The sequence below is a fragment of the Lithobates pipiens genome, unplaced genomic scaffold (genome assembly GCF_037356315.1).
Source record: "Lithobates pipiens isolate NorthernLeopardFrog02 unplaced genomic scaffold, aLitPip1_a1.2 Scaffold_47, whole genome shotgun sequence".
Lineage (NCBI taxonomy): Eukaryota > Metazoa > Chordata > Amphibia > Anura > Ranidae > Lithobates > Lithobates pipiens.
Genome location: NW_027507871.1, coordinates 1,873,334 through 2,118,491, shown reverse-complemented (window position 1 = coordinate 2,118,491; position 245,158 = coordinate 1,873,334). Strand labels below are relative to the sequence as shown.

Genomic DNA, 245,158 nt, shown 5'->3' with positions numbered 1-245,158 from the left:
AACTCAGCACAGGGATGGTGGCAACCCCTCATAATGGGCACAGCGGGTGTACAGACCCGGGAACTCAGCACAGTGATGGTGGGAACCCCCCATAATGGGCACAGCGGGTGTACAGACCCGGGAACTCAGCACAGGGATGGGAGGAACCCCTCATAATGGGCACAGCGGGTGTACAGACCCGGGAACTCAGCACAGGGATGGTGGGAACCCCTCATAACGGGCACAGCGGGTGTACAGACCTGGGAACTCAGCACAGGGATGGTGGGAACCCCCCATAATGGGCACAGCGGGTGTACAGGCCCGGGAACTCAGCACAGGGATGGTGGGAACCCCTCATAATGGGCACAGCGGGTGTACAGACCCGGGAACTCAGCACAGGGATGGTGGGAACCCCTCATAACGGGCACAGCGGGTGTACAGACCTGGGAACTCAGCACAGGGATGGTGGGAACCCCCCATAATGGGCACAGCGGGTGTACAGACCCGGGAACTCGGCACAGGGATGGTGGGAACCCCCCATAATGGGCACAGCGGGTGTACAGACCCGGGAACTCAGCACAGTGATGGTGGGAACCCCCCAGAATGGGCACAGCGGGTGTACAGACCCAGGAACTCAGCACAGTGATGGTGGGAACCCCTCATAATGGGCACAGCGGGTGTACAGACCCGGGAGCTCAGCACAGGGATGGTGGGAACCCCTCATAATGGGCACAGCGGGTGTACAGACCCGGGAACTCAGCACAGGGATGGTGAGAACCCCCCATAATGGGCACAGCGGGTGTACAGACCTGGGAACTCAGCACAGGGATGGTGGGAACCCCTCATAATGGGCACAGCGGGTGTACAGACCCGGGAACTCAGCACAGGGATGGTGGGAACCCCTCATAATGGGCACAGCGGGTGTACAGACCCGGGAACTCAGCACAGGGATGGTGGGAACCCCTCATAATGGGCACAGCGGGTGTACAGACCCGGGAACTCAGCACAGGGATGGTGGGAACCCCTCATAATGGGCACAGCGGGCGTACAGACCCGGGAACTCAGCACAGGGATGGTGAGAACCCCTCATAATGGGCACAGCGGGTGTACAGACCCGGGAACTCAGCACAGGGATGGTGGGAACCCCTCATAATGGGCACAGCGGGTGTACAGACCCGGGAACTCAGCACAGGGATGGTGGGAACCCCTCATAATGGGCACAGCGGGCGTACAGACCCGGGAACTCAGCACAGGGATGGTGAGAACCCCTCATAACGATAAATTCAAACTTTAAACTAAATAACTTTCGTTATTTTACAGAAAGTTTACGAATCTGAAATTTTTTTTTTATTTCGTACACAAATTATGAAATACTATTTTTTTTTTTCATACGGAACGAAACAAAACAATTTTTTTGGGGACGGCGCCCATGTCTAGTGTACACCCTGGGCACTTTCTTGTGCCTCGCTGTTGGTGTGATCTGTTTTATTACACCGGGTGTAAGTTTGGAGTTATTTACACCGCACTGCGCAGCTTGGAAACCTCTACCAATTAAGGAATCTTCAGTTAGGTTGGAAATTTCCAGCCAATAAACTCTTATGCCGCGTACACGCGAGCGGACTTTTCGACATCAAAGGTCTGACGGAACGATTCCGGCGGAACCATTCGATCGTGTGTGGGGGCTGCAGTGGACTTTAGATTTGTAAAAATCCGACAGACTTTAGAAATGGAACATGTTTCAAATTTTTGCGCCGGACCCAGTTCCTACCGAGAAATCCGCTCGTGTGTGTGCTGGTCCGACGGAGAAAAACCGACGCGAGGGCAGCTATTGGCTACTGGCTGTGAACTTCCTTATTCTAGTCCGGCCGTACGTCATCGCGGTCGAATCCGTCGGACTTTGGTGTGATTGTGTGTGGCCAAGTCCGTTCATTCGGAAAGTCCGTCAGAACTCTGTTGAAAGTCTGTCGGACCTAGTCCCTGGAAAAGTCGGGTCGTGTGTACGCGGCATTATTCTTCATTCTGTGTGATGGAGCGGAGTGGATAAAGACCTACATTATTGGCTTCTATGCTGAGCAAAAATAAATGCAATACAACGACCGCTAAACATGCAGGCGCAGCGCGGAGAACTCGGCTATTGCTCTCCTAAACAAATACTATTAATAATGGTAATAGGCATTCAAACACGGCGGCGTCCTGACACACAAACACGAACGCACGCCCCCCCCCCCCCCCCCCCGCTTTTCTGGCTCCTATTCTCCCATTTGCAAACTGCTTTGCATTTAAGCATTTAACTCCAAATCGGCTTTTAGCCTCATTCCTCCTCCTGTTGTCAGCCCCCCCCCCCCTCCTCCTCCTGTCTGCCTCCCCCCTCCCCTGGAGCACTTTCATACCTCCACAGCCCATAAACATACAACACAAAGCAGGTGGGAGCCAAGGACTACAGAGGGGGGAGAGAGGAAACTCAGGGACACCGACCCCAAAAATAAGGACCATTGGAAAGGTGGAGGGTGCAGGAGACCCAAGGAAGGGGAGGGAGGCTGAGCAGTGCCAGACCTGGGAGAGCAGGCTGGGGGGGGGGGGTGGGGGCAGAATTGGAGGTAAACAGAACAAGGCTGGAGGGGAAAGGACCTGAGGGGGCCGATAGGTGAGACACAGGTGGATACGACACAGGAAGAGCGATTCACAGAGAAACCGAGACGGAGGACGAGCGTCCTGGAGAGAAAAAAAAGTTTCAACATTTCGGGAACTTGGATAAAAGATTCAACCAATCGCAAGACAAAGACACCGTAAGAGTGCAGAGGAAGGAAGACTCCAATAATCAACAGGTAAGTCATGACTTATGTATAATATACTAGAGATACTTATTGGAAGCGGACATGTCTCTTTACTTTGCTTAATATTCAGTAGTGATATCATTATAAATATATATTAATTATATGGAGCCTATAAAAGAACATTCTATAACCAATAATCAATAAACTTAAATCTTACTAATTATACTACAATTCTATTACACTCTATACATAGAACACTACACCTCCCAACATGTCCTCCACTGACCACCATCATCATACAATTCTATTACACTCTATACATAGAACACTACACCCCCCAACATGTCCTCCACCGATCACCATCATCATACAATTCTATTACACTCTATACATAGAACACTACACCCCCCAACATGTCCTCCACTGATCACCATCATCATACAATTCTATTACACTCTATACATAGAACACTACACCCCCCAACATGTCCTCCACTGATCACCATCATCATACAATTCTATTACACTCTATACATAGAACACTACACCCCCCAACATGTCCTCCACCGATCACCATCATCATACAATTCTATTACACTCCATACATAGAACACTACACCTCCCAACATGTCCTCCACCGATCACCATCATCATACAATTCTATTACACTCTATACATAGAACACTACACCTCCCAACATGTCCTCCACCGATCACTATCATCATACAATTCTATTACACTCTATACATAGAACACTACACCCCCCAACATGTCCTCCACCGATCACTATCATCATACAATTCTATTACACTCTATACATAGAACACTACACCCCCCAACATGTCCTCCACCGATCACCATCATCATACAATTCTATTACACTCCATACATAGAACACTACACCCCCCAACATGTCCTCCACCGATCACCATCATCATACAATTCTATTACACTCTATACATAGAACACTACACCCCCCAACATGTCCTCCACCGATCACCATCATCATACAATTCTATTACACTCTATACATAGAACACTACACCTCCCAACATGTCCTCCACCGATCACTATCATCATACAATTCTATTACACTCTATACATAGAACACTACACCCCCCAACATGTCCTCCACTGATCACCATCATCATACAATTCTATTACACTCTATACATAGAACACTACACCCCCCAACATGTCCTCCACCGATCACCATCATCATACAATTCTATTACACTCTATACATAGAACACTACACCCCCCAACATGTCCTCCACCGATCACCATCATCATACAATTCTATTACACTCTATACATAGAACACTACACCCCCCAACATGTCCACCACCCATCACCATCATCATACAATTCTATTACACTCTATACATAGAACACTACACCCCCCAACATGTCCTCCACTGATCACCATCATCATACAATTCTATTACACTCTATACATAGAGCACTACACCCCCCAACATGTCCTCCACCGATCACCATCATCATACAATTCTATTACACTCTATACATAGAACACTACACCCCCCAACATGTCCTCCACTGATCACCATCATCATACAATTCTATTACACTCTATACATAGAGCACTACACCCCCCAACATGTCCTCCACCCATCACCATCATCATACAATTCTATTACACTTCATACATAGAACACTACACCCCCCAACATGTCCTCCACTGATCACCATCATCATACAATTCTATTACACTCTATACATAGAACACTACACCCCCCAACATGTCCTCCACCCATCACCATCATCATACAATTCTATTACACTCTATGCATAGAACACTACACCCCCCAACATGTCCTCCACCGATCACCATCATCATACAATTCTATTACACTCTATACATAGAACACTACACCCCCCAACATGTCCTCCACCGATCACCATCATCATACAATTCTATTACACTCTATACATAGAGCACTACACCTCCCAACATGTCCTCCACCAATCACCATCATCATACAATTCTATTACACTCTATACATAGAACACTACACCCCCCAACATGTCCTCCACCGATCACCATCATCATACAATTCTATTACACTCTATACATAGAACACTACACCCCCCAACATGTCCTCCACCCATCACCATCATCATACAATTCTATTACACTCTATACATAGAACACTACACCGCCCAACATGTCCTCCACCGATCACCATCATCATACAATTCTATTACACTCTATACATAGAACACTACACCCCCCAACATGTCCTCCACTGATCACCATCATCATACAATTCTATTACACTCTATACATAGAACACTACACCTCCCAACATGTCCTCCACCCATCACCATCATCATACAATTCTATTACACTCTATACATAGAACACTACACCCCCCAACATGTCCTCCACTGATCACCATCATCATACAATTCTATTACACTCTATACATAGAACACTACACCCCCCAACATGTCCTCCACCGATCACCATCATCATACAATTCTATTACACTCTATACATAGAACACTACACCCCCCAACATGTCCTCCACCGATCACCATCATCATACAATTCTATTACACTCTATACATAGAACACTACACCTCCCAACATGTCCTCCACCGATCACCACCATCATACAATTCTATTACACTCTATACATAGAACACTACACCCCCCAACATGTCCTCCACCGATCACCATCATCATACAATTCTATTACACTCTATACATAGAACACTACACCCCCCAACATGTCCTCCACCGATCACCATCATCATACAATTCTATTACACTCCATACATAGAACACTACACCCCCCAACATGTCCTCCACCGATCACCATCATCATACAATTCTATTACACTCTATACATAGAACACTACACCTCCCAACATGTCCTCCACCGATCACCATCATCATACAATTCTATTACACTCCATACATAGAACACTACACCCCCCAACATGTCCTCCACCGATCACCATCATCATACAATTCTATTACACTCTATACATAGAACACTACACCCCCCATCATGTCCTCCACCGATCACCATCATCATACAATTCTATTACACTCTATACATAGAACACTACACCCCCCAACATGTCCTCCACCGATCACCATCATCATACAATTCTATTACACTCTATACATAGAACACTACACCCCCCATCATGTCCTCCACCGATCACCATCATCATACAATTCTATTACACTCTATACATAGAACACTACACCCCCCAACATGTCCTCCACCGATCACCATCATCATACAATTCTATTACACTCCATACATAGAACACTACACCCCCCAACATGTCCTCCACTGATCACCATCATCATACAATTCTATTACACTCTATACATAGAGCACTACACCCCCCAACATGTCCTCCACCGATCACCATCATCATACAATTCTATTACACTCCATACATAGAACACTACACCCCCCAACATGTCCTCCACTGATCACCATCATCATACAATTCTATTACACTCTATACATAGAACACTACACCCCCCAACATGTCCTCCACCGATCACCATCATCATACAATTCTATTACACTCTATACATAGAACACTACACCCCCCAACATGTCCTCCACCGATCACCATCATCATACAATTCTATTACACTCTATACATAGAACACTACACCCCCCAACATGTCCTCCACTGTTCACCATCATCATACAATTCTATTACACTCTATACATAGAACACTACACCCCCCAACATGTCCTCCACCGATCACCATCATCATACAATTCTATTACACTTCATACATAGAACACTACACCTCCCAACATGTCCTCCACTGATCACCATCATCATACAATTCTATTACACTCTATACATAGAACACTACACCCCCCAACATGTCCTCCGCCGATCACCATCATCATACAATTTTATTACACTCTATACATAGAACACTACACCCCCCAACATGTCCTCCACCCATCACCATCATCATACAATTCTATTACACTCTATACATAGAACACTACACCCCCCAACATGTCCTCCACCGATCACCATAATCATACAATTCTATTACACTCTATACATAGAACACTACACCCCCCAACATGTCCTCCACCGATCACCATCATCATACAATTCTATTACACTCTATACATAGAACACTACACCCCCCAACATGTCCTCCACCCATCACCATCATCATACAATTCTATTACACTCTATACATAGAACACTACACCCCCCAACATGTCCTCCACCGATCACCATCATCATACAATTCTATTACACTCTATACATAGAACACTACACCCCCCAACATGTCCTCCACCCATCACCGTCATCATACAATTCTATTACACTCTATACATAGAACACTACACCCCCCAACATGTCCTCCACCCATCACCATCATCATACAATTCTATTACACTCTATACATAGAACACTACACCCCCCAACATGTCCTCCACCCATCACCATCATCATACAATTCTATTACACTCTATACATAGAACACTACACCCCCCAACATGTCCTCCACCGATCACCATCATCATACAATTCTATTACACTCTATACATAGAACACTACACCTCCCAACATGTCCTCCACCGATCACCATCATCATACAATTCTATTACACTCTATACATAGAACACTACACCCCCCAACATGTCCTCCACCCATCACCATCATCATACAATTCTATTACACTCCATACATAGAACACTACACCCCCCAACATGTCCTCCACCGATCACCATCATCATACAATTCTATTACACTCTATACATAGAACACTACACCCCCCAACATGTCCTCCACTGATCACCATCATCATACAATTCTATTACACTCTATACATAGAACACTACACCCCCCAACATGTCCTCCACCAATCACCATCATCATACAATTCTATTACACTCCATACATAGAACACTACACCCCCCAACATGTCCACCACCGATCACCATCATCATACAATTCTATTACACTCCATACATAGAACACTACACCCCCCAACATGTCCTCCACTGATCACCATCATCATACAATTCTATTACACTCCATACATAGAACACTACACCTCCCAACATGTCCTCCACTGATCACCATCATCATACAATTCTATTACACTCTATACATAGAACACTACACCCCCCAACATGTCCACCACCGATCACCATCATCATACAATTCTATTACACTCCATACATAGAACACTACACCCCCCAACATGTCCTCCACCGATCACCATCATCATACAATTCTATTACACTCTATACATAGAACACTACACCCCCCAACATGTCCTCCACCGATCACCATCATCATACAATTCTATTATACTCTATACATAGAACACTACACCCCCCAACATGTCCTCCACCGATCACCATCATCATACAATTCTATTACACTCCATACATAGAACACTACACCCCCCAACATGTCCTCCACCGATCCCCATCATCATACAATTCTATTACACTCTATACATAGAACACTACACCCCCCAACATGTCCTCCACCGATCACCATCATCATACAATTCTATTACACTCTATACATAGAACACTACACCCCCCAACATGTCCTCCACCGATCACCATCATCATACAATTCTATTACACTCTATACATAGAACACTACACCCCCCAACATGTCCTCCACTGATCACCATCATCATACAAATCTATTACACTCTATACATAGAACACTACACCCCCCAACATGTCCTCCACCGATCACCATCATCATACAATTCTATTACACTCTATACATAGAACACTACACCCCCCAACATGTCCTCCACCGATCACCATCATCATACAATTCTATTACACTCTATACATAGAACACTACACCCCCCAACATGTCCTCCACTGATCACCATCATCATACAATTCTATTACACTCTATACATAGAACACTACACCCCCCAACATGTCCTCCACCCATCACCATCATCATACAATTCTATTACACTCTATACATAGAACACTACACCCCCCAACATGTCCTCCACTGATCACCATCATCATACAATTCTATTACACTCCATACATAGAACACTACACCCCCCAACATGTCCTCCACCGATCACCATCATCATACAATTCTATTATACTCTATACATAGAACACTACACCCCCCAACATGTCCTCCACCGATCACCATCATCATACAATTCTATTACACTCTATACATAGAACACTACACCCCCCAACATGTCCTCCACCGATCACCATCATCATACAATTCTATTATACTCTATACATAGAACACTACACCCCCCAACATGTCCTCCACCCATCACCATCATCATACAATTCTATTACACTCCATACATAGAACACTACACCCCCCAACATGTCCTCCACCGATCACCATCATCATACAATTCTATTACACTCTATACATAGAACACTACACCCCCCAACATGTCCACCACCGATCACCATCATCATACAATTCTATTACACTCCATACATAGAACACTACACCCCCCAACATGTCCTCCACCGATCACCATCATCATACAATTCTATTACACTCTATACATAGAACACTACACCCCCCAACATGTCCTCCACCCATCACCATCATCATACAATTCTATTACACTCTATACATAGAACACTACACCCCCCAACATGTCCTCCACCCATCACCATCATCATACAATTCTATTACACTCTATACATAGAACACTACACCTCCCAACATGTCCACCACCGATCACCATCATCATACAATTCTATTACACTCTATACATAGAACACTACACCCCCCAACATGTCCTCCACCGATCACCATCATCATACAATTCTATTACACTCTATACATAGAACACTACACCCCCCAACATGTCCTCCACCCATCACTATCATCATACAATTCTATTACACTCTATACATAGAACACTACACCCCCCAACATGTCCTCCACCGATCACCATCATCATACAATTCTATTACACTCTATACATAGAGCACTACACCCCCCAACATGTCCTCCACCGATCACCATCATCATACAATTCTATTACACTCCATACATAGAACACTACACCCCCCAACATGTCCTCCACCGATCACCATCATCATACAATTCTATTACACTCTATACATAGAACACTACACCCCCCAACATGTCCTCCACCGATCACCATCATCATACAATTCTATTACACTCTATACATAGAACACTACACCTCCCAACATGTCCTCCACCGATCACTATCATCATACAATTCTATTACACTCTATACATAGAACACTACACCCCCCAACATGTCCTCCACTGATCACCATCATCATACAATTCTATTACACTCTATACATAGAACACTACACCCCCCAACATGTCCTCCACCGATCACCATCATCATACAATTCTATTACACTCTATACATAGAACACTACACCCCCCAACATGTCCTCCACCGATCACCATCATCATACAATTCTATTACACTCTATACATAGAACACTACACCCCCCAACATGTCCTCCACCGATCACCATCATCATACAATTCTATTACACTCTATACATAGAACACTACACCCCCCAACATGTCCTCCACTGATCACCATCATCATACAATTCTATTACACTCTATACGTAGAACACTACACCCCCCAACATGTCCTCCACCCATCACCATCATCATACAATTCTATTACACTCTATACATAGAACACTACACCCCCCAACATGTCCTCCACTGATCACCATCATCATACAATTCTATTACACTCTATACGTAGAACACTACACCCCCCAACATGTCCTCCACCCATCACCATCATCATACAATTCTATTACACTCTATACATAGAACACTACACCTCCCAACATGTCCTCCACTGATCACCATCATCATACAATTCTATTACACTCTATACATAGAACACTACACCCCCCAACATGTCCTCCACTGATCACCATCATCATACAATTCTATTACACTCTATACATAGAACACTACACCTCCCAACATGTCCTCCACTGATCACCATCATCATACAATTCTATTACACTCTATACATAGAACACTACACCTCCCAACATGTCCTCCACCGATCACCATCATCATACAATTCTATTACACTCCATACATAGAACACTACACCTCCCAACATGTCCTCCACCGATCACCATCATCATACAATTCTATTACACTCTATACATAGAACACTACACCCCCCAACATGTCCTCCACCCATCACCATCATCATACAATTCTATTACACTCCATACATAGAACACTACACCCCCCAACATGTCCTCCACTGATCACCATCATCATACAATTCTATTACACTCCATACATAGAACACTACACCCCCCAACATGTCCACCACCGATCACCATCATCATACAATTCTATTACACTCCATACATAGAACACTACACCCCCCAACATGTCCTCCACCGATCACCATCATCATACAATTCTATTATACTCTATACATAGAACACTACACCCCCCAACATGTCCTCCACCGATCACCATCATCATACAATTCTATTACACTCTATACATAGAACACTACACCCCCCAACATGTCCTCCACCGATCACCATCATCATACAATTCTATTATACTCTATACATAGAACACTACACCCCCCAACATGTCCTCCACCGATCACCATCATCATACAATTCTATTACACTCTATACATAGAACACTACACCCCCCAACATGTCCTCCACCGATCACCATCATCATACAATTCTATTACACTCTATACATAGAACACTACACCCCCCAACATGTCCTCCACCCATCACCATCATCATACAATTCTATTACACTCTATACATAGAACACTACACCCCCAACATGTCCTCCACCGATCACCATCATCATACAATTCTATTACACTCTATACATAGAACACTACACCCCCCAACATGTCCTCCACCGATCACCATCATCATACAATTCTATTACACTCTATACATAGAACACTACACCCCCCAACATGTCCTCCACCCATCACCATCATCATACAATTCTATTACACTCTATACATAGAACACTACACCCCCCAACATGTCCTCCACCGATCACCATCATCATACAATTCTATTACACTCTATACATAGAACACTACACCCCCCAACATGTCCTCCACCGATCACCATCATCATACAATTCTATTACACTCTATACATAGAACACTACACCTCCCAACATGTCCTCCACCGATCACTATCATCATACAATTCTATTACACTCTATACATAGAACACTACACCCCCCAACATGTCCTCCACTGATCACCATCATCATACAATTCTATTACACTCTATACATAGAACACTACACCCCCCAACATGTCCTCCACCGATCACCATCATCATACAATTCTATTACACTCTATACATAGAACACTACACCCCCCAACATGTCCTCCACCGATCACCATCATCATACAATTCTATTACACTCTATACATAGAACACTACACCCCCAACATGTCCTCCACCGATCACCATCATCATACAATTCTATTACACTCTATACATAGAACACTACACCCCCCAACATGTCCACCACCGATCACCATCATCATACAATTCTATTACACTCCATACATAGAACACTACACCCCCCAACATGTCCTCCACCGATCACCATCATCATACAATTCTATTACACTCTATACATAGAACACTACACCCCCCAACATGTCCTCCACTGATCACCATCATCATACAATTCTATTACACTCTATACATAGAACACTACACCCCCCAACATGTCCTCCACCGATCACCATCATCATACAATTCTATTATACTCTATACATAGAACACTACACCCCCCAACATGTCCTCCACCCATCACCATCATCATACAATTCTATTACACTCCATACATAGAACACTACACCCCCCAACATGTCCTCCACCGATCACCATCATCATACAATTCTATTACACTCTATACATAGAACACTACACCCCCCAACATGTCCACCACCGATCACCATCATCATACAATTCTATTACACTCCATACATAGAACACTACACCCCCCAACATGTCCTCCACCGATCACCATCATCATACAATTCTATTACACTCTATACATAGAACACTACACCCCCCAACATGTCCTCCACCCATCACCATCATCATACAATTCTATTACACTCTATACATAGAACACTACACCCCCCAACATGTCCTCCACCCATCACCATCATCATACAATTCTATTACACTCTATACATAGAACACTACACCCCCCAACATGTCCTCCACCCATCACCATCATCATACAATTCTATTACACTCTATACATAGAACACTACACCCCCCAACATGTCCTCCACCGATCACCATCATCATACAATTCTATTACACTCTATACATAGAGCACTACACCCCCCAACATGTCCTCCACCGATCACCATCATCATACAATTCTATTACACTCCATACATAGAACACTACACCCCCCAACATGTCCTCCACCGATCACCATCATCATACAATTCTATTACACTCTATACATAGAACACTACACCCCCCAACATGTCCTCCACCGATCACCATCATCATACAATTCTATTACACTCTATACATAGAACACTACACCTCCCAACATGTCCTCCACCGATCACTATCATCATACAATTCTATTACACTCTATACATAGAACACTACACCCCCCAACATGTCCTCCACTGATCACCATCATCATACAATTCTATTACACTCTATACATAGAACACTACACCCCCCAACATGTCCTCCACCGATCACCATCATCATACAATTCTATTACACTCCATACATAGAACACTACACCCCCCAACATGTCCTCCACTGATCACCATCATCATACAATTCTATTACACTCTATACATAGAACACTACACCCCCCAACATGTCCTCCACCGATCACCATCATCATACAATTCTATTACACTCTATACATAGAACACTACACCCCCCAACATGTCCTCCACCGATCACCATCATCATACAATTCTATTACACTCTATACATAGAACACTACACCCCCCAACATGTCCTCCACCGATCACCATCATCATACAATTCTATTACACTCTATACATAGAACACTACACCCCCCAACATGTCCTCCACTGATCACCATCATCATACAATTCTATTACACTCTATACGTAGAACACTACACCCCCCAACATGTCCTCCACCCATCACCATCATCATACAATTCTATTACACTCTATACATAGAACACTACACCCCCCAACATGTCCTCCACTGATCACCATCATCATACAATTCTATTACACTCTATACGTAGAACACTACACCCCCCAACATGTCCTCCACCCATCACCATCATCATACAATTCTATTACACTCTATACATAGAACACTACACCTCCCAACATGTCCTCCACCGATCACCATCATCATACAATTCTATTACACTCCATACATAGAACACTACACCTCCCAACATGTCCTCCACCGATCACCATCATCATACAATTCTATTACACTCTATACATAGAACACTACACCCCCCAACATGTCCTCCACCCATCACCATCATCATACAATTCTATTACACTCCATACATAGAACACTACACCCCCCAACATGTCCTCCACTGATCACCATCATCATACAATTCTATTACACTCTATACATAGAGCACTACACCCCCCAACATGTCCTCCACTGATCACCATCATCATACAATTCTATTACACTCCATACATAGAACACTACACCCCCCAACATGTCCACCACCAATCACCATCATCATACAATTCTATTACACTCCATACATAGAACACTACACCCCCCAACATGTCCTCCACTGATCACCATCATCATACAATTCTATTACACTCCATACATAGAACACTACACCTCCCAACATGTCCTCCACCGATCACCATCATCATACAATTCTATTACACTCTATACATAGAACACTACACCCCCCAACATGTCCACCACCGATCACCATCATCATACAATTCTATTACACTCCATACATAGAACACTACACCCCCCAACATGTCCTCCACCGATCACCATCATCATACAATTCTATTATACTCTATACATAGAACACTACACCCCCCAACATGTCCTCCACCGATCACCATCATCATACAATTCTATTATACTCTATACATAGAACACTACACCCCCCAACATGTCCTCCACCGATCACCATCATCATACAATTCTATTACACTCTATACATAGAACACTACACCCCCCAACATGTCCTCCACCGATCACCATCATCATACAATTCTATTACACTCTATACATAGAACACTACACCCCCCAACATGTCCTCCACCGATCACCATCATCATACAATTCTATTATACTCTATACATAGAACACTACACCCCCCAACATGTCCTCCACCGATCACCATCATCATACAATTCTATTACACTCTATACATAGAACACTACACCCCCCAACATGTCCTCCACCGATCACCATCATCATACAATTCTATTACACTCTATACATAGAACACTACACCCCCCAACATGTCCTCCACCCATCACCATCATCATACAATTCTATTACACTCTATACATAGAACACTACACCCCCCAACATGTCCTCCACCCATCACCATCATCATACAATTCTATTACACTCTATACATAGAACACTACACCCCCCAACATGTCCACCACTGATAACTATCATCATACAATTCTATTACACTCTATACATAGAACACTACACCCCCCAACAGGTCCTCCACCGATCACCATCATCATACAATTCTATTACACTCTATACATAGAACACTACACCCCCCAACATGTCCTCCACCGATCACCATCATCATACAATTCTATTACACTCTATACATAGAACACTACACCCCCAACATGTCCTCCACCGATCACCATCATCATACAATTCTATTACACTCTATACATAGAACACTACACCCCCCAACATGTCCTCCACCGATCACCATCATCATACAATTCTATTACACTCTATACATAGAACACTACACCCCCCAACATGTCCTCCACCCATCACCATCATCATACAATTCTATTACACTCTATACATAGAACACTACACCCCCCAACATGTCCTCCACCGATCACCATCATCATACAATTCTATTACACTCTATACATAGAACACTACACCCCCCAACATGTCCTCCACCGATCACCATCATCATACAATTCTATTACACTCTATACATAGAACACTACACCTCCCAACATGTCCTCCACCGATCACTATCATCATACAATTCTATTACACTCTATACATAGAACACTACACCCCCCAACATGTCCTCCACTGATCACCATCATCATACAATTCTATTACACTCTATACATAGAACACTACACCCCCCAACATGTCCTCCACCGATCACCATCATCATACAATTCTATTACACTCTATACATAGAACACTACACCCCCCAACATGTCCTCCACCGATCACCATCATCATACAATTCTATTACACTCTATACATAGAACACTACACCCCCAACATGTCCTCCACCGATCACCATCATCATACAATTCTATTACACTCTATACATAGAACACTACACCCCCCAACATGTCCTCCACTGATCACCATCATCATACAATTCTATTACACTCTATACATAGAACACTACACCCCCCAACATGTCCTCCACTGATCACCATCATCATACAATTCTATTACACTCTATACATAGAACACTACACCCCCCAACATGTCCTCCACCGATCACCATCATCATACAATTCTATTACACTCTATACATAGAACACTACACCTCCCAACATGTCCTCCACTGATCACCATCATCATACAATTCTAGTACACTCTATACATAGAACACTACACCCCCCAACATGTCCTCCACCGATCACTATCATCATACAATTCTATTACACTCCATACATAGAACACTACACCTCCCAACATGTCCTCCACTGATCACCATCATCATACAATTCTATTACACTCCATACATAGAACACTACACCCCCCAACATGTCCTCCACTGATCACCATCATCATACAATTCTATTACACTCTATACATAGAACACTACACCTCCCAACATGTCCTCCACTGATCACCATCATCATACAATTCTATTACACTCTATACATAGAACACTACACCCCCCAACATGTCCTCCACCGATCACCATCATCATACAATTCTATTACACTCTATACATAGAACACTACACCCCCCAACATGTCCTCCACCGATCACCATCATCATACAATTCTATTACACTCTATACATAGAACACTACACCCCCCAACATGTCCTCCACCGATCACCATCATCATACAATTCTATTACACTCTATACATAGAACACTACACCCCCCAACATGTCCTCCACTGATCACCATCATCATACAATTCTATTACACTCTATACATAGAACACTACACCCCCCAACATGTCCTCCACCGATCACCATCATCATACAATTCTATTACACTCCATACATAGAACACTACACCCCCCAACATGTCCTCCACCCATCACCATCATCATACAATTCTATTACACTCCATACATAGAACACTACACCCCCCAACATGTCCTCCACCGATCACCATCATCATACAATTCTATTACACTCCATACATAGAACACTACACCCCCCAACATGTCCTCCACCCATCACCATCATCATACAATTCTATTACACTCTATACATAGAACACTACACCCCCCAACATGTCCTCCACCCATCACCATCATCATACAATTCTATTACACTCTATACATAGAACACTACACCCCCCAACATGTCCTCCACCGATCACCATCATCATACAATTCTATTACACTCTATACATAGAACACTACACCCCCCAACATGTCCTCCACCCATCACCATCATCATACAATTCTATTACACTCTATACATAGAACACTACACCCCCCAACATGTCCACCACCGATCACCATCATCATACAATTCTATTACACTCCATACATAGAACACTACACCCCCCAACATGTCCTCCACTGATCACCATCATCATACAATTCTATTACACTCTATACATAGAACACTACACCCCCCAACATGTCCTCCACTGATCACCATAATCATACAATTCTATTACACTCTATACATAGAACACTACACCTCCCAACATGTCCTCCACCGATCACCATCATCATACAATTCTATTACACTCTATACATAGAACACTACACCCCCCAACATGTCCTCCACCGATCACCATCATCATACAATTCTATTACACTCTATACATAGAACACTACACCCCCCAACATGTCCTCCACCGATCACCATCATCATACAATTCTATTACACTCTATACATAGAACACTACACCCCCCAACATGTCCTCCACCGATCACCATCATCATACAATTCTATTACACTCTATACATAGAACACTACACCTCCCAACATGTCCTCCACTGATCACCATCATCATACAATTCTATTACACTCCATACATAGAACACTACACCCCCCAACATGTCCTCCACTGATCACCATCATCATACAATTCTATTACACTCTATACATAGAACACTACACCCCCCAACATGTCCTCCACCGATCACCATCATCATACAATTCTATTACACTCTATACATAGAACACTACACCCCCCAACATGTCCTCCACCGATCACCATCATCATACAATTCTATTACACTCTATACATAGAACACTACACCCCCCAACATGTCCACCACTGATCACCATCATCATACAATTCTATTACACTCTATACATAGAACACTACACCCCCCAACATGTCCTCCACCGATCACCATCATCATACAATTCTATTACACTCTATACATAGAACACTACACCCCCCAACATGTCCTCCACTGATCACCATAATCATACAATTCTATTACACTCTATACATAGAACACTACACCTCCCAACATGTCCTCCACCGATCACCATCATCATACAATTCTATTACACTCTATACATAGAACACTACACCCCCCAACATGTCCTCCACCGATCACCATCATCATACAATTCTATTACACTCTATACATAGAACACTACACCTCCCAACATGTCCTCCACCGATCACCATAATCATACAATTCTATTACACTCCATACATAGAACACTACACCCCCCAACATGTCCTCCACTTTGGAATTCTGGTTAATACATAGGTCCAATAATTTTCTTGTGTCTGTTGGAAATTTGCACATTCACCTTTCGGTTGGGCAGGTTTTCGGTACGTATGGAAAAGTTTGTTGTGGTGACTTTGCGTCTTTGCGGTCGTATAGTTGGCGGTGTTACCTGACGTTGTGTAAACACTTCTAGCCCTTTGGAAGTCAGGATCTTATTGATATAGCTACGTAGACAAACACGGCTCTTAGAGCTAATATTTGAAAGCAAACCTTGCCCTCCAGAGCTTACACTCTAATGGAAAAGGAGAAAAGGTTTCCATCATTCTGGTTTGTTTTCTCTGGAATTGTATTTATCATCTAATATTTGGGGCCAAGTTTTTGGAATAAAAGGAATGGATGTATATATATATGTATATACGTATTACTCCTCATTGTCTATGGAGTCCGGGCCGCTCCTCCGCCTCTCAATACGGCGTCATAAATCTTGTGTGGATCTCTGGAGACGTCATTGTGGTTGTAGAAATGTCATCCAAGGTTTGGATGCGTAATGACTGATGACAAGTAGAGCGGTCACTGAACCAGAGTACAAGCGTAGATGTCTACGGCAACCAATCAGATCTCATAATTAGTTACTCCATATAGTAATCTTCAATTTTGCGGCAACCCCTAAAACATTGTTTTTTATGACTAGAAATAGTGAGGACTACAACACTTCGAAAGTACGGGAAGGGATCCTAATGGATGCAACCACGACTAAAGCCACCCTCATAACATCTATGCCATCAAAGGAGAGAGCAAATGCTTAACTCTTCCACCAATCAGGGCTTTGATGAAGAGGAATTGTCTGTTGAAGTTCCTCCAGAATCCAACACTTCTGGGAGTGTCAACCCAGTGCAGCCATTCTCAACCAGGTTCTCATGGACCTCCAGGTTTCCTCCAGAGGTTGGTAGGGGTTACTTGATCTGTGGCGGATTGATCGGCTATCTGATGGTGCCTACACAGATTGGGGGCCAACACCAATTGGCATAACCAGTGAAATTACACTGATGACCCTTTAAAGTGTCTGGTAGTTCCTGAGGAGTTATGGGGTCAACGCTACTTAGCAGAACCAGTTGTATGAACCCAATGAGGCACGGCAGGTCGGTAACAGGCAATTCAAAGAATACAGGAAACACAGCAGTAAGGAGTATTGGTAGCTGAAGATCATCCAGCAAAATCTAAGTGCAGCCAATGATCCAAATCATTTGGGGGAGGGGGGATTATGGTGGGGGGGTTGTTTTTCAGGGGTTGAGCTAAGCTGGGGTAGTTCCAGTGAAAGAAGCTCTTAAAGTGGTTGTAAACCCTTACAAACCACTTTGACCTACAGGTAAGCCTAGATTAAGGCTTAGCTTACCTGTAGGTCCAAGAAATATCTCCTAAACCTATACGGTTTAGGAGATATTTGCCTAAAGACGGGCACCGCTATCTATGGCGCATGCACCGTAGACAGCGGCGCACAGGCGCACTGAGCGGGGCACCGTCGATGACGGCAATGCCACGAGTCTCGGCTCCCGTGCGCATGCGCGGGAGTGACGTCATCGCTGCTCCGGCGAATCACAGCGCCGGAGCAGCGAGACCCACGGAGACCCACCAAGAAGATGGACGCTCGGAACTACAGGGGGCAGCGGTGACTTCGCTGGCTCCTGTGTCAGGTAAGTGACACATAATGGACTACTATGCGATGCGATGCGATGCGATGCGATGCATAGTAGTCCATTATGCTTTGCCTTTACAGGGAATGAAAGAGGAAGTAACACCCATCAGGGTTTACTTCCTCTTTAAGGCGTCAGCATACCAAGACATTTTGGACAATTTCATGCTCCCAACTTTGTGGGAACAGTTTGGGGACGGCCTCTTCCTGTTCCAACATGGCTGCCCACCAGTGCATAAAGCAAGGACCATAAAGACATGGATGAGTGAGTTTGGGGTGGAGGAACTGCACAGAGTCCTGACCTTAACCCTATAGAACGCCTTTGGGATGAATTAGAGCCGAGACTGCAAACCAGGCCTTCTCATCTAACATCAGCTCCCGACCTCACAAATGCTCTTCTGGAAGAATGGTCAGACTTTCCTATAGACACCCTCCTAAACCTTGTGGACGGCCTTCCCAGAAGAGGTGAAGCTGTTATAGCTGCAATGGGTGGGCCATCTCAATATTGGACCCTACGGACTAAGACTGGGATGTCATTAAAGGGGTTGTAAACCCTCAAGGTTTTTCACCTTAAAGCGGGGTTCCACCCTAAAGTGGAACTTACGCTCATTGGAAACCCTCCCCCCCCCCCTCCTCCGATGTCACAGTTTGCACCTTTCAGGGGGGAGGGGGGTGCAGATACCTGTCTAAGACCGGTATTTGCACCCACTTCCGGGAATAGATTCCCACGGGAGTCTACGCCTCTTCCTGTCCCAGCGCACTGTCTGCTGGGACACACATGGGCCCCCGAGACAGAGCGGACCATTCCCATTGCGCTGCGCGACTCACGCACCGCACAGTAGGGAACAGGGAAGTGAAGCCGCATCGCTTCACTTCCTGATTCCCTCACTGAGAATGGCGGCGGCAGCAGCCGAGAGATCGATCGGCCTCGGCTGACAACATCGCTGGATCCTGGGCCAGGTGAGTGTCCATTTATTAAAAGTCAGCAGCTGCAGTATTTGTATCCGCCGGCTTTTAATATTTTTTTTACAGTGAAATCCCGCTTTAATACACTCTATGCATTAAGGTGAAAAAACCTCTTGTGATGCAGCAGCCCCCCAGAGCCCCTCCCCCCCTTTACTTACCTGAACCCGGTCTTTCCTGTGGCGGGGACAAGCACACCACCATCTCCAGCCGGTGTCTCATGTCCTGATTAGATAGCTTGATAGCAGCGCAGCCATTGGTTCCCGCTGCTTTCAATCAAATCCAATGCCGTGGGAGTCGTGGGGTGGGGCTGAGTTCTGCTGCCTGTGTCAATAGATGCAGGACACGGGAGCGCGCCCGCTCCAGCACACCAAGGGAGAGCGCTCTCCAACAGTGCACTCGAGAAGAGCCAGGAGCGCTGCTGAGGGACCCTAGAAGAGGAGGATCGGGGGCCACTCTGTGCAAAACCAACTGCACAGAGGAGGTAGATATGACATGTTTGTTTTTATTATTATTTAGTTTTCCTTTAAAGTTCATGCGCGTTTAAAGGCAGGCGTCCCAATACTTTTGGTAATATAGTATTTATCCAGTCAGGTAGGTGCTTACACCACATCTGAATGGGATTGTACCATCAGGCTGTAGCGCACATGGCCAGCTCATGGCTTCATGTCAATGGGCTTAATCAGCTTTCAAGGGATACAGAGGAACCTCAGTTCACCTCTGCAGTGATGAAGGTTCCAGTACATAGACAGTGCTGGTCTGTACGAGGACCAGGACTGTTTTTAAGGCAGGGCAAAAGGGGCAGCTGCCCCGGGCCCCATCATTGTTGTGGGGCCCAAAGCAGCTGCCTCATATTTGCCATCTATCCCAGTTCAAATTCTCTTATTCCTTGAAGTTTTAGTCCCGTGCTGTGTCCTGATATCTCAGTGTAAAGTTCTGCCCTATTGCCGTGTACAGATGACTCACCTGCAGACCCGCAGCAGATGGGGGAGGGTATCATTAACAATGATTGGCACTGCTGTGGGCAGCACATTTCTGTGGTGTCAGGAAAGTGATTTTGCATGTATTCTCGACACACACAAATGTGAACGTAGTCTAAATGTCAGTTACATTGGTGGTCAGTGTAAATCTTCTCATTACATTGGTGCTTGGTGTAGAATCCTTTCATTTACACTAGTGGCCAGTGTGAAGGTCCCCCTTACATTGGTGGTCAGTGTAAATCCCTCTTTACATTGGTGGTTCCTGTGAATGCTCCTATTACATTAGTGGTCAGTGTAAATCCCCACTAGTGGCCAGTGTAGAAACTCCTCTTTATATTGGTAATAGTTTAAAAAAGTCCCAACTTGCATTTGTGGTCAGTTTCCAATCCTCTCTTACATTGGATGTCCATGTAGAAGACCCCTTTAAATTGGTGGCGAGTATAAATCCCCCCTTACATTAGTGGCCAGTGGACACAGCACGGGACTAAAACTTCAAGGAATAAGAGAATTTGAACTGGGATAGATGGCAAATATGAGGCTGTTGATGTAAAATCCCCCATCACATTGGTTGTCAGTGTAAATTCTTCATAACATTGGTGATCAGTGTACATTTCCCCACTACATTGGTGGTGAGTGCAGAATTGCCCTTACACTAGTGGTCAGTGTAAATCCCCCCCTAACATTGGTGGTCGGTGTAGAAGTGTCACCTTCCATTGGTGGTCAGTACAAATCTCCTTGACAATGGTTGTCAGTGTAAATTCCCACTTACATGGAGGTCATTGTATATCCCCCCCTTACACTGGTGGTTGGTGAAAATCGTCTTATTACATTGGTGTCAGTGTAGAAATCCCTCTTTTATATTGGTGGGTGGTGAAAAAAAAAAACCCCGTTACATGTTGGTCAGTGCAAATTTCTCCTCACATTGGTGGTCATTGTAAATTCCCCGTTATATTGGTAGAATCCCCCACTATATACTTGCCAAAGATTTGCTCTACATGATTCAGAATTTGCCACAGTGTATTGGCTCCTAACTAATCCCATCCCCCCACCACTGCCACTGATCCCATCAACCCCCTGGCATTGCCACTGATCACACCTCTCTCCCCCAGCATTGCCACTGATCACAGCATTCCTAGGAGTTTTCTGTCTATTGATGGGTCTCCTCACCTCCCCAGTCCATGGTGTGCAGGCAGTGAGGAGCTGATGTGCTGTAACCTTTAGCAACCAATCAGTGAGCAGTAATGCTGTGCACTAACCTCTTGCAACCAATCATTGAGTGGTGAGGATATGCAGTAATCTCTAGGAACCAATCAGTGGGCAGTAATAATGTGTAGTAACTGCTAACAACCAATTAGTGAGCGGTATAGATGTCCGCTAACCTCTTGCAACCAATCATTGAGTGGTAAGGATATGCAGTAACCTCTAGGAACCAATTAGTGGGCAGTAATAATGTGCAGTAACTGCTAACAACCAATTAGTGAGTGGCATAGATGTCCAGTAACCTCTAGCAACCAATCAGTGAGCAGTAATGCTGTGCACTAACCTCTTGCAACCAATCATTGAGTGGTGAGGATATGCAGTAATCTCTAGGAACCAATCAGTGGGCAGTAATAATGTGCAGTAACTGCTAACAACCAATTAGTGAGTGGCATAGATTTCCAGTAACCTCTAGCAATCAATCAGTGAGCAGTATGGATGTCCAGTAATCTCTAGCAACCAATCAACAAGCAGAAGTCATGTGCTGTAACCTCTAGAAAATAAACAGCGAGCCGTAATGTGTGCTGTAACCTCTAGCAGCCATTCAGTAAGCAGTAATGATACACTGTAACCTCTGGCAACCAATCGCAATCGCTGCCTGATCTGATTCAGTGAACTGATTTTGCGTCTAGCTGCTGTTTATTGTATGTCTCAGAGCAGATGGAGAGCGGAATTGCATGGAAGAGGGGGCCCGAGAAAATATTTGCCCCGGGGTCCAGGCAATATTAAAGACGGCCCAGCCCTTTCTAAAAGGTGACCCGAGGATCTTCTGTATCCATAGACAGCCACTGATAGAAGTCAATCCCAGTGGGTCAAAGTGTTCCTCAAGACCGAGGAGCTAGACAGAGGCTGGACATGGCGGAAGCATTCTCCGTGGAAAGATCTAGAAGAAGAAGATGAATATGTAAGGCGTACTATAAAATAACAACCAATCGGCAGTCATCTGTTGTTGTTCTGCAGGCAGATATTTGCATGCTTGATATTTGTTTATGTGCTTTGCACATCATCGTTCTCTGTATATATCGACGTGGTCTGAGGATTTCCATAGACACAATGAGCTTTGCCTGGTCTGCTTGTGATCATGTGGGGCAAATAATTGTGTATTTATGGGCACTCCGCCCCTTTTGTAAGGATTATCATCCGATCCTCGGGGAGAAATGTATCATTTGATCATTGGAACGGTTGTCTTTGTTCCCCCTCGAAAGAAGCATGGCACCAATGTCTACACCAGGGGTGGCCAACCAGTGGCCCAGGGGCCACATGTGGCCCGCGGAGCCCTCTGATGTGGCCCGCGACCTCCGGCTCTGGAATGGCGGGTTAGCAAGAGCAGTTCGCCAGGCTGCCAACCCGTCATACCACAGCATCAGTGTTGTGAATGAAGCTGGTGGTAGAGGAAGAAAGTTGCCCCATAAGGCAGAGTCTATGGCAAGGTTCAGTTAACCCCCCAGGACAGACACAGGTGCGCTGCGCTGCACTCGTGGTGTGGGTAAACCACAGCACATCAGTGTGAAAGCAGTTTAGGCCCTTTTCACACAATTGCCCCTACCCAATCGGACTAGGGTTGCCACCTGTCCAGGATTCACCTGGACAGTTCAGGTTTAGAATCGTGTGTCCAGGTTTCAGACCTCTTGAAACCCGGACACAATATTTACAATGGACTCTGACTCCCCAAGTAACCGAGTACCACAACCGCTGAGTGCATAGGGGTGTGCACAGGACCCATTCCCATACATAGACAGGAGAGGAGAGAGGTCTTGAAGTCCTCCTTCTCCCACCCCTACAACTCTGTCTGCCCACGCACACTCCAATCCCCGGTGTTCTCGTCCTCTGGAAAGGGATGAGGGGGTTGGAAATCTGAAGTTCAGCAACCGGCAGATACATCGTGGATGAAAGGTGTCGATACCTGAGCCTCCATTCTTGGGTGAGTGAGCTCACCATCCAATGCCTGTAACTGAAGTCTCCCCCCACCCTCCCTTCTCTCTCTTGCCTCCGAGCAAGTGAATACACTAAGGTAAGAGGGATTTAGATGTAAGGGATGCCCTGTGGACTCTGATTTAAGGGGAAATGCTGGGAACTCTGAGGTAAGTGGGATGTTTGCCCATTACATCAGAGTCCTCAGCATTCCCCCTTAAAAAAATAATTAGCTGTGAGCCGCTAAAGTGTTCGGGTTTGGCTTGAAGAAAAAGTGGCGACCCCAAATCGGACCCTTGATTCACCTCTACAGAGCAGCAGATGTAAACAGACTCTTGTCCGTTTTACACCCGCCTGCCTCCAATCCGATCCTAAAAATCCGATCCCCTTCCATCTGGGTGGATCGGATCAGAGGGGTGTATAGAGTAGCCGTGACCCGTCATCCACCCGCTCCGCTCATTGTGGCCCGCGACTGGTTACCAAGTTGCTTAAGTGGCACCCCTGGTCTACACGAAGCATAAACACGCACGCTCAGCTGAAATGACCAACCCATATTTATGCCACTATTGATATACAACATGATCATCATGTGATGTTCAGCTCTTCGGACCACCACCTCGTCTTTATGACTGGCACAACCCTCTTTGCTGGGCACAAAACATGGCTTCAACGGGGCCTTCTCTAGTTCAGGTGGATCCAGAAGCCATGGCCAATGGCCAGCGTAGCCTTATGTCCCTCATTAACAGAAACATCTTTTGTTTCCAATAAATTGTGGATGATCCTGCAGTGTCCTTCACCGGCATTACCAAAAACGTACATCGTCCATAATGTCTGGGAAATAAGGTGGTGCTACCTTGAAAGTTCTTTCTCTTGGGTCTTCATATGCTGAAGACCAACTAAGCCAGTGATGGGGAGCCTCGGCACCCGAGATGTTTTGGAACTACATTTCCCATGATGCTCAAATACACTGCAGAGTACAAGGGCATGATGGGAAATGTAGTTCCAAAACATTTGGAGTGCCGAGGTTCACCATCACTGCTCTAAGCCCTTATATATTTCTAAATTGTATGTACAGCCAAGCTTTCTTAAATTATAATTCTATGTATTATATGTAATTTTGGATAGCGTAGGGAAGCATTGGACCTCCTGTCTGTTTTTTAGTGATGTCCATATCGCAGCTCGGGAGATTCAACCTCTCCAATTGCCACATAATGACAATTCTAAAATTCTAGTTACATAGAAGGTGAGGCTGAAAAAAAGACACAAGTCCATCAAGTCCAACCTATGTGTGTGATTATAGGTCAGTATTACATTCATGGGTGTAGCATAAGGGGTTGCAGGGGTCACAATCATGTAATTTAAAGTTAAACCTCTTTTCTTCTAATTTTAATGAGTGTTTTCTCCCTATTGTGGGGTCACCAGTCCGGTATTTATATATTGTGGGGTCACCAGTCTGGTATTTATATATTGTGGGGTCACCAGTCCGGTATTTATATATTGTGGGGTCACCAGTCCGGTATTTATATATTGTGGGATCACCAGTCCGGTATTTATATATTGTGGGGTCACCAGTCCGGTATTTATATATTGTGGGGTCACCAGTCCGGTATTTATATATTGTGCGGTCACCAGTCCGGTATTTATATATTGTGGGGTCACCAGTCCGGTATTTATATATTGTGGGGTCACCAGTCTGGTATTTATATATTGTGGGGTCACCAGTCCGGTATTTATATATTGTGGGGTCACCAGTCCGGTATTTATATATTGTGGGGTCACCAGTCCGGTATTTATATATTGTGGTGTCACCAGTCCGGTATTTATATATTGTGGGGTCACCAGTCCGGTATTTATATATTGTGGGGTCACCAGTCCGGTATTTATATATTGTGGGATCACCAGTCCGGTATTTATATATTGTGGGGACACCAGTCCGGTATTTATATATTGTGGGGACACCAGTCCGGTATTTATATATTGTGGGGACACCAGTCCGGTATTTATATATTGTGGGGTCACCAGTCCGGTATATATATATATTGTGGCGTCACCAGTCCGGTATTTATATATTATGGGGTCACCAGTCCGGTATTTATATATTATGGGGTCACCAGTCCGGTATTTATATATTATGGGGTCACCAGTCCGGTATTTATATATTGTGGGGACACCAGTCCGGTATTTATATATTGTGGGGTCACCAGTCCGGTATTTATATATTGTGGGGTCACCAGTCCAGTATTTATATATCACCAGTCCGGTATTTTCATACCACCAGTCCGGGGTTGAGACGGGAAGGACCTGGGAAGGCAGCTGAAGGAAAGCCGGGTGGCCCCTGCACAATCCAAGTGTAATGTGTGTGCACTCGTTGTGCATTGTGTGCTGTGGGGGAGGGGAAAAATGATGGAATTAAATAAATGAAAATGAGTGATGTAAGAAATCAGCGAAGTGTTCCCACAAGGGGAGTTGGTCCCTTTTTAATGCCAATACTCTGTTTGCTTTGTTGGCATTGCTGAGCCCATCATCTACTAGGACCCCCAGGTCCTTCTCCATCCTACATCCCCCCAGAGGTTCCCCTCCCCCCAGGTCCTTCTCCATCCTAGATTTTTGCTGTTGATGTTACAAGAGGTGATGGAATATCATCCAATGGGGACACCTGTTCCAAAAACAACTGTCTAATGCCGTGTACACACGACCGGACTATCCAGCAGACTAGGTCCGACAGACTTCTGATGGACTTCCCGAATTAATGGACACACACAATCACACCGAAGTCCGATGGATTTGACCGCGATGACGTACGACTGGACTAGAATAAGGAAGTTCATAGCCAGTAGCGTCGGTTTTTGTCCGTCGGACCAGCATACAGACGAGCGGATTTCTCCATAGGAAGTGGGTGCAGTGGAAAGATTTGAAACATGTTTTATTTCTAAAGTCCGCCTGATCACCCATCTTTGGCCATATCTCTACCTTCAGCTTGGAGGATTGACACCTCGTTTCGGTGTTTATCATAATAATCGGGTATTTCAGTACCGGTATTATCAGTCCATGTGCAGCCCTCATAGTCCTCTCCGTTACTTCAGAGTCCAGTCACTTATGGGTTCCATCACTTCTTCGCACAGATCTAGTTGCCTTTATTCAATGCTCAACAGTTTGATGTCTACAGAATTATTTTCCATAATTTCATCCATTATTTTGGAGTAGTTATTCAATCTTTTCATTATTTCTATTCCCCATCCTGTCCATGAGGGAAACCATGCCCAGGCTTGGTCTTTATCAGAAAACAACTCTCTGTGTTTAAGGGGGTACCCGGGGTATGCGCCAGCTTCCAAAAGATGGCGGTGCTTTCCTTTTTCATTCTCTTATGATTCCCATATCTGGAACCAATGAGGCCAAATAACACCACCCAGGGGGGTACCAACCGCTATCCATGGAGAGCATTCCTTGCCGTAACATACATAATACACAATCCCCCAGGGAAAAGGATGGTTGGCTTATAGTATCCTGACAACCTTCAGAAACGGCGGCCATGGTCTACCAGTTCACAAGGAAACTCACAGGGTTGTTGATACCAGATCCCCTATTCAAAACGCTTCTTCAATTTGTATGAAATCCGAGGTCCAGCCGACTTATTTATTTATTTTTTTAAAAGTCAGCAACTACAAACACACTGTAGCTGCTGACTTTTAATAAGGGCAATTACCTGTCCAGTGAGCCTCCAATGTGGGAGGGAAACAGGCAGTGGAGCCTTTGCGGCTTCGCTGCCCGTTTCCTACTGCGCATGCGCGAGTCGTGAATGGACGCCTGTCTAAAGGGACACACACACACACATGTCCCAGAAGACATCGCGTCCCATGTCCCAGGAGACAACGCGAGGGAGGACAAGAACCGCAGAGTAGGAAGTGGCAGATTAGGACGATCTGCCTAGCAACAGCCATTTCTGATAAGAAAAAAATAATTTTTTCAAACATTTTTTCATGTATTTAAATGGGAGTGTGTGTATTATTTTGTTATATTTTTTTATTTTTTTTTATTTAGGGTGGACCTCCGCTTTAAGTTCTGGGTTATATTTACAGGGGCAGCTAAGAGAGGAATTTGGAGTGTGCTTGGATGCAATTGACTACATAGCCAACATTTGTCATAACCCGACTTCTGAGCAGATCAATACTGATGTATTTAAAAATTTGTATCTCCACAGAGCGGTACTGTGGATACGACACGCTGATAAATAATGCCACCTCCCGATAATTGAAGAAAAAGGGGAATATGTGGGACTTTGAATGAGACGCAACAGGGAATGTTGCGCCTCCATCCCTGGTTGCTTATGCAGAAAAGAGGGGGGGGAGGGGGGGCCTTTAGATGAGGTGCGTGGGGTAGAGCCAGACAAAACCATTTACATATGTAAAAAATTCTATTCTTTATTAGACCAAAGATCGGCATGGATCAACCCATACAAATGTATAGTAGCACATTGGCATATAAAATACAAAGTATCAACATACATATTGAGGATAGTCACCAACATGACACAGAAGGTAAATATTGTACATCACAGTCCCACAAATAGAGTGGACATAACATTAGATCAGGGAGGTAAAGCAATAAAACCCTCTACAATCATAAATATGAGATGGATGCATCAACAACACTTCGTGGACTTCTATCCACTCATCAGGAGCGAGTGCATCCATATAATAAGAACTGATACTGAGTAGGGAAGAGCCGAACTCCCCCCGCACCAGAACCTGCGAACGGACCGAAAATTTGTACGAACTTTAGAACCCTATTGAAGTCTATGGGACTCGAATGTTCAAAACCAAAAGTGCTGATTTTAAAGGCTAATATGCAAGATATTGTCCTAAAAAGGGTTTGGGGACCCGGCCCCTGCCCCAGGGGACATGGATCAATGCCAATTTTCTTTTTAAAAACCGCACTTTTTCGGGAGCACTGATTTTAATGACGCTTAAAGTGAAATATTCCTTTAAATATGGTGCCTGGGGGGTGTCTGTAGTATGCCTGTGAAGTGCCCCGTGTTTCCCGTGTTTAGAACAGTCCCTGCACAAAATGACATTTCTCACGGAAAAAAAGTCATTTAAAACTGCTTGCGGTTTTAATGTAATGTCTGGTTCATATTGAGAAAATGGCATGGGTAGCCCCCCCTGCCCATTACCAGCCCCTTTGGGTCTTGTACGGATATTAAGGGGAACCCCGTACCCAAATTAAAAAAAGTAAAGACGTGGGGCCCCCAGGCCCTATATACTCAGAACAGCAGTATACAGGTGGTGCAAACAAGACAGGGACTGTGTAGGTTTGTTGTGTTAAGTTGAATCTGTTTGTAATTTTGAACTGGTACATTTTTAAAGTGTAGCTCCAGTCAAAAAAATCTATTTTTAAGCTTTTTGGAAAACATAGGGAAGGGTTATCACCCCTGTATAATTTGTTTTGTCGTCCATCTTTTTTCATCTCACTTCCTGTTGTCTCCTTCCGTTTGCAAGTAGGAGATGTTTGTAAGTTGGATGTTTGAAAGTAGGGGCCTGCCCTATATGCTCTGCAGAAATGGTGGAACAAGGTGTTGCCACAACACTGTAAGCCCTCAAAGTGATTCTTGGTGGGCTCTGGAGCGCCCTGCTGTGAACGATTATATCAAGAATTGTAATTACATGCCATTGTTGAACAGTGGTAGAAAAATTGGGCCTTTGGTGGTTGTGGTGCTGGTGCCACAACACTATAAGTCCTCACAGTTACTCTGGGTGGGCACAGGAAGGGGCCCTCCTGTGAAATATTATATCAAGAATTGTAATTACATGTCCCTGTTAAACAGGGGCTGAAAAATTGGGCCTTAGCCACTGGTGGTGGCAGCCAGAACCAAAAATGTTCTTCCAAGCTATCAGCAGGATCATTGAGGAGGAAGAGGATAGTCAGTAAACATAACAGGACAGTCACTTAGCATCAGCATAGGCAGTCTTGAAGGGATGTGACATTTAAAAAAAAAATATTCGGTTAAATCAGCTTCAGGTGCTTGGTAGCTGTGGGTGATCCAACTTGATGAAGGTCAGTCGATCAACTGATTCGGTGGACAGGCGCACCCTGTGATCGGTAACAAAGCCACCAGCAGCACTGAAGGTGCGTTCCGAAAGAACGCTTGATGCAGGACAGGCCAGTAGCTCAATTGCATACTGTGCAAGCTCTGGCCAGTGATCCATCCTCAAGACCCAGTAAGCCAGAGGATTTTCGGTGGGAAAGGTGTCCAAGTCTGACCTTGCCCCTAGGTATTCCTGCACCATGTAAATCGGACGCTGACGATGGTTGCTGGAACCGATCATACCTTGGGGCTGCGGACTAAAAAATTGTCTGAACGCATCAGTCAGACGGCCACCTTCTCCACCGCTCCTTCTGACCGATGCCTCAGCAACATGTTTTCCAGGACCAGGAGTTTGTAACCTCCCAGTCTCTGGGAACGCGTTGCACAGACTTTTCTGCCATTCCTACCAGAGATGTCTCATCCTCTGCTCCCTCTGCAACGGCAAGATAAGGTCGGCAACCTTACCCTTGTACCGTGGATCAAGGAGAGTTGCCAGCCAGTAATGATCCCTCTCCTTGATCCACTGAATACGAGGATCCTTCCGCAGACTTTGCAGGATCAGGGAGGCCATGCAGCGTAGGTTAGCTGAGGCATTCGGTCCGGAGTCCTCTGGGTCACTAAGGACGACATGATCTGCAGCCACCTCTTCCTAGCCACGTACAAGTCCACGGGTTTCTTGGGACTGTAAATCATCCCTAAAAGACTGCTGCTGAGTGCAAGGCTCCACCTCCATGCTGACACAATCCTCCTCCTCCTCTTCCTGTGTGATCAGCAGGCCAGCAGGAACACTGTCTGGATAAAGGGGGCCTTGAGAGGCAAGGAAGTCCTCCTCTTCCTGCCTCTGTTCTGCCTCAAGTGCCCTGTCCTTTATTCCATGCAGCGTATGCTCCAACAGGTGGACAAGAGGTACAGTGTCACTGATGCATGCACTGTCACTGCTCACCATCCTTGTGGCCTCCTCAAACGGTGACAGGACAGTGCATGCATCCCTGATCATACTCCACTGGCGTGGTGAAAAAAAAACAAGCACTCCTGACCCTGTCCTGGTGCCGTAGTCGCACAGGTACTCATTGATGGCCCTCCGCTGCGTGTGCAGCTGCTGCAGCATGGCCAACGTTGACTTCCACCTGGTGGGCATGTCACATATAAGGCGGTTCTTGGGCAGGTTCAATTCCTTTTGGAGCTCAGCCAGCCGAGCACAGGCATTAAATGATCGTCGGAAATGCACACAGACTTTCCTGGCCTGCCTCAGGACATCCTGTAAGCCCGGGTACTTGCCAAAGAACTGCTGCACCACCAAGTTAAGGATGTGAGCCACACAGGGCACATGGGTCAGTTGTCCCTGTCGGAGGGCGGAGAGGAGGTTGGTGCCATTGTCGCAAACCACCATTCCTGGCTTAAGCTGGCATGGCTTCAACCACCTCTTAGCCTGCCCCTGCAGAGCTAACAGAATATCTGCCCCCCAGTGTGGCTCCTGTCCCCCAAGCACACCAGTGCAAGCACGGCATGGCATCTTTTTGCCCGCATACTTGCGTAGCCCCTTGAACGCCTACGGAGCACCGCTGGTTCCGAGGAAAAAGAAAGAAGAGGAGGGGGTGGAGGAGAGAGGTGTGTCACAACCAGTAGTAGCATTTTGGAGGCGTGGTGGTGGAACAACCTCCAACACTACTGCACCTTGTCCTGCATCCTTCCCAGCTGCCAGAAGAGTGACCCAATGGGCCGTGAAAGACAGGTAATGTCCCTGTCCATGCCTGCTGGACCATGAGTCAGCGGTAATATGCACCTTACCACTTACTGCCCTGTCCAGCGAGGCAAGGACATTGCCTTCCACATGCCGGTAGAGAGCCAGAATCGCCTTCCGTGAGAAAAAGTGGCGTTTGGGGACCTGCCACTGAGGAACCGCACATTGCACAAACTCGTGCAAGGGGGCCGAGTCTACCAACTGGAAAGGCAGCAGTTGAAGTGCTAGCAATTTAGCCAAGCTACCATTCAACCGCTGGGCATGTGGATGGCTGGGAGTGAACTTCTTTCGCCGGTCCAGCAGCTGGGGCAGGGACATTTGCCTGCTACAATCGGACGTGGGTGTACTGCTAGCAGATTGCCTGCAAGTACCGCAAGGCTGTGACACACCTAATTCTACACCTTCATTCCTCTCAGTGCAGGTTTCAGAGAGGACTGAAGGTCTAGTGGGGTTGGAGATGCCAGCTGATGAGGGGCAAGGAGAGGTCCGCTTTGTTCTTTGGTGTGGGTCTTTGAGGTACGCTTGCCAACGAGCTGCATGGCAGGTCAACATATGTCTGGTCAAGCATGTGGTGCCCAAGCGGCTGATGTTTTGGCCACGTGAGATACGCTTGAGACATATGTTGCAAATAGCAGCGGTGCGATCTGATGCACTCGTCTCAAAAAAGGCCCACACCAAAGAACTTTTGGAATAAGGCAAAGAGGCAGCGCCCTGCACAGGCGGAGCTCTGCCGTGTGATTCAGTTGGTGTGCTGCCCCTAAGCTGGCCCCTGGAGGGCATCCTGCCCCATTGGAGATGTGCTTCCTCCTCCTCCTCCTCCTATCAGGCACCCACGTGGAGTCAGTGACCTCCTCATCCCCAGAGCAAACCTGGCAGTATGCTGCAGCTGGGGGAACATGACTGCCAGATTGCTGTCGGTCTTGGGCATCCCCTCTCTCTGCGCTTACGCTACTGCCTTCCTCTAGCTGTGTATCATCATCAGAGCCTACAAAACACTGGGCATCCTCCTGGAGCATGTACCCAACACTGTGCTCAAACAGTTCGGGGGACTCCTCAGGAGGACGTGGTGGGTCTAGGAAAGGAGTGACTGATGCCATTGAGATGAGGGAAGAGGATGCGTTGGCAGCTGCTTTGCCAGTACCCTGCGCCTGGGTGAGAGAGGATGAGGAGGGCTTGGTCATCCACTCTACTAAGGCTTCGGCATGTTGCGGCTCAACACGTCCAGCTGCCGAAAATAAGGACAAGCGTGTCCCATGGGCACGTGCTGATGATGACAATGCACCGCGTCCACGACCAGCACTGTTGTCTCTAGACAGAGCCTGCTTGCCCTCTTTTATCAGCTCCCGCCTGTCTGCCTCTCCTTGCTGGCCTTCCAGACATGGTAATGGCCTGAAGGGAGATGGGAAAATCAGCAATTGGGGTAGCTTTAGGTGCACACTGAGCAGATGACACAATACACCAACTGTAATTACTGCAGCTGCCTGCCTGTGGTATAGGATCTGAAGAACACCTGCAACTGGGATAACTTCAGGTGTATACTGTGCAGGTGGCACAATACACCGACTGTAACTGCTGAACGGGGTGAACAGCCGGTGTTTGAGTAGAACATGCGTTCGACTGGAACACCCAGCTCATCCCTAATACTGAGACCATGCGATACCACCTGCCGGAGGTCAGCCAGATAAATATGTCCAGCACGGGAGCTAAGGAAAGGACCCAAGCATGAACCAGGAGCACACACGCAGTCCCCCAAAAAGTGTGTATGGAAAAGTCTTGATGTAGCTGTGGATTGGGGTTTCCATGTAAGTCCTGATGGGATATGAACCAAAAATGGAGTGCAGTGTGGGGCTGCTGAGAAATGGTCACTGAAGGGGAAGTGCAGGGTGAGCCCAGTGGCCAGGGTCCCATCCAGCGTCACACTGGCATAACAACAAAGGAGAGACAGCACGGCAGCAGCCAGACCAGTTTATTGAGTCCCGATAATTAAGGTTATTATAATACATTTTGGATGATGGAGTTTGTAGGCTTAACAAAGGTATATAAAAATATATATTCATTACAAAGGTAGAACTAAAAAAACACATACATAAAATTCCATATATTCACAGATTGTGCCTATGAGCATATTATATACACCGTCTACATAATCAGGATTAATGCTCCGAGCAATTCACTTTAACAATAATATAAAGTTTTTGGAGAGACAGGGTGTCATATATAACTCGGCTTGTTCTACATGTTGTGCGTTCAATAACGCTTCCTCAGGAGATTTTTGGCGTATTCTATAAACTAAAGAATAAGCAGAAGTCCATCACATTCTACATGTATATCAAACATTCGTATATATAATTGGAGATCCCAGTGATCTTAGCAATCCAGACACCTATCAAGGACCATTCATTACTTTTTGGACTACTGGCTCTCATGTAGTGGGAGGCTTCCCTAAATTGATCCAGCCTAAACGTGGTTGTTTTTCATGGATGCTATTGTATGTATCAGCTATGACTAATTACCCTCGGGTATCTGCTACAAGTTGGTTCTGTTAGGTGAGATAATCAACATTTTATTTATTTATTTGTTTTATATTTTTTAATTATTTTTTTCAAAATAATTGTTTAATTGCAATTAATTATATAACATTGAATTCATAATATTCATTATACATACAAAGTACTTCAAGAAGTGACTTCTTGAAGATCTGTCTTTTTGAATGTCCATCAGGGTTGAGGACATTACTCCCCGCTCAGTTCATCCTATTTCTTCTTCTTTTTGAAAAATGCAAGTAGATATCTGGTTACAATTATATCGTTATGCCGACGAGCTCCCTATCTATTATTGCCCATTAATCTACTAATTTGGATGTTACGCCTTCTTTCGTTCATAGAATACGCCAACATGTAGAGCAAGCTGAGCTGAGTTATAAATGACACACTGTCTCTCCAAAAACGTTATATTATTGTAAAAGTGAATTGCTCGGTTATCCGAATCTTTCAAAATGAATCCTGATTATGTAGACGGTGTATATAATATGCTCATAGGCACAATCTGTGAATATATGGAATTTTATGTATGTGTGTTTTAGTTCTACCTCTAGTCCTCGAGATGATAAATACAGTTGGTGATGATCCATTGTGGGGCAGAAACGCCATCAGTGTCATCATAAAGAGTAGGCCCCGGGCTTTCCCAGAAGTCTGTGGTGAGAGAAGTGAGGTCATCTTTTTCAGAGTCTTTTATCAATCCGTTTCACTCGCTCTTCAAGGATTTGCATCACCTGTTTGACCTCCTTTATCTGTGTCTTGCTTCAGAGTCCTTTGTGATACTTTATCCTCTTGTCATGGATCTGGCTCCGGATTGTTCCATGAGGACAGCGGTTCCGGTCACTGCAACTAAGCTAGTGGGCGGGCCAAAAGTGTAATCCTGCTTCTTGGTCTGGTTCAGCTGGCGAATTACGACCACATCTCCGGGTTGGAACTCATGTGTTGGTTCCTATGAGGATGATGGAATACTTTACTGTAGATGCCATTCAACTTCATAATCAAGTTTCTACAATATTGTTAATGTATCAAACTCAGATCTCTCTGCTCTATTACCACGGGCTTCTTAATCCAGGGCGCAGGAAAAGGTCGGCCCATCAGGATCTTAAAGGGGGACAAGTGATTGGTCTTGGAAGGGGTCATTCTTATTTCTGCTAAAACTGCAGGCAGCACAGTTTTCCGTTTGGCAAATGTGCCACCCAAAGCCTTCCTTATTATTTCTTTAATTGTTCGGTTCATTCTTTCCACTATACCTGAACTCTGTGGGTGATATGGAATGTGGAATTTCCATTCCATTTGCAAAGTCTTGTGTTAACATTCCAGCTGTAGCTTTCCATCCTTTATGTCCTATGCCATGGTACTGTGCGATGAATAAAGGTGCACTTGCTTTTGGTAGGCCTGGTTTACCCTCTTTGGCAATGAGTCCAATCTCAGGCCACATTGTCAGTCCCTGTGTCTGCCAATAGGCCAGATCTTCTGGTGAATCCATAGCCTATAGGTCCTGCAAAACCTGTTCCCAGGGCAAATTTGGGGGTGTAAGGGGGGGCATTTGGATAAAAGCTGGGACCATCAAAGCAGCTTGTTTAGCAGCGGCATCGGCCAGTGCATTTCCCTTTGAAATGTCATCAGTACTGTGTGTGTGTGTGCTTCCGTAGGGTGGCCTAATGTAAATGATGTAGCCATTTCTACAGCCATGGCACAAGAGGCCAAAGCCCTCAGACACGCCGGCATGCCTTGTACTGGAACTGGGACTACTCTAGAAAAAAGGCTACAGGTGTCAGCTTTCCTCCATGCTCTTGTGCAAGGACCCCAGCCATGGTCTTACAGCTGTCCATTGCAAACAAATGAAACATTTTACAATATTCAAGTAATCCCAGACCAGGAGCCATTACCATAGCAGTTTTAAGATACACAAAAGCATTAACTAGGCTTGTGCAATTCGTTTCGTAACGAATTTTGCATCTTTCGGACATTGGGATGCATCCGAATGTCCGAATAAAAAAAATAACGAATAACAATGAATACGGAAGAAATATAACGAATGAATTCGAATGAATTCGACATGATTCGGTAATTCTTTAAAGATCTAATGAAACAAAAGGTCAGCTCAAAGTAAATCTTATAGTCCAATCAGCTAATTAATTTTGTGCCGGAGGTTGGATTACTGGCAAAGTGCATTCCTGAGAACTGAGTGAGAAGGGTGTTGTGTTGTATTTGAGCCGAGGAGAAGAGATGTTGTCATTGTGTGTGTTAAAATATTCAATAAACAAAACGACTTTCCAAACTACGAATCATTATCACGAATGTCTATACATACATAAATAGCGAATTTCAACGAATACGAATGAATGAATTCGACGTATTATATAACGTATTTTATAACGTATTATCGTAACATAACGAATATAACAGAACGAAATGATGTATTTTACGAATGACAACAAACCAAAACGAAACGAAATTTTCCGTTGTGCACAAGTCTAGCATTAACCATTTAATTTTACAAGTTTAGGACTGTTAGGTAGAGCAGCTTGTCTCAGCAAGTTCTCATAGTAGGAACAATGAGATATCCATTGGCGGCAGTAACCAATCATGGGTGGGGCAGACCCACGGAGCCGCAGCTCACTTGTGACTGATTCTCCTTTCACCATGGGACAGAGTAAAATCAAGACACTCAACAGTTTCCTGACACCATTGCAACTTTTCATTAGACACTTTGTGACCTGTCTGTGCTAAATGTTCTAACAGTAAAACAGAGTTCTTCTGACAGGCTTCCTGGGAGGGACTACACAACAGTAGGTCATTGAAGAGGGACGGAACCATGGCTAGGTGCCTAGGACTGTAAGGTGGCCTGGAGAGCTATTGAGTAGACTGCCATGGTAAGCGATTCCAGGTTATCTGGTGCCCTCTATAGCAAAAGCTAGTCATCAACCGGGATGGAGGAAAAACATTTATGTAGCACTGACCCCCGAAGGAGTGGCTGATTTTAATGGGCTTACCGTTACCTTCCTCACCTCGTATGCGTCTAGGGTTTTCCCGTGGTAGATGGCCCAAAAACTGCAGAGACTGACGACAGATCCACTTAAAGGGATTTTTATTTGCAAAAAAACAGTTAGTAACACAGTCTCTCAACATAGGGTCAGAGGGTTTAGGTGAAAAGTCCAGGTACTCTTAGTGTCAAAAACAATATAAAAGAGCTCTCTTACTTTGAATAAATCCAGAGAATAGCCATTCACAGCTGGATCTTCGCCCTAATTGGACAGTCCCTCTCTCACCAGACCTAGCAGCCAACAGGGTGCTTAAGTCAGGAACAAGTCTCTGCCACAGGCGTTGTTATAGAACATGTAGGAATAAGTCTCTGATACAGACCTTGTTATAGAACACGTGTAAGGAAACTTGAAAACTTGTAGAACGCTTGTGTGGTACCAGTATCTTGCAGCCAGTCTGGCGATACTACACGAGATTGGATTTGCTTAGGTCCTTCAGCTTTACCAGGCTCTTGTTGAGAAGCCAACCTTTGCGTGGCCTTCTCCCGAAGAGTCCTCCCCTGGATAACTTCAAAGTTGCTGGGCCTCTCCACAACCTGAGACGGCAGCGGACCACCTCCGAATCCTTCCTTTAGTTTCCTCGCCTCGGCCTAGCCAGCCCCGAGACATAAAGTCAGGTGGATCCGCACCTCAGGCCATAGGCATCCTGAGGGCTGGTCAGGAGGACCAGGACCATGCAGGCAGAACATACTTCTGGACCAGAACCCTGAACATGTGACATCCGCATCTTAAGTACCCTCTCCCAGAAGGCACAGCAAGAGTAATTCTCCCACTGGGCTGACTGCGAGAGAAAGTAACCTTAAAGCACCCAACCAGACTGTGTTACCATGCCTGCCAGAAGTGACAGCGCTCCCCATGGCCAGGCAGAACATCCTGTAGTCGAGTCAGACTGATGCTGAGGTCAAAATTTGGAGCAATCAGACCCAAACCAAACTGCGGTTTAGATTTAACATTAAATTTCAAAAACACAGCGCGTGCTCTTCAGGAGCCGGCGCTACAATTACTTAAATCAATAACTGAAAAGCACACTGCCGAGGCAGGTATGGAGGTAATGAGAGATGCCACATCAGGTACAATAGGGACATTTGGAATCACAAGGTTATTTATGGCTCGGAGATCCTGCACAAACCTATACGATCCATCACTCTTTTTGACCGGGTTTATGGGAGTGTTATAAGGAGATATGATTGGTCTTAAAATTCCTTGTTTCAGGAATTGCTCAATAATGGGTCTGATGCCTTCCTCCTTCTCTCTGGAGAGATGGTACTGCTGGTGGTAAACTGGGGATACTTCTTGTTTTAGTCTGGCTTTGTAAGGGGTACATGGAATGTATCCTACATCGAGACTGTCTTTAGCCCAGAGGGGGCGGTCCTGTGGAAATAGGGGAGGGACCTCAGTTTGAAAGAACAGTGGTAATTCTATGGCTACGCCCCCTCTTTGAGTCAAGAAAATTTCAATTTCCAAGACTAATATTAAATCTCTTCACAAAAGATTTACCGGGAATCAAGGTATCCTCCTGAATGAATGGTCTAAGGGGACCGTTCCAGGGACAAAGTCACTCACTATCAAGGGTCGTATCTGCTGCAGAGGTAGCTTCCTCTTGGCCTATTTGAGTGGTGGGGGGTCCCTGTTTCCTTCATGTACTTTATGTCCCACTCAGGGTTCCCTGTGTACCATGGGAATGCTTTCTTATCCCTCAGAGTCCCTGTCAGGTCACCTTGAGGCCAGGTGACAGATGCACACCATAGGGATCAGGAGTGCACCACAAGGTTGTGGACCCTACGGCTGACTGCTGTGGACGGGAGTCAAGGTGATAAGGAAGGCAGGGCCGCCAGAACACCAAGACCGATCCCACCGGGGTTAGAGCGTAAGATTTCCTGGGACGCGGAGTCTAAGAGCCAACTGGTGTTCACCAGAGGCTCTAGTGGTGAGGATGGACTGGGCTGCAACTGGCTCCAGGTCGCGACCCCCAGGGTCCCCCAGCTCACACCCACAGTAGGCAACAGGAGGTTAGGGATAGTGAGGGATAAAGCCAAGGTCGGGGCCACAAGCAGACAGGAATAGTCAGGGACACGCCAATAGGTCAGGATCACATGCAGACAGGGATAGTCAAGGACACGCCAAAGTCGGTAATGGAACAACAGCAGAGCACATGGCAGGTAACAGGAAGCTAAACACACAAAGGTTGATCAGCAGGGTTGGCCTGCAGTGCACAGGTTAATATAGAGTTCTCTGATAGGAGCTAGGGTGGAGCCATGCCAGAGGATGGATTACAAAAGCAGTCAGGTGAGGGTCGGCTGGTCTCTAGAGATGAACACATGGAGACAGGTAAGCAGACAAACTCTATTGCAAAACCATGACAGTCCCCTGACCATATCCATATGGAATTGGCGATTTTCACCTGTGGGCCTGTGCCACATACTCTGACCACATGTCTTTACATATCTTGACATGTCTCTCTAGGATTAGGTGGGGGTATTCTTTACTTTCTCCCTTACCCATTCTTATTTTGGTTACAAATAACTTATACAAACCTACCAAAGGGCCGTTGTTTTACCTTACAAGACCCTCTTGCAATGTACAACAATAATATAAGCTCTAAACAATATTCTTATACAGTACAATACAATATTTTTATAGAATATCCTTATTCTTATACAGTGATAGAAAGAGAAAAAGCAAAAAGGATGGTAGAATTCCATTTCCCATTTTACTATTTTCAAATCAGTCTCCCAAAGACTATAACTTTAACGTGCTTGCCAAAAGCATGGCAATTTACAATTTTGCACTAATACAAGGATGTGGTATTGTCAGAGCCAAGGGAAGAAGAACAGCGTCAACAATTCCCGTACCTCAGAGGATCATCTCATTCCACACGCTGCCACCACTGTAAGGGTTAAATCTGGACAATCAGCCAGAATTCTGTCAGAGCTCAAGAAGCATTCAATGCACAAGACAAGATAGCCATTTGAATGAATGCTTAGTTTTAATAGGAGGTGAGCAGAGTTATATACGGGATATGGACAAAGAATATTGCACAACGAAAAGGAGGACAGAGCTCATCACATGAGGCATAATTCCTATATAAACATATAGCATCTCAGACATAGTCTAAAGGAGTATTTTAGCTGACGGTTGATATTATCTAAAAACATAATTTAAACTATTTAATGCTGACGTTTGTCTGAAGACATTTCAAAACCAGTTCTTACCAGACCTTATCTATCCTGTGGTCATCATGACAAACAAGACCCTAAAATAAAGATATTCCTATGTCGGCTATTTTAAAGTTTTAGTCGTGCTAACCCTTTCTCCTCCTTCATTGTTGAGATAGGAAGTGGATGGATATCTCATATCTCTCCAACGGGACACAGACAACAATAAAAGAAGAACTAACAGGTTTCTATCCATTCCTTATGCTACCCAAAGCTAAAATAAAAAAAATAAAAAGTTTGGGCAACCAAGGTATTTATAAATACTACTGTCATCATCTTGGCCCTTCCATTACTTTTGATGATGTTTCTACACAGCAACGAAAATCAAACTGTCGGAAATACAGAGTGACCGTGTCAGAAGGATCAAGCCTATGGCCCACTATGTGATAAACAACGGTAGACGGCTGGCAATGGAAGGACCAACATAACTTTCCAGTTCCAGAGAGAACAACATCCAAGCCCCCCCTGTAGTCCATAGTCGAGACCAGACAGACATTCCCAACCAGGGTTCCTCCAACGTTTGGGAGTTCCTTGAGATGTGGCTGATTTATCTCCTATTTGATGGTGTTTATATAGATTCTGGCCAATGCCACTTGGCAGAACCCGTGGCGTTACACTGATGATGTTTTAATGTGTCTGTAAGGTGGATTCTCTGTACACCAATGTAAGGGGGCATACTTCCCACTGATCACCAAACCACCGATCACCAAACCACCGACCACCAATGTAAGGAACATTCTTCTCACTGATCACCAATGTAAGGATCATTCTTCCCACTGATCACCAATGTAAGGAACATTCTTCTCACTGATCACCAATGTAAGGAACATTCTTCTCACTGATCACCAATGTAAGGAACATTCTTCTCACTGATCACCAATGTAAGGAACATTCTTCCCACTGATCACCAATGTAAGGAACATTCTTCCCACTGATCACCAATGTAAGGAACATTCTTCTCACTGATCACCAATGTAAGGAACATTCTTCCCACTGACCACCAATGTAAGGAACATTCTTCTCACTGATCACCAATGTAAGGAACATTCTTCCCACTGATCACCAATGTAAGGAACATTCTTCTCACTGATCACCAATGTAAGGAACATTCTTCTCACTGATCACCAATGTAAGGAACATTCTTCTCACTGATCACCAATGTAAGGAACATTCTTCTCACTGATCACCAATGTAAGGAACATTCTTCCCACTGATCACCAATGTAAGGAACATTCTTCTCACTGATCCCCAATGTAAGGAACATTCTTCCCACTGACCACCAATGTAAGGAACATTCTTCTCACTGATCACCAATGTAAGGAACATTCTTCCCACTGATCACCAATGTAAGGAACATTCTTCTCACTGATCACCAATGTAAGGAACATTCTTCTCACTGATCACCAATGTAAGGAACATTCTTCCCACTGATCACCAATGTAAGGAACATTCTTCCCACTGATCACCAATGTAAGGAACATTCTTCTCACTGATCACCAATGTAAGGAACATTCTTCCCACTGACCACCAATGTAAGGAACATTCTTCTCACTGATCACCAATGTAAGGAACATTCTTCCCACTGATCACCAATGTAAGGAACATTCTTCCCACTGACCACCAATGTAAGGGACATTCTTCTCACTGATCACCAATGTAAGGAACATTCTTCTCACCGATCACCAATGTAAGGAACATTCTTCTCACCGATCACCAATGTAAGGAACATTCTTCTCACTGATCACCAATGTAAGGAACATTCTTCCCACTGATCACCAATGTAAGGAACATTCTTCTCACTGATCACCAATGTAAGGAACATTCTTCCCACTGATCACCAATGTAAGGAACATTCTTCTCACTGATCACCAATGTAAGGAACATTCTTCCCACTGATCACCAATGTAAGGAGCATTCTTCTCACTGATCACCAATGTAAGGAACATTCTTCCCACTGATCACCAATGTAAGGAACATTCTTCTCACTGATCACCAATGTAAGGAGCATTCTTCTCACCGATCACCAATGTAAGGAACATTCTTCTCACTGATCACCAATGTAAGGAACATTCTTCTCACTGATCACCAATGTAAGGAACATTCTTCCCACTGATCACCAATGTAAGGAACATTCTTCTCACTGATCACCAATGTAAGGAACATTCTTCTCACTGATCACCAATGTAAGGAGCATTCTTCTCACTGATCACCAATGTAAGGAACATTCTTCTCACTGATCACCAATGTAAGGAACATTCTTCCCACTGACCACCAATGTAAGGAACATTCTTCCCACTGATCACCAATGTAAGGAACATTCTTCTCACTGATCACCAATGTAAGGAACATTCTTCTCACTGATCACCAATGTAAGGAACATTCTTCCCACTGATCACCAATGTAAGGAACATTCTTCCCACTGATCACCAATGTAAGGAACATTCTTCTCACTGATCACCAATGTAAGGAACATTCTTCCCACTGACCACCAATGTAAGGAACATTCTTCTCACTGATCACCAATGTAAGGAACATTCTTCCCACTGATCACCAATGTAAGGAACATTCTTCCCACTGACCACCAATGTAAGGGACATTCTTCTCACTGATCACCAATGTAAGGAACATTCTTCTCACCGATCACCAATGTAAGGAACATTCTTCTCACCGATCACCAATGTAAGGAACATTCTTCTCACTGATCACCAATGTAAGGAACATTCTTCCCACTGATCACCAATGTAAGGAACATTCTTCTCACTGATCACCAATGTAAGGAACATTCTTCCCACTGATCACCAATGTAAGGAACATTCTTCTCACTGATCACCAATGTAAGGAACATTCTTCCCACTGATCACCAATGTAAGGAGCATTCTTCTCACTGATCACCAATGTAAGGAACATTCTTCCCACTGATCACCAATGTAAGGAACATTCTTCTCACTGATCACCAATGTAAGGAGCATTCTTCTCACCGATCACCAATGTAAGGAACATTCTTCTCACTGATCACCAATGTAAGGAACATTCTTCTCACTGATCACCAATGTAAGGAACATTCTTCCCACTGATCACCAATGTAAGGAACATTCTTCTCACTGATCACCAATGTAAGGAACATTCTTCCCACTGATCACCAATGTAAGGAGCATTCTTCTCACTGATCACCAATGTAAGGAACATTCTTCTCACCGATCACCAATGTAAGGAACATTCTTCTCACCGATCACCAATGTAAGGAACATTCTTCTCACTGATCACCAATGTAAGGAACATTCTTCTCACCGATCACCAATGTAAGGAACATTCTTCTCACCGATCACCAATGTAAGGAACATTCTTCTCACTGATCACCAATGTAAGGAACATTCTTCTCACTGATCACCAATGTAAGGAACATTCTTCTCACTGATCACCAATGTAAGGAACATTCTTCCCACTGATCACCAATGTAAGGAACATTCTTCTCACTGATCACCAATGTAAGGAACATTCTTCTCACTGATCACCAATGTAAGGAGCATTCTTCTCACTGATCACCAATGTAAGGAACATTCTTCTCACTGATCACCAATGTAAGGAACATTCTTCTCACTGATCACCAATGTAAGGAACATTCTTCTCACTGATCACCAATGTAAGGAACATTCTTCTCACTGATCACCAATGTAAGGAACATTCTTCTCACCGATCACCAATGTAAGGAACATTCTTCTCACCGATCACCAATGTAAGGAACATTCTTCTCACCGATCACCAATGTAAGGAACATTCTTCTCACTGATCACCAATGTAAGGAACATTCTTCTCACTGATCACCAATGTAAGGAACATTCTTCCCACTGATCACCAATGTAAGGAACATTCTTCTCACTGATCACCAATGTAAGGAACATTCTTCTCACTGATCACCAATGTAAGGAACATTCTTCTCACTGATCACCAATGTAAGGAACATTCTTCTCACCGATCACCAATGTAAGGAACATTCTTCTCACCGATCACCAATGTAAGGAACATTCTTCTCACCGATCACCAATGTAAGGAACATTCTTCTCACTGATCACCAATGTAAGGAACATTCTTCTCACTGATCACCAATGTAAGGAACATTCTTCCCACTGATCACCAATGTAAGGAACATTCTTCTCACTGATCACCAATGTAAGGAACATTCTTCTCACTGATCACCAATGTAAGGAGCATTCTTCTCACTGATCACCAATGTAAGGAACATTCTTCTCACTGATCACCAATGTAAGGAACATTCTTCTCACTGATCACCAATGTAAGGAACATTCTTCCCACTGATCACCAATGTAAGGAACATTCTTCTCACTGATCACCAATGTAAGGAACATTCTTCTCACTGATCACCAATGTAAGGAGCATTCTTCTCACTGATCACCAATGTAAGGAACATTCTTCTCACTGATCACCAATGTAAGGAACATTCTTCTCACTGATCACCAATGTAAGGAACATTCTTCTCACTGATCACCAATGTAAGGAACATTCTTCTCACCGATCACCAATGTAAGGAACATTCTTCTCACCGATCACCAATGTAAGGAACATTCTTCTCACCGATCACCAATGTAAGGAACATTCTTCTCACTGATCACCAATGTAAGGAACATTCTTCTCACTGATCACCAATGTAAGGAACATTCTTCTCACCGATCACCAATGTAAGGAACATTCTTCTCACTGATCACCAATGTAAGGAACATTCTTCTCACTGATCACCAATGTAAGGAACATTCTTCTCACTGATCACCAATGTAAGGAACATTCTTCTCACTGATCACCAATGTAAGGAACATTCTTCCCACTGATCACCAATGTAAGGAACATTCTTCTCACTGATCACCAATGTAAGGAACATTCTTCTCACTGATCACCAATGTAAGGAACATTCTTCTCACTGATCACCAATGTAAGGAACATTCTTCTCACCGATCACCAATGTAAGGAACATTCTTCTCACTGATCACCAATGTAAGGAACATTCTTTCCACTGATCTCTGATAAATTAGTTTTAGCAGGGGTTCCCTGAGATCTTAAAATGTATTTGCAAGGGTTCCTCTGGGGTTAAAAGAATGAGAAAGGTCTAAACAAAAAACCAAGGCCATCCCCCATTGGGACCCATAATAGTTGACCTCTCCAGAGGAATAAATGGAGATTTGTCTTTGCATAGTCCAGCCAGGAGACCTCTGCATTGGTGGCTATGCAGGTTACAGCAGGCCACACAGTGCAGATCTCGAAGTAGCAAGGATGAGTGAGTATTAGATTCGAAGGAGTTGCTGGGTGGAAGAGGTCATTGAAAGGATTATTGTACTAAAAGTAAAGTTATCCTTTAACCTCACACTTAACCGTCTAAGACCATAAATGAGACCCCTTCCTCCTGACCCTAATCCAAGTCCTAATTATAACCCCCAACAATCCAGCAAATCCATTCTTACCTTGTAAATTACAGGGACCATCCTGAGCCCATACCTCCCAGCCACCCATATCTCTGGATCTGCTGATTGCTTTAATGTGTGGCTTTAATGGAAGAAAATGTTTTTTCAGCATATGCTCAGTTTAAACATACGTGACTTTATCTCACCAACCAAGCCATGGACGTTAAAAAGAAACCTTTAACGCTGCTGATGAAATCTGCAACCGACTTTCAAAGCTCAGGCAGATTTGTTAAGGTCATTTGTGCTCTAAACATAACTTTTTTTTCCTTTTTTTTTTATAAATGAGACCCTGTCATTACCTTTAAAAATGCCCAAACATGTACTCTGCAAAAAAGGACTGTAAATAGAGGAATGGTTCCCCAATGTCCAATGTTACCAACCTCCCAGCTGAAGAGCTGGCAGTCGGACAGAGTCAATGACCTCTGCCATGCACCTACTGATTGATGACAACTATTTCTTGCAGCCAAGAATGGAGATCATGCGGACTGACTACATGAGTTCACTCTGCCCAACTAACGCACGTCCAGACCAGGTGGGGGTCTGGGACCTTGCTAGTTGACTTTTGATGGGGAAAAAATGTGATAGACTCACCTGGGACAGGGGCTTTTGGAGGGGACTGAATGGTTTGTTAACCTTTGTTTCAGCTCTCCATGGCCTCTTATGTCTAAGTCACCCTGTGTCTATTGGGGGCACAGGGTGACCAAGCAAATGTAACAGCTAATATTTATCCACAATATCTCCCAGGAAGTATACAAAGACTATTCATGGTTTATTTGATTCTGAACTATACAAGTTAATTGAAAGAGCTGATCACATTGGCCTCTGTACAATGTAGGAGATGGATAGTCTGCTACTGGTGGGCTCCTGCTATTGTGAGAAGGTGTCCTGTGTTTATACTTATGATAATGTGGATTGTGTCTTCTGAGCTAGAAGACAGCAAGGCTGACCTGAAAGGTCAAACCTCTTAGTCACCTAGGCTCATTAAATGATTAGTTAATTAGCTCATGTTAATATATATTTCTGGTTACAGTTGTATTGTTAGGGTAAAATGATCAGGATGGGGGAACCTTCTCCCCAAGTGTATAAAAGACTGTATTCTTGTTGTAATAAACCGTTCTATTTCTGGTGTACTCCAAAATTGGTGTTGCCTAGTGTAACTAAACATCCCACACTCGGCTTGAGTGCTTCCGTTGTATACCGCTTCCCCCCCAGTCTGAATATAGATATCAGATATTCCAACCGCTAACAACCACAATCAAGACAATACTCGGTTGGTTGCTGAACATGGATTGTTTATTAAAAACACAAGTACACAGGTAATACTGTGGACAATCCCCCCCACCTTTGCATTCCAGGCGGGGTAGACTGTCCAATCAGCAGTAAGAGCTGTTGGAGGAATTTGCCCCCACCAATCTCACAGCTAATCTACATACACATCCCATAATATCCAAGGCAGACAGACAGAAGAGAACATTGGAATACAGCCACACCCCCAACGGCAGAGACCATCATGGCCTCCTTAATAATGTCCTTTTGCATTACATAACAGAATTTCTTCCTAAATGCTTGTAGCTCCCTCAAATGCCCGGTCTCATAGTCGATAAGCTATTATGCAGAATTGTAACTTCTCCCCAAAAATTCCAACATACACCAACAATAGGGATGCTGTCAGCCCACCTATCCTTAGAATGTAGCAACAGCCTTGAGGAAGGGGGGGTCAGTGTTCCCTCAAAACGCATTGGCTCTAGGTACTTATTGCAATTCTTAAAAAAAAATCACAAAGCCATCCTCATAGCAAAAAAAGAAAATTTTTCCAAAACCATCTCAAAAGCGATATACCGCCCTCGCACACTCTTCAAACTAGTCGCCCAGACTATGAACCCCACCTGTTTAGAGCCTCCAGCAAACGAAACACAAGAATTCTGTAATGAGTTATCTGATTTTTTTCATTGACAAAATCGCAACCATTCGGGAAATAATTCAGCAGAACAAGAAGAAAAAAAACATACAAATATTCTACAACCACCGAGATTTACTCTGGTCCCAATCACCATGGACACCACCAAAACCATCATCAGAAACCTCAGAGACATCGCCAAACAACATCATTCCCACAAAACTTCTGAATGTACCGACATCTTGGCACCCATCATAACATTCCTCATGAACCAGTCATTTAAAGAAGGAATCATCCCGACCTCCCTCAAGCAAGGCACAATCAAACCCCTCCTAAAGAAGCCCAACCTCGACCCCAAAGACTCAAATGACCGCAGTCCTGTCACAAGCCTTAACACCTTCCCCAAAATTATCGAGAAAGCAGTAGTACAACAGCTACAACTCCATCTGGACACCCATAAACTCTTGGACCCACTACAATCTGGCTTCCGCCCTGGCCCTCGACAGAAACTGCACTCCTCAAAATCTGGGATGACACCTTCGAAGCAACAGATGGAGAATAGTGTCTCCTGGTGCTGCTGGACCTCAGTGCAGCTTTCGACACAATAGACCACAAAACCCGCTCACTCGTCTCACAGAAGTAGCCGGAGTTGCAGACTCAGACTTACCCTGGTTCGCAGTTGTAGACTCAGACTTACTCTGGTTCGCAGTTGTAGACTCAGACTTACCCTGGTTTGCAGTTGCAGACTCAGACTTACCCTGGTTCTCAGTTGCAGACTCAGACTTACCCTGGTTCTCAGTTGCAGACTCAGACTTACCCTGGTTCTCAGTTGTAGATTCAGACTTACCCTGGTTCGCAGTTGTAGATTCAGACTTACCCTGGTTTGCAGTTGTAGACTCAGACTTACCCTGGTTCGCAGTTGTAGACTCAGACTTACCCTGGTTCTCAGTTGTAGATTCAGACTTACCCTGGTTCGCAGTTGTAGATTCAGACTTACCCTGGTTTGCAGTTGCAGACTCAGACTTACCCTGGTTCGCAGTTGCAGACTCAGACTTACCCTGGTTCTCAGTTGTAGACTCAGACTTACCCTGGTTCGCAGTTGTAGACTCAGACTTACCCTGGTTCGCAGTTGTAGACTCAGACTTACCCTGGTTCGCAGTTGTAGACTCAGACTTACCCTGGTTCGCAGTTGTAGACTCAGACTTACCCTGGTTCTCAGTTGTAGACTCAGACTTACCCTGGTTCTCAGTTGTAGACTCAGACTTACCCTGGTTCGCAGTTGTAGACTCAGACTTACCCTGGTTCGCAGTTGTAGACTCAGACTTACCCTGGTTCGCAGTTGCAGACTCAGACTTACCCTGGTTCTCAGTTGTAGACTCAGACTTACCCTGGTTCGCAGTTGTAGACTCAGACTTACCCTGGTTCGCAGTTGCAGACTCAGACTTACCCTGGTTCGCAGTTGTAGACTCAGACTTACCCTGGTTCGCAGTTGTAGACTCAGACTTACCCTGGTTCTCAGTTGTAGACTCAGACTTACCCTGGTTCTCAGTTGTAGACTCAGACTTACCCTGGTTCGCAGTTGCAGACTCAGACTTACCCTGGTTCGCAGTTGTAGACTCAGACTTACCCTGGTATGCAGTTGTAGACTCAGACTTACCCTGGTTCGCAGTTATAGACTCAGACTTACCCTGGTTCGCAGTTGCAGACTCAGACTTACCCTGGTTTGCAGTTGTAGACTCAGACTTACTCTGGTTCGCAGTTGTAGACTCAGACTTACCCTGGTTCGCAGTTGCAGACTCAGAATTACCCTGGTTCGCAGTTGTAGACTCAGACTTACCCTGGTTCGCAGTTGTAGACTCAGACTTACTCTGGTTCGCAGTTGTAGACTCAGACTTACCCTGGTTCGCAGTTGCAGACTCAGACTTACCCTGGTATGCAGTTGCAGACTCAGACTTACCCTGGTATGCAGTTGTAGACTCAGACTTACCCTGGTATGCAGTTGCAGACTCAGACTTACCCTGGTATGCAGTTGTAGACTCAGACTTACCCTGGTTCACAGTTGCAGACTCAGACTTACCCTGGTTCGCAGTTGTAGACTCAGACTTACCCTGGTTCACAGTTGCAGACTCAGACTTACTCTGGTTCACAGTTGCAGACTCAGACTTACCCTGGTTCTCAGTTGTAGGCTCAGACTTACCCTGGTTCGCAGTTGTAGACTCAGACTTACTCTGGTTCGCAGTTGTAGACTCAGACTTACCCTGGTTCGCAGTTGTAGACTCAGACTTACCCTGGTTCGCAGTTGCAGACTCAGACTTACCCTGGTTCGCAGTTGTAGGCTCAGACTTACCCTGGTTCGCAGTTGTAGACTCAGACTTACTCTGGTTCGCAGTTGTAGACTCAGACTTACCCTGGTTCGCAGTTGTAGGCTCAGACTTACCCTGGTTCGCAGTTGTAGACTCAGACTTACTCTGGTTCGCAGTTGTAGACTCAGACTTACTCTGGTTCACATCCTTCCTAGAGAACTGATCTCAGAAAGTGAAACTAGGAGCGTTCACTTCGGAAGCACGAAAAATGACATGCGGAGTCCCTCGAGGATCACCCCTGTCACCCGCACTCTTTAACATCTATCTCCACCCACTCCTCAAAATCATCAGCAACCAGGACCTGCTTTATCACTCCTATGTGGATGACTTCCAACTCTACCTACGTGTCACCAACAAAAAAGACCAATACCAGGCACTGGAAAACTGCCTCTCATTAATTGACTTCCTCCATGCAAACCGAAACAAGAACCCTGGCACGATGTCCACACCACTCACCGTCCTCGGACGACCCATCACCCCCAGCACTAAAGACAAAAGCCTAGGAGTCATCTTTGACTCAGACATGGCAATGGATGCACCAATAGAATTAGTAGTCAGCAGATCCCACTATTGCGTAGACTCATCCCCTTCATCCCGGAAGGAGATACAGCAGCAGTAGTTGTAACAATCATCAATTCCCGACTTGACTTCACAAATTCCCTCTACCGAGGACTTCCAAAATACCAAATTTCACATCTACAAACCGTTCTGAGCACAGCAGCCAGACCGGTAACTGGAAAACAACCCTGGGAATCAACCACCCCGTCCCTGAGGACCCTCCATTGGCTAGTCGTGAAGGATCGAGTTACATTCAAGACCCTCTGCCTCACTCATAAATGTACACAAGGAAAAGCCCCGCAATACCTCTGTGACAAAATAAAGCACTACACCCCCAGGTCACCCCCTCCGGTCAACTACCCAGAACCTCCTCCACATCCCCAAGACCCGTTATAAATTAAAAGGCGAAGGAAGGTTCGCAGTCCAAGGACCGCGGCTATGGAACGTTCTACCCACATACATCCACTCAGAAGAAAACCATCCGGCCTTCAGGAAGAAGCTCAAGACCATCTCTACTGAAGACCCAGATAGACACTGGTGGCAAAACCGCCTTGAGGCAATTTAGTTTGTATATGTAGCGCTATATAAGTTATTCATTTATTCACTCATTCATTCATTCATTCACCCTTTTTTAGGCCCTGTTCATACTGGGCACTTAGCCCCAGTGTATGAGATTCTGGCAACTAGGCATGGGTGAGGGGCAAAGGTGCACCATCCAGCCCCATGGCTGGCAGCCTGTCATACACTTTGGAAAGCTCTTCAGTGCTGCTGCAGCTGGATGGGGTTGGCCGGTACACCTACCTAGCTATACTAAACGTTTAGGGTAGTATGCACCCAGGGATGTAGGGGAAGAAAGCAAGCAGGGAAGACTGCCCGTGTCTGAGCATTCCTCCCTGGGTGATAAATGTTAGTACTGCTCTTGAAACTCAGATGACCTGTGGCAAAAGTTTTTGTACGGTATTGGTACCTGCTCATCGTGGCAGTCCTTATAGACTTCAATGGGGTCAGCTCCAAAGTTCACCGACTTTGAAACTCTAGAAAAAAATGAGAGAGGGTCATTGATAATTATAAGTACTCGTGAACATGGGTGCTCCTGTGTGCCAAGGTATAAATCTCAAACACTTTCTGGCACCCAGGAAGACACACGTGCCGCATACAGCAGTGGTTCTCAAGTACCCCCAACAGGCCCTGTTCTGGGAATTTCTCTTGGATAATACAGCTGTCCAAAAAAATACCAAGCCATTGACTCCGATTTAAAGCGGGAGTAAACACAGTTTAAAAAAACACTTAAATTCCCGGCATGCCCGCAATGCCAACTTTCACATTGGTTGTGCTCTCAACCAAACTTTCAAACCATCCAATGGCCGTTGTCATAACTGGTCACATGTGCAGCATTATGACAGTTGATGAATCATTAGAGGCCAAGATGGCGGCTTCCTTGACTGAAAATCATAGAAGGGTTTACTTCCACTTTAAAGCACCTGTGCAAGATAAAGGAAAACCTGCAGACACGGCCCGTTGGGGGTACTTGAGGACTGAGGTTGAGAACCACTGACGTACAGCCACCAATACAAGTGACTGGCACATTGCTTGGGTAAATGCTGATGGCTTCTGCATTGGCGCTTACTCATGCATGTTTATATGGAGCTTCTCTCCAAATGTGAAAGTGACACCCTTGGGGAGAAAGAAGTACCATATGCCCATGCATGAGTAAAAGGACAATGCCGAAGCCATTGGTGGTTACCCAAGCATGGTATGGCCATTCACTTGTATTGGTGGCTATACGTGGTGGGTGCTCCCTAGAGGCCTGAAATTGTCGGGGGATCGTGAACTTTGCAGTTCCCAGGGATTCGTTGCAAACCCATGGTAGCGGCAAACCTGAGCCTCATTCCTAATGGGCAAGGTGACCGAGTCTCTTTAATAGAAACCTATACCCCAGCATTGATTGGGGGCCGCCATTGGTGACCGAGTCTCTTTAATAGAAACCTATACCCCAGCATTGATTGGGGGCCACCATTGGTGACCGAGCCACCCCTGACCTCGCCACTTTCTCAGTCATTGACCCAGAAAGAGAATCTGACCCTAACCCTAAATAAGCAAGGAAGTCCCGATGTCTGGCCGGTATACCGCTTCAACAAGACAGCCGGGGAACCTGAACCTCTAAAAAAAAACAAAAAGGTCAGCGACAGCAGCCTGCATTCCTGGCAGGTCCTCTCTATACAGGACAGTGACGGCAGCGGAGAACGGAGGACTGAGCGACAGCCGGGGGATTTTGTAATTAAGGAAGGCTTTGGAAAGCACTTATCTGCCTCTGACGTACGCGACTCTGGTGCCGACTTCCAGGAAAAGTTAAGAAGGACAATTAAGAAGATCAGGGGATCTAAATAGGCCGGTGTGTTCCAGGGAGGCAAGCGAGGCATTTGCAAAGGGCATCGCGATTTAAAGTGGACCCGTCATTAAAATTCACACTTAACAAAAATCGACAGGTCAATGCTGAACCGTGATCTAAAGTCTAGTGACCCCTCGCCTTGTAAACCCCCCCCCCCCCCCCCAGTGTAAAATAGAAATAAAAGGCAAAACGTACAGATAATTATTAATCCCTTTGTAGCGCTACCCCCCCCCCCCCCTGCGGGAGCCGCAAGGGATCCCCCACCCTGCACAGCCAGGCACACAGCACTCCGTAGTCAGTCCTTGCACCTTTGTTTTTTGTGTTTTATTAGGGAGATTAGACTTGGATGGGGAGAGGGGTATTATGGGATGCCCACTTTAATTTGGCAGAACTTTCCAGCACAGCTCTTGCTTGAAGCACTACAACTCCCAGCACCAGCTGGCCCACTGTCTCAGTCAGATTAGTAGCAAGAGCCCTTTACAGGCAGGGACCGCGGGCCCCTTGGTTGGGTAGTCCTGGTGCTCAGCTGTCCTCCTCTGTGGTCACTGATTCCAGCACCACCTCTTCAGGCACTGCCATCCCACCTGGCCGCAGCTGGCCCTTTCTCTAGCCCTCCTGGCTACTTCTCCACAGTCCTCCCAGTCCCTCCAGCCATGCCTCTCAGTCCTCTCCGATTGTCTCACCAGCCCACCTGGCTGTCTTCTCCTTGGAGATCTCCTGGACGCAGAGGCGGCTCTCTAATTAGGCAAATAAGGCGGTCGCCTAAGGCCTCGCACTCACAGGGGCCTCCTGACAGCCTAATTGAAGAGCCGCCTCTGCTGACAACAATGCCGCTGCGGCATTAAGCTCAGACCGGCAACGGTTTAACATTGACTGTGAGATAGAGAGCACTGACACCAGCACTTTAAAGCTCTTAATATATGTCATTTGTACAGTTCATTTTTTTATCGCTTGAATTATTTTTCCCATTATGGGCAGGGGTGGGGCCTCATGTCTAGGTTTTGCCTAAGGCCTCAAAAAGCCTAGAGCCGCCTCTGCCTGGACGTGTTCCCCGGACTCTCTCTTCTGCTCTCCTCACCCCTGCTCCTGGATTGGACAGAGGATCCCTCCGTGACATATCAGAGGACCCCTCCTGCACCCAAACTCCCAGGCCTGAGGTACCCCGCCCCCCAGACTAGCGGGTTACCATACAAGGGCCCACCAACAGCCTCCTAGCACTCCATCTCCAACTTCCACCCCAACTCTCCTGCCCAGCTAAGTTGACCCTGAGTAGTTGAGGGGGCGTGCTCTCTGCCAGCCCATCTAATGGGGATTGGTCAGGGCCCTCATGAATAGTCCAGGCAGCTCCTCCTCCCCTCCACTCCCGTTCTTCTAGAATCTTCTCCAAGTTTCTAGATGTAGGGGGGGGGGGGTATTAGAGATGCTGCCTGTCTACCAGCCTCCCTGAGTCACTCCCCTGAACCAGATAAACACAACAGCCAAAACATTTTGCCCCCCTTCCCTAATAAAAAACGAACAATTCCTATTCTAGCACACTAGAGGGTTCCACTCCTTTTTATATAAGTGATCACATTCCCTCTGTTCTCATCTGTATCAGAGCTGGAAGGAGGAGGGAAACAGCAGCACACTCATCGTCCCAATGAATGACTGCGCAGGGAGGAGGAAGGGGAGAGGCAGAGTAAGGACCAGTCTGAAAAGAGTACACTGAGTTCCCAGCATAGCAAGAGAACTGACAGCACTGTGCTTAGCACTCATGTGTGGTCAGTATTTAATAGGAAAGCAGAGGGAGTGGCAGGATCACCAGGGATTTCACACAAAGGAAGCAATACAAAGAGAACAGAAGACTTCTTCATACCAGTACAGGGGACAGCGGCCACATATCAGGAAGAGGAAATGTTGGGTTTACAAAGCTCCCAACTGTCCCGGATTTGGAGGGACTGTCCCGGATGTGGAGGGACTGTCCCGGATGTGAAGGGACTGTCCCGGATGTGGAGGGACTGTCCTGGATGTGGAGGGACTGTCCTGGATGTGGAGGGACTGTCCCAAATTTGGAGGGACTGTCCCGGATGTGGAGGGACTGTCCCGGATGTGAAGGGACTGGATGTGGAGGGACTGTCCCGGATGTGGAGGGACTGTCCCGGATGTGGAGGGACTGTCCCGAATTTGGAACAAAGTTCCTCTGTCCCTCTTCCTCCTCATTGGTCCCTCATGTTCCTTTGTATATAGAATTGTATATAAAATGTATTATTTATCTCCCAGTGATAAACCTTTCATCCAATTTCTACATTTGTAAATTCCAAAAACCAATATAAAGGAAAAGCAGTGTGAAAAAAAAAACTTGTGGGTTTAACAAATTGTATTTTTTGTAGAATTCTCCTGTAAGGGGGCGTGGCAGGGGGTGTGTCCTATGCCTACATACTTTTGCTCCTAGGTGTCCCGTCTCAGAAAGGTGGGGGGAGGGGTGTGAGTTTTTATATTTTTCTAAAGGAAAATGATCACTTTTATTTCTTTTTTTACAATATTGAGTTCCTAAAGGGACAAAAGTAGAACAATCTCTAACAATGTGAAAACCTTACAATGCTCCGGGGGGGATTATCATGAAGACCACGTGATTTGTGCCCTGGCCTTCGGGACATGATGGGCAGAAGAATACAATTCATCATGGGATCCCTGCTTCCTATTGGCTCTCCAGTCACACAACACCTATTGTAACTCTTTATTATTCAGGATTTCTATAGCACCAGCAATTTACGCAGCGCTTTACAATATAATATACTTTATCATTCAGTCTCTACGCTTGAAATCTCTCTATAGGGCCGTCTCTTTATGAAGCGGTCTGTCTATATACGGGGTCGTCTCTCTATATACAGGGTCGTCTCTCTATATACAGGGTCGTCTCTCTATATACAGGGCCGTCTCTCTATATACGGGGTCGTCTCTCTATATACAGGGTCGTCTCTCTATATACTGGGTCGTCTCTCTATATACTGGGTCGTCTCTCTATATAGGGGGTCGTCTCTCTATATACAGGGCCGTCTCTCTATATACAGGGTCGTCTCTCTATATACAGGGTCGTCTCTCTATATACGGGGTCGTCTCTCTATATACAGGGCCGTCTCTCTATATACAGGGTCGTCTCTCTATATACAGGGTCGTCTCTCTATATACAGGGTCGTCTCTCTATATACAGGGTCGTCTCTCTATATACGGGGTCGTCTCTCTATATACGGGGTCGTCTCTCTATATACAGTGTCGTCTCTCTATATACAGGGCCGTCTCTCTATATACGGGGTCGTCTCTCTATATACGGGGTCGTCTCTCTATATACGGGGTCGTCTCTCTATATACAGTGTCGTCTCTCTATATACAGGGCCGTCTCTCTATATACAGGGTCGTCTCTCTATATACAGGGTCGTCTCTCTATATACAGTGTCGTCTCTCTATATACAGGGCCGTCTCTCTATATACGGGGTCGTCTCTCTATATACTGGGTCGTCTCTCTATATAGGGGGTCGTCTCTCTATATACGGGGTCCTCTCTCTATATACGGGGTCCTCTCTCTATATACAGGGTCGTCTCTCTATATACAGGGCCGTCTCTCTATATACGGAGTCGTCTCTCTATATACAGGGTCGTCTCTCTATATACTGGGTCGTCTCTCTATATACAGGGTCGTCTCTCTATATACTGGGTCGTCTCTCTATATACGGGGTCGTCTCTCTATATACAGGGTCGTCTCTCTATATACGGGGTCGTCTCTCTATATACTGGGTCGTCTCTCTATATAGGGGGTCGTCTCTCTATATACTGGGTCGTCTCTCTATATACAGGGTCGTCTCTCTATATAGGGGGTCGTCTATCTATATACAGGGCCGTCTCTCTATATACGGGGTCGTCTCTCTATATACTGGGTCGTCTCTCTATATAGGGGGTCGTCTCTCTATATACGGGGTCCTCTCTCTATATACGGGGCCGTCTCTCTATATACAGGGTCGTCTCTCTATATACTGGGTTGTCTCTCTATATACAGGGTCGTCTCTCTATATACTGGGTCGTCTCTCTATATACGGGGTCGTCTCTCTATATACGGGGTCGTCTCTCTATATACGGGGTCGTCTCTCTATAAACTGGGTCGTCTCTCTATATACTGGGTCGTCTCTCTATATACGGGGTCGTCTCTCTATATACGGGGCCGTCTCTGTATACGGGGCTGTCTCTCTATATACGGGGTCGTTTCTCTCTGTCAGTTTGTATCTAGCATACTTGGATAACACACATACACTATATTCCCAAAAGTAATGGGACACCTGCCTTTACACGCACATGACCTGTAATGACCTCCCAGTCTTAGTCCGGAGGGTTCAATATTGAGTTGGCCCTTTGCAGCTATAACAGGTTCACCTCTTCTGGAAAGGCCGTCCACAAGGTTTAGGAGGGTGTCTATGGGAATGTTTGACCATTCTTCCAGAAGAGCATTTGTGAGGTCAGGCACTGACGTTGGACAAGAAGGCCTGGCTCACAGTCTCCTCTCTAATTCATCCCAAAGGTGTTGTATGGGGTTGAGGTCAGGACTCTGTGCAGGCCAGTCACATTCCTCCACCCCTAACATGCTCATCCATGTCTTTATGGACCTTGCTTTGACAGTGTATGACAGCTTGTGGGGTGGTATCCCCATTGTAGTCCAAGAGGATCTTCTGACTTCAGGCAGTTCAGCAGGATCTGGTGGGGAACTTGGTTTAGCATTGTGAGTTCCACCTCTTGTTCCGACTCCTGCACAGGATCGCCTTGTTGGACCTGTTCTTCTGGTTTGCTGGGCATATTCACCTCACAGCTTTCAGGAATTGGTGTTTCTGGTCTTGGGCTCTCATCAAAAAAACACTTGGGCTTATTGTCACTTGGCCAGTCTTTGGGTGTAGGATTCTGTAACCCTTTGTTTGCTCACTGTAGCCCCCTAGAATGCCTTCTATGGCTCGGTTCTCCAGCTCGGATCGCTCTTCACTTGGAATATAGGCCTATGATTTACATCCAAACACTCTGATGTGCCCTGTGCTAGGCTTTGCTCCGTGCCACATTTCTAATGGAGTACGTTTAATAGCTTTTGAGGGTAGCCTGTTCTGTAGGTAGGTTGAAGTAATGACTGCTTCTCCCGGTACTTGTGAGGTAGGTTGGCATCTGACCATTTCTTTAAGAGTGTGATTCTTCCTTTCTGCTACACCGCTTTGTTTAGGAGTGTCTGGTGTGATTGTCTGGTGTGATTGTCTGGTGTGATTGTCTGGTGTGGTTGTATGATACTTCGATGTTCAGGATATCACTCGTAGGGGGAGGTCGTCGGTCAGGAGATCACTCGTAGGGGGAGGTCGTCGGTCAGGAGATCACTCGTAGGGGGAGGTCGTCGGTCAGGAGATCACTCGTAGGGGGAGGTCGTCGGTCAGGGGATCACTCGTAGGGGGAGGTCGTCGGTCAGGAGATCACTCGTAGGGGGAGGCCGTCGGTCAGGAGATCACTCGTAGGGGGAGGTCGTCGGTCAGGGGATCACTCGTAGGGGGAGGTCGTCGGTCAGGAGATCACTCGTAGGGGGAGGTCGTCGGTCAGGAGATCACTCGTAGGGGGGAGGTCGTCGGTCAGGGGATCACTCGTAGGGGGAGGTCGTCGGTCAGGAGATCACTCGTAGGGGGAGGTCGTCGGTCAGGGGATCACTCGTAGGGGGAGGTCGTCAGTCAGGGGATCACTCGTATGGGGAGGTCGTCGGTCAGGGGATCACTCGTAGGGCGAGGTCGTCGGTCAGGAGATCACTCGTAGGGGGAGGTCGTCGGTCAGGAGATCACTCGTAGGGGGAGGTCGCCGGTCAGGAGATCACTCTTAGGGGGAGGTCGTCGGTCAGGAGATCACTCGTAGGGGGAGGTCGTCAGTCAGGATATCTCTCGTAGGGGGAGGTCTTTGGTCAGGGGATCACTCGTAGGGGAGGTAGATGTTCAGGATATCTCTCGTAGGGGGAGGTCGTCGGTCAGGAGATCACTCGTAGGGGGAGGTCGTCAGTCAGGATATCTCTCGTAGGGGGAGGTCTTCGGTCAGGGGATCACTCGTAGGGGGAGGTCGTCAGTCAGGATATCTCTCGTAGGGGGAGGTCGTCGGTCAGGGGATCACTCGTAGGGGGAGGTCGTCGGTCAGGAGATCACTCGTAGGGGGAGGTCGTCGGTCAGGAGATCACTCGTAGGGGGAGGTTGTTGGTCAGGAGATCACTCGTAGTGGGAGGTCATCGGTCAGGGGATCACTTGTAGGGGGAGTTCGTCGGTCAGGAGATCACTCGTAGGGGGAGGTCATCGGTCAGGGGATCACTTGTAGGGGGAGGTAGATGTTCAGGAGATCTCTCATAGGGAGAGGTCATCGGTCAGGGGATCACTCGTAGGGGGAGGTCGTCGGTCAGGGGATCACTCGTAGGGGGAGGTCCTCGGTCAGGAGATCACTCGTAGGGGGAGGTCGCCGGTCAGGAGATCACTCTTAGGGGGAGGTCGTCGGTCAGGAGATCACTCGTAGGGGGAGGTCGTCAGTCAGGATATCTCTCGTAGGGGGAGGTCGTCGGTCAGGAGATCACTCGTAGGGGGAGGTCGTCGGTCAGGAGATCACTCATAGGGGGAGGTCGCCGGTCAGGAGATCACTCTTAGGGGGAGGTCGTCGGTCAGGAGATCACTCGTAGGGGGATGTCGTCAGTCAGGATATCTCTCGTAGGGGGAGGTCGTCGGTCAGGAGATCTCTCGTAGGGGGAGGTCTTTGGTCAGGGGATCACTCGTATGGGGAGGTCATCGGTCAGGATATCTCTCGTAGGGGGAGGTCGTCGGTCAGGAGATCACTCGTAGGGGGAGGTCGTCAGTCAGGATATCTCTCGTAGGGGGAGGTCTTCGGTCAGGGGATCACTCGTAGGGGGAGGTCGTCGGTCAGGAGATCACTCGTAGGGGGAGGTCGTCGGTCAGGAGATCACTTGTAGGGGGAGGTCGCCGGTCAGGAGATCACTCTTAGGGGGAGGTCGTCGGTCAGGAGATCACTCGTAGGGGGAGGTCGTCAGTCAGGATATCTCTCGTAGGGGGAGGTCTTCGGTCAGGGGATCACCCGTATGGGGAGGTCGTCGGTCAGGAGATCACTCGTAGGGGGAGGTCGTCGGTCAGGGGATCACTCGTAGGGGGAGGTCGTCGGTCAGGGGATCACTCGTAGGGGGAGGTCGTTGGTCAGGAGATCACTCGTAGGGGGAGGTCATCGGTCAGGGGATCACTTGTAGGGGGAGGTAGATGTTCAGGAGATCTCTCGTAGGGGGAGGTCATCGGTCAGGGGATCACTCGTAGGGGGAGATCTTCGGTCAGGGGATCACTCGTAGGGGGGGGTCGTCGGTCAGGAGATCACTCTTAGGGGGAGGTCGTCGGTCAGGAGATCACTCGTAGGGGGAGGTCGTCAGTCAGGATATCTCTCGTAGGGGGAGGTCTTTGGTCAGGGGATCACTCGTAGGGGAGGTAGATGTTCAGGATATCTCTCGTAGGGGGAGGTCGTCGGTCAGGAGATCACTCGTAGGGGGAGGTCGTCAGTCAGGATATCTCTCGTAGGGGGAGGTCTTCGGTCAGGGGATCACTCGTAGGGGGAGGTCGTCAGTCAGGATATCTCTCGTAGGGGGAGGTCGTCGGTCAGGGGATTACTCGTAGGGGGAGGTCGTCGGTCAGGAGATCACTCGTAGGGGGAGGTCGTCGGTCAGGAGATCACTCGTAGGGGGAGGTTGTTGGTCAGGAGATCACTCGTAGTGGGAGGTCATCGGTCAGGGGATCACTTGTAGGGGGAGTTCGTCGGTCAGGAGATCACTCGTAGGGGGAGGTCATCGGTCAGGGGATCACTTGTAGGGGGAGGTAGATGTTCAGGAGATCTCTCGTAGGGGGAGGTCATCGGTCAGGGGATCACTCGTAGGGGGAGGTCGTCGGTCAGGGGATCACTCGTAGGGGGAGGTCCTCGGTCAGGAGATCACTCGTAGGGGGAGGTCGCCGGTCAGGAGATCACTCTTAGGGGGAGGTCGTCGGTCAGGAGATCACTCGTAGGGGGAGGTCGTCAGTCAGGATATCTCTCGTAGGGGGAGGTCGTCGGTCAGGAGATCACTCGTAGGGGGAGGTCGTCGGTCAGGAGATCACTCATAGGGGGAGGTCGCCGGTCAGGAGATCACTCTTAGGGGGAGGTCGTCGGTCAGGAGATCACTCGTAGGGGGAGGTCGTCGGTCAGGAGATCTCTCGTAGGGGGAGGTCGTCGGTCAGGAGATCTCTCGTAGGGGGAGGTCATCGATCAGGGGATCACTCGTATGGGGAGGTCATCGGTCAGGATATCTCTCGTAGGGGGAGGTCGTCGGTCAGGAGATCACTCGTAGGGGGAGGTCGTCAGTCAGGATATCTCTCGTAGGGGGAGGTCTTCGGTCAGGGGATCACTCGTAGGGGGGAGGTCGTCGGTCAGGAGATCACTCGTAGGGGGAGGTCGTCGGTCAGGAGATCACTCGTAGGGGGAGGTCGCCGGTCAGGAGATCACTCTTAGGGGGAGGTCGTCGGTCAGGAGATCACTCGTAGGGGGAGGTCGTCAGTCAGGATATCTCTCGTAGGGGGAGGTCTTCGGTCAGGGGATCACCCGTATGGGGAGGTCGTCGGTCAGGAGATCACTCGTAGGGGGAGGTCGTCGGTCAGGGGATCACTCGTAGGGGGAGGTCGTCGGTCAGGGGATCACTCGTAGGGGGAGGTCGTTGGTCAGGAGATCACTCGTAGGGGGAGGTCATCGGTCAGGGGATCACTTGTAGGGGGAGGTAGATGTTCAGGAGATCTCTCGTAGGGGGAGGTCATCGGTCAGGGGATCACTCGTAGGGGGAGATCTTCGGTCAGGGGATCACTCGTAGGGGGAGGTCGCCGGTCAGGAGATCACTCGTAGGGGGAGGTCGCCGGTCAGGAGATCACTCTTAGGGGGAGGTCGTCGGTCAGGAGATCACTCGTAGGGGGATGTCGTCAGTCAGGATATCTCTCGTAGGGGGAGGTCGTCGGTCAGGAGATCTCTCGTAGGGGGAGGTCTTTGGTCAGGGGATCACTCGTATGGGGAGGTCATCGGTCAGGATATCTCTCGTAGGGGGAGGTCGTCGGTCAGGAGATCACTCGTAGGGGGAGGTCGTCAGTCAGGATATCTCTCGTAGGGGGAGGTCTTCGGTCAGGGGATCACTCGTAGGGGGAGGTCGTCGGTCAGGAGATCACTCGTAGGGGGAGGTCGTCGGTCAGGAGATCACTCGTAGGGGGAGGTCGCCGGTCAGGAGATCACTCTTAGGGGGAGGTCGTCGGTCAGGAGATCACTCGTAGGGGGAGGTCGTCAGTCAGGATATCTCTCGTAGGGGGAGGTCTTCGGTCAGGGGATCACCCGTATGGGGAGGTCGTCGGTCAGGAGATCACTCGTAGGGGGAGGTCGTCGGTCAGGGGATCACTCGTAGGGGGAGGTCGTCGGTCAGGGGATCACTCGTAGGGGGAGGTCGTCGGTCAGGGGATCACTCGTAGGGGGAGGTCGTTGGTCAGGAGATCACTCGTAGGGGGAGGTCATCAGTCAGGGGATCACTTGTAGGGGGAGGTAGATGTTCAGGAGATCTCTCGTAGGGGGAGGTCATCGGTCAGGGGATCACTCGTAGGGGGAGATCTTCGGTCAGGGGATCACTCGTAGGGGGGGGTCGTCGGTCAGGAGATCACTCGTAGGGGGAGGTCGTCGGTCAGGGGATCACTCGTAGGGGGAGGTCGTCGGTCAGGGGATCACTCGTAGGGGGAGGTCGTCGGTCAGGAGATCACTCGTAGGGGGAGGTCGCCGGTCAGGAGATCACTTTTAGGGGGAGGTCGTCGGTCAGGAGATCACTCGTAGGGGGAGGTCGTCAGTCAGGATATCTCTCGTAGGGGGAGGTCGTCGGTCAGGAGATCACTCGTAGGGGGAGGTTGTCGGTCAGGAGATCACTCGTAGGGGGAGGTCGCCGGTCAGGAGATCACTCTTCGGGGGAGGTCGTCGGTCAGGAGATCACTTTTAGGGGGAGGTCGTCGGTCAGGAGATCTCTCGTAGGGGGAGGTAGATGTTCAGGAGATCACTCGTAGGGGGAGGTCGTCGGTCAGGGGATCCCTCGTAGGGGGAGGTCGTCGGTCAGGGGATCACTCGTAGGGGGAGGTCGTCGGTCAGGGGATCACTCGTAGGGGGAGGTCGTCGGTCAGGGGATCACTCGTAGGGGGAGGTCATCGGTCAGGGGATCACTTGTAGGGGGAGGTAGATGTTCAGGAGATCTCTCGTAGGGGGAGGTCATCGGTCAGGGGATCACTCGTAGGGGGAGATCTTCGGTCAGGGGATCACTCGTAGGGGGAGGTCGTCGGTCAGGAGATCACTCGTAGGGGGAGGTCGTCAGTCAGGAGATCACTCGTAGGGGGAGGTCGTCGGTCAGGGGATCACTCGTAGGGGGAGGTCGTCGGTCAGGGGATCACTCGTAGGGGGAGGTCGTCGATCAGGGGATCACTCGTAGGGGGAGGTCTTCGGTCAGGGAATCACTCGTAGGGGGAGATCTTCTGTCAGGGGATCACTCGTGGGGGGGGTTTGTCGGTCAGGGGATCACTCGTAGGGGGAGATCTTTGGTCAGGGGATCACTCGTAGGGGGAGGTTTGCATATCTGATGGACTTGTCTGTGTTGGAAGACACAATTAATTTGTTTCCAGGATTTCATATGGTGAGTGTTTCCTTTTCTGGAGAATTGTACAACATTTCTGATGTAACGCGCATTGTCTTAGTCTTCTGGGATGCAAATTAAAATCAACAGCAACGCAGAAAGGCCTCGTTCACACTTCACAAATATCTGTTTTATGGGAGTTTGATGCGTCTAAACACCCCTCCATGTTACCGTCATATACCATTTATCATTCATGTAAATATCATACAAACAGATTTGATGAACAAACGTATCAGTGAGATCAAAGCCACACGAGCCCCAGATCTGCAATGCCTCATCTACAGCCTGGAATAAAGCCATCTGGGTCCAATATGACCAACATGTTTCAAGGAGCATCCCCTCTTCATCAGGTGCATTCTTCCCTCTTCATCGGGGGGTCTTATTGATCAGGGACTCTGATGAAGAAGGAATGCCCCTTGAAATGTGTTAGCCATATTGGAGCTGCATGGCTTTATTCCAGGCAGCTGATTGGGTGCTGCAGATCTGGCGGTGGTGGCTTTGAATTCACTGATACTGTGCTAGTCTGCTGCGCCCTCTTTTGGTTGTTGTTTTTTTTTGTGTGTGCATGATGGGATACGCTGCGTCCTCGGAGGACAGCAAAGCCTGGCGGTGCCATTCTGTCACTACAGGTAGAGGGGAAACCGTAGTAGTCTTTGAACGCCACATTCGTTATTATTCTGGCGAATGAAATAAATGAACCCCCAGGTGGTTGATGCACCTAAACGCACCAAAACGCTCCTAAATGCGCTACACGTGTTTACAAGCGCCAGGCGTTTTATTTCCGCCAAAACACCGCTGCCAGGAGGAAAAGTCCGGTGAGCATTGGGCTGAAAAAAAACTCAAATGCACATTGGCCTTCATCATATATTCATATTTCAGCCAATAGAATTCATTAGTGTCAAATGCATAAACGCACATGTAATACCGCAGCTTGTAGTGCATTTTTCTGCTGCTTCTCCATACAGTGACCGCGTGGCGGTAAAATGTTTGTGCATGTTGGCGATGGGTGTGTCGGCGCGCGTTCTCCCACAACGATGTGAATGAGCCGTGATGAAGGGGGCCGTGACCGGCGTGTGCGCGGCGTTGTTCATTCACCATGCAGATTGTACATCTGGTGAGAACTCGTCCTGTGAGGTCTCAGGAACGATTGTTCCGCGTTTGTCGCTCGATGTACACGAAGATGTCAGACTTGTTCATCGAGATCTGCCTGTCCAGGAGGGGGCGGGGCTTTTTAGCCTCCAGCAAGATATGCAAATGAGGAGGATTTAGCAGACAACTGCTGGTGGTCAAAATAATCGTGTCATGGCGTCCGTCTTATTTACATTTTGTTTTTACAGATTACAGAAAAGATTTATTTTACAATCACACATTTGTATTCTGTCCATCCAGTTCTGAGATTCATACAGTCCTGTTACAGCCAAGGCTGGAAATCTCTCTGCAGCCGATAAAGGGGAACAAAATCCTTCAAAATCATCTCCACACCAATCATGTGACACAAACCAGCTCTCTATCCCAGTCACGGTCAACTTATTTCATATGGGGGGCCTGAAGTGTGGCGCCCCCCTCTGTGACACCACTCCCCAGCGCCCCCCTCTGTGACACCGCCCCCCAGCGCCTCCCTCTGTGGCACCAATCCGACACCCCCCTCTGTGACAGTGCCCCCCTCTGTGACACCACTCCCCAGCACCCCCCTCTGTGACACTGCTCCCCAGTGCCCCCCTCTGTGACACCGCTCCCCAGCACCCCCATGTGGGACACCACTCCCCAGCGCTCCCCTCTGTGACACCGCTCCCCAGCGCCCCCCTCTGTGACACCGCTCCCTAGCACCCCCATGTGGGCCACCGCTCCCCAGCGCCCCCCTCTGTGCCACCGCTCCCCAGTGCCCCCCTCTGTGACACCACTCCCCAGCGCCCCCCTCTGTGACACCGCTCCCCAGCAACCCCATGTGGGACACCACTCCCCAGCGCCCCCCTCTGTGTCAACGCTCCCCAACACCCCCATGTGGGACACCACTCCCCAGCGCCCCCCTCTGTGTCACCGCTCCTCAGCGCCCCCCTCTGTGACACTGCTCCACAGCGCCCCCCTCTGTGTCACCACTCCCCAGCACCCCCCTCTGTGACACCGCTCCCGATACACCAGGAGTGATTAATTGGGCTTCATTGCACAAGAATAAACCTTGTAAGAGGCGTGATTGGTTCAGCAATGACAGGATAACCCAATAATAAATACTGAAACAATAATAAGTGCAACAAAGTAAATACGTTTTTTGGTTGCCATAGCGGCCGGTGAAATGGGGCTGTCACTGGGTGGAAGGAAGCCATGCTAACACAACAATAACAGGTAAATACCCCCCGGGGGTGGGGGGGGTGGGGTGGTTGGCTCTCCGGGGAGATACGTTTACACAGTGAATCCACGGCACACAGGAACATTATGGAAGGGCCCGGCACCGGCCAGAAGCCAACTTTCATTAAAACAGCAGAAAACAACACAAGAGTCTAAAGTCTCCTATGTAGAGGATCTTCTCCATCAAAATACAAACACTAGAAAATGCTGAGTCACCTGGCTCATATCTCACTCTGCTTCAACTGCAGCACCACGCTGTTACCGGTCCCTCGGAAAATGCCACAGAGCTCCACAGTACAGCCCACCTCTGTCCTATGCATTGGGGTTCTTCTGACACCCCGATAGGAGCCAACCTGACTCCTGGAACAAGATTTGTTGTCTCCTGGCTGGGGCCCCTCGGTAAGACCCTCTGTCTCTTGGCTTCTGGCTGGAGCCCTCTGACCCCTCGGTGAGACCCTCTGTCTCTTGGCTTCTGGCTGGGGCCCTCTGACCCCTCAGTGAGACCCTCTGTCTCTTGGCTTCTCTCTGGGGCCCTCTGACCCCTAGGTAAGACCCTCTGTCTCTTGGCTTCTTACTGGGGCCCTCTGACCCCTCGGTAAGACCCTCTGTCTCTTGGCTTCTGACTGGGTCCCTCTGACCCCTCGGTAAGACCCTCTGTCTCTTGGCTTCTTACTGGGGCCCCCTGACCCCTAGGTAAGACCCTCTGTCTCTTGGCTTCTTACTGGGGCCTCCTGACCCCTCGGTAAGACTCTCTGTCTCTTGGCTTCTGGCTGGGGCCCTCTGACCCCTCGGTAAGACCCTCTGTCTCTTGGCTTCTTACTGGGGCCCTCTGACCCCTCGGTAAGACTCTCTGTCTCTTGGCTTCTGACTGAGGCCCCCTGACCCCTCGGTGAGACCCTCTGTCTCTTGGCTTCTTACTGGGGCCCCCTGACCCCTCGGTAAGACTCTCTGTCTCTTGGCTTCTTACTGGGGCCTCCTGACCCCTCGGTAAGACTCTCTGTCTCTTGGCTTCTGGCTGGGGCCTCCTGACCCCTCGGTAAGACTCTCTGTCTCTTGGCTTCTTAAAGGGGCCTCCTGACCCCTCGGTAAGACTCTCTGTCTCTTGGCTTCTGGCTGGGGCCCACTGACCCCTGAGTGAGACCCTCTGTCTCCCACACTGCTCTATCCTCAGGCCTGAGTATATAAATGCCCCACAAACATGTATACTCAGACAGGCTGCAGGCACCCGGGTAAAACCCGGACACAGGATTGAAAGTTCAGATCCAGAACGACAGAATCCGGAAAAAAACAAAAACACGTCTTTCTGCGCTCAGAAACATTCGTTCGGGACATCACATTAACCCTTACTGTGAATCTTATGTCACATTTTCTGATATTCTCACAGTGACACGCCCCTTTTACTGTCATGATAAAATAATTGACTATGCGGCCGAACTACAGTGTCCAGAACCTGTCCAGCTATTGGCCAGTGGAACAGAAGAATTCCGCTGGCGGTAGAAACCTTTGATCTCAGGTTGGAGTGCTCACCTTCCAAGCGAAGGTTTGTAACCCAAAAGTAAAGAAGGGGTGATGGGGTTATGGGGTCCCCTTTAGGCAGAACTCTGCTGGTGGCAGAAAATCCTCAAGGCAGCAACGGGTTCAATACATATAAGGGTGACCAATGGCATCTCAGCGCACCCATGCTGTGTACATGTCCCCCGGTTAGCAGTATGTCTCCTAGGCTGGATGGAGGTAGATAGGAGGTAGGCTGCGCCATCCTGGCAGGATAATGGTGGATGGAAGGTGGGCCCCATTGTAGATAGCAGGTAGGCTGTACCGTCCTGGCAGGATGATGGTGGATGGAAGGTGAGCCCCATTATACATAGGAGATAGGGTGCACCACCCTGGCAGGATAATGGTGGGTGGAAGGTGGGCCCCATTGTAGATAGGAGGTAGGGTGCACCACCCTGGCAGGATGATGGTGGAGGAAAGGTGGGCCCCATTGTAGATAGGAGGTAGGGTGCACCACCCTGGCAGGATGATGGTGGATGAAAGGTGGGCCCCATTGTAGATAGGAGGTAGGGTGCACCACCCTGGCAGGATGATGGTGGGTGGAAGGTGGGCCCCATTGTAGATAGGAGGTAGGGTGCACCACCCTGGCAGGATGATGGTGGATGAAAGGTGGGCCCCATTGTAGATAGGAGGTAGGGTGCACCACCATGGTAAGATGATGGTGGATGGAAGGTGGGCCCCATTGTAGATAGGAGGTAGGGTGCACCACCCTGGCAGGATGATGGTGGATGAAAGGTGGGCCCCATTGTAGATAGGAGGTAGGGTGCACCACCCTGGCAGGATGATGGTGGAGGAAAGGTGGGCCCCATTGTAGATAGCAGGTAGGCTGTACCGTCCTGGCAGGATGATGGTGGATGGAAGGTGAGCCCCATTATACATAGGAGATAGGGTGCACCACCCTGGCAGGATAATGGTGGGTGGAAGGTGGGCCCCATTGTAGATAGGAGGTAGGGTGCACCACCCTGGCAGGATGATGGTGGAGGAAAGGTGGGCCCCATTGTAGATAGGAGGTAGGGTGCACCACCCTGGCAGGATGATGGTGGATGAAAGGTGGGCCCCATTGTAGATAGGAGGTAGGGTGCACCACCCTGGCAGGATGATGGTGGGTGGAAGGTGGGCCCCATTGTAGATAGGAGGTAGGGTGCACCACCCTGGCAGGATGATGGTGGATGAAAGGTGGGCCCCATTGTAGATAGGAGGTAGGGTGCACCACCATGGTAAGATGATGGTGGATGGAAGGTGGGCCCCATTGTAGATAGGAGGTAGGGTGCACCACCCTGGCAGGATGATGGTGGATGAAAGGTGGGCCCCATTGTAGATAGGAGGTAGGGTGCACCACCATGGTAAGATGATGGTGGATGGAAGGTGGGCCCCATTGTAGATAGGAGGTAGGGTGCACCACCATGGTAGGATGATGATGGGTGAAAGGTGGGCCCCATTGCCTGGCTGTGGATGTCTATCTTGTGGACTCAGCACTGCTGCCACATCCCGGGGGAGGGTGGTAAGTTGGGAGGTAGCCTGCACAGCCTCCTACCGACTATCTGTTCTGGGGCTTATTCCTGGATGCACAGTCCATCTCTGCTGGATTGTGAGCAGCTCCCTTCCCCTGCTGCCACTCTCCCTTTTCATTGCTCTTCTGCAGGTCTGGTGGGGGAGACTCCAATCTGAGGGCCACAGACAGGGCCGGGACAAGGGGTGGGCAGGAGGGGTGGCTGCCCTGGGCACCGTGGTATCATGGGCGGTGGGGGGGCACTACAAGGAAATAGGGGGGAGGGGATTTGTGTTGGAAAGGGGGATTTGGGGGGCAGTAAGTATTGTTCTAGGAGGGGAAATTTGGGGGGTATGCTAAAATTTAGGGGGAGAAGGAACGGGGGAAGAAGATTTGTGCTAGGAAGGATGATTGGGGCGCTTTGTGCTGGAAGGGGGATTTGCAGTAGGGTTATTGGGAGGGGCAATCTTAGGAGTAGATAATTTGTGTTAGGAGGAGTGTTTTTTTTAGGGGGGGGCACTTGAATTGGGGGGTTAAAAAAAGATTCAAAAAAGATTAGTGCTCAGTTTTTTTTTTGGGGGGGGGGCGGGGATTTTTGATAATGCATAATGATCATACATCTTGGGGGCGGGGGTGCAGTTTGGCATGTTTGCCCTGGGCTCTGGATGACCTTGTCCTGGCACTGGCCACAGATGCTGCCAATCAGAGTGCTTCCCCTTTCCCTCTAATGGCGGCCAGTCAATCAAGGGCCAAGGGAGGAAATCCTGGGGAATGGCTGTGAAGGTAATAGTGCCCGGGGCTGTGCAGCTCCCGCTGGTAAAGGGGCCCCCAGCCAGGGCTATAGGAGCTTTGTTGGTGATTTAACAGGGATTTCCTAGCTGGGAAGAGTCAGGTGGGCTCTCTTCCTGCAGACTGTCCCCACCCCCATCTGTGGGTTGTGAGCAGCTCCCTTCCCCTGCTGCAGCTCTCCCTGGGCTCTCCTTGATCTTACACGGGTCTGTTGGGTTGCAGAAGCTGCCAGTAACAGTGCTGTCCGTCTTCCTGCAATCCTGCAGAGATGGTAGTGCCCCCCGGGGGCTGTGCAGCTCCAGCTGCTTGAAGGGGCCGCCAGCCAGGGCTACAAAGGCTTTGCTTAAGCCCCAGTTCACACTAATGCAACTTGTCATGCAACTTTGCGACATCACAAGTCAAAACACATTTGTTTCATATGGGGCTGTCTTGATCAAAGTGAATGTGATTTACTAACACTGCAGCCCCCAGAATCTGGTGCAGCTGTACATGGGAGCCAATCAGCTTCTAATTTCAGCTTCTTCAATGAAGCTTTGATAATAAAACCTGGAAGCTGATTGGTTACGATGCAGAGCTGCACCAGATTCTGCACCCTCCACTTTTAGTAAATCTCCTCCATAGACTGCAATGTTAAGTCCCAGAAGTCGCAAGGAAATGGCAATGAAGTCGCAAGGAAATGGCAATGAAGTCGCAAGGAAATCGCAGTGAAGTCACAAGGAAATGGTAGTGAAGTCACAATGAAATCGCAATGAAGTCACAATGAAATGGCAATGAAGTCGCAAGGAAATCGCAGTGAAGTCACAAGGAAATGGTAGTGAAGTCACAATGAAATCGTAATGAAGTCACAATGAAATGGCAATGAAGTCGCAATGAAATCGCAGTGAAGTCACAAGGAAATGGTAGTGAAGTCACAAGGAAATCGCAATGAAGTCGCAAGGAAATGGCAATGAAGTCACAAGGAAATCGCAGTGAAGTCGCAAGGAAATGGCAGTGAAGTCACAAGGAAATGGCAGTGAAGTCACAAGGAAATGGCAATGAAGTCGCAAGGAAATGGCTATGAAGTCGCAAGGAAATGGCAATGAAGTTGCAAGGAAATCGCAGTGAAGTCACAAGGAAATGGCAGTGAAGTCACAAGGAAATCGCAATGAAGTCGCAAGGAAATGGCAATGAAGTCGCAAGGAAATGGCAGTGAAGTCACAAGGAAATGGCAGTGAAGTCACAAGGAAATGGCAATGAAGTCGCAAGGAAATGGCTATGAAGTCGCAAGGAAATCGCAGTGAAGTCACAAGGAAATGGTAGGGAAGTCACAAGGAAATGGCAATGAAGTCACAAGGAAATCGCAATGAAGTCGCAAGGAAATTGCAATGAAGTCGCAAGGAAATGGCAATGAAGTCACAAGGAAATGGCAGTGAAGTCACAAGGAAATGGCAGTGAAGTCACAAGGAAATGGCAATGAAGTCGCAAGGAAATCGCAATGAAGTCGCAAAGGAAATGGCAGTGAAGTCACAAGGAAATGGCAGTGAAGTCACAAGGAAATCGCAGTGAAGTCACAAGGAAATGGTAGTGAAGTCACAAGGAAATCGCAATGAAGTCGCAAGGAAATGGCAATGAAGTCACAAGGAAATGGTAGTGAAGTCACAAGGAAATGGTAGTGAAGTCACAAGGAAATGGCAATGAAGTCACAAGGAAATGGCAGTGAAGTCACAAGGAAATGGCAATGAAGTCACAAGGAAATCGCAATGAAGTCGCAAGGAAATTGCAATGAAGTCGCAAGGAAATGGCAATGAAGTCACAAGGAAATGGCAGTGAAGTCACAAGGAAATGGCAATGAAGTCACAAGGAAATCGCAATGAAGTCGCAAGGAAATGGCTATGAAGTCGCAAGGAAATCGCAGTGAAGTCACAAGGAAATGGTAGTGAAGTCACAAGGAAATGGCAATGAAGTCACAAGGAAATGGCAGTGAAGTCACAAGGAAATGGCAATGAAGTCACAAGGAAATCGCAATGAAGTCACAAGGAAATTGCAAGGAAATGGCAGTGAAGTCACAAGGAAATGGCAGTGAAGTCACAAGGAAATGGCAATAAAGTCACAAGGAAATTGCAATGAAGTCACAAGGAAATGGCAGTGAAGTCACAAGGAAATGGCAGTGAAGTCACAAGGAAATGGCAATGAAGTCACAAGGAAATGGCAGTGAAGTCACAAGGAAATGGCAATGAAGTCACAAGGAAATGGCAATAAAGTCACAAGGAAATTGCAATGAAGTCACAAGGAAATGGTAGTGAAGTCACAAGGAAATGGCAGTGAAGTCACAAGGAAATGGCTGTGAAGTCACAAGGAAATGGCAATGAAGTCACAAGGAAATGGCAGTGAAGTCACAAGGAAATGGCAGTGAAGTCACAAGGAAATGGCAATGAAGTCACAAGGAAATGGCAGTGAAGTCACAAGGAAATGGCAGTGAAGTCACAAGGAAATGGCAATAAAGTCACAAGGAAATTGCAATGAAGTCACAAGGAAATGGTAGTGAAGTCACAAAGAAATGGCAGTGAAGTCACAAGGAAATGGCAGTGAAGTCACAAGAAAATGGCAATGAAGTCACAAGGAAATGGCAGTGAAGTCACAAGGAAATGGCAGTGAAGTCACAAGGAAATGGCAATAAAGTCACAAGGAAATGGCAGTGAAGTCACAAGGAAATGGCAGTGAAGTCACAAGGAAATGGCAATGAAGTCACAAGGAAATCGCAATGAAGTCGCAAGGAAATGGCTATGAAGTCGCAAGGAAATCGCAGTGAAGTCACAAGGAAATGGTAGTGAAGTCACAAGGAAATGGCAATGAAGTCACAAGGAAATGGCAGTGAAGTCACAAGGAAATGGCAATGAAGTCACAAGGAAATCGCAATGAAGTCAAAAGGAAATTGCAAGGAAATGGCAGTGAAGTCACAAGGAAATGGCAGTGAAGTCACAAGGAAATGGCAGTGAAGTCACAAGGAAATGGCAATAAAGTCACAAGGAAATTGCAATGAAGTCACAAGGAAATGGTAGTGAAGTCACAAGGAAATGGCAGTGAAGTCACAAGGAAATGGCAGTGAAGTCACAAGGAAATGGCAGTGAAGTCACAAGGAAATGGCAATGAAGTCACAAGGAAATGGCAGTGAAGTCACAAGGAAATGGCAGTGAAGTCACAAGGAAATGGCTATGAAGTCGCAAGGAAATCGCAGTGAAGTCACAAGGAAATGGTAGTGAAGTCACAAGGAAATGGCAGTGAAGTCACAAGGAAATGGCAGTGAAGTCACAAGGAAATGGCAATGAAGTCACAAGGAAATCGCAATGAAGTCACAAGGAAATTGCAAGGAAATGGCAGTGAAGTCACAAGGAAATGGCAGTGAAGTCACAAGGAAATGGCAGTGAAGTCACAAGGAAATGGCAATAAAGTCACAAGGAAATTGCAATGAAGTCACAAGGAAATGGTAGTGAAGTCACAAGGAAATGGCAGTGAAGTCACAAGGAAATGGCAGTGAAGTCACAAGGAAATGGCAGTGAAGTCACAAGGAAATGGCAATGAAGTCACAAGGAAATGGCAGTGAAGTCACAAGAAAATGGCAATGAAGTCACAAGGAAATGGCAGTGAAGTCACAAGGAAATGGCAGTGAAGTCACAAGGAAATGGCAATAAAGTCACAAGGAAATGGCAGTGAAGTCACAAGGAAATGGCAGTGAAGTCACAAGGAAATGGCAATGAAGTCACAAGGAAATCGCAATGAAGTCGCAAGGAAATGGCTATGAAGTCGCAAGGAAATCGCAGTGAAGTCACAAGGAAATGGTAGTGAAGTCACAAGAAAATGGCAATGAAGTCACAAGGAAATGGCAGTGAAGTCACAAGGAAATGGCAATGAAGTCACAAGGAAATCGCAATGAAGTCACAAGGAAATTGCAAGGAAATGGCAGTGAAGTCACAAGGAAATGGCAGTGAAGTCACAAGGAAATGGCAGTGAAGTCACAAGGAAATGGCAGTGAAGTCACAAGGAAATGGCAATAAAGTCACAAGGAAATTGCAATGAAGTCACAAGGAAATGGTAGTGAAGTCACAAGGAAATGGCAGTGAAGTCACAAGGAAATGGCAGCAAAGTCACAAGGAAATGGCAATGAAGTCACAAGGAAATGGCAGTGAAGTCACAAGGAAATGGCAGTGAAGTCACAAGGAAATGGCTATGAAGTCGCAAGGAAATCGCAGTGAAGTCACAAGGAAATGGTAGTGAAGTCACAAGGAAATGGCAGTGAAGTCACAAGGAAATGGCAGTGAAGTCACAAGGAAATGGCAATGAAGTCACAAGGAAATCGCAATGAAGTCACAAGGAAATTGCAAGGAAATGGCAGTGAAGTCACAAGGAAATGGCAGTGAAGTCACAAGGAAATGGCAGTGAAGTCACAAGGAAATGGCAATAAAGTCACAAGGAAATTGCAATGAAGTCACAAGGAAATGGTAGTGAAGTCACAAGGAAATGGCAGTGAAGTCACAAGGAAATGGCAGTGAAGTCACAAGGAAATGGCAATGAAGTCACAAGGAAATGGCAGTGAAGTCACAAGGAAATGGCAATAAAGTCACAAGGAAATTGCAATGAAGTCACAAGGAAATGGTAGTGAAGTCACAAGGAAATGGCAGTGAAGTCACAAGGAAATGGCTGTGAAGTCACAAGGAAATGGCAGTGAAGTCACAAGGAAATGGCAGTGAAGTCACAAGGAAATGGCAATAAAGTCACAAGGAAATTACAGGGAAGTCACAGGACTTTGTGGTCGCAGCAGGGTGAACCAAGCCTAAATTAACGTGGATTTCCAGCCAAAACCTTTCCTCTAGATTTGGGTCGGGTTCTGTGTCCCCATTGGACAGATTCTCATTGACTTTCACCCCCCCGGGGACACTTGTCAGAAAAGCTGGAAACAATTTCTCCTGTAATTTATTTTCTCTCAGCAGTCCTGTAAAGTCACCAGGAAGAAGAATCTGGGCGATCTGTACATGAATAGAGAGAAGTGGGGGTGGGGCCTTTGCTGTGATTTCCCTGCGGTCGCCGCTCTGTTTTGCTGTCACCTTATCTTGGCAGCATGCGATGATGCGTCATTTCCATAACCCGCGTCCCACTAATCCAGCTTTACAATGACACACTTCAAACACGCACATGTTCAGGATCTTTGAATGTCCTATTTGCATCCCACGAGCGACGCACAGCTGCTCCGCCTTCCTTCACACGCTGCGCCTGCAGAATACAAACATTACCAGGGATTGGGGGGACTGGAGAGCAGAGCCATCAATAGACCCCCTATATTCTACAGTGCCTAGAAAAAGTATTCATACCCCCTGACATTCCCCACATTTTGTTACACCCAAAAACATAAATGTATAAATGTACATAAATCACCCCCCAGTACAAATACCCCCCAAATCACCCCTTTCTGGAAAGTAGACACTCCGAGGTATTTAGTAAGGGGCATGGCAAGTTCTTTGAAGTTGTCATTTTTTTCTTTTTTTTGGAAAATGAAGAAACTATAAAAAAAAGTTGACATTTATTTCCCATCCTGTCAGCGGTGCAGCGTCATCATAGGAGGGGCGTGGCCGGACAATATGTAACAAAATATCGCTTTTATTTCTTTTTTATTACATTGTTTTACAATTGTTTTTGCACATTGTGACCAGAGCAACATGACGTTACCATAGTAACACTTCACTGGTCGGGGAAGACGATCGGTTATTTTATGTTTCGCACTCTATGATTGACCAGTGAATGTCGCCGGTATAAGCAATCGTTTTTACTGAATGATAATTCACTGTTTACTATTGTGATTAGCAGTGATTGGCTGTGTCTGTACCAGGGGCGGACTGACCATTGGGCCACTCGGGCACTGCCCGAGGGCCCCGTGCCACTAGGGGGCCCCATCAGGGTTGCCAGCCTCAGTAAAACCAGGGACAGTATGTAAAAATCTGTGTTTTTCTTACATCTGTCTCTGAAATGTCCCTTCCCGACATCCTTTTGGTCTAAAAATCCTTAGATTATATCTACCCCACCTCTCCAGTACCTACCTGTCTGATTGCCTGGGGGCCCCGTAATCTCCTATTGCCCGGGGGCCCCATGAGTTGTCAGTCCGCCCCTGGTCTGTACCATGTGTTGCCTGTCTGTGACCAATCACAGAGATCCACACTATAGTACACAATGAATGGTTAGATTGTCAGCTCTTGGGATCAGGGCCCTCTGTGATTGTACTGTCTGCCCTCATGGTGTATAAACCCTGGAGGGGGGGGGGGTGCTGGCAGTGTGCGGTCCCTGGACCCAGAGACAGAGATGAGGGGCGCACACATTGGTGGCAGGCACTGGGGACATCTCAGGTATGCTGTCAGTATAATGCGGATGCAATCCCAGACATATGATGCAGAAACCGGACCGTCCGGGTGAATCCCGGACCATCCGGGTGAATCCCGGACCAGTGACAACCCCTTGTCACAGCCCACTGCCGGCTCCTTGATTTCTCCCTGAATATTGGGAATGTCTTTAAAGTGATTGTAAACCCATAAAAAAAAAACGACAATACAACAGCAAGAGGTCCTTGTCCTCATCAACATGGGGACAAGGTGCCCCTTTCCTGACTGGCCAGGCTGCATGCTCAGATAAGGGTATGGTATGGATCGTGGGGGGGACCCCATGCCATTTTTTTTGGTGTGGGGGGTTCCCCTTAAGATCCATACCAGACTGAAGGGCCTGGTATCCTCTTGGGGGGGAACCTCACACAAAATAGTTTTTTACATTTCCACGGGGTTCCCCTTCAAGATTCTCAGCACACAAGTCGCACCTTGATCTTGATCCGACTTCTGGTACGACTTCTATTCAAATCACTGGGCTCCCATAGGGAACGATTGTTTTTTGAATAGAGACAGAAAAATGTGGCTGAAAGCAAGCGCGGCTTAACGGGCATTGAATTCAATGCAAAACGCCGACATAATGGCGTTTTTCACGCTGCTTTTTACCTGCGTCTGTACTAGCTTTACAGCCCGATTTTTAGAACGTCCGTTTGTATGACGCCTTAGGTATAGCTGTGCGCACAGGGTGTGCCAGCAGTGCCTGGGCACATCCTAATCACCCCTTGTGGTGCAGATATCCCCTGTTTGGGCCCCTGATATTTCACCAAAGATGAAAAAAATTATAAAAAATAAAATAATAAAAATTAAAACACAATACTGACACCGTCCATTGCTCTACTGACACCAATCTCTGCCCCACTGACACCGTCAGTATATATGCACACGTATGTGTTTGAGCGTTGTTCTCAGGACAAGCACTGGGAGGAGCTCGGAGCAGCATTTTCTCCAGGAGAAGTATAAATTATCTATTTCAGTAATACTGCTAGGTGTGTGAAGTATGTTGGGATTCTCTGACTGTCATTTTAGAGATCTGATGAGAATAAAATTGGAATTCTCTTAAATGTATATCATTATTTATGTATATTGCCCCAACACAGTGCGCAGCACTTTACATTAGGCGCCCTCTTCTCCGGAGTCTCAGCGGCTGGACATCTGATCTGTCCCTCTTTGTCCCTGCAGTGCTGTCAGGATGGGGGAACTCGAGGAGTTGCGACAGGAAGCGGAAGCATTGAAGAAGCAGATAGCGGTAAGATTGTTTTCAATTCTTTATTGGTGTCTTTTATCGAGGATTATTTCTATAGATCAGTGGTTCTCAATCACCGGGCCAAGGCCTTCCTCCTACTGGGCCTCCAGCCAGCTTCAGATTCCCTAACCTCCCCCATAGTGGCCTCCCAGCTCCCATAGTGCCACCCAACCTCCCCCAGTGCTCTCCAACCTTGCCCAGCGCCTCCCAGCTCCCTTAGTGCCTCCCAACCTCCCCCAGTGCTCTTCAACCTCCCCCAGTGCTCTCCAACCTTGCCCAGTACTTCCCAGTTCCCATAGTGCCACCCAACCTCCCCCAGTGCTCTTCAACCTCACCCAGTGCCTCCCAGCTCCCATAGTGCTATCTAACCTCCCCCCAGTGCTCTCCAACTTTGCCCAGTTCTTCCCAGCTCCCATAGTGCCACCCAACCTCCCCCAGTGCTCTCCAACCTTGCCCAGCGCCTCCCAGCTCCAATAGTGCCACCCAACCTCCCCCAGTGCTCTCCAACCTTGCCCAGTGCCTCCCAGCTCCCTTAGTGCCTCCAAACCTCCCCCAGTGCTCTCCAACCTTGCCCAGCGCCTCCCAGCTCCCATAGTGCCACCCAACCTCCACCAGTGCTCTCCAACCTTGCCCAGCGCCTCCCAGCTCCAATAGTGCCACCCAACCTTCCCCAGTGCTCTCCAACCTTGCCCAGCGCCTCCCAGCTCCCTTAGTGCCTCCAAACCTCCCCCAGTGCTCTCCAACCTTGCCCAGCGCCTCCCAGCTCCCATAGTGCCACCCAACCTCCCCCAGTGCTCTCCAACCTTGCCCAGCGCCTCCCAGCTCCAATAGTGCCACCCAACCTCCCCCAGTGCTCTCCAACCTTGCCCAGCGCCTCCCAGCTCCCTTAGTGCCTCCCAACCTCCCCCAGTGCTCTTCAACCTCCCCCAGTGCTCTCCAACCTTGCCCAGTACTTCCCAGCTCCCATAGTGCCACCCAACCTCCCTCAGTGCTCTCCAACCTCACCCAGTGCCTCCCAGCTCCCATAGTGCTAGCTAACCTCCCGCCAGTGCTCTCCAGCCTCACCCAGTGCCTCCCAGCTCCCATAGTGTTATCTAACCTCCCCCCAGTGCTCTCCAACTTTGCCCAGTTCTTCCCAGCTCCCATAGTACCACCCAACCTCCCCCAGTGCTCTCCAACCTTGCAAAGTGCCAACTAGCTCCCATAGTGCCATCCAACCTCCCCCAGTGCCTCCCAGCTCCCATAGTGCCACTCAACTTTCTCCAGTGCTGTTCAACCTTGCCCAGTGCCTCCTAGCTCCCATAGTGCCACCCAACCTCTCCCAGTGCTCTCCAACCTTGCCCAGTGCCTCCCAGCTCCCATAGTGCTACTCAACTTCCTCCAGTAATGTTCAACCTTGCCCAGTGCCTCCTAGCTCCCATAGTGCCACCCAACCTCCCCCAGTGCTCTCCAACCTTGCCCAGTGCCTCCCAGCTCCCATAGTGCTACTCAACCTCTGCCAGTGCTCTCCAACCTGGCACAGTGCCACCCAGCTCCCATAGTACCATCCAACCTCCCCCCATGCTCTTCAACCTCCCCCAGTGCCTCTCAGCTCCCATAGTGCCACCCAATCTCCCCCAGTGGTCTCCAACCTTGCCCAGTACCTCCCAGCTCCCATAGTGCCACCAACCTCCCCTAGTGCTCTCCAACCTTGCCCAGTGCCTCCCATCTCTCAGAGTTCCACCCAACCTCCCCATTACTCTCAAACCTTGCCCAGTACTTCCCAACTCCCATAGTGCCACCCAACCTCCCCCAGTGCTCTTCAACCTTGCCCAGTGCTCTCCAACCTCGCCCAGTGCCTCCCAGCTCCCATAGTGCTATCTAACCCCCCCCCCCCCACCCCGTGCTCTCCAACTTTTCCCAGTTCTTCCCAGCTCCCATAGTACCACCCAACCTCCCCCAGTGCTCTTCAACCTTGCAAAGTGCCAACCAGCTCCCATAGTGCCATCCAACCTCCCCCAGTGCTCTGCAACCTCCCCCAGTGCTCTGCAACCTTGTCCAGTGATTTCCAGCTCCCATAGTGCCACCCAACCTCCCGCAGTGCTCTCCAACCTTGCCCCGTGCTCTGCAATCTCGCCCAGTGCCTCCCAGCTCCCATAGTGCTATCTAACCTCCCCCCAGTGCTCTCCAACTTTGCTCAGTACTTCCCAGCTCTCATAGTACCACCCAACCTCCCCCAGTGCTCTTCAACCTCCCCCAGTGCTCTTCAACCTCCTCCAGTGCTCTCCAACCTTGTTCAGTGCCTTCCAGCTCCCATAGTGCCACCCAACCTCCCGCAGTGCTCTCCAACCTTGCCCAGTGCTTTCCAACCTCGCCCAGTGCCTCCCAGCTCCCATAGTGCTATCTAACCTCCCCCCAGTATTCTCCAACTTTGCCCAGTACTTCCCTGCTCTCATAGTAGCACCCAACCTCCCCCAGTGCTCTCCAACCTTGCCCAGTGCCTCCCAGCACCCATAGTGCCATCCAACCTCCCCCGTCCTCTCCAACCAGGGCCCCTCAAATTCCCACAGTGTCCCCAATCCCCTGGAGACCCATCAGTACCCCCCCCCAACCTTTACCAGTACCCCTTAGCTTGCTCTAGAGCCTCCAGTCCCCCCATGGTGCCCCCAAACTCCAACAGTGTCCCCAAACCCCCCTACAAGACTCTGGTCCGGCCGCACCTGGATTATGCCATCCAGTTCTGGGCACCAGTCCTCAGGAAGGATGTACTGTAAATGGAGCGACTACAAAGAAGGGCAACAAAGCTAATAAAGGGTCTGGAGGATATTAGTTATGAGGAAAGGTTGTGAGCTCTGAACTTATTGTCTCTGGAGAAGAGACGCCTGAGAGGGGATATGATTTCATTATATAAATACCGGACTGGTGACCCCACAATATATAAATACCAGACTGGTGATCCCCAATATATAAATACCGGACTGGTGACCCCACAATATATAAATACAGGACTGGTGAACCCACAATATATAAATACCGGACTGGTGACCCCACAATATATAAATACCGGACTGGTGACCCCACAATATATAAATACCGGACTGGTGACCCCACAATATATAAATACAGGACTGGTGAACCCACAATATATATATATATATATATATATATATATATATATATATATCGGACTGGTGACCCCACAATATATATATATATATATATATATATATACCGGACTGGTGACCCCACAATATATATATATATATATATATATATATATATATATATATATATATATATATACCGGACTGGTGACCCCACAATATATATATATATACCGGACTGGTGACCCCACAATATATAAATACCGGACTGGTGACCCCACAATATATAAATACCGGACTGGTGACCCCCAATATATAAATACCGGACTGGTGACCCCACAATAGGGAGAAGACTTTTAATGGCATAGGAAATAAGGAAGAGGTATGAAAATAAACACTATTTATTGAAAAATACACAACATGAATAGAACAGTACAGAAAGATTATAAACCATGTATACAGATACATAATGTGCAGAGAGCCCTCGTGTATTTAATCTCGGAGTATCACCCGAGGCCGGTCACTGGGGATATGGAGGGATTACAATCACTTTAAATTAAATTTATATGCAAGTTGGAACAGGTTCTTAAGTCGTGTTTTATTGCTCTAAACTTTATTCCCAACCCCCGAAATGACTGCATCTGGATAACTTGTGCGTATTGAAAATCTAATATAAAGGGAAAGTAATATTAGGAAAAATAATTTCTGGGTTTAACTATTACCTATGAATTCCCCATTGTCGGCATGCCTGGGGGCGGAGCAGGGGTGTGGCCCCCATCTGATCTCATAGTTGGGAGATACAAGTCTATTGGATACATTGTAACATTCCTGCTGGGTGCGCCTCAGAGCGGCTTCACACCGGAGAACGGAGCGTCTCACACCGGAGAACGGAGCGTCTCACACCGCAGAACGGAGCGTCTCACACCGCAGAACGGAGCGTCTCTCACCGGGGGGTTCGGTGCGTCTCCATTCACCATTTCAGGTCTGATTTCAGCCCGAATTTTGGGCTGATTTCGGACCTGAGAACTCCACAGAGAACTCCATAGAGAAGCCCGAAGAGAACCCCATAGAGAGCTCCATAGACAACTCCATAGAGATAGAGAACGCCATAGAGAGCTCCATAGAGAGCCCCGAAGAGAACCCCATAGAGAGCTCCACAGAGAACTCCATAGAGAGCTCCATAGAGAGCCCCGAAGAGAACCCCATAGAGAGCTCCACAGAGAACTCCATAGAGAGCTCCATAGAGAGCCCCGAAGAGAACCCCATAGAGAGCTCCACAGAGAACTCCATAGAGAACTCCATAGAGAACTCCATAGAGAGCTCCACAGAGAACTCCACAGAGAACTCCATAGAGAACTCCATAGAGAGATCCATAGAGAACTCCACAGAGAACCCCATAGAGAGCTCCACAGAGAACTCCATAGAGAACTCCATAGAGAGATCCATAGAGAGATCCATAGAGAGCTCCATAGAGAACTCCATAGAGAGATCCATAGAGAGCTCCATAGAGAGATCCATAGAGAACTCCATAGAGAACTCCATAGAGAACCCCATAGAGAGCTCCACAGAGAACTCCATAGAGAACTCCATAGAGAACTCCATAGAGAACTCCATAGAGAACTCCATAGAGAACTCCATAGAGAGATCCATAGAGAACTCCATAGAGAACTCCACAGAGAACCCCATAGAGAGCTCCACAGAGAACTCCATAGAGAGCTCCACAGAGAACTCCATAGAGAACTCCATAGAGAACTCCATAGAGAGATCCATAGAGAACTCCATAGAGAGATCCATAGAGAACTCCATAGAGAACTCCATAGAGAGATCCATAGAGAACTCCATAGAGAGCTCCATAGAGAACTCCATAGAGAGTTCCATAGAGAGATCCATAGAGAACTCCATAGAGAGCTCCATAGAGAACTCCATAGAGAGATCCATAGAGAGATCCATAGAGAACTCCATAGAGAGATCCATAGAGAACTCCATAGAGAACTCCATAGAGAACTCCATAGAGAACTCCATAGAGAGCTCCATAGAGAACTCCATAGAGAACTCCATAGAGAGCTCCATAGAGAACTCCATAGAGAACTCCATAGAGAGCTCCATAGAGAGCCCCGAAGAGAACCCCATAGAGAGCTCCACAGAGAACTCCATAGAGAACTCCATAGAGAACTCCATAGAGAGCTCCACAGAGAACTCCATAGAGAACTCCATAGAGAACTCCATAGAGAGATCCATAGAGAACTCCATAGAGAGATCCATAGAGAACTCCACAGAGAACCCCATAGAGAGCTCCACAGAGAACTCCATAGAGAACTCCATAGAGAGATCCATAGAGAGCTCCACAGAGAACTCCATAGAGAACTCCATAGAGAACTCCATAGAGAGATCCATAGAGAACTCCATAGAGAACTCCACAGAGAACCCCATAGAGAGCTCCACAGAGAACTCCATAGAGAGATCCATAGAGAACTCCATAGAGAACTCCATAAAGAGATCCATAGAGAGATCCATAGAGAACTCCATAGAGAGCTCCATAGAGAACTCCATAGAGAGCTCCATAGAGAACTCCATAGAGAGCTCCATAGAGAACTCCATAGAGAGATCCATAGAGAGATCCATAGAGAACTCCATAGAGAGATCCATAGAGAACTCCATAGAGAACTCCATAGAGAACTCCATAGAGAACTCCATAGAGAGCTCCATAGAGAACTCCATAGAGAACTCCATAGAGAGCTCCATAGAGAACTCCATAGAGAACTCCATAGAGAGCTCCATAGAGAGCCCCGAAGAGAACCCCATAGAGAGCTTCACAGAGAACTCCATAGAGAACTCCATAGAGAACTCCATAGAGAGCTCCACAGAGAACTCCACAGAGAACTCCATAGAGAACTCCATAGAGAACTCCATAGAGAGATCCATAGAGAACTCCATAGAGAGATCCATAGAGAACTCCACAGAGAACCCCATAGAGAGCTCCACAGAGAACTCCATAGAGAACTCCATAGAGAGATCCATAGAGAGCTCCACAGAGAACTCCATAGAGAACTCCATAGAGAACTCCATAGAGAGATCCATAGAGAACTCCATAGAGAACTCCACAGAGAACCCCATAGAGAGCTCCACAGAGAACTCCATAGAGAGATCCATAGAGAACTCCATAGAGAACTCCATAAAGAGATCCATAGAGAGATCCATAGAGAACTCCATAGAGAGCTCCATAGAGAACTCCATAGAGAGCTCCATAGAGAACTCCATAGAGAGCTCCATAGAGAACTCCATAGAGAGATCCATAGAGAGATCCATAGAGAACTCCATAGAGAGATCCATAGAGAACTCCATAGAGAACTCCATAGAGAACTCCATAGAGAACTCCATAGAGAACTCCATAGAGAGCTCCATAGAGAACTCCATAGAGAACTCCATAGAGAGCTCCATAGAGAACTCCATAGAGAGCCCCGAAGAGAACCCCATAGAGAGCTCCACAGAGAACTCCATAGAGAACTCCATAGAGAACTCCATAGAGAGCTCCACAGAGAACTCCACAGAGAACTCCATAGAGAACTCCATAGAGAACTCCATAGAGAGATCCATAGAGAACTCCATAGAGAGATCCATAGAGAACTCCACAGAGAACCCCATAGAGAGCTCCACAGAGAACTCCATAGAGAACTCCATAGAGAGATCCATAGAGAGCTCCACAGAGAACTCCATAGAGAACTCCATAGAGAACTCCATAGAGAGATCCATAGAGAACTCCATAGAGAACTCCACAGAGCACCCCATAGAGAGCTCCACAGAGAACTCCATAGAGAGATCCATAGAGAACTCCATAGAGAACTCCATAAAGAGATCCATAGAGAGATCCATAGAGAACTCCATAGAGAGCTCCATAGAGAACTCCATAGAGAGCTCCATAGAGAACTCCATAGAGAACTCCATAGAGAGATCCATAGAGAGCTCCATAGAGAGATCCATAGAGAGCTCCATAGAGAACTCCACAGAGAACTCCATAGAGAGATCCATAGAGAGCTCCACAGAGAACTCCATAGAGAACTCCATAGAGAACTCCATAGAGAGATCCATAGAGAACTCCATAGAGAACTCCACAGAGAACCCCATAGAGAGCTCCACAGAGAACTCCATAGAGAGATCCATAGAGAACTCCACAGAGAACTCCATAAAGAGATCCATAGAGAGATCCATAGAGAACTCCATAGAGAGCTCCATAGAGAACTCCATAGAGAGCTCCATAGAGAACTCCATAGAGAACTCCATAGAGAGATCCATAGAGAGCTCCATAGAGAGATCCATAGAGAGCTCCATAGAGAGATCCATAGAGAGCTCCATAGAGAACTCCATAGAGAACTCCATAGAGAGATCCATAGAGAGCTCCATAGAGAGATCCATAGAGAGATCCATAGAGAACTCCATAGAGAGCTCCATAGAGAACTCCATAGAGAGATCCATAGAGAGATCCATAGAGAACTCCATAGAGAACTCCATAGAGAGATCCATAGAGAACTCCATAGAGAGCTCCATCGAGAACTCCATAGAGAGCTCCATAGAGAGCTCCATAGAGAACTCCATAGAGAGATCCATAGAGAGCTCCATAGAGAGATCCATAGAGAGCTCCATAGAGAGATCCATAGAGAGCTCCATAGAGAACTCCATAGAGAACTCCATAGAGAGATCCATAGAGAGCTCCATAGAGAGATCCATAGAGAGATCCATAGAGAACTCCATAGAGAGCTCCATAGAGAACTCCATAGAGAGATCCATAGAGAGATCCATAGAGAACTCCATAGAGAACTCCATAGAGAGATCCATAGAGAACTCCATAGAGAGCTCCATCGAGAACTCCATAGAGAGATCCACAGAGAACTCCATAGAGAACTCCATAGAGAACTCCATAGAGAACTCCATAAAGAGATCCATAGAGAGATCCATAGAGAACTCCATAGAGAACGCCATAGAGAGCTCTATAGAGAGATCAACAGAGAGATCCATAGAGAGCTCCATAGAGAACTCCATAGAGAGCTCCATAGAGAGATCCATAGAGAACTCCATAGAGAGCTCCATCGAGAACTCCATAGAGAGATCCACAGAGAACTCCATAGAGAACTCCATAGAGAACTCCATAGAGAACTCCATAAAGAGATCCATAGAGAGATCCATAGAGAACTCCATAGAGAACGCCATAGAGAGCTCTATAGAGAGATCAACAGAGAGATCCATAGAAAGCCCAGAAGAGAACCCCATAGAGAACTCCATAGAGAACCGGTCACAGTCTCCTGACATGTGAATTGGATGTGGGGAATCCCTCATCAGTGTGAACCCGGCCTGATGTCTCTGATGTCTCTGATGTCTCTGATGTCTCTGATGTCTCTGATGTCTCTGATGTCTCTGATGTCTCTGATGTCTCTGATGTCTCTGATGTCTCTGATGTCTCTGATGTCTCTGATGTCTCTGATGTCTCATTATCTGCTGATTACATTGTCCTCATTGTTGTTCTTTTATTTTACAGGAGGCCAGAAAACAATGTGCAGACACAACGCTGGACCAGGTACTCATCTATCTACCTACCTACCTACCTACCTATCTACCTACCTATCTACCTACCTATCTACCTACCTATCTACCTACCTATCTACCTACCTACCTACCTATCTATCTATCTATCTATCACAGTGTCTTGAAAAAGTATTCATACCCCCTGACATTCCCCACAATTTATTACAACCAAAACCATGAATGTATTTATTGGGATTTTATGTGATGGACCAACACAAAGTGTCACATAATTGTGAAGTGGAAGGAAAATAATACAAATAAATCTGTGAAAAGTGTGGGGGAGGGGGAGTGGATGTGTTTGGGGGAGGGGCATTTGTATTTTTTGTACTTTGTAGAACCCCCTTTCTATTGGCTGACATTCTGCCCATTCTCAGGTCACCGGTGGGATGGAAGTAGTCGGACGAATCCAGTTGCGCACAAGACGGACGTTGCGCGGTCACCTGGCTAAAATCTACGCCATGCATTGGTCAACTGACTCCAGGTACCCCGTCAGCCCTGTGGGCACAACCTGTATGAGTGTGACTGGCATTCATTCAATAATAGATATCTCTATACATAGAAGTATTGGGGTACAAAACCTTCCCACAGAAGAAGATCTACTTAGAGAATCCAGGGCTGTGATTGGCTGTTATAGGTTTATATGTTTCACATTCCCTGAAAAAAGAGCTCAACATTCATATGTGATGTTTACATTTCACCATTCCTCCCCTCCAACAGAGTATACAGAGTATACAGGACAGAGTATACAGAGTATACAGGACAGAGTATACAGAGTATACAGGACAGAGGATACAGGACAGAGTATACAGGACAGAGTATACAGAGTATACAGGACAGAGTATACAGGACAGAGTATACAGAGTATACAGGACAGAGTATACAGAACAGAGGATACAGAGTATACAGGACAGAGTATACAGAGTATACAGAGTATACAGAGGATACAGGACAGAGTATACAGAGTATACAGGACAGAGTATACAGGACAGAGTATACAGAGTATACAGGACAGAGTATACAGGACAGAGTATACAGAGTATACAGGACAGAGTATACAGGACAGAGTATAAAGAGTATACAGGACAGAGTATACAGGACAGAGTATACAGAGTATACAGGACAGAGTATACAGCACAGAGTATAAAGAGGATACAGGACAGAGTATACAGAGTATACAGGACAGAGTATACAGGACAGAGTATAGAGTATACAGGACAGAGTATACAGAGTATACAGGACAGAGTATACAGAGTATACAGGACAGAGTATACAGGACAGAGTATACAGGACAGAGTATACAGAGTATACAGGACAGAGTATACAGAGTATACAGGGCAGAGTATACAGGGCAGAGTATACAGAGTATACAGGGCAGAGTATACAGGGCAGAGTATACAGAGTATACAGAACAGAGTATACAGGACAGATTATACATAGTATATAGAGTATACAGGACAGAGTATACAGAGTATACAGGACAGAGTATATAGAGTATACAGGACAGAGTATATAGAGTATACAGAGTATACAGGACAGAGTATATAGAGTATACAGGACAGAGTATATAGAGTATACAGAGTATACAGGACAGAGTATACAGGACAGAGTATATAGAGTATACAGAGTATACAGGACAGAGTATATAGAGTATACAGAGTATACAGGACAGAGTATACAGAGTATACAGGACAGAGTATACAGGACAGAGTATACAGGACAGAGTATACAGAGTATACAGGACAGAGTATACAGAACAGAGTATACAGGACAGATTATACATAGTATATAGAGTATACAGGACAGAGTATACAGGATAGAGTATATAGAGTATACAGAGTATACAGGACAGAGTATATAGAGTATACAGGACAGAGTATATAGAGTATACAGAGTATACAGGACAGAGTATATAGAGTATACAGGACAGAGTATATAGAGTATACAGAGTATACAGGACAGAGTATACAGGACAGAGTATATAGAGTATACAGAGTATACAGGACAGAGTATATAGAGTATACAGAGTATACAGGACAGAGTATACAGGACAGAGTATACAGGACAGAGTATACAGAGTATACAGGACAGAGTATACAGAGTATACAGGACAGAGTATATAGAGTATACAGAGTATACAGGACAGAGTATATAGAGTATACAGAGTATACAGGACAGAGTATATAGAGTATACAGAGTATACAGGACAGAGTATACAGAGTATACAGGACAGAGTATACAGGACAGAGTATACAGAGTATACAGGACAGAGTATACAGAGTATACAGGACAGAGTATATAGAGTATACAGAGTATACAGGACAGAGTATATAGAGTATACAGAGTATACAGGACAGAGTATATAGAGTATACAGAGTATACAGGACAGAGTATATAGAGTATACAGAGTATACAGGACAGAGTATACAGAGTATACAGGACAGAGTATACAGAGTATACAGGACAGAGTATATAGAGTATACAGAGTATACAGGACAGAGTATATAGAGTATACAGAGTATACAGAGGATACAGGACAGAGATATGTAGAATTACACAATATAATTAACGTTCTTTCAGTCACTTGCAGCCAAGTAATGTGTCCTTATCCCCCCCCCCATATCACATATCACATATCACATATCACATATCACATATCACATATCCCGCCCTGTAATAGGGGAACGTTATCCCAGAGATCATCACGAGTGATAATTGTATTTTATTTGATGAAATCACATAATAAATGATATCACATAAATAGATAAAATATCCATGTGGATCATCTCGGGGGATTCTCTAGATGGAGATTTTCTATTCATTTATTTTTTCTGTCGGTTGAATTCGAGGGATTTGTGTCTTTTTTTCAACCTGACTATATAATGATGTATCTATATCAGGGGTCTCCAAACCGGGGACCAGGGGGCCAGATGCGGCCCTTTGCTTGTTTTTATCCGGCCCTTGGGGCATTATTCCCTCCACTGTCACCCACAAAGGTTCACAATCCTCCCAATGACTTCAACAATGAGATGCAATTTCTACCGATGACACAAGTGATGGGGTGCAGTTCCTCTAATGCCGCATACACACCATCAGACCAAAGTCCGCCAGACAATCCCCCGTGTGTGGGCTCCGGTGGGCTTAGAAAGTAGTTTTGACTCAAAAATTGTCCCCCGGACTGCGAGTCTGGTGGACAATCCGGCCGTCTGTGCGCTGGTCCGCCGGACTTTTGAAATGAACGGAGTTTCCCGTACGGTGAAGGAGGTCAATGTCGCCGCCTCCATGGGCGAGATTGACACCTCGCTGGGCCTGTCACCTGGTATGGACTTAAAGGGGAAGCCCTAAGCTGAAAAAACGGCATGGGGGTCCCCCCTAAGCCCATATCAGACCCTTATCCGAGCACGCAGCCCGGCCGGTCAGGAAAGGGGGTGGGGACGAGCGAGTGCCCCCCCCCTCCTGAGCCATACCAGGCCACGTGCCCTCAACATGGGGGGTGCTTTGGGGAAGGGGGGCCCTGCGGCCCCCCCACCCCAAAGCACCTTGTCCCCATGTTGATGAGGACAAGGGCCTCTTCCCGACAACCCTGGCCATTGGTTGTCGGGGTCTACGGGCGAGGGCCTTATGGGAATACGGGAGCCCCCTTTAGTAAGGGGGCCCCCAGATCCCGTCCCCCCACCCTATGTGAATGAATATGAGGTACAATGTACCCCTACCCATTCACCTGTGAAAAAAAAAAAAAAAAAACACAACACACAAGGGTTAAAATAGTTTATTGCACAGCTCCGGTGGTTTTCCGTCTTGGGGGGTCTTCTCGCCGGACTCCTCCGCTATCTTCTACTCTTTTACTAGCGGAGGAGCCCGGATTTCTTCTTCGTCGCCATCCGGGGGTCTTCTTCCGACTTCGGGGGTCTTGTCCCCCTCTTCGGTCCTTCTTGCCGGGCCTCCGCTTCTTCTTCCAGCTCTTTTACTGGCGGTGGCCCGGTCTTCTGTCGTCTTCGCCACCGCCTTCTCTTCTTCTTGTTCCTTGAGATGTTGACTCGACGCTCTCTCTGGCCGCAATGACAGGGACCAGCATCCTCTGGGACTGTGACATCATAATGGGTGGGGACATCACCCGGTGACCCCGCCCATTGTCCCTATATAAGTCGCTGCACACCGCGTCCCTGTCATTGCGGCCAGAGAGAGCGTTGAGTCAACATCTCAAGGAACAAGAAGAAGAGAAGGCGGTGAAGACGACAGAAGACCGGGGCCACCGCCAGTAAAAGAGCTGGAAGAAGGAGCGGAGGCCCGGCAAGAAGGACCGAAGAGGGGGACAAGACCCCGAAGTTGGAAGAAGACCCCCGGAGCTGTGCAATAAATTATTTTAAAACCTTGTGTTGTGTTTTATTTACATTTTTTTCACAGGTGAATGGGTAGGGGTACATGGTACCCCATACTCATTCACATAGGGTGGGGGGCCGGGATCTGGGGGCCCCCTTATTAAAGGGGGCTCCCAGATTCCCATAAGCCCCCCGCCCGCAGACCCCGACAACCAACAGCCAGGGTTGTTGGCAAGAGGCTCTTGTCCTCATCAACATGGGGACAAGGTGCTTTGGGGTGGGGGGGCCCCCCTTCCCCAAAGCACCCCCCATGTTGAGGGCACGCGGCCTGGTACAGCTCAGGAGGGGGGGCGATCGTCCCCACCCCCTTTCCTGACTGGCCGGGTTGCGTGCTCAGATAAGAGTCTTATATGGACCTTGGGGGGGGGCCCCACTCCATTTTTTCGGCATATGGCTTCCCCTTTAAGTCCATACCAGGTGACGGGGCCAGCGGTGTGTCAATCTCACCGCCGAAGGCGACATTGACTTCCTTCGCTAGTCCCGTCTACCTGGAGCCGCGTTCAAAATGAACGGACTTCCCTCCGTGTGTGTGGGCGAGTCTGTTCATTTCCAAAGTACGGCGGACCCCCGCCAAAGTCTGGTTGTGTGTGGGCAGGTCCGCTCGTTCGGAAAGTCCGGCAGATAGTCTGATCATGTGTACGCGGCATTAATGACACCAATGATAGGGGGGACCCAAGAACACCAACTAAGGGGCACAATTCCTTCCAATGACACCAACAATGAGGTCCAATGACACCACTGATGGGGCAAAGTTCCTCCCAATGACACCAACAATAAGATCCAATGACACCACTGACGGGGCACAATTCCTCCCAATGACACCAACAATGGGGCCCAATGACACCACTGACGGGGCACAATTCCTCCCAATGACACCAACAATGGGGCCCAATGACACCACTGATGGGGCACAATTCCTCCCAATGACACCAACAATAAGATCCAATGACACCACTGACGGGGCACAATTCCTCCCAATGACACCAACAATAAGATCCAATGACACCACTGACGGGGCACAATTCTTCCCAATGACACCAACAATGGGGCCCAATGACACCACTGATGGGGCACAATTCCTCCCAATGACACCAACAATAAGATCCAATGACACCACTGACGGGGCACAATTCTTCCCAATGACACCAACAATGGGGCCCAATGACACCACTGACGGGGCACAATTCCTCCCAATGACACCAACAATGGGGCCCAATGACACCACTGACGGGGCACAATTCCTCCCAATGACACCAACAATGGGGCCCAATGACACCACTGACGGGGCACAATTCCTCCCAATGACACCAACAATGGGGCCCAATGACACCACTGACGGGGCACAATTCCTCCCAATGACACCAACAATGGGGCCCAATGACACCACTGACGGGGCACAATTCCTCCCAATGACACCAACAATGGGGCCCAATGACACCACTGATGGGGCAAAGTTCCTCCCAATGACACCAAGGTTGGGGCGATGTTTACTCCCACTAATGGGACATTTTCTACACCTGATGTCCACAGTCCGGCCCCCCTAAAGTCTGAAGGACAGTAAATTGGCCCTTTGTTTAGAGACCCCTGAACTATAGAAAGAAAATAAGAGTACTCCCACTACACTGTGCAGTATACACCCTACATTTCTACCCTCAGGGGTGGCATAGGGGGATTTAGGGTAGCAATTTATGAATGTATATTCTATAGTGGGAGTAATGCTATTTTTTTTAAATTATGTGATTGCAGATAATAAACTAAAATTCTTTCATATACAGCATGATTATGTTATTTGTGATACTTTTAAAGTCCCGTGATTTTATGGGGGAAGTCCCGTGATTTTATGGGGGAAGTCCTGTGATTTTTGTGGCGTAAAGTCTGTGATTTTACGGAGGAAGTCCTGTGATTTTTGTGGGGGGGGGGGGAGTCTGTAATTTTATGGTGCAAAGTCTGTAATTTTATGGGGTGAAGTTTGTGATTTTATGGGACATCTGTGATTTTGTGGGGGAAGTCCCATAATTTTGTGGGGGAGGGGGGATTAAAAAAAATGGAAGGAAAAACCTAAGGTGCACATAAAACATGCCTTGCATTGTGTTTTTTATTGCAGTTAGGTAACACCCCTCTGCTCGGATCTTTTACACCAGACGTTTGTTTTTCCCAATCTTACAATAGATTGTGACACCGAGCAAATTATTTTATTAGAAATGACGATTCCGTCTCATGATGGAAAATAATGGGCAGTCCTACAGGAAACATTCTCATTTTTGTTGTCTCCGGTGCCTCTAGGCATCTGCCTACTGTGCCTAATAATAATAACCCGGCCCGGGATCCCACACTCTACACATCATTGCTGCTCTTGGTGATGCTTTTTCAATGATAATTATTATTATGTAGAAGTCATGTGTAGGATTTGCACTTATAAATGCCGTTCTTCCAACAGGCTTCTGGTCAGCGCCTCCCAAGATGGTAAATTGATTGTGTGGGACACGTACACCACCAACAAGGTGAGCTTCCACCTCCATCAGTCCTTTTATTTTACTCTTCTTAGAGGATCTGAAATGCTGCTTAGGGATGCGTCCCCTCAGTGTGATTTCCTCAAGTCTCCAGAGAGATTCCCCACACCCATCCCCCCCCCCCCCGCTGGAACACAAAGGATGGGCACACGACACTTCCCCAATACCCAATACACCCCCCTACGGTACAACCTGCCCCTTCAGCAACTCTCCAAACACGAGAGCGAAATTGCAGATGGATATCACCGCATCGCACCGCAACTGCACCGCATCACATCACATTGCACTGCATCACACCCCACCACACCACATCGCACCGCATCGCACCACATCGCACCGCATCACACCACATCGCACCGCATCACATCACATTGCACTGCATCACATCACATTGCACTGCATCACATCACATTGCACTGCATCACATCACATTGCACTGCATCACACCCCACCACACCACATCGCACCGCATCGCACCACATCGCACCGCATCACACCACATCGCACCGCATCACACCACATCGCACCGCATCACATCACATTGCACTGCATCACATCACATTGCACTGCATCAGATCACATTGCACTGCATCACACCCCACCACACCACATCGCACCGCATCGCACCACATCGCACCGCACCGCATCGCACCACACCGCACCGCATCGCATCACATCACATTGCACCGCATCACATCACACCACACCGCATCGCACCGCACCTCAACCGCACCGCACCGCATCACATCACATTGCACTGCATCACACCCCACCACACCGCATCGCACCACATCGCACCGCATCGCACCACACCACATCGCACCGCATCACATCACATTGCACTGCATCACACCCCACCACACCACATCGCACCGCATCGCACCACACCACATCGCACCGCATCACATCACATTGCACTGCATCACACCCCACCACACCACATCGCACCGCATCGCACCACATCGCACCGCATCGCACCACACCGCATCACACCACACCACATCGCACCGCATCACATCACATTGCACCGCATCACACCACACCACATCGCACCGCATCGCACCACACCGCACCGCATCGCATCACATCACATTGCACCGCATCACATCACACCACACCGCATCGCACCGCACCTCAACCGCACCGCACCGCATCACATCACATTGCACTGCATCACACCACACCACACCACATCGCACTGCATCGCATCGTACCACACCGCATCGCACCACATCGCACCGCATCGCACCACACCGCATCACACCACATCGCACCGCATCGCACCACACCGCATCGCACCGCATCGCACCGCATCGCACCGCATCGCACCACACCACATCGCACCGCATCGCACCACAACGCATCGCACCACAACGCATCGCACCGCAACGCATCGCATCACATCACATTGCACCGCATCACACCACAGCACATCGCACCGCACCTCAACCGCATCGCATCACATCACACCACACCACATCGCACCACACCGCATTGCACCACACCGCATCGCACCGCAACCGCATCGCATCACATCGCATCGCACCACACCGCATCGCACCACACCACATCACACCGCATGGGGAAGTGATGGGGAACCTCGGCACCCCCAGATGTTTTGGAGCTACATTTCCCATGATGCTCTTGTACTCTGCAGTGTAGTTGAGCATCATGGGAAATGTAGTTCCAAAACATCTGGGGTGCCGAGGTTCACCATGGCTGGACTATGGAAACATCACATTGCACTGCATCACACCCCACCACACCGCATCGCACCACATCGCACCGCATCGCACCACACCACATCGCACCGCATCACATCACATTGCACTGCATCACACCCCACCACACCACATCGCACCGCATCGCACCACATCGCACCGCATCGCACCACACCGCATCACACCACACCACATCGCACCGCATCACATCACATTGCACCGCATCACACCACACCACGTCGCACCGCATCGCACCACACCGCACCGCATCGCATCACATCACATTGCACCGCATCACATCACACCACACCGCATCGCACCGCACCTCAACCGCACCGCACCGCATCACATCACATTGCACTGCATCACACCCCACCACACCGCATCGCACCGCATCGCACCACACCACATCGCACCGCATCGCACCACACCGCATCACACCACACCGCATCACACCGCAACGCATCGCATCACATCACATTGCACCGCATCACACCACACCACATCGCACCGCATCACACCACACCGCATCGCACCGCAACGCATCGCATCACATCACATTGCACCGCATCACACCACACCACACCACATCGCACCGCATTGCACCACACCGCATCGCACCACACCGCATCGCACCGCAACGCATCGCATCACATCACATTGCACCGCATCACACCACATCGCACCGCATCACACCACACCGCAACGCACCGCAACGCATCACATTACATTGCACCGCATCACACCACACCACATCGCACCGCATCGCACCACACCGCATCACACCACACCACATCGCACCGCACCTCAACCGCATCACATCACATTGCACCGCATCACATCACACCGCATCACACCACACCACATCACACCACACCGCATCGCACCACAACGCATCGCATCACATCACATTGCACCGCATCACACCACACCACATCGCACCGCATCGCACCACACCACACCACATCGCACCGCACCTCAACCGCATCACATCACATTGCACCGCATCACATCACACCACACCACATCGCACCGCATCGCACCACACCGCATCGCATCGCACCTCAACTGCACCGCATCGCATCACATCACATTGCACTGCATCTCACCACACCACATCGCACTGCATCGCATCGTACCACATCGCACCGCATCGCACCACACCGCATCACACCACACCACATCGCACCGCATCGCACCACACCGCATCGCACCACATCGCACCGCATCGCACCACACCGCATCACACCACACCACATCGCACCGCATCGCACCACACCGCATCGCACCGCATCGCACCGCATCGCACCGCATCGCACCACACCACATCGCACCGCATCGCACCACAACGCATCGCACCACAACGCATCGCACCGCAACGCATCGCATCACATCACATTGCACCGCATCACACCACAGCACATCGCACCGCACCTCAACCGCATCGCATCACATCACACCACACCACATCGCACCACACCGCATTGCACCACACCGCATCGCACCGCAACCGCATCGCATCACATCGCATCGCACCACACCGCATCGCACCACACCACATCACACCGCATGGGGAAGTGATGGGGAACCTCGGCACCCCCAGATGTTTTGGAGCTACATTTCCCATGATGCTCTTGTACTCTGCAGTGTAGTTGAGCATCATGGGAAATGTAGTTCCAAAACATCTGGGGTGCCGAGGTTCACCATGGCTGGACTATGGAAACACCTTTAAGACCCACCAAAGAAATGTGGGGGTGCTGGAGGAACCAGCACAGGAACACACTCCAAGAAATAAAAACCTGACATTGATTTTAACCCCTCCCCCTTGTACTATATGTGGCCAGAAAACAGGAACATTCATGCCTTGGGGAGATGCCCAGAGCTTTTCAAGTATTGGGAATTTATATTTCAAACCATAAAAATGCAAGACCCCAAAACATGCGAGACCCCAAAACATGTGAGACCCCAAAACATACGAGACCCCAAAACATGCAAGACCCCAAAACATGTGAGACCCCAAAACATACGAGACCCCAAAACATATGAGACCCCAAAACATACGAGACCCCAAAACATACGAGACCCCAAAACATGCGAGACCCCAAAACATACGAGACCCCAAAACATATGAGACCCCAAAACATACGAGACCCCAAAACATATGAGACCCCAAAACATGCGAGACCCCAAAACATATGAGACCCCAAAACATATGAGCCCCCAAAACATATGAGACCCCAAAACATATGAGACCCCTTGATGGGGGTAGAAGACATTCTATACAAGAGGTCCACCTTACTTCACAAAATGTTTTATTTGGTATTTTGTAATGATTAGACGATTGGTGATGATAATTATAGAAGTACACTGACGGCATTGAGTCATGAGAAATGAGAAATATCAAAGCTCTGAGAATAAGAAGTGAGATACAAATCGAGGATCAATATCACTTCTGATTGATAATGGTGCTTATAGGGGTGGATAATCTGCACCCGGACACCTAAAGTGACCCAACGTACCCCCCACTGCATGGACCCCAAATCCACCGACGTGCCTCCAGTGCAGGATTCCAGAACTTCTTTCCTCGCACCTTCCGGTCACATCAGTGGTAGTAGAAACAATCCTCATTGATTGATCTGCACTGTGGCCGGAGGATTTCAGAGTGAAGACAAGGGGCCAATCGAAAAGGGTCCTTTGATGGAGAAGAGCCTTCTTACATTGGTGGTCAGTGGAGAAGAGCCCTATTACATTTATAGTCAGTGGGGAAAGGTCCTCTTACATTGGTGGTCAGTGGAGAAGGGTCCTCTTACATTGGTGGTCAGTGGAGAAGGGTCCTCTTACATTGGTGGTCAGTGGGGAAAGGTCCTCTTACATTGGTGGTCAGTGGGGAAAGGTCCTCTTACATTGGTGGTCAGTGGGGAAGGGTCCTCTTACATTGGTGGTCAGTGGAGAAGAGCCCTCTTACATTGGTGATCAGTGGGAAGGAGGAGGAGGACACACCCAAGGAGCTCTCTGAGAACCACACCTTTTTTTCAAGCCTGGGCTTTGCCTGCTAGCTCAGCCCAGGAATAATGCCTGATCCTGGGGGAGGCCCTGGGATGGATTCCCCTGATGATACGGGGCCTAGTGAGGAGGAGGAGGTGGAGGATCTGTCTGTGGGTCCAGGCCCTGCTGAGAACGTGGATGCCTACAGACAGAAGATTGTTGACCGTTTTCGGGCAATCGGAAGGGCTGAGGAAAAACTTAAATCTTTAAAAGCTGAACATAAGAACTTCAAGACCAAGTATTTCCAGGCCTGGAGTAAAAACCGTTTGGCCATGAAGCCAGAGTTACAGCAAATGGAGGAGAAAGTAAAGAAACAATCTTTATTTTTGAATAAACTGAAGGACAGAAGCGGAGCTTTTGCTGAAAAGTTTAAAAATGAGAGGAGATTTTCCAGCCAGGCAGCGGTGAGTTCTGTGGATCAGCAGGTAACAGACAACCCGGCTTCATCTGTCTCTGCACCTCTCCCCCCATGTCAGGCTGGGGAATCGCCAGCGGCAACCAGCCAGGGGGTTGAGATTCAACATGGCACCCTACAGTTCATCCAGCAGATGGAGTCACCCCTGAGGGCAGACAGGTCTGTTGGTGAGCCATCGGAGGTCCCTGAGGATGAGCAGAGGGATTGCAGACCGGCAGAGCCAGCACTGGTGGAGGGATCCCAGTGCGCTGTATTGCCTCCATCCAACATGTCTGCCCCACCTGCTGTAGTGGATGATGTCCCAGCTGAGGAACAGAGAGGGAAGGCAATCTGCAAACAGCTGCCTGCTACAGAGAAACCCTCTGCAGACATGGAGGGAGAGCCCCTAGCAGAGGTGTCATCAGCCCAGCAGAGCAATGTGGATGGATCTCCATCATGCACCCCACGCCTGGATTTTGCTGATACTGCTGAGACTTGTAGTTCCACAAGCAAGATGGCTGCCAGCTCCAGAGAGACTGTTTCTCCTTCACCTGGGCTGATTGATGCAGGTGGGGGAGGGGTTCAGCACAGTGCAGCATGTGAAGTGGAGACAGCCATGGAAGTCTCCTGCAGTGATTCACCTGTTGCTGTATTAGGACAACATTCACCCGGCTCAGCTGATGGTCCTGTCCTGATGGAGGAGAAGAGTCGGCCTGGAGGTGACGTGTGTACGGGGACAGCAGTGACTGAGGACACGGCAGGAACTATGAATGTGCCAGGAAATAATGACAGTAATAATATTGATAAGGCAGTGAATGTGGTGGGTGGAGGTGGAGGGGTTAATATTGCTGACCAAGATAAAAATGACATTTCTCTTTCTGCTCAGCAGAAGAAAGACTCGTCGATTGTACAGACCAAATCTGTACAATCTATATCTGCTGGAAATGTGCCAGAAGGCTCAAAACACACAAACGTCTCTTCTGCTGGGAGGAATATGGGGAGTTATGCGTCTGTTGTGGGGAGTCGCACCAAGGAGGGTGGGGGGAATGCTGTAAATATTGGTGGTCACAATATAGGGGGGTTTGGTGGTGGGATTGGTGGTGGGTATAGGAGGAGGAATGTGGTTCAGTTCAAGTGGGAGGGGGAGGGGACCCCACCAGTGAGGGGGAGGGTGGCAGAGTTGATTTTGGAAATGGGGTTTAAAGCTGTGGATATTTTTGCTTTAATTTGCCCAGTGGGAAGTTATGAATTTGATTTGTCTTTTGTAAAACCTGAGGGGTTGGATTTATTTTGGGAGCGACATAGGAGGTGCCAGGGCCTTTCGCAGTGGAGTGGTTTGGTGCCAAAGGTGATTTCCAGGCAGCCTCTGATAAAATCGGTGACCATCCTGGTGCGTAACGAATCAATACCAGAGGCTGATTTGATAGTATGGCTACGCCGATATGGTGAGGTCCTCACTCCACTGCGGAAGGTCCTGGATGAACATGGGATATGGACAGGGGCCTGGACGGTGTCACTAAAACTGGGGGTGCTGGGCAATGTAGTCCAACATCTGCCCTGCTCAGCTTTCCTGGGAAGAGATCGGCTGACTATATTTTACCAGGGACAGCCCAAAGTCTGCAATAAATGTGGTGAAAAGGGCCATTTTGCCTCTACCTGCACGCGTAAAAAGTGTTCGCTATGCCAGGGTCTGGACCATTTGGCAAGGGATTGTACCCAAATTCGGTGCAATCTGTGCCAACAGCTTGGCCATCCTTACAGTAAGTGTCCAGAGGCTTTACATAACCTGCCAGGATTGGAGGCTGAGCTGCAGAGGCTGGATAAGGAGGATCAGGCCGCTGTAACTGTTGTTGTCCCTCCTGTGTCTGTTCCATCTGTTTCAGGTTCTGTTTCCCCTGGTAATGTTGTCCCTGAGTCTGTCCCTCCTGTGTCTGTTCCATCTGTTTCAGGTTCTGTTTCCCCTGGTAATGTGGTCCCTGAGTCTGTCCCTCCTGTGTCAGTTCCATCTGTTGCTTCAGATTCTGTCCCCTCTAGTGATGTGGTCCCTAAGTCTGTCCCCCATGTGGTTGTCCCTATTCCTGCTGTACGTAGGTCCTCCAGACTAGCGGAGGCTGCTGGGGGGGCAGGTTTAGCGGATCTTCCTTCTCAGCCTCCAGTCCCTGTCCCTCGGCAGCGCAAACGTGGTCAGGGGGGTGTGGGGGTGCTGGATGGGGGTGGGGCTGATGGAAGGGTGTCCATATCCCATGTCTCGCCCTCTGTTGAGGGGGATTCGGATGATGAGGGGTGGGAGACGTTTAGGAGGAAGAAAAAGAAGAAGAGGAAGACAAATAAGGTGGTAATTTCTTCCTCAGAGTCGGACCCAGGAGGGGTTCCTCCTGGTAACCCTTTTTCAGTTTTGTCAGGTGATGGGATGTCTGATATATCTTTTTCTTTATCATCCATGGATGAGGGGGAGTCACATAGTTTGAAGAGAGCTGTTTCTGGTGATGAGAGTGTGGTAAAGGTTAAGAAACGACTACCCCAATCATCCTGATGGCAGTTCCCACTCCGATAAAGGTGGCGACCATTAATGTCGCCAGCATGAAATCTGCAAGAGCTCGTGATATTGCCTTATTTTTGCTCAGCGAGTTTGATGCCGAGATTTTATTTTTGCAAGAGACCTGGCTCAATACTTTGGCCGATGTCCATCTAGCAAAAAGGGAGTGGAGATGCGGTCCCTCCTTTTGGTCTCTTGCGGCAGAGCCCTGCAGCGGAGTTGCGGTCCTTTTTAAAACCGATATGGTAACGTGCCGGCGGGTAATTGAGGTAGAGATTGGGAGATGCATGGTCTTGGACGTCTCTGTTAGGGGGCAGGACTTGCGCCTGATTAATATCTATGGACCGCAGTCAAGATGGGGCAGGAAATGCCTCCTCACAGAGATCAAGCCCTTCCTTTTTACGTCCCAGCAGGTTGTCTTTGGAGGTGATTTTAACACCATAATTAGGCCTGAAGACAGGAGAGGCTCCATAGACAGGCTGGCGTACGATAGCGTTTTTCTTAGAGATATGGTGAGACAAGCAGGCCTGGTAGATGTGCATATTAAGCACTGCCCTGGCAGCACGGGATTCACATTTCAGAGAGGGAATAGTCAGAGTAGGATAGATAGGTTTTTTTTAAAGGAGAACTCTGCTTTCTCGGCTCCTGAGTTGAGGGCGGTGGAGTTCTCTGACCACTGTATGCTGTCTGTGACTCTGAATGCCTCGGACACTCCACCCAGGGGAAGGGGTACCTGGAAACTGAATTCGGCTCTCCTGGAAGACGTAGAGGTAAGACAATCCTTTGAGGATTTTTTCCAGGCACAGGTTTCTATTCTGGACTTTTGCAGCACTAAGTCAGAGTGGTGGGAGCTTGTGAAACAAAGGGCGATTGGACTTTTCAAGGCCATAAGTAAGAAGAAGCAGCTTGGTATGTACATTGCCTACCAGCATTTGCGGAGGAAGCTTGATCGTCTTGTCTCGTATAGAGGAGATCTAGGGGAGATCTCTGAGGTGAAGTTTCTTCTTAGAAAGTGTCAATACGACCGGCATGCCTCCTTGGTTCTGGAGAGGGATTATGGAAAATATCACTCGCCTGATCCTTACCAGAACTGTAAGCAAGGCATAGCAGTTAAGACGGTCATAGGCCTGAGGGATAGTACGGGTTCCCTGGTGAAGTCCAGATCAGGGATCCTGGAGATCTTCAGATTATATTATGCAGACCTTCTAGGAAGAAAGGACCTTTGTCGGGACAAGATGGAAAGCTTTCTGGATTCTACTCCAGGATTGGGAAATGGTACATTGCCTTTGATGGATTTGACAGAACCAATTTCAGTGTATGAGGTAGTTCATGCTATAGAGAAGCTGGCTACCAAAAAATCGCCTGGGCCAGATGGGTTGACAGCTGAATTCTACAAGTGTTTTAAGTCCATTCTGGCTCCCTTTTTAGCGGAGGTTTATAACAGCTGTCTAGAAGAGGGTTCGCTCCCTCCCTCCATGAGGCAATCAGCTGTGATTCTTCTGTCAAAAGGTAAAGACCCCTCAATGATTGAGAACTGGCGCCCCATCAGTCTTCTCAATGTTGATAGAAAGATCTTGGCGAAGATTCTTTTTTGGCGCTTGTCGTCAGTGGCAGGCGATTTGTTGTCCAGTCATCAGCACTGCTCGGTCCAAGGTAGAAGTACCTTTTCAGCGGTTTTAGCTGTCCGGGAGGCTTTGGAGCGATGCAGGGCTGCTGGATGGAGAAAGTACTTGCTGGCATTGGATCAGGCGAAGGCTTTTGATAGAGTCAATCACGAGTACCTGTATTTGCTACTTGGTAGATACGGCCTGCAGGGGAGGTTTATAGATTGGCTGAAGACATTATATAAAGGGGCTGAGAGCTTCCCACTGGTTAATGGTTGGGTTGGACGGCCTTTTGAGGTTGGCTCTGGTGTGCGCCAGGGATGTCCTCTGAGCCCCCTGTTATATGTATTCGCAATCGACCCCTTCATAAGAAGGCTAGAGAGTGGATCTTTGTGCGGGGTGCCTTTGGGCATTGCTGGTGTGCCACCTTTGAAGGTCGTGGCCTATGCCGATGATGTGTCTGTTATTGTCTCTGGAACGGAGGAGGCGCAGGAGGTGGTCTCTATGATAGAGCAGTACACGGAGGCTTCTGGTTCTAAAGTCAACCATGAAAAGAGTGAAGTTTTCTGGATGGGTGAGGAAGGTGAAAGCTTCGAACTTCCGGATGCCTTCCCAGAGCCCCAGCAGGAAATTAAAGTGTTGGGCATCAAATTTGGTCCTGGTGACTATGGTCATCGAAATTGGGAAAGCAGGTTGGTGTGTGCCAATGCCAAAGTAGCAAGCTGGAAGAAATGGAAGCTTTCATTGAGGGAGAGGGTTGACTTGATCAAAACGTACCTGGTCCCAATTTTTTTATATGTCAGCTTCGTCTGTATCTTGCCAGTATCTCTCTATGCAAGGGTGTACAGCTGCTTTTTCCAACTGTTATGGGGAAGTAGGCTGAACCTGATCAAACGCAATGTAACTTACCTGTCTAGGCGGGAGGGTGGCCTAGGAATGGTCAACCCAATAGTTTTCTTTTCTCTGCTGTTTTTAAAGTACAATCTTGGTAACATGCTAGCAGAGAACCCGCCGGGATGGGTGGGTATTTTTCAATCTTGTTTTAGGCCTTTTCTGCGATGCTGGGAAGATGGCGGGCCAGTGAAAAGTCTGAGAGTCCGACATGGCAAGCTCCCGGCTTATGTTGCCCCGTGTCTGAAAATACTTCGGCAGTGGCAGGTGACAGTGGAGGATATCAAGTCCCTCCCCAGGAAGCTTCTGGAGAAGAGGATTTTGGCCTCCGCTTTCAGTGTGTCACTGGCCTTAAGGGATTGCCCAGGCTCTGTAATGAGGGAGGGGTTGCGTTTAATCAATTTAGAAAGAATCCCCTTGAAGTTTAGGGATCAAGCCTGGCTCGCCTTCCATGGAAGGCTCTATGTGAGAGGGAACTTGAAGCATCGCCCTGTGGATGATCGGGATTGTCCTAGAGCGGAGTGTGTTGGTAAAGTGGAGTCTATGGACCACTTTTTGCTCCAGTGTCCCTTTAACATAGAGGTGTATAAAAGGGTGGGGAGGGCTCTAGGCATCCCCTTTTTCTATCGCATGAGTTATGCGGAGTGGGTGTATGGGGCATTCCCGACTCACTGGGATTTTGATTTGGATACACTGTTTTTAGTTAGTATAGTTGTCCGTTACTTCACATGGAATGCACGGTGCCAGATTACCCTGCGGAAGAAAGTCCTCTCTGTTGAGGTGGTGGTGCACGATATTCTGGGTGAGGTTGGGAAAATTCGGGGTCTTGAGAAGGGCAGGGAGCCTCGGGCAGTCTGGATAAGGGCGTGGAGGAATATCAGACCTGCCTTTGGGGAACTGCCCATCTCTGGGTGAGGAGCTCTTTTCTTTTTCTGGTTCTTTCACTCCCTTAGCTTTTGTTGGTTAGTATCTTCTTTTTGAAGAAGGGCTGCATGCATAATGGGTGCGGGATTGTTTCTTAACCTCACAAGTTTGATATCTGGTGTAATGGCGTGAGTCGTAATAGGATTTATGTTATTGCTGGAAAGTATTTTTTTTTTTTTGGTTTGAGAGCAGTTTTGCTATATTTATTTTAATTTATGTAAATATGTATATATTTATGTATATTTATATATTGTGATTTTATGCTTAATGATTGCAAGACTTTTAATAAAGAAAAATTGGAGAAGAGCCCTCTTACATTGGTGGTCACTGGGGAAGGGTCCTCTTACATTGGTGGTCAGTGGAGAAGAGCCTTCTTACATTGGTGGTCAGTGGAGAAGAGCCCTATTACATTTATAGTCAGTGGGGAAAGGTCCTCTTACATTGGTGGTCAGTGGAGAAGAGCCCTCTTACATTGGTGGTCACTGGGGAAGGGTCCTCTTACATTGGTGGTCAGTGGAGAAGAGCCTTCTTACATTGGTGGTCAGTGGAGAAGAGCCCTATTACATTTATAGTCAGTGGAGAAGGGTCCTCTTACATTGGTGGTCAGTGGAGAAGGGTCCTCTTACATTGGTGGTCAGTGGGGAAGGGTCCTCTTACATTGGTGGTCAGTGGAGAAGAGCCCTATTACATTTATAGTCAGTGGAGAAGGGTCCTCTTACATTGGTGGTCAGTGGGGAAGGGTCCTCTTACATTGGTGGTCAGTGGAGAAGAGCCCTATTACATTTATAGTCAGTGGGGAAAGGTCCTCTTACATTGGTGGTCAGTGGGGAAGGGTCCTCTTACATTGGTGGTCAGTGGAGAAGAGCCCTCTTACATTGGTGGTCAGTGGAGAAGAGCCCTATTACATTTATAGTCAGTGGGGAAAGGTCCTCTTACATTGGTGGTCAGTGGAGAAGAGCCCTCTTACATTGGTGGTCACTGGGGAAGGGTCCTCTTACATTGGTGGTCAGTGGAGAAGAGCCTTCTTACATTGGTGGTCAGTGGAGAAGAGCCCTATTACATTTATAGTCAGTGGAGAAGGGTCCTCTTACATTGGTGGTCAGTGGAGAAGGGTCCTCTTACATTGGTGGTCAGTGGGGAAGGGTCCTCTTACATTGGTGGTCAGTGGAGAAGAGCCCTATTACATTTATAGTCAGTGGAGAAGGGTCCTCTTACATTGGTGGTCAGTGGGGAAGGGTCCTCTTACATTGGTGGTCAGTGGAGAAGAGCCCTATTACATTTATAGTCAGTGGGGAAAGGTCCTCTTACATTGGTGGTCAGTGGGGAAGGGTCCTCTTACATTGGTGGTCAGTGGAGAAGAGCCCTCTTACATTGGTGGTCAGTGGAGAAGAGCCCTATTACATTTATAGTCAGTGGGGAAAGGTCCTCTTACATTGGTGGTCAGTGGGGAAAGGTCCTCTTACATTGGTGGTCAGTGGGGAAAGGTCCTCTTACATTGGTGGTCAGTGGAGAAGGGTCCTCTTACATTGGTGGTCAGTGGAGGAGAGCTCTCTTACATTGGTGGTCAGTGGGGAAAGGTCCTCTTACATTGGTGGTCAGTGGGGAAAGGTCCTCTTACATTGGTGGTCAGTGGGGAAAGGTCCTCTTACATTGGTGGTCAGTGGAGAAGGGTCCTCTTACATTGGTGGTCAGTAGAGGAGAGCTCTCTTACATTGGTGGTCAGTGGGGAAAGGTCCTCTTACATTGGTGGTCAGTGGGGAAAGGTCCTCTTACATTGGTGGTCAGTGGGGAAAGGTCCTCTTACATTGGTGGTCAGTGGAGAAGGGTCCTCTTACATTGGTGGTCAGTGGGGAAAGGTCCTCTTACATAGGTGGTCAGTGGAGAAGGGTCCTCTTACATTGGTGGTCAGTGGGGAAAGGTCCTCTTACATTGGTGGTCAGTGGAGAAGAGCCCTATTACATTTATAGTCAGTGGGGAAAGGTCCTCTTACATTGGTGGTCAGTGGGGAAAGGTCCTCTTACATTGGTGGTCAGTGGAGAAGGGTCCTCTTACATTGGTGGTCAGTGGAGAAGGGTCCTCTTACATTGATGGAGCAGAGCCTTCTTACATTGGTGGTCAGTGGGGAAGGGTCCTCTTACATTGGTGGTCAGTGGGGAAGGGTCCTCTTACATTGGTGGTCAGTGGGGAAAGGTCCTCTTACATTGGTGGTCAGTGGGGAAAGGTCCTCTTACATTGGTGGTCAGTGGGGAAAGGTCCTCTTACATTGGTGGTCAGTGGAGAAGGGTCCTCTTACATTGGTGGCCAGTGGGGAAAGGTCCTCTTACATTGGTGGCCAGTGGGGAAAGGTCCTCTTACATTGGTGGTCAGTGGAGAAGGGTCCTCTTACATTGGTGGCCAGTGGGGAAAGGTCCTCTTACATTGGTGGTCAGTGGAGAAGAGCCTTCTTACATTGTTGGTCAGTGGGGAAAGGTCCTCTTACATTGGTGGTCAGTGGGGAAAGGTCCTCTTACATTGGTGGTCAGTGGGGAAAGGTCCTCTTACATTGGTGGTCAGTGGGGAAAGGTCCTCTTACATTGGTGGTCAGTGGGGAAAGGTCCTCTTACATTGGTGGTCAGTGGGGAAAGGTCCTCTTACATTGGTGGTCAGTGGGGAAAGGTCCTCTTACATTGGTGGTCAGTGGGGAAGGGTCCTCTTACATTGGTGGTCAGTGGGGAAAGGTCCTCTTACATTGGTGGTCAGTGGGGAAGGGTCCTCTTACATTGGTGGTCAGTGGGGAAGGGTCCTCTTACATTGGTGGTCAGTGGGGAAAGGTCCTCTTACATTGGTGGTCAGTGGGGAAGGGTCCTCTTACATTGGTGGTCAGTGGGGAAAGGTCCTCTTACATTGGTGGTCAGTGGGGAAGGGTCCTCTTACATTGGTGGTCAGTGGGGAAAGGTCCTCTTACATTGGTGGTCAGTGGGGAAAGGTCCTCTTACATTGGTGGTCAGTGGGGAAAGGTCCTCTTACATTGGTGGTCAGTGGGGAAAGGTCCTCTTACATTGGTGGGCAGTGGGGAAAGGTCCTCTTACATTGGTGGTCAGTGGGGAAAGGTCCTCTTACATAGGTGGTCAGTGGAGAAGGGTCCTCTTACATTGGTGGTCAGTGGGGAAAGGTCCTCTTACATTGGTGGTCAGTGGGGAAAGGTCCTCTTACATTGGTGGTCAGTGGGGAAGGGTCCTCTTACATTGGTGGTCAGTGGGGAAGGGTCCTCTTACATTGGTGGTCAGTGGGGAAGGGTCCTCTTACATTGGTGGTCAGTGGAGAAGGGTCCTCTTACATTGGTGGTCAGTGGGGAAAGGTCCTCTTACATTGGTGGTCAGTGGAGAAGGGTCCTCTTACATTGGTGGTCAGTGGAGAAGGGTCCTCTTACATTGGTGGTCAGTGGGGAAGGGTCCCCTTACATTGGTGGTCAGTGGGGAAAGGTCCTCTTACATAGGTGGTCAGTGGAGAAGGGTCCTCTTACATTGGTGGTCAGTGGGGAAGGGTCCTCTTACATAGGTGGTCAGTGGGGAAAGGTCCTCTTACATTGGTGGTCAGTGGGGAAAGGTCCTCTTACATAGGTGGTCAGTGGAGAAGGGTCCTCTTACTTTGGTGGTCAGTGGAGAAGGGTCCTCTTACATAGGTGGTCAGTGGGGAAAGGTCCTCTTACATTGGTGGTCAGTGGAGAAGGGTCCTCTTACATAGGTGGTCAGTGGGGAAAAGGTCCTCTTACATTGGTGGTCAGTGGGGAAGAGTCCTCTTACATTGGTGGTCAGTGGGGAAAGGTCCTCTTACATAGGTGGTCAGTGGGGAAAAGGTCCTCTTACATTGGTGGTCAGTGGGGAAGGGTCCTCTTACATTGGTGGTCAGTGGGGAAAGGTCCTCTTACATTGGTGGTCAGTGGGGAAAGGTCCTCTTACATTGGTGGTCAGTGGGGAAGGGTCCTCTTACATTGGTGGTCAGTGGGGAAGGGTCCTCTTACATTGGTGGTCAGTGGGGAAAGGTCCTCTTACATTGGTGGTCAGTGGAGAAGGGTCCTCTTACATTGGTGGTCAGTGGGGAAAGGTCCTCTTACATTGGTGGTCAGTGGGGAAAGGTCCTCTTACATAGGTGGTCAGTGGAGAAGGGTCCTCTTACATTGGTGGTCAGTGGGGAAGGGTCCTCTTACATAGGTGGTCAGTGGAGAAGGGTCCTCTTACATTGGTGGTCAGTGGGGAAAGGTCCTCTTACATAGGTGGTCAGTGGAGAAGGGTCCTCTTACATAGGTGGTCAGTGGAGAAGGGTCCTCTTACATTGGTGGTCAGTGGGGAAAGGTCCTCTTACATAGGTGGTCAGTGGGGAAAGGTCCTCTTACATTGGTGGTCAGTGGAGAAGGGTCCTCTTACATTGGTGGTCAGTGGGGAAAAGTCCTCTTACATTGGTGGTCAGTGGGGAAGAGCCTTCTTACATTGGTGGTCAGTGGGGAAGGGTCCTCTTACATTGGTGGTCAGTGGAGAAGGGTCCTCTTACATTGGTGGTCAGTGGAGAAGGGTCCTCTTACATTGGTGGTCAGTGGGGAAAGGTCCTCTTACATTGGTGGTCTGTGGGGAAGGGTCCTCTTACATTGGTGGTCAGTGGGGAAGGGTCCTCTTACATTGGTGGTCAGTGGGGAAAGGTCCTCTTACATTGGTGGTCAGTGGGGAAAGGTCCTCTTACATTGGTGGTCAGTGGGGAAGGGTCCTCTTACATTGGTGGTCAGTGGGGAAGGGTCCTCTTACATTGGTGGTCAGTGGGGAAAGGTCCTCTTACATTGGTGGTCAGTGGGGAAAGATCCTCTTACATAGGTGGTCAGTGGAGAAGGGTCCTCTTACATTGGTGGTCAGTGGGGAAGGGTCCTCTTACATAGGTGGTCAGTGGAGAAGGGTCCTCTTACATTGGTGGTCAGTGGGGAAAGGTCCTCTTACATAGGTGGTCAGTGGAGAAGGGTCCTCTTACATTGGTGGTCAGTGGAGAAGGGTCCTCTTACATTGGTGGTCAGTGGGGAAAGGTCCTCTTACATAGGTGGTCAGTGGAGAAGGGTCCTCTTACATTGGTGGTCAGTGGGGAAAGGTCCTCTTACATAGGTGGTCAGTGGAGAAGGGTCCTCTTACATTGGTGGTCAGTGGAGAAGGGTCCTCTTACATTGGTGGTCAGTGGAGAAGGGTCCTCTTACATTGGTGGTCAGTGGGCAAAGGTCCTCTTACATAGGTGGTCAGTGGAGAAGGGTCCTCTTACATTGGTGGTCAGTGGGGAAAGGTCCTCTTACATAGGTGGTCAGTGGAGAAGGGTCCTCTTACATTGGTGGTCAGTGGAGAAGGGTCCTCTTACATTGGTGGTCAGTGGGGAAAGGTCCTCTTACATAGGTGGTCAGTGGAGAAGGGTCCTCTTACATTGGTGGTCAGTGGAGAAGGGTCCTCTTACATTGGTGGTCAGTGGGGAAAGGTCCTCTTACATTGGTGGTCAGTGGGGAAAAGTCCTCTTACATTGGTGGTCAGTGGGGAAAAGTCCTCTTACATTGGTGGTCAGTGGGGAAAGGTCCTCTTACATTGGTGGTCAGTGGAGAAGAGCCCTCTTACATTGGTGGTCAGTGGGGAAAGGTCCTCTTACATTGGTGGTCAGTGGAGAAGGGTCCTCTTACATTGGTGGTCAGTGGAGAAGAGCCTTCTTACATTGGTGGTCAGTGGGGAAAGGTCCTCTTACATTGGTGGTCAGTGGAGAAGGGTCCTCTTACATTGGTGGTCAGTGGGGAAAAGTCCTCTTACATTGGTGGTCAGTGGGGAAGAGCCTTCTTGCATTGGTGGTCAGTGGGGAAGGGTCCTCTTACATTGGTGGTCAGTGGAGAAGGGTCCTCTTACATTGGTGGTCAGTGGGGAAAGGTCCTCTTACATTGGTGGTCAGTGGGGAAAGGTCCTCTTACATTGGTGGTCAGTGGGGAAGGGTCCTCTTACATTGGTGGTCAGTGGAGAAGGGTCCTCTTACATTGGTGGTCAGTGGAGAAGGGTCCTCTTACATTGGTGGTCAGTGGGGAAAGGTCCTCTTACATTGGTGGTCAGTGGAGAAGGGTCCTCTTACATTGGTGGTCAGTGGGGAAAGGTCCTCTTACATTGGTGGTCAGTGGGGAAGGGTCCTCTTACATTGGTGGTCAGTGGGGAAGGGTCCTCTTACATTGGTGGTCAGTGGAGAAGGGTCCTCTTACATTGGTGGTCAGTGGGGAAAGGTCCTCTTACATTGGTGGTCAGTGGGGAAAGGTCCTCTTACATTGGTGGTCAGTGGAGAAGGGTCCTCTTACATTGGTGGTCAGTGGGGAAAGATCCTCTTACATTGGTGGTCAGTGGAGAAGGGTCCTCTTACATTGGTGGTCAGTGGAGAAGGGTCCTCTTACATTGGTGGTCAGTGGAGAAGGGTCCTCTTACATTGGTGGTCAGTGGGGAAAGGTCCTCTTACATTGGTGGTCAGTGGAGAAGAGCCCTATTACATTTATAGTCAGTGGGGAAAGGTCCTCTTACATTGGTGGTCAGTGGAGAAGGGTCCTCTTACATTGGTGGTCAGTGGAGAAGGGTCCTCTTACATTGGTGGTCAGTGGGGAAAGGTCCTCTTACATTGGTGGTCAGTGGAGAAGAGCCCTATTACATTTATAGTCAGTGGGGAAAGGTCCTCTTACATTGGTGGTCAGTGGAGAAGGGTCCTCTTACATTGGTGGTCAGTGGAGAAGGGTCCTCTTACATTGGTGGTCAGTGGGGAAGGGTCCTCTTACATTGGTGGTCAGTGGAGAAGAGCCCTATTACATTTATAGTCAGTGGGGAAAGGTCCTCTTACATTGGTGGTCAGTGGAGAAGGGTCCTCTTACATTGGTGGTCAGTGGAGAAGGGTCCTCTTACATTGGTGGTCAGTGGGGAAAGGTCCTCTTACATTGGTGGTCAGTGGGGAAAGGTCCTCTTACATTGGTGGTCAGTGGGGAAAGGTCCTCTTACATTGGTGGTCAGTGGGGAAAGGTCCTCTTACATTGGTGGTCAGTGGGGAAAGGTCCTCTTACATTGGTGGTCAGTGGAGAAGGGTCCTCTTACATTGGTGGTCAGTGGGGAAGGGTCCTCTTACATTGGTGGTCAGTGGGGAAAGGTCCTCTTACATTGGTGGTCAGTGGAGAAGAGCCCTATTACATTTATAGTCAGTGGGGAAAGGTCCTCTTACATTGGTGGTCAGTGGAGAAGGGTCCTCTTACATTGGTGGTCAGTGGGGAAGGGTCCTCTTACATTGGTGCTCAGTGGGGAAAGGTCCTCTTACATTGGTGGTCAGTGGGGAAAAGTCCTCTTACATTGGTGGTCAGTGGGGAAAGGTCCTCTTACATTGGTGGTCAGTGGAGAAGGGTCCTCTTACATTGGTGGTCAGTGGAGGAGAGCTCTCTTACATTGGTGGTCAGTGGGGAAAGGTCCTCTTACATTGGTGGTCAGTGGGGAAAGGTCCTCTTACATTGGTGGTCAGTGGGGAAAGGTCCTCTTACATTGGTGGTCAGTGGAGAAGGGTCCTCTTACATTGGTGGTCAGTAGAGGAGAGCTCTCTTACATTGGTGGTCAGTGGGGAAAGGTCCTCTTACATTGGTGGTCAGTGGGGAAAGGTCCTCTTACATTGGTGGTCAGTGGAGAAGGGTCCTCTTACATTGGTGGTCAGTGGGGAAAAGTCCTCTTACATAGGTGGTAAGTGGAGAAGGGTCCTCTTACATTGGTGGTCAGTGGGGAAAGGTCCTCTTACATAGGTGGTCAGTGGAGAAGGGTCCTCTTACATTGGTGGTCAGTGGGGAAAGGTCCTCTTACATTGGTGGTCAGTGGAGAAGAGCCCTATTACATTTATAGTCAGTGGGGAAAGGTCCTCTTACATTGGTGGTCAGTGGGGAAAGGTCCTCTTACATTGGTGGTCAGTGGAGAAGGGTCCTCTTACATTGGTGGTCAGTGGAGAAGGGTCCTCTTACATTGATGGAGCAGAGCCTTCTTACATTGGTGGTCAGTGGGGAAAGGTCCTCTTACATTGGTGGTCAGTGGGGAAAGGTCCTCTTACATTGGTGGTCAGTGGGGAAAGGTCCTCTTACATTGGTGGTCAGTGGAGAAGGGTCCTCTTACATTGGTGGCCAGTGGGGAAAGGTCCTCTTACATTGGTGGCCAGTGGGGAAAGGTCCTCTTACATTGGTGGTCAGTGGAGAAGGGTCCTCTTACATTGGTGGCCAGTGGGGAAAGGTCCTCTTACATTGGTGGTCAGTGGAGAAGAGCCTTCTTACATTGGTGGTCAGTGGGGAAAGGTCCTCTTACATTGGTGGTCAGTGGAGAAGAGCCTTCTTACATTGGTGGTCAGTGGGGAAAGGTCCTCTTACATTGGTGGCCAGTGGGGAAAGGTCCTCTTACATTGGTGGTCAGTGGGGAAAGGTCCTCTTACATTGGTGGTCAGTGGGGAAAGGTCCTCTTACATTGGTGGTCAGTGGGGAAAGGTCCTCTTACATTGGTGGTCAGTGGGGAAAGGTCCTCTTACATTGGTGGTCAGTGGGGAAAGGTCCTCTTACATTGGTGGTCAGTGGGGAAGGGTCCTCTTACATTGGTGGTCAGTGGGGAAAGGTCCTCTTACATTGGTGGTCAGTGGGGAAGGGTCCTCTTACATTGGTGGTCAGTGGGGAAGGGTCCTCTTACATTGGTGGTCAGTGGGGAAAGGTCCTCTTACATTGGTGGTCAGTGGGGAAGGGTCCTCTTACATTGGTGGTCAGTGGGGAAAGGTCCTCTTACATTGGTGGTCAGTGGGGAAGGGTCCTCTTACATTGGTGGTCAGTGGGGAAAGGTCCTCTTACATTGGTGGTCAGTGGGGAAAGGTCCTCTTACATTGGTGGTCAGTGGGGAAAGGTCCTCTTACATTGGTGGTCAGTGGGGAAAGGTCCTCTTACATTGGTGGGCAGTGGGGAAAGGTCCTCTTACATTGGTGGTCAGTGGGGAAAGGTCCTCTTACATAGGTGGTCAGTGGAGAAGGGTCCTCTTACATTGGTGGTCAGTGGGGAAAGGTCCTCTTACATTGGTGGTCAGTGGGGAAAGGTCCTCTTACATTGGTGGTCAGTGGGGAAGGGTGCTCTTACATTGGTGGTCAGTGGGGAAGGGTCCTCTTACATTGGTGGTCAGTGGGGAAGGGTCCTCTTACATTGGTGGTCAGTGGAGAAGGGTCCTCTTACATTGGTGGTCAGTGGGGAAAGGTCCTCTTACATAGGTGGTCAGTGGAGAAGGGTCCTCTTACATTGGTGGTCAGTGGAGAAGGGTCCTCTTACATTGGTGGTCAGTGGGGAAGGGTCCCCTTACATTGGTGGTCAGTGGGGAAAGGTCCTCTTACATAGGTGGTCAGTGGAGAAGGGTCCTCTTACATTGGTGGTCAGTGGGGAAGGGTCCTCTTACATAGGTGGTCAGTGGAGAAGGGTCCTCTTACATTGGTGGTCAGTGGGGAAAGGTCCTCTTACATAGGTGGTCAGTGGAGAAGGGTCCTCTTACATTGGTGGTCAGTGGAGAAGGGTCCTCTTACATAGGTGGTCAGTGGGGAAAAGGTCCTCTTACATTGGTGGTCAGTGGAGAAGGGTCCTCTTACATAGGTGGTCAGTGGGGAAAAGGTCCTCTTACATTGGTGGTCAGTGGGGAAAGGTCCTCTTACATTGGTGGTCAGTGGGGAAAGATCCTCTTACATAGGTGGTCAGTGGAGAAGGGTCCTCTTACATTGGTGGTCAGTGGGGAAGGGTCCTCTTACATAGGTGGTCAGTGGAGAAGGGTCCTCTTACATTGGTGGTCAGTGGGGAAAGGTCCTCTTACATAGGTGGTCAGTGGAGAAGGGTCCTCTTACATTGGTGGTCAGTGGAGAAGGGTCCTCTTACATTGGTGGTCAGTGGGGAAAGGTCCTCTTACATAGGTGGTCAGTGGGGAAAGGTCCTCTTACATTGGTGGTCAGTGGAGAAGGGTCCTCTTACATTGGTGGTCAGTGGGGAAAAGTCCTCTTACATTGGTGGTCAGTGGGGAAGAGCCTTCTTACATTGGTGGTCAGTGGGGAAGGGTCCTCTTACATTGGTGGTCAGTGGAGAAGGGTCCTCTTACATTGGTGGTCAGTGGGGAAAGGTCCTCTTACATAGGTGGTCAGTGGAGAAGGGTCCTCTTACATTGGTGGTCAGTGGAGAAGGGTCCTCTTACATTGGTGGTCAGTGGAGAAGGGTCCTCTTACATTGGTGGTCAGTGGAGAAGGGTCCTCTTACATTGGTGGTCAGTGGGGAAAGGTCCTCTTACATTGGTGGTCAGTGGAGAAGGGTCCTCTTACATTGGTGGTCAGTGGAGAAGGGTCCTCTTACATTGGTGGTCAGTGGGGAAAAGTCCTCTTACATTGGTGGTCAGTGGGGAAGAGCCTTCTTACATTGGTGGTCAGTGGGGAAGGGTCCTCTTACATTGGTGGTCAGTGGAGAAGGGTCCTCTTACATTGGTGGTCAGTGGGGAAAAGTCCTCTTACATTGGTGGTCAGTGGGGAAGAGCCTTCTTACATTGGTGGTCAGTGGGGAAGGGTCCTCTTACATTGGTGGTCAGTGGAGAAGGGTCCTCTTACATTGGTGGTCAGTGGAGAAGGGTCCTCTTACATTGGTGGTCAGTGGGGAAAGGTCCTCTTACATTGGTGGTCTGTGGGGAAGGGTCCTCTTACATTGGTGGTCAGTGGGGAAGGGTCCTCTTACATTGGTGGTCAGTGGGGAAAGGTCCTCTTACATTGGTGGTCAGTGGGGAAAGGTCCTCTTACATTGGTGGTCAGTGGGGAAGGGTCCTCTTACATTGGTGGTCAGTGGGGAAGGGTCCTCTTACATTGGTGGTCAGTGGGGAAAGGTCCTCTTACATTGGTGGTCAGTGGGGAAAGATCCTCTTACATAGGTGGTCAGTGGAGAAGGGTCCTCTTACATTGGTGGTCAGTGGGGAAGGGTCCTCTTACATAGGTGGTCAGTGGAGAAGGGTCCTCTTACATTGGTGGTCAGTGGGGAAAGGTCCTCTTACATTGGTGGTCAGTGGAGAAGGGTCCTCTTACATTGGTGGTCAGTGGGGAAAGGTCCTCTTACATAGGTGGTCAGTGGAGAAGGGTCCTCTTACATTGGTGGTCAGTGGGGAAAGGTCCTCTTACATAGGTGGTCAGTGGAGAAGGGTCCTCTTACATTGGTGGTCAGTGGGGAAAGGTCCTCTTACATTGGTGGTCAGTGGAGAAGGGTCCTCTTACATTGGTGGTCAGTGGAGAAGGGTCCTCTTACATTGGTGGTCAGTGGGGAAAAGTCCTCTTACATTGGTGGTCAGTGGGGAAGAGCCTTCTTACATTGGTGGTCAGTGGGGAAGGGTCCTCTTACATTGGTGGTCAGTGGAGAAGGGTCCTCTTACATTGGTGGTCAGTGGGGAAAAGTCCTCTTACATTGGTGGTCAGTGGGGAAGAGCCTTCTTACATTGGTGGTCAGTGGGGAAGGGTCCTCTTACATTGGTGGTCAGTGGAGAAGGGTCCTCTTACATTGGTGGTCAGTGGAGAAGGGTCCTCTTACATTGGTGGTCAGTGGAGAAGGGTCCTCTTACATTGGTGGTCAGTGGGGAAAGGTCCTCTTACATTGGTGGTCAGTGGGGAAAGGTCCTCTTACATTGGTGGTCAGTGGGGAAAGATCCTCTTACATAGGTGGTCAGTGGAGAAGGGTCCTCTTACATTGGTGGTCAGTGGGGAAGGGTCCTCTTACATAGGTGGTCAGTGGAGAAGGGTCCTCTTACATTGGTGGTCAGTGGGGAAAGGTCCTCTTACATTGGTGGTCAGTGGAGAAGGGTCCTCTTACATTGGTGGTCAGTGGGGAAAGGTCCTCTTACATAGGTGGTCAGTGGAGAAGGGTCCTCTTACATTGGTGGTCAGTGGGGAAAGGTCCTCTTACATAGGTGGTCAGTGGAGAAGGGTCCTCTTACATTGGTGGTCAGTGGAGAAGGGTCCTCTTACATTGGTGGTCAGTGGAGAAGGGTCCTCTTACATTGGTGGTCAGTGGGGAAAGGTCCTCTTACATAGGTGGTCAATGGAGAAGGGTCCTCTTACATTGGTGGTCAGTGGGGAAAGGTCCTCTTACATAGGTGGTCAGTGGAGAAGGGTCCTCTTACATTGGTGGTCAGTGGGGAAAGGTCCTCTTACATAGGTGGTCAGTGGAGAAGGGTCCTCTTACATTGGTGGTCAGTGGAGAAGGGTCCTCTTACATTGGTGGTCAGTGGAGAAGGGTCCTCTTACATTGGTGGTCAGTGGAGAAGGGTCCTCTTACATTGGTGGTCAGTGGGGAAAGGTCCTCTTACATTGGTGGTCAGTGGAGAAGGGTCCTCTTACATTGGTGGTCAGTGGGGAAAGGTCCTCTTACATTGGTGGTCAGTGGGGAAGGGTCCTCTTACATTGGTGGTCAGTGGGGAAGGGTCCTCTTACATTGGTGGTCAGTGGAGAAGGGTCCTCTTACATTGGTGGTCAGTGGGGAAAGGTCCTCTTACATTGGTGGTCAGTGGGGAAAGGTCCTCTTACATTGGTGGTCAGTGGAGAAGGGTCCTCTTACATTGGTGGTCAGTGGGGAAAGATCCTCTTACATTGGTGGTCAGTGGAGAAGGGTCCTCTTACATTGGTGGTCAGTGGAGAAGGGTCCTCATACATTGGTGGTCAGTGGAGAAGGGTCCTCTTACATTGGTGGTCAGTGGGGAAAGGTCCTCTTACATTGGTGGTCAGTGGGGAAGGGTCCTCTTACATTGGTGGTCAGTGGAGAAGAGCCCTATTACATTTATAGTCAGTGGGGAAAGGTCCTCTTACATTGGTGGTCAGTGGAGAAGGGTCCTCTTACATTGGTGGTCAGTGGAGAAGGGTCCTCTTACATTGGTGGTCAGTGGGGAAAGGTCCTCTTACATTGGTGGTCAGTGGGGAAAGGTCCTCTTACATTGGTGGTCAGTGGGGAAAGGTCCTCTTACATTGGTGGTCAGTGGGGAAGGGTCCTCTTACATTGGTGGTCAGTGGAGAAGAGCCCTATTACATTTATAGTCAGTGGGGAAAGGTCCTCTTACATTGGTGGTCAGTGGGGAAAGGTCCTCTTACATTGGTGGTCAGTGGGGAAAGGTCCTCTTACATTGGTGGTCAGTGGAGAAGGGTCCTCTTACATTGGTGGTCAGTGGGGAAGGGTCCTCTTACATTGGTGGTCTGTGGGGAAAGGTCCTCTTACATTGGTGGTCAGTGGAGAAGAGCCCTATTACATTTATAGTCAGTGGGGAAAGGTCCTCTTACATTGGTGGTCAGTGGAGAAGGGTCCTCTTACATTGGTGGTCAGTGGAGAAGGGTCCTCTTACATTGGTGGTCAGTGGGGAAGGGTCCTCTTACATTGGTGGTCAGTGGAGAAGGGTCCTCTTACATTGGTGGTCAGTGGGGAAAGGTCCTCTTACATTGGTGGTCAGTGGGGAAAGGTCCTCTTACATTGGTGGTCAGTGGAGAAGAGCCCTATTACATTTATAGTCAGTGGGGGAAAGGTCCTCTTACATTGGTGGTCAGTGGGGAAAGGTCCTCTTACATTGGTGGTCAGTGGGGAAAGGTCCTCTTACATTGGTGGTCAGTGGAGAAGAGCCCTATTACATTTATAGTCAGTGGGGGAAAGGTCCTCTTACATTGGTGGTCAGTGGAGAAGGGTCCTCTTACATTGGTGGTCAGTGGAGAAGGGTCCTCTTACATTGGTGGTCAGTGGAGAAGGGTCCTCTTACATTGGTGGTCAGTGGAGAAGGGTCCTCTTACATTGGTGGTCAGTGGGGAAAGGTCCTCTTACATTGGTGGTCAGTGGAGAAGGGTCCTCTTACATTGGTGGTCAGTGGGGAAAGGTCCTCTTACATTGGTGGTCAGTGGGGAAGGGTCCTCTTACATTGGTGGTCAGTGGGGAAGGGTCCTCTTACATTGGTGGTCAGTGGAGAAGGGTCCTCTTACATTGGTGGTCAGTGGGGAAAGGTCCTCTTACATTGGTGGTCAGTGGGGAAAGGTCCTCTTACATTGGTGGTCAGTGGAGAAGGGTCCTCTTACATTGGTGGTCAGTGGGGAAAGATCCTCTTACATTGGTGGTCAGTGGAGAAGGGTCCTCTTACATTGGTGGTCAGTGGAGAAGGGTCCTCATACATTGGTGGTCAGTGGAGAAGGGTCCTCTTACATTGGTGGTCAGTGGGGAAAGGTCCTCTTACATTGGTGGTCAGTGGGGAAGGGTCCTCTTACATTGGTGGTCAGTGGAGAAGAGCCCTATTACATTTATAGTCAGTGGGGAAAGGTCCTCTTACATTGGTGGTCAGTGGAGAAGGGTCCTCTTACATTGGTGGTCAGTGGAGAAGGGTCCTCTTACATTGGTGGTCAGTGGGGAAAGGTCCTCTTACATTGGTGGTCAGTGGGGAAAGGTCCTCTTACATTGGTGGTCAGTGGGGAAAGGTCCTCTTACATTGGTGGTCAGTGGGGAAGGGTCCTCTTACATTGGTGGTCAGTGGAGAAGAGCCCTATTACATTTATAGTCAGTGGGGAAAGGTCCTCTTACATTGGTGGTCAGTGGGGAAAGGTCCTCTTACATTGGTGGTCAGTGGGGAAAGGTCCTCTTACATTGGTGGTCAGTGGAGAAGGGTCCTCTTACATTGGTGGTCAGTGGGGAAGGGTCCTCTTACATTGGTGGTCTGTGGGGAAAGGTCCTCTTACATTGGTGGTCAGTGGAGAAGAGCCCTATTACATTTATAGTCAGTGGGGAAAGGTCCTCTTACATTGGTGGTCAGTGGAGAAGGGTCCTCTTACATTGGTGGTCAGTGGAGAAGGGTCCTCTTACATTGGTGGTCAGTGGGGAAGGGTCCTCTTACATTGGTGGTCAGTGGAGAAGGGTCCTCTTACATTGGTGGTCAGTGGGGAAAGGTCCTCTTACATTGGTGGTCAGTGGGGAAAGGTCCTCTTACATTGGTGGTCAGTGGAGAAGAGCCCTATTACATTTATAGTCAGTGGGGGAAAGGTCCTCTTACATTGGTGGTCAGTGGAGAAGGGTCCTCTTACATTGGTGGTCAGTGGAGAAGGGTCCTCTTACATTGGTGGTCAGTGGAGAAGGGTCCTCTTACATTGGTGGCCAGTGGGGAAAGGTCCTCTTACATTGGTGGTCAGTGGAGAAGGGTCCTCTTACATTGGTGGTCAGTGGAGAAGGGTCCTCTTACATTGGTGGTCAGTGGAGAAGGGTCCTCTTACATTGGTGGTCAGTGGGGAAAGGTCCTCTTACATTGGTGGTCAGTGGGGAAAGGTCCTCTTACATTGGTGGTCAGTGGGGAAAGGTCCTCTTACATTGGTGGTCAGTGGGGAAAGGTCCTCTTACATTGGTGGTCAGTGGAGAAGAGCCCTATTACATTTATAGTCAGTGGGGAAAGGTCCTCTTACATTGGCGGTCAGTGGGGAAAGGTCCTCTTACATAGGTGGTCAGTGGGGAAGGGTCCTCTTACATTGGTGGTCAGTGGGGAAAGGTCCTCTTACATTGGTGGTCAGTGGGGAAGGGTCCTCTTACATTGGTGGTCAGTGGGGAAAGGTCCTCTTACATAGGTGGTCAGTGGAGAAGGGTCCTCTTACATTGGTGGTCAGTGGAGAAGGGTCCTCTTACATTGGTGGTCAGTGGGGAAAGGTCCTCTTACATAGGTGGTCAGTGGGGAAAGGTCCTCTTACATTGGTGGTCAGTGGGGAAAGGTCCTCTTACATTGGTGGTCAGTGGGGAAAGGTCCTCTTACATTGGTGGTCAGTGGGGAAAGGTCCTCTTACATTGGTGGTCAGTGGGGAAAGGTCCTCTTACATAGGTGGTCAGTGGAGAAGGGTCCTCTTACATTGGTGGTCAGTGGAGAAGGGTCCTCTTACATTGGTGGTCAGTGGGGAAAGGTCCTCTTACATAGGTGGTCAGTGGGGAAAGGTCCTCTTACATTGGTGGTCAGTGGAGAAGGGTCCTCTTACATTGGTGGTCAGTGGGGAAAAGTCCTCTTACATTGGTGGTCAGTGGGGAAGGGTCCTCTTACATTGGTGGTCAGTGGAGAAGGGTCCTCTTACATTGGTGGTCAGTGGGGAAAGGTCCTCTTACATTGGTGGTCAGTGGGGAAGAGCCTTCTTACATTGGTGGTCAGTGGAGAAGGGTCCTCTTACATTGGTGGTCAGTGGGAAAAGGTCCTCTTACATTGATGGTCAGTGGGGAAGAGCCTTCTTACATTGGTGGTCAGTGGGGAAAGGTCCTCTTACATTGGTGGTCAGTGGGAAAAGGTCCTCTTACATTGATGGTCAGTGGAGAAGGGTCCTCTTACATTGGTGGTCAGTGGGGAAAGGTCCTCTTACATTGGTGGTCAGTGGGGAAAGGTCCTCTTACATTGGTGGTCAGTGGGGAAGGGTCCTCTTACATTGGTGGTCAGTGGGGAAACGATTGTTGGTATGAATGTTTCATTATCTAAGAGGCAAGAAAAGAGTGAAATACAATAGGAATGATGTCTGTGACTTCCAGGTCCACGCTATCCCTCTGCGCTCCTCCTGGGTGATGACCTGCTCCTACGCACCTTCCGGGAACTTTGTTGCTTGCGGCGGATTGGACAACATGTGCTCCATATACAACCTGAAGACACGTGAAGGAAATGTCAGAGTGAGCAGGGAGCTCGCCGCCCACACAGGTCAGGCTCCGCCCACTGCGCTAATTTAAAATTCTAATGTTTCACCATTTTGTCTTTGAGATCTCTGTCGTGTTTTTACTGCTGACTTGTTGGGGAGATCTCTGTGACACCAGGACAAGAAATGTGGGGGTGCTGGAGGAACCAGCACAGAAAGACACACCAAGCAATAAAAACCTGACATTGATTTTAACCCCTCCCCCTCTATTCTAAATAATTGTGCCCATCATAGAGAACGCTCATTACTTCCTGCCACGTTTGACACCCAGTCACTGGGACAGGAAGTGCAGTTAAATGCCCCCAGTGGGGACACAGGCACAAATGAAAACCCAACAGAGGATCTAACCCTTCTAGATATACTTTAACTCTCGCTCTCTCTTCAGGTTATCTTTCTTGCTGTCGATTCCTCGATGACAACCAGATTGTGACCAGCTCCGGTGACACCACCTGGTGAGAAAAGCCTCACATATGATTTTACTGGTTGATGTATCTTCTGCACTTACTGACCAGTTACCCCCCCCCCCCCCAGCGCCCTCTGGGACATCGAGACGGGTGTACAGAAGACGGTATTTGTGGGTCACACGGGTGACTGTATGAGCCTGGCTGTGTCCCCCGACTTCAACCTCTTCGTCTCCGGGGCGTGCGATGCAACCGCCAAGCTGTGGGACGTCCGGCAAGGAGAATGCAGACAGACGTTCACCGGCCACGAGTCCGACATCAACGCCATCTGTGTGAGTATTGTGAGGAGGGATTGGTGGCAGGCGCCACGCTGCACCGGCCAATGAGTGATAACATTTCCATAATTGTCCTGTGTTTGCACGCACTCCGATTTTACCAAATCCTACCGATGTCACCGAATTCCATGAAGACAGACGATGTAAACCAGACCTGGAGAATGCCAAATCCAGACGCCGGGTCTGCAGTGGCCAATGTGGCTCAGACCCGGAGAATGCCAAATCCAGGCGCCGGGTCTGCAGCGGCCAATGTGGCTCAGACCCGGAGAATGCCAAATCCAGGCGCCGGGTCTGCAGCGGCCAATGTGGCTCAGACCCGGAGAATGCCAAATCCAGGCGCCGGGTCTGCAGCGGCCAATGTGGCTCAGACCCGGAGAATGCCAAATCCAGGCGCCGGGTCTGCAGTGGCCAATGTGGCTCAGACCCGGAGAATGCCAAATCCAGGCGCTGGGTCTGCAGCGGCCAATGTGGCTCAGACCCGGAGAATGCCAAATCCAGGCGCTGGGTCTGCAGTGGCCAATGTGGCTCAGACCCGGAGAATGCCAAATCCAGACGCCGGGTCTGCAGTGGCCAATGTGGTTCAGACCCGGAGAATGCCAAATCCAGGCGCCAGGTCTGCAGCGGCCAATGTGGCTCAGACCCGGAGAATGCCAAATCCAGGTGCCGGGTCTGCAGCGGCCAATGTGGTTCAGACCCAGAGAATGCCAAATCCAGGTGCCGGGTCTGCAGCGGCCAATGTGGCTCAGACCCGGAGAATGATAAATCCAGACGCCGGGTCTGCAGTGGCCAATGTGGCTCAGACCCGGAGAATGCCAAATCCAGGTGCCAGGTCTGAAGTGGCCAATGTGGTTTAGACCCGGAGAATGCCAAATCCAGGTGCCGGGTCTGAAGTGGCCAATGTGGCTCAGACCCGGAGAATGACAAATCCAGACGCCGGTTCTGCAGCGGCCAATGTGGCTCAGACCCGGAGAATGCCAAATCCAGGCGCCGGGTCTGAAGTGGCCAATGTGGTTTAGACCCGCAGAATGCCAAATCCAGGTGCCGGGTCTGAAGTGGCCAATGTGGCTCAGACCCGGAGAATGACAAATCCAGGCGCCGGGTCTGAAGTGGCCAATGTGGTTTAGACCCGGAGAATGCCAAATCCAGGTGCCGGGTCTGCAGTGGCCAATGTGGCTCAGACCCGGAGAATGCCAAATCCAGGCGCCGGGCCTGCAGCGGCCAATGTGGCTCAGACCCGGAGAATGCCAAATCCAGGCGCCGGGTCTGCAGCGGCCAATGTGGCTCAGACCAGAGAATGCCAAATCCAGGCGCCGGGTCTGCAGCGGCCAATGTGGCTCAGACCCGGAGAATGCCAAATCCAGGCGCCGGGTCTGCAGCGGCCAATGTGGCTCAGACCAGAGAATGCCAAATCCAGACGCCGGGTCTGCAGTGGCCAATGTGGCTCAGACCCGGAGAATGCCAAATCCCAGCGCCGGGTCTGCAGCGGCCAATGTGGCTCAGACCCGGAGAATGCCAAATCCAGGCGCCGGGTCTGCAGCGGCCAATGTGGCTCAGACCCGGAGAATGGCAAATCCAGGTGCCGGGTCTGCAGTGGCCAATGTGGCTCAGACCCGGAGAATGCCAAATCCAGGCGCCGGGTCTGCAGTGGCCATAGTGGATCAGACCCGGAGAATGCCAAATCCAGGCGCCGGGTCTGCAGTGGCCAATGTGGATCAGACCCGGAGAATGCCAAATCCAGGCGCCGGGTCTGCAGCGGCCAATGTGGCTCAGACCCGGAGAATGCCAAATCCAGGGGCCGGGTCTGAAGTGGCCAATGTGGCTCAGACCCGGAGAATGACAAATCCAGACGCCGGGTCTGCAGTGGCCAATGTGGCTCAGACCCGGAGAATGACAAATCCAGGCGCCAGGTCTGAAGTGGCCAATGTGGCTCAGACCCGGAGAATGCCAAATCACGGCGCCGGGTCTGCAGCGGCCAATGTGGCTCAGACCCGGAGAATGCCAAATCCACACGCCGGGTCTGCAGTGGCCAATGTGGCTCAGACCCGGAGAATGCCAAATCCAGGCGCCGGGTCTGCAGCGGCCAATGTGGCTCAGACCCGGAGAATGCCAAATCCAGGCGCCGGGTCTGCAGTGGCCAATGTGGCTCAGACCCGGAGAATGACAAATCCAGGCGCCGGGTCTGAAGTGGCCAATGTGGCTCAGACCCGGAGAATGCCAAATCACGGCGCCGGGTCTGCAGCGGCCAATGTGGCTCAGACCCGGAGAATGCCAAATCCACACGCCGGGTCTGCAGTGGCCAATGTGGCTCAGACCCGGAGAATGCCAAATCCAGGCGCCGGGTCTGCAGCGGCCAATGTGGCTCAGACCCGGAGAATGCCAAATCCAGGCGCCGGGTCTGCAGCGGCCAATGTGGCTCAGACCCGGAGAATGCCAAATCCAGGCGCCGGGTCTGCAGCGGCCAATGTGGCTCAGACCCGGAGAATGACAAATCCAGGCGCCGGGTCTGAAGTGGCCAATGTGGCTCAGACCCGGAGAATGCCAAATCACGGCGCCGGGTCTGCAGCGGCCAATGTGGCTCAGACCCGGAGAATGCCAAATCCACACGCCGGGTCTGCAGTGGCCAATGTGGCTCAGACCCGGAGAATGCCAAATCCAGGCGCCGGGTCTGCAGCGGCCAATGTGGCTCAGACCCGGAGAATGCCAAATCCAGGCGCCGGGTCTGCAGCGGCCAATGTGGCTCAGACCCGGAGAATGCCAAATCCAGGCGCCGGGTCTGCAGCGGCCAATGAGGCTCAGACGGAACGGGTTTGTGTGAGCGAGCGCCGTGTGGGGGGGGGGGTGAAGGGTAGTGCAAGCAAGCACCAGGGCTTTAGTGTGAGTGCGAGTGCACCAGCAGCCGCCACCTCTTAGAACGTTCTATAATTATATCTTCTCTCCTTTCCTTCCGGTCGCAGTTCTTCCCCAGCGGTCAGGCTGTATGTACCGGATCCGATGACGCCACCTGCCGCCTGTTCGACCTGCGAGCCGACCAGGAGCTCAGCGTCTACTCCCAAGACAGCATCATCTGTGGCATCACCTCCGTGGCGTTCTCCCGCAGCGGGCGCATTCTCTTTGCCGGATACGACGATTTCAACTGCAACCTCTGGGACTCGCTAAAATGCGAAAGAGTCGGTGAGTTCCGAGAACAAAGGGAAATTAGGAAGACGACAGCGGGGTTCAGGGTATAAATACAAGGCAGGAGCAGGCAGAGGATAGCAGTATCTGGCAGTAAAGCAAAACACTGCCGCAAAGTGTAATAGCGGAGGAGGGAATAAATACCCTCCCAGCAGACAGCAGCAGGTGGAGACTGATTACTGGAATCTGCTGATTGCTGGGAGGCACCCGCTGGTGAACAGCGGAACTACAACCCCCCACTGTGGGAGGCACAGTGCCGCCAGCAGGTGAGGACAGGACCTGAGAGATCTTCATTAAAACTTAAAATGTATGTAAAGGCATTTTGTTGAAAGTTTGTTGAAAGTTTTGGATAGAGGGGGGAGGGGTTAAGCTCATTGTCAAGATTGAATTGCTGTTATGTAGAAATACAGATCCCATCCGGGGATAACCCAACAAGTAAACATTTATTAGTGGAGACCGATGCCTTCGATATGGACTAAAAATAGCGCCTGCAAATCGCCCTGAAAGAGCCGCTCCATTCACTCCAGTTCACTCCAATGTGAGCCCTGAGGGCTCTCACACCGGGGCGGTGCGCTGGCAGGACGGTAAAAAAAAAGTCCTGCAAGCCGCATCTTTGTAGTGAAGGAGCGGTGTGTATACCCCTCCTCCACCGCTCCTGCCCATTGAAATCAATGGGGCAGCGCGACTATACCGCCGGCAAAGCACTGCTGAAGCAGCACTTTACGGGAGGCTTTAACCCTTTTTTTCGGGTGCTAGCGGGGGTTAAAGGCGCCCCGCTAGTGGCTAAATACCCCCACAAATATGATGGTAAAGCGTCGCTAAAAATAGCAGTGCTTTACCGCCAACTGACCCACCGCCCCAGTGTAAGAGGGGCCTTGGGAGTATAAAGAATGAGAGAGCCACGGGTTTATGACAATTCCAGTATAGATTTATTATTCCTGATAAATAATAGGTAAAGCCGACGCATTTCAAGTGCTCACAACTTCCCCTTCATCAGGGATTGAAAACCAACCCTCGACAAAACGAATGGGGGCGGGGGGGGGGGGGGCTGTGCCTGCACTGTTCAGGCTAACCGCTCATTTTGTCGAGGGCAGAGGAGAAAGCTGTATACTGTAGCGCTCCCCCACAATCCATCGGTGGACTCTTCCTGATGTCCTCACGTCCAGAGCAGGGCTGTGGGCTTGATGACATCAGGAACAGTCCACTGCTAAACTGTGGGGGGGGGGGGGGGTGTTTAGGAGCCGCAGGGACCGGTCTATGGGGAGGATCGGAGACTCAAATGAGTGGTTGCCCCATGCAGTGCAGGCTATAAATGCTGGTGATGATAGGAGACATACGGGACAATGTGAGCAATGAACGAGGGTCTAGTACAATGTGAGTGCCGGCTGTCAGAGCGGCGTCCTCTGGCGTGTTCTCACCAGCCTCCAGAAGCTAAGCTGAAAAACCTGTCATATTGGAAATGCCTGTCTGCTTATGAGGAATGTATAGTACACGTTCCATTTTCTAATGGTGGTGATTTTCCACAGGTGTCCTCTCCGGCCACGACAATCGCGTCAGCTGTCTCGGCGTCACCGTGGATGGCATGGCCGTGGCGACAGGATCATGGGACAGCTTCCTCAAGATCTGGAACTGAATACTTGCAATGCTATTTAATGCAGCAGAGACATAATCCCTCCCCTCCCCCCTTCTTCCCTCTATTTAACCCTATAAATGTACCTTGGTTCTCCCCTAACCTGCTCACCCCCCGGGGCTCCAGTCGGTGTTCCAGTTTCCTTCCCATCATTCATTAGGGATTGTTTGGTGACATTGGGCCTTACGCTCACAAGGGTCTGCAGGAAGTCCTCCTTGTTGGATGTAGCAACCTGAGGCCCCCCCTTTTTTTGTTTCTTTTGCCCCTTGCTGCAATAAAATAAAATGAACGGGGGGGGGGGGGATCCGGTTGTTATGGACTGCAAAGACGGTTCTTCGTACAGATACCTTCATCCTAACACTCCGATCTCACACAACACAACATCTGCCCATCGCCTCCATTCTGGTGTCCACCTTCTACTGTTCCCCCAATACATTTCATTGCCGTATTTTCATCTTAGGACCCCCGAAAAGGGACGAGGCAGGGAGTTCCCTGGTTCCAACCCTAACCTCGCTCTCAGCGTACTACAGCTCCCCCCTCCCCCCCACAACCCCACACATATACACTGGAACGCCTTATTTGTGATTAGGCAAACGAAAGTCCATCTTTAGAATAGATGTGCTCCCCACAGGATAGATTGGGCAAATCTATCTTCTTACCAAATACTAAGACGTTCCGAGGTCTATAGGCGCGTCAGTGAGCATTTACCCCCCCCCCCCCACTTTGGGTATGAAACCCCTCAGCTGTTCAGTTTCTTTGGTGGACTCCAGTGATACAGCTCCCCACAACAGTTATCCTTTAGGAAACTCCAAAACCCGATCAAACGCAACACCGCATGGAGGAGGAAAACACCCTCCACCAGTGCCACGACGTCACCGCTGCTCCGTGCCTAGCCTGACGTACGTTTCGTCCAATGGGACTTCTTTTGTGAGGCAGTAAAGTAAAGTAGCCTTACCGCCTCACAAAAGATGGACTTTTGTTTGCCTAATCACAAATAAGGCAAACAAATACACATATACCTGACAGCGCAACACTTTGATATATAGAATTTGTTGGCTATGGTGTGCACATATTTGTGAGTGCTGCTGTTTTGTTTTTTTTGTCACAAATCATTTAAGTCCATTTTTGTTAGATATTTACACTAAGCGCAATTTTCTCTTGCATACATATACACTGGAGCCTGAGAGGGAGGTTGCACAGTATGGAGTCGTGTCTTAACAGACAACAGCCCCACTAAGAATCGTTCTGAGATGCATGCAGGTTGTGGCTGCGAGGGATGAAAGAACATCAAATCAGATATGTGCCGCTCACCCCCTCAGGAGATGCTAGGTTTCTACAGGCCCCCCTACCCTCCCTAACAGTGATTCGGACCATAGCTGCACCCAAATACTCGCTCAGCCACCAGTGGCAGATGACAGACTTTCACGCCGTCAAGCTTTTTTTGTTATTTTACTGGCCTAATATCCAGGGGGTAGAGGTTTGGGGGTACAGGATAGGCAAAAACAGCAGCAAAAAAGCCTCCCCTCAGTAGATTCTTCTAGCATCCTTTGCCTCCACTAAAGGCTAATGTAGAATTCTTTGCACCTCTATCGCAGGCAAATGTAGACTTGGTAGGCCAAACAGAGAGCTACATTCAACAATATTCAGCCTTCAGAGGATCTTTAAGCCGTGACCGGTAATCCGTAGTGATGGACCTTTAAATAGGACCGGTAATCCGTAGTGGTGGACCTTTAATTTAGGACCGGCAATCCGTAGTGGTGGACCTTTAATTTAGGACCGGGAATCCGTAGTGGTGGACCTTTAATTTAGGACCGGTAATCCGTAGTGGTGGACCTTTAATTTAGGACCGGCAATCCGTAGTGGTGGACCTTTAATTTAGGACCGGGAATCCGTAGTGGTGGACCTTTAATTTAGGACCGGTAATCCGTAGTGGTGGACCTTTAATTTAGGACCGGTAATCTGTAGTGGTGGACCTTTAATTTAGGACCGGTAATCCGTACTGGTGAACCTTTAATTTAGGACCGGTAATCCGTAGTGGTGGACCTTTAATTTAGGACCGGGAATCCGTAGTGGTGGACCTTTAATTTAGGACCGGTAATCCGTAGTGGTGGACCTTTAATTTAGGACTAGGAATTTGTTTTTTTAAGACTTTAGGCCAAGACCAGCAATCCGCAGTAGTGGATCTTTAAGCGGAGACCAGCAATCTGTATTGGTGGACCTTTAAATCGGGGATGGTAAAGTGTAGTGGTGGAGCTTTAAGCTGGGACTGATAATATGTCTTTGTAAGATTTTAGGTCGGGACCAGCAAAATGTAGTAGTGGACCTTTACATCAGGACTGGCCATCTGTAGTAGTGGATCTTTAAACTGGGACTGCCAATTTGGTTCTATTAGGCCCTTTAGATGAGACGGGTAATCTGTAGTGGTGGACTTTCAAGTCAAGACCAACAATCTGTAATGGGGGGCACCTTTAAGCCAAGACCAGCAATGTTTAGTATGGACCTTTTACTCCAGAACTGGCAATTTGGCTTTATTAGGCCTTTTAGCCTAATATTCTGTAGGGCATTCTGTAGTGGTGGACCTTTAAGCTGGGACTGGCAATCTTCAGTAATGGACCTTTGAGTTAGCATTGGTAAAATTTAGTGGTGGAGCTTACAGTTGGGACTGGCAATTTGTCTTTGTAAGATTTTAGGTCGGGACCAGCAATGTGTAGTAGTGGACCTTTAAGCAAGGACTGCCAACTTGGCTTTGTTAAGCCCTTTAGCCAGGAAAGGCAATCTGTAGTAGTGGACCTTTAGTCCGAAACCAGCAATCTGTAGTAGTGGACCTTTAAGCCAGGACTGGCAATTTGGCTTGGTTAAGCCCTTTAACCCAGACGGGCAATATGTAGTAGTGGAAATGTAAGTCGGCATTGGTAAAGTTTAGTAGTGGAACTTAAAGCCAGATTGGCCTTCTGTCGGTAAGACTTTAGGTCGGGATCGGCAGTCTGTAGTAGAGGAGTTTTAGTCCAGGACTGGCAATTTTGCTTTCGAAAACCCTTTATCCTAGATAGGCAATTTGTAGTATTGGACCTTTTAGCAAGGACTGTCAATTTGGCTTTGTTAAGCCCTTTAACTAAGACGGGTAATCTGCAGTAGTGGACCTTTAAGTTAGGAATGGTAAAGTTTTTAGTAGTGGAGCTTTAAGCCTGGACTTGCAATTTGTCTTTGTAAGACTTTAGGTCAGGACCGGCAATCTGAAGTAGTGGACCTTTAGACTAGGACTGGCAGTTCGCCGGTCTTGGCTAAAGGGCTTAATAAAGCCAATCTGTAGTGGTGGACCTTTAATCTGAGACCAGCAATCTGTAGTGGTGGACCTTTAAGCCAGAACTGGTAATCTGTAGTGGTGGGCCTTTAATCTGAGACCAGCAATCTGTAGTGGTGGGCCTTTAAGCCAGAACTGGTAATCTGTAGTGGTGGACCTTTAGGCCAGGACCAGAAATTTGGCTTTGTTAAGACCTTTAGCTGAGACAGGCAACCTGTAGTAGTGGATCTTTAAGCCGAGACCGGCATCTGACTAAGCAAAACTCTTCTCCATCTTCTTTCTCCAAACAGCACACATTAAACTCGACCTCTCTCTGGAGACATACCCTCCCCAGGCAGCAGACCTGAAAGACAGGGACCTCTGGACTCACCCTCCCCAGGCAGCAGACCTGAAAGACAGGGACCTCTGGACTCACCCTCCCCAGGGAGTAGATCTGAAAGACAGGGACTCTGGACTCACACCCTCCCCAGGCAGCAGACCTGAAAGACAGGGACTCTGGACTCACACCCTCCCCAGGCAGTAGACCTGAAAGACAGGGACTCTGGACTCACACCCTCCCCAGGCAGCAGACCTGAAAGACAGGGACCTCTGGACTTACTCCCTCCCCAGGGAGTAGACCTGAAAGACAGGGACCTCTGAACTCACACCCTCCCTAGGCAGTAGACCTGAAAGACAGGGACCTCTGGACTCACTCCCTCCCCAGGGAGTAGATCTGAAAGACAGGGACTCTGGACTCACACCCTCCCCAGGCAGCAGACCTGAAAGACAGGGACTCTGGACTCACACCCTCCCCAGGCAGTAGACCTGAAAGACAGGGACTCTGGACTCACACCCTCCCCAGGCAGCAGACCTGAAAGACAGGGACCTCTGGACTCACTCCCTCCCCAGGGAGTAGACCTGAAAGACAGGGACTCTGGACTCACACCCTCCCCAGGCAGCAGACCTGAAAGACAGGGACTCTGGACTCACACCCTCCCCAGGGAGTAGACCTGAAAGACAGGGACTCTGGACTCACACCCTCCCCAGGCAGCAGACCTGAAAGACAGGGACCTCTGGACTCACTCCCTCCCCAGGGAGTAGACCTGAAAGACAGGGACTCTGGACTCACACCCTCCCCAGGCAGCAGACCTGAAAGACAGGGACTCTGGACTCACACCCTCCCCAGGGAGTAGACCTGAAAGACAGGGACTCTGGACTCACACCCTCCCCAGGCAGCAGACCTGAAAGACAGGGACCTCTGGACTCACACCCTCCCCAAGCAGCAGGCTTCAGAGAAAAGATAGAGGACCCTTCACACCGACATCCTCTCCAGCCAAGGCCTAGGAAGAAAGGACCGTTCTGCAGGGTCTTCCCAAGAATTTATCCTCTTCTCCAGCTGACATCATGGGTATAAACTCCTCAGTGATTGGCCAGGGCAGAATAAATACTCCCAACACATTATATCTTCTCTTCACATTCCCTAGTAGCAGGCGGGAGCAATGTCCAGGGTTTAGGAGAAACTCAACAAGCCCAATGAGACTACAGCCTACCTGCCAACACCGAATAAAGACTAGAGACCCTCCAGCTATGGGGGATCCCCACCGACACCAACTGAGGAGTTGCTGTGAAACCATTTCACTGATTCTAAGCAGTACCAGAACAGGTTCGTTTAGCAATTCCCCTTCCCCCGGGCAAGAATGCAGACCTCTGCCCCCTCTCCTCCCCCCGGGCAAGAATGCAGACCTGTGCCCCCTCTACTCCCCCTGGGCAAGAATGCAGACCTCTGCCCCCTCTCCTCCCCCCGGGCAAGCATGTAGACCTGCGCCCCGTCTCCCACTGCTAATGCATGCAGTAGAATGGCTTTACTGCCCTATGTCCATTCTTGCTCCTCTGTGCCCAGGGCAGCTTCCCCTTTGTGCCCACCCCTTGTCCTGAAAGGCGTTTATTAGAGAACGTCTTGTGTCTGTAGATGAGGCACGGACTACACACTTTTCTCATGTTCCTGTATTTTTCAAATCTGCAGCCTTCATTAAATGAATACCGGATGATCCCGCCATGAAGGTCTTTCTTCAGGCGCTTCTTGTTACAGGATGACAATTGTTTCCCAGTTGTGCTCCGCACTGCCCCCTGGTGGAGACCCCATGTACTGCCACACATTAGTCAGGCATGGTCCGCCTTTCTCACCCGCAAAGCTGTGCCGCCCACATCGGAGCACATGAATGTAGACAGGAAGTGGCTGAAGAAGACTGGAGGAGATCAGAGCTGGACAAAAAAAAAGTTGAAAAAGCTGTTAAAAAAAAAGGGTTGGGGATGTATGGGAAGCTCCATGCACCGGGCGTGATACCTCAACGGTATGGAGATGATGGGGCCATCTTTCCAAAATACTCCCCACCATAAAACAAAGCGGGCAGCGCCCTGATATTCGGGTCACTTGTTCAATATATATTATTTCCTGCACAGGGGTACTGGCTCCTCCCCTTCAGTCTTGCACAGGTGTGTCGGCTCCTCCCCTTCAGTTTTACACAGGTGTACCGGCTCCTCCCCCTTCAGTCTTACACAGGTGTGTCGGCTCCTCCCCTTTGGTTGCATTAAAGGTAAAATATATAGCATAATAATCTTCACTTGTACACCCGGTGCCCCTCCCCCGTCCTTGTCCGCTATCCCTCCATAAGACCCACAACAACACCATCATCCAATACCTACATTAACCCTTTCCTAGATAACATAGCCCCGCCCCCCTCCACTACACAACACCGCTCGCTGCACATGCTGCACCCGTGTGTATATCGATTTTATTTATTATAATGAAGCCCCTCCCCCCTTTCTGTCACTTTTTCACATAAGTGTGTTTTATAGAAAGAGGAAAATAAAATCTATTTTAGGTCACAGCAGCAAAAGTGTTCTTTTGGTATCATTCATAGGAGGAGAGAAAACCGCCAATCAGAGATGGCGAAACCGACGCAAAGGGCGGCTCTAATGTTCTCCCTTATTGGGTCACATTCACCCCGAATTGTCTGTCCAAAAATCTGGGAGATGTTTGGCTGCTTATCCAAAGAGATTCCTTACAGCCTAAAGTGTTTGTAAACCTCAGACATGAAATCTGAACAAAGCACATCCCTCTGTAGTGTGTACTTATCTCAGTCCAGAGCACTGAGTGTCATTTCTGTCTGCTGCCTCCTCCCTGCATGAGACTCCTCCCCCTGAGACTCCTCTCCCTCCCCCTCTGCATGAGACTCCTCTCCCTCCCCCTCCTTCCTCTATCTGCATGAGACTCCTCCCCCTCCCCTCCTTCCTCTATCTGCATGAGACTCCTCCCCCTCCTTCCTCTATCTGCATGAGACTCCTCCCCCTCCTTCCTCTATCTGCATGAGACTCCTCCCCCTCCTTCCTCTATCTGCATGAGACTCCTCCCCCTCCTTCCTCTGCTATCTGTCGGAGACTCCTCCCCTCCTTCCTCTGCTATCATTCGGAGACTCCTCCCCCTCCCCTCCTTCCTCTATCTGCATGAGTCTCCTCCCCCTCCCTCCTCTATCTGCCTGAGACTCCTCCCCCTCCCCTCCTTCCTCTATCTGCATGAGACTCCTCCCCCTCCCCTCCTTCCTCTATCTGCATGAGACTCCTCCCCCTCCCCTCCTTCCTCTGCATGAGACTCCTCCCCCTCCCCTATTTGCATGAGACTCCTCTGCTCCACCTTCTTCCTCTATCTGCACGGGACTCCTCCCCCTCCTTCCTCTGCTACCTGCATGAGACTCCTCCCCTCCCTTCCCCTCCCTCCGCTATCTGCATGAGACTCCTCCCCCTCCTTCCTCTGCTAGGAGACTCCTCCCTCCCCCTCTGATATTTGCATAAGTCTCCTCCCCCTCCCCCCTCTGCTATCTGCATAAGACACTTCTGACACCAAGGGATAAAAGGTGACGGGAGGCGCTCCAGCACACAGCCTGTGATTGACAGCCTCAGCTCTGTTCCTGTGTGCTGCGTGAGGGGGGGTCCCGGGGGGGTCCCTCCAATCAGCTCTCGGAGCTCTCCCCACGGAGCTCTGCAGAGTGTGATTTCAGCTCTCCGCCCCCCTGCTTTGTGTTCAGACAAGCTGTATGAATGTTGGACTTTGAACAGATATAGAGAAGAGAAGACTGCAGATACAAAGGTACAACTTATGGAGGAAGTTTGATGTCACCTCACTGGGGACATGGGGGGGTTACAATCACTTTAAATTGGCTGAATACATTCCAGGGGCACCAAAAGTCACGGGGGGGGGGCAAGTCTTACAATTTTGCCTCTGTTGCCCCCTCCAGCCTCTATCACAGGGAAGGTGTTATTATGGGATGTCTGCCTGGAGCCGAGTGACCCTGTTCTGCTGATATCCTTGCTCTGTGTGTGGAAGCAGCGGCCTCTCTGCAGAGATCTGACACTGCCCAATCAGCTGATGCTCTCTGCCGATTGGAGAGCTATAGGTCTGACTTGTCCTTGTGTCTCCCTTATTACCCGGTGACAGCGTTGTCACCAGAGCAGGAAGTGAGGGGGCGATCATTGGAACGGGGAGCCCCCGTCTATCCAATCCGGAGGTGATCAATCAAACAAAGCCTCGAATATCGAAGAATCCAACATACGGCATCGATTGTTTCTGATATTCAGTCCATAGAACACAAGCATTTCATTGATCTGTATGACGATCGATCAATAAAATTCTGCCGTCTCTGGGAACTCCGAACTCTACTAACCTCTGGAAGGGACCATACCGGAGGCTCCGCCCCCTCCCCTCCCCCCAGCCTATCTACCCCACCAACCTACAAAGGGGGTCCGAGCTTCACCTGAACCCACTTCTGCCCAACAGAAACGACTACTGAGCGCAAATCCAAAGAACGGCCCTCCAACCCGACAACCGGGGCTCTCCTTGCCCCAAACCAGGGGTAAAATATCCCACATACACTATATATATATATATACAGGGTCTGACAAAAGTAAGTACACCCCTCAGTGACATTTCTTCTCTCTTTTCATGTGACAACACTGAAGAAATGACACTTGTCTACAATGTAAAGTAGTGAGTGTACAGCTTGTATAACAGTGTAAATTTCCTGTCCCCTCAAAATAACTCAACACACAGCCATTAATGTCTAAACCGCTGGCAACAAAAGTCAGGACACCCCTGATGAGACAGAGATAAAGGTATTTGGTGTCAGATGGTGTCAGGCGTGTGTGGGGGCAACCAGGTGAGGAGGACAAAGACAAGTGTGTCTTGTCTACAGTCAGGCATGGTGGTGGGGGTGTCATGGTCGGGGGCTGCATGAGTGCTGCCGGCACTGGGGGGCTACAGATCATTGAGGGGACCATGAATGCCAACATGTACTGTGACATACTGAAGCAGAGCATGATCCCCTCCCTTCAGAGACTGGACCGCAGGGCAGTATTCCAACATGATAACCACCCCAAACACACCTCCAACACCACCACTGCCTTGCTAAAGAAGCTGAGGGTAAAGGTGATGGACTGGCCAAGCATGTCTCCAGACCTAAACCCTATTGGTCATCTGTGGGACATCCTTAGACGGATGGTGGAGGAGGGGAAGGTCTCCAACATCCACCAGCTCTGTGATGTCATCATGGGGGAGGGGAAGAGGACTCCAGTGGTGACCTGTGAAGCTCTGGTGACCTCCATGCCCAAGAGGGTGAAGGCAGTGCTGGAAAATAATGGCGGCCACACAAAATATTGTCACTTTAGGCCCAATTTGGAGATTTTCCCTTAGGGGTGTCCTGACTTTTGTTGCCAGCGGTTTAGACATTAATGGCTGTGTGTTGAGTTATTTTGAGGGGACAGGAAATTTACACTGTTATACAAGCTGTACACTCACTACTTTACATTGTAGACAAGTGTCATTTCTTCAGTGTTGTCACATGAAAAGATTTACACAAATGTCACTGAGGGGTGTACTTACTTTTGTCACATACTGTAGATGAGTATACGGCCTTCACAGGGGGCAATAAAATATCAGCCAATGACCTCACCCTACAGGGATATGAGGAGCCTCCAGCATGACACAGACTAGACTACACCACCCAGGGTGGGGGGGGGGGGTGGGATTTGTGTTGAGAGGGGGAATGTGGGGGGCTACAGGGGCTAAGAATCGTTCTAAGAGGGGAAATTTGGGGCTGTGTGCTGGGAGTGGTAAATTTAGGGGGATTTGTGTTAGGTGGGGGATGAAGGAAGATGATTTGTGCTAGGAGGGGGGGCTTGTGCTAGAAGAAGTGATATGGTGATACTAGGAGGGGAAATGTTTTTCTTTTTTTGGGGGGAGGGGGTTGTGCTAGTCAGGATGAATGGGGGGTATTTATTTTTGGGGGGAGGGGGTTGTGCTAGTGAGGATGAATGGGGGGATTTTTTTGGGGGGGGGGGGGTTGTGCTAGTGAGGATGAATGGGGGATATTTATTTTTGAGGAGAGGGGGTTGTGCTAGTGAGGATGAATGGGGGGGATTTTTTTGGGGGGGGGGGGATTTGAGCTAGCAGGAAGATTTGTGCTGGGAGGAGGGATTTGAAGTGGCGGGGGGGGGTGTACTCTGAGAGGAAATTTGAGGAATTTGAAGGGTAAATGATTTGTGCTAAAGGGGGGGATCTTTTGGGGGGCATTTGTGATGGGGGGATTTCAGCAGGGGGGTGGATTTGTACTGGGGAGGGGGAATTTATGCTTAAAGGATAAGCATGCAGATTAGTGCTACATTTTTTTTGTTGGGGGGGGGTGTTTCCTGACACATAATGCTCGTGCATCTTGGGGGGGGGTAGTTTGGCACGTTCTCCCTGGGTTCTAGAAGACCTTGTCCCGGCAGTGACACCACCACCCCGAGACCACTCTATCAGCCCCTTCACCTCCTCTCTATGGTTCCTGGTTTGGCTGAATGGTTACACATTGCAGAAGGTGGTCACTTATTTCACAATACAAACTATGTAGCAGGACGTCCTTCTTCTACAATGTAACCAACACAGAAGTCGTCATGGAAACCATTTGTGAATTCTTTGTGGTGTATTTCATAGATAGGGGGAGGAGGAGGACCTCACTACCCTCATATGGGTGTAGCACTGACTCCCGAAGGTGCGGCTGGTTTGATTTGTGCCTGCACTCTGGTAATAACACCCCACTAACTTGGCTCTCTATCCCCGTGACACAGCTGTGGTGCAATACAATACAGTACAATATTATACAATGCAAGGTACCTGTATTATAACCTCAGAATCCACTGGCTCCACATGCTGGGAGAAAACAGTACGCCACACAACTGGATGCTTAAACAACAGTGTATTTTACTGTAAAAATATTCAAAGAGGTGATTACAGTAATTGAGCTGTCATAGGACGACAGTACAATGGAATTCAATATAAACAATATACATATAGATAAATACCCGAGAGCTCCCCCTACTTTTTAAGCTATGCGTGAGATCTCACTTAAAGTACTTGATCGTTGGTCTTCTTGTCTTCGTTAGCTAAAATAATTCCTTGTGATTTGTAATCCACTAATTAAAGTAGGTTAAGTTGACGTAAAGGGGCTCCTGATATAACTTCAGTACTTATACTACAAGGCTTGGGATGTCAGAGTAGGTAGGCCTCAAGCCTGCTCAGTGTCAGTTGCTCTGCTCCTTCTCCGTGGAACTATAAATCCCAGCAAGGCCTGTGTATGAGTCTAACTGCGTGTGAAAGTTAATAAACTATGGGCCGTGACCCGCTCACCAACTGGATCGGAGCTCCGTGTAGTAGCTTTGGTCCGGTGACTGCAGCTTGCTCATCCGTCAGCTGGACCCGTCACTCCCCTGGGTGAACCCGGTCCTCCGATGCTCAAACAAGTGTCTCTGGATCTCTCCAATCCGGTCACTGTCTCTCTGGCACCGTCAGATCACTCGCACAAACAAGCGAGATTTGTGTTCCGCAAATGGCTGTGGGCCCCTGTCTCCGGGAGGACCTCCTTACAGGCTGGCCATGCGATCCCAAGAGACCTAAAATGGCCGCTCAGGGTCCCTTTATGTCCTACCCAGCATGCACTGCTGTAGAAAGTGTTCATGGTCATCAAGCCTTCTGGGTAAAAGGGTCAACCTTCTGATGAAAACAACAGTCACTTCCTGTATATGTCTTTTGTGCTTTCTTCAAAGCAATAAACATTCAAGTTCAGTACCAGTATTTGGCCGCTAGATGGCGCCAAATACTAAGCCATAGAAACGTCCATAGACTTGTGATTATTACATGGAAAGACACATTAATAAACAAGCATGTCAGCGCTACATGGGCAGCCAATGAAAAGTCCATTCTCTCAAACAACATGAGTATCCCCTCTGCATCCAATGGTATGGAGCCCCTCACTGTCCATGAAAGGGGAGACTGGAGATGTACATGTAGTTACATTTTAGTGCAGATGGTCTTCACCCCAACAGAACGACAGACCTTCGTTCCTCACACGGGGCCTCCTGCCCTTCCCAACCAACCAAACCCCCCACTAGGGACCTCAATACTATCTGGGAAACCCAGAATGATGGGCATAACAAGCTCCCTGGCACCATGCTGGGGGAGTCTCAGAATGATGGGCATGACATGCTTCCTGGCACCATGCTGGGGGAGTCTCAGAATGATGGGCATGACAAGCTCCCTGGCACCATACTGGGGGAGTCTCAGAATGATGGGCATGACATGCTCCCTGGCACCATACTGGGGGAGTCTCAGAATGATGGTAATGACAAGCTCCCTGGCAACATACTGGGGGAGTCTCAGGGTGATGGGCATGACATGCTCCCTGGCACCATACTGGGGGAGTCTCAGAATGATGGGCATGACATGCTCCCTGGCACCATGCTGGGGGAGTCTCAGAATGATGGGCATGACAAGCTCCCTGGCAACATACTGGGGGAGTATCAGAATGATGGGCATGACATGCTCCCTGGCACCATGCTGGGGGAGTCTCAGAATGATAGGCATGACATGCTCCCTGGCACCATACTGGGGGAGTCTCAGAATGATGGGCATGACAAGCTCCCTGGCAACATACTGGGGGAGTATCAGAATGATGGGCATGACATGCTCCCTGGCACCATACTGGGGGAGTCTCAGAATGATGGGCATGACATGCTCCCTGGCACCATACTGGGGGAGTCTCAGAATGATGGGCATGACAAGCTCCCTGGCAACATACTGGGGGAGTATCAGAATGATGGGCATGACATGCTCCCTGGCACCATACTGGGGGAGTCTCAGAATGATGGGCATGACATGCTCCCTGGCACCATACTGGGGGAGTCTCAGAATGATGGGCATGACATGCTCCCTGGCACCATACTGGGGGAGTCTCAGAATGATGGGCATGACATGCTCCCTGGCACCATACTGGGGGAGTCTCAGAATGATGGGCATGACAAGCTCCCTGGCAACATACTGGGGGAGTATCAGAATGATGGGCATGACAAGCTCCCTGGCAACATACTGGGGGAGTATCAGAATGATGGGCATGACATGCTCCCTGGCACCATACTGGGGGAGTCTCAGAATGATGGGCATGACATGCTCCCTGGCACCATACTGGGGGAGTCTCAGAATGATGGGCATGACATGCTCCCTGGCACCATGCTGGGGCAGTGTCACATGAAAGGACCTGCACCTTGCTACAAGAAGATCTTGCACTAAAACACAAGCTACACTTATTTTGTTGCCCCCAATATATCTGTGTTGAAATGCTGCACTACAGGAAAAATACTTTGGGAGAAAATCATAAATATACCTTAACCCCACGTTTCCAACTTACCTTAACCCCCTCAGTGGGGTGGCATTGGTGGGTCTTCTTGCAGGATCCTGAGAAAGTTGAGGATCCCAAACCCCACAAGCACTCGTTCCTGCACAATGCATTCCTGTCCTTCCCTGAGACTTGGGATCCGGAGCTTTCCCAAGACCCCTCTCTGGAGCCCAGTGACATCATCGACAGGAAGCTGCTGGAACCCACCCAGGGGTAAGGGCAAGATTTTTCATGCATTTTTTAAATGCTCTTTTGGTATTACTGTGATGCTGCCCTGGTAGGGCTTTAAAACTAATAATACAAACAGTGAGGGGAGAAAGTGTTTGATTGGCTGCTGATTTTGTAGGTTTGCCCCACTGACAAAGAAACGATCGGTCTGTAATTTTATTGGTCGGTTTATTATAACAGAGAGAGAATAACAACAACAATATCCAGAAAACACATTTCATAAAAGTTATAAATTGATTTGCATTTTAATGAAGTGAAAAAAGTATGTGAACCCCGATCAATCAGCAAGATTTCTGGCTCCCAAGTGTCTTCTATACAGGTAACAAGCTGAGATTAGGAGCACTCTTCTCTCTTAAAAAGGGAGTGCTCCTAATCTCAGCTTGTTACCTGTATAAAAGACACCTGTCCACAGAATCGATCAGATTCCAATCTCTCCACCATGGAGACCAAAGATCTGTCCAAGGATGTCGGGGAGAAGATTGTAGAGCTACACAAGGCTGGAATGGGCTACAAGACCATCGCCAAGCAGCTTGGTGAGAGGTGACAACAGATGGTGGGATTATTATTCACAAAATAACGATGGATCTCCTCGGTCTGGGGCTCCATGGAAGATCTCACCTCGTGGAGGATCAATGATCAGGAGAACGGTGAGGAATCCGCCCAGAACTACACCGGAGAATCTTCTCCATGATCTCAGCTGGGACCATAGTCACCAAGAGAACAATCGGTAACACACCGGGAGGGACTGAAATCCTGCAGCCCCCGCAAGATCCCCCCGCTCAGGAAATCACATGTACAGGTCCCCCCGCTCAGGAAATCACATGTACAGGTCCCCCCCGCTCAGGAAATCACATGTACAGGTCCCCCCCGCTCAGGAAATCACATGTACAGGTCCCCCCCGCTCAGGAAATCACATGTACAGGTCCCCCCGCTCAGGAAATCGCATGTACAGGTCCCCCCGCTCAGGAAATCACATGTACAGGTCCCCCCCCCGCTCAGGAAATCACATGTACAGGTCCCCCCGCTCAGGAAATCACATGTACAGATCCCCCCGCTCAGGAAATCACATGTACAGGTCCCCCCCCGCTCAGGAAATCACATGTACAGGTCCCCCCACTCAGGAAATCACATGTACAGATCCCCCCGCTCAGGAAATCACATGTACAGGTCCCCCCGCTCAGGAAATCACATGTACAGGTCCCCCCGCTCAGGAAATCACATGTACAGGTCAGTTGTGGTCAGAGGAGACCGAAATCCAGATCTTTGACATCAACTCAACTCACCGTGCTTGGAGGAGGAGGAGGAATGCTGCCTATGACCCCAAGAACACCATCCCCCACCGTCATACATGGAGGTCCTATGACCCCAAGAACACCATCCCCCACCGTCATACATGGAGGACCTATGACCCCAAGAACACCATCCCCCCACCATCATACATGGAGGTCCTATGATTTCAAGAACACCATCCCCCACCGTCATACATGGAGGACCTATGACCCCAAGAACACCATCCCCCACCGTCATACATGGAGGACCTATGACCCCAAGAACACCATCCCCCACCGTCATACATGGAGGTCCTATGACCCCAAGAACACCATCCCCCGCCGTCATACATGGAGGTCCTATGAACCCAAGAACACCATCCCCCACCGTCATACATGGAGGTCCTATGACCCCAAGAACACCATCCCCCACCATCATACATGGAGGTCCTATGATTTCAAGAACACCATCCCCCACCGTCATACATGGAGGACCTATGACCCCAAGAACACCATCCCCCAGCGTCATACATGGAGGTCCTATGACCCCAAGAACACCATCCCCCACCGTCATACATGGAGGTCCTATGACCCCAAGAACACCATCCCCCGCCGTCATACATGGAGGTCCTATGAACCCAAGAACACCATCCCCCACCGTCATACATGGAGGTCCTATGACCCCAAGAACACCACCCCCACCGTCATACATGGAGGTCCTATGACCCCAAGAACACCATCCCCCACCGTCATACATGGAGGACCTATGACCCCAAGAACACCATCCCCCACCATCATACATGGAGGTCCTATGACCCCAAGAACACCATCCCCCACCGTCATACATGGAGGACCTATGACCCCAAGAACACCATCCCCCACCATCATACATGGAGGTCCTATGACCCCAAGAACACCATCCCCCACCATCATACATGGAGGTCCTATGACCCCAAGAACACCATCCCCCACCATCATACATGGAGGACCTATGACCCCAAGAACACCATCCCCCACCGTCATACATGGAGGACCTATGACCCCAAGAACACCATCCCCCACCATCATACATGGAGGTCCTATGATTTCAAGAACACCATCCCCCACCGTCATACATGGAGGACCTATGACCCCAAGAACACCATCCCCCAGCGTCATACATGGAGGTCCTATGACCCCAAGAACACCATCCCCCACCGTCATACATGGAGGTCCTATGACCCCAAGAACACCATCCCCCGCCGTCATACATGGAGGTCCTATGAACCCAAGAACACCATCCCCCACCGTCATACATGGAGGTCCTATGACCCCAAGAACACCACCCCCACCGTCATACATGGAGGTCCTATGACCCCAAGAACACCATCCCCCACCGTCATACATGGAGGACCTATGACCCCAAGAACACCATCCCCCACCATCATACATGGAGGTCCTATGACCCCAAGAACACCATCCCCCACCGTCATACATGGAGGACCTATGACCCCAAGAACACCATCCCCCACCATCATACATGGAGGTCCTATGACCCCAAGAACACCATCCCCCACCATCATACATGGAGGTCCTATGACCCCAAGAACACCATCCCCCACCATCATACATGGAGGACCTATGACCCCAAGAACACCATCCCCCACCGTCATACATGGAGGACCTATGACCCCAAGAACACCATCCCCCACCGTCATACATGGAGGTCCTATGACCCCAAGAACACCATCCCCCACCGTCATACATGGAGGTCCTATGACCTCAAGAACACCATCCCCCACCGTCATACATGGAGGATCTATGATCCCAAGAACACCATCTCCCACCGTCATACATGGAGGTCCTATGACCCCAAGAACACCATCTCCCACCGTCATACATGGAGGTCCTATGACCCCAAGAACACCATCTCCCACCGTCATACATGGAGGTCCTATGACCCCAAGAACACCATCCCCCACGTCATACATGGAGGTCCTATGACCCCAAGAACACCATCCCCCACCGTCATACATGGAGGTCCTATGACCCCAAGAACACCATCCCCCACCATCATACATGGAGGACCTATGACCCCAAGAACACCATCCCCCACCGTCATACATGGAGGTCCTATGATCCCAAGAACACCATCCCCCACCGTCATACATGGAGGATCTATGACCCCAAGAACACCATCTCCCACCGTCATACATGGAGGTCCTATGACCCCAAGAACACCACCCCCACCGTCATACATGGAGGTCCTATGACCCCAAGAACACCATCCCCCACCATCATACATGGAGGACCTATGATCCCAAGAACACCATCCCCCACCGTCATACATGGAGGTCCTATGACCCCAAGAACACCATCCCCCACCGTCATACATGGAGGACCTATGACCCCAAGAACACCATCCCCCACCATCATACATGGAGGTCCTATGACCCCAAGAACACCATCCCCCACCGTCATACATGGAGGTCCTATGGCCCCAAGAACACCATCCCCCACCATCATACATGGAGGTCCTATGACCCCAAGAACACCATCCCCCACCGTCATACATGGAGGTCCTATGACCCCAAGAACACCATCCCCCACCGTCATACATGGAGGTCCTATGACCCCAAGAACACCATCCCCCACGTCATACATGGAGGTCCTATGACCCCAAGAACACCATCCCCCACCGTCATACATGGAGGATCTATGACCCCAAGAACACCATCCCCCACCGTCATACATGGAGGACCTATGACCCCAAGAACACCATCCCCCAGCGTCATACATGGAGGTCCTATGACCCCAAGAACACCATCCCCCACCGTCATACATGGAGGTCCTATGACCCCAAGAACACCATCCCCCGCCGTCATACATGGAGGTCCTATGAACCCAAGAACACCATCCCCCACCGTCATACATGGAGGTCCTATGACCCCAAGAACACCACCCCCACCGTCATACATGGAGGTCCTATGACCCCAAGAACACCATCCCCCACCATCATACATGGAGGACCTATGATCCCAAGAACACCATCCCCCACCGTCATACATGGAGGTCCTATGACCCCAAGAACACCATCCCCCACCGTCATACATGGAGGACCTATGACCCCAAGAACACCATCCCCCACCATCATACATGGAGGTCCTATGACCCCAAGAACACCATCCCCCACCGTCATACATGGAGGTCCTATGACCCCAAGAACACCATCCCCCACCATCATACATGGAGGTCCTATGACCCCAAGAACACCATCCCCCACCGTCATACATGGAGGTCCTATGACCCCAAGAACACCATCCCCCACCGTCATACATGGAAGACCTATGACCCTAAGAACACCATCCCCCACCATCATACATGGAGGACCTATGACCCCAAGAACACCATCCCCCACCGTCATACATGGAGGACCTATGACCCCAAGAACACCATCCCCCACCGTCATACATGGAGGTCCTATGACCCCAAGAACACCATCCCCCACCGTCATACATGGAGGTCCTATGACCTCAAGAACACCATCCCCCACCGTCATACATGGAGGATCTATGATCCCAAGAACACCATCTCCCACCGTCATACATGGAGGTCCTATGACCCCAAGAACACCATCTCCCACCGTCATACATGGAGGTCCTATGACCCCAAGAACACCATCTCCCACCGTCATACATGGAGGTCCTATGACCCCAAGAACACCATCCCCCACGTCATACATGGAGGTCCTATGACCCCAAGAACACCATCCCCCACCATCATACATGGAGGTCCTATGACCCCAAGAACACCATCCCCCACCGTCATACATGGAGGATCTATGACCCCAAGAACACCATCTCCCACCGTCATACATGGAGGTCCTATGACCCCAAGAACACCACCCCCACCGTCATACATGGAGGACCTATGACCCCCAAGAACACCATCCCCCAGCGTCATACATGGAGGTCCTATGACCCCAAGAACACCATCCCCCACCGTCATACATGGAGGACCTATGACCCCAAGAACACCATCCCCCACCATCATACATGGAGGACCTATGACCCCAAGAACACCATCCCCCACCGTCATACATGGAGGACCTATGACCCCAAGAACACCATCCCCCACCGTCATACATGGAGGTCCTATGACCCCAAGAACACAATCCCCCACCGTCATACATGGAGGTCCTATGACCTCAAGAACACCATCCCCCACCGTCATACATGGAGGATCTATGACCCCAAGAACACCATCTCCCACCGTCATACATGGAGGACCTATGACCCCAAGAACACCATCCCCCACGTCATACATGGAGGTCCTATGACCCCAAGAACACCATCCCCCACCGTTATACATGGAGGATTTATGACCCCCAAGAACACCATCTCCCATCGTCATACATGGAGGTCCTATGACCCCAAGAACACCATCCCCCACCATCATACATGGAGGACCTATGACCCCAAGAACACCATCCCCCACCATCATACATGGAGGATCTATGACCCCAAGAACACCATCCCCCACCGTCATACATGGAGGATCTATGACCCCAAGAACACCATCCCCCACCGTCATACATGGAGGATCTATGACCCCAAGAACACCATCCCCCACCGTCATACATGGAGGATCTATGACCCCAAGAACACCATCTCCCACCGTCATACATGGAGGTCCTATGACCCCAAGAACACCACCCCCACCGTCATACATGGAGGACCTATGACCCCAAGAACACCATCCCCCAGCGTCATACATGGAGGTCCTATGACCCCAAGAACACCATCCCCCACCGTCATACATGGAGGACCTATGACCCCAAGAACACCATCCCCCACCATCATACATGGAGGACCTATGACCCCAAGAACACCATCCCCTACCGTCATACATGGAGGTCCTATGACCCCAAGAACACCATCCCCCACCATCATACATGGAGGACCTATGACCCCAAGAACACCATCCCCCACCGTCATATATGGAGGTCCTATGACCCCAAGAACACCATCCCCCACCATCATACATGGAGGACCTATGACCCCAAGAACACCATCCCCCACCGTCATACATGGAGGTCCTATGACCCCAAGAACACCATCCCCCACCATCATACATGGAGGACCTATGACCCCCAAGAACACCTTCCCCACCGTCATACATGGAGGACCTATGACCCCAAGAACACCATCCCCACCGTCATACATAGAGGACCTATGACCCCAAGAACACCATCCCCCACCGTCATACATGGAGGTCCTATGACCCCAAGAACACCATCCCCCACCGTCATACATGGAGGACCTATGACCCCAAGAACACCATCCCCACCGTCATACATGGAGGACCTATGACCCCAAGAACACCATCCCCACCGTCATACATAGAGGACCTATGACCCCAAGAACACCATCCCCCACCATCATACATGGAGGTCCTATGACCCCAAGAACACCATCCCCCACCGTCATACATGGAGGTCCTATGACCCCAAGAACACCATCCCCCACCGTCATACATAGAGGACCTATGACCCCAAGAACACCATACCCCACCATCATACATGGAGGTCCTATGACTCCAAGAACACCATCCCCCACCATCATACATGGATGACCTATGACCCCAAGAACACCATCCCCCACCATCATACATGGAGGTCCTATGACCCCAAGAACACCATCCCCACCGTCATACATGGAGGACCTATGACCCCAAGAACACCATCCCCCACCATCATACATGGAGGTCCTATGACCCCAAGAACTCCATCCCCCACCATCATACATGGAGGTCCTATGACCCCAAGAACACCATCCCCCACCATCATACATGGGGGTCCTATGACCCCAAGAACACCATCCCCCACCGTCATACATGGAGGACCTATGACCCCAAGAACACCATCCCCCCACCATCATACATGGAGGACCTATGACCCCAAGAACACCATCCCCCACCGTCATACATGGAGGACCTATGACCCCAAGAACACCATCCCCCCACCATCATACATGGCCGTCTGACCTCTGTGATCTCCATCAAGGGTTTCTCCACCAACTACTAAGTCATGTTCTGTGAAGGGTTCACATACTTATTTCACTCATTAAAATGCAAATCAATTTATAACTTTTTTGAAATGTGTTTTTCTGGATATTTTTGTTGTTACTCTCTCTCTGTTATAATAAATTGACCAATAAAATGATAGATGATCGTTTCTTTGTCACAAAATCAGAAGCCGATTAAATAATTTTTTGCCCTCACTGTATCTCAGCTCTGGTGTTGTCCTCCGTGGTAATTCAGTTCTGCCACTAGATGTCCTCAGTCTTCTGGGATGGTTGACACTGGGAGTGCGGTGTCATGGACCCGCCCCCGAGGGATCAGCATGTTACCCTGGGCTGCCCCGAGATACCATCAGCATGGCGCTCTGCGCTCACATACAACGAGACAGCAGGTGGCGCTAACATCATCTTAACAATATCAGAAATGTTGGGATTGGATCTTTACAGATCCACTTTAATAAATTCCTAAGGGGTGCCACGTCCCGGACCTGGAATAATGCACCCCAAAAAATAAAAGGGAGACCATCGCTGACTATTTGGGGGGTTTTGTGCATCATCGTGCTGACACTCTCTGCTCAGCAATGGAAAAGATCCAGAAAGAAGAAGAAGGACCCCGAACATCGCCTGACCAACGGGGGACTTCAGAGAAAGGGACAATAAATACAGCTGTGCTCGGAGTAGGTGACACCCCCATGTAAAAATATATCCCCTCCCCCCCTTCTCACTGATCTCTATAAAGGGGGGGTGGGGAAAATAGTACAGTAAGCACTCCTCAGTCCTATGCTGGACAAATGAAGATACAAACCCCTCCCCCTCCCTGTGATGACAAGGAGAACTGTCTGTGTTGTAATACAATTATTTTTTGGTTCAGCTCCCAAAATTTTTGGGGTACCGGAGAGGAAATCCCAGACTAAGAAGAGGGGAGCAAAACCTGAATAATTAACAAAAATAGGACCCAAATATGTTCACCACCCCCAACTATTCTTTTTTCAGGACCCCCAGGGAACGATGCAGGGGTTGCAGGTATACGTTTTGTTACCAGATCCAATATTGGACGTTTTACCCCCCCCAGGTGCCAAAAAAAAAACTTGTGAAAAAATATTAAATACATTGTAAGTCCCAATCACATAACGTTCTCCGGTTTTCCTTCCTGTGATATTGAAGTGAATGTTGGGTCAGAACGTATTTCCTTCCTTTGGGGTGATGTGGGAGAGGATTAGAGCCCCTGTTGGGTTTTATGTTGTGGTGATGAGTTGGTGAGGAGCTGTGTGTTGGATTGTTGGGTTCTTCTGCCTTTCCCATAAGTGACCCGTCCGCCCCGAACCGGTCCTGGAAACTCACCGACCCCCCCCCCCCAATAATAAGACACACTTTACCAAAGCTGGGACAAACCCTACATAGAAATACGGAAATACGGATCAGCAAAGGCAGAATTACCCCCCGGAATCCATCTCCAGAACCATTATAAGTGCAGGAGGTCAATTCTGGGCTTTCCCCCATTTGTCTGTGAAATGTACAGAATGCTGAAGGTGAGTGAAAGTGAAACACAAATAATATGAGGAATGGAGGTAAGTATCCTCGTAGGATGAAGGTAAAGCCATCAAGAGTGCAGCCTGACCACTGGCCATTGGAAGATCAGACAGTTCTGCGGGGGTGGGACCCGTGAACTTGACTTGGAGCGCTCACTCTATGGTGGATGGTACTAATCCACCAGTAAGGAAAAGGGTGATGGGGCCCCCTTTAGGCAGAACTCTGCTGGTGGCAATGAGATTCCAGCAACAGCAACAAGTTCACCACATATAAGAGCAGCCAAAGGTCTCCCACCGGACCAGCGCTGTGCAGATGTCCTCCAGTCAGCAACCGATCCCTGGTGGTCACTCCTGTAGGCTGGATGGAGGTGGAAAAAAAATGCTAGGTCGGAACATCTTGGTTGGATGAAGGTGGGTGGAAGGTGGGCAACACCATCTTGGTTGGATGATGGTGGGTGAAAGGTGGGCCGCACCATCTTGGTCGGATGATGGTGGATGGAAGGTGGGCCGCACCATCTTGGTCGGATGATGGTGGATGGAAGGTGGGCCGCACCATCTTGGTCGGATGATGGTGGATGGAAGGTGGGCCGCACCATCTTGGTCGGATGATGGTGGATGGAAGGTGGGCCGCACCATCTTGGTCGGATGATGGTGGATGGAAGGTGGGCCGCACCATCTTGGTCGGATGATGGTGGATGGAAGGTGGGCCGCACCATCTTGGTCGGATGATGGTGGGTGGAAGGTGGGCCGCACCATCTTGGTCGGATGATGGTGGATGGAAGGTGGGCCGCACCATCTTGGTCGGATGATGGTGGGTGAAAGGTGGGCCGCACCATCTTGGTTGGATGATGGTGGATGGAAGGTAGGCCGCACCATCTTGGTTGGATGATGGTGGGTGAAAGGTGGGCCGCACCATCTTGGTTGGATGATGGTGGGTGAAAGGTGGGCCGCACCATCTTGGTCGGATGATGGTGTATGGAAGGTAGGCCGTACTATCTTGGTCGGATGATGGTGGGTGAAAGGTGGGCCGCACCATCTTGGTTGGATGATGGTGGATGGAAGGTAGGCCGCACCATCTTGGTTGGATGAAGGTGGGTGGAAGGTGGGTGGAAGGTGGGCTGCACCATCTTCGTTGGATGATGGTGGATGGAGGGTGGGCAGCACCATCTTGGTTGGATGATGGTGGATGGAAGATAGGCCGTACTATCTTGGTTGGATAATGGTGGGTGAAAGGTGGGCCGCACCATCTTGGTTGGATAATGGTGGGTGAAAGGTGGGCCACACCATCTTGGTCGGATGATGGTGGATGGAAGGTGGGCCGCACCATCTTGGTTGGATGATGGTGGGTGAAAGGTGGGCCGCACCATCTTGGTTGGATGATGGTGGATGGAAGGTGGGCCGCACCATCTTGGTCGGATGATGGTGGGTGGAAGGTGGGCCGGAACATCTTGGTTGGATGAAGGTGGATGGAAGGTGGGCCGCACCATCTTGGTCGGATGATGGTGGATGGAAGGTGGGCCGCACCATCTTGGTTGGATGATGGTGGATGGAAGGTGGGCCGCACCATCTTGGTTGGATGATGGTGGGTGAAAGGTGGGCCGCACCATCTTGGTCGGATGATGGTGGATGGAAAGTAGGCCGCACCATCTTGGTTGGATGATGGTGGGTGAAAGGTGGGCCGCACCATCTTGGTCGGATGATGGTGTATGGAAGGTAGGCCGTACCATCTTGGTTGGATGAAGGTGGGTGGAAGGTGGGTGGAAGGTGGGCTGCACCATCTTCGTTGGATGATGGTGGATGGAGGGTGGGCAGCACCATCTTGGTTGGATGATGGTGGATGGAAGGTGGGCCGTACTATCTTGGTTGGATAATGGTGGGTGAAAGGTGGGCCACACCATCTTGGTCGGATGATGGTGGATGGAAGGTGGGCCGCACCATCTTGGTTGGATGATGGTGGGTGAAAGGTGGGCCGCACCATCTTGGTTGGATGATGGTGGATGGAAGGTGGGCCGCACCATCTTGGTTGGATGAAGGTGGGTGGAAGGTGGGCCATACTATCTTGGTTGGATGAAGGTGGGTGGAAGGTGGGCTGCACCATCTTTGTTGGATGATGGTGAATGGAAGGTGGGCTGCACCATCTTTGTTGGATGATGGTGAATGGAAGATAGGCCGTACTATTTTGGTTGGATAATGGTGGGTGAAAGGTGGGCCACACCATCTTGGTCGGATGATGGTGGATGGAAGGTGGGCCACACCATCTTGGTGAGATGATGGTGGGTGAAAGGTGGGCCGCACCATCTTGGTCGGATGATGGTGGATGGAAGGTGGGCCGCACCATCTTGGTTGGATGATGGTGGGTGAAAAGGGGGCCGCACCATCTTGGTTGGATGATGGTGGATGGAAGGTGGGCCTCATCATCTTGGTTGGATGATGGTGGGTGGAAGGTGGGCCGCACCATCTTGGTCGGATGATGGTGAGTGGAAGGTGGGCCGCACCATCTTGGTCGGATGATGGTGGGTGAAAGGTGGGCCGCACCATCTTGGTTGGATGATGGTGGATGGAAGGTAGGCCGCACCATCTTGGTTGGATGATGGTGGGTGAAAGGTGGGCCGCACCATCTTGGTTGGATGATGGTGGGTGAAAGGTGGGCCGCACCATCTTGGTCGGATGATGGTGTATGGAAGGTAGGCCGTACTATCTTGGTCGGATGATGGTGGGTGAAAGGTGGGCCGCACCATCTTGGTTGGATGATGGTGGATGGAAGGTAGGCCGCACCATCTTGGTTGGATGAAGGTGGGTGGAAGGTGGGTGGAAGGTGGGCTGCACCATCTTCGTTGGATGATGGTGGATGGAGGGTGGGCAGCACCATCTTGGTTGGATGATGGTGGATGGAAGATAGGCCGTACTATCTTGGTTGGATAATGGTGGGTGAAAGGTGGGCCGCACCATCTTGGTTGGATAATGGTGGGTGAAAGGTGGGCCACACCATCTTGGTCGGATGATGGTGGATGGAAGGTGGGCCGCACCATCTTGGTTGGATGATGGTGGGTGAAAGGTGGGCCGCACCATCTTGGTTGGATGATGGTGGATGGAAGGTGGGCCGCACCATCTTGGTCGGATGATGGTGGGTGGAAGGTGGGCCGGAACATCTTGGTTGGATGAAGGTGGATGGAAGGTGGGCCGCACCATCTTGGTCGGATGATGGTGGATGGAAGGTGGGCCGCACCATCTTGGTTGGATGATGGTGGATGGAAGGTGGGCCGCACCATCTTGGTTGGATGATGGTGGGTGAAAGGTGGGCCGCACCATCTTGGTCGGATGATGGTGGATGGAAAGTAGGCCGCACCATCTTGGTTGGATGATGGTGGGTGAAAGGTGGGCCGCACCATCTTGGTCGGATGATGGTGTATGGAAGGTAGGCCGTACCATCTTGGTTGGATGAAGGTGGGTGGAAGGTGGGTGGAAGGTGGGCTGCACCATCTTCGTTGGATGATGGTGGATGGAGGGTGGGCAGCACCATCTTGGTTGGATGATGGTGGATGGAAGGTGGGCCGTACTATCTTGGTTGGATAATGGTGGGTGAAAGGTGGGCCACACCATCTTGGTCGGATGATGGTGGATGGAAGGTGGGCCGCACCATCTTGGTTGGATGATGGTGGGTGAAAGGTGGGCCGCACCATCTTGGTTGGATGATGGTGGATGGAAGGTGGGCCGCACCATCTTGGTTGGATGAAGGTGGGTGGAAGGTGGGCCATACTATCTTGGTTGGATGAAGGTGGGTGGAAGGTGGGCTGCACCATCTTTGTTGGATGATGGTGAATGGAAGGTGGGCTGCACCATCTTTGTTGGATGATGGTGAATGGAAGATAGGCCGTACTATTTTGGTTGGATAATGGTGGGTGAAAGGTGGGCCACACCATCTTGGTCGGATGATGGTGGATGGAAGGTGGGCCACACCATCTTGGTGAGATGATGGTGGGTGAAAGGTGGGCCGCACCATCTTGGTCGGATGATGGTGGATGGAAGGTGGGCCGCACCATCTTGGTTGGATGATGGTGGGTGAAAAGTGGGCCGCACCATCTTGGTTGGATGATGGTGGATGGAAGGTGGGCCGCACCATCTTGGTTGGATGATGGTGGGTGAAAAGTGGGCCGCACCATCTTGGTCGGATGATGGTGGATGGAAGGTGGGCCGCACCATCTTGGTTGGATGATGGTGGGTGAAAAGTGGGCCGCACCATCTTGGTTGGATGATGGTGGGTGGAAGGTGGGCCGCACCATCTTGGTCGGATGATGGTGGGTGAAAGGTGGGCCGCACCATCTTGGTCGGATGATGGTGGATGGAAGGTGGGCCGCACCATCTTGGTCTGATGATGGTGAGTGGAAGGTGGGCCGCACCATCTTGGTCGGATGATGGTGGGTGAAAGGTGGGCCGCACCATCTTGGTCGGATGATGGTGGGTGAAAGGTGGGCCGCACCATCTTGGTCGGATGATGGTGGATGGAAGGTGGGCCGCACCATCTTGGTCTGATGATGGTGAGTGGAAGGTGGGCCGCACCATCTTGGTCGGATGATGGTGGGTGAAAGGTGGGCCGCACCATCTTGGTCGGATGATGGTGGGTGAAAGGTGGGCCGCACCATCTTGGTCGGATGATGGTGGATGGAAGGTGGGCCGCACCATCTTGGTCGGATGATGGTGAGTGGAAGGTGGGCCGCACCATCTTGGTCTGATGATGGTGGGTGGAAGGTGGGCCGCACCATCTTGGTCGGATGATGGTGGGTGAAAGGTGGGCCGCACCATCTTGGTCGGATGATGGTGGATGGAAGGTGGGCCGCACCATCTTGGTCGGATGATGGTGAGTGGAAGGTGGGCCGCACCATCTTGGTCGGATGATGGTGAGTGGAAGGTGGGCCGCACCATCTTGGTCTGATGATGGTGGGTGGAAGGTGGGCCGCACCATCTTGGTCGGATGATGGTGGGTGAAAGGTGGGCCGCACCATCTTGGTCTGATGATGGTGGGTGGAAGGTGGGCCGCACCATCTTGGTCGGATGATGGTGGGTGAAAGGTGGGCCGCACCATCTTGGTCGGATGATGGTGGATGGAAGGTGGGCCGCACCATCTTGGTCGGATGATGGTGAGTGGAAGGTGGGCCGCACCATCTTGGTCGGATGATGGTGGATGGAAGGTGGGCCGCACCATCTTGGTCGGATGATGGTGGGTGGAAGGTGGGCCGCACCATCTTGGTTGGATGATGGTGGATGGAAGGTGGGCCGCACCATCTTGGTTGGATGATGGTGGGTGAAAGGTGGGCTACACTGTCCCTGATGGTCTCTAAGTGAATGTGAATGGGAGGGACTTTATAATTATCACCCGCAGGGCTCTGAGGGAAGTGGCAGGGTCTGCATCCCTTTAGACTTGATTTCCTATTTGGGAGTAAATACAATTTTTGTTTCAGGGGATGCCCAAAATCTGACTTGTATCTTAGTGCAGACTTCTGGGAAAATCAGTGAGCCAATCACAAAAGCAGAAAGCTAAATTTCTAGAGGGCGGGACTCTGTGTACCATCTGCGTACAGAGCGCCTCCAGGTGGCCATATTGTATTTTACAGCAAATGACAGCGTCTGCAGATTGGAAAGGAAATTTCTAATATTCAAATACAATCTGATCTGTGTGGCGATTGTATGCGATAGATTTTTATTTTTTTCCCCACGAAAGTGGAGTTACCTTTTAAGCTTTGATAATAAATCCTGGAAGCTGATTGGCTCCCATGCACAGCTGTAAATCTCTACCCCTCCCCCCTCTGTACAGATCTGTATTGTCTCTGTATATAGAGAAGTCATATACTCTGGAAGTGCATTGCTGCCATCTAGTGGTCATTGATTATTACTGCAAGTTGTAATATTTTCACTTAAATCAGAAATCTCACTCAATCATTAGATGGGGCGGCTGCTTTCGTTTTCTTTTTTAGACTCCCCCTCCCGTTGTCACCTGATCTGGCCAGTAATACACCTCCTGTATTAGAGCGCCCCCCCCCCCCCCCCACTCCCACTCTGGAGGAAGGAGCACCTTTGGACGGCAGCATTGTCAGTCTGGGGGGAGGGTATTTTTTTAGATAGACTAGCAGATTTAAATACACTAACAGATTAGATCGGAACTCCGGCTCACACTTTATAAGCCATTCCACAAGCCGTTTTTTTTTTCTTCTTTCATGAACAAATACAAGCTGATCATTGTAAGCGCCCCTGTCAGTGGGAAAGGGTTTGTCTCCGCTGAGACAATTCCAGGAGAGTTTGTGAAAAAATAAATAAAACGAATGCGGCCGTCACATCCAATGATTGATGATCTGCAATTTATTAGACAGAATATTGATGAAACGTTTGTTTTCGATTCGTTTTGTTACATTCAGTTGATTTGTATTCATTTTATGTCCGTTTTTTTATTCGATTGTTTTTCTGATTTTTTTGAATCGGTTGAATTGAAAACTTTCGAATTTTTTATTTTTCGATGGGAATGCGGAAAGTGAGGAAGAATCTCCATCGAATGATTGCGGCTCTCCTTATTCTCCAATCGCTCGCCGTCCTCGCAAATCTCTTCGTAGTTTGAATTTGATGTAAAATTCGATTCGAAGTTCAGAATTTGGGAGGAATTTTTTTTATTCTGAATTTTCCATAAACTTCGGAATTCAGATTTATCCGAATAACGGAAAATTCATCTGAATATTTGGTGCGCAGCGCAGCGCGGCGCACGCGTCTAATATCGAAATGTTTTCTTTCCAATTATCGCTGTACAATGTATCCAATCATTTCTTATATCTCAGCTCAGCGCTCCTCACATGGGGGCGGCTGCATTGGTTTTCTTTTTTTCAGGCTCCTCCCTCTATTTTCTCCTGGTGATCCCGCCAGTAACACCCTTTCCGGTCCCGGGGGTGACAGCACTCACTCTACAGAATCTATGGAGGAGCAGCAATGTCACCCCAGGACTACAGAACACCTCCCCCTCCTCCCAGAACACAGGAGGGGGTGTTTTGTAGTCCACCGAGGAGAACTGATAATAGTCAGCACAGGCAGAGATCTGATGAATATTCTGGCAGGATCACCACACACGTTACAATCTCCAACCATTATCTGGTACAGGGAAGGTACAGATTGGTTGGATGGTTCAGGTCCTCGGTGCGGATTTGGTGGATCGATCGCTGATTGGATGTGGATTGCAGTGTGTGTGGTGACCCCAAAACTCATCAGTCTGCGATCTTCCTGCACACTACAGAACCCATCAGCTACTGGGAGGAGAGCCAATCAATGGGTGAGGGAGGAAATCCACCGGCGGAGGTGTCAGTGTCGGGGGATGGGGGTCCCTGCTGGTTAGAGAAGCGCCGCCCGGGGCCACACCGCTATCGAGATTTCATATCATTTCCTGGAAAACTCCAACAGATACAACAAAACTCCATTTAGTGGAAGAGGAATTCTCTACCACAGTTCCGGTGGATTGAAGGGCGATTGTACTGTCAGATTATAACGTGTGTGTGTGTGGTGACCCCGAAACGCATCAGTCTGAGATCTTTCCTGAAGTTCCTGTACACTACAGAACCCATCAGCCACTGGGAGGAGAGCCTCGTGTACCCGATGTGTGGGGAGGGTGGGAAACCCAAAGATCTCTGCAGGTGATCCCCATTCTAAGCAGCACTCTGAACCTCTGAAACGCGTCAGTTTTTATGGACATAGGAATCTGAATACAATGAAATCTGGACTTTTCTGGATTGGGGGAGTCGGTTTGAACCCCGGGGAATGTTTGTTTTAATTGCATAGAATCTTTTTTTTTTTTTTGCATTGGAGCCGGCGGAGAATTGTGAATGTGATCCCAGGCTCCTCCCCTCCTCCTCTATAGAGTGAGGGAAGAAAGTATTTGATTGGCTGCTGATTTTGTAGGTTTGACCCACTAACAAAGAAACGATCGGTCTATAATTTTATTGGTCGGTTTATTATAACAGAGAGAAGAACAAAAATATCCAGAAAAAGACATTTCATAAAAGTTATAAATTGCTTTACATTTTAATGAGTGAAATAAGTATGTGAACCCCGATCAATCAGCGAGATCTCTGGCTCCCAGGTCTCTTCTATACAGGTAACAAGCTGAGATTAGGAGAACTCTTCTCTCTTAAAGGGAGTGCTCCTAATCTCAGCTTATTACCTAAAAGACACCTGTCCACAGAAGCAACCGATCAGATTCCAATCTCTCCACCATGGAGACCAAAGATCTGTCCAAGGACATCGGGGAGAAGATTGTAGAGCTACACAAGGCTGGAATGGGCTACAAGACCATCGCCAAGCAGCTTGGTGAGAGGAGACAACAGTTGGTGGGATTATTATTCACAAAATAACGATGGATCTCCTCGGTCTGGGGCTCCATGGAAGATCTCACCTCGTGGAGGATCAATGATCAGGAGAACGGCGAGGAATCCGCCCAGAACTACACCGGAGAATCTTCTCCATGATCTCAGCTGGGACCATAGTCACCAAGAGAACAATCACTACACCGCGAGGGACTGAAATCCTGCAGCCCCCGCAAGGTCCCCCCGCTCAGGAAATCACATGTACAGGTCCCCCCGCTCAGGAAATCACATGTACAGGTCCCCCCCGCTCAGGAAATCGCATGTACAGGTCCCGCCACCCAGGAAATCACATGTACAGGTCCCCCCCGCTCAGGAAATCGCATGTACAGGTCCCCCCGCTCAGGAAATCACATGTACAGGTCCCCCCCGCTCAGGAAATCACATGTACAGGTCCCCCCGCTCAGGAAATCACATGTACAGGTCCCCCCCACTCAGGAAATCACATGTACAGGTCCCCCCGCTCAGGAAATCACATGTACAGGTCCTCCCGCTCAGGAAATCACATGTACAGGTCCCTCCGCTCAGGAAATCACATGTACAGGTCCCCCCGCTCAGGAAATCACATGTACAGGTCCCCCCCCGCTCAGGAAATCACATGTACAGGTCCCCCCGCTCAGGAAATCACATGTACAGGTCCCCCCGCTCAGGAAATCACATGTACAGGTCCCCCCCGCTCAGGAAATCACATGTACAGGTCCCCCCGCTCAGGAAATCACATGTACAGGTCCCCCCGCTCAGGAAATCACATGTACAGGTCCCCCCCGCTCAGGAAATCACATGTACAGGTCCATCTGAAGATCACTAATGAACATCAAATGACCCCAAGAACACCATCCCCCACCGTCATACATGAGGTGGAAACTTTGGGGGGTGTTTTTCTGCTAAGGGGCAAAGTAAAGAAAGTCATACATTTGGGCGAGCATACACATGTGTGTATATATATAAAAATATTATCACGTAGTGCAGGGTCCCCAGAGAACCCCTTACATCAGAGTCCCCAGAGAGCCCTCCTCTTACATCAGGGTCCCTAAAGAGAGCCCTCCTTACATCAGGGTCCCCAGAGAACCCCTCATATCAGGACCCGAGAGCCCCCCCCTTACATCAGGGTCCCCAGAGAGCCTTCTTTACATCAGGGGCCCCAGAGAGCCCTCCTTACATCAGGGTCCCCAGAGAGCCCTCCTTACATCAGGGTCCCCAGAGAGCCCTCCTTACATCAGGGTCCCCAGAGAACCCCTCATATCAGGACCCCAGAGAGCACTCCCCCCCCCCTTACATCAGGGTCCCCAGATAGCCTTCCTTACAATGGGGTCCCCAGAGAGCCCCCCTTATATCAGGGTCCCCAGAGAGCCCTCCTTACATCAGGGTCCCCAGAGAACCCTTCATATTAGGGGCCCCAGAGAGACTTCCTTACATCAGGGGCCCCAGAGAGCCCTCCTCTTACATCAGGGTCCCCAGAGCCCCCCTTATATCAGGGTCCCCATAGAGCCCCCTTTACATCAGGGTCCCCAGAGAGCCAGAGTACACCATATTAACCCCCTGACTGTGTCCCCACCCACCTCATCTTTTAGAGGTACCCCTGTACCTGGCTAGTCTCCGCTGTGAACCTTGGACCCCCAGCACATCTCTGTACCCCCCCACCTTAGACAGCCAGGGGTGCAGGGGAGATGTTGAGTCTTGGGGCCCCCTCACAACAGGAGAATGGGAGGGCCCAGTTGCAAGTATAACAGAGACCCCTATAGTTCCGCCACTGGCTCAAGAAGAAGCACATGAAGGTCCTGGAGTGGCCTAGCCGGTCTCCAGACCTTAATCCTATAGATAATATGTGGAGGGAGCTGAAGGTTCCAGTCAAACATCAGCCTGGAAACCCTCATGACTTGGAGAGGATCTGCAAAGAGGACAAAATCCCTCTTGAGATGTGTGAGAACCTGGAGGCCAACTCCCAGAAACGTCTGACCTCTGTGATCTCCAACAAGGGTTTCTCCACCAACTACTAAGTCATGTTCTGTGAAGGGTTCACATACTTATTTCAATTTATAACTTTTATAAAATGCTTCTTTTTGGATAATTTTGTTATTCTCTCACTTTTATAAATAAACCGACCAATAAAATCACAGACGATCGCTTCTTTGTCACAACATCAGAAGCCGATCGAATACCTCCCCCTCCCTCACTGTATGGAGGTCATTATATAGAAGAACTCCGGAATCTTTCCACTCATCCCAAATCAGAAACGTTCAGATTTTTATCACGCCAGCGAATGCGTCACCCGCGTATCTCTGGTGGAAGTAGCCCTTATCTGCGAAACGCGTAGAGTTATCAGATCTCATCACCTAAGAGATATCAAAGGTCACCTTTGGGCAGTTTATAGTGCGGTGGATCACATCTGATGGGAATACGATGAGGCCACATAGAAATCTCTTCATCAAACGTTTTCTTCTGGTAATTTGTCCACAAAACGTGAAATGTATTGGATGAGGATCGGGGATTACAGACGGAGTGCTGTTACGCGTTTTATGAGTCGCACCCTTAAGAGTCCCCAGTGAGTGATGGAACATGTAGAGCAGTGATGGAGAACCTCGGCACCCCAGGTGTTTTAGAACTACATTTCCCATAATGCTCAGGCACTCTGCAGTGTAGTTGAGCATCATGGGAAATGTAGTTCCAAAACATCTGGAGCACCAAGGTTCGCCTTCACTGATGTAGGGTGCCATAGACCAATGCATGGCTCCCTACTACTGACGCGTTTCACCTTTCCATGGGGGTGATGTGACCTCTATGACTGAGAAACGCATCAGAGTGCACAGCTCCCTACACCTTCCATCACTTTGTTGTAGTGGGCGTGGCAATCCAGCGCTGGCAGCCATTGGGGGGATCTTGTGTTAGCGCTTGGAGCGGCACGGCTCACTCTCCGGAGGTTTCTCCTCCAAAAACATGACTGTCAATTACCAGACTGGAGGAACCATCAATGGACTACAAGGGCGGTGACCCCCGCAATATTTGTGCTCCATTTAGAAACACAAGAGGCCCCCCCTGCCAGTGCTGGACAGGATGTGGGAGGAGGCAGGAGAATCACCCCAAAATACAGGACGTGGGGGGCAGGGATTATAATGTCCGTCTTTCCAGGGGGAGGGCATTATAGATGTCGGTGATCAATGGGAGTGCCATCAATTCTACAATCGTCACGTATTGGTGGCATCCCCCACTGTGCAGAATGGACACCCCCCAATATGATGCAGCGTCCATACAGATTTCAGGCAGCAAGCTCTGATTGGAGCAGGAGAGGCCTGGTACTTACCCTCCAATGTACAGGTAGGTCTTATTTCTAATTCTGGATATAAAAAAAAAAAAAAAAAAAAGGGGGAGGACAGCAGAGGGCGACTCTCCTAGAGACAGGATAGTAGAGGGGCTCCGCCCACAACACTCGTCCAAGAGATGCCCCTCCCATCACCTACCTGAGATTACAGGTAAAAATGGATGCCAAGGATTAAAGCTGAAGGAGGTAAGTGGCCGCCTATACAAGGGTGGCCCTTTTTATATTCAGCGTCAAGCCGAGGGAAGAGACAAGAGAATGCCCAACCCCCACTTCACCAGGGAGAGAATACAAAGCAACCCGCACAGTGTCCAGAGTGGTGAACACGAGCGCCCGCAGCTCCATTCTGAGCTTTGGACACTCTGCTGTGTACAGAGTGGAGTCCTGAAGTGATCAACGTGCCGCACAGCGCCCAAAGGGAGGGGAGCGCAACGCGCAGCACAGCGCCCATAGAGAGGGGAGCGCAACGCGCAGCACAGCGCCCATAGAGAGGGGAGCGCAACGCGCAGCACAGCGCCCATAGAGAGGGGAGCGCAACGCGCAGCACAGCGCCCATAGAGAGGGGAGCGCAACCCGCAGCACAGCGCCCAACAGAATAATGTGCAGCACAGGGAAGACAGTGGATTGATATACAGTGTAACTTACAGCTCAATGTACAGAGTAGTCTTGCATTGTGGTGTACTATACAGCCCAATGTGCAGAGCGCAGTACAATACAGCACACAAGGGGGCGCAATGTACAACCTCACACCATCACATGTACAGCTCTATAGAGAGCGGTGTGCCGGATTGTATACAATGTGTAGAGTGAAGCTGTGTGTAATGTCACATACAGCACAATGTGCAGAGTATAGTATATAGTGATGACTGTTTATGGGAATAAAGTTAATATTTATGTGGGCCGTCATTCTGGAAATGCTAAATGGAGATTACAAGTAATTATTATAAACCTGAGAGAAATCTAAAGATGGGAGAGGCGGGGTTATTACAGACATCAGTTCTGCCCCCTCCCCTGAGGAGGAGGTTCCACAGACAACACAAACACATGAAAACCATCTCATCTCTTTATTACATGTTGGAGACTTTCCCATGGGGAGGGAGGATGACACTACAGGACACAAGGAGGACACAACTTTGTTCTAAACCGTTTACAGGAAGGTGAGGATTTGTGAAGGGGGCGGGACTAACACTTGGCGTTGATGATTTCAATGAATTCTGGTTTCAGGGAAGCTCCGCCCACGAGGAAGCCGTCAATGTCAGGCTGGGATGCCAGTTCCTTGCAGGTTCCTCCAGTGACAGAACCTGTGGAGAGAAAGACAGGAAGGTCAGCAGCAGCTGGAGAAATATGGAACATCTTACAGATGGGAGACGTGGTCGGGATTTGGGGGGGGGGGGGGGGGGGGGGTCACATTTGTGAGGTCAAATAAAGACACCAGTCCAGGTTCAACCCGATACACCGTCCTTCACAACAACATTTGAGGAACAAGTGGTGGAATCTCTAGACCGGCCTCTCAACCTAGAGAACAAAAAAAACCTTTAAATAGCCTTCTGGTCTCAGGGAACCGGAGCTAAAAAAGTGTATCAACAACTCCGGATATATCAGTGTGATGTCATTACACCCCCCCCCCCCCCCCCCATTACCAATAGATGAGATGAATGGTGTCAGTGGGAACTTGAGGCAGAAATTGCTGGAGGAACCCCCCCCCAGCCCCCCCCCCCCCCCCCACCACCAACTTCTGGAGGAACCCCCCCCCACCCCCCCCACCAGCAACTTCTAGAGGAACCCTTCATAAAACTTTCCCAAAGCATCATCCAGTTTGCTCCAAAAAAAAAATAAGAAATAGGGAAAAATTTCCCAATTGCCCAAGACTGTTGGCTCATCCACTAATAAACCATTAATGGTCCGAAGAGGAGGTCCCCATTATCAGTCTGTACTGTGAAGACATTGGAATTTTGTCCTCGTTCTTTTGCAATGACCTAAAGTGAATAACTGCACCAAGTACACAATGTGGACCGTTTATGTATTCTACATGTGATCATATATCCCCTCCCCCCCATGAAGCTGAAGTTTGGGTATTTTTGCTTTGTTAAATTGACCAGCTTGAAAAGTAGACGTATGAAAGGACCAGAACTGGTCAATCCCTGAGGAAGCTCAAACCCATTTCAGTGGGCACCACTTCTAGTGATTACCAATTTCTGCCACGGCAGGTAGTGGCCAAGGAACCCCAGCAGCCCGGCTCTAGTCACCCACCAATGTATGTAGACCTCTCATGGTCCAGACTTCTTCCCAGCTAGACTGAGCATGGAAAAAGGGACCCAACTGGAAGCTCAGCAATCTGCCACAGATAAGCAGATAAACCTTGGAGGCCATCTGTATACCAGGGTTCCTCTAGGGCAGGGATATACAGGCACAGCAAGACCGACTACCAGATGCATGATGGGATTCATAGTTTCATCATAGCTTGAGTGCCGAGGGTTGCCTAAACTTACCTGAACTAAGGAGCAGAATATTCTCTATATGCAGAAGGCAATCGCTATATTATTGCAGCTGGTCTGGAGTTGGGGCTTCAGATAAATTTGTGGTATATGGGGGATCGGTGCCTCTCCCCCTCCCCCCCCCCCCCGACCTGCTCTGAGCACCGACTCCAGAATGAACCAAGAACTCAAGAGATCTAGATTGGCCTGGATAGAATTTGGAACCACCCACTACAGCTGGATACAATATAAATGGCACACACATGAAAGGCGTACAACCCAAGGGACTACCCAACTTTCTTCAGTGAAGATAGAGGTGGAATCATCTCCCATTGGGGATCTGGCAACACCAGGGGAGTCTCTGGGGTGGGAAAATAAATCCCTGATAAGAGGTTCCCAACCCCCGAGACCAACTCCAGGGACATGGAGGTTGGAAGGTGTAGAGATACGCAAATCCAGCAGGACAATGAGAAATTCCGGGCCGCTCTGCTCCGTTTGTTGCCCGATCACCAACTCATGTCACACGGTAAAGGCTTGAAGGCTACAAACCTGTCAATATCCAGTACAATTTACTGAAAGACTTACCTCCATAGATAATCCGAACAGACTGTGCGACTTGATCAGACACATGGGCCTTCAACCATTCCCGAAGCTTGGCATGAACCTCCTGAGCCTGGAAGGAGACAGAACCAATAATCAGAATGAGGTTACGTAGAACATACTAGGTCAGTGATGGTGAACCTTGGCACTCCAGATGTTTTGGAACTACATTTCCCATGATGCTCTGGTACTTTGCATTGTAGTGGAGCATCATGGGAAATGTAGTTCCAAAACATCTGGGGTGCCGAGGTTCACCATCACTGTACTAGGCCCATACTACCCCAGAGAGGTCACAATGGACTCTGGGAGACAGACTGATATTTTAGGAATTTATATAAAGCCCAACTATGGAAGTCCTGCCCATTGGACGCAATGTGATGGGGCGGAGCCATGCTACATAATATCACCACGCTTTAGTTCTGGGACTGCTGAGGGGAGAGGGATCAGTACAGGGCAAGGTTTGTACTGAAGAGAATATTACGGGCCAATTCTACATCTCATGAGTTTAGTCTTTGTAGGTCATTTAAAAACAGTGAACATGAGCCATTCCCTTTAATACATTTATTCTATACACAAGCCATGGATTGGAGGATCACTGAAGAGATTTGCTGCCGTTATCCGCAGCAGCCCCACTGGGTGTAGCAAGTGCAGTTTGACAAGTCTATCTTAATGCATGGGCACTGCCCAGGGGCCCCGAGGGCCACACAATCTTGCATTACATATTAGCCAACTCTCCTGGATTTGTCAGGAAAGTCCTGCTTTTTACCAAGCTGTCCCAGGATGGACCATGTCCCAGGCAGCACAGTGGAACCTGTACTGTGCCCTCCTATAAACACCATTATAGAATCCTCTTATCAGAATGTTACACAAGTGGTGGAGAATGCGGGAACATCTTAAAACAAAATTTGATAACGTTTTTGTACAGCCCCCGTTGTAAAGACCCAACAGGAAACTCCATATTTCTGTGCCCCCCACACTGAACCCATACAATAGATCATCATTTAGAGGTAAAGATCCAGCCTGAGCCCCGTGTGGACTGACAACTCACCTGCTGGGGTGTGGCCGTCTTCCCTGTACCGATAGCCCAGACAGGTTCGTACGCCAGGACAACCTTGCTCCAGTCCTTTACATTATCTGTAAAAGAAAAAGTAGATTAAAACAAACAAAAAAAACAATTAAAGCATTTGAAAGAGAAACTTCACCCTCCCAATGAAAAGTACATTCTCTCTTTTGGGTGGGGGAGGGGACCAGTCAGGTTTTACAAATATGTACTGCATGAATTTAGTCAGGTTGGAAAAAATAAATACAATCCCATATACCCAATTCTATACCCACAGGTGATCCAGAGGAAGGCAAAAAACCCCAGCAGAGCCATGATCCAATTTGCTAAAGCAGGGAAAAAATCCCTTCCTGATCCCGAGAGGCAATCAGATTTCCCCCGGATCACCTTTCCCTATAAATGTCACCCTGTTATATTCTGTACACTTAGGAAATAATCCCGACCTTTCTTATAGCAATCCACTGATTGGGCCAGAACCACCTCTGCAGGGAGTCTATTCCACATTTTCACAGCTCTTACTGTGAAGAAACCTTTCCGTATTTGGAGATGAAATCTTTTCCTCTAGACGTAAAGAGTCCCCCCTTGTCCTCTGATGACTGTAAAGTGAATAACTCAACACCAAGTTCCCTATATGGACCCCTTATATATTATACATGGTGATCATATCCCCCCTTATTCTCTTAAGAGTGAATAAATTGTACTGCAAACATTTATGGCGATTTGTATACATCTTCCCTCTGTGGCCAAAACCAAAGTTTAAAACATTTCAGGTAAATAAAAGCATAGGAATATTCATGTGCCATCCCATCAGAAGGGGGCGCTATGGCTCCTGTTCACATTTCTCAGGCTCTCCTTTGCTCCCTTAAGATGAAACTTCTATACAAGTGAAGGAGTCAAAGTAGTAACTTCTAGGAGTTCCCAACCACCAACTTTCTAATAGGCAGCCCAGTTCTTGGCTTGTACCTCAAAGTATTAAAGCCAAAGACTGGCAAGGGGCATAGCTTGGGCATGGCCAGGTGAGGACACCGAGATCAGGAGCTCCTCAGACCGACTCTTGTTTAGCATTTCTTGGGGTACCGCCCAGAATCCAAGGCACCCGCCCACAATGCGGAGTACCCCCTGGCAGCCACGGGGCTCCGTTCATCCCACTCGGGGCTCCATAAACACTTATTTTGGTGATTGCAGGTGACAGCGGTGAGGCCTCCAAGATCACAAGAGGGACACGGCTCCAGTGGCCCATTTCATCCCAGAAGCTTGCAGTCTATTGGGTACCTGAGGCCGGTAAGTGATGAGGCACCCCCTGCCTCAATAGACCCGGGCTCAGACACCTCATAGCCCCTCAGGGAGAGACCAGATATGCTTCAAGTACCCACTAGGGGAGGACCTGGAAAGATTTGCTAGCAGTAGAGAAGGATTTTGAAGCAAGATATATAGGAGCAACTGAAAACCAAATAGCACCCATCTGGGAAAGCAGCTGGTAACTCTGGAGCAGAGACTTGATGACACCATCCCAATCATCTCCCAGCTCAGGGAAAGGGCTCAGCCCAAGAACAGATTAATGCCCTCAGATGGCAGCTGGATGACTATGAATACCGTAGTGCCTGTCCATCAAGACCGGTCTCATCACACGCTGGTGCAAAGCAGAGTATTGCATCCCCTCCTAGATGCTTTACAGGAGGCAGTCATGATGCATCGGTGGGGGTTCCCCTTTAGTCTCCAGGCTGCCAAGGGTGGCAAGTCTGCTACTTTGTGCACCAAAGATGACCTCCCCACTTCTTGCCCCAGCTAGGTCTAGAGTCTGGACTTTCCCCGATTGGCGACTCTCCTTAAATATGCAACTCCCTTCAGCGTCTCAACCCTGGCTACCTGCTCGTCCCGAGAGACCGAAAACATACCTCACCTAGGACCTCGCCCCATACACCGGCTGAAGGAGACCGAGGACCTCCCCAGTTCCAACATGGCCCCAGTGTGGCTGCCTTGTCCTGTCTTGGATTGCATTACAACCTGAAAATTGAACTTTTGCCAATCCCACACTCTGCCCGAGACTGACTGTTGTATCACGACCGGCATTTTCCCTGTTGGAACAGCAAAGTCTCTTGTTACATCCCCTGTATTATGATCCAGTTCAGCTCTCCACTGAGGAGCTGGGACTACACTGCATGTGCCAGACTATGGCTGCCCCCCCCCCCCCCCCCCCCATAGGACTGCCCATTTTAGGCACCTGCCCTGTGGAGGGAGTCGTGTCTGACCCAGGTGACCCTCCTGCTTTGGTTGTGCCCCTGGGTCAGCTATGTGCTCGCAGAGGTTCTCTGGTATTCTCATGGACCCCTTTGTACTGTTCAGGTTATTCCCCTTTCTATAGGAATTACAGCCGCTGCTCTTCATACCTCATTCAGTCCCCTTCTGGTCCGCGCCTGTATATAGTGCACCCCACAAACATGGCCGTGGTCACGGTGGTGCCTTATAACATCTGTGGTCTGTTCTAACAAGCGCAATAGGTTATGGCCAGAACCAAGACACCTTGGGGTGCAGGCGCTTTTTCTGCAGGAAACCAAAATTTCACCGACACCTCTACCCCTAGGCTACCTTTCCCCGCACTGGTATTTCAGCAATTCCCCAAAGTCTTGAGGTACAGTTATCGCCCTCCACAAAAGGCCCTACTGGCCCCTGTACAGACCCTCAGGGGAGTTTTATCTTCCCGAAAGGTACCATCATGGGTCAGATGTACAGGTTTGCCACTTTGTATGCCCCAAATTCACATCAGCTTTTGTTTATGGACTCAGTCCTAGATAGTTTAGCAGATTTCCGGAAGGGTAGACCGATTTTAGGAGGGGATGTTAACATTAGTCCTGACCTCTCCATCGATACTTCCATAAGCCGTTTCACACATTCATATGACCAAGCACCATATCTGCTGTGAAACGCGTCAGCAGCTGTGCAGTTGGTATATTGCTTTGATATCCATTTTTTAATAAAAGGTGAACTTTTGAGATCGGCTATCCAGCATTCAAATTCATAAAGCACTTGTGCAAGTCCCTTCAAGTCCGTGGTCTGGTCGTCTCCTGGAGCACCTCGCATGTGTCCGATGGGGACAATAGCCATTCTAGTCTCCATGGAGTATATACCAGAATAGATCTATTGTTCATAGTTTAGGACACTTTGCATTATTTAACAGACTGCGTTGACCAAATTACCATCTCGGGTCACTCCAGTGACTTTTCGCTCACACTGCCCCACGTGGCGGGCAAGTCTTGGTCCTGGAGGTTGAATGAAAAAACTTCCAGATGACCTAAGGGTGGTGACGAGTGTAACGGAGACATTATCCATTTCATGGCGAATGCCAATGGCGAGGTCGGAGACGGTGCTCGGGCCACAAGGCAGTAGTACAGGGTTCCCTCATCTCCTGGGGCTCTACATTAAAAAGCAGAGCAGACTTCCAACAGGTTTTTCAGGCTTTGCGGCAGGCTGAGCTACGTCCTAAACCGGGAGCAAGACCTGAAGCGTTCGCCATTTGACCGAATTACAGACCTTTCCTCAACTACTAGACTGACGTGCACTGGGAGTCTGCCCATCTCCAGAAGAGAAACTCTGTCGGGAGTCTCTACAGCAAAGCTCTAAAATAGCCACATGGTTTTGAGATTCAGCCCTAAGAAAAAAAAATAGGCCCGCCCCTCCCCTTAGAGACCTCTCCTCCGCCGGCCTCTTGGTGGGGACAAGGTAGGGAGGCCGATCTGGAGGTGCCCTTTTCTCAGACGGAACCACTGGATCTTGGGAAGTCCTCCTAATGGGAGAAGCCTGGGGCTGGACAGTTTCACTAAGATGTACCATGTACCACAGTAATCCCAAAAATGGAAAGACCCCACCCCCGAACTACCGCCGGATTTCACTACCAATCACAGATCTGAAAATCTTCGCCAAAATCCCAGCCAATCGCCTTAATCATCTCCTCCCCGCGATCATTCGTCCTGGCCAGACGGCTTTATAGTAGGTCATGAGGCTCAGGACAATTCTATTCAGTGGTGGCCCGTGCACTGAGGGCACCCCCACCCACCATATCCATCCATATATATCCATCCACTTTCAGGACGGTGGACACATGAATGACTATAGCAGGGATTTGGGGGGGGGGGGGGTATTTTGAAGCACATGATTGGAGCCAGAGGCTCCAATAGGCTTCAAAATAGGGTGGATTCAAGCGCAGAGCATTGCATTCCAAACCCACCCTTGTGCAACGATGGTGTGAAAATGGCACAAATTCAAATTCATTCGCAAATGTTCAATCAGCAGGCAGGTCAGCAAGATTGGTCTCCCGATTGGCCAAAGCATCAGGTGATGCTATTGGATGAACAGGAAGAAGACACGGCTGCAGGTGTAGCAGACACTGGAGCCGCTGCCCACATCCCATCCCGGGAGAGGAGGAGACACTGCAGCACGCCAGCGCTCCCAGGAGGGGTGAGGCCGGTCACACCAGTCCATGGGGGAGGGGAATGTGGCTGGTTTGTCACTCCGCAGTCGGGGGGGGGGGGGGGGGGGTGGAAATGCTGTCAGTGCCACCCCCCCCAAAAAAGAAAAATCCAGCTGACTGGCACACAAGACCATCTACCACCTCAAATTCTTTCTACCAATAATGAAAAAGCCTCTGACCGCATAGATGGGACGTCTAATGCTGTAGTGGTGAGACTGCGGTTTGGTCCTCATGTCTGGATTTCAGCATCTGAAATCTCCTACTGCGAAGGTTAAGGTGATTGGTTGCCTTTCCTCCGTGTTCATCCGGCATTGCTGCAGTGGATGGGTGGATTGGGTATACCCGACATGTTTCAATACTAGAGCAGTCACTCTCCGGCAGAGTCACTGGAGGTTTCACAGCAAAAAATAAGGGAATGTTGCCGTCATATTCTCCTTGGGTTCCATCAAGAAATTGAGGCTTTTCTGACTAGGTATCCCCATTGACCACTCTTGAGATGACTCAACGCGTCCCAACAATTGGCACCGCCAACATCACTACTGGCGCCTGTTGGTGGGGGTTTCCCCCCGGAGAGCAAAGGTCTTTTGGATGCTGGGTGGTTGACGGGGATGTCAGTCTGTTTCTGGAAGGACAGACTGGCTCCACTTGCTACATTTAGAGATGGGCACAGCAGTTTCCCCTTTGATTTCTGCAGACACCGGCAGCTTGCTGACTTTATTGCATCACAACATCCGGTCTCAGATTCGGTCTACATTTACTGAACTTGGGACACTGTGGGTTGCTACACATCCCCTTCCTCATGTGATCTCAGTCCTCTATAAATTGCTTGCAACGGCCAAGCTGAAGGAGAAACCTTTGTTAGGGAATGGGAGCGGGACCTCCAGTGTGACTTTACAGATGAACAACTGCACCACCGATACCATGTGACACGATCGAGTTCAGTGGACTTGAAGACAGAGAACTACAAGCTGTTGTCAAGATGGCATCAGGTGCCAGCAGCCCTGGCTAGAATCGATCATTCGATATGTGCTGGAGGGGTTGTGGCCAGAAGGGAACACTCCTACAAATATGGTGGGACTGTCCCAATGCCCTTGTGGTCCACAGTCATGTATTAGAAGGCCTAGGTCAGTGATGGCGAACCTTGGCACCCCAGATGTTTTGGAACTACATTTCCCATGATGCTCATGCACTCTGCAGTGTAGGTGAGCATCATGGGAAATGTAGTTCCAAAACATCTGGGCTGCCAAGGTTTGCCATCATTGGCCTAGGTAATCTTCCCGATTCATTTCTCTGGTGTGCTACAGAGTGCTCTCCCCCCACCTTCTCAATGCTGCAAAACGCCTCATACCAGTCCCCTGGTAGAGCCGCGTGTGCCAAATGACTAAACGGGTTTGAGAAGGTGCAGGAAATTATGGAGGCAGAAGAACGGTTGGCTATTTGTAGAGGCCCCCACAAGCAAAATTTGATTCAACCTGGGCAGCCTGAAGTACCTACATTTCCGATTCTTCCACTGTGCCCTCTAGGCTAGACCCAGCATTTAAGAGACTGGTCCAGGCAGACCAAAATACTGATGTCCGGGCCCGGACCGTGTTTGCATCCAATCAGTGCTGAACTAGGTGTGAACCTCTGATGGGAATTAGCGAGCGACAATTCCACATTGCTTTACACCAACCCTTTGTGTTTAGTTTTCACCTATAGAACCTCATCTCATGCCTATCGTCATATTGCTAAGAGTTCCCAAGTAAGCGTCTCTGTGCTCTCCTCAGAGGGGCAGAAGATCCATCCATGTAGATCAGCGATTCTCAACCAGGGTTCCTCCAGAGGTTGTAGGGGTTCCTCCAGCATTGGGCAATTTCTGACTCTCAGATAAGTTCCCACCGACACCATTGATCTTTTTAGCTCTCTGTAAGGAGGCAATTCTTCCCAATGAACACAAGTGTGAGGACCGTGCCTTCCAATGACCACAAGTGGAAGGACCATTCTTCCCAATGACCACAAGTGGAAGGACCATTCTTCCCACTGACCACAAGTGTGAGGACCATTCTTCCCACTGACCACAAGTGTGAGGACCATTCTTCCCACTGACCACAAGTGTGAGGACCATTCTTCCCAATGACCACAAGTGGAAGGACCATTCTTCCCACTGACCACAAGTGGAAGGACCATTCTTCCCACTGACCACAAGTGTGAGGACCATTCTTCCCACTGACCACAAGTGTGAGGACCATTCTTCCCACTGACCACAAGTGTGAGGACCATTCTCCCCCCCCGACTACAAGTGTGAGGACCATTCTTCCCACTGACCACAAGTGTAAGGACCATTCTTCCCACTGACCACAAGTGTGAGGACCATTCTTCCCACTGACCACAAGTGTAAGGACCATTCTTCCCACTGACCACAAGTGTGAGGACCATTCTTCCCACTGACCACAAGTGTAAGGACCATTCTTCCCACTGACCACAAGTGTAAGGACCATTCTTCCCACTGACCACAAGTGTGAGGACCATTCTTCCCAATGACCACAAGTGTGAGGACCATTCTTCCCAATGACCACAAGTGTGAGGACCATTCTTCCCAATGACCACAAGTGTGAGGACCATTCTTCCCAATGGCCACAAGTGTGAGGACCATTCTTCCCAATGGCCACAAGTGTGAGGACCATTCTTCCCACCGACCACAAGTGTGAGGACCATTCTTCCCACCGACCACAAGTGTAAGGACCATTCTTCCCACCGACCACAAGTGTGAGGACCATTCTTCCCACTGACCACAAGTGTGAGGACCATTCTTCCCACTGACCACAAGTGTGAGGACCATTCTCCCCCCCCGACTACAAGTGTGAGGACCATTCTTCCCACTGACCACAAGTGTGAGGACCATTCTTCCCACTGACCACAAGTGTAAGGACCATTCTTCCCACTGACCACAAGTGTGAGGACCATTCTTCCCACTGACCACAAGTGTGAGGACCATTCTCCCCCCCCGACTACAAGTGTGAGGACCATTCTTCCCACTGACCACAAGTGTGAGGACCATTCTTCCCACTGACCACAAGTGTAAGGACCATTCTTCCCAATGACCACAAGTGTGAGGACCATTCTTCCCACCGACCACAAGTGTGAGGACCATTCTTCCCACCGACCACAAGTGTAAGGACCATTCTTCCCAATGACCACAAGTGTGAGGACCATTCTTCCCACCGACCACAAGTGTGAGGACCATTCTTCCCACCGACCACAAGTGTAAGGACCATTCTTCCCACCGACCACAAGTGTAAGGACCATTCTTCCCAATGACCACAAGTGTGAGGACCATTCTTCCCACCAATCACCACACTAATATATCAGAGGTTCTAGATTTCTAGTTTTTAGCAGGGGCTCCCTCAGACCACAGATGGGTTCCTCTGTGTTGAGAAGGTTGAGAGGTTGATGTAGATCAAATATCTGCGACAGGAAAGGATTTACACAAAATTTGCTTTAATGGATTTGTTTCTTAATGTCATCTCCAAAGCCCTTTTGAGGTTAGAGATTCCCGTTTGTACGACTCAAAGACATTACATAAAGAAAAATGTGATAGAGAAATGGATATTAAAGACAAGCAACCTGAATTTCTTAGAAGGGGGTCACAATTGGCAGCCCGTGTTTTTCGCCCTCAGGACAGGTTTCCTATCAATGCTCCCCCAATGGTTGGCAATTGTTTTCCAGCTAAGATTATACCACGTCAGGGTGTGAGGGGCCCTACAAAGACTTTGCCGCCCAGGGTGAACCTTTGGGTTCCTCGGGGCTCCTTGAGATTGTCCTCCCGTCTGATGGTGCCCGGGTACTTCTGGGGCCAATGACACCTGGAAGAGCTAGCAGCATGACCGTTATGCCATGCAAGGTCTTAGAAGACCCAACAGACCAACATTCTCAACCATTTCTGCTAGGTCTTCTCGATTCCTTGGAGCTGTGACTGACCTCATCAGATGGTGCTTAGATAGTTCTGGTGCCAATGCCACTTGGCAGTGGCAGGACAATTATAGCATGCCAGGGTATAGAAGGCCTAACAGCTATTCCTGACTGGGGCTCAGTAGAAGCTTTGGTTGCTCCAAGGTTGGTCGGGTTCTTTCAGCTACGGCCGATTGACCCATCTGATGCCTGGAGAATTCTGGGGCCAACACCACTTGGAAGATCTAGTGCCATGACAGATTTTTAGCCATCCAATGAAGGCATTCTACCCACCAACATAAGGGACTTTATTGAGAAAGATGTGGAACCCCGACAGTGACCTTTACATGACTAGAACTACCAAAATGATACGGCACCTTATCCATTGTATAGTGATGAACGATTTACCATCAACCTTATATTTTTATTCCTACTGTCCACTATAACAAACCTTAGCGGGGGGGGGGGGGTTCTTTACATTTTTAAGGGTTCCTTTCAAAGAGGGAAGCTGCAAACACCACAGACTAATACAAGAATTAGACCCACCTGCAATAAACTTGGTCTGCTCAGCAACAATCTTCTCTGTGATCCCCGCTTCCCGCTGGTCGAGCTTCTCCCCGATACAAGCGATGACCCCAACACCCTCAGACAGAGCATGTGCCACCTTCTGCCCAATCAGCTGTACAGACACAAGATGAGAAGATAACTGGTGAACATTCCATCTTCAAAACGGAAAGAGCCCCGCCTACAATATACTACAACCAATGCCTATGGAAGAGCCCCGCCTACAATATACTACAACCAATGCCTATGGAAGAGCCCCGCCTACAATATACTACAACCAATGCCTATGGAAGGGACGTCCACCAATGGGAGGAAAGACATCCGGCCTTCCCAGAAGAGTATGGAGATGGAGGAACGCTCTGAGTGGTCGGCCAGAGGACTCAGGAGAGTCTTGTCTTAGGGCAACACTAACCCCCCCCCCATAGGGAATGGTGAGGGTCATCACCCCGGGACAGGAAGGGTTCCTGTACAGCAGGGGGAGGGGAGGGGAGGATGGGGGGAGCTGTTGATTGTGATCTACCAGTCAACTTCAGGCAGCCAATCAGATCAGAACTCGTCCCGTATAGCCGGTTCTTGCCGAGGAGGTTGATGTGAAGTGCAGAAACATAATGAGGGGAGCAGAGGACACTATGGGGGGGGGGGGGCATTGGTGTGCAGAGAATGACGACACTACTGTATGGGGGGCAGATAAATACTGTGGGAGGGACGATGTGAAGGAGCACAGAACACTACGCTGTGTTTTTATTGGGGGCTCGATTTTTTACCCACCCCCCTCCCTGCATTTGAGCGTGAAGAATCTTATTACATACCAACAATGTGATGAACTGCGGCATGTGGAGGCATTTATCACCCGCCAGCCCCTCCCCCATTCTAAACCGACCCTCCCGGGGGAATGCGGAGAACACTCACCTCATCTGACTCCCCGAACACGTGTCTTCTCTCCGAGTGTCCAAGAATCACCAGGTGACCCCAACATCTTTTATCATCGCCGGGCTGCAGAGAGGAGGAGGAGAGACACCTCAATACCGGCAGGATAAGGTTAGCAGCTCTGCGCCCCACACAAGCCTGGCGCCCGCCACACCACCCCCCTCCCCAACGCCGCCACCCCCCCCCACACGAGCCTGGCGCCCGCCACACACACCCCCTCCCCCAACGCCACCCCTCCACACGCGCCTGGTGCCCACACCCCCCACGCGCGCCTGGCGCCCGCCCCACGCCAACACCACCCCCCCCCCCACGCCCCAATGCCCAACGCCACCACACACACACACACACACACGCCCCAATGCCGCCCCCCCCCACACACGCGCCCCACACCCCAACGCCACCCCCCCCCCCCCCACACACAAGCACGCGCCGCACACCCCAACGCCGCCCCACCCCCCCCACACACACGCACGCACGCCCCACACACACACACACGCGCCCCACACACACACACACACACACACGCCCCCCCCCCCCCCACGCAATTACCTGATCTCTCCGGTGAAGCTCCTTTTGAGACTTTGTAGCAGTTCTGGGCGGCGACACCAATCTTGGCATCCAACTTCTGTCTTGCGAAGTCCAGGTAGATGGAAGGAGCTCCGCAGACCACCTCTGGGGGGAGATGGAAGAGGAGTTTATTTTTTAGGACAAATTATGACCCCAGAAGACTCGATTCATCCCTCCCCTCCCCTCTGCATGAAGTGTATGGAGGAGAATTGGGACCTTCTATGTGGAAAGGCCTCCTTCCAGGTGATGTGAACTGGCGGAATGACTGTAAGCTCTGCGTCCAAGGATTGCCTTTTCCTGCTAAGCTGTTGTCACAATTTTTAGGATTAAAGTTTGATTTCAGGGTGGAGTTCTGACATTCCATCATTTCAGCTGTAAAGTGAAGCCGTGCTTTGCCCATGCAGAGGAAAACATTCACTCCCCAGAGCTTACACTCACCTTCCCTTATCCTGCCATGGGGGGGGGGGGCAACTGTGCAAGACACTGATTGGAGCATACACAGGGCTGAGAACCCTCCCCCACCCCACATGACTACACCAGGCAAACCTGAGCGGCCAATCACCGAGCAGTGTGGCTCAGATGGGAGGAGGAAGGTCACATGATCCCACATACCAGGAAGTACCGGCCATTCCATACCCCCAGCAGGGGAGAATCGATGTATCTGCAGACTGTCACAAAGTATCGCTGACCACACATCGATCGCACCTCCTGTACAGAGGACACCCACCGACTACTTACCCGACTGCATGGGAAGTGATCCCATTCTATAGGAGACTGCCCCTTCACCATCTTTACAAAACACACAGAAACGCGTTCCCCGAAACCAGACATGCGGCGGCACCAAAATTCTGATTAGAATTGGAGAAGAGACGCCCCGCCCCTTTTCTAAACCTGTATGGAGAGAACCAATCACACCGCCGTGCATCTGATGAGGTACCGCCCACCACTCTGCATGTTGGGAAAGAGCAAAATCTTACAAGTGTTCAAAACAGACCAATGGCAGCCGTAAACCCCATCTATACTGGGGACCACCCGGGCCATATGACCCCCCCCCCCCCCCCCATCTGTACTGCAGACCACCCAGGCCATATGACCCCCATCTACACTGCAGACCACCTAGGCCATATGACCCCCCACCCCCCATCTATACTGCAGACCACATGACCCCCCCCCCCCCCCCCCCCCATCTATACTGCAGACCACCGGGCCATATGACCCCCCATCTGTACTGCAGACCACCCGGGCCATATGACCCCCCCCCCCCCCCCCCATCTGTACTGCAGACCACCCAGGCCATATGACCCCCATCTACACTGCAGACCACCTAGGCCATATGACCCCCATCTACACTGCAGACCACCCGGGCCATATGACCCCCCACCCCCCCATCTATACTGCAGACCACATGACCCCCCCCCCCCCCCCCCCATCTATACTGCAGACCACCCGGGCCATATGACCCCATCATACTGCAGACCACCCAGGCCATATGACCCCCCATCTATACTGCAGACCACCCGGGCCAATATGACCCCCCCCCCCCCCCCCCATCTGTACTGCAGACCACCCGGGCCATATGACCCCCATCTACACTGCAGACCACCCGGGCCATATGACCCCCATCTACACTGCAGACCACCCGGGCCATATGACCCCCCACCCCCCATCTATACTGCAGACCACATGACCCCCCCCCCCCCCCCCATCTATACTGCAGACCACCCGGGCCATATGACCCCCCCACCCCCCCCATCTATACTGCAGACCACCCGGGCCATATGACCCCCCCTACACTGCAGACCACCCGGGCCATATGACCCCCCCCCCCATCTATACTGCAGACCACCCGGGCCATATGACCCCCCACCCCCCATCTATACTGCAGACCACCCGGGCCACATGACCCCCCCCATCTACACTGCAGACCACCCGGGCCATATGACCCCCCCCCCCCCCCCCCATCTACACTACAGACCACCTGGGCCATATGACCCCCATCTACACTGCAGACCACCCGGGCCATATGACCCCCCCACCCCCCCCATCTATACTGCAGACCACCCAGGCCACATGACCCCCTCCCCCCCCCCCCCCCCCCCCCCCCCATCTATACTGCAGACCACCCCGGGCCATATGACCCCCCCCCCCCCCCATCTATACTGCAGACCACCCGGGCCATATGACCCCCCACCCCCCCCCATCTATACTGCAGACCACCCGGGCCATATGACCCCCCCACCCCCCATCTATACTGCAGACCACCCGGGCCATATGACCCCCCCCCCCCCCCCCATCTACACTACAGACCACCGGGCCATATGACCCCCATCTACACTGCAGACCACCTAGGCCATATGACCCCCATCTACACTGCAGACCACCTGGCCATATGACCCCCCACCCCCCATCTATACTGCAGACCACATGACCCCCCCCCCCCCCCCATCTATACTGCAGACCACCCGGGCCATATGACCCCCATCTATACTGCAGACCACCCAGGCCATATGACCCCCCATCTATACTGCAGACCACCCGGGCCATATGACCCCCCCCCCCCCCCCCCCCCCATCTGTACTGCAGACCACCCGGGCCATATGACCCCCCATCTACACTGCAGACCACCCGGGCCATATGACCCCCATCTACACTGCAGACCACCCGGGCCATATGACCCCCCCACCCCCCATCTTACTGCAGACCACATGACCCCCCCCCCCCCCCATCTATACTGCAGACCACCCGGGCCATATGACCCCCCACCCCCCCCATCTATACTGCAGACCACCGGGCCATATGACCCCCCCTACACTGCAGACCACCCGGGCCCTATGACCCCCCCCCCATCTATACTGCAGACCACCCGGGCCATATGACCCCCCACCCCCCATCTATACTGCAGACCACCCGGGCCACATGACCCCCCCATCTACACTGCAGACCACCCGGGCCATATGACCCCCCCCCCCCCCCCATCTACACTACAGACCACCTGGCCATATGACCCCCATCTACACTGCAGACCACCCGGGCCATATGACCCCCCACCCCCCCATCTATACTGCAGACCACCCAGGCCACATGACCCCCTCCCCCCCCCCCCCCCCATCTATACTGCAGACCACCCGGGCCATATGACCCCCCCCCCCCCCCCATCTATACTGCAGACCACCCGGGCCATATGACCCCCCCACCCCCCATCTATACTGCAGACCACCCGGGCCATATGACCCCCCCCCCCCCCCCCCCCCCCATCTACACTACAGACCACCCCGGGCCATATGACCCCCCCCCCCCCCATCTATACTGCAGACCACCCGGGCCATATGACCCCCCACCCCCCATCTATACTGCAGACCACCCGGGCCACATGACCCCCCCATCTACACTGCAGACCACCCGGGCCATATGACCCCCCCCCCCCCCACCCCCCATCTACACTACAGACCACCTGGGCCATATGACCCCCACCCCCCATCTATACTGCAGACCACCCAGGCCACATGACCCCCCCCCCCCCCCCCCCCCATCTATACTGCAGACCACCCGGGCCATATGACCCCCATCTACACTGCAGACCACCGGGCCATATGACCCCCCATCTATACTGCAGACCACCCAGGCCACATGACCCCCCCCCCCCCCCATCTATACTGCAGACCACCCGGCCATATGACCCCCCCCCCCCCCCATCTATACTGCAGACCACCCGGGGCCATATGACCCCCCCTACACTGCAGACCACCCGGGCCATATGACCCCCCCCCCCCCCCCCCATCTATACTGCAGACCACCCGGGCCATATGACCCCCCCCACCCCCCATCTATACTGCAGACCACCCAGGCCACATGACCCCCCCCCCCCCCCCCCATCTATACTGCAGACCACCCGGGCCATATGACCCCCCATCTATACTGCAGACCACCCGGGCCATATGACCCCCCCCCCCCCCCCCCCCCCCATCTATACTGCAGACCACCCGGGCCATATGCCCCCCCCCCCTACACTGCAGACCACCCGGGGCCATATGACCCCCCCATCTATACTGCAGACCACCCGGGCCATATGACCCCCCCATCTATACTGCAGACCACCCGGGCCATATGACCCCCCATCTATACTGCAGACCACCCGGGCCATATGACCCCCCCATCTATACTGCAGACCACCCGGGCCATATGACCCCATCTATACTGCAGACCACCCGGGCCACATGACCCCCCCCCCCCCATCTACACTGCAGACCACCCGGGCCATATGACCCCCCTACACTGCAGACCACCCGGGCCATATGACCCCCCCCCCTCATCTACACTGCAGACCACCCGGGCCATATGACCCCCCCCCCCCCCCCCCCATCTATACTGCAGACCACCCGGGCCATATGACCCCCCCCCCCCCCCCCATCTATACTGCAGACCACCCGGGCCATATGACCCCCCATCTATACTGCAGACCACCCGGGCCATATGACCCCCCCCATCTATACTCAGACCACCCGGGCCATATGACCCCCCACCCCCCATCTATACTGCATACCACCCGGGCTATACATACATTACACTCAGACTGCTTGATACAGAAATGTCTTTTAGCTACAAGTCATTGAGCGCCCTCTAGTGATCGCAGGCAGCATAGCTTTGACCTTTTGGCCATGCCATATGACCCCCCCTACACTGCAGACCACCCGGGCCATATGACCCCCCCCCCCCCATCTATACTGCAGACCACCCGGGCCATATGACCCCCCCCCCCCCCATCTATACTGCAGACCACCCGGGCCATATGACCCCCACCCCCATCTATACTGCAGACCACCCGGGCCATATGACCCCCCATCTATACTGCAGACCACCCGGGCCATATGACCCCCCCCCCCCCCCCCATCTATACTGCAGACCACCCGGGCCATATGACCCCCCCCCCCCCCCCATCTATACTGCAGACCACCCGGGCCATATGACCCCCCCCCCCCCTACACTGCAGACCACCCGGGCCATATGACCCCCCCCATATATACTGCAGACCACCCGGGCCATATGACCCCCCCCCCCCCCCATCTATACTGCAGACCACCCGGGCCATATGACCCCCCACCCCCCATCTATACTGCAGACCACCCGGGCCACATGACCCCCCCCCCCCCCCCCCCCCCCCCATCTACACTGCAGACCACCCGGGCCATATGACCCCCCCCCCCTCATCTATACTGCAGACCACCCGGGCCATATGACCCCCCCCCCCCCCCATCTATACTGCAGACCCACCCGGGCCATATGACCCCCCCCATCTATACTGCAGACCACCCGGGCCATATGACCCCCCCCATCCATATGACCCCCCCCCCCCCCATCTATACTGCAGACCACCCGGGCCATATGACCCCCCCACCCCCATCTATACTGCATACCACCTGGGCCGGACATACCACCCGGGCCATATGACCCCATCTATACTGCATACCACCCGGGCTATACATACATAACACTCAGACTGCTTGATACAGGAAATGTCTTTAGCTACAAGTCATTGAGCGCCCTCTAGTGATTGCAGGCAGCATAGCTTTGACCTTTGGCCTTCCAGCTGCCGTGATGCCCAATGCACCGTCCCGTATTACACAGATTTCCAGCCCCCCTCCCCCCTGTGACCCCTGAACTACACGGGTGGAATGAAGAAGGCAGCTGCCAACCGACCTCTATGAAGGATGAGAAGATTGCGTGACATTAGAAGACTTGTAATGAATCCTGCGAGTGCAGACCAGGAGGGGGGAGGGGGGAGGGGTCATGGTGATAAAAATGTCTGACACAGAACTTACTTTTTCCCCCCCTAAAGAGTCCAAGTAAAATCAGAGCCATGAAATGCGAGTCTCACCAACGTCATGATGGACCCCAACACAGCCGGTCTTCTGAATTTACTCCCATTGGGTGGCGTGTCCATGGAGATCGATCGCGCCCCTCCCCTCACTATTCCTTCAGCAAGATTTCACTACAGAGTGGCTGTTACCCCGCTACACCAGCCAGAGACCCCCCCCGCTACACCAGCGGAGACCCCCCCCCCCCCGCTACACCAGCGGAGACCCCCCGCTACGGGAGGGCTGGACGCTACATTTTCTACATTTTTCCTATAAAAAGCAACAATGTTGCCAGCATTGTGGTACCCCCGTACCAGGAATCATGGGGTCCCTATGAATAGTGTGGTACCCCCGCACTGAGCAGCATGGGGTGCCTATGAGCAGTGCGGTACCCCCGTACGGGGCAGCATGGGGTGCCTATGAGCAGTGTGGTACCCCTGTACGGGGCAGCATGGGGTGCCTATGAGCAGTGTGGTACCCCCGTACGGGCAGCATGGGGTGCCTATGAGCAGTGTGGTACCCCCGTACGGGGCAGCATGGGGTGCCCTATGAGCAGTGTGGTACCCCCGTACGGGGCAGCATGGGGTGCCTATGAGCAGTGTGGTACCCCCGTACGGGGCAGCATGGGGTGCCTATGAGCAGTGTGGTACCCCCGTACGGGGCAGCATGGGGTGCCTATGAGCAGTGTGGTACCCCTGTACGGGGCAGCATGGGGTGCCTATGAGCAGTGCGGTACCCCCGTACGGGGCAGCAAGGGGTGCCTAAGAGCAGTGTGGTACCCCTGTACGGGGCAGCATGGGGTGCCTATGAGCAGTGCGGTACCCCCGTATGGGGCAGCAAGGGGTGCCTATGAGCAGTGCGGTACCCCCTTACGGGGCAGCATGGGGTGCCTATGAGCAGTGTGGTACCCCCGTACGGGGCAGCATGGGGTGCCTATGAGCAGTGTGGTACCCCCCGTACGGGGCAGCATGGGGTGCCTATGAGCAGTGTGGTACCCCTGTACAGGGCAGCATGGGGTGCCTATGAGCAGTGCGGTACCCCCGTACGGGGCAGCATGGGGTGCCTAAGAGCAGTGTGGTACCCCTGTACGGGGCAGCATGGGGTGCCTATGAGCAGTGTGGTACCCCTGTACGGGGCAGCATGGGGTGCCTAAGAGCAGTGCGGTACCCCCGTATGGGGCAGCAAGGGGTGCATATGAGCAGTGTGGTACCCCCGTACGGGGCAGCATGGGGTGCCTATGAGCAGTGTGGTACCCCTGTACAGGGCAGCATGGGGTGCCTATGAGCAGTGTGGTACCCCTGTACGGGGCAGCATGGGGGCCTAAGAGCAGTGTGGTACCCCTGTACGGGGCAGCATGGGGTGCCTATGAGCAGTGTGGTACCCCCGTACGGGGCAGCATGGGGTGCCTATGAGCAGTGTGGTACCCCCGTACGGGGCAGCATGGGGTGCCTATGAGCAGTGTGGTACCCCCGTACGGGGCAGCATGGGGTGCCTATGAGCAGTGTGGTACCCCTGTACGGGGCAGCATGGGGTGCCTATGAGCAGTGCGGTACCCCGTACGGGGCAGCAAGGGGTGCCTAAGAGCAGTGTGGTACCCCTGTACGGGGCAGCATGGGGTGCCTATGAGCAGTGCGGTACCCCCGTATGGGGCAGCAAGGGGTGCCTATGAGCAGTGCGGTACCCCCTTACGGGGCAGCATGGGGTGCCTATGAGCAGTGTGGTACCCCCGTACGGGGCAGCATGGGGTGCCTATGAGCAGTGTGGTACCCCCGTACGGGGCAGCATGGGGTGCCTATGAGCAGTGCGGTACCCCCGTACGGGGCAGCATGGGGTGCCTAAGAGCAGTGTGGTACCCCTGTACGGGGCAGCATGGGGTGCCTATGAGCAGTGTGGTACCCCTGTACGGGGCAGCATGGGGTGCCTAAGAGCAGTGCGGTACCCCCGTATGGGGCAGCAAGGGGTGCATATGAGCAGTGTGGTACCCCCGTACGGGGCAGCATGGGGTGCCTATGAGCAGTGTGGTACCCCTGTACAGGGCAGCATGGGGTGCCTATGAGCAGTGCGGTACCCCCGTACGGGGCAGCATGGGGTGCCTAAGAGCAGTGTGGTACCCCTGTACGGGGCAGCATGGGGTGCCTATGAGCAGTGTGGTACCCCTGTACGGGGCAGCATGGGGTGCCTAAGAGCAGTGCGGTACCCCCGTATGGGGCAGCAAGGGGTGCATATGAGCAGTGTGGTACCCCCGTACGGGGCAGCATGGGGTGCCTATGAGCAGTGTGGTACCCCTGTACAGGGCAGCATGGGGTGCCTATGAGCAGTGTGGTACCCCTGTACGGGGCAGCATGGGGTGCCTATGAGCAGTGTGGTACCCCTGTACGGGGCAGCATGGGGTGCCTATGAGCAGTGTGGTACCCCTGTACGGGGCAGCATGGGGTGCCTAAGAGCAGTGCGGTACCCCCGTATGGGGCAGCAAGGGGTGCATATGAGCAGTGTGGTACCCCCGTACGGGGCAGCATGAGGTGCCTATGAGCAGTGTGGTACCCCCGTACGGGGCAGCAATGGGGTGCCTATGAGCAGTGTGGTACCCCTGTACAGGGCAGCATGGGGTGCCTATGAGCAGTGCGGTACCCCCGTACGGGGCAGCATGGGGTGCCTAAGAGCAGTGTGGTACCCCTGTACGGGGCAGCATGGGGGTGCCTATGAGCAGTGTGGTACCCCCGTACGGGGCAGCATGGGGTGCCTAAGAGCAGTGCGGTACCCCCGTACGGGGCAGCATGGGGTGCCTAAGAGCAGTGTGGTACCCCTGTACGGGGGCAGCATGGGGTGCCTATGAGCAGTGTGGTACCCCTGTACGGGGCAGCATGGGGTGCCTAAGAGCAGTGCGGTACCCCCGTACGGGGCAGCATGGGGTGCCTAAGAGCAGTGCGGTACCCCCCGGGCCAATCACAGCACACACTGCACTAACCCCCAGCCAATCACAGCACACGTTGCACTGACAGGTCAGAGCGGTGATTTTATTGGTCATGAAAGGTGCGATGAGACGTATAATGACACCGGAGACCCTCCCCTCCCCCTCCGCTATTTATAGACCTCCGTCGGATTTATTTCAGGCGCAGGAAAAGGTGAAAAGGCGCGACCTTCACACCACCCCGAATATCCATCGCTGGGAAAGGTCACAGCCATTCCGGGATGTCGGCTCAGCTGTCCCGGGCTGGCAGGAGGTTAAAAGGTCACTTGGAAAGATGACCGCCCTCCGCCCCAGACTCAACCCCCAACACCTCCGAGCCCCCCCTCCAAACCGTGACCCCCCCCCCCAAACCATGCCCTCCACCACCTCTTCACCCCCCTGAACCATGTCCCACCACCTCTCCCCCTCCAAACTGTGCCCCCACCCCCCAAACTGTGCCCTCCACCACCTCTTCACCCCCCGAACTGTGCCCCCCCACAGCAATGATTACACAAGGGGGGGCACAGACAAAGGAGAGGGGGTGGAGTGGAGCGTGCAGTGACATTGTCGCTGTCTCTTTAAGGCCTGACGCTGCGGGGGATGTACGTGTCTGGCAGCACACAGAGGCGGAGTGACAGCGGGAACCAACACGCTGCAAACCACAGCAACTCCCATCATCCCCCACTGATGGGGCAAAGTCATCCGCTGCAGAAACCCGGGCCGAGGCATGCTGGGACTTGTAGTTCTACCGCACAATGACAACCACAGCCTGCAAAAACATACATACATGAGTGCCCCGGCTGGGGGAGGGGATTTATCATCTGCAAACATTACAGCCTTACACCTTTCTGCCTAATTGTATCACCCCCCCCCCCCCCACCGCATGGTCCGTCCCCCCCCCCCCATGGTCCGTCCCCCCCCCCCCCCCCCCCCACCGCATGGTCCCCCCCCACATATGAACGCCAATCTGATGATCTCTGCCTGTAGATGCACCAAGTCCTTCCCCATGCACCCCACTCCCCAACCTGAACCCCAACATCTCCATGGAGGACATCCCTGTCCATGGAACACACCGACCCTCCATGTAGATGGGGGGGGGGGCAATATAAAATATGCCAAGAAGATAAATATGGACCTTCATGGGCCAAGCATATAGAATCAGAGCAGCCCATATATGGGAACCCCTAAGAAACTATTATATAAAATGATATTCATAGATTTCCCCCCCCACTCTACACACATGGGACATCCTTCTGCAGCAAGACGGAGAAGTCAAGGCCAATCGGTGGGGGGGGGGGTAAGTTCTGCTCCTTCACCTGTGGGGTACACAGTGGGACCCGGCAACACCTCCCCCACATACCTTCACCAGCCTCATATCCTTGATGCCCACCTCCCATGGTCTGTCCCAGTCACTAGAGGGGTGGCACCTTCCCTCCTACATGGGCAAAACCACAAGCAGAGAGCAGAAGTGGCACCATCTTGGTAGGTGGGGGACCGATGAGGACAAAGCACAGCCACCAACTGACTGTCTACCCTGGACGTGGTCTGGGGGCCCAAAAAAGAAAATGCCCAGGACTGATGTAGACCATCCCATGAACCCTCCCCTTCCCCAACCCTCCATGGAGGACACCCCCGTCCACGGTCCACGCACCCCGACCCTCCATGGGAGGACGCCCCCGTCCACGGGCCACACTCCCCGACCCTCCATGGGAGGACGCCCCCGTCCACGGGCCACACTCCCCGACCCTCCATGGGAGGACGCCCCCGTCCACGGGCCACACTCCCCGACCCTCCATGGGAGGACGCCCCCGTCCACGGGCCACACTCCCCGACCCTCCATGGGAGGACGCCCCCGTCCACGGGCCACACTCCCCGACCCTCCATGGGAGGACGCCCCCGTCCACGGGCCACACTCCCCGACCCTCCATGGGAGGACGCCCCCGTCCACGGGCCACACTCCCCGACCCTCCATGGGAGGACGCCCCCGTCCACGGGCCACACTCCCCGACCCTCCATGGGAGGACGCCCCCGTCCACGGGCCACACTCCCCGACCCTCCATGGGAGGACGCCCCCGTCCACGGGCCACACTCCCCGACCCTCCATGGGAGGACGCCCCCGTCCACGGGCCACACTCCCCGACCCTCCATGGGAGGACGCCCCCGTCCACGGGCCACACTCCCCGACCCTCCATGGGAGGACGCCCCCGTCCACGGGCCACACTCCCCGACCCTCCATGGGAGGACGCCCCCGGGCCACACTCCCCGACCCTCCATGGGAGGACGCCCCCGGGCCACACTCCCCGACCCTCCATGGGAGGACGCCCCCGGGCCACACTCCCCGACCCTCCATGGGAGGACGCCCCCGGGCCACACTCCCCGACCCTCCATGGGAGGACGCCCCCGGGCCACACTCCCCGACCCTCCATGGGAGGACGCCCCCGGGCCACACTCCCCGACCCTCCATGGGAGGACGCCCCCGGGCCACACTCCCCGACCCTCCATGGGAGGACGCCCCCGGGCCACACTCCCCGACCCTCCATGGGAGGACGCCCCCGGGCCACACTCCCCGACCCTCCATGGGAGGACGCCCCCGGGCCACACTCCCCGACCCTCCATGGGAGGACGCCCCCGGGCCACACTCCCCGACCCTCCATGGGAGGACGCCCCCGGGCCACACTCCCCGACCCTCCATGGGAGGACGCCCCCGGGCCACACTCCCCGACCCTCCATGGGAGGACGCCCCCGGGCCACACTCCCCGACCCTCCATGGGAGGACGCCCCCGGGCCACACTCCCCGACCCTCCATGGGAGGACGCCCCCGGGCCACACTCCCCGACCCTCCATGGGAGGACGCCCCCGGGCCACACTCCCCGACCCTCCATGGGAGGACGCCCCCGGGCCACACTCCCCGACCCTCCATGGGAGGACGCCCCCGGGCCACACTCCCCGACCCTCCATGGGAGGACGCCCCCGGGCCACACTCCCCGACCCTCCATGGGAGGACGCCCCCGGGCCACACTCCCCGACCCTCCATGGGAGGACGCCCCCGGGCCACACTCCCCGACCCTCCATGGAGGACGCCCCCGTCCACGGGCCACACTCCCCGACCCTCCATGGAGGACGCCCCCGTCCACGGGCCACACTCCCCGACCCTCCATGGGAGGACATCCCCGTCCACGGACCACACTGCCCGACCCTCCATGGAGGACATGCCCGGCCACGCACCACACTCCCTGGATCTATGTAGCGTACATCCTTTCGGTATGACTATGCAGCCAACATCTCTAAATCTGCAAACACATTGTAGCAGAATCGGTTATTGTGTTGGCCACACACATCGCAATTTTCAAGTAACTGACCAGCTCAAAAATGATCAAAAGTCATCTGAAAGCTGAAAAGGAAACTAATGCCAAATTCGATTGACCGGCAAAATTGTGATCGATAATCTGGGATTGAACATGGATTGTATGATCCGGTCTGTACAATGATGGTGAATGGAATCCATCCAGACAAGATCAGCGTCCCGTCCTCCATTTTATGGGCCCCCCTCCCCCAATGAACTATTCCCAACTCAGCACTCAGTCCAGTCTACGGTCCTCCATGTGCAATACGACAAGGACCTCCTCCGGGACCCGCCAAACCCAACACTCCCACCAAACCATTCCGCCATTTACCGACGACCGACAGCCAATCAGGTGCTGAATATATCGGCTCATCACCCCGAGGACTCCCAACCGCGAACTGTCACTTCCCGCCGTTCATCCTGAACAGCCGGCCTGGAGATGTCAGTTAATGGAAGGAGCTTTTCAAGGACAGCGCGGTCACCGGAAGAGCGGAGGCGGGATGTGGTCAGTGTGCGTCCCGGGGGATCCGCAGAACATTCTACAGGAAGCGCAATAGTCTGCAGACAAAGCCGCCGTATACTCCTCTATATACCACGCACCCCTGTATGCACCCCTCTCCACACACACACACACCATTCTCTATATACACCTGCTGCTGTATACTCCCCCATACAGAGCTATGTATGTATGTATGTATGTATGTATGTATGTATGTGCGACATCCCAGCATGGGGGGAGGGGTACATTGAAGGGTCAGATGGGGGGGGTCACTGCCCTGACACCTTGGGGGTCCCAAGTATAGAACCCCCTCCCCCATATATCAATGGGAGGCCAATCCAATGTTGTCTCAGCCAATCTGGCCAGCCGGAGATTTATTGATTATCTATTCACAATACAGATATAGGAGGTAATCATCGGGGGGGTGGCTATAGAAGTGCTCTGAGGACACGCCCCCACCTGCGTACAGAGGGAGAATACAATGTATCGATCAGAGTTGAGCCAACCCCTCCCAGTATTGATCAGGTCCCGATATATTGGTGATTGATCAGATGTAATCAGCACAGATCTACAGATCACACCCACCGGGACTATGGAAGGGGAGGATCTCCAGGGAAAGGTGATCAGAGTCCAATATATTAGTTATTGATTACCCATCATAGGACATTACAGATAATAGAAGGAGGGGGGGGGGGGGGGGGGGGTAATGGATCAGGTTCTGATATATCAGGTATGGATTATAGATAATAGGAAGGGGGAGGGGGGAAATGGATCAGGTTCTGATATATTAGGTATTGATTATAGATAATAGAAGGCGGGGGAGGTACTGATCAGGTTCTGATACATCAGGTATGGATTATAGATAATGATAGGGTGGAGGAGGGGGTATCGATCTCCTCACCTGTCTCGGAATTGATCTTCGCGGTGTTCAGGGTATTGATCAGCTCCCCCAGACTCTTCTTATCGCCGTTCAGCTTCCAGTTTCCCCCCACGAAGAACTTCCTTGGAGACATGGCGGTGTCGGAGGGTGTCGGTGATGTACGGGGTGCGGACTGCGGAGAAGACAGGCGAGCGAGCTGCGTGCGAAGCCTTTAAATGGGAACCGGAGACACGCCCCCTCTCCTGGGCAAAGGTCCCATTCGCTGCGCACAATGGCGCTTTGACAGCTAGAACACGCCTCCTTCCAACGACGCCGTCTTAAGTGTGGGCAATGCCCTTTGACTTTCTGTTACAGAAGGCCCCGCCCGCTGGCGCTTTGACGATTAGTCCCCGCCTACAGCCTCTCAGGTCGCCATCTTTAGTGTGGGCAAACCATGTTTATTAATGCCAACGTTCTTCCACTCACATTACATGCTGGTGCGTTCAGAGTACGAATCTACCGATCCTGATCTCATATATATCTGTATACAGTGCTGTACTGACATCCTTATCTCATATATATGTATATATATATATATATATATATATATCTGTATACAGTGCTGTACTGACATCCTTATCTCCTATATATATCTGTATACAGTGCTGTACTGACATCCTTATCTCATGTATATATATATATATATATATATATATATATATATATATATATATATATATATCTGTATACAGTGCTGTACTGACATCCTTATCTCCTATATATATCTTTTCCCGATTTTATTGTTTCCTGTTGTTCTGTCAAAAAGTGTGCGGCCGTGGGATAGTGTCCGCCCCGTACTGCGCAAGAGTCTCCGGGGAGTCCGGGTTGAAGCCCCACCATCCAAGTGGACATGGGGTTGCTCATAGTAACGGCCCCTCCCTTCGCTCGGCTATTTTTTATTCTACCTCTGTCCAATTACACGGTGGGGCTCCACCCCGGACTCACCGCGCAGGCGCCGTTTGTCTTCGGAGACCTTCGGCGTCTCCTTGTCCTCCTTACAGGGCGGACACTACCCAACGGGGGACACAATTTGATACATCACCAGGCAAATAGTACATCGTTTTGGGGGTTTAAAGTAGCTTTCTAGCAAAAAAAAATGTAAACAGAAGTGTCAGTAAAATGCCCGGTCATCAAATGGTTAAAAATCCTTCTTGTAAGCCACAGAAAGAAATTCTCAATTAAAATAAATAAATAAATAAATGAAAGTGTATTTTTTTTTCTAAGTTTGAAAAACTGCTACGCAAACACCACGCGACATAAAACATATATATATATATATATTTCACCAGAAAATTGGGTGTTATATGTTGTGTATTTCTGCATTAACACTCATTAAACTGTATTTTTTCCCCCCCAAAAAAATGTACGTTTGAAAAAAAAAACGTTGCACAAATACTGCATGACATAAAAAATTGCAACGACCGCCATTCTATTCTCTAGGGCCTCTGCTAAAATATAATATATATATACTTTATATTTTCAAGTAACTTTCTAGCAAAAAGTTTCAGGAAAATGCCTGCTCATCAAAGAGTTAAAAATCCTTATTTTCGACCACAGAAAGATTTTTTTTTTATATAAAAAAATAAAAACAACATTATTAAAAATAATTATTAAATTATTATTGTTATTATTGTAAATTATTATAATTATTAAAAATAAAAACATTGTATTTAAAAATAAAAATAAAAAATGTGTTTGCAAAAACTTTCTGCAAATACCACATGACATAAAACATTGCAACGGCCACCATTTTATTATCTAGGGCCTCTGCTAAAATAATAATATATATATATATTAGGGATGCACCGAATGGGTTTTTTGGTGCCGAAACCGATACCGAAAATGAAAAATACACTAGGCCGAAAACCGAAACCGATACCGAAAATGACTGTTTTTAAAAAATATTTTTATACAGGAGGTGGTCAGAGACAGAGGACGTGGTACAGGAGGTGGTCAGAGACTGGGGACGTGGTACAGGAGATGGTCAGAGACTGGAGACATGGTACAGGAGATGGTCAGAGACAGAGGACGTGGTACAGGAGGTGGTCAGAGACTGGGAACATGGTACAGGAGATGGTCAGAGACAGAGGACGTGGTACAGGAGGTGGTCAGAGACTGGGGACATGGTACAGGTGGTCAGAGACTGGGGACGTGGTACAGGAGATGGTCAGAGACTGGGGACGTGGTACAGGAGATGGTCAGAGACTGGGGACATGGTACAGGTGGTCAGAGACTGGGGACGTGGTACAGGAGATGGTCAGAGACTGGGGACGTGGTACAGGAGATGGTCAGAGACTGGGAACATGGTACAGGAGATGGTCAGAGACAGAGGACGTGGTACAGGAGGTGGTCAGAGACTGGGGACATGGTACAGGTGGTCAGAGACTGGGGACGTGGTACAGGAGATGGTCAGAGACTGGGGACGTGGTACAGGAGATGGTCAGAGACTGGGGACATGGTACAGGTGGTCAGAGACTGGGGACGTGGTACAGGAGATGGTCAGAGACTGGGGACGTGGTACAGGAGATGGTCAGAGACTGGGAACATGGTACAGGAGATGGTCAGAGACAGAGGACGTGGTACAGGAGGTGGTCAGAGACTGGGGACATGGTACAGGTGGTCAGAGACTGGGGACGTGGTACAGGAGATGGTCAGAGACTGGGGACGTGGTACAGGAGATGGTCAGAGACTGGGGACATGGTACAGGTGGTCAGAGACTGGGGACGTGGTACAGGAGATGGTCAGAGACTGGGGACGTGGTACAGGAGATGGTCAGAGACTGGGGACGTGGTACAGGAGGTGGTCAGAGACTGGGGACATGGTACAGGTGGTCAGAGACTGGGGACGTGGTACAGGAGATGGTCAGAGACTGGGGACGTGGTACAGGAGATGGTCAGAGACTGGGGACGTGGTACAGGAGGTGGTCAGAGACTGGGGACATGGTACAGGTGGTCAGAGACTGGGGACATGGTACAGGAGGTGGTCAGAGACTGGGGACATGGTACAGGAGATGGTCAGAGACTGGGGACGTGGTAGAGGAGGTGGTCAGAGACTGGAGACATGGTACAGAAGATGGTCAGACTGGGGACATGGTACAGGAGATGGTCAGAGACTGGGGACATGGTACAGGAGATGGTCAGAGACTGGAGACATGGTACAGGAGGTGGTCAGAGACTGGGAACATGGTACAGGAGGTGGTCAGAGACTGGGGACATGGTACAGGAGGTGGTCAGAGACTGGGGACATGGTACAGGAGATGGTCAGAGACTGGGGACATGGTACAGGAGACGGTCAGAGACTGGGGACATGATACAGGAGACGGTCAGAGACTGGGGACATGGTACAGGAGATGGTCAGAGACTGGGGACATGGTACAGGAGGTGGTCAGAGACTGGGGACATGGTACAGGAGGTGGTCAGAGACTGGGGACATGGTACAGGAGATGGTCAGAGACTGGGGACATGGTACAGGAGGTGGTCAGAGACTGGGGACATGGTACAGGAGGTGGTCAGAGACTGGGGACATGGTACAGGAGATGGTCAGAGACTGGGGACGTGGTAGAGGAGGTGGTCAGAGACTGGGGACATGGTACAGGAGATGGTCAGAGACTGGGGACATGGTACAGGAGATGGTCAGAGACTGGGGACATGGTACAGGAGATGGTCAGAGACTGGGGACATGATACAGGAGACGGTCAGAGACTGAGGACATGGTACAGGAGATGGTCAGAGACTGGGGACATGGTACAGGAGGTGGTCAGAGACTGGGGACATGGTACAGGAGGTGGTCAGAGACTGCAGACATGGTACAGGAGATGATCAGAGACTGGGGACATGGTACAGGAGATGGTCAGAGACTGGGGACATGGTACAGGAGGTGGTCAGAGACTGGGGACATGGTTCAGGAGGTGGTCAGACTGGGGACATGGTACAGGAGATGGTCAGAGACTGGGGACATGGTACAGGAGGTGGTCAGAGACTGGGGACATGGTACAGGAGGTGGTCAGAGACTGGGGACATGGTACAGGAGATGGTCAGAGACTGGGGATGTGGTACAGGAGGTGGTCAGAGACTGGGGACATGGTACAGGAGGAGGTGAGAGACTGGGGACATGGTACAGTAGGTGGTCAGAGACTGGGGACATGGTACAGGAGATGGTCAGAGACTGGGGACATGGTACAGGAGATGGTCAGAGACTGGGGACATGGTACAGAAGATGGTCAGAGACTGGGGACATGGTACAGGAGATGGTCAGAGACTGGGGACATGGTACAGGAGATGGTCAGAGACTGGGGACATGGTACAGGAGGTGGTCAGAGACTGGGGACGTGGTACAGGAGATGGTCAGAGACTGGGAACATGGTACAGGAGATGGTCAGAGACAGAGGACGTGGTACAGGAGGTGGTCAGAGACTGGGGACATGGTACAGGTGGTCAGAGACTGGGGACGTGGTACAGGAGATGGTCAGAGACTGGGGACGTGGTACAGGAGATGGTCAGAGACTGGGGACATGGTACAGGTGGTCAGAGACTGGGGACATGGTACAGGTGGTCAGAGACTGGGGACGTGGTACAGGAGATGGTCAGAGACTGGGGACGTGGTACAGGAGATGGTCAGAGACTGGGGACATGGTACAGGAGGTGGTCAGAGACTGGGGACGTGGTACAGGAGATGGTCAGAGACTGGGGACGTGGTACAGGAGGTGGTCAGAGACTGGGGACATGGTACAGGTGGTCAGAGACTGGGGACATGGTACAGGAGGTGGTCAGAGACTGGGGACATGGTACAGGAGATGGTCAGAGACTGGGGACGTGGTAGAGGAGGTGGTCAGAGACTGGAGACATGGTACAGAAGATGGTCAGACTGGGGACATGGTACAGGAGATGGTCAGAGACTGGGGACATGGTACAGGAGATGGTCAGAGACTGGGGACATGGTACAGGAGGTGGTCAGAGACTGGGAACATGGTACAGGAGGTGGTCAGAGACTGGGGACATGGTACAGGAGGTGGTCAGAGACTGGGGACATGGTACAGGAGATGGTCAGAGACTGGGGACATGGTACAGGAGATGGTCAGAGACTGGGGACATGATACAGGAGACGGTCAGAGACTGGGGACATGGTACAGGAGATGGTCAGAGACTGGGGACATGGTACAGGAGGTGGTCAGAGACTGGGGACATGGTACAAGAGGTGGTCAGAGACTGGGGACATGGTACAGGAGATGGTCAGAGACTGGGGACATGGTACAGGAGGTGGTCAGAGACTGGGGACATGGTACAGGAGGTGGTCAGAGACTGGGGACATGGTACAGGAGATGGTCAGAGACTGGGGACGTGGTAGAGGAGGTGGTCAGAGACTGGGGACATGGTACAGGAGATGGTCAGAGACTGGGGACATGGTACAGGAGATGGTCAGAGACTGGGGACATGGTACAGGAGATGGTCAGAGACTGGGGACATGATACAGGAGACGGTCAGAGACTGGGGACATGGTACAGGAGATGGTCAGAGACTGGGGACATGGTACAGGAGGTGGTCAGAGACTGGGGACATGGTACAGCAGGTGGTCAGAGACTGCAGACATAGTACAGGAGATGATCAGAGACTGGGGACATGGTACAGGAGATGGTCAGAGACTGGGGACATGGTACAGGAGGTGGTCAGAGACTGGGGACATGGTTCAGGAGGTGGTCAGACTGGGGACATGGTACAGGAGATGGTCAGAGACTGGGGACATGGTACAGGAGGTGGTCAGAGACTGGGGACATGGTACAGGAGATGGTCAGAGACTGGGGACATGGTACAGGAGGTGGTCAGAGACTGGGGACATGGTACAGGAGGTGGTCAGAGACTGGGGACATGGTACAGGAGATGGTCAGAGACTGGGGATGTGGTACAGGAGGTGGTCAGAGACTGGGGACACGGTACAGGAGATGGTCAGAGACTGGGAACATGGTACAGGAGGTGGTCAGAGACTGGGGACATGGTACAGGAGATGGTCAGAGACTGGGAACATGGTACAGGAGGTGATCAGAGACTGGGGACACGGTACAGGAGATGGTCAGAGACTGGGGACATGGTACAGGAGGAGGTGAGAGACTGGGGACATGGTACAGTAGGTGGTCAGAGACTGGGGACATGGTACAGGAGATGGTCAGAGACTGGGGACATGGTACAGGAGATGGTCAGAGACTGGGGACATGGTACAGAAGATGGTCAGAGACTGGGGACATGGTACAGGAGATGGTCAGAGACTGGGGACATGGTACAGGAGATGGTCAGAGACTGGGGACATGGTACAGGAGGTGGTCAGAGACTGGGGACGTGGTACAGGAGATGGTCAGAGACTGGGGACATGGTAGAGGAGGTGGTCAGAGAATGGGGACATGGTAGAGGAGGTGGTCAGAGACTGGGGACATGGTACAGGAGGTGGTCAGAGACTGGGGACATGGTACAGGAGGTGGTCAGAGACTGGGGACATGGTACAGGAGGTGGTCAGAGACTGGGGACGTGGTAGAGGAGGTGGTCAGAGACTGGGGACATGGTACAGGAGATGGTCAGAGACTGGGGACATGGTACAGGAGATGGTCAGAGACTGGGGACATGGTACAGAAGATGGTCAGAGACTGGGGACATGGTACAGGAGATGGTCAGAGACTGGGGACATGGTACAGGAGATGGTCAGAGACTGGGGACATGGTACAGGAGGTGGTCAGAGACTGGGGACATGGTACAGGAGGTGGTCAGAGACTGGGGACATGGTACAGGAGGTGGTCAGAGACTGGGGACATGGTACAGGAGGTGGTCAGAGACTGGGGACATGGTACAGGAGGTGGTCAGAGACTGGGGACATGGTACAGGAGGTGGTCAGAGACTGGGGACATGGTACAGGAGGTGGTCAGAGACTGGGGACATGGTACAGGAGGTGGTCAGAGACTGGGGACGTGGTACAGGAGGTGGTCAGAGACTGGGGACGTGGTACAGGAGGTGGTCAGAGACTGGGGACATGGTACAGGAGATGGTCAGAGACTGGGGACATGGTACAGGAGGTGGTCAGAGACTGGGGACATGGTACAGGAGATGGTCAGAGACTGGGGACACGGTACAGGAGGTGGTCAGAGACTGGGGACATGGTACAGGAGGTGGTCAGAGACTGGGGACATGGTACAGGAGGTGGTCAGAGACTGGGGACATGGTACAGGAGTGGTCAGAGACTGGGGACGTGGTACAGGAGATGGTCAGAGACTGGGGACATGGTACAGGAGATGGTCAGACTGGGGACATGGTACAGGAGATGGTCAGAGACTGGGGACGTGGTACAGGAGGTGGTCAGAGACTGGGGACATGGTACAGGAGATGGTCAGACTGGGGACATGGTACAGGAGGTGGTCAGAGACTGGGGACATGGTACAGGAGATGGTCAGAGACTGGGGACATGGTACAGGAGATGGTCAGAGACAGAGGACGTGGTACAGGAGGCGTCCCCCATTGCAGGCCAGTGTCCCCCATTGCAGGCCAGTGTCCCCCATTGCATCCAGTGTGTCCCTTTGTGTCCCCTTTTGCATCCAGTGTGTCCCCTTGTGTCCCCTTTTGCATCCAGTGTGTCCCCTTGTGTCCCCTTTTGCATCCAGTGTGTCCCTTTGTGTCCCCTTTTGCATCCAGTGTGTCCCCTTGTGTCCCCTTTTGCAGCCTGTGTGTCCCCTTTTGTTGCAGCCTGTGCAGGGAAGAGAGCCGCCTCCGCCGCTTGTTTGATCACAGCGCCGGTGTTCTGCCTAATGGAGTCCGGCCATCCATATGTGTCCACTCCGTACTGCGCATGCGCAGTACGGAGCAGACGAAGCTTCGGAAAATCTCCGAAGCTGAACGGCGCCTGCGCGGTGAGTGGAGGAGGTAGCCGCACTATCCAAGCGGACATAGGGTTTAGAATTTTAGAGGGCCCCTCGCGGGCGAGCTTCGCTCGCCACGCTTCGGGCTCGGCCTCGCTGCGCTCGGCTCTTTTTTATTCTAACTCTATGTCCACTTGGATAGTGGGGATAGAACCTGGACTCACGGCGCAGGCGCCGTTCGTCCTCGGCAATTTTCGGAATCTGTGCTCCTGTGTACTGCGCATGCGCAGTACGCAGGGGACAGCGTCTGATGGAGGACCCTATTTGACAAGACACCGGGAACATCACAGCTTTCATTTCAATAGCTGTGTGTTCCCGGCCGCGCGCCGTCACACGCAGCCCCTCCCCCTTGTCCGGGCACTTAGATAGACAGATCATCCGTCCAATCCGGTCTATCTAAGTGCCCGGACAAGGGGGAGGGGCTGTGATCAAACAAGCGGCGGAGGCGGCTCTCCTGCGCTATACACCCCCCATGATGGGCGGCACCAGGGCGGGGGACGGAGCCACGCCCCATTTTCGGCTCCATTATCGGCCGTTTTTCTCTTTCGGCAAATTGCCGAAAAGGGCCGAAATTTCAGTGCATCACTAATATATATATATATACTTTATATTTTCAAGTAACTTTCTAGCAAAAAGTTTCAGGAAAATGTCCGGTCATCAAAGAGTTAAAAATCCTTATTTTTCAGCCACAGAAAATGTTTTTATTTTTTATTTAAAAAATCTATTAAAAATAATTATTGTTATTATTATAAATTAATTATTCTAATTATTAAAAATAAAAACATTGTATTTAAAAAAAAAAAAAAAATGTGTTTGCAAAAACTTTCTGAAAATACCACATGACATAAAACATTGCAGCGGCCACTATTTTATTATCTAGGGCTTCTGCTGAATATATATATCTATATACCAAAGTGCCCGGTCATCAAATGGTTAATAATCCTTATTGTCAGCCACAGAAGATCTCCTTTAAAAAAAAAAAAAAAAGCCGTTATTTTCCTCCTGGTGGCAGTTGGTGAGCCCAGGCTGGTGGGCACATACCGTTGCCGTGGTGACATCGGCAGTTGCACCCAGCCCAGGCTGGTGGGCACATGCCGTTGCCATGGTTACATCGGCAGTTGCACCCAGCCCAGGCTGGTGGGCACATGCCGTTGCCATGGTTACATCGGCAGTTGGCCCAGCCCAGAGGCGGTATAAAGGGGAGGAGTTTCCTGGCCGGGGCTCAGAGAGTGTTTGTGCTCTGAGAGTGAAGGAAGCGATTTTTGTTGCTCTTCAATCTTACGGATCGTATTGAAAATGCTGAAGTGGGTTAAACCATTCAGAGATAATTCTGTGCAAATAATGAAAGATCAGCCAGCACAGGCGAGAGCCGGCCTTCCAATGGAAGAGCCCCGGCCAGCCGCACTGCCCCCAGTTACTGCCCCACGTAGGGGTGTGTTGGGGGCAATTAGGCGGCTTTTTAAGAAAAAGAAGGCGATTCCCCCTCTGAACACCAACCAAGAGGGATCATCGCAGGAATGTGGGGGGTCCTCGGCTGAGGCCCCCCAGCCAGCTGTACAGCCCCAGGTTACTGCCCCACTTAGGGGTATCCTTGGGGCAGAGAGGCAGCTTTGTAAGAAAAAGAATGCGGTTCCCCCTCTGAACACCAACCAAGAGGGATCATCGCAGGAACATGGGGGGTCCTCGGCTGAGGTCCCCCAGCCAGCTGTACAGCCCCAGGTTACTGCCCCACTTAGGGGTATCCTTAGGGCAGAGAGGCAGCTTTGTAAGAAAAAGAAGGCGGTTCCCCCTCTGAACACCAACCAAGAGGGATCATCGCAGGAATGTGGGGGATCCTCGGCTGAGGCCCCCCAGCCAGCTGTACAGCCCCAGGTTACTGCCCCACTTAGGGGTATCCTTAGGGCAGATAGGCAGCTTTGTAAGAAAAAGAAGGCGGTTCCCCCTCTGAACACCAACCAAGAGGGATCATCGCAGGAATGTGGGGGGTCCTCGGCTGAGGTCCCCCAGCCAGCTGTACAGCCCCAGGTTACTGCCCCACGTAGGGGTGTGTTTGGGGCAATTAGGCGGCTTTTTAAGAAAAAGAAGAACGTTCCCCCTCTGAACACCAACCAAGAGGGATCATTGCAGGAACATGGGGGGTCCTCGGCTGAGGCCCCCCAGCCAGCTGTACAGCCCCAGGTTACTGCCCCACGTAGGGGTGTCCATTGGGCAGATAGGCAGCTTTATACAGAAGATAGAGTTGAACCTCTGAACAGCAACCAAGAGAGATCAGCACCGGAGAGAGCAGCAAAGGGGGATTTTGGTAAGTGATATAATAGAGGAATATAATATACTGAATGCTCCCCCTCCCCCCACATCCTGTATATATTGTATACACCGGGGTCACTGCATAGAGTAGGGAGATAGAACAGGAACAGAGGGGAAATCTTGTGATGGGGACACAGCGCCCGGTGACAACAGTCTAGGATGGGGACTGAGATCCCATTGGAGAGATTTCTTGCTGTGGGTGCGATCCGCCATCCCCCCCCCCCCCCCCCAATATATCATATTTACAGAATGTCCTCATTTGGTGGGAATTTTTAAGGCAATAAAACATTTGAATTTTATAAAAATCATTCATTGAAATTTTGTATCATTTTTTTCTACAATTTTAATGATACAAAATTTCAATAAATGATTTTTAAAAATCCCACCAAAAAAAAGTCTGGCTGTGATTACAGAGCAGATAATGAAGGGGAATCGCCCTTCCTGCCCGCGGCTAAAAATAAACCAAACTGACTCTTCAGGTGACGGTTGGCTGACTCTTCAGGTGACGGTTGGCTGACTCTTCAGGTGACGGTTGGGCAGCCAATCAGGTGTGAGGTGTGGAGGGGACGCACACACCTGACAGGCAGGTAAAGGATTGCACATGGCGGGCCGGGAGATTCTAGATGTTTGAAGTCTATCATTTCTAGGAGGTCACTTTACATATTTCAGCCTCCAGAGCATCAGCAAAGTTCAGGGAGCTCCCTTGGAACCGCTGAGATAAAACCAAATACAAAATAGTGAAATCTTTATTAGTTCGGACAAGCAGAACGATGAGATGCATTGAGAGGGAGGCGGAGATAAGCTGGGTGTACATGCGCCATTTTATTTCATTCAACACAGTTAGATGATAAAAAACGGACAGATCCCCACCCCCACACAAGAGATAGAACTGTAGGGATGTCCTCTGCTTATTATAGTCCAACAGTGGGGACTCCCCCAGGAATACACAGATCAGCGCTGCAGCCATTGGCTTCATTTACTGATCAATGCTGGTTCTCCAGGAGCCTGTATATGTAATATCCTCCATGTTTATATAGAACCCCCATATCCTCCATGTTTATATATAGAACCCCCATATCCTCCATGTTTATATAGAGCCCCCATATCCTCCGTGTTTATATAGAACCCCCATATCCTCCATGTTTATATAGAACCCCCATATCCTCCATGTTTATATAGAACCCCCATATCCTCCATGTTTATATATAGAACCCCCATATCCTCCATGTTTATATAGAGCCCCCATATCCTCAATGTTTATATAGAACCTCCATATCCTCCATGTTTATATAGAACCCCCATATCCTCCATGGTTATATAGAACCCCCATATCCTCCATGGTTATATAGAACCCCCATATCCTCCATGTTTATATAGAACCCCCATATCCTCCATGTTTATATAGAACCCCCATATCCTCCATGTTTATATAGAACCCCCATATCCTCCATGTTTATATATAGAACCCCCATATCCTCCATGTTTATATAGAGCCCCCATATCCTCAATGTTTATATAGAACCTCCATATCCTCCATGTTTATATAGAACCCCCATATCCTCCATGGTTATATAGAACCCCCATATCCTCCATGGTTATATAGAACCCCCATATCCTCCATGGTTATATAGAACCCCCATATCCTCCATGTTTATATAGAACCCCCATATCCTCCATGTTTATATAGAACCACCATATCCTCCATGGTTATATAGAACCCCCATATCCTCCATGTTTATATAGAACCCCCATATCCTCCATGTTTATATAGAACCCCCATATCCTCCATGTTTATATAGAACCCCCATATCCTCCATGTTTATATAGAACCCCCATATCCTCCATGTTTATATAGAACCCCCATATCCTCCGTGTTTATATATAGAACCCCCATATCCTCCGTGTTTATATAGAACCCCCATATCCTCCATGTTTATATAGAACCCCCATATCCTCCGTGTTTATATAGAACCCCCATATCCTCCGTGTTTATATAGAACCCCCATATCCTCCGTGTTTATATAGAACCCCCATATCCTTCGTGTTTATATAGAACCCCCATATCCTCCGTGTTTATATAGAACCCCCATATCCTCCATGTTTATATAGAACCCCCATATCCTCCGTGGTTATATAGAACCCCCATATCCTCCATGTTTATATAGAACCCTCATATCCTCCATGTTTATATAGAGCCCCCATATCCTCCGTGTTTATATAGAACCCTCATATCCTCCATGTTTATATAGAACCCCCATATCCTCCATGGTTTTATATAGAACCCCCATATCCTCCGTGTTTATATAGAACCCCCATATCCTCCATGTTTATATAGAACCCCCATATCCTCCATGTTTATATAGAACCCCCATATCCTCTGTGTTTATATAGAACCCCCATATCCTCCATGGTTTTATATAGAACCCCCATATCCTCCGTGTTTATATAGAACCCCCATATCCTCCATGTTTATATAGAACCCCCATATCCTCCGTGTTTATATAGAACCCCCATATCCTCCATGGTTATATAGAACCCCCATATCCTCCATGGTTATATAGAACCCCCATATCCTCCGTGTTTATATAGAACCCCCATATCATCCATGGTTATATAGAACCCCCATATCCTCCATGTTTATATAGAACCCCCAAATCCTCCATGGTTATATAGAACCCCCATATCCTCCATGTTTATATAGAGCCCCCATATCCTCCATGGTTATATAGAACCCCCATATCCTCCATGTTTATATAGAACCCCCATATCCTCCATGGTTATATAGAACCCCCATATCCTCCATGGTTATATAGAACCCCCATATCCTCCATGTTTATATAGAACCCCCATATCCTCCATGGTTATATAGAACCCCCATATCCTCCATGTTAATATAGAACCCCCATATCCTCCATGTTTATATAGAACCCCCATATCCTCCATGGTTATATAGAACCCCCATATCCTCCATGGTTATATAGAACCCCCATATCCTCCATGTTTATATAGAACCCCCATATCCTCCATGGTTATATAGAACCCCCATATCCTCCATGGTTATATAGAACCCCCATATCCTCCATGTTTATATAGAACCCCCATAGCCTCCGTGTTTATATAGAACCCCCATATCCTCCATGTTTATATAGAACCCCCATATCCTCCGTGTTTATATAGAACCCCCATATCCTCCATGGTTTTATATAGAACCCCCATATCCTCCGTGTTTATATAGAACCCCCATATCCTCCATGTTTATATAGAACCCCCATATCCTCCATGTTTATATAGAACCCCCATATCCTCCATGGTTATATAGAACCCCCATATCCTCCATGGTTATATAGAACCCCCATATCCTCCGTGTTTATATAGAACCCCCATATCATCCATGGTTATATAGAACCCCCATATCCTCCATGTTTATATAGAACCCCCAAATCCTCCATGGTTATATAGAACCCCCATATCCTCCATGTTTATATAGAGCCCCCATATCCTCCATGGTTATATAGAACCCCCATATCCTCCATGTTTATATAGAACCCCCATATCCTCCATGTTTATATAGAACCCCCATATCCTCCATGGTTATATAGAACCCCCATATCCTCCATGGTTATATAGAACCCCCATATCCTCCATGTTTATATAGAACCCCCATATCCTCCATGGTTATATAGAACCCCCATATCCTCCATGTTAATATAGAACCCCCATATCCTCCATGTTTATATAGAACCCCCATATCCTCCATGGTTATATAGAACCCCCATATCCTCCATGGTTATATAGAACCCCCATATCCTCCATGTTTATATAGAACCCCCATATCCTCCATGGTTATATAGAACCCCCATATCCTCCATGGTTATATAGAACCCCCATATCCTCCATGTTTATATAGAACCCCCATAGCCTCCGTGTTTATATAGAACCCCCATATCCTCCATGTTTATATAGAACCCCCATATCCTCCGTGTTTATATAGAACCCCCATATCCTCCATGGTTTTATATAGAACCCCCATATCCTCCGTGTTTATATAGAACCCCCATATCCTCCATGTTTATATAGAACCCCCATATCCTCCATGGTTATATAGAACCCCCATATCCTCCATGGTTATATAGAACCCCCATATCCTCCATGTTTATATAGAACCCCCATATCCTCCATGTTTATATAGAACCCCCATATCCTCCATGTTTATATAGAACCCCCATATCCTCCATGGTTATATAGAACCCCCATATCCTCCATGTTAATATAGAACCCCCATATCCTCCATGTTTATATAGAACCCCCATATCCTCCATGGTTATATAGAACCCCCATATCCTCCATGGTTATATAGAACCCCCATATCCTCCATGTTTATATAGAACCCCCATATCCTCCATGTTTATATAGAACCCCCATATCCTCCATGGTTATATAGAACCCCCATATCCTCCATGTTTATATAGAACCCCCATATCCTCCATGTTTATACAGAACCCCTATATCCTCCATGTTTATATAGAACCCCCATATCCTCCATGTTTATATAGAACCCCCATATCCTCCATGTTTATATAGAACCCCCATATCCTCCATGTTTATATAGAACCCCCATATCCTTCATGTTTATATAGAATTCCCATGAGGAGAAACTCATCACACAAGGTTTCCATAACTCAGATGACATTCACTTACATATGTTAAAGGAAATCCATTCAACATCCACAGATTCTGTGTGACGTCAATCAATGAATTGTAAATAGCGGGAATAGAAATAGTTTTTTTTCTCTCCCCAGATGGATACAATGACCCAACCCCCAATGAAATGGAAAAGATTCTACTGGTTGAATCCATCAATGAAGAAACCCAAGTGGTTCCATTCACCACAGAGGCTGGGAAATCCTCACACCCCAAGACCACGGAAGAGACACGTGTCATGCCAATCACCAAGGATGAGCAAAGACAAGTGACTCCGTCCACCCATAACAACAAACCACCGCGAGTGGTGGTGATTCCAGCCACCCAAGACAAGGATGCCCGAGTGGTAGTGATTCCATCTGCCAGGAACCAGCCAGTACAAGTGATCACAATTCCATCAACCAAAGACCAGGATGTAGAAGTGATAATAGCCACCGTCAAGAAGGAGGGAAGATATATGTCCAGGTCCAGGTCCAGGTCCCAGGAGCAGGGAACGCAGATTACAAGTCCCACAATGAGCAGGAGAAAACTGGGGAATGGGACCCCATCCACTATGGACCAAGAAATACTAATGACCCCATCCACTATGGACCAGCATATACAGGTGACCCCATTCATTATGGACCAAGAAGTACAGGTGACCCCATTCACTATGGACCAGCATATACAGGTGACCCCATTCATTATGGACCAAGAAGTACAGGTGACCCCATTCACTGTGGACCAGCATATACAGGTGACCCCATTCATTATGGACCAAGAAGTACAGGTGACCCCATTGACCAAGGAGCGGGGGACACATATGTCACTGTCCACCAAGGAGCGGGGGACACATATGTCACTGTCCACCAAGGAGCGGGGGACACATATGTCACTGTCCACCAAGGAGCAGGGGACACATATGTCACTGTCCACCAAGGAGCGAGGGACACATATGTCACTGTCCACCAAGGAGCGGGGGCAGGTGAATGTGACTAAATCCACTATGGACCAGGAAATACAGGTCACCCCAATCACCAAGAACAGGAATACACAGGAGTCTCCACACACCAAGGATAAGTCAATTCAATTAGGTCTCTCCTTCAAGAACCAGCATACATCGGTAACTTCTCCACCCAGAGGCCACGGGGCATCTCCACTAGTCCCATCCAGACGCGCCACGGTGGAACAGTTATGCGAACTTTCATTGGAAAGATTCACTTTCCACGCAATACTTGGAGAGGGGGCCTTCGGGAAGGTGGTGTTGGCCTCCCATGCCGCCATTGGACAAAAGCTGGCTGTGAAGATCATTAAAAAGAGAAAACTACTTGATGACGATCCCAGTGTGGCCACCAAAGAGCGCCAAATACTGATAAACCACAAGAGCAATCGATTCATCACCCGGGTGTTTGGATCATTCCAGACAATGGTAAGTCTTTCCATCTTCCATCCCTTTTCTGTACTGTGCATTACTACTAATCAGACCCCCTAAAATAGTCATCCAAATCACAACATTGTTGGGAGTCGAAAGGTATACAAGGTTAAGCATCCCCCTTCCCCCCATGATGGTCTTCAGGTCTAGCAATTAGTCCTCTAGCCATTGAGTGCTGAATTGGAGGCGGTGGAAGGGAGTTTCACCTTGTGTCCCACACCAGGGAGGGCTCCGGGAAGCAGTATAGGTAAGAGCAGAACTTTAGAGCGCCTCCTACATGGCTGGAGGCTGGTTGGGTAAACTGTACAGAGTAGAGGATTGCTTTACAGCGGGGGTCTCAAACTGGGGGCCCTCCAGCTGTTGCTAAACTACAAGTCCCATGAGGCATTGCAAGGCTGACAGTTACAAGCATGACTCCCACAGGCAGAGGCATGATGGGACTTGTAGTTTTGCAACAGCTGGAGGGCCGCCAGTTTGAGACCCTGAGAAGATGCCAATGCTGACCTACTTTGGACATTGCTAGTTTCCTGGCTGCCTCCGGCCTCAAAACTTTGCCAGCTAGGAGGACAGGAGAAGTCAGGCCTCCCGATCTACATGGGACTTCCATGCTGGTGACCAAAGTATTGAAGTCACGAACATCCAGACAACACTAGTATTGTGATCAGGATAGTCCAGCCATGGCTGCCCATCTATTTTCTCAGATTTTCCCCAAACTCTAAGCCCTTGTACACACGGTCGGAGAATCCGTCGTAATGCGTCCTATCGGACCGTGTCGTCGGATAATCCGACTGTGTGTGGTCTGCATCGGACTGATTCCGTCGGACCCAATTTTCTAACATGTTGGAAATATTTCCCGACCAACTGGGCCGGTCGGACATACTCCGATCATGTGTAGAGAATTTTGATCGGACCAAGTGCCACGCATGCTCAGATCAAATTCCTACATCAAAGCTATTGGCTACTAGCCTGAATGTAGTCCCGTCGTAACGAAATTACGTCATCACGTTCTGAAAGATCGGATTTTTCGACAACTTAGTCCGACCGTGTGTATGCAACAGTTTCGGACAAGATCCGACGGATTTGGTTGTGGAAATCTCCGAGCGTGTGTACGGGGGCTTAAAGGAACATCCCACATCGTACTGTCTGCCTGTGTGTGTGCGTCTTCCTATATTCCTCCACAAAGTGAAATCTTATTTGTCTCTAATGTAACCTTTTATCTCTTCTTTTCACACAGACTCATCTGTTCTTCGTCATGGAGTACCTGAGTGGCGGAGATCTTCATGACCTGCTAGTGGCTCACAAAGTACTCGATGAGAACATCATAAGGTAAGTCCAATGACAGGGCCATGATGGAGTCAGAGGTGGCTGGCCAATGAGAACAGGCAGTGACACAGCCAGGCCCCTCCAACGGGAGCCCCGTCCACCCACACCCCTATGTACTATAGGGGGGAAGTCATTTAGCGTTACATTTTCTTGGTCTGTGATGATTTTGAATACTAATCCATATTTTTCTTTCTCCTCTCAGAGGTCTCACTGCGGAGATGATTTGTGGACTGCAGTACCTGCATGCTGGTGGCGTCATCCATAGGTAAGTATTGGATTCGTTGACTAACAATCACCCCCCTTGGCTTCTGGTGTTTGGTGGAAATTCTTCCCGATTCATCATAAGAGTTCCCAGTTGTTTTTTTTCCTCCCGTAAAAAGTCTCATTCCACCTGCTGCAGAAGTCTCCCTGCTCATGTCGTATTCTGCTTGATGTAACTGTTCTCTCTTTTTCTTCACAGAGACCTCAAGCTTAGAAACATTCTTCTGGACGCGGCCGGTCACGTTCGTATAGCTGACTTCGGCGTGTCTGAGACGGGAGTCTCCGAATCGAATAGGATCACAGGATGTGTGGGGACATTAAAATACATGGCGCCGGAGGTAAGTTTGGTGATTTCCTGACATTAGCCTTATGCCCCGTACGCACGGTCAGACTTTCCCACGACAAAATCCATCGGGTTTTGGCCCAAACTTGTCTTGCATACACACGGTCGCACACAAAGTTGTCGGAAAATCCGATTGGTGACGTAGAACACGTACGAAGAGGACTATAAAAGGGCCAATAGCTTTCGTCTCGTAATTTATTCTGAGCATGCGTCCGTTGGACTTGTCTACACACAATCGGAATTTAACCATCGGATTTTGTTGTTGGAAAAGTTTAGCTCCTGCTCTCAAACTTTGTGTGTGTCGGAAATTCCGACAGAAAAAGTCAGATGGAGCCCACACACACGATCGGATTTTCCGACAACACGTTCCGATCGCTCATCGGAAAGTCTGACCGCGTGTACGGGGCATTCGTTGTAATGTTTATTATGGGATATAGAGAAGAGCTAAAAGGGGGGTCCCCATTGATTGAATGGAGAATTCCTCCTCTGGGGCCCCGATTGCTTTCAGTGGGTCTCCATGCTGGCTCTATATCCAACAGAAGGTGGGACGTTCTGAGTTGAGGTGGTGTTGGAGCTTCTTTGTGGAGGACATTGAGGCCGGTTGTAGATGAATGGATCTGTCCCACCCAAGTCACATATATAAATGGGATAAAAGCTCCCGGAGCTGCTCACCTGCTGTACTCCTCCTTCTCTGTACCATGGTGAGAGCTTGTGAACATTGAGCTATTGGGGTCAGTAAACCTTTATCTGCCCCCCTGTAATAGGCACAATTTAAGTGTACCTCTAGACAAGGGTTGGACCCTCTCTTAGGCCTTTCTTGGAGTCCTCATTAGGGGGAGTCACACTCTTTATTTACTGGTGACCATTGATGGTGAGAAAATGAAGGGAAATACAAAATGTTAGAGCTTTCCCCAGAACAAGAAGAGAGGGAAAGTCTTCCAATGGTGGCTACAAGACTCTAGGCCCGTGATGGTGAACCTCGGCACCCCAGATGTTTTGGAACTACATTTCCCATGATGCTCGGGCACTCTGCAGTGTAGTGGAGCATCATGGGAAATGTAGTTCCAAAACATCTGGGGTGCCAAGGTTCTCCATCACAGCTCTATGCCCTTGTACACAAGGGTCGGAGATTCTGACAACCAAATCAGTCGGATTTTGTCTGAAACTGTTGCATACACACGGTCGGACAAAGTTGTCGGAAAATCCGACGTGATGACGTTATTTCGTTACGACGGGACTACGTTCAGGCTAGTAGCCAATAGCTTTGGTCTAGGAATTTGATCTGAGCATGCGTGGCACTTGGTCCGATCGGAATTCTCTACACATGATCAGAGCATTTTGTCGGAAAATTTTACCGGCAAGTTGGAAAACGTGGTCCATCAGATACTCCGACGGAAACAGTCCAATGGAGACCACACACTGTCGGAATATTCGACAAAGCGGTCCAATCGGACACATTCTGTCGGAATCTCCGACCGTGTGTACAAGGGCTAAGAGTAGAATCGGAGATTTCATTGGACTTCCTCTTGTATCTCTGGAACAGGAAGTGAACTTTCCCCCAATGGTACACAGACAGCAAAAAATAAACCGGCAGGGGTATTAACCCTTCTGTACTTGATCCTGCCGGAGGTGTTGTAGCCGTATTAGCGCACTTGCAACAAGAACAATTGAGTGCCGTCTGTGATACTTTTTTATTTTTATTTCCACGAACCTTCACGTTTTCAGGGTAAGCTTTTGGGGGGGGTGGGGGGGTGACCCCTTCATCGCCCCATTCTTTACCCCAAACAGTACTCTTGGGCCTTTGAAGAAGGGGCCACACCCCAAAAGCTTGTCCTGAAAATTTGGATGTGAGCACAAGTTAAAAAAAAAACGTATCTTGGATGTAAATGTACAATATATATATGTGTAAAGCGCTGCGTGAAATTGATGGCGCTATATAAGAACCCGTAATAAATAAATGGACAGTACTGAATTGTTTTTTGTACTCTGTCCAAAATAAAAAATAAAAAGTTGTGACTATACGTAAACTTTAAGCCCCTCCTCCAAAATTCACAAGCTCCGCCTTAGTTTGATGTCAATTTTAGGACTCCTGGGAGGCTTCATTCATCATATATCCGCATGGAGTCATCTCTGTCCTCTGCCTGGCCTACAAACTCGCTCATCCTTCTTCCTCTCTCTCGTCTTTCTACAGGTCCTTTCAGGTAAAGCGTACTACACGGTGGCGGACTACTTCTCGCTGGGGGTGATCGTGTACCAGATGGCGACGGGCGAGCATCCATATCAGAATTACACTTGGAATGTGCGAAAACTTTGGACAGCACTCCGGACCTTCACCCCACCTTTTATAGGGGACAGAACGACGCCGCTCCAGGAACTCCTCTATAGGGTGAGTATTACCTTCTCCCAACACACAAAACCCTTTCCACCCTTATATACACCTTCTTTTAGGAATTGGACCCTCATGTGGGTCATAGCAGTACTTTCAGCATGCCGACTGCCTAGGGGTGCTAAACCCGTGGCCCTCGGAGCTCTCTGATGTGACCTCAAACCAGGGAATGGCACACCGGGGTCAGCCAACCTGATGATCAGTGGGGGGCAGTGCAGGAGGCAGGCAGCCGCAGAGGGAGCGGGAGACCCATAAGCCAATGCTTCCTCTGTAGTGCCGCCCCCTGTCCCAGGCAGGGCTGCTGTTAGAAGTCACAGGGGGGCCCCATACAGCCCGACAGGCCCCTCCCCCACCTCCGAAAATATCAAATGATATTTTCGCTAAAGTGCCATGGCTGCGATGCCATGCTTCTCCGCCGTGGCAGAAAGGATACCCTTATCGACAAATACCTATTCAGCCGACTATAGGGTCACCACCTTTTCTTCAAGTCAAACATGAACACTTTAGCGGCGCACAGCAATTGTGTTTTGTAGTATAAACTATAGATATTTCTAATCATATGAAGTTAATAACAAGAGTCCCCTTTACATCAGAGTCCACAGAGTTCCCCTTTACATCTGAGTCCTCAGAGTTCCCCTTTACATCAGAGTCCACAGAGTTCCCCTTTTACATCAGAGTCCACAGAGTTCCCCTTTTACATCAGAGTCCACAGAGTTCCCCTTTTACATCAGAACTCACAGAGTTCCCCTTTTACATCAGAACCCACAGAGTTCTCCTTTGGTGCCATACTACGATCCGATATTACACAATAAGGTGCCATACTGCGATCCGATCCAATATTACACAATAAGGTGCCATACTACGACCCGATCCAATATTACACAATAAGGTACCATACTACGACCCGATCCAATATTACACAATAAGGTACCATACTACGACCCGATCCAATATTACACAATAAGGTACCATACTACGACCCGATCCAATATTACACAATAAGGTGCCATACTACGATCCGATATTACACAATAAGGTACCATACTACGACCCGATCCAAGCATGACATAGTAGGGGAATAAAAGTAAGATCACGGAAGTTGAGATCTGTCACTGTCAGAATCCAATATAAAAACGGGTGGGGGAGGGGGTTGTATTGATCACATATCTCTATTGATCTCTCGTGGTTTCTGATCATATTTCTCTTTTACAGCTCTTACTGTTTGATGCGGACATGCGAGCCACCTTATTACAGAACATCCGAGGGCTCCCATTCTTCAACTCCATCAACTGGACGGAGGTAGAGAAAGGAAAATCACCATCACCGCTTACACCAGATATGGTAAGTATATGAACAATGGAGGAGTCCATGTATATTTGGGGGGGATGGGGGGTCAGCCCCGGGTTCTTCTTTACTTCACATACATCTTAGCCCTCGTACACACTGTCAGACATTCCAACTGAAAATGTCCGATCGGACCGTTTTGTCAGATAATCCAAATGTGTGTGCTCTCCATAGGATCAAGTTTTCCAGCTGGGCTATAAAATTTTCCGACAACATGATCCGATCGGACTTTGTGCGATCATGTGTAGAGAATTCCGATCGGACAAAGTGCCACGCATGCTCAGATCTAATTCCTAAACCAAAGCTATTGGCTACTAGCCTGAATGTAGTCCCGTCCTAACGAAATAACATCATCATGTTCTGAACGATCGGATTTTCCGACAACTTTGTCCGACCCGTGTGTATGCAACAGTTTCGGACAAAATCCGATGGATTTGGTTGTCGGAATCTCCGACCCGACCCGTGTGTACAAGGGCTGAGATGGATGTTATGTACAGAATCCTCACATTTGTCTGTGACTTTGTGGTCGCTGCACAATCACATCACATGGTCTGGGGACAGTCACATCACATGGTCTGGGGACAGTCACATCACATGGTCTGGGGACAGTCACATCACATGGTCTGGGGACAGTCACATCACATGGTCTGGGGACAGTCACATGGTCTGGAGGTGCTCCTTGGGTGTGATAATGCAGTGTGAGGCTTCTTCTGACCACTAGAGGGAGAAGTGGTTGGAGGAGTCTTCTTGGGGTAATTGGCTGCCATTGGGGGTTGGGTTCACCAAGCTTTATTACCATTTCCCGTATCAATCACAATCATTGATGAATGTCTTTTTCCCTTTTCAGCTGCCCAAGGAGCCGGAACCTGGAAGAATGGAAATAGCGGAATGTTTGATGTGCGAAAAGGAAGAGATGGAGATCGCGACGTGGGAGCAGAAGATCTTTGAAGGCTTTTCCTACATCAGCCAAAGTCTGAAGCCGCAGCCAATGGCCTCATCTCCAGCCCCATCAGAGGGGCATTAAAGCATCTCCACCAACCTATAGGACAGACAGAAGGGGGGATCCGGGGAACCCGCCACCTCTGCTCAGGCTCTAAGGAACTACAACTCCCAGCATGCTCTGTGCAAGTAGTGGGGCTTCAGCTCCCAGCCTAGAATAAGATGCTACATGTAGTGCCTCATAGTCTGAGCAGAGGCAGCAAGTTCCCAGGACACACAGACCCTGTGACCCGGGTTCAGTAAGGACAATGGCTCCTCCCTCTGGAGGGAAGCGCTGTCGGTGTGGGAGGATGTTCCCTCCTCCCCCGCCCACTGACACCCATATCTCCACTAACCATCAAGGGTGGCAATGCTTCTAACCAGGCTCCACCCCCCCATCACCTACCGCCAAGGGTGTCAATGCTTTTAACCAGGCTCTACCCCCCCCCCCCCATCACCTACCGCCAAGGGTGGCAATGCTTCTAACCAGGCTCCACCCCCCATCACCTACCGCCAAGGGTGTCAATGCTTCTAACCAGGCTCCGCCCCCCCTCACCTACCGCCAAGGGTGTCAATGCTTCTAACCAGGCTCCACCCCCCCACTCACCTACCGCCAAGGGTGGCAATGCTTCTAACCAGGCTCCACCCCCCATCACCTACCGCCAAGGGTGTCAATGCTTCTAACCAGGCTCCGCCACCCCCCACACTGAGGGTTTGGCTCCCATTGCCCACCCTCCCTCACACCCAGGGTGGTGGCGCTTAGCCCACCTACTTGACTGGGTACTGACATTTATAGGTAAAGTTGATCCAGGGAATAGCCGATCGCCTCTCAGGGATCAGGAAGGAATTTTTCCCCCAGCTGTAGCACATTGGATCATGGCTCTGCTGGGGTTTTTCGCCTTCCTCTGGATCAATTTTCCTCCCCCATACCGAACCCAATACACCCACTCTTCTACCACCAAGGGTGGCAATGCCTCTTATGAGGCTTTGCTGCCCTCATTCACCACAAAGCAAAAGGGGGGTGCTACCACCCTGGGTATGGGGTGAGTGTGGCCAGTGGAACTTCCCCCCAAGTTTCATCTGTCCTCCCTCCCCCAAGCCCAGCATACCGGTGCCCCACTTACATGCACTCAGCTCTCACCAAGGGTGGCAATGCCTTTTAGGTCCTCTACACCCACTCATTTACCCCCAAAGATGGCAATGCCTCTTAGGCTCCGCCACCCCCACTCACCTACCACTGAGGATGCGGCTCAAATTGCCTGCCCTCCCTCACACCCAGGGTGGTGGTACTTACCCCACCTACTTGACTGGGTACTGACATTTATAGGTAAAGTTGATCCAGGGAATAGCCGATTGCCTCTCAGGGATCAGGAAGGAATTTTTCCCCCAGCTGTAGCACATTGGATCATGGCTCTGCTGGGGTTTTTCGCCTTCCTCTGGATCAATTTTCCTCCCCCTACAGAACCCAATACACCCACTCTTCTACCACCAAGGGTGGCAATGCCTCTTATGAGGCTTTGCTGCCCTCATTCACCACAAAGCAAAAGGGGGGTGCTACCACCCTGGGTATGGGGTGAGTGTGGCCAGTGGAACTTCCCCCCAAGTTTCATCTGTCCTCCCTCCCCCAAGCCCAGCATACCGGTGCCCCACTTACATGCACTCAGCTCTCACCAAGGGTGGCAATGCCTTTTAGGTCCTCTACACCCACTCATTTACCCCCAAAGATGCCAATGCATCTTAGGCTCTGCTACACCCACTCCTCTACCAGCAAGAGGGGGTGATACCACCCTGGGTATGGGGTGAGTGTGGTCAGTGGAACTTCCCCCCAAGTTTCATCTGCCCTCACTCCCCCAAGCCCAGCATACTGGTACTTTCCCAACGTACCACCTACATGCATTCATCTACCACCAAGGGTGGCAATGCCTCTTAGGCTCCGCCACCCCCACTCACCTACCACTGAGGATGCGGCTCCAATTGCCTGCCCTCCCTCACACCCAGGGTGGTGGTACTTACCCCACCTACTTGACTGGGTACTGACATTTATAGGTAAAGTTGATCCAGGGAATAGCCGATTGCCTCTCAGGGATCAGGAAGGAATTTTTCCCCCAGCTGTAGCACATTGGATCATGGCTCTGCTGGGGTTTTTTGCCTTCCTCTGGATCAATTGCCCCCCCTACAGAACCCAATACACCCACTCTTCTACCACCGAGGGTGGCAATGCCTCTTATAAGGCTCCGCTACACCCACTCATCTACCCGCAAGTGTTACAATACCTCTTCCCAGGTTTTGCTGCCCTCACTCCCCACCAAGAGGGAGGTGCTACCAACCTGGGTATGGGGTGAGTGTGGCCATTGAAACTTCCCCCCAAGTTTCATCTGTCCTCCCTCCCCCAAGCCCAGCATACCGGTGCCCCACTTACATGCACTCCGCTCTCACCAAGGGTGGCAATGCCTTTTAGCTCCTCTACACCCACTCATTTACCCCCAAAGATGGCAATGCATCTTAGGCTCTGCTACACCCACTCCTCTACCAGCAAGAGGGGGTGATACCACCCTGGGTATGGGGTGAGTGTGGCCAGTTGAACTTCCCCCCAAGTTTCATCTGCCCTCACTCCCCCAAGCCCAGCATACTGGTACTTTCCCAAGGCACCACCTACATGCATTCATCTACCACCAAGGGTGGCAATGCCTCTTAGGCTCCGCCACCCCCACTCACCTACCACTGAGGATGCGGCTCCAATTGCCTACCCTCCCTCACACCCAGGGTGGTGGCGCTTACCCCACCTACTTGACTGGGTACTGACATTTATAGGTAAAGTTAATCCAGGGAATATCCGATTGCCTCTCAGGGATCAGGAAGGAATTTTTTCCCCAGCTGTAGCACATTGGATCATGGCTCTGCTGGGGTTTTTCGCCTTCCTCTGGATCAATTGCCTCTCCACAGAACCCAATACACCCACTCTTCTACCAGCAAGGGTGGCAATGCCTCTTATGAGGCTTTGCTGCCCTCACTCACCACAAAGCAAGAGGGAGGTGCTACCACCCTGGGTATGGGGTGAGTGTGGCCAGTGGAACTTCCCCCCAAGTTTCATCTGTCCTCCCTCCCCCAAGCCCAGCATACTGGTGCCCCACTTACATGCACTCAGCTCTCACCAAGGGTGGCAATGCCTTTTAGGTCCGCTACACCCACTCATTTACCACCAAAGATGGCAATGCATCTTAGGCTCTTCTACACGCACTCACCACCAAGCAAGAGGGGGGTGCTACCACCCTGGGTATGGGGTGAGTGTGGCCAGTGGAACTTCCCCCCAAGTTTCATCTGTCCTCCCTCCCCCAAGCCCAGCATACTGGTGCCCCACTTACATGCACTCAGCTCTCACCAAGGGTGGCAATGCCTTTTAGGTCCGCTACACCCACTCATTTACCACCAAAGATGGCAATGCATCTTAGGCTCTTCTACACGCACTCACCACCAAGCAAGAGGGGGGTGCTACCACCCTGGATATGGGGTGAGTGTGGCCAGTGGAACTTCCCCCCAAGTTTCATCTGCCCTCACTCCCCCACACTCAGCATACTGGTACTTCCCCAGGCCCTACGAACACGCATTCATCTACCACCAAGGGTGGTAATGCCTCTTATCATCGAAGATGGCCAAAATGTTGGAATAAAATTTAAACTAAGTGATCAAGAGGAGGGATTAGAGGATGATTTGCTAGTAAATATGAGGGAGAGAATCTTCTATTCAAGTAATCACCGGAATCCACTACGTCATCAATCTCTTGAAAGATTCTCATCAGCAGCTTCTGAATCACAAACTATCATTGTAAACAAGACAATTGGCTGTTCCTAGAAGAAGACTCAACCAAAAGTCAGAGGAACCCTCCTAGGGACCAGGTACAGCTGTACCAACACAGGTCCCTACACTGGTGGCGATTATATTTGATCGCTGTATTTTTTCGATCGACGATGTTATGAAGGTTGGAGGCCGGTATGTTTTTGAGGCGTGTGTTGGACCGGCTATAAGGGGAGGTTGGAGGCCGGTATATTTTTGAGGCGTGTGTTGAAACAGCTATGAGGGGAGGTTGGAACTCTTCTTGTCTTCAGAGGCAGGAGGAGTCTTTCCAGCTTTCTTTAGACTTTCTCTGCTGGAGAAATGAGAACTCTTCCCGCCAGTGAGGTGCTTCATGGAGTCCAAGGCCTCACTCACATGGGGTGTATAAATCTGTACCCTATGTGGGGGCTGAGTTTACCCTAAAAAGGACAGCCAATGCGGGTGCAGTTGTACGGACGCACCCTGGGTGCGTTCGGGGCCGTGCACCGGCACCCACACAGATGTCACATTAAGCACAGCGGCTGCACCCCAGTTGACAGCAATGGGACTTCCTACACGGGATGCTGGGAACACTTGTGCATCCCCATTCTGGTAAACACGGCCCTCCCATGGGGTACGGATTCATACCCCACTGTGAAGGAGGCCTAAGTGTGAATTGAATATTTAGCTCCATTGTGTTGCTAATTTGGGGACCACTGTACCCCTCTTTATTGTTATTTATGTGTATTTTAATAAAAGAGTGTTAAATATTGTAGATTGTATACGTTGTGGAGGTGTGCGTTATTCTTTGGGTGTGTTTTGGAGTGTTATATATATAGATTGTAATTTAGGATAAGTTTGGATTTCTTCTGGAGGCGCTTTGAATGGACATAACTGATGTTCCCCGCTGAGCGGGGGCGGGCCTTAGAGAACAGAGGCTGCATATGGGCAGCACAGAGGCTTAGGGGTTAGGATGGAGTCACACCTATGCATTTTTTGTGCTTTTTGCAGATTTGCACCACAAAAAGTGTTCCATAGGAAACAATGTTAAAATGGACTGTAGTGCAAATCTGCAAAATGCACTGAAAATGCATAGGTGTGAATCCAGCCCAAGTCTTGCAGCACTGGGGTCCATGGTTCAAATCCTGACAAGGACACTATCTGCATGGAGTTTGCATGTTCTCCCCGTGCTTGCATGGGTTTCCTCCAGGTACTCCGGTTTCCTCCCACACTACAAAGACACGCTACCTTGCGTTTGTGGTGCAGGGGTGAGCATAGCTGCCTTCCCAGCAGCTGACCCGGGTTCGATTCCCGGCCAACGCCATCTCCAATACTTGGAGTCCTCAGAGAGGAAAGCGCTATACAAGGTCAATGAGAATTATATATTAGCGGTGGAATAAAGAATGAAGCGAATGTGTGGAATGTTTGAGGAAGAATCTATAGAAGGTGAACCCAACAACTGATAGAAGACGCTTAGGCTGCGATTACACCTAGGCCTTCCGGATCGCGGGCGTGATCCGGTGATACTAAAAGGAAAAGGGATCACAAGCGTGTTTTGCGGTGATTCGGCAATCCGGAACACCTCGGTGTGAACAGAGCCTCACCGTGTCCATCGTACGACAAGAACTTCCTGCACAGACGTCCCCCCAGCAGGATTACAACACACATACCCAACCCAACCCAACCGCATGAATACTACACCCATACCCCCCCAGCAGGATTACTACACCCATACCCCCCCGCAGGATTACTACACCCATACCCCCCCCCCCCCCAGCAGGATTACTACACCCATACCCCCCCAGCAGGATTACAACACACATACCCAACCCAACCCCCCCGCATGAATACTACACCCATACCCCCCCGCAGGATTACTACACCCATACCCCCCCCGCAGGATTACTACACCCATACTCCCCCAGGATTACTACACCCATACCCCCCCCAGCAGGATTACTACACCCATACCCCCCCCAGCAGGATTACAACACACATACCCAACCCCCCCGCATGAATACTACACCCATACCTCCCCCCCCAGCAGGATTACTACACCCATACCCCCCCCCCCAGAAGGATTACAACACACATACCCCTCCCCCCAGCTGGATTACTACACCCATACCTCCCCCCCCCCCCCCCAGCTGGATTACAACACACATACTCTCTCTCTCCCCCCCCAGCAGGAATATTACACCCATACTCCCCCGTAGAGACCACTTTTCTTAAAGAGAAATGCACATTGTTCCTGAAATTACTGGGGTTAGGGTATCTAAGTTGTTGCCCTAACCCCAGCATTTAAAGCGGAGCTCCACCCTAAAGTGGACCTTCCGCTCATTGGAACCCTCCCCCCCTCCGGTGCCACAATTGGCACCTTTCAGGGGGGAGGGGGGTGCAGGTACCTGTACAGTACAGGTATCTGCACCCACTTCCGGCGTAGATTCTGCAGAAGTCACGCCCCTTTCTGCAGAATCTACGCCCCTTTCCGAAAGTCCCCCGCTGCCTGCTGGGAAAACACACGGATCCCAGAGGCAGCGGGGACTGTCCTTATTGCGCATCACGACTCGCGCATGCGCAGTAGGGAACCGGGAAATGAAGCCGAAAGGCTCCACTTCCTGATTCCCATACCCAAGATGGCGGCGGCAGCACCCGAGAGGCGATCGAGAGATCGGCTTCGGGTGCCGACATCGCGGGCGCGCTGGGCGGGTAAGTGTCACTATTTTAAAAGTCAGCAGCTGCAGTATTTGTAACTGCTGGCTTTAAAAAAAAAAAAAAAAACGGCGGACTCCCGCTTTAAAATAAATAAATAAATGAATTAATGAAAGTGTATTTTTTTCTAAGTTTGAAAAACTGCTACGCAAACACCACGCGACATAAAACATTGTATAAAACACACACATATATATATATATTTCACCAGAAAATTGGGTGTTATATATTGTGTATTTCTGCATTAACACTCATTAAAGTGTATTTTTTCCACAAAAAATGTACGTTTGAAAAAACGTTGCACAAATACTGCATGACATAAAAAATTGCAACGACCGCCATTCTATTCTCTAGGGCCTCTGCTAAAATATAATATATATATATATTTTCAAGTAACTTTCTAGCAAAAAGTTTCAGGAAAATGCCTGGTCATCAAAGAGTTAAAAATCCTTATTTTCAGCCACAGAAAATGTTTTTATTTAAAAAAATCTATTTAAAATAATTAAAAATAATTATTGTTATTGTAGCGGGGTCTCTTTAAGAAATATAAAACTACTGTTCCCAGAACCCCGCTGGTTCCCAGGATGTTTTGAGTTATGCCCCAGAGACTTATGGGGGAGGGCATATAAGGAGGGGGAGAGGCCTAGTTCGCTCTCTTTGGACACCCCCCCTCTCTCCTAGCAAGAGGAGGTCTGTGCTGAACTGCTGGAGGCACAAGGCCTAAAGCCTGGGCCTTGTGCTCTTTTCCAAGGAGCCCTCTGCCAGCTTAGCTGCACCTGAGAGACATTTTCTCATCTTTGCTGCAGTACACCAGAAGGATTGAAGACTCGGAGGTCGGTGGATTCCTGTTCCTAGACGAAAAGGCAGAGAAACCGGACTTGGACTTGTCCGGGTGGTGAGAGCTGTTTAAAGACAGATGCTTTATCTTTATTATACGTTTGGATTACAAAGTTGTTCTTCAAGTGCACCACCGAAAGATTGCTAGCGAATATTGTTTCACTGGACTTCCATCTAGATCAGTCAGGCCTGACTGCATAGGTAGATAGTGTTGGGTGTTAGTTTACCCATGCAGGGAAGTAGCTGAAAAAGGGCAGCGTTAGAGTTGCATAGCAATACTTTATTATGCTGATTACTCTGTTTATCTTTATTACTGGTTACTGCAGGGACCTGCTTATGTGTTGCAATCCAAATGTTTGATTCATGTTATTCCTTTTATAAAAACAATAAGTAAAGTCAGTTATATACTTTCAAGGATTGTCTATGAGCTTGAGTTATCCACCCACGCACACACACATATTTAGAGTATAAGCGATTTAATGTGTATTGCTAGATACTAACTGTGCCAGAGTGGGTAGAGCAGATTGCCGGGGGGTTGGCGGAGCTGTGCTCAGGACCCAAACCAAACTTGCGGCCCTCTTAAGTGAGGGTATCGCTATACGTGGGGGCTCGTAAATCCGGGATTTCTGAGACAGCGGTGAACACGCCAGAGGTACCGGCATGGACCCACAGGGAGTCAGAGCGTGGTGTGAAGCGGCTAAGGCCGACCCAAGGCAGTCAGTGGTCATTAGCCTCCCAGGGGAGAAATGGTCGACTGAGACCGTAGAGGAGTTAATGAAGTCAGTGTCCCCAGACCATGAACCATGCGTGATGGAGATAAAATCAGACCCAGACATCTCATATCAGTACGCGCTAGTGGAATACTGGGATGGGATGCCGAAGGCTTGCAAGCGCAACTGTGTACGGACACAAGACAACAGATCCTATAGGTTGGTGCACGCAACAAAGGAGGAGCCATCGCCAACGGGATCACCGCAGGCTGCGGCCCGTACCTCACCCGAGAGTCTCAGATCAGCACCGGCCACCCTTAGCGCAGAACTGTGTGCTGTCCTGGGGGAGATTGTGGCCCAGTGCAAGAAGGATCCCACAGATTACCCGATGTCGGGGTACAGAAAACTCTGGATGTTTTCAGGGAGGAAACCTGTACCTTCGGAAGAAGAGGGATTTGAAGAGTGGTTAGATAGCGCAACTCAGGCACTAGAGGAATGGGAAGTTCCAGAGTGCAGAAAGAAGCAGAGGATTGTGGAAAGTCTAAAGGGGCCTGCTCTAGAGGCCGTACGCAACCTGAAGATGAGCAGGACAGACTGTAATGCGCAGGAGTACCTAGATGTACTACAGATTGTGTTTGGTGGGACAGAGAAAATCTCTGAGCTTGCTTATCAGTTAGAGCATTGCTACCAGAAGAAAGGTGAAAAACTATCAGACTACATGACGTTTAGATAAAATCCTGCATAGGATGATCCTAAAGAAGGGGATCAGCCCAGGAAAAGTAGATGAGGCCCGTGCTCAACAGGTACTGAGGGGAGCTCAACCCATGGATCCTATTGCATGGACACTGCGTGCCCGACTGGATGGGAAGAATCTGGAGTACACTGACCTCATCCGAATGATCAGAGAGGAAGAGGCCCTACTGGAAGAGAAAAGGGAAGAAGATCTCACCGAGCCCGTCAACCAACCGGTAGCAATAGTTACACCGGCCATGACTCCCGCTAGAGATAAGGAGGTGGACACTTTGAAGTTACAGATGTCCCAGGTGATGGAGATGTTGACTGCTATGATGGCGAAAGGTCAAGGGGGAGCCGAGAAACCAAGTCCTAGAAAGGAGTTGTTTCCAGATACACCAACACCAAGCCCCACTCGAGACCGAGAAGAGATGCTATGCTACAACTGCGGGGGCAGTGGCCACTTCGCCAGTAGATGTTCCAGTCCCAAGAAGAAGAAGATAGATAACCGCCAGCCGGCGGAAAACTTCAGAGGGCCCCGGTGAGGGAGTCAACCGGGTGCCCATGCCTTTCAGTGAACTCCAAACTGAATAGAAGGAAGAGAGAGAGAGAAAACCAGACCCCTCAGAAGGAATGTCTACAAATAAGAGACAATAACATCCCTCAGCGGGTTTGTACTCCCATTACTGTGGGGAGGGTCAATGCATACCAGACTCGAAAAAGAATAAAGTCTAAAACCAACTGGATGAAGACGGGTCCCCAGAAGAGGGTGGCCTCAACCCGGCCCTACCCAGAAGAATTGGTCGGCCCATCCCCCACTGTCTCCATCCAGGTGGAAGGAGTCTACACGAAGGCCCTCCTGGACACTGGAGCTCAAGTGACTTTGTTGTACAGAGACTTCTATGATAGGCACTTGAGCCATTTGCCTATACAGAAGATAGAAGAGCTGGAGATATGGGGCCTGGGAACTCAGAGTTTCCCCTACGATGGTTACCTGCCCATAAAGCTGACCTTCGATCCATCTGTGGCGGGGAAAACAGAGGTGTTTGACACCCTGGCAGTTGTGTGTCCTAGACCGCCCGGGCCAGCAAGATGTCCCTCATCATAGGGACCAATACGGATCTGGTGCGAAGACTTCTGACCCCTCTAGTGGAGATGAGTAACCATCAAGATCCCAATATCCATCCCATGCTGAAGACAGCCTACCAACGGTTGGTCCTAGAGCAGAAGACCCCAGGAGAGGGGATAGGGAAGGTGTGGAGACTTGGGAGAGAGGGAGTGGTGCTGCAGCCGGGAGAGGTAGCCTGCCTCAGGGCCACGGTGAAGCTTACCTGGGAGCAGCCTGGCCCCTTTGTCATGCTGGAATCCGATCCAAGGGAGGATCACTCAGGCCTGGAAGTGATACCGGAAGTGATATCAATCAAGGCCCTGAAGAAGGCTCGAGGAAGAGTCCCAGTGAGTGTGAGAAACCCTACGGTGAGACCCATAGAGATCCCTGCCAGAATGCTGTTGGGGCAGGTGAGTCCTGCGGCCCCAGTCAGCTGGTCAGAAGTAAAAGGAACGGGTGAAGGAGGAGATGTTTGTGAAAAACTTTCCATGGAGAACCCGGACCTACCTGGAGCCTGGAAGGAGAGAGCCAAGGCCCAGCTGACTAGATGGGAGAGGATTTTCTCAAAGGATGAGTTTGATGTGGGATGTGCCAGGAGTGCCACCCACCGAATCCGCCTCCAAGAAGACAAACCCTTCAGGGAAAGGGTTAGGTGGGTCCCTCTAGCTGATCTGGAGGATCTGAGGGAGCAGCTTGCGGAGTTGAAGAAGACTGGTGTAATTCGGGAGTCTAGAAGTCCCTACGCCTCCCCCATAGTGGTGGTCAGAAAGAAGAATGGGTCGTTGAGGCTTTGTATCGACTACAGGACTCTCAACAGGAGGACCATCCCTGACCAGTATACCACACCGAGAATAGAGGATGCCCTACAGAGTTTGTCTGGTGCCAAGTGGTTCAGTGTAATGGACCTCAAGAGTGGGTACTACCAAATCCCCATGCACCAGGAAGACCGAGAGAAGACAGCTTTCATAACCCCAGTGGGATTCTTTGAATTTAACAGAATGCCTCAGGGCCTGTCTGGAGCCCCTGCTACCTTTCAACGCCTCATGGAGAAGACCGTTGGAGACATGAACCTCATAGAAGTCCTTGTGTACTTGGACGATGTCATTGTCTTCGGGAAGACTTTGGAAGAACATGAGGCCAGGTTGGAGAAGGTGCTGAGAAGACTCAGCGAAGAGGGACTCAAGCTTTCTATCTGGGACACATAGTGTCTGAAAAGGGAGTGGCTACAGACCCTGAGAAGTTGGAGGCAGTTACCTCTTGGCCAAGACCGACAACAGTCACAGAGCTCAGATCTTTCCTGGGGTTCTGCTCCTATTATAGAAGATTTGTGGATGGGTTTGCCCGGATTGCCAAGCCACTAAACGAATTGCTCAAGACTGAAGGAGAAGAGGATGGCTTGGGACCCAGGAGGGCCGGTGAGTCGGTTCAAGATCAGTGGAGCCCAAGGTGTGAAGAGGCTTTCCGAACCTTGAAGAGGAGCCTTACCACGGCCCCAGTCCTGGCCTATGCCGACCCCACCAGACCATATGAGCTACATGTCGATGCCAGTCATGAGGGCCTAGGCGGAGTGCTCTATCAAGAGTATGAAGAGCAGCTGCGACCAGTGGCCTATGTGAGCCGGAGCCTGACTCCCTCGGAGAAGAACTACCCCACTCATAAATTGGAGTTCTTGGCCCTCAAATGGGCAGTAGTAGACAAACTGAAGGACTATCTCTATGGGGCGGAGTTTACCGTAAAGACAGATAACAATCCTCTTACCTACCTCTTCACTACTGCAAAGTTAGATGCAACCGGACACAGATGGTTGGCTGCATTATCTGGATTCAACTTCAGTCTAAAGTACAGACCAGGGGCTGGAAATAGGGATGCAGATGCCCTGTCCCGAAGATCTCATGTCATGGTCAATGACTGGGAAGACTGGACCCAGGTAGCACCGGAAGGAGTGCGAGCACTCTGTCAGGGTGCTGAGTTTCAAGCAAGAGGGGGCCCCAGAGCAGAGGAGATAGGAGTCACCGCAGTGGGAGTCCCTCGACCCTACTGTGGGGTAACTCAACTAGCAGAGGAACTCCTGCCAAAGCTGTCCAGAAAGGAGCTGAGCTATGACCAATTGGAAGACCCCATGGGGAGATTGGTCCTTGAAGCTTTGGAGAACGAGAATCCAGAGGGACTTCGACATCACCCTTCCAAGGAGGCTCGCCTGCTGAGGAAAGAGTTGGATAAGCTACAGGTACATCAGGGAGTGGTCTACCGAAGGGGCCCCTCTGATAACTCAGAAGATAAGTGGCAGTTGTTTCTCCCAGAGAAGCACCGAGAGACGGTACTAATTGCCTTACATGACCAGCATGGCCATCTAGGGGCGGAGAGAACTTTCCAGCTTGTCAGAAGCCGGTTCTATTGGCCCTGTATGAGGGCAGAAGTGGAGGAATATTGCCGTTCTTGTGCACGATGCATCCAGAGGAAGACTCTACCCCATCAAGCTGCCCCAATGGGCCACCTACAGAGTCAGGGTCCAATGGATCTGGTGTGCATTGACTTTCTCTGCCTCGAACCCGATTTGAGTGGATTGGGAAATGTTCTGGTGGTAACCGATCATTTCACCCGTTATGCCCAGGCTTTCCCCACCAAAGACCAAAAGGCCTCCACTGTGGCCAAGGTGCTCATGGAAAAGTACTTTGTCCACTATGGATTACCACAGAGAATCCACTCAGACCAAGGTAGGGACTTTGAGAGTCGTCTGATCCGGAACCTACTGGACTCATTGGGAGTAGAGAAGACCAGGACTACACCTTATCATCCACAAGGAGATGCCCAACCTGAGAGGTTTAATCGGACCTTACTAAACATGCTTGGAACTCTAGAGACAGAGAAGAAGCAACACTGGAGCCAACACATATCAGCTCTGGTGCACGCTTACAACTGCACCACAAGTGATGTGACGGGTTACTCCCCCTACCGGCTCATGTTTGGGAGAGAAGCAAGATTGCCGGTGGATCTAGCCTTTGGCATTTCTCTAGACCATGCCTCTGCTACCTCCCACAAGGGATATGTGGACCGACTTAGACACAATTTGAAAGTGGCCCATGAACGAGCTCAGGCGGCTTCGGACCAAAGGGGAGCCCGCAACAAGAGGAACTTCGATCTGAAGGTTCGAGTGCAAGAGCTGCAGCCTGGGGACCGTGTACTGCTACGCAATCTGGGGATCCCTGGGAAGCACAAGCTTGCTGATAGATGGAGATCGGAGCCCTATGTCATTTGCAGAAAGCTACCTGGATTGCCTGTGTATAAGCTAAAACCAGAGGGGAAAGTGGGGCCCTTGAAGACTTGGCACAGGAATCATTTGCTCCCGCTTACTGAAGCAGTCAGAATACCTCCAGTGAGAAATCCACCTGAATCTGTTTCCATTCTGGATACCCCGGGACCTAGCACTCGGTCTCAGACCTCCCGGGTTAGAGATGGACAAGATTCCCAACGAGGTGAAGGTGGAAGAGGAGAGCTTGAGTGGCTGTGGCCTTCATCAACTCCAGGAAATTCTGCCATAGATCTCCCACCTACTGAGGATACACAGGATGGGACACTGAACCCAGAAGCTACAAAGTTCATTCCATCTAGTGGTGTGCCTGAAGGCTGGGAAGATATCCCTAGCATTTACTCAGAAGAGGAAGGAACCGATGTTCCAGAACCAGTGATGCTGTCAGAATGTGTTCCTGAAGTAGAGCCTGTGGCACCAGAGCCTGAAATCCCAAGAGAACAGAGAGCTCGCCGAGTTGTGAGACCCCCCAAGAAGCTAACCTACTCTCAAATGGGGGAGAGCTCTGAGGACTCTGTTGTGACTGCTAGAAGAAGTGCTGAACGCTCTAATCCCTCCACTGACCATTTGGTGGAGGGCAACCCCAGCTCACTCTCTGGCACAGTTAGGCAGGCCACTCATGTCAGTGTGACCTGTGGGACAGGGAATCCCACCTCTGAGTTCTGGTGGAAATTCCCTGTACCAACATCATACCCAGCACTTTCAAAATTGGTACAGGATATGTGTTAAAAGTTTATCTTTGGGGACCAAAGAGTTTAAGTGGGGGGAGTGTGTAGCGGGGTCTCTTTAAGGACTATAAAACTACTGTTCCCAGAACCCCGCTGTTTCCCAGGATGCTTTGAGTTATGCCCCAGAGACTTATGGGGGAGGGCATATAAGGAGGGGGAGAGGCCTAGTTCGCTCTCTTTGGACAACCCCCCTCTCTCCTAGCAAGAGGAGGCCTGTGCTGAACTGCTGGAGGCACAAGGCCTAAAGCCTGGGCCTTGTGCTCTTTTCCAAAGAGCCCTCTGCCAGCTTAGCTGCACCGGAGAGACATTTTCTCATCTTTGCTGCAGTACACCAGAAGGATTGAAGACTCGGAGGTCGGTGGATTCCTGTTCCTAGACGAAAAGGCCGAGAAACCGGACTTGGACTTGTCCGGGTGGTGAGAGCTGTTTAAAGACAGATGCTTTATCTTTATTATTCGTTTGGATTACAAAGTTGTTCTTCAAGTGCACCACCGAAAGATTGCTAGCGAATATTGTTTCACTGGACTTCCATCTAGATCAGTCAGGCCTGACTGCATAGGTAGATAGTGTTGGGTGTTAGTTTACCCATGCAGGGAAGTAGCTGAAAAAGGGCAGCGTTAGAGTTGCATAGCAATACTTTATTATGCTGATTACTCTATCTTTATTACTGGTTACTGCAGGGACCTGCTTATGTGTTGCAATCCAAATGTTTGATTCATGTTATTCTTTTTATAAAAACAATAAGTAAAGTCAGTTATATACTTTCAAGGATTGTCTATGAGCTTGAGTTACCCACCCACGCACACACACATATTTAGAGTATAAGCGATTTAATGTGTATTGCTAGATACTAACTGTGCCAGAGTGGGTAGTGCAGATTGCCGGGGGGTTGGCGGAGCTGTGCTCAGGACCCAAACCAAACTTGCGGCCCTCTTAAGTGAGGGTATCGCTATATTATTATTATAAATTAATTATTATAATTATTAAAAATAAAAACATTGTACTTAAAAAAATAAAAATGTGTTTTCAAAAACTTTCTGAAAATACCACATGACATAAAACATTGCAACGGCCACCATTTTATTATCTAGGGCTTCTGCTGAATATATATATCTATATACCAAAGTGCCCGGTCATCAAATGGTTAATAATCCTTATTGTCAGCCACAGACAGAAGATCTTTAAAAAAAAAGCCGTTATTTTCCTCCTGGTGGCAGTTGGTGAGCCCAGGCTGGTGGGCACATACCGTTGCCATGGTTACATCGTCAGTTGCACCGAGCCCAGGCTGGTGGGCACATACCGTTGCCATGGTTACATCGGCAGTTGCACCCAGCCCAGGCTGGTGGGCACATGCCGTTGCCATGGTTACATCGGCAGTTGCACCCAGCCCAGGCTGGTGAGTACATGCCGTTGCCATGGTTACATCGGCAGTTGACCCAGCCCAGAGGCGGTATAAAGGGAGGAGTTTACTGGCCGGGGCTCAGAGAGTGTTTGTGCTCTGAGAGTGAAGGAAGCGATTTTTGTTGCTCTTCAATCTTACGGATCGTATTGAAAATGCTGAAGTGGGTTAAACCATTCAGAGATAATTCTGTGCAAATAATGAAAGATCAGCCAGCACAGGCGAGAGCCGGCCTTCCAATGGAAGAGCCCCGGCCAGCCGCACTGCCCCCGGTTACTGCCCCACGTAGGGGTGTGTTGGGGGCAATTAGGCGGCTTTTTAAGAAAAAGAAGGTGATTCCCCCTCTGAACACCAACCAAGAGGGATCATCGCAGGAATGTGGGGGGTCCTCGGTTGAGGCCCCCCAGCCAGCTGTACAGCCCCAGGTTACTGCCCCACTTAGGGGTATCCTTAGGGCAGATAGGCAGCTTTGTAAGAAAAAGAAGGCGGTTCCCCCTCTGAACACCAACCAAGAGGGATCATCGCAGGAATGTGGGGGGTCCTCGGCTGAGGCCCCCCAGCTACCTGTACAGCCCCAGGTTACTGCCCCACTTAGGGGTATCCTTAGGGCAGATAGGCAGCTTTGTAAGAAAAAGAAGGCGGTTCCCCCTCTGAACACCAACCAAGAGGGATCATCGCAGGAATGTGGGGGGTCCTCGGCTGAGGCCCCCCAGCCAGCTGTACAGCCCCAGGTTACTGCCCCACTTAGGGGTATCCTTAGGGCAGAGAGGCAGCTTTGTAAGAAAAAGAAGGCGGTTCCCCCTCTGAACACCAACCAAGAGGGATCATCGCAGGAACATGGGGGGTCCTCGGCTGAGGTCCCCCAGCCAGCTGTACAGCCCCAGGTTACTGCCCCACGTAGGGGTGTGTTTGGGGCAATTAGGCGGCTTTTTAAGAAAAAGAAGAACGTTCCCCCTCTGAACACCAACCAAGAGGGATCATTGCAGGAACATGGGGGGTCCTCGGCTGAGGCCCCCCAGCCAGCTGTACAGCCCCAGGTTACTGCCCCACGTAGGGGTGTCCATTGGGCAGATAGGCAGCTTTATACAGAAGATAGAGTTGAACCTCTGAACAGCAACCAAGAGAGATCAGCACCGGAGAGAGCAGCAAAGGGGGATTTTGGTAAGTGATATAATAGAGGAATATAATATACTGAATGCTCCCCCTCCCCCCACATCCTGTATATATTGTATACACCGGGGTCACTGCATAGAGTAGGGAGATAGAACAGGAACAGAGGGGAAATCTTGTGATGGGGACACAGCGCCCGGGGACAACGGTCTAGGATGGGGACTGAGATCCCATTGGAGAGATTTCTTGCTGTGGGTGCGATCCGCCATCCCCCCCCCCCCCCCCCCCCAATATATCATTTTTACAGAATGTCCTCATTTGGTGGGAATTTCTAAGGCAATAAAACATTTGAATTTTATAAAAATCATTCATTGAAATTTTGTATCATTTTTTTCTACAATTTTAATGATACAAAATTTCAATAAATTATTTTTAAAAATCCCACCAAAAAAAGTCTGGCTGTGATTACAGAGCAGATAATGAAGGGGAATCGCCCTTCCTGCCCGCGGCTAAAAATAAACCAAACTGACTCTTCAGGTGACGGTTGGCTGACTCTTCAGGTGACGGTTGGGCAGCCAATCAGGTGTGAGGTGTGGAGAGGACGCACACACCTGACAGGCAGGTAAAGGATTGCACATGGCGGGCCGGGAGATTCTAGATGTTTGAAGTCTATCATTTCTAGGAGGTCACTTTACATATTTCAGCCTCCAGAGCATCAGCAAAGTTCAGGGAGCTCCCTTGGAACCGCTGAGATAAAACCAAATACAAAATAGTGAAATCTTTATTAGTTCGGACAAGCAGAACGATGAGATGCATTGAGAGGGAGGCGGAGATAAGCTGGGTGTACATGCGCCATTTTATTTCATTCACAAAATTAGATGATAAAAAACGGACAGATCCCCACCCCCACACAAGAGATAGAACTGTAGGGATGTCCTCTGCTTATTATAGTCCAACAGTGGGGACTCCCCCAGGAATACACAGATCAGCGCTGCAGCCATTGGCTTCATTTACTGATCAATGCTGGTTCTCCAGGAGCCTGTATATGTAATATCCTCTATGTTTATATAGAGCCCCCATATCCTCCATGTTTATATAGAACCCCCATATCCTCCGTGTTTATATATAGAACCCCCATATCCTCCATGTTTATATAGAACCCCCATATCCTCCATGTTTATATAGAACCCCCATATCCTTCGTGTTTATATAGAACCCCCATATCCTCCATGTTTATATAGAACCCCCATATCCTCCGTGTTTATATAGAACCCCCATATCCTCCATGTTTATATAGAACCCCCATATCCTCCATGTTTATATAGAACCCCCATATCCTCTGTGTTTATATAGAACCCCCATATCCTCCATGGTTTTATATAGAACCCCCATATCCTCCGTGTTTATATAGAACCCCCATATCCTCCATGTTTATATAGAACCCCCATATCCTCCATGGTTATATAGAACCCCCATATCCTCCATGGTTATATAGAACCCCCATATCCTCCATGGTTATATAGAACCCCCATATCCTCCGTGTTTATATAGAACCCCCATATCCTCCATGGTTATATAGAACCCCCATATCCTCCATGTTTATATAGAACCCCCAAATCCTCCATGGTTATATAGAACCTCCATATCCTCCATGTTTATATAGAGCCCCCATATCCTCCATGGTTATATAGAACCCCCATATCCTCCATGTTTATATAGAACCCCCATATCCTCCATGTTTATATAGAGCCCCCATATCCTCCATGGTTATATAGAACCCCCATATCCTCCATGTTTATATAGAACCCCCATATCCTCCATGTTTATATAGAACCCCCATATCCTCCATGGTTATATAGAACCCCCATATCCTCCATGGTTATATAGAACCCCCATATCCTCCGTGTTTATATAGAACCCCCATATCCTCCATGGTTATATAGAACCCCCATATCCTCCATGTTTATATAGAACCCCCAAATCCTCCATGGTTATATAGAACCCCCATATCCTCCATGGTTATATAGAACCCCCATATCCTCCATGTTTATATAGAACCCCCATATCCTCCATGGTTATATAGAACCCCCATATCCTCCATGTTTATATAGAACCCCCATATCCTCCATGTTTATATAGAACCCCCATATCCTCCATGTTTATATAGAACCCCCATATCCTCCATGGTTATATAGAACCCCCATATCCTCCATGGTTATATAGAACCCCCATATCCTCCGTGTTTATATAGAACCCCCATATCCTCCATGGTTATATAGAACCCCCATATCCTCCATGTTTATATAGAACCCCCAAATCCTCCATGGTTATATAGAACCTCCATATCCTCCATGTTTATATAGAGCCCCCATATCCTCCATGGTTATATAGAACCCCCATATCCTCCATGTTTATATAGAACCCCCATATCCTCCATGTTTATATAGAGCCCCCATATCCTCCATGGTTATATAGAACCCCCATATCCTCCATGTTTATATAGAACCCCCATATCCTCCATGGTTATATAGAACCCCCATATCCTCCGTGGTTATATAGAACCCCCATATCCTCCGTGTTTATATAGAACCCCCATATCCTCCATGGTTATATAGAACCCCCATATCCTCCATGTTTATATAGAACCCCCAAATCCTCCATGGTTATATAGAACCCCCATATCCTCCATGTTTATATAGAGCCCCCATATCCTCCGTGGTTATATAGAACCCCCATATCCTCCGTGTTTATATAGAACCCCCATATCCTCTGTGTTTATATAGAACCCCCATATCCTCTGTGTTTATATAGAACCCCCATATCCTCTGTGTTTATATAGAACCCCCATATCCTCTGTGTTTATATAGAACCCCCATATCCTCTGTGTTTATATAGAACCCCCATATCCTCCATGGTTATATAGAACCCCCATATCCTCCATGTTTATATAGAACCCCCAAATCCTCCATGGTTATATAGAACCTCCATATCCTCCATGTTTATATAGAGCCCCCATATCCTCCATGGTTATATAGAACCCCCATATCCTCCATGTTTATATAGAACCCCCATATCCTCCATGTTTATATAGAGCCCCCATATCCTCCATGGTTATATAGAACCCCCATATCCTCCATGTTTATATAGAACCCCCATATCCTCCATGGTTATATAGAACCCCCATATCCTCCGTGGTTATATAGAACCCCCATATCCTCCGTGTTTATATAGAACCCCCATATCCTCCATGGTTATATAGAACCCCCATATCCTCCATGTTTATATAGAACCCCCAAATCCTCCATGGTTATATAGAACCCCCATATCCTCCATGTTTATATAGAGCCCCCATATCCTCCATGGTTATATAGAACCCCCATATCCTCTGTGTTTATATAGAACCCCCATATCCTCTGTGTTTATATAGAACCCCCATATCCTCTGTGTTTATATAGAACCCCCATATCCTCTGTGTTTATATAGAACCCCCATATCCTCTGTGTTTATATAGAACCCCCATATCCTCTGTGTTTATATAGAACCCCCATATCCTCCGTGTTTATATAGAACCCCCATATCCTCCGTGTTTATATAGAACCCCCATATCCTCCGTGTTTATATAGAACCCCCATATCCTCTGTGGTTATATAGAACCCCCATATCCTCCGTGTTTATATATAGAACCCCCATATCCTCCATGGTTATATAGAACCCCCATATCCTCCCTGTTTATATAGAATTCCCATGAGGAGAAACGCTTCACACAAGGTTTCCATAACTCAGATGATATTCACTTACATATGTTAAAGGAAATCCATTCAACGTCCACAGATTCTGTGTGACGTCAATCAATGAATTGTAAATAGCGGGAATAGAAATTGTATTTTTTTTCTCTCCCCAGATGGATACAATGACCCAACCCCCAATGAAATGGAAAAGATTCTACTGGTTGAATCCATCAATGAAGAAAGACAAGTGGTTCCATTCACCACAGAGGCTGGGAAATCCTCACACCCCAAGACCACGGAAGAGACACGTGTCATGCCAATCACCAAGGATGAGCAAAGACACGTGACTCCGTCCACCCATAACAACAAACCACCGCGAGTGGTAGTGATTCCAGCCACCCAAGACAAGGATGCCCGAGTGGTAGTGATTCCATCTGCCAGGAACCAGCCAGTACAAGTGATCACAATTCCATCAACCAAAGACCAGGATGTAGAAGTGATAATAGCCACCGTCAAGAAGGAGGGAAGATATATGTCCAGGTCCAGGTCCAGGTCCCAGGAGCAGGGAACGCAGATTACAAGTCCCACAATGAGCAGGAGAATACTGGGGAATGGGACCCCATCCACTATGGACCAAGAAATACTAATGACCCCATCCACTATGGACCAGCATATACAGGTGACCCCATTCATTATGGACCAAGAAGTACAGGTGACCCCATTCACTATGGACCAGCATATACAGGTGACCCCATTCATTATGGACCAAGAAGTACAGGTGACCCCATTCACTGTGGACCAGCATATACAGGTGACCCCATTCATTATGGACCAAGAAGTACAGGTGACCCCATTGACCAAGGAGCGGGGGACACATATGTCACTGTCCACCAAGGAGCGGGGGACACATATGTCACTGTCCACCAAGGAGCGGGGGACACATATGTCACTGTCCACCAAGGAGCGGGGGACACATATGTCACTGTCCACCAAGGAGCGGGGTCAGGTGAATGTGACTAAATCCACTATGGACCAGGAAATACAGGTCACCCCAATCACCAAGAACAGGAATACACAGGAGTCTCCACACACCAAGGATAAGTCAATTCAATTAGGTCTCTCCTTCCAGAACCAGCATACATCGGTAACTTCTCCACCCAGAGGCCACGGGGCATCTCCACTAGTCCCATCCAGACGTGCCACGGTGGAACAGTTATGCGAACTTTCATTGGAAAGATTCACTTTCCACGCAATACTTGGAGAGGGGGCCTTCGGGAAGGTGGTGTTGGCCTCCCATGCCGCCATTGGACAAAAGCTGGCTGTGAAGATCATTAAAAAGAGAAAACTACTTGATGACGATCCCAGTGTGGCCACCAAAGAGCGCCAAATACTGATAAACCACAAGAGCAATCGATTCATCACCCAGGTGTTTGGATCATTCCAGACAATGGTAAGTCTTTCCATCTTCCATCCCTTTTCTGTACTGTGCATTACTACTAATCAGACCCCCTAAAATAGTCATCCAAATCACAACATTGTTGGGAGTCAAAAGGTATACAAGGTTAAGCATCCCCCTTCCCCCCATGATGGTCTTCAGGTCTAGCAATTAGTCCTCTAGCCATTGAGTGCTGAATTGGAGGCGGTGGAAGGGAGTTTCACCTTGTGTCCCACACCAGGGAGGGCTCCGGGAAGCAGTATAGGTAAGAGCAGAACTTTAGAGCGCCTCCTACATGGCTGGAGGCTGGTTGGGTAAACTGTACAGAGTAGAGGATTGCTTTACAGCGGGGGTCTCAAACTGGGGGCCCTCCAGCTGTTGCTAAACTACAAGTCCCATGAGGCATTGCAAGGCTGACAGTTACAAGCATGACTCCCACAGGCAGAGGCATGATGGGACTTGTAGTTTTGCAACAGCTGGAGGGCCGCCAGTTTGAGACCCCTGCTTTACAGAAACCATTTAATGAGAAGATGCCAATGCTGACCTACTTTGGACATTGCTAGTTTCCTGGCTGCCTCCGGCCTCAAAACTTTGCCAGCTAGGAGGACAGGAGAAGTCAGGCCTCCCGATCTACATGGGACTTCCATGCTGGTGACCAAAGTATTGAAGTCACGAACATCCAGACAACACTAGTATTGTGATCAGGATAGTCCAGCCATGGCTGCCCATCCATTTTCTCAGATTTTCCCCAAACTCTTAGCCCTTGTACACACGGTCGGAGAATCCGTCGGAATGCGTCCTATCGGACCGTGTCGTCGGATAATCCGACTGTGTGTGGTCTGCATCGGACTGATTCCGTCGGACCCAATTTTCCAACATGTTGGAAATATTTTCCGATCAACTGGTTCAACCGGACATACTCCGATCATGTGTAGAGAATTTTGATCGGACCAAGTGCCACGCATGCTCAGATCAAATTCCTACACCAAAGCTATTGGCTACTAGCCTGAATGTAGTCCCGTCGTAACGAAATTACGTCATCACGTTCTGAATGATCTGATTTTTCGACAACTTAGTCCGACCGTGTGTATGCAACAGTTTCGGACAAGATCCGACGGACAAAATCCGATGGAGAAAATCCGACGGATTTGGTTGTGGAAATCTCCGGCCCGTGTGTACGGGGGCTTAAAGGAACATCCCACATTGTACTGTCTGCCTGTGTGTGTGCGTCTTCCTATATTCCTCCACAAAGTGAAATCTTATTTGTCTCTAATGTAACCTTTTATCTCTTCTTTTCACACAGACTCATCTGTTCTTCGTCATGGAGTACCTGAGTGGCGGAGATCTTCATGACCTGCTAGTGGCTCACAAAGTACTCGATGAGAACATCATAAGGTAAGTCCAATGACAGGGCCATGATGGAGTCAGAGGTGGCTGGCCAATGAGAACAGGCAGTGACACAGCCAGGCCCCTCCAACGGGAGCCCCGTCCACCCACACCCCTATGTACTATAGGGGGGAAGTCATTTAGCGTTACATTTTCTTGGTCTGTGATGATTTTGAATACTAATCCATATTTTTCTTTCTCCTCTCAGAGGTCTCACTGCGGAGATGATTTGTGGACTGCAGTACCTGCATGCTGGTGGCGTCATCCATAGGTAAGTATTGGATTCATTGACTAACAATCACCCCCTTGGCTTCTGGTGTTTGGTGGAAATTCTTCCCGATTCATCATAAGAGTTCCCAGTTGTTTTTTTCCTCCCGTAAAAAGTCTCATTCCACCTGCTGCAGAAGTCTCCCTGCTCATGTCGTATTCTGCTTGATGTAACTGTTCTCTCTTTTTCTTCACAGAGACCTCAAGCTTAGAAACATTCTTCTGGACGCGGCCGGTCACGTTCGTATAGCTGACTTCGGCGTGTCTGAGACGGGAGTCTCCGAATCGAATAGGATCACAGGATGTGTGGGGACATTAAAATACATGGCGCCGGAGGTAAGTTTGGTGATTTCCTGACATTAGCCTTATGCCCCGTACGCACGGTCGGACTTTCCCACAACAAAATCCATCGGGTTTTGGCCCAAACTTGTCTTGCATACACACGGTCGCACACAAAGTTGTCGGAAAATCCGATTGGTGACGTAGAACACGTACGAAGAGGACTATAAAAGGGCCAATAGCTTTCGTCTCGTAATTTATTCTGAGCATGCGTCCGTTGGACTTGTCTACACACAATCGGAATTTAACCATCGGATTTTGTTGTTGGAAAAGTTTAGCTCCTGCTCTCAAACTTTGTGTGTGTCGGAAATTCCGACAGAAAAAGTCAGATGGAGCCCACACACACGATCGGATTTTCCGACAACACGATCCGATCGCTCATCGGAAAGTCTGACCGTGTGTACGGGGCATTCATTGTAATGTTTATTATGGGATATAGAGAAGAGCTAAAAGGGGGGGGTCCCCATTGATTGAATGGAGAATTCCTCCTCTGGGGCCCCGATTGCTTTCAGTGGGTCTCCATGCTGGCTCTATATCCAACAGAAGGTGGGAAGTTGTGAGTTGAGGTGGTGTTGGAGCTTCTTTGTGGAGGACATTGAGGCCGGTTGTAGATGAATGGATCTGTCCCACCCAATTCACATATATAAATTGGATAAAAGCTCCCGGAGCTGCTCACCTGCTGTACTCCTCCTTCTCTGTACCATGGTGAGAGCTTGTGAACATTGAGCTATTGGGGTCAGTAAACCTTTATCTGCCCCCCTGTAATAGGCACAATTTAAGTGTACCTCTAGACAAGGGTTGGACCCTCTCTTAGGCCTTTCTTGGAGTCCTCATTAGGGGGAGTCACACTCTTTATTTACTGGTGACCATTGATGGTGAGAAAATGAAGGGAAATACAAAATGTTAGAGCTTTCCCCAGAACAAGAAGAGAGGGAAAGTCTTCCAATGGTGGCTACAAGGCTCTAGGCCAGTGATGGTGAACCTCGGCACCCCGGATGTTTTGGAACTACATTTCCCATGATGCTCTGGCACTCTGCATTGTAGTTGAGCATCATGGGAAATGTAGTTCCAAAACATCTAGGGTGCCAAGGTTCTCCATCACAGCTCTAAGCCCTTGTACACACGGGTCGGAGATTCTGACAACCAAATCCGTCGGATTTTGTCCGAAACTGTTGTATACACACGGTCGGACAAAGTTGTGGGAAAATCTGACGTGGTGACGTTATTTCGTTAGGACGGGACTACGTTCAGGCTAGTAGCCAATAGCTTTGGTGTAGGAATTTGATCTGAGCATGCGTGGCACTTTGTCCGATCGGAATTCTCTACACATGATCGGAGTATGTCCGATCGGAGCATTTTGTCGGAAAATTTTACCGGCAAGTTGGAAAACGTGGTCCATCGGATACTCCGACGGAAACAGTCCGATGGAGACCACACACAGTCGGAATATCCGACAAAGCGGTCCAATCGGACACATTCCGATCGGAATCTCCGACCGTGTGTACAAGGGCTAAGAGAAGAATGGGAGATTTCATTGGACTTCCTCTTGTATCTCTGGAACAGGAAGTGAACTTTCCCCAATGGTACACAGACAGCAAAAAATAAACCGGCAGGGGTATTAACCCTTCTGTACTTGATCCTGCCGGAGGTGTTGTAGCCGTATTGGCGCACTTGCAACAAGAACAATTGAGTGCCGTCTGTGATACTTTTTTATTTTTATTTCCACGAACCTTCACGTTTTCAGGGTAAGCTTTTGGGGGGGGGTGGGGGGGTGACCCCTTCTTCGCCCCATTCTTTACCCCAAACAGTACTCTTGGGCCTTTGAAGAAGGGGCCACACCCCAAAAGCTTGTCCTGAAAATTTGGATGTGAGCACAAGTTAAAAAAAAAAAAACGTATCTTGGATGTAAATGCACAATATATATATGTGTAAAGCGCTGCGTGAAATTGATGGCGCTATATAAGAACCCGTAATAAATAAATGGACAGTACTCAATTGTTTTTTGTACTCTGTCCAAAATAAAAAATAAAAAGTTGTGACTATAAGTAAACTTTAAGCCCCTCCTCCAAAATTCACAAGCTCCGCCTTAGTTTGATGTGAATTTTAGGACTCCTGGGAGGCTTCATTCATCATATATCCGCATGGAGTCATCTCTGTCCTCTGCCTCGCCTACAAACTCGCTCATCCTTCTTCCTCTCTCTCGTCTTTTTACAGGTCCTTTCAGGTAAAGCGTACTACACGGTGGCGGACTACTTCTCGCTGGGGGTGATCGTGTACCAGATGGCGACGGGCGAGCATCCATATCAGAATTACACTTGGAATGTGCGAAAACTTTGGACAGCACTCCGGACCTTCACCCCACCTTTTATAGGGGACAGAACGACGCCGCTCCAGGAACTCCTCTATAGGGTGAGTATTACCTTCTCCCAACACACAAAACCCTTTCCACCCTTATATACACCTTCTTTTAGGAATTGGACCCTCATGTGGGTCATAGCAGTACTTTCAGCATGCCGACTGCCTAGGGGTGCTCAACCCGTGGCCCTCGGAGCTCTCTGATGTGGCCTCAAACCAGGGAATGGCATGCCGGGGTCAGCCAACCTGATGATCAATGGGGGCGGGCAGTGCAGGAGGCAGGCAGCCGCAGAGGGAGCGGGAGACCCATAAGCCAATGCTTCCTCTGTAGTGCCGCCCCCTGTCCCAGGCAGGGCTGCTGTTAGAAGTCACTGGGGGGCCCCATACAGCCTGACAGGCCCCTCCCCCACCTCCGAAAATATCAAATGATATTTTCCCTAAAGTGCCATGGCTGCGATGCCACGCTTCTCCGCCGTGGCAGAAAGGATACCCTTATCGACAAATACCTATTCAGCCGACTATAGGGTCCCCACCTTTTCTTCAAGTCAAACATGAACACTTTAGCGGCGCACAGCAATTGTGTTTTGTAGTATAAACTATAGATATTTCTAATCATATGAAGTTAATAACAAGAGTCCCCTTTACATCAGAGTCCACAGAGTTCCCCTTTACATCAGAGTCCACAGAGTTCCCCTTTTACATCAGAGTCCACAGAGTTCCCCTTTTACATCAGAGTCCACAGAGTTCCCCTTTTACATCAGAGTCCACAGAGTTCCCCTTTTACATCAGAGCTCACAGAGTTCCCCTTTTACATCAGAACTCACAGAGTTCCCCTTTTACATCAGAACTCACAGAGTTCCCCTTTTACATCAGAACTCACAGAGTTCCCCTTTTACATCAGAACTCACAGAGTTCCCCTTTTACATCAGAACCCACAGAGTTCCCCTTTTACATCAGAACCCACAGAGTTCCCCTTTTACATCAGAGTCCACAGAGTTCCCCTTTTACATCAGAACTCACAGAGTTCCCCTTTTACATCAGAACCCACAGAGTTCCCCTTTTACATCAGAACCCACAGAGTTCCCCTTTTACATCAGAGTCCACAGAGTTCCCCTTTTACATCAGAGTCCACAGAGTTCCCCTTTTACATCAGAGTCCACAGAGTTCCCCTTTTACATCAGAGTCCACAGAGTTCCCCTTTTACATCAGAGTCCACAGAGTTCCCCTTTTACATCAGAGTCCACAGAGTTCCCCTTTTACATCAGAACCCATAGAGTTCTCCTTTGGTGCCATACTACGACCCGATAATACACAATAAGGTACCATACTACGACCCGATCCGATATTACACAATAAGGTACCATACTACGACCCGATCCAATATTACACAATAAGGTACCATACTACGACCCGATCCAATATTACACAATAAGGTGCCATACTACGACCCGATAATACACAATAAGGTACCATACTACGACCCGATCCGATATTACACAATAAGGTACCATACTACGACCCGATAATACACAATAAGGTACCATACTACGACCCGATCCGATATTACACAATAAGGTACCATACTACGACCCGATAATACACAATAAGGTACCATACTACGACCCGATCCGATATTACACAATAAGGTACCATACTACGACCTGATAATACACAATAAGGTACCATACTACGACCCGATCCGATATTACACAATAAGGTACCATACTACGACCCGATAATACACAATAAGGTACCATACTACGACCCGATCCAATATTACACAATAAGGTACCATACTACGACCCGATCCAATATTACACAATAAGGTACCATACTACGACCCGATCCAATATTACACAATAAGGTGCCATACTACGACCCGATCCAATATTACACAATAAGGTACCATACTACGACCCGATCCGATATTACACAATAAGGTGCCATACTACGATCCGATATTACACAATAAGGTACCATACTACGACCCGATCCAAGCATGACATAGTAGGGGAATAAAAGTAAGATCACGGAAGTTGAGATCTGTCACTGTCAGAATCCAATATAAAAACGGGTGGGGGAGGGGGGGGTTGTATTGATCACATATCTCTATTGATCTCTCGTGGTTTCTTATCATATTTCTCTTTTACAGCTCTTACTGTTTGATGCGGACATGCGAGCCACCTTATTACAGAACATCCGAGGGCTCCCATTCTTCAACTCCATCAACTGGACGGAGGTAGAGAAAGGAAAATCACCATCACCGCTTACACCAGATATGGTAAGTATATGAACAATGGAGGAGTCCATGTATATTTGGGGGGGATGGGGGGTCAGCCCCGGGTTCTTCTGTACTTCACATACATCTTAGCCCTCGTACACACTGTCAGACATTCCAACGGAAAATGTCTGATCGGACCGTTTTGTCAGATAATCCAAATGTGTGTGGTCTCCATCGGACCAAGTTTTCCAGCTGGGCTATAAAATTTTCCGACAACATGATCCGATCGGACTTTGTGCGATCATGTGTAGAGAATTCCGATCGGACAAAGTGCCACGCATGCTCAGATCAAATTCCTACATCAAAGCTATTGGCTACTAGCCTGAACGTAGTCCCATCGTAACGAAATAACGTCATCACGTTCTGAACGATCGGATTTTCCGACAACTTTGTCCGACCCGTGTGTATGCAACAGTTTCGGACAAAATCCGATGGATTTGGTTGTCGGAATCTCCGACCCGACCCGTGTGTACAAGGGCTGAGATGGATGTTATGTACAGAATCCTCACATTTGTCTGTGACTTTGTGGTCGCTGCACAATCACATCACATGGTCTGGGGACAGTCACATCACATGGTCTGGGGACAGTCACATCACATGGTCTGGGGACAGTCACATCACATGGTCTGGGGACAGTCACATCACATGGTCTGGGGACAGTCACATGGTCTGGAGGTGCTCCTTGGGTGTGATAATGCAGTGTGAGGCTTCTTCTGACCACTAGAGGGAGAAGTGGTTGGAGGAGTCTTCTTGGGGTAATTGGCTGCCATTGGGGGTTGGGTTCACCAAGCTTTATTACCATTTCCCGTATCAATCACAATCATTGATGAATGTCTTTTTCCCTTTTCAGCTGCCCAAGGAGCCGGAACCTGGAAGAATGGAAATAGCGGAATGTTTGATGTGTGAAAAGGAAGAGATGGAGATCGCGACGTGGGAGCAGAAGATCTTTGAAGGCTTTTCCTACATCAGCCAAAGTCTGAAGCCGCAGCCAATGGCCTCGTCTCCAGCCCCATCAGAGGGGCATTAAAGCATCTCCACCAACCTATAGGACAGACAGAAGGGGGGATCCGGGGAACCCGCCACCTCTGCTCAGGCTCTAAGGAACTAAAACTCCCAGCATGCTCTGTGCAAGTAGTGGGGCTTCAGCTCCCAGCCTAGAATAAGATGCTACATGTAGTGCCTCATAGTCTGAGCAGAGGCAGCAAGTTCCCAGGACACACAGACCCTGTGACCCGGGTTCAGTAAGGACAATGGCTCCTCCCTCTGGAGGGAAGCGCTGTCGGTGTGGGAGGATGTTCCCTCCTCCCCCGCCCACTGACACCCACATCTCCACTAACCATCAAGGGTGGCAATGCTTCTAACCAGGCTCCACCCCCCCCATCACCTACCGCCAAGGGTGGCAATGCTTCTAACCAGGCTCCACCCCCCCCCATCACCTACCGCCAAGGGTGTCAATGCTTCTAACCAGGCTCCACCCCCCCATCACCTACCGCCAAGGGTGTCAATGCTTCTAACCAGGCTCCACCCCCCCATCACCTACCGCCAAGGGTGTCAATGCTTCTAACCAGGCTCCGCCCCCCCTCACCTACCGCCAAGGGTGTCAATGCTTCTAACCAGGCTCCACCCCCCCCACTCACCTACCGCCAAGGGTGGCAATGCTTCTAACCAGGCTCCACCCCCCCATCACCTACCGCCAAGGGTGGCAATGCTTCTAACCAGGCTCCACCCCCCCCATCACCCACCGCCAAGGGTGGCAATGCTTCTAACCAGGCTCCACCCCCCATCACCTACCGCCAAGGGTGTCAATGCTTCTAACCAGGCTCCGCCACCCCCCACACTGAGGGTTTGGCTCCCATTGCCCACCCTCCCTCACACCCAGGGTGGTGGCGCTTAGCCCACCTACTTGACTGGGTACTGACATTTATAGGTAAAGTTGATCCAGGGAATATCCGATCGCCTCTCAGGGATCAGGAAGGAATTTTTCCCCCAGCTGTAGCACATTGGATCATGGCTCTGCTGGGGTTTTTCGCCTTCCTCTGGATCAATTTTCCTCCCCCATACCGAACCCAATACACCCACTCTTCTACCACCAAGGGTGGCAATGCCTCTTATGAGGCTTTGCTGCCCTCATTCACCACAAAGCAAAAGGGGGGTGCTACCACCCTGGGTATGGGGTGAGTGTGGCCAGTGGAACTTCCCCCCAAGTTTCATCTGTCCTCCCTCCCCCAAGCCCAGCATACCGGTGCCCCACTTACATGCACTCAGCTCTCACCAAGGGTGGCAATGCCTTTTAGGTCCTCTACACCCACTCATTTACCCCCAAAGATGGCAATGCCTCTTAGGCTCCGCCACCCCCACTCACCTACCACTGAGGATGCGGCTCAAATTGCCTGCCCTCCCTCACACCCAGGGTGGTGGTACTTACCCCACCTACTTGACTGGGTACTGACATTTATAGGTAAAGTTGATCCAGGGAATAGCCGATTGCCTCTCAGGGATCAGGAAGGAATTTTTCCCCCAGCTGTAGCACATTGGATCATGGCTCTGCTGGGGTTTTTTGCCTTCCTCTGGATCAATTGCCCCCCCTACAGAACCCAATACACCCACTCTTCTACCACCGAGGGTGGCAATGCCTCTTATAAGGCTCTGCTACACCCACTCATCTACCCGCAAGTGTTACAATACCTCTTCCCAGGTTTTGCTGCCCTCACTCCCCACCAAGAGGGGGTGCTACCAACCTGGGTATGGGGTGAGTGTGGCCATTGAAACTTCCCCCCAAGTTTCATCTGTCCTCCCTCCCCCAAGCCCAGCATACCGGTGCCCCACTTACATGCACTCCGCTCTCACCAAGGGTGGCAATGCCTTTTAGCTCCTCTACACCCACTCATTTACCCCCAAAGATGGCAATGCATCTTAGGCTCTGCTACACCCACTCCTCTACCAGCAAGAGGGGGTGATACCACCCTGGGTATGGGGTGAGTGTGGCCAGTGGAACTTCCCCCCAAGTTTCATCTGCCCTCACTCCCCCAAGCCCAGCATACTGGTACTTTCCCAAGGCACCACCTACATGCATTCATCTACCACCAAGGGTGGCAATGCCTCTTAGGCTCCGCACCCCCACTCACCTACCACTGAGGATGCGGCTCCAATTGCCTACCCTCCCTCACACCCAGGGTGGTGGCGCTTACCCCACCTACTTGACTGGGTACTGACATTTATAGGTAAAGTTGATCCAGGGAATATCCGATTGCCTCTCAGGGATCAGGAAGGAATTTTTTCCCCAGCTGTAGCACATTGGATCATGGCTCTGCTGGGGTTTTTCGCCTTCCTCTGGATCAATTGCCCCCCCCTACAGAACCCAATACACCCACTCTTCTACCAGCAAGGGTGGCAATGCCTCTTATGAGGCTTTGCTGCCCTCACTCACCACAAAGCAAGAGGGAGGTGCTACCACCCTGGGTATGGGGTGAGTGTGGCCAGTGGAACTTCCCCCCAAGTTTCATCTGTCCTCCCTCCCCCAAGCCCA

At 49.8% G+C, this 245,158-nt stretch overlaps 2 protein-coding genes across 3 annotated transcripts; one reads left to right on the top strand and one right to left on the bottom strand.

Moving 5' to 3' along the window:
* Window positions 1–2,312: 2,312 nt before the first annotated feature.
* On the top strand, window positions 2,313–134,657 carry GNB3 (G protein subunit beta 3). 2 transcript variants are annotated; one of them, XM_077467107.1, is made up of 10 exons: window positions 2,313–2,804; window positions 79,500–79,566; window positions 88,174–88,212; window positions 88,595–88,701; window positions 95,034–95,097; window positions 122,783–122,945; window positions 123,326–123,392; window positions 123,472–123,673; window positions 126,631–126,847; window positions 128,377–134,657. In XM_077467107.1, the coding sequence occupies exons 2-10, from the start codon at window positions 79,510–79,512 to the stop codon at window positions 128,481–128,483; spliced, it is 1,023 nt and encodes a 340-aa protein (XP_077323233.1). In that variant the 5' UTR covers window positions 2,313–2,804; window positions 79,500–79,509; the 3' UTR covers window positions 128,484–134,657. The 2 variants fall into 2 exon arrangements, with proteins under 2 accessions (XP_077323233.1, XP_077323234.1); XM_077467108.1 differs by having other exon boundaries at window positions 2,333–2,804; window positions 79,418–79,566.
* A 28,694-nt stretch (window positions 134,658–163,351) lies between these two features.
* On the bottom strand, window positions 163,352–190,638 carry TPI1 (triosephosphate isomerase 1). The gene is given in 9 exon segments (XM_077467109.1): window positions 163,352–163,603; window positions 165,362–165,449; window positions 166,425–166,510; window positions 175,375–175,507; window positions 176,302–176,351; window positions 176,354–176,385; window positions 176,869–176,887; window positions 176,890–176,991; window positions 190,429–190,638. Coding segments are annotated over 9 exon segments (741 nt in total). The 5' UTR covers window positions 190,541–190,638; the 3' UTR covers window positions 163,352–163,484.
* Between the last annotated feature and the right edge of the window lie 54,520 nt (window positions 190,639–245,158).

Excerpts from the sequence above, each read along its gene's own strand:
- GNB3 (XM_077467107.1), top strand. The coding sequence starts at position 79,510 with ATGGGGGAACTCGAGGAGTTGCGACAGGAAGCGGAAGCATTGAAGAAG. Across the intron at positions 79,567-88,173 it reads CATTGAAGAAGCAGATAGCG|GAGGCCAGAAAACAATGTGC; the intron begins GTAAGATTGTTT and ends TTTATTTTACAG. Across the intron at positions 123,674-126,630 it reads CCGACATCAACGCCATCTGT|TTCTTCCCCAGCGGTCAGGC; the intron begins GTGAGTATTGTG and ends TTCCGGTCGCAG.